Source organism: Molothrus aeneus, chromosome 3 (assembly GCF_037042795.1).
Source record: "Molothrus aeneus isolate 106 chromosome 3, BPBGC_Maene_1.0, whole genome shotgun sequence".
In the NCBI taxonomy this organism is placed as follows: domain Eukaryota; kingdom Metazoa; phylum Chordata; class Aves; order Passeriformes; family Icteridae; genus Molothrus; species Molothrus aeneus.
Window position 1 is genome coordinate 486,489 of NC_089648.1, and position 288,358 is coordinate 774,846.

At 43.1% G+C, this 288,358-nt stretch overlaps 6 protein-coding genes across 11 annotated transcripts; 4 read left to right on the plus strand and 2 right to left on the minus strand.

Moving 5' to 3' along the window:
- The first annotated feature begins 69,683 nt into the window (after window positions 1-69,683).
- On the plus strand, window positions 69,684-105,883 carry JAG1 (jagged canonical Notch ligand 1). The gene is made up of 27 exons (XM_066547772.1): window positions 69,684-69,896; window positions 70,099-70,548; window positions 71,234-71,539; window positions 82,165-82,216; window positions 87,651-87,905; window positions 88,865-88,925; window positions 92,732-92,862; window positions 93,146-93,265; window positions 93,651-93,764; window positions 94,315-94,428; window positions 95,188-95,301; window positions 95,699-95,745; window positions 96,246-96,419; window positions 96,910-97,060; window positions 97,578-97,742; window positions 98,243-98,356; window positions 98,977-99,090; window positions 99,196-99,309; window positions 99,434-99,550; window positions 100,061-100,088; window positions 100,189-100,274; window positions 101,078-101,191; window positions 101,416-101,525; window positions 101,605-101,841; window positions 102,177-102,308; window positions 102,757-102,907; window positions 103,220-105,883. The coding sequence occupies exons 1-27, from the start codon at window positions 69,684-69,686 to the stop codon at window positions 103,675-103,677; spliced, it is 4,242 nt and encodes a 1,413-aa protein (XP_066403869.1). The 3' UTR covers window positions 103,678-105,883.
- A 6,905-nt stretch (window positions 105,884-112,788) lies between these two features.
- Window positions 112,789-182,543, minus strand: SLX4IP (SLX4 interacting protein). Its single transcript, XM_066545996.1, has 9 exons — window positions 182,210-182,543; window positions 181,324-181,457; window positions 179,416-179,464; window positions 148,021-148,110; window positions 144,881-145,004; window positions 130,074-130,151; window positions 128,080-128,168; window positions 115,529-115,638; window positions 112,789-114,039 (listed from the first exon to the last, which is right to left on the minus strand). Exons 3-9 carry the CDS (start codon window positions 179,440-179,442, stop codon window positions 113,205-113,207), a joined length of 1,353 nt encoding a protein of 450 aa, XP_066402093.1. The 5' UTR covers window positions 179,443-179,464; window positions 181,324-181,457; window positions 182,210-182,543; the 3' UTR covers window positions 112,789-113,204.
- Window positions 182,544-182,845: 302 nt separating this feature from the next.
- On the plus strand, window positions 182,846-183,981 carry LOC136554190 (uncharacterized). Of its 5 annotated transcripts, none has more exons than XM_066546001.1 (2): window positions 182,846-183,019; window positions 183,773-183,981. In XM_066546001.1, exon 2 carries the CDS (start codon window positions 183,790-183,792, stop codon window positions 183,979-183,981), a length of 192 nt encoding a protein of 63 aa, XP_066402098.1. In that variant the 5' UTR covers window positions 182,846-183,019; window positions 183,773-183,789. The 5 variants fall into 5 exon arrangements, with proteins under 5 accessions (XP_066402098.1, XP_066402096.1, XP_066402095.1 ...); XM_066545999.1 differs by having other exon boundaries at window positions 182,859-182,908; XM_066545998.1 differs by having other exon boundaries at window positions 182,872-182,956.
- Window positions 183,982-185,622: 1,641 nt separating this feature from the next.
- LOC136554192 (uncharacterized) lies at window positions 185,623-186,011 on the plus strand. Its single transcript, XM_066546003.1, has one exon. It carries the CDS (start codon window positions 185,623-185,625, stop codon window positions 185,767-185,769), a length of 147 nt encoding a protein of 48 aa, XP_066402100.1. The 3' UTR covers window positions 185,770-186,011.
- MKKS (MKKS centrosomal shuttling protein) lies at window positions 186,009-192,253 on the plus strand. Its single transcript, XM_066545995.1, has 4 exons — window positions 186,009-186,999; window positions 187,481-187,656; window positions 188,308-188,418; window positions 188,879-192,253. The coding sequence occupies exons 1-4, from the start codon at window positions 186,009-186,011 to the stop codon at window positions 189,317-189,319; spliced, it is 1,719 nt and encodes a 572-aa protein (XP_066402092.1). The 3' UTR covers window positions 189,320-192,253.
- Window positions 192,254-218,355: 26,102 nt separating this feature from the next.
- Window positions 218,356-278,639, minus strand: SNAP25 (synaptosome associated protein 25). Of its 2 annotated transcripts, none has more exons than XM_066546005.1 (8): window positions 278,484-278,639; window positions 247,195-247,329; window positions 246,525-246,566; window positions 238,287-238,335; window positions 230,197-230,314; window positions 226,046-226,171; window positions 223,811-223,955; window positions 218,356-219,674 (listed from the first exon to the last, which is right to left on the minus strand). In XM_066546005.1, exons 2-8 carry the CDS (start codon window positions 247,264-247,266, stop codon window positions 219,606-219,608), a joined length of 621 nt encoding a protein of 206 aa, XP_066402102.1. In that variant the 5' UTR covers window positions 247,267-247,329; window positions 278,484-278,639; the 3' UTR covers window positions 218,356-219,605. The 2 variants fall into 2 exon arrangements, with proteins under 2 accessions (XP_066402102.1, XP_066402101.1); XM_066546004.1 differs by lacking the exon at window positions 230,197-230,314 and adding an exon at window positions 229,942-230,059 and having other exon boundaries at window positions 278,484-278,634.
- Window positions 278,640-288,358: the final 9,719 nt, after the last annotated feature.

Genomic DNA, 288,358 nt, shown 5'->3' on the forward strand with positions numbered 1-288,358 from the left:
CCAAGACTTCCAGTATGGCTTTTTTAAATGTTCTGTTCAGTCTTCCCCCTAAGTGTCATTTACCAGATCACCTTTCATCATGGGACTAAAACCCCAGGATTTCCTCTCAGGATCTGTATTTTGAAAATAGCTGCCTTTGAGCCATCAGGTAATTTTTAGTGCCCCCAAACCAGCCTTCAGCACATTCTTTGGGATCCTGTGAATTTATTTCTTTGACCCTCTGCCTGCAAAGGAAAAAAAAGCACCTCAAGAAAGCTCCTGAGATTTTTCTCTACAGCTCCCCTCTAGGACTGGCTATAGGCCAGACTTCTTAGGTGGGGCCTTATAACCTCAGGATGAACCAAGACAAATCTGTGGCACCAGCAAGAATCTGCGAATGCAATACTTGCTTCCATTTCAGAAAATGGCAAACAAAAATAAAAATGGTTTTCTTGTGGCTATGTGCAAATCCAAGATCTGAAGCTGTACCTAATAACTGCTGGGTCAGCTGCTGTGGCTGAACAGTCCTACGTGATAAGTTCCTTAGCACAATCATGGCTACAATGGAAATACACTGCTTTTCCTAAGAAATCATGACCTTTGGGTTGGATATCATGGACATCATACCTGTCAGCACAATCACTTGCATAAAAGAGATGAGTTTCCTCCTTTTGACAGGTCTCTGTTTTGTCTTCCACCATGATTTGGCTCTCATGAATATTGCCATTAGATGCTCCAAGCCATAAAAGTTTTTCAGCAAAAATGTTCAATTTCTGGAGAATCCCTTTCCCCAGTACACATTAATGATGAAATACAGACACTCCTCTAGTTCCTCTGTAAAGACTAGGAAAGGAAATTGAGCAGAGGAGAGCTGCTCTTAACACAGCAGAAATATTTCCCCACTCTTCTCTCCTCTGTCCAATTGGCACTGTTCTCATTTATGTCCAGTTCAAAAATGCCTCTATAGGAACTGATTGCAAAATCCTTTAGGTTGAGACATATCTGGTTAACTTTAGTAATAAAATTAACATACTTTGGGGACAGGCACATAGAGAAAATGTTTGGTCTGAAGGGCTGGCTACAGAGATGTGGGTGTATAATCAGTCCAGCTTTCCAGGAAAAAAAGCTACATTTCCCAAAAGCCAACACAACCAAACCAGATTTTCCCTTTGAACTGGTTCAGTACTCCTTTATGCTGATCTTTCACACAGTTTTGCAGGTCATATAAGGAGTGGAGAAAACACAACTCTTTGCTAGTTCCAACGGTGTTAGGTGGCTGCTCATGCTGGCACTGCTCTTGTGGCTGACAAGGAATATCACCACACCCTAGAAAATGCATTACACAGTACAATGATTATGCATGTTAAAGAAAGAATCATCGCTGCAGGAAAAAGTAAGTCTTAATTAGAGACAAGCAAATAAACTCATAATAGCGTCTCTCCCTTTAAACTTTCACATAGTGTTTGTTTCCAGTTTTAATGCACCTTTCTCATTAGCATGTGGAAATTTCTGAGTTTCTCTGACAAACACTTCTTTGCAGTACCTCACCTTACTTCAGCAGTAGCTGGCAATGGCCAGAATCACCTGGGACAGTGTTTGTTCCCAGAGGGAATTGTTTAAGAACAGTTCAGCTGGCCCACAGGATTTGACCCAATCTGCTTGGCATCTCATGATGTCTCTTAGATGGGGTCAGCATCAGATCTTCCTGAGGAACTGATAAGGCCTCAGTTGCTGCAACATGAAGCAGTTCAATTCCCACAGAGGGCTCATCCTGGTCTCTACAGTCAGATATTTCCTATTATGCCTAGGAAGTTCAGTATTCCTTCTCTAATGTTGTCCTGATGCATTCTAATTCTAGAGATCCCTTTTGTCCATACAGGTAAGCAATATGCATGTAAGTTGAAAACTCCATGTGTGGAATATTAAAATAAAATATATCTGCTGTTGGATTTTGGTTTAGATTTTTTAGTTTAAAAATTTTAATTTAAAAAATAAAATTTTCAGTTTTATTTCCATCTGATAAATATTTTCCCTGGCAAACACTGGGCACTAAATATTGCAGAACCCAAATACAAATGCATTGTGGATACAGCTCAACTCAAACTCAGTTTTGCACATGTAAACTAGTTTTCAATAAATTTCTTTCCCTTTTCTACTGATTGTCTAATAACACCATGTTTCTATTGCATTTATTGGGCTTTTTGACTGATACTTTTCACTGTTTGACATGTCATGGCAAATCTGACTACCATATTTTGACAGGGTGCCCCCACTGAGAATTTAGAGCTTGAACAATAGGATTTTATTCCAGCCACCATGTTGTTTAATCTAGAATTAACACGAATTTCTAGTTTTCACCAATTCAATGCTGTACACACCTTCCCAAAGACTTTAGCCAGATTAATGAACACGTGGTTTGGCCTGAAGTACTGTGATACTCTGATTGTTTTTTGACGTGCCTTTAGTTTTCTGTCAAGTGTTGCACAAGCCTCTTCTAATAAAAGGGCTCTGGCAGTCACAAAGATTGATAACTTAAGACGAAAAGACAATTACTGCGATACAAATGCCAGGTTTAAATTTTCTGTATCTTAATAAAACTTGAGTATTTAAAGCAGAAAATTACACTGCAGAAGATAAACTCTCCTTCAGATTCCACGACACAAATCACAGTTGTTCATTACCCACAGAAGCATAGCAGAGGGATCTTTCTTTTGTAAAAGATTTAAGAAATTTCTGACACTTCCAATCCTTTTAATTAAAACTGTTCTCATGACTCACTGAAGTCACTTTAAAATGTAGACGTATATCAAATAGGTTGTGGGTGTGCATTGATACTGTGATTTACTCTCAATTGCTGGCCAGACTTATCAGTTAAAACAATTTAAAACACATGGGAGTTTTGTTTTTCTCAGCCACAGACTAACAGGCAAAAAGCAAAATGGATTTAACCCCTCCAGTTTGAGAGCTGTGTAGGATTTAGCCACACAGCTCTCATTAAATCAACAGAGGTTCAGCTCCACGGGTGTGGTGTGGCACCCTTCCACCTAATTCCTGCAAAGCTGCAGGCTCCGTGTGTCTGTGGGGGCAGGATGGGGGACAAAAATCCCTGATCTAGTGGGGTCACTGCCTTTATGCTGACTTCAGTGGAGCATCTGACCAGAAGCCTCAGCCAGCTACAGCCCAGAAGCTGGACAGGCTGGTGGGCCAATATACGAACAGTGATTTCTGACTGAAAATACGGAGCGGGCAGAGTTTGTGCTACTTCAGAGTATTCCAGTGCTTGTGCCCATCCTCAACACAGGCCACCTGTGACATGTGACACCTGCGAGGGACCAATGTCACCCCCTTATAGCAGCAGCAGCAAAGATTCAGATGAACTTGAGGTCATTAGCAGACTGCCAGCAAAACAGAGAAATTGCTGAGACCATTTAGTTGGCCAGCTTGGCTGCAACAGCTGCTATATTTATGGTCTGTAACAGATCTGCTCCTTCTTTACATTTGAGTGCAACTCAAGGTGTTGGGTTGTTGCTCCTTAAAAGCCACAGATGGAATCCTGGGCCTAGGGAAGAACATGGGAATGCTGCCATGGAAGATTTCAACCCACATGTGGTGGTGAAGATTCCTAAAACAAACTTTCCTAGAGGGCAAAGAAATTTTGAACCATTTAAAAGGCTTGCAGCAATGTTTCAACTTGTCCCAAGCTCTATTGCCTTTTGCATGTTTTGTCAGTTTTGAAGAGCTTGGGAAAGACTTCCAGGAACTGATATGCAGGAACAGGCTCTGACTCCTGCATTTCAGCATCTCCAGCAGCTCTTGCTGAGTTATCGGAGCACAGTCCTGGGCTCTGCCTCAAATCCTCCCTGTGACCTGAGGTAAAGTTGCTTATTCTCTCTCTTCCTTGGTTTTCCAACCTTGAAGCCCAGCTGATAATGCTTCCTGTCTCCTGTCCCCAGAGACCCTCACTCAGCTCCCAGAGAGGGTCCCTGCTGCGAGGGGCTGTTTGTTCTGTGCCTGCAGCGCAGGGCTGGGATCTGCCGAGGGCTCAGGGGGTACTGGGCTCCGGGCCAGGACTGGAAAAGCTTGGCTTTGGCTCAAACAAAGGTTCTCTCTCCTCACAGGCCATCACATTCATTTATTTTGCCCTGTGGTGAAGTTAATGCTCCATCTGTGATGTCACAGTTGTTCCCATGACAACAGGTTTATGACTTCAACGCAAAGTCAAATGGAAGGAGAAGCTCAGGGACATGAAGGAAAGCTCTTATTCAAATCAGAAACATCTGACACAATAACAGAGAGGAGAAATGGCCAAGAAGGTACATTTCTTTTACTATTATGCATGTCTGTGGTTTCTTCTTAAGTTTTCAGCAACGTGTACTTCTTCCATCACAAGTTTTAATAGCTACTCTTCCACTTAGGTTTTTTCAGTTAAAGATGTCTTCTTTCTTCTCTTAAATAAAAAAGTAAATTTAATACCGTTTGTTTAACTAGTTAATGAATGTCTTTGCCTTTTTTCAATTAGGTTTAATTTAATAGGAGTAAATTTGGGCTTCAGTGTAGTCTTCCTTCTGATGCCAAATATGAATGATACTATTTCTGAACAAACAGGGGAACTGTTAAAACTGTGGCTTTCCATACTTAGCAAAATAGACTTTCAAAGAAGAAAATTAAAAAAAAACAAACCCACATCAAAGATTTTTGAAACGTGGATTAAAAAAATAAAAGAAAAGATGCAAGAAGGCAAAGCTATAATGGAATAGAAGTAAGTATTGGCCAGGGTAACATGCAGACTCAGAAGCTTTTCATTCCGTGTTTTTTTTTCTTCGTTTGCTGTTTGCCTTTTCCTTGAACACCAATCTGGTTAAACACATGGATTGAGGTGTCACCAAGGCACAGACCACAAAGTGCCACTGATACAGCTCAGTGTTTGTCCAGCATGGGAACTGTCTCAGGAGCTATTATTCCTGTAGCCTCAGGAAGAATTCCCTGGAGCATCTAAAGGTGGAGATGATGCCTGAAGAAAGCCTGTGAAGTTACTGTCCACCCTTGCTAGCAAATCTAAACACAAAGCAGTCAGCTTAAGGACCCTGAGAGCCACACTGAAAAGAGGATGGATAGCCATGATGAAGTTACACATTGCAGTTTGTTTCACTGAAATTACTGGATCATGTTTGCCAGCAATGAAACCTTTCAAGTTTCAGTTGAAAAGTGTTCAGGTAGCTCCTGTGCAACCCAAACTGACTGGATTTAGCATGTTATGTCTCCACTTGGTTCACAGATAGTTGATTGAATTAGTTAATTAAGGCTGGAGTTTTCAAAGAAGCCACAGGAATTAGGTAACCAAATTCAATGAGATTCGGGTACTTAACTCCCTCAGACTCCTTTGAAAAGGTCAGCTATAAATGTTCACCTCTTTAGTTGCAATTATTTGTACTTGCAGGATTATGAGTGCAGCTGTTTATAAATGCAGAACCAAGGTTGCAAAAGCAGACATGGCACGAGAACAGAGATCTGTCCAGGCAGAGCACAGTACATAAATGTATACAAGCAGTGGCCATACATTTAAACCATCCTTGAAGTGAAAATACCAGTAGAGCTAGCAATAACTCCCAAGCCAGCGAGAGCTTCTTAAGCTTACCTAATTAAAATCACCAAGATATACACACTCAAATATACATGTGCACAAACTTATAATATATATGCACACATACATATGCACATATAAAAGTATATGCCTGTCTATAAAGAGCCAGATGTGAACATGGGTGCAGACAGTTGTTTGTGTCTGTGTGCAACTTTTTCTTTGCAAAACAGTAAATTGTAATAGGGTTTGCTCCTGGGAAAAGGGGTGGCTCATCTGCTGTGGCCATGTCCACAATCTTATCCAAGTGTCTGAGGAAACGCCTTCCTTAACAGGTATAATCCAGGCACCATGGAGGAACTCTTCTTTAAGCAGCACAGGAGGAAGCAGAAGTATCAGATGGAATGGTAACCATCTGATTAGGAAGTAAAAATAACAACCTATAAATGGTATAACAAAACAACCCTTTAATCAGCAGGGGTGGTCCCCCTGTCGTTGTACCTGACTGCAAGGCCAAAGGACAGAACCAAGGGCTGTTTGACGAAGGCTCTGGGTGTTAATAACCAAAGCATGGCACAGCCAGCCCATACACCCTTGGTGCTGCCTCCCCCTAAAGCCATTGGGGGCGTTTTGAGGTGAGCAGATAGACCCTGACCTAGCTGAGGAGAATACACAGTGTGGGATTGCTTTCCCTGAGCACAGCCCAGGGCTTTCACCCCACAGCTGCAGCCTCCCCCCGAGGCTGCTGCCCTCACCATTGCTGCCAAAGGGAAAGTCCATAAACGAGACAGATGAGCTTCTTATCCAGCAAAGAACCCTCAGACAGGACTAACCCCAGGCCTACAAGTGATGCTGGGACTACTCACAGGCTCAAAGATACACATGGGCTTTGTCATGAAGGGAGTCCCAAAAAGGAGGATATATCCTGAGACCAAACAAGCAGGAATGAAGAGCATCCAGCCAGATCCTATTCATTGGTGGACATCAATTGTTTTTCTGCTAAAAGTTGCCAGGACTTTAATTCCCTGTGTTCACAGCAAGAGTGCTGGCCCATAAACAAATTCAAAACATACAGAAGATCAATTTTTTCATATAAGGAGGTCGGTGGCTTTCCATAAGAAGAGTGACTGAGGTCTCCAAACCCTGAAGGTGTAGTAGAGCAAATAAAAATGTGGTTAGCTGAGGAATGCAAACAGATATACAGCACATATAGAACTTTAACTTCACTCCAGCATCCATATGTGGCCATAAAATACGGCCTCTTAAATGTAAAATGTATAGATTTCCCTCTGCAACAAAGGCATAAAATATTCACTCCCAAACAAGTATTTGAGCATACGAACATGATCTTTCACTTCATCTAGGACTACCCACCCAGTAAACCAAGCTGTATTCTTTCTGGGTGGCTCAGAGAATAGCATATTACAGTGGAAACACCCATTTATTTCATTTACTGCCATTTATAATATTTTCCACTATTTGCAGATAATGAATTCATCCACTTTTTGCCAAGATTATGCAGCCTGTTTTATAGCCAAAATTATCCAGAATCCTTCTAAAAATGTGTTACCCTTCATTTTCCATGATTGCTTAGTGGTTCTCTTGGAGCAGGACCAAGATCAACCACATTAACAATGCACAGCAATAACTGAACTGTCATGCTCCCACTCTCCTGGCAGCAGCAGGAGTGCCATCGAGCTGGTCCCTAAAGTCCGCACGGCTCCATAGCACAACTGTTCAGGTTAATTAAAGCAGTTGGATGAGAAATGAAGAATTACTTTTAGAGTCCTTTCCTCTGCATATCCTTCACTGCTCTTCTCATAAAGGTAGATCCATTTCAGATTATCTGGTGTCCTCTTGGCGCCTCTTCAGCTCTCAGGGATGAATTGTGCCCGTAGAGCAGAGCACAGCAGAGACCTGCGGTGTGTAACAGCCCTGCACAGACCCAGCTGCCAGCCCTGGGAAGGTGGGCACACATCTGGAATATCACACACCACAGGAGCATTTTCCAATCCAACCGAGGACAGAGCAGGCGCTCCACGAGCGAGCCCACGCACAGGGTGCTGCACCAAGGCACCAGCCAGGCAAGCAGGACAAGGTGGAAAGGGACAGGTCCTTGGTGAAATGATGTGTAGTGGGTCGGTGCTGATTTCCTAGCACAGAGCTCCCCGCTCCCCTGGCGGGCTCGGCAGTGCTGGCATGCAGTGGAGGGTGGAGCTGCAGCCGCGCTCCCTCCCCGCTCCGCCAGGGAAGGGAGAACAGGCCGGCCACATCTGCTCTTCCCTTGTGCAGCCTCTGGCAGCCGGCACGGCCCATGCAGGGGAGAGAGAGAGAGTGAGAGAGAGGGCTCCTTGCCATCACCGGGCTCAACAGCTGGGCCCAGCATGTAAGATGAAGCACATGCAAATCTTTGCAGGAATTCCTCACTGCTCAGCCTCAGGGTTTGATCTTGGAGTCAAGGAAATCTAGCCCAGGACCTTGCAGGAAAGTGCCTGCCCAGAGGTTCCAGTGGTCAGTATTAGCAGTGATAACAGAAGGAATCACACTAAAATTAGAAAAGAAGGGAAAAAAGCTAAACAAAACAAACTTGTGTTCATTTTTCATAATTTCACACAAAAAAGAGAGTGTAGTAAATCTCCTAACAGCCAAACTGTCCTTGTTCCTTACCATTATCACTATTTTCTTTGGCACCGCTGGGAATCTCTTAGTGGGAGCTATTAGGAAGGAGAAACTCTGTCTCAGCAAGAGGCTCTGTAGCAGCCAAAATCTGTTCTGCACCCAAATCAGCTGCAAGACTGAAGCTGAGCAGCCAGTGCTGAGCCAGTTAACCAGCCACCATGTGTGACTTGGGAACCAGGCAGGCAGGGGACCCTCACAGCAGGTTGAATTACGGCCACTGGAACAAAAACAGGTTGTCATGGCATAAGTGAAGATTTCTCAGCACTGACAACTGACAGCACTGCAATAAATATTAATGCTCCAAACTCCTACTTGGATTCTCATAAATACTCCAGACTTTGCCAGGAACTCCTTTCCCTTTGGCCACTCCACTATTCAGTTTTACCACACGTAGATGGCTGGGGCCGTTATAATTTCTCCCTTCCTCCACAGGCAGCACTTTACCTCTTCATCCAGAGCAGGCTCTGCCACATGACCCAATCTGGCCAAGGCCTCTCCAGCCAACCCAAAACACACAGATTTTTTGGGCTCCCTCCCAGTAACATCTTGAGGCCCTAAAACTCATCTAGTTGATGTCAATGGAGCAGGATCTCAGCTGATTAGCTTTATCCAGACGGGTTTGTTTAATCTTCATCTCTCACTCTCTTTCTCTCACTTTATTTTTTTCTTTTTTTCTTTCCAGGCTCTTTGATTCCTACTCTGGTTCTTCTCAGGGTCTCCAAGTTTCAGGCACTTCTCTAAACACCCTCTAATGTTTTGATTTTTGATGGTTAAATTTAAACAAAACTTAAAAGCTTTTTCCAGCTATTTTACTCATTCTCAGAGTCATTTATCAATCCCACCGAGAGCCTAGATTCCCCCTATATAAATGGATCACCCTCTTTATGGGTAGCTAATGTGTAACCTCCTTTATTCCACAAAGATAAGAGTCTGGCCTCTTCCTTCTGTGTAAAGCAACTAGAGGCCGCTGAATCCTTCCTGCTCCAGACACGACCACTTGTAGGGCATGTCCTGCCAGCCCCAGCACTGAGGGTACAGCCAGCCCATGTCCTGCCAGCCCCAGCACTGTTACAGCCTGCCCATGTCCTGCCAGCCCAGCACTGTTACAGCCTGCCCATGTCCTGCCAGCCCCAGCACTGTTACAGCCTGCCCATGTCCTGCCAGCCCAGCACTGAGGGTACAGCCTGCCCATGTCCTGCCAGCCCAGCACTGAGGGTACAGCCTGCCCATGTCCTGCCAGCCCAGCACTGTTACAGCCTGCCCATGTCCTGCCAGCCCAGCACTGAGGATACAGCCTGCCCATGTCCTGCCAGCCCAGCACTGAGGGTACAGCCTGCCCATGTCCTGCCAGCCCAGCACTGAGGGTACAGCCTGCCCATGTCCTGCCAGCCCCAGCACTGTTACAGCCTGCCCATGTCCTGCCAGCCCCAGCACTGTTACAGCCTGCCCATGTCCTGCCAGCCCCAGCACTGAGGATACAGCCTGCCCATGTCCTGCCAGCCCAGCACTGTTACAGCCTGCCCATGTCCTGCCAGCCCAGCACTGAGGGTACAGCCTGCCCATGTCCTGCCAGCCCCAGCACTGAGGGTACAGCCTGCCCATGTCCTGCCAGCCCCAGCACTGAGGGTACAGCCTGCCCATGTCCTGCCAGCCCAGCACTGAGGGTACAGCCTGCCCATGTCCTGCCAGCCCCAGCACTGAGGGTACAGCCTGCCCATGTCCTGCCAGCCCCAGCACTGAGGGTACGGCCTGCCCATGTCCTGCCAGCCCAGCACTGTTACAGCCTGCCCATGTCCTGCCAGCCCAGCACTGAGGGTACGGCCTGCCCATGTCCTGCCAGCCCAGCACTGTTACAGCCTGCCCATGTCCTGCCAGCCCAGCACTGAGGGTACAGCCTGCCCATGTCCTGCCAGCCCAGCACTGAGGGTACAGCCTGCCCATGTCCTGCCAGCCCCAGCACTGTTACAGCCTGCCCATGTCCTGCCAGCCCAGCACTGTTACAGCCTGCCCATGTCCTGCCAGCTCCAGCACTGTTACAGCCTGCCCATGTCCTGCCAGCCCCAGCACTGAGGGTACGGCCTGCCCATGTCCTGCCAGCCCCAGCACTGAGGGTACAGCCTGCCCATGTCCTGCCAGCCCAGCACTGAGGGTACAGCCTGCCCATGTCCTGCCAGCCCAGCACTGAGGGTACGGCCTGCCCATGTCCTGCCAGCCCCAGCACTGAGGGTACAGCCAGCCCATGTCCTGCCAGCTCCAGCACTGTTACAGCCTGCCCATGTCCTGCCAGCCCCAGCACTGAGGGTACGGCCTGCCCAGCTCGGGGCTGTCAGGGCAGCTGGCGTGCCCTCGAGGATGCTGCCATGTACTCTGGCTGCAGAGGTGCCCATCTGATGTGTGCTGACCCTGCAGGCAGCACAGCTGCACTCAGGCGCTCCCATGTCCGAGGTGTGCTTCCTTTCCAAGCCCAGCCCCGGCTTGGTGCTCCTCCTGTCAGCCCAGCTCCCTGGCAGGGAATCTCCCTTGCACTTCTTGCACTTACGGGAATCGCAGAGGCACATGAGAAGGAAATGCGCGGCCTCTCAAATCCTCTAAACATTGTCCAGCTGCCACTAAAAAGGTACCCTGACTTGAAATTATTTTTTTTAAATTTTGTTTCTTAATAGGCAACTACTCCATGCTTTTGTACAGAGCCATAGGAATTTTATTCTTGGACCAGTAGATAACCACAGCACATCTCTCCCAAGTTTCCAACCTCACAACCATTTCTCTTAATTTTGAAACTTTAAAGGAAGAATGCTGCTTTGGCTTCACAATTTTGCACAACTTGTTAGAACCAGGGGAGAATGTTACAGTACCAAGCCACATGAAATGGAAACATTTGAACAGACCTTTGGGCTGGATCCCTTGCTTCCACCAAGCTGCATTCAACCCATGACTGAAGAGTGTCTGGCTTGGGTAAAAGACAGTTTTCAGCCTCAGGTCCTGGTGGCCAGCAGGAATGGTTTGACCTCCCAGTGCAATTAAGAACTGCCTCAAATCTACTCAGAATGGTGTCCTGACCCAGGGGAGCTCCTGGGGACTTCCTGAGAGCTGGAGATAGCTGAAGGCCTGCACGCTGTACTGTACTCAGGGACCTCACTGCCACGAGCAGCTCTTTCCTGACACCTTTGGCAAGAGGCTCCATGGGATGCACTGCCAGCTTAGCAATGCAAGGAGACCACAACAGTTCCAGGGAACCGTTTCCCCTAAGAGGAAATGAAAAGAGAGCTGAAGGCACTGGCAAGCCATACATTAGACATGTTGGTTAAAGCAGCTAGACTGCACTTTGGAACAGCTACTTTTTGCAGAGCTTTGTTCTCCTTCTGCACCCACTCTATCCCCATTATTCATTGCTCCAGCTGTAGACAGTGCTTTTAGTTTAATCCTCCAAATTGTACTTTTCTATCACAAACTTCCACACCACAACAGGGCTTAAAATACAAAAGAGGTATTTAAGTGATGTTCTTCTCCTGTAGACTAGCTGGCTCAGACTCTGCATTTCAGAAAGACACAGCCCAGCTATGAGTACAATAAAGGAAGTGTATGGGGAAAATCATGGTTAGCAGCAATCAAAACCAGATATTCAAGAGAGATGGACTTCCACATGACAGAGCCATACTGGCCCCTACACAGCTCAGATACTCGTAGAGTGGAGTTGCTTTTGTGGGCACAGCCCTTGGCCACCTGAGGTACCCCATCTCAGGCTGATCCTTCCTTGAGCTGGGCTGCTCTGCTTCCCAGAGCAGACATAGCCATTCCCTGGTCCCTCTTTCCTTCAGAGGAGTAGGCAGAAACAAACCAGCATTAGTTAGGCCAGGAGCCCATGCCATTGTGCTCATCCTCCAGCAACACTTCAAATAAAGTCCTCCAGGCCTGGACCTGGAAACCTTTCACAACAATGAAATTATTGCATTTCACAAATGCTATAAATACAGAGAGGAGCCAAGAGCTGGAGCAGAACAAACCAATGAAATGGAGACAAGGAGAAAGAGCTATGATGTCAGCTGAAATGGAGAAATGGCTTTTCAGGGCTCCTTTTTGTTAGACTCCTCACCTTCTCTGTCAGGATGTTCTTTCAATGCCTTTCATATTTCCTGTGAAAGACCATAAGTTCCAAAGCCCCAGCATATCTGCCATCCCATTGCTATCAGGAAAGAGCTGATGAGAAGGTGATTGTCAGGGATGATTACAAGGACTTTACAAACACAGGAAAGCATGTTCTGCATTAATTGCTGATCTATGTCAGCCAATTTGGCACCATGACAAATGCAACTGGTAGTATCTAACAAGCTGGGGGATCGGGAATAAATCTGTTTCAGTACAGTATGTCCAGGGAGAAGAATCAACCACTAATCCCAGGTGACCAGCTCCTTTATAAATATATTAGCAACATAATGGAGGGCTTTTTAATGGGATTATAACCACACAAGCAGACCCCAAGCAGCTGCTCTCCTACTCAAAAGGAACATGGCTGACAATAAGATTTAAGGAACTAAATGAGGGGAAAAGGAAAAACCTTTGGCACAGCACTCTTAAATGACCTTGCTGCTTAAAAGGAATTGGAACGTATTGCATACATGAAAAGAAAATCAAATATGCTTAAAGCAATCTCTTTGGGTGTGCTCATCACTTCTTTCTCCCACTGATCCTCTATCAAAAGCAGAGAAAATAGCCAAATCGAGGAGAGCTTATCTTTTCATATACACTAGGGACAGATTTTAAAGCCAAAGAGATTTTGCTCACACACTGAGTGACCAAGGGGTCATGGTCAAGGATGGCAGGGCCCACATATTGTGGGATACCCTTTGTGTTACACCCTTGCAGAGCTGAAATAACTCTTCATCCTGAGTACACTTTATCAGCTCAGTGCTGTGGCTATAAGAGTGTGCAAGACGGTCTCTGGGTGTGTTGTGTGAGTGTGTGTACATGGGTTGGACTCCATGATCTTCATGACTGGACTAGACAATCTTTAAAGGTACCTGCCCACTCATTCTAGCTATAAATATATATAAATGTGCATACTAAAAAGGACAGCCATGAGGCAGCCACTGGGAATGACCCTGTTGTGGCATGACCGAGAGAAGACACAAATGTCATTCAGAAATTCTTCCTGACATATTTTACAGGACTGTCAAAAGCCACAGCTCGAGATTCAATTGATGGTAACACCTGGATTATCTTTCTTACCATCACTTTAACAGAGAGGTATAAAGATGGCATTGAAACTTACTAAAGAAACCTTTGTTTCTTTTAAAGTTGATGAAATAATGAAAGACAACTGTGTCTGTATAAATGGCACATGTACCACAAAATATACTACTTGCCAGTTTGAGTCCTCACTTGTGTGCAGTTCAATGGCTCGAAGCTGAGGCTGGGATTTGGCTCTGTGGCTTTGAAAGGAGCACAGTATGGTACAGAACATTACTGTTATGGGATACAAGCATTTGCAGCATGTAGCTGCTCCAGCAAGGACCACTGAGGCAGCTTAACCTTAGCTGTCCACTTCTGAAGTCCAGATATAATTTGTGCAGCTCTGAAATTCTGTTACCAGAGGCCCCTGGTAGTCAGGGTGCCAGAATGACCTTCAAGAGCATTTGAGCATTCATTTACTACCGAAATGAATGCTCAAATGTACACCTTACATCCCTGTAAAATTCTTTTGTTAGAAGCAGCTAAAACACAGGCCAGTGACACCCCAAGGCTGACAGACCCACACTGCTTGTCTGCCATCCACTGGTACCAACAAAATACCCCTAGTGACTCCAGCAGCTTGGGATCAGACCCACACATTATTCTTGAACACCTCTTTAACTTCCAGGGCTTGACCGTGGGATGCCCTGGCAGCAGTCCAGGTGACCCCTCCTTCTGAAGGGCTGCACAGAGCACTGACCTCGATCTCCTGCTCCCAGCACTGCTGAGCCCATGGTGGTGGCACAGGAAGTGTTTAAGATAGGTATTTCTGTCCATGTGCATTGTCAGCAGGGTACCAGGGCACGTGAGGGTCCAGCTGCCCCAGTTTTCATAGCTCTGATGGCAAGTTAACGAGGTTCAGTGAATTCTCTCTGTGCTCTGTGGGTTCTTCATGTGACACCAAATGTTGGCAAGTACCTAACTGTGTCTTCCAAAACAATTTCCAGCTGTGCGAGTGCATCACTTCCAGCCAAGTAACCTGAGTGTCTTCCTGCCTTTTCTGTAGGACATTAATCACAGTTATGAAAACTCCTCATCTTGAGTCTAGCGGGTGACAATGCTTCTGTAGTGCCTATCCACGGTCCCCTGACACATTTACATTTTGCTAGTGATAAGCTCTGGGTGCCATGTGCTAAAAATACCATGACTGTGGAGAGAATTAAGTGTATCTCTAGTGCCTGATTCAGGAGAGCAGTTAATGCTGTGATTAAGTCCATGGCTAGTCAGGACAAGACAGCTTATGTTAAAGAGAGCTAAGTATGTCCGGTAGTACCATCCTATAACACCAACTTCCAGAACTGGGACTGTACCAAGACTGTGGAAGGATATCCTTAAGGAGCTAAACGACACCAAAACCCAGCTGTATGGTACTCAAAGGATAAGATGTGCTTTATCACAAGATGTAACTTCAAATTTAAATTTATATATTAAAAAAAAAATCCAAAGAGGCTACACTGCACACATTCCCTTCTGCTAAAGAAAGAATGAAAAAGTCTGCATGAGCTATTAGGCAAACTGAATAACACACTGCTGGCAGGACACTCAGAGAGGAGTTATAGGTGCCTATTAGAATCCCTACAAAACTGACTAACAAATGCTGGAATTAAAAACGCAGGCTTGCAGGGAGACAGGGGCTTTGAGCAGCACAGTATTTCAGATCATCTTACTGAAAGCTTCAAAATGTCATCGGCTTTCAGCCTGAAATGCGTCAGCAATCGTTTCATTTTTATCAAAACACAATTAGGCTGTGGTGAATGACAGCATAAATCTTAAATAGGAAAGATACAGGATGAAAGACCACCAGGGTGGAACATAACTGTAAACCTCTCCATAAAACTGCATTTGAGTTCTGATCATATACACAGGAACTCCTTTAAATGATCCAGCAAGAATCCTAACTCGCTGACTTCCAAAGAAAGTGTTACCAATTAAGCGGGACAAACTTTAACAGTCAATTTTAATTACGCTATGAGATTCACCAATCAATTCCCAGCTCGAGCTGAAGTTTTTACTAGCAGCGACTGGAACCAATTTGCGTGCTTTTATGTTGCGTCTAGACTTTAATAAATGGTCTAAGCACAGAGCAATTCTCTGCCAGTATTGAACAGTTCTCGTGTACACTGCGAAATGCACCAGGTTCTCTAAAATTCTGCAGTCTTCGTGCCTTGAAACGTGCCCCTGAGGAGCGGGTGCAGAGCTCACAGCACAGTACATGAACACCACCCCGGGCACTGCTGGCGACGCAGAGCAAGGTGGTGATGGCACACAGTGTCCTGCAGCTGGCTGCTCTTCTCTTCAGACTGAAAAAGATCTAAACAATATGGAGGCACCCAGGACAGCTACAAATATGCAACTGATGGCCCAGAAAGGTATACCCAGGCAATCCTTCTAACACCTACAAACCTTACCTTTCTGTCCTGCCACCCCTTCTCTGGACCTCTCAGGGTCCTGATTAAGCTGTGCTGAGGGAGCTGAGCATGCAGTCAGCCCAGCAGCTCTGATGCAGCAGAGTGAAGCACCTGGTTGAGAGATGCAACCTGGTGTAAGCATGGCAGGGCCTGCTGCAGCACACTCAGCAGTGCTCTGGCTGTAGGAGACTCACCACTGCGGCACCACTTTGATCACTGCTGTAGGTCATGGAATCACTCTGAAGCCAAAACAGTCTTGTTAAAAAATTAAGTTGAATTACCATTTAGGGAGCTCTGTTGCATTTTTTCCCCCTTCCCTCCCTTCCTCCTTTTTAAACATGCCCGTCAGGAGTGTGAAATTGTGTGCATTTATCCCTACCCCGCTGAGCAGAGCTTGTTAAATTAAGAAAGACTTATTTAATTAAATGGATTGATAAATATTCCTATACTTGTATTCAGAAGCCACTGTATACAATTTTAATTTTTAGAAACTGAGAGGTTGCTGTAGTTGAGCAGAGCCTCTTTGGTTGTTTCCTGCTGGATGATGTCAGACTAATAAACCTCCAGGGAGTCCTGCATGCCAGAGGTCTGACAAAGTTGGGCACCCTGTCTTCAGGAAGCAACACAAAGATTTACCTGCCACTGTATTTTCGGAAGAAGCAGCAAACAGCTCTGGAAGTGCTGCACCAGCTTGGCTGCCACCAGAGGTAACAGCCATGACACCCAGGAGGGGCTGTTTCCATGGGGCAGCAGCACAGAGCTCACTGGGCAGCAAGGGTCAGAGGGAGCCCCATCTCTGGTGGCCCATGCCATTTACCAGCTGGGCTAGGAGGTCCAGGCTCTGGGGCCACGTGCACTGACACAGCAGGCACCTGCAGGCAGGGCTGGGCGTGCTCTGGAGGCCACTGCTTTGGCCAGCACACCTCAAACATTGTCTCTGCAGCTATTCTAAATCTGTGACATGAAGCAAGACTCCTCTGAAGTACAGTAAGAATAGAGAAAACTCTGCTTCAGGGATGGGACAGCATGGGCAAAGAGGACTTAAGGAAGGAAGGGAAGGGAGAAACTAATAGATGAGGTTACACATCTAGGATCAGCCAGCAGGCTGGTACCGAGCTCAGAGCAGCACCTGCCAGCCTGGTTCCCTGCTCTGTTCACAGCAGTGCTTTATCCAAGGTGCGTGTTGCTCACGACTGCTGGCAGAATGAGCAAAGCAGACTCGTACTCAGGCAGCTGAAGCCTTCACTTGACAAAACACCCCTTGCTCTCAAGGATTAGTTTTGCTGAGTGGCAATAATAGCTTGTAAAAACCAAATAAACTCCAGTGCACCACGTGTTGTGGGGTGCTGGGATTGGATGGGGAGCTGTAAGCAGTCCTTTTGCAAAGAAAGCAATTGTTGTTCATCATAGTGGTCTGTGGTGGGCAATTTGGTCGCCTTTCAGGGAACTCACTCTAGCACAGGATCCTTGCCAAGATAAAGAGCTGGCCAAAGCATTGTGCTTTTCAAAGTGGAAGGATTTTCTTTCCTTCTGTCTCCTTCGGAAAACATACCAAACTCTGGGCAGTCACAGCAATCTCTGTTGCTGAGAATAAATTATTAGCAATTAAAAATCCTCTGCTTCTTGCACACTTCCATAACTCAGAATAATGTACAATGTGAAGATTCACAGTCTTCTGAGGAAGCACCACGGTCCCCAGCCTGACCTTCCGAATTCCATAGGCCCAAGCACTTCCCTGCGCGGTCGCTGCCCGCAGCCCAGCTCCTGGGGCTGAGCTGCAGCAGGGCATTCAGAAAGACATTCATGGTGATTTATGGCCACCAGTCCTGATGGGAGAGCACCACACAAAGCAGTTCCTGTCTTGAGCTGCGTGGAATGAATTGTAGAGCTGAACCGGTTCATGGGTTTGAAACGCCTGTAATCCAGAAAGAGTCTCTCTCTGATTCCTGGCGGAAACAGTGCGTAGGTGGCTTATAAAACTTCCTTTCCACACTGACCCCAAATCCAAGAAAATGGTCAGGATCCCTTGTGTTCCTTCAAAGGCTCAATTGTTACTCAGGCCAGCCAGTTAGCCATGGAAACAACTATATTCCGTTCTTCAATCTCTGACATAGCTAAAGATAAACATGGTGTAAGATTGTGATTCTCAAATCCCTCCTCTGCTGAAATTGTAATACCACTTTGCAGTGCATTGGTTACTCATGGTTCTCACGCCGCAGTTTTTAAATCCCAGGTGCTAATTTCGCTGGCAGATACGTACAGGGGTAACAGGTTTTCTTCACAGGAGTTACAAAACAAGTGGAGAATATCCTGGTCCCAGGGAAGCCACCAGGAGTTTTTCCAGCCTGTGTCCAGCAGGGCAGCCAATCCCCTGTGGGAACAGTACCCATTCCAGCACCAGCACAGGTACCAATTCCAGCACCAACCGAGGAGGGGAAAGGAATCCTTTTATTAGCATCAGGAAGTTTTCTGTTTCATGACTGTAAATCCCTGTCAGGTACAATCTCTGAGGGTTTTATTTAGGACAGGCTACCTAAGTCTGCAGCCCCACAGAGCCCCAGATGTGGCTGTTGCTGTGTACGGGCACATGCCTGTGCCTAGTGACACATCTGCTCACGCTGCTGTTTTACACAAGATATAAAGTATTAATAATTCAAATGCCAGCAGGTCATCAATGAAGTTGCAAGGCCCTTCAGATTCTGTCAATAGCCATTCCATTCCAGCACAGGGTGTACCTATGAAGCACACACATGTGCCCTGTGGAAGTGTTCTTTACAATGCAAAGCACTGGCTGCAGCTTCGTGTTTACCCTTTCAAGTGATGTAAACCTGAGAATAAATCCACCTGTCGCCCTATCTTCAATGAGGTCACCAAAAAACCTCCCTTCTATTTGCAAACAGCTTAGAGGCTACCAAAGAGCAGTCACCAATTAACTTATTCCAAACAAAGATTAAATCCTGATTAATCACCGAGAAGAGTGAAATCTAAGTAGAGTGCCAGGCACTGAAAAGTCAGATTATTCTGTAGTAATTTATTGCAAACTTCCATGCTGGGGCTAACTAGAATTGAACAAAAAGAAGATTTTAAAAATATCTGAAAAACAAAGTGAAAGGCTATAAAACTGGAGAAAGAAAATAATAAAGAACAAGATAGGGTACCAGGAAAGATAACAATAATGACTTAATCAAGCAAAGTATACATTTAGGTGATAACCTGGGGATGGGAAAAAAGGTCAGGTCTGAGTAAGTCTGTTGAATAGAGATGAACACTACTTTCCTGTAGGGTTTTTTAAAAACCAACAGTGTATCAAACTGTCAGCTGTCCAGTTGGAGATTTGAGAGCACACAGCTTTCTCCGGGCTAAGATCTTGTGGTTTCAGGGGATGAAAATGCCTCCAAGGAAGCAGACATTACAAGAAGAAACACCTTTTCCCCAAATTCTCATGGATCTTGCCCTTCTTAGTAGGCAAGAGCCTGGATGTTTTTGACCTGGGCCAGCCCTTACCAGAGCTGGGCGTGAAGTTTCCTTCTCTGCCTACCCAAACTTCAGAAATGCCTCCCTAAATAAACTATATGGCATATAAGCTAGCACAGACTTTAAGGAAAAACCAAAACAACTGTTGCCCCAGTCCAACAGCCTTGAGCAAGCATTCTACGTAAGTAACCTAACAGAATTATGCTTTTTCATCTTATTATTTGATCAGAATCAAAACTTTAAAGTTTAAAAAAAAGCAAACACAAACTAAAGAAAGAGGGAAAATCAGCCCAATACAAGTGATCTCTATGTTGATCACGGTGATCAAGAACCATGAGCTGAGCTCTGGGTATTTTTGGTAAAAGCAGTTCCATGAGCAGCCCTGGGATCTTTCTTTCTCCCTGTGCTGCACCACTGTAAATTGAATTGCCGGTGAGATACATAATACAGCATGGTGTTTGCAAAGCCACTGAGACTTGGCTTTACTCCACTCCTATCACATCAGTAAGAGTTTGACAAATTCAATAGCAGAAAAGGTAAAGAACAGAGTCCTGTAGTTTTTTTCAGTAGGATTCCCTAAACAAATCTGGCTAACACTGTAGGGACACGTATGGGATGTTGTTTGCTAGAGCAGCTACAGTGTCAATCTTTTTTATGATTTGTCCATAATCAGAAACACATCTGTCTTAGGCAGGGACTGTTATTTAAGGACTGGAGAATGATACTTTTTTTTCTTGAAGCATTTGCTCAAATGATTTTTTTTTTTTTACTTTTTCTTTCTATTTTTGGTAAGACAAGATCAAGAAGAGGAGAGAGAGAGGGAGGGAGAAAATGAGAGAAGAGGACGGAGGGGAAGAAAGAAAGGGAGGATGAAAGAGAAAGCAAGCAAGTGCTAAAAAGACAAAAAAAGGACGAAAGAGAAAGGAAAGAAGACAAGCAAAGCAAGCAGCTGGTGCTGAAAGTGAGCAAGTCTCTTTCCCTCTCCCTTTTTTCTGTCTTTTAATAAATCATTGTAGCAGCTTTGTGACAGGTCTCTGTTATCCATAATGCCCAAGCAAACAGCTTTTCTTTCAGCCTCTATTCAGTTGGCTGCCAGGGAAGCAGGAGTGCAGGCTGGAAACTTCAGTGGCTCAGCCTGCTCCCCTGTAATTCAATTAGAAAAGCAAGCATGAAGTCAATATTCATTGCGCTGGGCAGCACAATGAGATGGTAATGAGCAAGTTCACAAAGGAGACGGGCTTCATGATAAGTTCCTAAAGAGGAGCTGCAGCGGGTGACCCTCTGCACAACTGGCAAACACACACGGGCATATGGGTCTGTCCCCCCATCCCTCACCATCTGGATCCAGGGCAGACGGTGACTGAATCCAAGGGAATCTCGTGATACACCGTCCGAGGTCACCCCATTCAGCTGCTTTGCATCCCTGAAGGGACGTGTTTCTTAAACACCCAGGCCCCAGAGGAACACGTACAACCTGCTGGATCACAGGCAATGCAGTTTCAAGGAGCACAGAGCTGTAACTCCCAAGCCCAGCAGGGATGGTGGGCCTGTGGGGCACAGACCAAGGAAATAGTGAGAGAGAGGTTCCAGCACTGCATGTGTTATCATCTCATTGCAAAGTTCCCATACCTTCTCAGTGATTCCTCATGGGCAGCTCCTCACAGCACAGCCAAAACCTCCATCCCTCTCCCCAGCCAGCAAAGCCACTCTTTTGTAGCACTCTTCTTCATATTGGGCACAGCTGTGGCCTGTTAAGGGCAGGCCTGTTCCTGCTCTTTGGGGATTGGTACAGCTGCAACTCCTCAGCTGTGAGATTACCTTCTGCACTATCTGTATTTTCTTACATTCTATCCCCCCACATCCATGGAAGTGCAGAAGATGAAGAACTGCACCCTTGTGCTTTTGGAACAAGGTAGCACTGGGTCCTACAACCATGAGAACTTGGAGCGTTTGTGCTTTAAACTGATCAGGACTGGGTAAATACATACTGGACCTAATTCTGCAGCTCTCTCTGGAAGGGCTCTCCCACTGGAGAAGGTCTCCACAGGATTTCCTTTCTTCTTCCTTTAGCACTTTGCTGGTGACAATAAAATATGTAGTTATTTATTTCATAAACATCAGTGTATTTAGTTTTAAAAATAATGAATTATTGAAGTAGTAATTAAAAAACAGCATTGTGTGTACAAGCCCAGAGCTGCCTTGTTCTAATTTTACTTTGGGATTCAGCATTCCAGATATTACACTGAATTTGTTCCTTTTCAAATTACTTCTGTGGTAAAGCCCAGGGCCCCTCACAAAGAGATTTGGGTCTCATTCTTTTCAGTGCTCTACAGAAGGAACCAGTGGCCCCAACTCTAAGCAGGCAAACATGAGAAACGGAAAGTTTTTTCTTTTCTTCTCCTTTAACAAAAGGCAAATAGGGCACACAGAGCTTATATAAGTTCCCTGAGGTCACACGGGGTGTCACTGACAGAGTCACAAATTGAATTCAGATTCTCAGGCTCTCAGTCCCAGTTTGTGTCATATTGCTGTTCAGAGCACTCCAAACTTTTAATGCAATTTTCAGAAATATGTTGTAATTTCCCTATATTAATCTCTCATCCTAATGTCTATTAACATTCCACATATCTCCAACATCTGTAACAGCTGCTTAATATGCTGGTAAATAATTAATACAATTCAGGAACAGGATATTTTCTCAAAATCAGGAGGTGTTTTTCAACACTGAAGATGACAACACCCCATTTTTTACTTTGGAGCCCAACAAAAAGGAAGTAAATTTTGCCATTCTTCCTGATTCAAAGAGCCTCCAACTGCTAATAATAGCAGTGAATTGCTTCATCTGCAGTCGGAAGCTCTTGGTGCCCTATTGGGCCAGTTCTTCAGCTGCTACAAACCCACAGAGCTTCACTGGAGGCAGTTTGGCTTTGTCAAGTCACACGAGCTGAGGGCAGATGTGTTTGTGTTTCACTGCCCACTGAATCTTCCTCTGAGACTGATCCAATCTCTGCACCTCAAAGGGAGGATGGAGCACTCCCCACAAGTGGAGCTAGACCCAGGGATGGAACAGGTAGAACAGGTTGGCTGGATGCCTCTCACAGCCATTCTCCTTCTCCAGAAATCCCCATGGGGAAGGGCAGAGGTACATCCCAGAAGAGGAGAGCCTGTCCCAACAAGCCATGCCAATGTCCTGGCCTAGACACCCACCTCTCTGGAATGTCACACGGGACAGCAGCAAAGCACCTTGGAACAAGACTGCTTTCTTCTGACACTGACTGAGAGATGTGAACACAGGGAAGAGTTTCATCTCTAAAGCTGCACACACTCAGAGCTGCTGCTGCTGCTGTTCACAGTTTACAACTTTCTTGCCCCAACAGCAATTTGTCGGTATTTGAGACCCTTGGTGGACATGAGCCCCTTCTCCTGGCAGAAGAGATCTGATGCACCGAACAGATCAGAAGGGAACAGATGTACATTCAGTGTCTGCAGGGAATTATGTCAACAAAGGGCCAGATCCCAGGACTTTCCCTTTTGGTTAATGTGCAACTGTCTAATAGACTAGAGAAAAAGGGGTAGGATAGCCACATCTTCCCTAGGTATTTGTGTTCATTCTTATTATTATGTAGAAGGCCAGATAAGAAACGCTAGTCACTTCAGATATCTATACATAACATAATTATACTCTCCCTATGCTTTACCAAACATAAACACCAATTTTCACAAGCAAATGCAATTTTGGTTACCCTCCAAAGGCCCAATATGTAAGGTGTAGCCCTCATTCCTCTAAACAACTGGAAGTCAAATGTCCCTGTGTAACTCCTGCATGTAGCTGGTAGAAGTAAACTCAAAAACTTCCCCTTTCTTATTTTAGAGGCAGCACTCTCACTCTTATGTAACAAAGGCAAAATCTGTTGAGGTCAGGGATTCAAAGCCACCAGCTCTGTGCCCTGAACAGCCTTTGCCTGTCGGTGACAGCCCTGGGAAGCTCACAGGACCCTGCAGGAATCTGTCCCCTCAGCTATCACTCGTCCATGTCAGACCCCACAATCCTGTTTTATGCTCTGTGCTTTGACGGGAGGTGTTGTCTGCACAATATCCTCAGCTGAGAATTGGGTTTTGCTGGAGACATTAATGCATGTAATTGGCACATGCTTTTCTGGAGTATTTCTATCACCTTTCAAAGATAGAGACAGCCAAATCTCTCCTCCACTCATCAAGGAGATGCTTAAAACATCAAGTGGGGAATTCCAGGCCAGCTTAGAGATGGTACTTACTTTACATTTTCTCAGGCAGCAAGGTAATGTGGGACCCAGACTGTCATAGTGTTTATTTTGAGTTCCCTGGTGAGAAAAACATTTTGCACTTGTCCTGTGAGGTTGAAGCCTCCCTGCCCTCCTGGGGAACTCAGGCTATCTCTGCCACTCGTGCAGCTGCTGATACTTGACTTGGCCCATCCCCAGTGAACACAAAACTGAAGTCAGTTATCCCAGGCCAGGCTCTAACTTCCACAAGGGTAAGGTAAGATCACACTCTTTTCTCCCCCTAGGTCATGGTGCTCATTAGAGATGAGCTCAAAACTCATAAGCTCAGCTCCAAGAAAAGTACAGAGCTCTGCATCTCGAGTTCCTGACATACTGATTTCAGCCCTGAATGAGGTAATCTCAGACTGGAAGAAGTGAGAAAAATATATTCAAAAGGGGAAAGGTGACCCTGTAATTAAGTGATTAGCCCGAGCAGGGTTTAATTTCAAACACTGACAGACATAAAACTGCTTTGTATACGTGGGCAGGTGGAGCTGTGAGCTCCTTTTCTGTGCCATTTTAAGCATAAATGAGAGTTGATAACACTTTTCTCCCATTCTTTGCTTTGACTGTCTGTGTTTAGAGGCAGATGGTTTTTATTTGATCAGCAAGTAGCTTGCACAACAGCCCTCCCATCTTCTGAGAGATCTCTGTGCTGTGATACACCTTTTATTTGAGCACTGCAGAACACACCCAGATGAGAAGGAATGGAACACACCCCTAGGCTCTGTGCAACCTTCCAGCAGAAGGGGGTGAATTTGGAGGTGGAGGAGAAATTATCTAGGTGCAGGTTATAGTCAGTGACCAACAAAATTGCTTGCTGAAGTCAGTCCAGCGGAGAAATTACAGAAACACAGAATGGAGAGGGTATTATGTTATTAATAATAAAGGTACTGCAAGCAGTGAGCCCAGAGCTATGCAATTACAAGGAGACATGCAGTGTACACAATCAGGAATCCTTATCAGATTGTTTGGTCTATCTTTTCCATTTAAAAGTGATGTTTAAACTGTGTTTATAGACAAAAGGTCTGATCAATGAACCTGTCATTTGGTCATGAGTAACATGGAAAAAAGTAATCAGGTGATGAAAATATTGCTATTTCTCCATTTGAGGAACAAAATGCAGATACTTCAAAAAGACTTTGACAAACCCATGCATCAGCAAAGTCAATTGTTACAGCTTTGAAAATTTCTCAAAATCAAACATCTCTAAAGTTATTGGGAAAGGAGATTTTCTGAAGGTAAAATAACTTGGAAAAAAGCAAACCCAAAGATTTACTATTATTTAAGCTTTTTAGCTGCTCCCTAAGAAAATAAACTTGGAGTTAAACAAAAACTTTGCTGTTTTTCTACAAAATAAATAACAGTAACATTATACCTATTAAACAGGAATCAGCTGTATAAACAGTTTACCTGCCTCTGACAGCATCAACTGTAGAAAGAATTTCTGGGCAACTATATTCACAGGAGGAATAGCCCAAGTCATAGTAATCGTTGTATCTCAATGTACAATAAATGTGATGGAGTAAGTACAACGGAAAATTACTTTAAAAAGTCCATCTTGACTGAACTTAATCCCATTTTATACTTGAAAATGATGATAATCGCCATACTCTTCTCCTGCTTGTCACTTTAAACTTGCCCAGTAGTTGCCATCATAAGCCTATGATTCAAAATGTTACTGTCTTTAGCCAGCTAATCTCTGTTAATTCATTTCTGAAACATGGGTGTCTGATTTTCCCCATTCATCCCCTTCACCCACAAATAGACAGATGTTACGTGCAATCTGAAGAAATTTTGCAGCTTGGAAACAAATCTCTATTTCTGTCATGTATTGCCCCTGGATTCTTTGATTAATTTCCATAAACTAAATCTGAAAAGCTCATAGGCCTCACATCAACCAAGCAAGTGAAGAACACGTCCCCAAAAAATCAATCATATTCATTGTATCATTCTCTGCAAAGCTGAGCTCTAACAACTCCATGATCAAACAATTTGCAGTTGTGAACAGTAAGAAATGGGAGCCTTTGAAATATGTCAACGTGGCAGAATTGTATCTCCTCCCTACTCTCATCCTTCTCACCAGCTCAGCATATGTGAAGTTTTAGGTAGGGCATGTTCAAGTTGTTCCCACAATACAGAACTGAAGAAATGTATGCTGCTGCGGAACAGAGGCATGTGGAATAAATATTTTATGTGCTCAGGAGCTTAGAAATGGCTTGTAGGCTGCACATGTATTACAGACTCGTGCCAGCAGAGCCGGATCCATCAGATGCACAAGGGAAATGATCCTGGTGGACACAGATGGCTTTCAGGAGCTGCCTCTATGGCCTTATTTGTATCAGCAGCCTGTTGGTGTTCTGGTTCAGCTCCTGACAAAAGGATCTATGACCATCTCTGCTAACAGGGCTGCTGCTGCAGCAGGAGCACATCAGCTGTACAGCATACGGTCCTTGCAATTGAGAGAAATCACCCAGCACAAATCTGGCATGAGATCTAGGGACAAAGCCTGGATGTGCAGGGATTACTTCCATTACTCTCTACGGCAGTACTCTATGAAGAATGGAAAGGGCTTGACTTCTACCTTGCCCCAGATTTTCTGCTGTCATCCTCATCAAAGCAACCACAATGAAAAACCTTCTCCTTTCAGTCTTGGATACTGATAGGTTTCACACTACTTTGAGAACAGCTTTGTTTAGTAAACAAGTCCCTTGAAATAACAAGCTTGCTTCCTTTTATACAATTTCACCTTTATCACACCACTAGTCACTTGTCCTTTAGAGGATTTGCAGTAGCACCTGAATGCTGAATTCCTCCTGCTTCTTTGGACCAGATCCCCAGCTAACACAAACTAACTTAACACCCATGTGACAAAATATTCCCACACCTGAGCCAGCTGAAGATCCAGGATTTTTTTGCCAGTGTGGGTGTTGCTCTACAGTAACACTATTTCTGGTCCAAGTAATTCCCAACATTATGGTCATTTACCACACTACCAGGCACAAAAAGGAGAGAGTAACCACGAGGAGTAAATAGTCTTTTGTGATTCTCTAGACCATGTGCATGTAGCTAATATATGGTCAACAGAAAAAAAAACAAAAAAAACCCAAAAAACCCAACCAGGGATATGGCCATAAATAAATCATATAATTATCTCAACCCGCTGCTTTGGGGCAGACTTCAGTGCTCACTTCTCTCGGATGCTCTCCTGCCTCCTTCCTCACACCCCGAGCGCTGTCAGTTTGCTGTCAGCTTTACAGTATCAGGAGTGTGATCTCTCCGTGGGTACCCTGCTCAGTGTCATTTAAACTGCCCAATCTGCAAGGCCACCAAGGTCAAGGAACTATCAGGAGTAAGGTTTCTTAAGTGCAAAGTGTGAGACACCATCTGACACTGTTTATAGATAGACTTAGCCTCTTATTGACCACAAGATAGAAGTTAAAAGCATTGCTTTGGGAGTTCAAATGTGTTAACCTCTGAAGTGATGTTTGAATTAGGGTTATAAAGGGCCTAAAGTTTTGATCAGAGGCTTGGAGAATAAAAAGGATTTGGAAAAATGATAGAGCAGGATCAGAGTAGCTACACTGAGTGTGCCAACTACTATATTATTGTTGATTTAATTGAGTCCATCTATCAGGTCTGTGCATTATGTGATCCAGTTCCAAAGATGTTTCCCTGCCACAGCTGACAAAATACAGACTATACACTTCAAATGCAGTTGTCGGTCTCTAAAACAGGCAGTTAGAAAACATGCTGGCTGCTCCAGCAATCAATAATGGGAAGGGCAGTGTACGTTGGACTGACTCCCAAACAATTAAATACTTGCCAGTGTAAAGTAAAAAACGACGCGAGGCCAGGCCAAGAGCTTGTTCACTGTTTGGCAGCTCGCAGCATTACAAACACTGATGGTTTAATAATCGGGAAAATTAACAAAGCTGCAACAGCAAAGGCATTTTCTGAGAGGTTTTCTGATGAACACACTGAAGAGGTAACAAATACACCTTCCCTTGAATTGTGTCCAGATGACACCTGGAATTCCTGATGCACTTTTCCTGGAAGGTGACTCACAAAGGAGGAGGTTAGATATTTGTCACGGATTAGCACATCCAGACTATGAAGACACCTCACCACCTTCAGCAAAAGAAGAAATGCCTCTTACCCAGAGAGGAGGCACTTAACAGCTTAACTATTTTGGAACACTGGCCTTGAATTGAGAGTGAACAATCCAGCCCAGCCCTGAGAAGCAGGGAGGGAGAGTGTAATGTCAGAGTGCAGCAAGGGCCAGTTGCTCCCTCAGGGACTGAGCGTGGTGACACAGTCAGGGATGGGCCAGAGAGCTGAGCAGGGCAGATCCAGGCTCGGGCCTGAGCCCAGATCACCAGCCAAGCACACAGGGAGCTGAGGCCAGCCCAGGCCAGCAGACTGCAGGTAAGGCCTGGCACAGCAATGCCAGCGAGGGCATGGCTGTGACAAAAATGAGGAGCAGCATCCCACGGCATCATGGGGGCAACAAGTGACAGCCCCAGTTGGGCTGAGCTGCAGGACCCACAAGGATCATTGAGTCCAACTCTCAGCCCTGTGCAGGACACCCCAAGAGCCTCACCATGTGCCTGAGAGCATTTTTCAAATGCTTCTTGAACTCTCTCAGGCTGGTCCTGTGACCATTTCCCTGGGGAGACTGTTCCAATGCCCAACCACCCTCTGGGTGAAGAATCTTTCCCTGATATTCATCCTCAACCTCCCCTGGCACACCTTCAGGCCAACCCCAGAGGTCCTGTCACTGCTCACCACAGAGCAGAGATCAGTGTTTGCCCCTGTGAATCCTTCCACACTTGTGATCTGTCCTATAGGTACAGAAAAGAGGCAGAAAACGTACAAAAGCTGCAGAGAAGCCCTGGTAGAAAGCTCCATCCTGCTTCACTTGTTACCATGGAACATGCAGGCACTGGCTGTTTCCCTCAACATCCCTGCCCAGACAAAGGTGAGCATATCCCTGCTCTGTTCCAGGAGGGATAACCAAAGTGGATGGCTGAAGCCTCGGAGGTGTCATGGAATCATCAGTGGCCACGGTCCCCATGGCCACAAAGAGAGGCTCTGACTGGCCATGCAGAATAGTCCTGAGAGAAACAGGCCCCGTGGCTCATGGCCCTGACTCGTGCTAACAGCTGCAGCCTTGTTGTAAATCAGCTCAGTGTTTCACAGTGTGCAAAATACAGTTGATTTTGGTATTATTTCTCTGAAACATGACAGGAAATGCTCTGTACTCAGCTTTCCCTGATGCTTTCTACTGGGGTATACCCTGCCTGCAGGGATGTGACAGGATAGGAGATCCATGCTCACCTTTTCTATCGCCATCAATTATCTGGGATAATATTCTCTTTATGCTTTAAAGTTTCTCCACTGCACAGCTGAGGAAATGACAAAGTAGAGGTAGCTATTGCCCTTGCCTTAAAGGTCATTTAGAATGCTCCTGTTACACACAAGCATACACAAACCTCTGAGCTGGATTTATCTTCAAAGACATTTCTCTTTCCAAAGATGGTGCACGTCTGAGACAATGAACATTACCAGAAATCAAATACTCCAGTTCCTAAATTAACATGGAACAGCTTGGCTTCTCTACCTCTCCTCCTCTCCCATACCACTCTTTGGCACATTCTTTTTTTGTTTCCCTTTATCTCTTTGTGTCTTGCTTTTTTGACTGTGGAACTAACATGAGAGTAACTGGATATAGAAATACCTGTTAAACAGATTAGCTTTCATGCCTCTGGTAAAACATGGTACTGTGTGATTTCTAGGCATGTGCACAGAAAGAGAAAACAAAGCAAAGCATCATTCTCAACACACCAAACTCTCATTTCAGAGTGCCACAGAACACAGTTCCCTTTCTGTAACCCTGCAACAGAATGTGTGTCAAATCTCTGTAGACCAAACCCCAAATAGTTCAAGTTGAAGGCTGTGCAATCTTTCCATCTGCCACTCAGCCATCAGCCACAGAAGTGCCCCAGGCATGATGTGCAAACAGACTGTCGAAGCACAGTCATCTGGAGCACCAAAGTCTCTGACTGATCAAAGAGACAACCAGTGTCAGTCAAACCAGGGAGTCCTAGACCTGGAGAGGACACCTCAGGTATATCAAATAAAATCCCAGTCAACAGTGGAGAAAGAAGGCAGTGGCAGGGCAGTGAGTGCTTCAGAAGTGAAGAAGGTGGATTTTTAAGCTTAGTCCTACAGCTGTTCAGGTGAGGTGTGTGAGGAGCTTGGCCTGCCTAAAGAACTTTGACCGCCTCACTTGGACATAAAACCAGTGTTACCTTCCTTTTTCACCCTTAATTTTCACTCAGGGGCAGAGGAAATGCTGTGAGAAAATGGTTAGGACATAACATTTTGCAGCAGAAGGTACAAAATTGTGCTCAGTGCTTTATAAGGTAATGCACTGATTTGCAGTGCAGTCTAACTCAAACTGTCTGCTGGCAAACAGTCTCACTGAAACCCTGGGAAAACCAGACCAACACTCTGTGCCCTGTATAGAAAATCAAAATATACTTTCAGAGGCTAATTCTGACCCCAAAAGCTTTTTTGAGCTCTCTCATAATGCTAATATTTCTTTTTAGGTCAGGACCATTTTAAATGGGTGTACAACCTGATCTGCAATTTGCAGTTATTCGGAGGACTTTCAATATTCCACTGACATTAAAATGGACACTTTGTCTGAGTATTCCATCCTATCAGGAAACAGCAAATATTCAAAAGAGAAACCTCAGATCCTGATCATTACCCATTTGCAGAAGCTGTGTTAAATATCACACAGAAAAATTTTGTCTTGAAAATTTTAAAAAGTGCAGTCTTGACTTTGCATCTTTTAAGGGCAAGCTAAAATATTAGTTGGTTGACTTAAGGTAATATTTTCACCAGAAACCACAAGAAAAGAAACATCCTAATTGACTAAAAATCCAGCTGTGGACTTAAAATAGAAATTTAAAAAGTCACATTTTTCATGTTACTAAGTTCAGCACTGTCTGGTCTTTGAAGAAATGGATTGGCTCGGCAGAGTGAGCTGGAGCACTCAGCATTCACACGGGAACTCTCCTCTGCTGTCAAGTGGCCCAAAAGCAGGGCTGTGAGACTGTCCATGTCCTGGCTGCTCACTATTAAATGGATCTGCTCGGGCCACCTTTGTGCTTGAAGGAGTGATTTAGAGATGAAGCTTTTTAACCTCTTTGTGGATGCTTTGTGCTGTTTAAAAACATCTTTGCCTTTACTGGAGAGATTTTCAAAGCTGAGGAAAGAATCTGTGGGCTGGACCCATTCTGTTTGAGTAGTAATTACACTCTCTCTCCCTAAAGGCCCAGTGTCTTAATGAAATAAACAGCGTAGCTCCCATTGTGTGCTAGAGAGGCAGGATCCAGTTCCATCTGTTCAGGGATCTTCACAGGAATGCTCCTAACTGAACAAGACAGCAGCAGATAGAATCAAAGTGGAGCAAAGTGTTTGAAATGATTACTTCTAGCACAGTGATTAGTCTGCGTCACATTTTCCACTGTCATGGAAGCTCCAAAGCCCGTACCCACTGTTTGCCTCGGCATGCTGCACTCACACCCTGCCCACCCTGGCTGATTCCCACCTAACACCCACCTTGGGGCCACATGCCCTAAACCTGCAGTGCCCAGTGCTTTGGGGATGCTGGAGGGAGCCCTGCTAGCACTGACTTTCTGTCCTGCAGGCCTTTCCCCTACCCCTGAGCACTGAACTCTGCCCCGTTTCCCTGCTGCCCCGTGACTCACCGCAGAGCCACGCTGCCTGTGCAATGCAAGGCGCCAATCTCCAGCTCCCCAAACCCTCCTCACTGCAAAGCAGAACAGTAGCAGAGTTCTAAAACTCAGCTGAACTCTTCTGGCTTCTCTTAGAACCAATACTCGTTGGGAAAAAAAATGCTGATCTGGTGAAATAAGGCATTCCACAGAATTATTTTTACTTCTTGTTTCTTTAAGAAAGAAAAAACTAAGAAATGTTTCAACTTGAAACCTCTTTTGTTTCCCGACAGCTCATCTATCCAGCACATTGACAGCTCATCAGGTGGAGAGAGGCATCCAGAATCTGCACTCTATTACCCAGACAGAGCCAGGGGACCTCGGGCTTCCAGCTGATCACTGGAAAGCTCTGTAGTAAGACAGCATTTATCTCAATTTAGAAGCTTCAGGGACAAGGTTCTTCAGAGAGTGAAAAATCAATGCAGCCCAGCAGAAATTGGCAAGTGCCAGGGCATTTGCAAGGGCTGGAGACTTGGGCCTTGTTTTGTAATATTTGATTAAAAGGGACTTCCACATCCCAAACACGGCACTGCCAAAGTTGAACATCAACTGTGTGAGCGGCCATGAGGCAGGATGTGGAAAACTACTTTGTGTTAATGATTCTGTGCTCTGATCAATATTCTACAGCATCCCCATGAACAAGTTAGTGTTTCACAGGACGACACGGTGGAAGCAGCAGGTATGGAATCTCTGGGTCACTGCCACATTTCACACTGCTACAATCCCCTCCTGAAAATATCTGGAAGGCTGGCTGAAGAAAAATAATAAAATAATTGCACAAAATATGGGCTCAGGAATCACACTGGTCTACGAAATGGAGCATCTGATCACATGGGGTGTGGCTGTTTGGAAGATGAGAGAGGCAAAGAACTCCAATGAATCTCTTCAATCTCTTTATGGTTGTTTATATCATATTAGGACATGATCACAATATGTCTGACCCCCATTTGGTATTTTTAAAAGATGCAACAGTGTATAAATACTATAATTAAAGTCACTGCAGGGTGTTTGATAGTTGTAGGCTCTCTTAATAAATTGTAGGTTTATTATGTGACCTCAATCTGACTGTTTAACAATCATTTTTTATTCAGTTGCCAGGAAAATCAACTGGCAATAAATACTTGCCTAATTGTCTGCCTTTGCAATGGGAAGGTTCTAAGGATTTCTCTTATTTAAAGTTTTCTGCCTGCTTCCTTGGAATTCTGTGATGCTCTGCTGATAAGCCAGACAGCCTCCACCTTGAAGAGCCTGTCCCATCCACGATTACAAACTTATGCTGCTCTCTCCATTGGGGTTTCACCAAGGCAACTCCTCGTGGGCTGGAAGTGCCAAACCCGAGCCCACAGTGGCCACAGATCTGTTCAGACACCCCCTGCTTGCCCACCAATCACACCTGATTTTCCCCATTCATTTTCCAAACCCCACAAGCCTGTTCTGGGTGTCTGAACAGTTAGTCTGTATCTCCTTAGTTTAGGAGGTCTGGAAGAGAATTAAGAATAACAGAGACATAATTCACTAACATGAGTGTGGAAAATATCTTTGGCACTGTCAAAACCACCTGTTAAAAGGAATATACTTAACAAAACTTTATCTCTCCTGATGGCATGAAATACTAAGCATTTTATCCCAAAGGTTTTCTCTGGTTTCTTCTTTTTTTTTTCTGGATCAATTTACAATTCTACTATTTGAGCATGATTTCAAACTGTTTCTGTCTGTAAAGTACCACCTAATTTTTCTTCCCAAAGACGGGAAGTATTCCTCTGCAGAAACTTCTTCAGCTTATGTGTTGTTGGAAATTGAAAAGGGTTAAATATCTGGGTAGGAAGGATTGTCCAGCACAGGTCCAGGAAGTCAGCAGAGCCCAGTCTTTTTTTTTTTTTTTTAATTTTACAGGGGCAATACAGGAAGAGACTGATAATTAGAAGAAAAACAATGAACTTACTCTCACAGTGCAGGGATAGAGAAGCTTATGAAGGCAATCATGAATTAAAAGTTCAGAGCCCAAGTTCTTAATCCTGAAAGTAGAAGGCAGTTGGGGAGAAGGGACATCTGTTCCTAGAACAAAAGGCCAAGAGGGACAGGATGGGGCGAGTTCAGCTTGTTGCTGCAGCTCCCCCTGAGCTGCCACAGACAGAAGTTTGTTTCAGCCTGATATGATTTTTAGCTCTCTTTGGAAGATGCATTTGACACTGTGCTTGTTCTACTTACTGTAACTACTAAACCCTTTTTATTCTTCTGCAGGGAGAGCTCAGGCACCATATCTGTCTACTCCTATCTCTTTCCTTCCCTCTGACCCTCAGATCCAAGACATGAAGTTACATTTCTCTATTTCTTCCATCAGCTATTGTGGTATGAGAGTTCCACTAAGACATGGGCATGTTCCAAAAATAACATTCGAATAAGGACTTCTGTGTTTTTAAGACCTGACCCAAAATATTTATTTACCCAGAAGCTGAAATTCTCACGAGCACTGGGTGAAATTCTGAGGAGAGGAGATCTGCAGCAAGCCTGGATATAACTCTGAATCCCAGGACAACAAGTGCTATAATAGAGGCAATGAAAGATAAGCCATGAACAAAGAGTCAGCAGAAATCTGTATATTAATGCAATTTCATAACTTGCATCAGTTACCTTTATATGAGAAGTGAGAATTAAAGCATAGATACACTCAAAAAACAATAGAGATTCCTACAAATCCTGGAATGACTTGCTACTGGCAGGGAAGTAATGGATGGCTTATGGCAAATAGGAGACCCACAGTTTCCCAGGAGGCTTATTCCCCCCCACTGCAGGATACAAATAATTCCCATTGACTTTAGTGCCTTTCCTGCCGTGAAGGACTAGGAATTTATTGGCTTCAGTGGGAGTTACTAATAACTTGCATGAGGAAAATGAAGCTCTAAAGAAACAAATTAAGAATGACTGTCTACTTCTGAAATCTATCTTAAATATTTCTCTCTATGTCAGCTGGAAAAAACCAACAAACAGTCAGCTCAAACATCCTCATCTATAGAAACTAAAAAATTCCAGCAACACTGATAAACAACTGTGCATGGTCAGGGTAGAGCAGAAGCAGCAACAAAGGCCTGAGGAGCTGAAATGTTTCTCATGGAAGAAGTTCTCTGTGAAGCATTTGTCTCCTGGGGAGGTCTGGCCAGCCAAGATGCCTTCACTGTGCAGATGTGACAGGATTCCCTCACTAGCACCGTGTAGTGATCTCGCTGTGCCTGCATGCTTTGTTTCATTCACCACTGAAGAGCAATTACATTTAAAAATCAACACAAATAATAGGCCCTGCTTTTTGGCAGTTGTGTGCTTTGAATTCCCCTGCTGCCCATCAGTATCGCTTATCTCACTGAATATCTGGTGCAGAAGAAGAGAAGCAAGAAAAGCTGTTCTTTGAGAACTGCACTTGGAGAAAATTCATGGCTTTGGAGGAGACATGAGGGCTAATATTTAATCTGGAGAAGCAGCAGATGGACAATCACACAGCTGTTGGCCTACCTAGTCAGGCATATCACATTTCCACAGCAGGAAAGTGCTCTCAAGAAAGCAGTGAAATGTGCATGTTTGGCAGCCAAGTGAATGAGCACAGGAGTGCTGTGCATTTCTTCCCACCTCCTCGCAGCCATCCAGCCAGGACAACTCCCAGGGACAGGAACCAGTGCCAGAGGATCTGCTCCAGTGGAGGCACTGGTGTGAAGGAGACCCTGCTGCAGTCTCCACTGGTGTGGCAGCACTGAAGGAATCACTCCTGGAAAGGGGAATTAATAAATTACTCCCAGACGTCCCAGGAAGGCTCCCACTGCTGTCAGTGAAACGTTGGGTATGGGCTGGGGGTAAAACAGCACTGAATGGCAGGGCTTTTCAGCAAAAGGAACACGTGACTGTGAGCAATGTATTTGCTAGAACTAATTTGCTTTTGTTGTTGAAGAAAGTGTGGACAGCCTGCATGCCCAAGTAATACAGGTTCTGCTGGTAGAGGATGAAGTAAAGATGTAGTTCAGCAAAGGATTTAGAAAGAAGGGGGAAAAAGGAGGCTTCATTCTCTGTTTTCCTTTTTTTTTAACCACCTGCCATGCAGTCATTCCCTAAAGCTCAAACAGAGAGTATCCTTCCAGAGTATTTTCATGGGCCCTGGGGCCAGGCAGTTGCTAATCTGGATGAGACAAGAGCATCCACTAAGGAGGAAACAACAGCAGGAAGCATGGAAATCATCTCAGACCTTCCTTGGCTTTACTGACTTACCAGGGAGACCCCACCTACACATTTAATGGGGTGAGAGCCATAACCCGAGGCTATAGGGTACAGATTCCTGATCATTCCCTTACAGTAAGGAGGTACATTTCCAGCTAAACTCACAAACAATGCTGAATAGCTACAGAAGATTAACAGGACCTCCCACTTCATGGAAACAGTGACTGTTTACATAATATGTAATGACAGTAAATCATAACAAATCCTAGGAGAAAACTCCAGTGAGAGATAAAACAACATGACCTTCTGATTTTTCTTCTTTTCTCAGTCTTACAAGCCATGCCTTTATTTCCCCAACCTGTAAGGAGTTTTGCAAATGCTTAATTTTCTTTACATCATTAGGCCCACAGGTTTTAGCCTCATTAGGTTAAAAAAAAAAAAGAAAAGCGCATGCATAAGAGAATGTCCTTTTTCCCCTTTGCTTATTGGAGCTCCCTACCACCGTGGTATCAAAAATGTAATTGTTCCACTTGGCAAGGTTAAACAATTAGCATTCTAAATTCAGGGCTGCTATTGAGTGGCTCCACTATTGATCCCATTACTGTGCTGAGCCTGGCCAGCTGAGGAGCAGACCCTGCCTGAGGTGCCGAGGAGTTTGCAATTTGCAAAGGAACTAAACAAACTGCTGCAGGAGGGTGGGGGAAATCAGCAACAGGACAACTGGATTCTGAAACTCATCTGCTGGTTGAATTTTATTCCTGAAGAATGTCCTGCCTGAGAAGATCTCATGCTATCATTTGCTGTATTGTAATACAACACAGCTTTGGCAAGACAGACTTCATTACTTTTCCCCTGGGAACTCCTCCACTTTTTTTTTTTTTTTGGTGCATGTTCATGTGAGCAGATCCATAATTACACAACCAGAACTCAGACTTGCTTAAAATCAACCAGTCTAGTTTTTTATGCCCTGACAGGTCACTCTTGTGTAAAAAAAACCCCATATTTCTACAAAGGCAAGAAAAAACTAGAAAGAATATGTGTTTCTCTTCATATCTAATATTTACTTTAAACATCAGGAGGCTTAACATGTCAGGCCTAAAAGCCACTCTGGTAGGTGTGATACCAACACGTGGAAAACCAAACAGAATCTACTCCTGGAGCTTTCTATCACCGTGTGTCTGCATTACATTACAGCACAGGACTTTTAAGCAAAGGAATTCATAGATTAATAGAGTCACTGAGTGGCTTGGAAGGGACTTTAAAGATCATCTGGTTCCAGCCCTACTGCCATGGACAGGGACACCTCCCACTTTGCTCAGAGCTCCATCCAGCCTGGCCTTGGACACTTCCAGGGATGGGGCAGCCACAGCTGCTGTGGGCAACACCTGTGCCCGGGCCTCAGCACCCTTACAGAGAATTTCTTTCTAATATCTAATCCAAACCTACTCTGTGTCAGTTTGAAGCCACTGCCCCTTGTCCTGTCACCACAGGCTCTTGTACTTGCTACAGGCTGTTGATTGCCTGTAGCAGACGTGCAAGGCTCGGTACAAAAGCTCAGCCTGCCTGCCAGGGGCTGCAGGAATGCAAACCCTTCCTGTGCCAGAAGAGCTGGTGCCCATCCTGGGAGCACCACCTGCAGCCTTCTCCCAGCCCAGGGTGTCCAACAGGGGCAGGCTGGGAGTCCTCCTGCAGTGTCCCCACCTGGGCAGGGGTGGGGAGAGGCTTCTGGCTACTCTGTTCATGCACTCAGTGATTTAATCATCCAACAAAGAAATAAATTCAAAACAAGGACCCTCACATGTAAATTCCCCACATTTCAGGACTTGCGCAGCTCCCATTCATGAGGCAGCTAAAAGAGCTCTTGGAAAAGAACAGCCTCTAATGACCATGCGTCCTTGTGCTCTGGAGTGTGGGCTACAGCAACTAATAATAGATGAAGGTTTACATGTTTTTCTTGTGTTTCTGCTGGGGCTGCTGTGTCATTAATTCAGCTTGTGCCTGGCTACTTGTGTTAAACATTCCCTTTGTGGCTTTCTGTAAATCTTAAATTTTGCATGTGACCACACGTAAATGTAAATGTGTATTTTTATGGTCCTGTAATCTCAGTGCTTTTAAATCCCGGTTGCCTGAAGGCACACAGGGAGCTGAAGCAGAAAAGCTTGGTCAGTTTGTGATCATTTAGAGCTAGTTTATTTGCTCTTTCTGAGTGGATTCAGTTCCTGTAGAGGTTTTTGCCTTTAGTGTAATAGAGTAAAGATAAGATCTAGAAACCTAATTAACCCTGCAGGGCCTGTGAACAAGGCTCATTAGAAAACAGTCAAACACATTTATGCTTAAATGCCTTATTTACAGGAATCCATATCGGATTTCTGAACGGCAGATGTACATGCCATGTACTTGTACCTTTAGCCACTGTAAACCACTTCCTTCAGTGCAGCTGACAAATGTACCAAGCTCGAGCTCAAAGTCACCTGGATTGTACATGTAAATAGCCTGTACTGTGAAAGACAGCCCAGAATGAATGGAAACCCTGTCTGCAGGACTCTGTAAGAGAGAGTCCTTTCACCTGCACCCCAAAGCCAGTGTTCCCCAAAGCAGTGCCATTGCAGCCCACATCCTGATCAGCAAGCACCACTCTGGAGCAATCTCTCCAGGGACTTGCCCATCTGTCCAAGGCAGTGACAATGAGACACATGTGATCGCAGGCATCTCTGGGGAGTTCTGGAAAGACTTCATAAGGACTCAGAATGAGGTTATTACAAACCCCATCCTGAAGTTGCTTCACATCTCTGTAAATATCCTGGGTCAGACCGGATTGAAGCATGGATTCTGGTCCTCATGAATATACATGTACTTGTCATACAAGTTCCAGTTATCTGAGAACAAAAGCAGCCTCAGCATCTCTGAATTCTCTCTCTTTCCTAACCCTTCACTCCTTCTACCCCTGCCCCTCACCACAGACAGACCAGAAAAGCTCAGCCAATAGAGATCTCTGGAAACAGCTGATATGTTGGTGCATTAGTGGGTGAAGCTACGTGTTGTGCACATAGTGACTTAAAAGCCAGGAGAATTAGTTATTCCTGCTTCTCATGACATCTTGAAGGACAGCCTGGATTCAGAATTAGGTCTGCTCAGTACTTAACTTCGTTGTAAGTGACTGCCTGACCAGTGAGTAGGATAAATGATGCCACTGGGACTGAAATGTATCTTAAAATTAATCATTTGCTTAACGGTTGTCCTGGAAAAGGATGGGTTTAAATACAAATTTAAGGGCATTTTCTGCTTCAAGGCTTGTGGGATTGAAGATCCCATCAAAGAGAGATTCTAAGGAAGACAAACCTACACTGTGTCACCAATATTTTAAAATCACAGGCATTATAAATTTAATTTATTTTATACCCTATATCCTCTATCGAAGCACAGCTGGTAAACACAAGCAAACCTGTATGCTATAAATTTTTCAGGGAAGGGATTACTTTTGTTTGGCACTTACTGGCATTTAATACAACATGAACAAGTCTAGAACTGGGGTAACTGTGCTCTAATGATATTTGAATGAAAATAATTGTGGTTTTAAAAACACCTTAGCTTAAATTCTGCTTCATAGGCCTGAAATAATTATTTTATTGGCCTGTTTAAAAGCATGCCTTTTCAAAAAAGGCAAAACCTCTACCACTTCTATAAGTAGATTCATAATTTATATTGTGAATCTCTCTGACAAGAGGAAAATCCCAAATCAAGTTACTCTTCAACCTGAACTAATAAATCCTGCCTTGACATGAGTTCTTTTTTCAGCGCTTTATTTTCAAGGAGTCATGTGGGTTTTTAATAATCAGTCTCGTTGTTTCCTCTTCATCCTATTCAACAGGCAGTGATAACTGCAAAAGCATCTCAGGCAACTGACAGCAGCTCGGATGCAGCACTGAGAAATATCTCTGTGAAATCAGCTTTAATGAGATATCAAAATCTCACATCTGCAAGTCTTGGCGGCCGGACAGTGCTTTGGAAAGCAAAGCTGGTTTCCCTAGCCCAGATTAGTCAACACCAGTTTCCTTGGTCTAACATTTCATTAAATATTTTCCCACAAATGTCCGAGTGCATTTTGAAGGGCGTAGCTGACAACATAAATGTGCCCTAAGGTGAAAATCCCGAAACATTTCCCTGGGTGATCTTTGTGTCTGGACATTACCAGTGCAGATGTCTGTAATCAAGAGATCTCTATGGACCTGCTAATTATTCCCTGGGCTTTTCCACTGGCAGGAAAAATCCCATTTGTCGCAGCTTGTTTGCAGAACTGCTTCCATTTCCACTCTGGTGGCATTAATTAGCAAAAACCTGTGAAAATTGTTGGAGTTTATAGGTTCAAAAAAGCCCCACTAAGCATTGCTCCTAAATATTCCTATAAATTCAGCCATGGCAACAAGTCCTGAAGGTCCAGCTTTCTCAGTTGGAGAAATTTTTCATGCTTGTAGCAATAAGTGGGAAATAATGGGGGTCTCAGATTCCCATTAGGAGAGTTGCTTCTGTGACCTCTTCATGCAGATGGATGGTGAATTTCTCAGATAATAAATCAAAGTTTCCTGATGGTGCAGTGGCATCTCTTGCTGAGGCCCGTAGAGCTGCTGGCTGCCTTCTATTCAAAGGCAGCAGGCCTCTGCCCGGCAGGAAGCTTTCCCTACAAATCCTTCCCTCACCATCAGGAGATAGTAGGGCCTCTATAAACTGCCCAGGCATTTTGGGGAACAGCCAGCATCCTGCTGGGAAATGGACACTTTTCAACTTCATTGACATCTGTCACACATACAAAGAATAGAAAGCCATCAGGAAAAAAGCCACATTATGACTTTCCCATCAGCAGGGCCAGTTAAGGCTTTGTCCTTAAAAGGTATTTAAAAGGTTCATCAGAGCTACCTTGCTTAATTGTATATTTAGGAAGAGAATCTTACCTTTGGGTTTTAAGGACCATGGAATGTTCCTCTGCTTCTTTTTGCATTAGGCTAACTTTCCTGTAGAAATTATGAACCAAAAAAAAAAACAACCAACAAACCACCCAAAAAAAACCCACCAAAAAAACCTCCCCAACCAACTGTGAGGCTGGTTTTTCCATGCAGTTTTTATTAACTTTCTTCCGAATAAGTCCCTGCAAGGAAAATGACACCAATTTTTATTATCAGAAATATATTTATTAAGTGACAGTCTAATTCCCAGAATAGCAATGCATTCATTTTTTTTTGGAGTTACAGCTTTTTTTCCCAAATGACCCTAAAATAAGCATGGGAAAGCAGCATTGTAAATACAGTAATGAATTTCAAGTGAATATATTTTTTCCTCTCAATGTATTGCTTATATTAAACATTGTGGGGGGGATAGTGCTGTCAATTATTAACATAAGGATAAAACTTGAAGGTGATGCTCTCTTGCTAACTGAAATAATTTTAAAGTTTCTTGAACATAGGTGGCAAAACTTCAATAGAAATTTCTCCTGCTTTGTGATGGATATAGATAATTAATTTTTCCTTCTTTATGCAAGTATTTCCCTCACAAAGCAATAGAATCCAGTAGGTAAATGCACCTTTAAGGAAAGAGGAATTTTCAGCTGTAGCTTTGACATGTTACAGAAACATGGACATACTTTGAACATTTGGTTTCTTCAAAAGCTGATGATGCCTAATGTAAGTGTTTTTATATGGCATTATAATAACTAATGATAAAAATAATTTTTAATTGCTTTTGCACTTGTCCCAGAAGTCAATATAAACGATTCATTGTGGGTTTTCCCTGTTGACTTCAGTGGAGTCAGTGTCGTTTATGTGATGGTGACTGAAAACAGGATTTGGCCAACTGGCTTCAGTCCTTTTACTTGTTCTACCAAGTCGACCCAATTCTGCATTGGAGTGATTGAAGTTGGCAGGACTGGGCTTTATTTTTTGCAAAGATGTTCAGCTTGATGCAACAGAAGTATGGGAGACAATGTACTTACCCAGATGAAGACTGGGAGACAAACTCACTGGTCAGGCAGTCACACACATCTGCTCAGCAATGATGGCCAAGCCCTGGCACTGCACAGGCTCCAGGGGAAAGGGATGGAGCTGCTGGTGGCTGGATGAGAGGAGCAGTGACGGGCTGGGATCATCCCTCACTGCATGGTGACCGTGCTGTAATGGAGGCAATTAGAGATGAGATGAGTAAAGGACGAGGTGGGTTTAGAAACAGGTCCTGGAGAGGCCCAAGCTGAGCACTAAGCTCAAAGGCAGCTGGTTCCCCAAAGCAGTGTGAGAGCCAAAGCCACACAAATGAGTCACACCTGCTTAAAGCCATTGCAACAGAGCCATGAGGGGCAGCCTGTAATGGAAAGCAGTCAGGATCCCTCCTTTGGGTGACAGATTTTTAACAGCCTGTTTTCTACAGGCTGAGCCTGACTGAGCAAACCTAGCAGCAATGTCAAACTTAGCAGTCTTCAAAATTTGGGTGGAAAGCACTATCAGATTCTGTTGGGCAGAAAACGTACTTTTCGTGAAGACAACTTCTTTGTTAAAAATTAACCTGCTGCAAGTGTTTAAAAGTCTAGCTCATTCTGAACACCTTAAAACAGAAGTGACTACAACATTCCAGAAATGGGTCTCCATCGAGTCAGGAGTTCAACAGTTAAATACCTTTAAAGGTCCAAAGTTTAATGATGCGGACTCTAGAACGACTCTTTTAAACTGCCTAATTCCTCTAAAGCATGTAATTTTTTGTGGCAAATGGACTTTTCTGAAATGAAGCTGCAGATTTCCTTTTTCCCATTATGATTTCATGACCTGCTCAGAGGATGAGCTCAGTGCAGATTCCCGTTCTGGGTGTCTGTGACAGGCAGGAGGCTGACGGAGCCCAGTTTGCCACCGTCAGTCCCAGCTGTGCTCGGAGCTCGGCTGGGGAGCACAGCACAGCCCAGTGAAGTGTTTCACTGCACACTTCATGCTCTGAGATTCAAACCCTGAAAACAAAGCCAAAGAGACTCTTTGGATGCTTAAAAATACCCACGGCCGCAAGCATGGCAATGGAAGAGCCTGAAGTACTCCCTGGTTTCCTGGTGTAAAGACAAAGACATAAAATTACAGAATTAAGCCAAAGGCAGTCAGTGAACTTCCCAGTTTATCCTAGAGATATTCCATATAAAACATTTAAAATTTCAATGCTTTTTACAGACTCTACTATCAAAAAGGAAAATGGTCTGAAACAATATGAAAAATATCTTTCTATTTTTGAACAAGTTTAAATAGTGCAAAACTGAGATTTTTCAAAGCACTGTTTCACTTTCTGTTCAATTTCTGGGACCTGTCAAATAAACTATTGTCCTTCTCCTTTTCTCAGGCTGTATCTTTCTCTGAACAGCTGCACATATATAATTCTATGTAGAGGGAATTTTATCACTGAGATTTGAAGCAATTGGGATATTCTGGAATATAAATACTCTAGAAGTGTCCTTAACAATCTGCAAGTACTTATACATAGCAGAGAAGCACATTTAATACTGACAATCAGTGCACAGCTAAAGGCAAGCATCAGAAATTCTGAAACATGGGCACTTCTGGTTTTTACTCTTACATCATCAGGTTCTCTTTTGAGCAGTATAATACAGCTCCAGAAATAATCTGACACTGTTGTTCCCCTGTGACCTGTATATAAGAAACTGCCGTTCTTCTCTTGTCTATTGTCTTATTTCATGGAGGGTGTTCTGGGTTCCTGTTTCCTTTAGGAAAATGCTACAGAATGCTGGGCATGCCTGACTGTCATTCAGGCACATTTAAAAGCTAAGGGATGTCTCTCCTCTCTCTGGATCAAATAATTTCTCCCATGTAAATATATTTAACATTTTAATACTCCTGTTGCACAAGAAAAAATCTGGCAATCTTTTCTCCAGGATTTTCTGAGGAACATGTGAATAGTCCAGTGCTGTAAAGAGGAAAATTCCTTCATCCTCTGACACTGGTCCATGGCAGTTACTGCAGAAGATAAGCTAATGACCCAAGATTTGCAAGGGGACTGCCCCATGCTGTGACTTTCAGCTTTGCAAAGGCCACACGGAAGGTTTCATTTGTCTCATTAACTTTCCCACTGTACCAATCAGAAGTTTATTATAGAGTATTTTTCTCTTTTAACTTTTACAGTCCATATACCTCGGCAGGAGCCTGGGCACGCTGACCCAGGACGCCCCTTCCAGTCCTGGCTTCCTATGAGATGCAGGAAAACAAATCACAAAGGTCCAGAGCAGTATTTTTACAAACTCTAAATGAGATGAAGCACAACAACGGAACATATGATTGCACCAGCACCCTTCAAGGTAATATGACAGACACAAACCATATTGTGCTGTATATAAACTATACAAACATTTCCACTTGATTTCCTAAGGAAATGAGGCTTATGCAGTCATGCCTTCTGTCTGTTCATGTCTGCCCCTAATAACATTCAAACCCACTGCCACATGTCAATGCAAGTTGTCAGGGGAGAAGCAAAAGATTTGGAGATAATTATGTTCCCCCAGCTCTTGTCATTGCACAGAGGAAAGAGACTTAAATTAGTGCCCCCAGCTGAGGAGAATCTCCTTGAAGGAGTGGGATCAATGGTTCCTTGTCCAGTCAGTACAAACAGCTTATTTCCAGCCTTCCAATCTGCCCACACGGGGCTCCACAGCAGATGCAGCAGGAGCTGCCTTTTGCCCTTCTGCTCATGAGTGGTCCTGGATCTGGGGGTCTCCTGAAGGTCCCTGCAAGGTGCATGGGAGACCCAGGACATGGTTCCATAGCAAACTGAATTTGGATTACTCCTGGAACAGCCCTTACAATTTTCCCACAAAATGAACACGAGAGTTTTGGATTTTAGTTCCTTGGCTGGACAATTTCTGCTCTGTTCATTCTTCCAGTGGCCTCAGAGGGCAGGAATCCAGCACACAGGCATTCAAGAACACTTGGTCATACTAGTGGCTACATTTTTCATCTGAGGTGGAGAAATGTTTTACTGGGCTCAGGATCCCCTCAGAGCTTCTAGAGACTCTTCTAGAGAGGCCATGTCTCACTGTCCTAACCTTCCAGTAATTTATTAAATCATAGGAGTCCCTGCTGACATGCAAGGTTTGCTCTTTCTCACACTAAAGTAGAATCTACCTAATGTGATCTTTGCTTGAGGGTGTCCTTTGGAACCCCTCATCCTCCAGAGTTCCCTTCCCACACCCCACCACCTTTTCTTTTTATTCCCAGATCACAGACACTAATCCTGCCCAGCTCAGAGGCATTCTGAGACACCTGTTAAAGTCATGATAAGTGGAAGGTAGCATGAGAAGACACTCCTTGAAGCTGTGCTGCTGACATGCATCATATGGAAAAACTTCCTGACCGTGTCTGACTTCAGCATCCTGTGGAGCATTCTAAATCCTGTCACTGTACTTTGGGGGGAAAAAACCCCAAATCCTAAGTATTTTAAAACAATACATCTGGGTGCAAGAAAAATCACCCTGAAAAAAAGGACTAACTCTCTGAAAAACATTTGACATGGTTTCCAAGCCACTGAGCATTTCAAGTGGAGCAGGTAGTGCAGCAACCAGAGATCTGAGCAGAAGAAAAAGAAAACTTCAATCCAAATGTACCTTGAAGTACAATACTTATGGATCCAGCAAGGTCTGACCTTTTAAGTTAACAGCTATTAAGTATTTACACACAGGGAGGAAGAGGAGATTCATTGCTTGTGAGATAAACAGAATACTGATGCCAAGGCAGGGAGTCTTTTAAAAGTCAGATCAATTTAGTCAATAAATTAATGACTGCAATGCTTTACACACTTGGGATGGAAAGCTTCCTCCCCTGCCAAGTTATCTGACACTTTTTTTGAGGAATTATTATGTGCATAAAGCATTTCTAGAGACTGTGATTTTGAAAAAGATTTACACTTTTATTCTTTGCTGAAAGAGAGTTATTTCCTGGGGACGTAGTCCTATTTTTGAAGGATTCACCAGCAGACCTTATTTTTAGCAACTAGTTCACCATTCTGCCAACAGAGCATTATTCTTAAGAATTAATGAATGAATACTGTTGTTAAAATATTTTTTTTTCAAGAAGGATGCAGCAATACTGAAACTGCAGTCAGGGCAACTGAGCAAACAACACAACATCCTCCAAACCCACTATTCTAACTCAGCTGGGCGCTGCTGCTAAAGTCAGCCTGTTTATTTGCATGGCTATGAATTGTGAGAATTGAGCTTTTTTCTTTTTAATGAGTTATTGATTTTAGAAAATCACTCAAGACAGAAAATCCATACATTAACAGGCTGGCTTACTGGCCAAGACGTGTTATTTTATAGCACTTCTGAGAAAATTCAATGCATAAAGTCCTTTCAGCCACGGCAGACGGGACAGATCGATGTGGCTCTGAGACACAGATCACGGCTTTAGGGACTGATCCACACAGAAACACCTGGGAGACTCCTCCCTCGGAGGGATTAAGTCATTCTTCACGATGACAAAGGCCTGAGATCCACAACTTGAGGGTGAAGTTGGTCTCCTGTTTATTGTACACAGGGTTTTTATGGATTTCCAGCAGATTTTCTTGAATAAGGAATTCCAGGTCTCACAAACTGAGAGCTTGTGAGACTGTAAAGGAATATACTCTTAAACTCAAGAGAAGTGCTTTTGAAGGGAAAAAAGGAGAAAACAAACAAGATGCCAGAAAAGAAATCCCTTAAAACAACTGAAGCACACAAGCTGTATTCCCAGTTCAGGAAAGCATCCCTAAAGAGAACAGGAGTTTATGCACACAGTTACACATTGTCCATAAAAAGGACAAATTTCAGTATGTGTTAACGTGTGGTCAGAGTCTAGATAGTCAGCCTTCTACAAAATAAATGTGTCCAACTACATTTAGAGACTATTCTTCAATTTAGGAAATCCAATGGAAACAAAGCTCAAAAGAAAGATTTTTTTGTTGGTGTTCACTTTTTAAAAATACACTCCCCACTCAAAAAAAGAGTATTAATTAAGCATAAAATAAGCTTCTACTAGGTGCTAGAGGTACTCACTTCCTTGTGACTTGTTAACTGACAAATATTTCCAAGTTAAACATTGATTTTCCTTTGCTTTGTTTCACTCCTGTCTTGAGCAGTCCCTCGGGTTGTGGGATTACAGAAGGAGCACACACACCCTCACTTCATGTTTCATGGACTTGGGAGCCATTAGGCCTTTCCTCAGCAAAGCTGCAACAGCCCACTCAGAGAGCATCTCTGGAGAGTGCTTGGACAGACACTGCAGTGGTTAAAGCTGGCAGAGGTGAGATCTGGCCCGCTATCTGGCAGGAAATAGTTCTGCAGAGATAACTGAGTGCAATTCTATGGCATGCAGAATACATATGGTCATATTAGATAGTCTTAAGTTTCCTTCTCCTCTAAAATCCATTAACTCAGTGAAGTTTCCTTGGTAAGTGAAGGAGCAACTTTTGACAGGACCCAGATCCATTTGCATCTTCACTAAATTTCTGCTGTACATTTGAACTCAATACTGTCCCAACTTTAGACTAACTTTGCTGTGATTTACTTATTTCCATTTAGGAAAGCAACCACAGAAATGAATAAAATAAGTACTATGTCTTATGAAAAACATTTAAGAAGTAAAATGTCACTGCAGTAGACAAAGCCCAGAACAAAAATCTTCTGGATTTTGGGTCTGCTTTGCTACTTGCTCCCAGGAGCTGAGATACTCACTTCATTTTTCTGACTTTTTTTTTTTTTCTTAGCACTAGGAAAAAAGCTGTTTGCTTGCTTTTCTCTCAAGCATATTATAAAAACTGGTTATTTTGTACTTGTTTTATTTATTTAGTTTAATCAAATTTAACCAGGCCCTCATCCAGCAAAGTTCCTAAGCATATATTCCACAGATGACCACAACTTTTTGTAAGAACAGAACACCTTGAACCTGACCTTCACAACTATGATTTTTTTGTCTTGCTTTCTGTGCACTCCCTGGGGTTTCCCAGTACATGTAGGGTTTTTTGGTAAAATGGATTTCCTCTTCTACGTTTGCAGTGAAACCACCTCTAAGAGCAATCCTGCCCTTCAGCTTGGCTTCTCTGGGTAGAGAGAAAACTGCACCAGTGAATGCAGGGAGAGAAAAGCTTGTTGGGAGAGATGTAAGGGAGATGAGCAGGATTCTGTGATTCTTCTTCAATGAGAAGAGTAAGAGAGCAGCAGAATCATAGAACAATTTGGTTGGAGGACCTTAAAGATGACCCAGCTTGAACCCCCTTGCCATGGACAGGGAGACCTTCCATGAGAGCAGGCTGCTCAAAGCCCCATCCAGGCTGGCCTAGAACACATCCAGGGACGGGGCAGCCACAACAGTGACAAAGACAATATTCTGGGGGGAAGAAAGAAGGAGTTAAAAATCCCACCAGAGTCAAAGCCCTTCAGAGAGACACAGGAGTGATAAGAGAAGCTAAAGCAGCAATTCTCCTTCCCAGCTAACAGGATCATGTTCTCCTTCCAGGGAATGTCTGATTCTGAAGCCAAAGATGATTTATATAGTTTGGTTAACTGAGGCAGGGGAGGCAGACTATTAAATGTGCAGGAGTATTATACTGAACCAGGAGAGAGAAAAAAAGATGGAAATATTCTGTTATTGATTGGTAGCTGAAAACACAAGCTGGTATGAGGGTTAAGCTGATACTGTACTGTAGGGGGTGGAGGAAGAGACAAAGAAATACTATTAGAAGATTTAGGAATAACCCAACTAGGACTTGCCAAGAAAAGGAAGCCACTTTATCCAAAGGGAAACTTAGGGTGCAGGGACAGCTCTGACAGATATAAGAGACAACATACTGATAAAGAGAGACCTGCAACAAGAACATCAGAGTCTGCAAAAACAAGACATAGTTTGGGAACAAGAGAAGCCAAGACAACATCTGGTATTTGGGAAAAGATACCAGAACTGCAATGGCTCACATCATTTTGGCATCTGCAAGCTCTCGAAGGGAGGTACTGGAAAAAGTCCAGTACAAAGTCAATGGCCACTGCACGACAAGGCTGGAGAGGTCGCAGGACATGAGATAATGCAGCTGAGGACCCGCTGGTGGCTGAGGAAATTGCAGTTTCTGCGTGGCAGAAGACTGGAGGCACCTTTGCTTTTCACATGTTTCTCAGGGACGATATTCCTCTGCCAAAACTTGCAAGGTTGTATCTATCTCAAGTTCATGGTGGATGAGGTAAGGCTCTGCTCACTCTGATGTAATCTGAAATAAATGGGATGGACAAGGGATCAGATTAAAGAAGTGGGTCAGATCTGCTGCTGGCGCTGCTCCACTGACGTCAATGAACTAAGCTGATTTGCACCAGCTGAGTATCTGTCCTGGAGGTTTCCATGCATTTAGACAAAATAAATAAAAATACACATTAAAAGCTCCCCTTGGTAGATCCCAAGTCCAAACGCCTCATCCCCAAATAGTGTAAATAAATTACATGAAAGCAGTTACTGTAGACATCACTTGTTACAAGTCAGCAATGAGCAGAATAAAGGTCAGGCCACCTGAAATCTTTAATTGCTCCTTACACCACTGAGTGAGAGAGAAACTGATCATTCAGCACAAAATCACCTTAACTCTCACCCAAAACAAATATCTTAGCAGTAACTGTTCCTGGAATGAACAGGTGCTCTCCTTTGCCTCATAAAACATTAACTTCCATCCCCATCAGGCAACTCAGGCTACAAAATAAAGTTTAGCTTCAGTGCAGAACTGGGTCATACCTTTATTGCTGAAGAAAATCAGTGTTCGTGTTCTACAGACAGGAACGCAAACACTTTCTCCAAACAAATCTAAATGCACAGATAAACTTCCAGGTGTTCCTCAGACTTATGTTCACACTCCCATGTCCTTATCCTAACTCAAATATAATTTCCTTTGGAAAATGTCTTTATAATTGCTGTTCTTCTAAATAATGCTTTGGAAATGTTACAGGCAGACAACATGTGTGCATTGGCAATGCTTTGTAACTTCGTCCCCAAGGAGGAGATATTTAGCTGTTGGTAGTGTAAAACCACCCTGAGAAATGGAAAATCAGCTGTATTATAATGAAATTATAAATCATACAAGTTTTTGCATCCAGGAAAAATAGGCTGTATCCTCAGATTGTTGGACATCATCAGTGTTGTCCTGTGTAAATGACACTGCTTTGCTATTCACTCCAAGTGAGTGTTTGCTTTGGTGCATTTATCACACCAAAAACTAAACCATACCTCAGTTATTTTGGGAGAGTGACCTAGACAGGCGGGATCTCAGACAAGTTTAGAAATACTTGTGTTCATGAGTGACCCCAAGCTGTGTGTATTCCACACAGAAGCACTCTAATCTGTGTTTCCAGTTTACTTCAACCTCAGCAGCTCTGAGGTTCTGGTCACACTGTGCTGACTTAAAGCACAGATGTTTCTGCTGAGGCCTGAAAGAGAGCTGAAGAGTTTTGTCACATTTTAAAAGTCCATCAGAAATCCTACATTCAAGTAGCAGCCAAATTGACTTGCTGGACATACTAATTCAGTCTGGCATCTCCCAGGCTTCTACTGCTTGTGTTTCACACAACAAACTTAAGTGTGATTTTCATATGTAATCTCAAAAAAATATGTATTTGCTAAGTAGATAGATTTATTCATTGTTTTTTTTCTCATGGTAAACTAACTTTTCTCCACTTCTACCCTCCAGGCTCAGTTTTGAGGTCTTACTGACACTCCAGCTCCAGCTTTCTGCTGCCTTGGGGTTCAATCCATGCCTGCTTTGTGCTGCACAGAGCAGGAGTGAGGATGCAAACCTGGCTAGGCTGACTTGCTGGTCTAATCCTTCTTCCTCTACCTGCAGTTATCAAAGCCTTCTATGTCTTTGTGCACTAGAAAGCCCTCCTCTCCAAACATCCACCCTGGGAAGTTGTATGAAAATAAGCCTTGTGCTGAATCCATGCTGCCAGCATGCCTAAAATGCTACAGCTAAGCACAGAATTCAACCTATACCACAGTGGAGGAAAAGTTCAAACACAAAATGACATATCCCCTCCACAATCTGAATCCCAATAAGTAATTTCCTTTTCCCAGTGCAGCACAGATTCTCAACAGATAGGGAACAGCAGGCAGAAACTTTGCCCGTTTTTATTTTATTTTTTTATAACCCGTAAAATTTCTTAAAGCAATTGTACACATTGCAGGCTTCCCTTTGATCACTCTTTGCAACAATGACTGCAGGCCCTTGCCTAGGTATGATTCCTCAATCCCAACACATACAATGGAAGTGCCCTGGCTCACAGAAAGCCTTCTCATTAAAGCTCTAATCTGTTCCACTACATTCTTGCAAGACAGAATTATCCAGCTTTAAAGCATGCCTCAATAGTGAGCCGTAATAAGACTGATAGAAACAGCTTAAGTAATTGGATTGCTATATGGTATTGAATGTCTGACAACAAAAGATATCAATCTCTATTCTGCTACTGAATCTTTGTTCCAGCAATGAATTCATTTAGTAATGCACTTGGAGGCTTGCAGTCCCTGCAGGAGAAATAACAGACTGCGGACACAAAGGCAGGGCCATCTGATGCGCACAGAGAAAGCGACTGTGCCATTCCAAGAAGTTAATTACAGTGAACAAAAGCACAAGACTATGACTTGTTGACCATTACCATAATCACATTACTACAGTCTTCTTCTATTCCCAGCAGCAGAGGGTCTATTCTTCCCTTCCGTTTGGCACCGTGCATCATATTTGTGTTTTGTCACCTGAAATGTATTGTTGAACAGACCTCCCTCTAAAGGTAGCTGGAAATGTCATGCTGTTTCTTTTACGATTTATTCTTTGGAGGCTGATTTACAAGTGCTCTAAGTTGACTACTTTGGTGTTTTTTTTAAACTTTGAACAAAGACAAAGGCTCCCAAGATTTTCTGCAAATGAAAATTTCTAAGAATGTTTTTGCCTATGAAACCTTGTGCTTGTGACACGCGACACTTGTGTGATTTGTGCAAGAAACATAGCAGACACAGTAGAACAATTCATGTCATACTGTCTACAACCTCACCACTTCTGGAGTCAAACGTATCCCACGCTCACCTATAAAGTAAAAGAGGGTAGATTTAGACTGGATAAAAAGAAGACATTTTTTACAGTGAGGGTGGTAAAATACTGGCACATTTTGTCCTGAGGAGCTGTGCTTGCCCCTCCCTGGGAACATTCAAGGTGAGGCTGGAGGGGACTATGAGCAGCCTGATCTGGTTGAAGGTGTCCCTGCTCCTTGCAAGGGGGTTTGACTATGAGATGTTTAAGATTCCCCCCCAACCCAAACAATTCTATGATATTGAACAATTTAACAAACCCTGATTTACCCCACAGTAAGGTCCTGTCTGATAACATCTAACAAATACTTTGCTTCAGACAAAAGCAAGCTCTAAGGCTTGATGACTTGACAGAAATGGCACTGGGACCCAGTGCTTCCATATCTCTTACAGGCACTAACAAACCCAGCAGCTGGAGTACCTTGAATTGAGGGGGCTTGGTGGGACCTGTGCCTGAGAAAACCCTCAGCTTTCAATTCCATGTGCCAGGGGGCACATTTTTAACTGGTGTACGTCAGCCTACCACAAAACTAATATACCAATAAGACACACATTTCATACAACATACAACCAAAATAAAATGTAGCTAGAGCTCTTCTTCAAAGTAGCTTAAATGGCACAGCGAATTAATTTCCAACCACTTGAAACCATTTAAATGCTGCTGTGCCAAATGCTGTATGAATTTCTTTCTTAGCACTACAATCAGCTTCAAAAGAGCAGTAAGTGCTTCCCAGTTTGGAATACAGGGAGAAATGGGATTATTTGCAATGGAAAAGACCAGAGCAGTGTCCATTCCTCCTAGATTTTCTCCCAGAGACAAAATTTTCAAGTGAACTCCAAGTAAATGGAAAAAAAACCCCAACAGAAATATGGGAGAATATCAGGATCACCAACATTCTCTGGCATTCAGCTACTGGACAGGGAAAAAATGGTTAAGTAGCAGGAACCTGCCTGCAATCCATAATGGATTAATGCACAAATGGCCCAAATTCTCTATTATTTAACTTAAGTATCATAAATTAGCAGGACACCTTTTAACTAGCCAGCCAGGGAACGGAGAGTGCAGTCATAGGAGACACTAAATTGCCAAGAGCTAATTGAACCCTCAAGCCTCAAAAGAAGCTGTAGTGTACCCAAATCCTATCTCACCCATGGCTGGAACACCTTAGCTGGCCATTCCAGCCCACATCCTGCCTCTGCAGGGAACCACCTCTGCCCCAGCACAGCTCCCACATGAGGACAGGGAGGTTCAGTGAAGCAAGACTCTGCAGACCTCAGCTGCAGACCAGGGTAATTCCTGCTTTGCTAGAATGCGTCTCACCCAAACCAATCCTTTTCACACCCTCAAAAAAAAATCCCCTGTGGACCAGCCAAACCCTGAAAAACTTCAACCAAAGCAGTACATGGTATAGAGGAGCAGCTGCCCAGCAGAGCCCTGGGGAGCCCACGGGGTGACCACAGGGCGGTCTGATAAAAATCACCCACCACTGACTGGAATCGCTGTCTGCGGCACAGCCTGACACACCGCAGCACATTTCCTGTCACACACAGCCTGTATTCCAGCAACATCCCAGCAACACCAGAAAACCCCAAATACCCATCTTTCCTGGAGCACTGCTCCCCTCCAGAACGCCACTGGAGCACTGCTCCCCTCCAGAACGCCAGAGCACTGCACAGCCAGCCTTCGGAGGCGCTAACTGAGGCACCAAGCGGCAGTGCAGCTCACTGGTGAGGTAAGTAAATCCACAGAGGGCGGTGGGGTCTCTGCTCACCAGGCCTCTTCTCTTTCAGCTGTGAATCCAGGAATCCCCAAAAAAGCTTCGTTTGAGTTGTGACAGCTTCTAAATCCAAGCCTGGCTTTTTAATAGCAGCACTGCTGGTTTGGAAACACGAAGCAGTATAGACACTTCCCTGAGCAGAGCAATGATTAAAATCAGCAGTGCTGTAGGCTCTCTTGAAACTTGCTGAAGATTTATTCTTTAAACAAGAGAATGATTTATTTCAACAATTATCTTCAGGCAGATTAAATTATGTGCTTTCAGGGCTCTTATTCACCACAAAATTAGGAACTCTGGGTGCCAGCCATGGAAGCCCCGTGAGTCTCTGGGACTCGGCCCTGACGGAGACTCATCCCGAGCCAGGAGAAAGAGCTGTCTCTTTCCCATGGCCACAAAATGCCATCCCTGACCTTCTGCTTGGCTCCACCATTTGCACAAATCCTTTGGCTTCCCCCTACTTGACCTCCTGCAAGTTGCAATGGACATATAAGGCACATGGCTCCCCAGGACCACACCAGGCAAGCTCTGGGTCGCTGTCATGACGGAAGAGTTAGATTGAAAGCATTGACTGATTACAAGCCAGATGCCCCACAGCAATACAGCATTTCCTACGAGTATGTTTAAAAATGCTCTAAAAGACCAAAGGTTTTTAATAAAGCAGTAGCTTCCAATAAGTGGGAAGTCTCCACCAGGAATGTTGAGTGCATTTTTTTTTAAGAATAAAATCTAAGAAAGCTCTTCCTGCAAAGAAGCTTTTCCCTCTTACAACAGAGGACCCTGGCTTCAGCTGGCAGTCTGAGAGAAAACTTATCATCATGTAAAGCCATTTTTTGGCTTTGATGAACCAGGCTGAAAGTTGAGAGGGAGGGAAGGTGTTTAGGAATACTTGCTGATGAATAAGCTTTTCCACTCCAAGAGCCTCAAATCCAAACTCAAAACAAGGGGTCCTTGCATCAAAGTTTTGGAAGAATGATTTGCATCTTCCCCCCATCTCTGGAACCCAGATCTCTGCTTCATTCAGAAGAACCCTCAAATGTTGATTCTCCTTTCCATTCCCACTCCATTAGTCCTGTGTCCCTTGATTTCAGCTTTTGGTCCCTTTACGGTTTTGCAGCTTTGACTCAGTAAACAAAAGCCAGTTGTTCTGGGTGTACTGGCCTCGTTCCTGTTCTTTCACCACAGACCAAGATCCCCTGACATGAGCCATTCACACTGCTCAGTGCTCAGCGTCAGCAGCAAGACATGCTGAAATATGGAGAGTGAAAGCCTTCCTGAAACACGTACTCCAGAATTAAAGATACCCAAAAACGTACAGGAGACTTTAACATTGTAATGTGATCATCCTGTAGAAGACCACAGACCTGAACCAACAGATTTTCAGTACCACCATGCTGTGACTCATTGTGAATTTACCTCCAGCAGCACTATGAAAGATCGTGCTCAGGCTGAAAAGTCACGCTCGGTGCTGCAGCTCTTCTCATTTCAATACCTTTATTTTTCACTCAGACATAATTATTACGTAGTAGAAGCGTAAAACACCTACCTGGTTCAGCCAAGCCATCACTTTCTTTGCAACAGAATTCACTATACTTGTTCTTTAAAAGTCTAAAACCTAAAAAACAAGAGCCATAAGATGAGATAAGTGTTGTAAAGTCTTGTCTAGACAGTTGTTTATAATATGTGGGCATTTAGTATACATTTTATTACTCTCCTAGGACAGTAGTGTCCATATATAAGTTCCTTGTCTGAAATCCTGAATCCACAGGAAAGGGACAAGAGCAGGAACAAGATGAGTCCAGACACTGGCAAGGGATGTGCCCAGGAAACTTAAAGAAATGTCTGGGAAAAAAAAGGCTGAGAACACTGGAATTATGGTTATTAAAGAAAATTATGTGAGAGTAACACAACACATCAAATATACAGAGAGCTGTGTCCTCTTCAGCCTTCTCTCCTAACAGAAGACAAAGGTTCTGTCAATGGAGTAGAAAGATTCTATTTTTAAGTGATTTAAGAAAAGTCTCGATATGAATAAATAATCCGTGGAACTCTCTGCCAGAAAAACAACCAGGAAACCACAAATGCTGCACTTCACAACAAATTAGTGTTATTTATGACAAGGTACAACCACAGGGTTATCAAGTCCTGTGATTCTCATCCAAATGACTAACAAAAGCCTTGGCATCCTTTTTTAATTTAGGAAAACAATTAATTGCTTTCTAATTTCTTTTTTCCTTATACTGACCAATACCAACAAATCTTATCACACTGGATATCTTATCTGGTAGGGCAGTGTTTGTGTTTCCCTATTGCTTTCCTCCTCATGTCACTGATTTCTCTATAGAATGGTGATATTAACAGCATTTTCCTTGTTTAAAATCTGTTCCTTTCAAGCTAAGAGTTGTCAGAAATCTCTCAGAAGCAGGACTTGAATTGTGAAAATGCTGCTTCTACAAAATTTTTTTATGATTATAGCTTTTTGTTGCCAAAACACCAATGACTATTTTGAGTGAGAATATGACTCTTGTGCTAACATATGTAAGCATAAGAGACACTGTGAAGGAACCACACTGTAATAAAAGCAATAGCTATATTAACACTTATGTAAAAGCAGCTGTTCCTAATTCCTAAGGATCTTTATGGACTTCTGAGTCTCTGGAAGTTTGGGGAAAATTGTTTACTTACTTTATAAAAATCTTTAATTAAAGACTAATCAATATTAATTGTGATAATTAATAAAAATTATCAAATATTTAATAATGTGTTTTAGAAAGCTGGGTCCTGATGAAAAGTGTGCAAAATAAAGACCCCACAGGTCCATTTGGATCAGTTTTCAAGCCATGTTTATCAACAATGTTTGAGTCACCAGAGTGAAAGACCAGCCTTGAAAGCCTTGCACACAGCAAAAGAACCTCAGACAATTGATGTCTTCAGTTTCATGGTGAAGTATATGTTTCATTTCCTGCCTGGATTGTTTTTGTGTAAGGTCCAGGCTAAGTGCTTATTCCTAAGCAGGTTTTCTTACTCACTTTGATTTACTTTATCTCTCTATGCCACATTTCTGCCTCAACCGCTTAAATTCAGTTTTATGGACTAAGTATTATCTCCTGATTAATGTAGTTGATTTCTGATCCCAGTTATCAGTGCAAAACACAACCATCATAATTGTACTGGAAGCTGTTTGTTTGCTGTCCTTAAAAAAATTCTAAGGTGACTTCCCATATTTCTGAGGCCAGCTAAACACTGGGACATACAAAACCTCTTGGACTCAGTGGGAGATTTCCTAGGAACTTTGAAATACACTGTATAAAATTACTCAGAAACTGTCCAGTCTGCTTTAGAGCTGGTCTACCCCATTCCTTTCACCAAGTCTCTTCAACTTTCTCCCACCAATGAACTTCCTCCCAAAACTGGGCAAGGCCAGCATTTCCTCCTCCGGTGACCAAGATCACCCAGTTAGCCACTGGATGCAGAGTTCTGACCACATTTCAGATCTGCTGTCCATTTATCTACCAAGAATGAGGTGGGTCACACATGGGAATTTATTCCGTATTTGGAAGGCATCTCCTTGGGAATAAATCTGGCAAAGCTAACTTGGGCTTGGGCTTAATCCTCTTTCAACAAAACATCCCATATTTTTTGTTACCTGAAGTCACAAACATAAAGACCCCATTTGAGTAGAAAAACAGAAGTCACAGAATGGACATACTCTTTTTGGAATGCCAGCTCCATTTTGCCAGGTCAGGTCTGACAGCTTTGCATTTTGTCACTTGATGTGGATAGGTTTAAACAACCTAAAACCAACCCATGTACAAACTTCTGGGCAGCAACAAATCTTCCCAATCCCTTGCCATCAGCGGCTGCAGAGCACTCTCAGCAGCACAGGCACTCTTTCTCAGGGAAACATCATGCTTAGAATCACAGCACAGTGAACTGTCAAGTCTTATTTCCCTTCTTAATGAGTTAGCAAATGGGCTGGTGGTTTTTCACAAGCATCTGACTTGTGAATTGATAGTGTTTACCTTGGCTATTATTTTTAAGGAAGCCTACTCTGGCCACAGTACAAACATCCCTTTTGCTGCAGGCTGTCCCTTTGTCTGGCACTCCCGGGCTTGGAGCCTATTGACTGGTCCAGTGCTCACGCAGAGAGGAGCTTCCCTGGATACAGAGCTCAAACTTTCACTGGTCTCCATCCAGGCTAAAAGTGGCCACTTAAAAAAAAAAAAGTTCAAAGAACGGGCAAACAATTCAGGAGGCCTGGAGAAATAAAACATTGCTAGAGGAAATCTCTGGTGCAAACAAGCCTCAATAGGTACAGTGGGAAAACAATGTTTTCCACCCACCCCTGAGCTATCCCAGTGAGAGTCTTCAGAAGAGCAGCATTCCTCCAGCCCCCTGCCCTCTCCACAAGGAGCAGGCATCGTTTGTGCACCGCCCAGGGGAAGATGGGAGGGTGAAATGTGGCTCCAGTGATCTGCACAGGATGGGTGCAGTGGGGCCTGCCCTTCCTGATGAAAGGCTGCTCCGCAAAGCAGAGAGAAAAGGGGCTGTCTATCTGAAAAAAAAGGAAAATCAAATCTTTCCAACTACCAGGCAGTGTAAATCCAGCTTATGCCTTGTCCTTGAATCTATAGAGCCCTGGAAACCCATTCTACCCTAGCAATATGGACCAAGGTGCTTTCAAAATGTGGGTGGCTGCAGAGGAAAGAGAGGGGGATGAGAGGAAGAGACATTCTCTGTGTAAAGAAATGAGGCTGATGAAGAAATGCTGCCTTTCCACTTTCTCAGGCCTGGATGAAATAAATGACCTCCCGCACAAGGAAAGAGCTGCTCTCTACCAAAGGGGAGGTGGGTGCCACACTTGCAGCTTCTTCAGCTGAGAGGCACACGGAAGAGCTGCCAACACAGAAGGGAAATGGAGACGTCCGCAGGATCCACAGGAGGGAGCACAGCTATCCCCAAAACCCCAGCTCCTCTTGGCTGTTGGACAAAAAACCCTTCTCCCTTCTGCAAGGTCCTTCCTTCCTCTTGTGTGGAGAATTCTGTGAAACAAAACCTTGAGCAGTTCAGGAATTACACGCCCATCACTTCATGAAGATGCATCCAAGAAGGGACTGGACAAGTCATTCAGCTGAAGAGTGACTTCATTGCAACAATTGCCACTTCCCTATCACTTCTGTTTTTAAAACTGGTTATTGCAGCAACATAGTCACTTACACATAAGTGAAAAAAGGAGTTTAAAACTATTTAGCACGATTATTTTTTCTATTAAAAACAGCTCTGAGGTAGATTTGTACTCTCATACATAAAATCCTAAACAAATGCATTCCAATGTAAAGAGCTAATAGTAGGTACATTCAGAATTGTTCTGTTCTGCAAGTATGAAAGCTAAACTACCTAAGTATTGTAAGTTTATTGACCCAATTATGTGCTTTAAGAGAATTGTGCGTGAGCAGTGAAACAAACATGTTTTGCCACAGACTTTGGCAGAGGGAGGCTCAGGGAAAACTAAAGAAATAAGGAAAGTAAGAGATAAGATAGGGTGGTGAAAGGCAAAAGTTGGTATCAGTGAGATCTGCTGCTGAGTATGCCCCTTATTTGTTACTTTGCAAATACAATGGAGATGCAAAAACAGGCTGGAAAATTCCTCTGAGGAGAAAAATCTATACCCCTATATACCCCTCTCCAGTATCTTCCTTAGCAATCTTGCCTTTGGTTTCAGTGTAACATGAACAGACCTATCTACTTACAAAAGCTTCCCTCTTCCCACCAGCCTTGTTTGTTATTTTATGTGTTTCTGCATCATTTGCAGAGTTTGCTTTGATCTACATTCCTCCTGGATGTGCAGTTTCCTTTTCAGCTACCACAAGGAAAACTGTTTGGTTTGAGAATTTTGAAGCTTATTTTGAAGTTTCGCTGGCCCAAAATACACATTTTTAATCCAAATGAACACAACTCGGTGCTTTCAGCTCTTCAGCCCTGGCTGCCTTCATTTCAGGAAAAATCTCTTTGAATAAGTGACCACTTCATAGTCTAATAAAATGTCCAAACTGTAGTCCCAGCTGGCTGGGAAATGAGAGCATTCTGTTTGCTACACCTGGGTTTGAATATTGACACTCATACATAATTTGGTCCTCGAATTGCTTTCATTTTAGCATCATCCTGAAATGTTCAATGTTTTGTGTCACATCTGACACCCACTAACAAATACCATGCTGCTCTAAAACATTTTCAGAGCAGGTAATTAGGAATTCTCCCAACATTTTTTTATTACAGGCTCAATCTGTCTTCCACCAATGGCAGAATTCCTGCAGCCTCCAAGGGCTGACTGGACTTTGGTGCAATTGCAGAATGGCTGTAAATCCTTCTGTATGGAATATATGATATTGAATGTAAAGTTTGTGCCATTTTAATCCTTCCTCCTTCTCTAGCAAGCATCACAATGCTACTGCACTAGGAATAGTCCACAGACAAAACACAGCTCACAAATAACAGGTAAACAATCTTCAATGAGAAGAGAAGCCAGGACACATCCTTGGATTGACTCTTTGACTGGGAAACAGGATATATTCTTCAAGGACCTTGCAGGGATGGTCCCAGAGGACAATTAGAGATTAGATCTTCTCTTCTTTGGGGTTAGGCCACAGGAGTTAACTTGGGAAACAATTCACATAAACAAAGTGCTTGCAAGAGGAAGGGCACTGTCAGATTCTGCTTCTGTGTCTTTACTAGACACGGGCCCTCATGTCAAACTCCACATCAAGAACTTGATTCAAATGGTAACACAGCATTAATTGACATCACCAGTACTAGAAAGGAGCAAACCCCTGACATGCTGGAGATTAATTAACTATTTTGGGAAGATTCTTAATGAGATAGCCTAGAATTAGAGTATCCTGATCCACTGACTAAAAGTAAGCAAGTAAAATGTGCTTAGTATCAGTCAGGGGATACTGAGCTCCTTCCAGAAGAGCAAGTGCAGAACCTAGGAGATTCACGCTCTTCTCATCTGCAGCCTGGTCTATTATAGGCAGTCAAAGGCAGAGTTGCTCTCTGTGAATAATATTTAAGAAAAAATTGGGGAGGGAAATTTGTCTTCCACTGCCTGTGTGCACTTAAGCAGCGGGGGAAAGTGTTCCTACTTTGCAAGAAGAAAAAGATTCCTCATAGAAACACAGCCATGCCCATTTTACCAGAGTAAATATTAAGAAAACTGTTACCAGGGATAAGTAACTGAAATATCTGAGAATAACTTCTCTTTTTCATGCAGATATATAAATAAAAGGAGAAAAATGCATATACATGGAGCAATGTGTATGTCCACCATCATATGAATTATGAATATGAAATATACAAGTTATGAATATGAATTATTAATATGAATTATATGAATGATGAAGTCTAAATAGAAAATCTATAAAACTTATGAGGAAGCTTTTCTGGAAGAGGAGACACATATATGGGACTTGTAAACTGCTCTGTGTTCAATCTAAAATTAAGTAAATGGAAGCTGTTTCCTGCTAGGTGTACGTGGATGAGGCAATTGCTGATTCTAAGGTGGTTTTCTGTACACACTCTCTTGAAACACATTTCTCTGCATCTCTAAGATATAAGACTTTAATAATAAAGATACATTAAACAGTGATGATGCTCCACGTAGTTCTTTCTGCAAAGCCAAATTCCCCATCTAGGAAAGTCCGAAGATTAAAATATCACAGAAGAAAATGATTACTTGCACCCAAAAAGCAATGCCAATGGACAATCCAGGAAAACACATGGTTTCTTTTCTTTTTAAATTACAAGTGTCTAGAAGCACACCTAGATTGTGAATCTCAGATAAATAAGCAGAAGGCTGGAAAGGCCCTGTATCCCAGCTGGCAACGCACTACGAAAGCAGCACATCAGGGTTACCCCAAAGCCGAGCCCCCAGAGCAGAGCCTGCCTCAGCTGTGCTGCCTGCCATCTTCTGCATTGTCAGGACCACAGCCTGCATCATTAAGACTTGAAACCGATCCACTCCAGTGATTAGGCTGATCCAAGGACACGGACAGAAGAGCAGGATTTAATGGGCAGGCAGGCAGGAAAAGTCTTTTAACACTTTAGAAAACATTGACTTGGTGGAAGGAATTGGCTAGCTCAAGGGATTAGTAATGAGATACTGAGCCCCTTAGCTCTAGGTCACCACACTGAATCTGGTCCAGGTCAGTAGAAATCAAAAGCTGTTGCTGTTCAGTGGCCTTCAGGAATCAGCTGGTGGTCCCAGCCCAGCCACCTCTGGCAAAATATCTGTACCAACACTAATGATAACAGCTGGCAGCACTTACAGGAAAGGCTGAGGGCTGGCACAGTACAGAAAAGTCTGAGCAGAGGAAGATGTCCCTGCAAGCACACTAGCCTGTGACTCAAGAAAAATGAGAAAACAAGCTCCCTCATCTTCTACAGATTTCCAGTGTGACTTGGGGCATGAAATTAAGGATCATGTTCCAGAAAACTCTATTTCCTCACTGCAATAGTCTTCACAAGGTGTTTAATGCCTAAACATCTCTGAAGCTCAGACCCCCACCTTTAAAAGAAGCACTTTAAAGTGCTTCTGCAGGGAGATCCTGAGTAATGGGGAGATACAGCAGCTAAACAAGAGACCAAGACAGGGGAGCAAACCCTTTCCAAGTAAAATCAGCTGCCTTACCTCTAAAGCAAGGTATTTGCTGCATATGCACCCATTCACAAAGCTCTGTGCTTCAGGTGCTTTAAAAAAAGGAAAAAAACAAATTCCCCTTACAGCAAAGAGTACCCCCAGAAAACCCCAAATTTCCACTGCCGCTCAGCAGAGCCACATCAAAGAATCCAGCTGCTCCCAGCTTTTATCCCACCTAGGATGAAATTCTAATGTGTTGTGCAGGAGGTCAAACAGATTATCATAATAGCCCCTCTGGCCTTAAAAACTATGAAATTGGAGAGTGAATCACAAGACATCAGTCACCATTGAAGGCAGGATGGTAGGCGGCAGAGCTCAGTGATAGGGTGTGATGTGGCAGGGTGAATCCAATGTTCTTAGGCCCTGTGAAGCTGGGAAACTGACATTTTGCCTTCTTTGTTGCCCCTTTGGGACACGGCGAGATGCAGGTTATTACAATAACAAGCCCCGTCCGCTGCCAACGCAGCCTAAGAACTCTTACGGGAGAGAGCGCGTGAAGGATTGAGAAACACTAGTTATTTTCAAACTGGATTAAGTCTTTCAAAAGCTAATAGGTTTCCAATGAGCTGTGGTGTTGCTGCTGCAGCTGCTCTAATTTGAGAATAAAAGAATGCAGGCTTTGTGCCTAGGGACCTGTTATTGATCCGAGCAAGAAGGATGGGAAGGAAGGGGGTAGAGGAGGGTTATCCTCCTTTCAGCTGGGGCAGGGGCGTTCCTTTCAAAGTCACATTATCTGCTAGTAACAACAAAACCTAACCCCATGACATGCTGCTCTATACAGGATTGCACTTGTTGAGAACTGAAAGCATCAGAGGAAAAAAACCTCCACTGGCAACCTCGGGCAGCAAACTGCATTGAGGGCCCACGAGACTCAACAGATGGGTCTCGAGACTCCCTCATTAGGAAAGGTGCCCGTCCCTGTGCATCTGCTGCCCCGCTCCATGCCACGCACTCATTAGCACTGCAGGCTCACAGATTCCTTAGCACGTGCTTCCAATAAATATTGGACAGAAAGGAGGGGACGGAAGGAGCTGCAGCGAGATGAGGGGTCACCCACCAGGCTGGGAAATCCTTCCACACACACGCTGCCCTGCAGCCCCACAGGGGGGAGGACAATAAAAGGCAGCCAACCACAAATGGGCAGTTAAAGGGACAGGTGTGGAATTGCTTCTATTCAAGTTGGGGCAGATCCTCATTCGTTCCTCTCTGCCACAGTAAATAAAAATCATCATTATATATAGGAAAAATCCCCACAATTCGGGGCAACACACAGATTGTGGACCTACAAGAGTCTGTGGCCCCTTTCAGACAGAAAGCTGGAGCACACTTCAAAGAAGTTAATTGGTTTTAAGGGTCCAATTCTACAGCCAGGCTCTTTTTCTTTCACCAAGCTGTCCTGCTGCCATAGTGCCACAAATAAGGGATGTCCTTCACCCCACCTGGAGTGGTCCAGCCTCAGGGCTGAGATCAGGAGCAATTGAAGAGAAAAATCATCTCCCCTGTGCTTGAAGACCTTGTGAGACAAAACAGCATTCAGGGAGGCAGGAATGGAAAACCTTCCAGGTATTGTGGCAAGAGCAAAGACAAACCTTTACCCAGAGAGGCGGGGTGACTGGGAGCTGTACTTGCTCAGACTCCCAAGAATAAGTCCCTTTCTTTGCCACCTCTCCCTGACACCCCTAGACTGCTCTTATTCCAGTCCTTCTCATTTGCTCTATTTTCCACTATCCTGCTGGAAGCTGCAAGCATTTTGACCACAGCTAACTCCAGAGTGGGACTGGAAGAGTCTCAAGTGATGAACTGTGTTGATACAAATCTTGTCCAAAATGCAGAATTTTTAACACTAAAACTCCCAAACGAGTGCAGACTCTGATTGTTCCAAATGCTGCTGGCTCTAACACCCAGTCCAGTCAGATCTCTTGCTGCGCGATCAGTGACAGAAAAGTCCTCAATGCACATCTGCAGGTGGTAGCACTGTTGTGACATTCAGAATGGTCAGGAGGCTTTTTTCATTCTTGTGTAAAGGATGAACACAGAGAAAGACATTTTTCTCCCCTTTAGGGCCTTGTCTTTATCTGTACTACCAAGGACACCAGCCACCCGCCGTGGCCTGTGCTTTATCTAAAAACATTTAGCTGATGCAAAAAGGTTCCTTCCAGCAGGGAGTCAGCAGTGCCAAGGGACCAGGTAAAAACAGGCCACTGTGCACATCCCTGACTCCCTGAAGAAAGGGTTTCCCCTGCAGATCAGCAGCATCACTCCCATGCACTAAACTTTGTGGCCCAACCCCCTGGCCACTCCAGCAAGTTACTTAAACATATCCCTTACCTAAAGTTTTTTGTTTCTTGATTTAGGCACATCTCTATTTTGGGCTGAAACTGGATTTTAGAAATCTTAATGTCTTTAAAAGTTTCTTCAGGCCAAATGAAGCAACTCCCTTTATCCCCCCACCACAGGAATAAGAAAAGTCAAGGCCCAAAATATTAGATCAGCCAGAGAATGAGTGCAGGCAAAGGCAAGAAGTCATTTACTGTACACTCAAATTTAAATCTGCTAATCACAGCTCTCTTCTCTTTAGACATTTCCTTAGCTAAATGACACCCCTGTGTACTTCAGTCTTGCACCTGCAGGCTAATTTGTGATTGAGAACATATTGAACACATACTTTCACATGCAATTAACAATTAAAACAATCTGCATGAGAAGAGAAGTTCGGGCATTTTGATGCTGTCATGACAAGAAAATGAAACTTGGTCTGAGCACTTCCTCAACAAAATTGGCTCAAAGAAGCACCTTTGCAGAAAGCTGTGAGGAAAACACTACTTGAAACTTGGAGCTCTTTAAAAGCACCCCATTGTTCACTGGAGATGGGGCTCAGCCCAGCCTCTTTGACAAGAATAGCCGAGTTGCTGCTTATCAAATGAAAGTGTGATCTTGTCTGTGACAGACGTGCCAGCACTGCTCAGTGTCACAGTCTTTGCACCTACTGGGAGCTACTCCACCTTGATAAGCTGTACCCCTACCCAGATCTAAAACCATAGTCTCAGCTCTTCCCTGCTTTTAGAAAGTGGGGATTTGAGATCACATCATTGCTGCACAGGAATCCCACCCCTGGGGAGGATAAGTGAAGGACAAAGCAGTTGGGTCCACAGGTTAATGTGGAGGCATCTGATCCGTGAAGGGTTAACAGAGAAACAACCAGAGAGCAGGTTTTATGTGCATATAAATAAAGGAAACTGAAGGAAAAACAGCACTATTCCCTGGAATGGAGCAAGGTCTCAATTTTAAGCTGTGACAGAAAGCAATAATGTTATGGATTCACTTAATTACAGCTGGATAAAACATAAAGGCTCTACAACAGACATATTTTTTCATACTACAGCTTTAACTCTTTCAGGGACTTTACTGGTTACTACTGCAGTACTTTCTGAGTACCCCAGAATCTTTTTTTTTTTTTTTTAATTAACTTGTTCTCGGAGTATCCTCTGAAATAGATTTATTGCCTCACTTTCATTCTGGGGAATGAAACATTTCTAACATACAGAAAAACTAAGGTAGAAATTTCACAGTGACAAAATGCACATGCACAATTAACACAGCACAGCTTGTAAATTTTAGTTGTCTGAAGCAACACATTCCAGGGAAAGGGGAAAGTAAGGGCTCACGGCAGCAAACTGGATTCGGGGCTCTGGTTACTAGAGCATCTTCTTCTCCAAAATCGTTTGTCACATTTGGAAAGCTTGTCTGAAGACACAGCTTTAAGAAATTGCCTGACTGGGAAGAACTGAAGCTTTCATGGAAGTGGGAATGCACTCTTCAGTGCTGGGTAAACTGTGCTCTTTCTCTAACCTCTGCCACTTGCTCAACTTTCTAATCAGTGGTAGTTTTCTCCCCTGCTCCATTTGTGAAATAGTCTAACACCGGGTGTGGCTTCCCCACAAAACGCTTCCTAATTAGTTTCTAAGCATTAAATGATTATGGAAGCGCAATTCCCATTCCACTCAGGTGATGAAAAGCTTCACAGGAGTTCAGTCTCACTTTGTAATTAGAGAAATTAGCTTTCTAAGTTTAGATCACTCAACTGTGCAGATGGGTTCATCTGCTGGAATGTGTTGCTCCGAAATGCGTGTCAGCCGAGCAGCGCGGCGCGGTCCCTATCTCTGCTCCGCGACACTCGCCCGAGTGGGCAGGTCACCTCCACAACAGCCAGAGGAAAATGAAGTGTGGTGGGTGTATTATAGGAAAGGCCTTATCTAAAAGCTCACTCATCCGTGATTGACTGCGCTGATATGCCCTTCTCCTTGCAACAGGGAAGCTTAATTCCTAGATAAAGGATTAGCCGAGTGGATGAAATTTCACTCTTCCACTCAGCTTGTCCAGGCTTACATCTAACACTGCAGCAAATTTATTTTATTGGCTAATTTCAAGGAGCAAAACTACTTTTATAAAAATCTGGAGGAACAAAGGACTCCTTTAGCCTCTTCATTTGCTGTGAAAAGAGGTCATTGAGCTTTATGAATTCTTTTTGACCACAGATTCCACATGTCAACAGATTCTCTTCTGGTAGTCCTTTAACTAGTTTATTGAAGGCTGATGCAATGTCAGTCCCCTATGATTATGCAACTGTCTTCATCTGCATTACAGTAGTAAACAAAAGTTTAGTCACCGACTCAAAAATGAGATGCATCAGGTCCCTGAACGAAGAACTTTTCCAGGGGCGCCATTCCAAGCTTACCTTCGGGTATCACAAATCTAAGGAAATCCTGTGGGATTGTTCACAGCCATAGCTCAATGAGTCACTGAGCTTTAAAAGGAAATTACAACTTTCCTCACACAAAGAATTGACTTCACGACACCTGACCCTCGTAAGCCAGACACTCCCTCTAAAGGCTGTGATCCTGGTCCCACCGAAGTCCTGGGCAATCTCCCAGTGGCCTCAATGAACAGCTCTATATTAGGGAGCTGATTCAGGCCCAAAGCCTGAATTGAAGCACTGCCTCAACGCCGGGCTTTGGCACACTCCACATCTGTAACGGCTTCTAATGTGGATGTGATCTAATTATGTCGGAATAGGAAGATTAGCAGGAAGTAACTTTACGCAATGTAAAAAGCCCAGTGCCAGACGCTGAAAAGTTCTTCAGCAGCCACAGAGGAAGGCACGTCGGCTCCACACCTCCTGAGACGTGCAGGCAGAGCCTTGCAGCAGGGATTTTATGTGCACCGGTCCCAGGCTGCTCCAAGCAACTGCAGTTCAGGGCCCTGTGCACACGCAGCAGTTTGCACGTTGCTGTGCCCCTAGTGAAGGGAGCATCTTGAAAAGATGCTCGGGCTGCAGGCAGCTGTGCAGTGGCTGCAGGCTGTGCTGTGCAGTGGCTCAAGGGGGCCACTGGGTCTCTGGGCTCTTGACAGCCCGGAGGAAAAAAGCAAGAGGTGGGACTCCAAGGGGAAAATTCTAGACTAAATATATTTAGGGGGATTTTACTGCTGACTTCCATGAGGTCAACATTTCTTTCAGGGCTGCAAGGGAGAGGGTTTGCAATGTGCTTCTGCACATGATTCATGCTCTGCCTTGCTTTACCTATCACTAATACTCTCCATCTCAAGACACTGGGAGACTTAATTCATTAATGCTTGCAAAGCATTTTAAGTTGTTGGACAAGTAATTCTGTTTGAGGGCAGCTACACTGCTGACTCACAAGCACTGTGGGAAAGAGACCTCTGGATTTCCTAAGCACTGGAGTCAAACAGGTGGAGTAACCTTTTACAGAAAGGCCAACTCCAGACCTGCCCTAGAGGTATGGAGCATACCAGCAGCAGCAGGGTGTTTAAAGGCCCAGAGGAGCAGATGTGTGGCACTTGGGAATGAATAACATTTAACCAGGCTGTGGAAGCTAACCAACACCCACTGGGAAAAAAGAAGAGAGGCACTGGTATCACCAAACTGCCATGTTGCAGATTAAACACCATGATGGTTTACCAGCCTTTGAAAAGTTAATGAATCCGGTGAGCTACAACCAGCACTGGTGGAACCTGGGGCTGAGCGAGGCTGGAAGGAGAATTCAGCAACTGCGCACCTCACAGGCATGCCAAAATCACCAGAGTGTGATCTAAGCCGTGAACTCACCAATGGGAACAGGATCTGCAGGAGTCAGGTGGAAGTCTAAGCACAGTTCTAAGGTGAGGGGCACAAATACCACCAGCTTTCCAGCCTGGGGCACCCTATAACGGGACAGACCTCACCACAGCCAAGAACAGGCACTTTGCTTTTGCCATAGGAAATGAAAACAAAGGATATAAAATTAGGTCAGAAATCTTGTTTTCCTCTGTACCACAGACTGTGGTGTATAAAATAGACATTCACACATCTACTGTGTTAGATCAGGGTGGAATAGATCGGGACGTAAGAATAGCTGTTCTGGGTCAGACCGAACGTCATGTAGGCCAAGTTCCTGTCGCCAGCGCCTCAGGAAGAAAGGGACAGTGATGCAGTGAGTTCCCAGCACAGTCACCCAACTTCTAGACCCACAGCCCAGGGACTTCCCAAACCAGAGACAAAGTTAGGGGTGGGGTTTTTTTGGGTTTTCTTTTTTTGTTCAACACCCTTTGATGTGTGGCTCTTCCTCTGGGAACCAGTCTGAACTCTTTTTGCTGCTGTGCAAACTTTTGGGCTTCTCAGTAACCTGTGTCAGGGAGTCCCTTAAGTAAATCACCTGGCTGTGTGGCTCTGGACCTTGCTCCTCAAAGGATGTGTGGCAGAACAACCCCAGCACCCACCTGAAAACTGGGATGAGCCTCTGCAGCGCGGGCACAGGGTCCCTGATGGTCTCGGCACTCTGCCAGCACTGTGCTACCGGCACTAATCAGCTGAGGGATCTTTCCTCCCACTTGGAGCGCGGGAGGCCCTCGGCGCCGCGACCTCGTGTCGAGGCGGGCACGAGTCGCACGGTGGCGACTGCCACCTCCGCTTCCCTCAGGACAGCGGCCGGCCGGGGCTACCTGAGAGTCGCGGGCCGGCCGCGCCTACCGTCCCCTCAGGGCGCGCCGGCCCGCTCCGGCAGCGCCCCCGGCCCGCCCCGCCTCAGCTGCCGAGGCCGGGAAGAGAGGGTGGCCGCCGCCGGCCAATGCCCGGGGAAAGGTTTCACACCGCAAAAAGCGTCCCCCAAAATGCTTCGTGTTTTGTTCTTCCTTCCACCAGCGCCGAGGAGGCGAGAAGGAACGGGCTGCGGCTCCCGGGCGGGCAGGACCGGCGCGTCCCCTCAGCGAGCGGCGGGGCGGGAAAAGCCCTCAGCCGCGAGCGCCGCTGAGGGAGCGCCGGGGCCGCCGCAGCGCGGCTCCTCCTGCTCCAGGCTGCGCTAGAAGCACCTGCGGAGCGGCGCTTCCCGAGGGACGGACCCTCGGGGCGGCCGGGGCGCACCGCCTCCCTCAGGCGGGGGAGCCGCCGGGCCGCAGCTCCCTCCATGCCCGCCGCCTCCTCCTACCGGTACCTGCCTGCCCGTGCCATTCCCCTCCTCCGCGCCCTCCTCCTGCTGTCCCCCTCATGCATATGGATGGACGCATGCGCCTGCCGCCCTGGGCTAGATGAAGCGGAGCGGCGGCGGCGCTCCCAGACGGGCGGGCGGCTGCGGGGCGGTGCGTGTGCTGCATGTGCGTGTGTGTGTGTGTGTGTGAATGTGAGTGTGAGTGAGTGAGTGTGCGTGTGTCTCGGGGGGGCCAGGGGCTCCGCCGCAAGAAATAAAAGGACTGGGATAATAATCGCCATAATAAAACAAAAAGAAAAAAAAAAGGAGAGAGAGAGAAAAGAAAAGGGAAAGAAAAGAGGGGAGGCGAGAGAATAAGGCGGATAAAAGGAGGCTGGGCTGCTTTGCATTGAAGAGCGGGGCGCTATTGAAAGCGCTTGAAAAGCGGCGTTGTCCGGCGCGGGTGCGCCGCGGTATATTAGAGCGGGGCGGCGGCGGCGGCAGCAGCAGCAGCAGCGGCGCCTCCTCCTCCTCCAGCTCCTCCGCCTCCTTCTTCTCCTCCTCCTCCCTCCTGGCCCTCCCCGTCCCGTCCCGTCCCGACCCGGAGCGAGCGGCGGCGGCGGCGCTGCAGGCGGGCGGGCGGGCAGCGCGGCGGCGGCGGCATGCGTGCGCCCCGGCGGGCAGCCGCGGCGGCGTGCTCCATCCTCACCCTGCTCCTGGCGCTGCGGGCCCAGGTACGTACCGGGCACGGCTTCCGCGCTCCTCCGCGGGGCTTGGGGACGTGGGTCCGGGAGATCCCGCACGGCTCCTCCGGCCGGAGCGGAGCTGCTGCCCTGGCTTCTCTCTGGAGATGGCAAACGCGGGAGTGCGCCTTGCAGCGAGGCTTAATTCCTGGGAACGAGAAACGCGATTACTGCAAACCGCTTTGATTTTCCCCCCAAAATCACTTTTTCCCCCTTTTATTTTTCTTGTTTTAATTACTTTTTTTTTTTAATCAACTTAATAGCAGCGCTGCTGGTGTGATTAATGAGCGGGCTCTGCGTCTCAGCTGGGCAGCTCCAGCCGTGCCCGGCTCGGCTGCACCCCGGAGGAGGCACAGGGGTGGCTGGGTGCCTTTCCAGGCAGTGCATTAGGAGCTTCATCGTTCTGCTGGGTTTGCTCCTCGCGTATTGCACTCTTGGTTTAGTTTAGTTTTATTTCCTAACCGTTTGGAAGCCTTCCTCGCGCTGTGTTTTTCGGAGCTGGCACTTAAGGTTGTTTTTTGGCATTAATGGCGTTATTTAGTTGGGCTGATTTATGAGCCCTTCTCATGGATGTCTGATAGGGGAAAGCTTGGAGTGGTTAGCTTTGTTTTATTTTTAACATTATGCATGTGCCTCTTGAAAGCACACTTAAAATTACTTTTTCCTGTTTTCAGAATTGTTGTACATTGTGTTTGGGGAAAAAAGTTAGGTAACTGTCTGTCTCTTGTTTCTTTTCTTTTTTTTTTTTTTTGTTCGTTTGTTTTGTTTTTTTTTTTTTTTCCTTCGGTTCTTTCTTGGGATTAACAGGTGACTTTAGCGTCAGGACAGTTCGAGTTGGAGATCTTATCCATGCAAAATGTGAATGGTGAACTGCAAAATGGAAATTGCTGCGATGGCACCCGAAACCCAGGAGATAAAAAATGCACCAGAGACGAGTGTGACACCTATTTTAAAGTTTGCCTGAAGGAGTATCAATCGCGGGTCACTGCTGGCGGTCCTTGCAGCTTCGGATCCAAATCCACTCCTGTCATCGGAGGAAATACCTTCAATTTAAAGTACAACCGGAATAATGAAAAGAACCGGATCGTTATCCCCTTCAGCTTCGCCTGGCCGGTGAGTTGCTTGAGCTGCTCTAGCTCTGTTGGATGGTGCTTGAGATGTCCTTAGTGAGCTGAGCTCTAACTTTTGTGCCAGGGGAAGAGGGATCAGGATTTGGGAGGGAGCAGGCATCTTGGCAAGAGCGTCGGCAATCCGCAGCACAGAAATGAGTAAAATGTAGTGGTGTTTTTGTTTTTGTTCCCTGGGGCTCACAATGCACAGCCTGTTAAATTTGAAAGTCAGATGTGCAGTGAGGGGGATCTAAATGGGTCAGGGAAGCAAACCCAGTATCTCTGCACTTTACAGCATGAATAAGTCTCTTGAGACTTAGAAGGTCAGAAGTTCATTTTTTTTCTTTTTTTTCTCTTAACCAGTGAAGTCTTGGGCTTAAGCCAGAAGAGCAGTGGGTTAGGGGCTGTAGAGGGATCCCGTGTGAAAAGTGTGTGTCATAGCTGGCCTCCTTCCCCGGAGCGTGTTTGGGAAGGCTTCCTGCTTCTCCCAGGGGGAAGTCTCACTGCACTGCTCACTGTGGATGGGAGCTGCTGTTGCTGTTCTGGGTGCAGTAGTTGCCAGCTTCCCTGGGAAGCTGGCTGTGTTTGGAGGTGCTTGTGGACTCCAGAAGCTGAAGACTGAGAAAAGCCTGGCTTTAGCTTTTGGTGCACTTCACCCACTCCTCCCCACAGCACACCTTTTCCTGGCTACCTGCCCCTTGTGGTCCAGAGATTCTGGCTTCTCTTCAGTTGTGTGCAAAACTCGGTGGCTCGAGGAGGTGGAGCTTTTTGCCAGGCACTTTTCCAGCCTTGTCCACTCTAGTAAATACTGGTCAGCCCCTCAGAGCAGAGAGATGGAGGGATGGGTGACCCCTTCCTTCGTCGGTGATCCTGCTTTGTTGTTGGCTGGAAAAAACACTCAGACGTTGCTGCTGCTTGTTTCTTCTGGAGTGCTCTGGAGGGTTGAGGCTGATGGCCAGCTGTGCAGAGGAGCCCTCAGCTCCCCGCAGAGAAAGCGAGGAGCATCTTTCCAAAAGGACATCGTGCAGGCCAGCCCCAGAGAGGCAGGCTCAGGGAGGGCCCCAGGCTGTGTGGACATGGACAGTGCTGGCCTCGGGTGGCAGGAGGTGCGTGGCTTTTGTGCCTGGCAGTGCTGCGTGCCCTGGGGGGCTCCTGTCTGGCTCTCGAGCACTCCCAAATTTCTGCTCCTAAAACTTGTATTTTGAGATCACCTAGGAAACAAAACTGTTTCCCCCTGCCACACACACCCCTTCTCCAAAGGCGCTGAGCAGACAATTTCCTACCAACTGCCTTGGGGTATGTTGATGCTCAGCAATTTTGTAAATCCAGTCATCCTAACCTAGATGCCTAAGGTCATTTTTGGGAGGGGAGGAGGGCGCTGAATGTGCATGCAGGGGAGGGCAGAATCTCATTTCCTATCCTCTGCCACTATCGCTGCTGGCGAGGTGGAAGCATGCCTGGACCCTCCAAAGCTTGGCCCTTCATGGTCAGATAAGGACTGGTTGCTGGGAGGGCCTGGACTTTTTCTGGGGGGAGGAAAGCCCGCCCCAAAAGCATTCCTTCTGCAGCTGTGGTGTAGACACCCACTTTGTGGTCCTGCCGCCAAGTGCTGCAGGCAGCTGTGCGTTCTTCAAGTGTCCTGTGCTGCCTCCTACCTGCCTCCGCTCTCAGCCGGGACTTGGGGAATATCGACGGCTCAAGAGGCACAGGGCAGAAATTAAGTCGCCGTTTTAAAGGAGATAGTATTACAGAGTACAATAGCAGAGTTAACAAAAGTATTCTCTGTTGGAAGTACAAGTCTGTCCTTTATTTCTTTCCCTTTTCTTTCTCTTCTTTTTTTTTTTCCCTAACATGAAATGAGATAAAACTGTTATCAAATATGCCATCAAAGGGATAAAGGGCTTTGTAAAAATCTGAGGTATTTGAAGCTCTGCCAATGGCTGTAGTGCTTGTGTTGCAGATTTTGACTTTTGTCAGAGAAGTCAGGTACATCAAGGATTTTTTTTTAAACTAGCTCCCAGTAATCTGACTGTCTTGAATCTATAGGTATGCATATAAAAATGGTGTGAAAACTAAACACATTCCTTCTAGCAGCCTCTCTCTTCATAGGGTTGGGAAGGGAAATCTGTGTGTAGAGGGTGGGTTTGGGGGGTGGGGACCCTGGGAGAAGTCTCTTAAGCTTGCCTGCATCTTAGTAAAAGAAATGCTTCTATTGTCCTGCTGAATCTCATTCAGCACTGGAATCCTGGAGCAGCAGCAGCAGCAAAACTCCAGTGCAACCTTTGAAATGGGTGAAACTCAACAACTTGAGACGCTTGGTTCATAAGCCTGGAATTTTGGAATAAGCTCTTGCATTTTCCCAGGCAGAAATGCACTTTTTGAGATGCTGATGATTAGTCCCTGTGCAATTATCAAGCCTGCTTCCCAGCTTTAGCTTCCACAGGACACAGCTTTTATGCTAGCCATTGTGACTTCCAAATGGCATTTGAACAAAAGAATATCTAATGTGGCAAAGCTCTTATTTGTACTAAAATTGTGTACACAAATCATTTCAGGCATTTTCAAAGCTCTACGGATAAAGTAGTAAACTTAATTTAGTCAGCTCTAATCTGATGCTGAAATTTCAGAACTTAAAAAACTCTTTAGGTGGCTGAATACTGTTGACTTCAGTAAGAGCTTGAGATTAGCATTGCATTTACTCGTGTGGCTGATCACAAGAGGGTATCTTTGAATACATTCAGCTGAAAATTATAGTAGAGGTAATAAGAGGCAGACCAAAATGTTAATCATATTGCACTTGAAAATTTGTGCCCTTCTCTGGATTGTGTTCTACTCTGAGGGGCCTTTTCTTGGATGTTCCAGCTTCAGTCAGTAGTAACATTCAGAAGTCTTGTTGCCTTGACTACTTAAAAAAAATTAAAAAGAAAAAGCCTCTTCTCATGTCAAGCTGCCCCCTTATGCCATTTGTGAAAAATAGTTGCATTGCATTAGAGGCCTTTATTCATCATGCAGGAGAGGAAGGGCAGAGAATGGGGTGCTTTAAAAGTATTGTTAGAGGGAGCTTGCAGTTGTAATGTAGATTCGGAGTGTCAGAGTCTTATTAATAACTTATGGGGTTTGCTCTTGTCAGTTTTGATACGTTCCCCTGTGAGTAATGGGTGTGCAGACGGTGGGCCATAAATTAATTTAAGTGATGGGAGGTTTGAGTAAGTTGCTAGGAAACAGGGCAGCAGCCCAGCATAAAGGAACTGGAGTGGATCAGAAAGCTGCCCCTGCAGTAGCTGGTAATTCTTCAGTGCATTGAAACAATAGTGATGATGATTAAAAAAAGTAAAATGCACCAGGGCTTGCCTTACATTCATTTTGAGACTTCACTGACTTTCTTGACAGGCAAGCTTGGCTTTATGAAGCCGTATAAAAAAGTACGGAACAAAAGCATTTCCATGTTCCACTTGTCCAAGTGCTCTGTCTGAACAAGTCTGGTTCCAAGGCAGACACATGCTCTTCTCTCACATGAATCAAACCTCTGGCCTTTCTTAAAGAGCCCCAAGTGTGATGGGTGCTGCACCTTGAGGGAGCTGAGCATCAATTAACTAAGCAAAACTTAACACTACACTTTGCTTTTATGTAAAGAAAGATCTTTTGGGGGTTTGGCGAGACTGAGTAAGAAGGTCAAACTTGGCAATTCCTTTGGTATGCATAGCTCCAATTTCAAACAGCTTGTTTATCCCAAAATTATGCTCCTTGTAATTATTTAATATTGGGGCCAATTGCACCAACACACCAGGAAACTACTGAGGTGGGAAAAAACCCTCCAGCATCTCAGTGAGTTTAGCATAAAATACAATTTAAAAGAGTTTTGAACATCTTATTTCAACTTTAAAATAAAAATAGTCAACCTTAAAAAAATAGCCCTTTTTCATGAAAAATCTTAGTGGTCCTGATTCCTGAAGATGTAAAATGTTTTCTGGGTAGGTGTTGTTTTCTGTGGCTACAGAGACATAGTAAAAGAGCTTTAATGTTTTTTAAGCTTTGTGAAATTATTCCCTCTCTTGACACAAGGTGTCCAAAATACTAATCTGCAGCTGATATTTAAAATAACAGCATTTTGAATCTCAGAAAAAATATCAGTACACTCATTTGCTTTTTTTTTTCTTTTAAGCCCAGTATGTCACAGTCATAAGACTAAAATTTGGCTTTTGATTTTGTTTCTTCTCTCCCTCCAGTTAACTTCTTGAAAACTTATAGAAGCAAATGCTAGATTATTGTTCAAGCTTTTCTTGAACAATAAGTCATCTTGGAGCATGGGCAGATCAGAAGAAATTTTTATAATAGCAAGATGCATATTAATCAAATCCATACTCTGTCATTTATTGTTGATTAATAATATAAATCTTAGCACTCAAAGTGTAATGTTTTGCCTAGGATTACTATTCTAAACAGAGCTGGGAGTATTAAGTGACATCTGAAGCATAATTAGCATCACAGGGCTGTTTTTTTCCCAGGACTGGAGAGAAGTGATGCAGCCATTCAGAGGTTTTGGACTTCTTACATGTTTAAAGAGTTTTTTTTTATGTTCCAGCCAGTTCAGAGCTTCACCTTCATGGTAAAACCATTTGACTATATTAACATAATATGTCTAAAAATAAATCCTCATCTTGCCTGCTCCTAGAATTTTTGTTCTTGTTATAATAAAGGCCTGCTCCAGTTTAACTTCAGTGGCAGCTGGATTGGGCTTGACACTGAAGCTTATTCCTAAACTTTCTCAGGCTATCCACATCCAGCACTGTCAGCTTGTTTATGCAGCTGGAAGTCAGCATGGCTGAAAATGAATTGCATAAAATCGATGCTTTATACTTAAAGTCGCAGTTCCCTCAAGGAAACACCGCTTACCAGCGGGCTGGAGGCTGGAGTAGGAGTCAGCTGGCTCTAAAGCTGGGGAGCTTGGCTCTGAGCTGTTTATTCCAGCTTCACTCCTAATGCCGTTGTGATCCCCTGCAAACAAAAGCCTTAAGCTACAGTTCTTAAAAGTACTTCTCTGTAGATAAGGAGAGGTATCTCTGTAGATAACACAAATGACAGGATTGGTTTTGAAAACTGAAACTAAGCTTGCCTTTGAATTTCTCTAGATGGACAGAAGTTTAATATGTTAATTGACTCAGTTCTAATAATTTAACTCGTAACCCCTGTGTCTTAACACAAGGAAAGATGTCAAAACTAGAAGCTGTTGCATTTGTTTCTTGTTAGTCTGTGGAGCTCATGGTTCTGTGGTCACTATTCTGCAGTGTAAATTACACTCATTATTCTTCTAGTGTTCAGAAGAAACTGCAAAAAGTGGATAGAAGTGGTTAAAGTGGTTTGTAAATAGTCAAACATCCAGAGTCCTTTACCAGCTCAACCCAGTTCTTAGGCACTTAGGTAAATAAGTAGAAAGGCTTCTTGTTTAGGCTTGCTCCATGTGAACCTGACTGTTTTGCTTGGCTGGCTACTAGGTATTCTGTCTATTAACCTTGCCACCCTTTTGTAACTGGTGCATTTAATTATCAGTGGGATGCTTTAAACAGGTAGGGGGACTGATAAGGGCAGGTAATCTGCTTGTTGGGGAAGGTTGAAAGCAACCATTGACATTTTGGCCTATCTGCTGCTCTTTGACAAGTGGGGCTCCGTGAGAAAATAACTCCGTAACTAGATAAGTGCTGATTAAAATGCTGCTGTTGTATGAAGCACCCTGCTAGCTGAGATCACTTGAAATCATTAGGTAAAAAAGAGAGGGGGAAAAGGGAGAGAAAAGAAGCTACTATACTTTTTTTTACCTATTTTTTTTAAAGACAGGGTGGAGGGAAGACCCCAAGTCTCCCCCCTGAGCCCAGTACATTGTCCCGTTAATGCATGCTAGTTTTATGATTGGAATACATTGTAGTCCGGCCACCCAGACAGAGGCATTGACTGCTAATATTAACCAAGAACAATAGTGTGGCCATACTGACTGCAGTGAGGATTACAGAACATAATGGGGCCTATCCAAAAATAATGCTAATACAGGACAAGCAACAGGAAGCAGCAGTAGACTCAGCATTGCTCGGCTCCCAGACAAACCATGGACTTACTTCACACAATGGCAACTTCAGCACATTATGTATTCACAGGATACTCATTATTCCAGCAGGCTTTGCCAGATCAGAGATCAGCCTGGTTTACTGGATGCTTAAGCGTATGCATAGTTTGGATAGCGGTACTTTTGTGTCCTCCATCCTTTGGCAGGAGGGTGGCCGTGCTGGTGCACGAAGGTCTTGACTTGGGCTGCTGCCTTCCCTTGCCAAGGCAGGACGGGGGCAGGTCTCTCCTGGGGCTGCTGACATGGTTCAGTTGGTTTCCATGTCTCCTTTCGGTGGCACTGCAGGGTTTACTGGCACTTAGAGCAGCAAAGGAGCTGCTCAGGATGGAGCCTAAAGGAGCAGCGTGCTGTGTTTTGGTGTGGGCATATTCTGATGAGGCTCTTGGCTGGGCTGCCTGCTGGGGTTCAGCCGAGCTCTTGGCCATAGGCTTTGAGACGTGAGAGAGATTTCCACGGCTTGGGCTGTGTTTGTATTCACCAGCTTGAGGGAGTAACAGCTTTGTAGGGTGTTGCCGTGTCCTTACGTAGGCTGTCCCAAAGAGGAGCTTCCTGATGATGTTCCATTTCACAAAAGGTTAAGAGGGTTAGGTGGCTTTCCTCCTTTTCTGGAGTACACTCGCATATCCTCTGGGTGAGGAGCCAGTTGCCTTTAACTCCTTTGAAGGATGTTCAGTTGTCAGGGTTGACCGACGGTGGCACAGTGTGGTGATGCATCTGCGCGGTGTCATCGTGGAGTGACAGTCCTGGTGCTGGTCAGAGGAAGCGGGTTTGTGGCTAGCTTCAACCCTGCTCAGAGATGCCCTCCTCCCTGGCCCCTGGGCACAGTGAAAGGTGCCTCAGTTTCCCTCGTGCAGGTGTCACAGCTGGACGGCTGTGGCCTGCTGTGCCGGTGTCCTTGGGTGCAGGCAGGGTGTGTGTGAGCGCCCTTCTCAGGCTGCTGCTCACAGCTGTGCACAGCGTCAGGAGAGGGCGGCTGGGCTTAACCTGCTCTCCTTGTTTGGCAGAGGAGGAGCAGGGCTCTGAATGCAAAACTTCCCACTGCATTTGTCTAGTCATGGTTTCACATGCTCAGCAAAGCTCTTGCACGCTCTAACCACAGGGCTAGGAGGGAAAGGAGTTAGACGAGTTGTGAGCCCTTTGAAAACAGAGGCAGCGCTGCAGTGAGGAGCCGGCTGTTTTAATCTTGCTCTGGCCCACTGACTCGCAGAGTGCCTTCAGAAGCCAGAGCACAAAAGCACCTCCTTTGGGTGGATGTCTGGGTGAAGGGAGGGAAGAGGGTAATCAAGCAGAGAGCTTTAAACACCTGTTTACCTGCAGCTGCCAGGATTAGTTTTAATAACCAGAAAGGAGGTTGCACTGCCCTTTGAGATCCTTAAAAGGGACAATTTCTGATGGGTTTCTGGTCTGCACAGTCTCTCGAGCTGTATCATCAGGGGATCAAGACACAGTGTCAGTGTCTTGTCATTGAGGAAAACAGCTCTTGCACACTGATGCTTGCTTTGTTTCTTGGAGAACTTGACTATTTCCATCCTCTCCTAGCTCCACTCACAGAAATTCTGCTTAAATTTGGCCATGCTGCCTTTCAAAGCCCTCGTGACTATCTGCAAAGTTTAAGGATTTGCTGTTCCTTTCAAGCTGCCTTTCCTCTCAAGCCAGAATCCCTGCCTTCTGGTCAAGCTCAGGTTTACAGTGGCTAATTGGGTGTGACTCTGGAGAGTTCACTGCTGCCTTGTTGCCTAGGACATCACTTTGATGGAATAAGGTGCATGATGTGGAATTCTTGTGTCTGGATATATATATTTATTCAAAGATGGGCAGAGGTCATCTATGGGCATGGGAAAACTTAAACCTCCACACTGTAAGCAGTCATTCCTGAGATATCTGAATCCTTGATCTATAGAGTGGGGATGATATGCACTTCTAAAAAATCTCAACAGTGCAGCTTTGCACAGAGCTGCTTTTCTGGGAGGGCTGAGGGAATTAGCTAGGGGTATGTGATAGTTGGATTGTTGAAGGGGGTTTGCTACTGGTGTGAGGCTCTGGGTGTCTGTGTGGCTTTTGTTTAAAAGTGTCCCATTCTGAACACAGAGTGTTGGGTTTTTTTGGTCTTTTCCCCATGCTGAGAGGGACAGAGCCAAGGGATCAAATGCCATTCTTTGTATCACCCCTTTTCAGGACAGGCACTCTTCATTTAATGCATTCAGACAAAATGAGAGGGGGCAGTTAGAAACAAGGGAATTGCCAGGGTAGGTCTGTTCCCCCTGCATTTTGTTTCCATCCAGGTCAGCTGAAGCATCTCCTCTGTTTTAACCAAACTCCTGTGTGGTAGTGGAAAGTGGTCACACAAGTATCTAGCAACAGTAGCACTCACAGCTAGGATTCAGCCTTTCCTTTCCTTAAGGGCTAGGTGTGTTGGTAAACAGTCCTGAGAACCAGCAGGGAACTGTTGCTATGAGTTTAGACAAAATATCTTCCAAAACAATTATGCAAGGCCGAAAGGAAAACATCCTTAACTTTATTGGAAGTAGTGCTAGTTGTCATAATTCATTCTCTAATATCATAATATTTTTTGTCAAGCTTGCAGTAACATGTTGAGCTTGTGCTGCTTAATGTTGGTAATTAAACCACTGAGGAAGCACCCAAGATAGTGCAATCTGCATCTGTAATATGGCTCGGGAGTTCTATTCTGGTTTTGTTTGTTTGTTTTGGTTCTTTCTTTTTTTTTTCACCACTGACTAGTGCAAGGACTTCTTAAATCTGTTTTAAGCGGTGTTAGATGATCGAGTTGCATTTCATTTTGGTTTATTTGATTTTCAGAGTTTCTTTCAGGTTGTCAGACTCGGTCTAGAATAGAAACAAGTAACATATAACTTTTCATGAAATACTAACCAAAAATGGTTCAGGCCAATGGAGCCTCTGTGTAGAAGTTTGGGTGCATGTCTTGGCTTGCCTAGCTTTGCTTACTTTTGGAAGCATTTTCCCACAGTTATCAGGAATGGAATGGAATCCTGGTTTGAATATGAAACATATTTAGGCTATACAGCAAGCCGGTGTCCATCACAAACTGGTTTTTCATTCAGAGCCTCATGCTGTGTCCAGTCGTGAGAAAGCAGTCTGCTCCAACTCTTGTTCTCTTTTTTCTTTTTTTTTCCTCCTTTTTTGTTTCCCTTCCTCTTCAGAAGTCTGAGTTCTACCTTACCCCCGTGCACCTTGTAGCAGCTCACTCTCAGAACTGCATTTTGGTCTCTGTTACAGAGAGGCACTGCAGACCACAAATGAGCAGCCTGTGACTGAACATGGACACAGTTAAGGAGAAATAAACCTTGCAATGCACAGTTTCTGTGGCAAAGCATCAAAACTCCTCACGGAATTTTTATTTGTAGTGTTATTGTTCTGCTCTCCGGAATGATGTTACATTTATTGCCTTATCTGTAGCTATTATTTTTTTTTACTTTTCAAGTCATATTTTTTGCTTATTTTTCCTCAGCTCTCCCCCCCCCCCCTTCCTTCTGGAGAGGAGGTGTTTTGTTTTGGTTTTTAATCATTGTGTAAGTTTGGCTGGCTAAATGGCAACTTTGAAAGATACAGCCTGGATAATAATATCTCGGGGTAGAGCTGGAGGAGGAGGAGGAGATGTTTTAATGGGTCTTGTTCTCAAGTTAGGATTGAAGATAAAGGTGGCTTAGATGTAATAGCTGGCATCTTTCCAGCCCATGGAGTCACTTCAGTCAGTTTATGCTTATGATTATTATTGCTGGAGAGCTCATTGGCAGCTTGGAGCATCTGTAGAAGGGACACGGGTGGAGAGCGGACTTGCCTTCCCCTGCTCCTCTTCCGAGGAGGCTTTCTTAGCCTTTGTTTTACAGCGCTTCTCTCTCACCCCACCCCCTTCCATATCCATCAGTCCTTCTTCCCCCGTTACCTGATACTTGTGGGAGCTGCGATGGCCCTCGTGCAGACAAAGCTTTCAAAGGGGGTGCTGAAAAGCAAAGTCCCTGGAGATTGCGCTGTCAAGGCAGGGCACAGTAATCTTAGCAACACTCCTTGCTTTCAGGATGGCTGGGGGAAGGGACATCCAGACTATTTTTCTGTAACTAAAATTCTTTTGAAGCAGTTTTTGAGAGTGGGGGTTTGGCTTGGGGTTTTTTGATGCTGCTGTGCTATCCTGGTGCTTTCTGTCTTCCATGTGCAGTTGTCCCACATGCTTTATTTCGGCTGGAGTGCAGTGTCAAAGGCTGCACTTCCTGGTTAAGCACATAAGATGCTTTAATGATGACAAAGATGAGCTATCCAAGGTGAAAGGTCTTCTAAGTCAGACTGGATAAGGTAGCTTACGGGGTTTCAAGAAGATCATGTTTGTCTAAAGCATAATCTTTTACCTATTTCTGTGTTCAAGTATCTGCTTTGGGGTAGAGACCAGAGTTTTTCTTTTTAATTAAAATTGTTGGCAGGTTGGTTTTTTTTCCCCTTAGTCATGTGTGGCTTTGAAGCTAACTCTTATTTCTCTTTTGCAGAGATCCTACACGTTGCTTGTCGAGGCGTGGGATTACAATGATAACTCCACAAGTAAGTGTTCCTTCCTCTGGCTTATTTAGTTCTGACACCTCTGTGTCCCAGGCACTGAAAGGCCTCTGGGAGCCTCCCCAGCTTGCTGTGAGTTAGAGCACAAGGAGAGGGAAAAGCTCTGCCCCAAAGAGCTTGGAGCAGTTCGTCCAGGCTCTGCAGCAGCCTGTCTCGCTCACATTGCCTGCAGAGGGTGAGTAGCTTGCTCACCTAGGCACCAACAGTGTGATGCCTAAAAATAGATGCTGTTAATTCCTTCTTTCTCCTCTGGGAGAGTAAAAGCCAAAGGATTTCTTCAGGTTTCTTAATTTGGTTTTTTTGGTCCTGTTTTGTTCTTTTTACTTAGGACCAATATTCAGAAGGCTAAGTCTTGTTCACCTGAGACCTCTCTATAAACTCTATAAGCACTTCTCAAAACTGAATGTACTGCTTTGAAAAAGAAAACAACTTAAAATCTGTGTAAGACTTGATATCCATATCCATCTAATGACTGTAGATGAGAAAGAAGAGTTACTACAAGCTCTTCCTTGGGAGTTGGATGTCTGGGGGTTTGTATGCAGGGGCTGAAAAAATATTTACCAGACACCACCTGGTAGGGCTGGCTGAAAATCAAGGGTGGGGATCTTTCTCCTGGAATGTCTCTGGTTGGTTTCAGAACCATTCTGCTCAGCTTTTCCCGTGGCTAGAGGAAGCTGCACAGGGTCTCTGGGTGCATGAGCTGTTCTGCTTTTTGCCTGCTGTTACTGAGGGAGGTGGGCAAAATCAGCTCTATTTCAACCTAGGGCTTTAACACAGTGTGTGTGTGGTAAAAGCCACAGGGGAGAGTGTGAATCTCAACTCATAAAGCTTTTGTTGACACAACAGGCCTTTCCTTCAGCAAGCAGGCAGCAGCACTGTGCTCCATGTTACAGAAATCCTACAGCAGCTTCTTGCAGTCTGCCTTGGAGTGCCAAGGGGGCAGCCATGCAGGAATGAAATGGGCTTCATGCCTTGTGAGAGGAAGGCCTTGGAGAAGCGTGCACAGTGCTGTGCTTTTATGTTTTAATTGGTGAGGAGAGCATAGCTTGGAAACTACTCTGTGCAGATCTGCTCCTTATATTTTTTTAAATGTACACGGGGTGTCCTGTTAATTCTTCATTCCAGAAAAGCAGTTGCTGCTTGAGACAAATCTCGTGGCCTATCAGGGGTAGCCACAACCAGCCTCATTCAGCCCTGCTGCAGTACCTGTGATTTCAGACTCTACCCCAGCACAGCCATGGAGCAGTGGCTGGGGAATTTCTTGGACATATAGTGTTATATGGAGAAGAAAGTCGATGATGCAGCAGCAGTGAAATATTAAAAATGGAAGATGCCTGAATTCAAAATGAAAGTCTTGTTTATAGTAGGATCTGGGAGTTGTTTCAGACTGGGTCTCGGCCACTTTTACTATTATTAGAGCTCATCTTTTTTCATGAAACAACTTCATTTCCAGAGCTACACAATGAACCCTTTCTTTGCTTTCATGTTCTGGAAGTACAATTGTCTTCAGACAAAATTGCCTCATTTCTCAGCAGTGCATTTGACCAAGTGCAGACATGCTCTTGCATACGTTCCTGATCTGCATTCCTGCTCCAGCTTTGCTGTCACTTACCCATCTGTAGGTCACTCCAGTCACTGCACTGCACAAAACTTCTCCTTTGTGCTGCACGGCTTGACTTAGTCAGCTTTCCCAGAGCTGCAGAGTAAGGCTTGTAGGACTAGTGAAGAAAACGATTAGAACAAAACAATTCTCATCATATAATGAGAAGAGTGGGGTTTTTTGATGTCCAGGATTTTCTTTTGCCCTAATTGCCACTGAATCGTAAAGACCCCGTGAGAGCTCTCAACAATGAAAGTGGGTTTAGTAGGCCTTGTGTGACTTTTCGATAGCGCTGAAAGCATCCTCTGATCAATGCGGTTGTTAGAAGATCCTCGAGTGGATGCTTCCTTCCCCCCTTACATTCCACTCCTCCTACGTTCCTTTACCACATACTCTCTCTTGTCTCACTTCCAAGAGTGGCTTGCAGTTAAATTCTGGCCCTGTTGAAGTTGATGAGAATCGTGCTTTGTTGGAGCCAAGATTCAACTCAAATGGTTTTCTTACTCTGGTTCTTGTCTGGTTGCCATCTTGCTACTGTTGCTTCATACATAAAGCTAATGGGCTGACATTGCATCTCAAACTATGTCAAAGAGCTATTGTAAATTACTGGTATCAGTTGCATGTGAATTCCAGGCGGGCATAAGAGACTTCACAATGTAAACCAAGCCGTGGCTGGAAGTTGTCTGAAACAAAGACTTTCAAAAATAACTGTGCTGTCCTTGGCCACCCAAACTGCTCAGAGAAGTCTGGGCTCTTTCTGTTGTTTTTGCTTCCTGATGCTGCATAGTTATAATTTCCAGACATTGGAGCACTGAAAGGCAAAGGTGGGCAGTCAAAATAGGTCATTTCCTTGTGTCTAAAACCTTTGATACAGTTGCCCACTGAATAAAAAGAGGGATTTATAGCTTTGAAGTGTAGCCACAAGAAGTGAATAAAACCAACAGAGTCTCTGATAGTGAAGTGTGGAGCGGAAGCCCGAGATGTACAGAAAGCCTCTCTCTTCCACTTCATCAATTTCTAATGGGTTAATGCTTCCTCTAACCTTTCTATCAAAGCATGGGGTTCTGAGTCAGATGAAGGCAGTGGAGTTCAGAAGATCCCTTTGTCTCAAGCCTGGCTGACTGCTGCTTTTTATTTACTTAACCATTCTGCAGTGTTGGGATCGCTTCCTATAAAACTGAAAGGGTGGCTGGTGCGGGCTAAGAATGGCAGGGTTGTTGCAATGCCTCCCCTGGAGTCTGGGTCAGCACCCTTGTGTAAGTGCACTCTGACAGGTGGGAATAGGCAAGGGTGGAGGAGCTCTTGTACAAGAAGGAACATGCAGCGCTTCATTGTGAAAACTGTGGGTGATGGCTAATGGAAAGGGAGCTTAAACCTGTGAGGCTGTGTTTGAATTCAGCTGCATGGGGGTAGCTTTAAAATGTGTATCCAATGGGAGACATTTTATCCCTGATCCAGAGGGAACCTGCAGCTGGGTTTCATCTGAGCACCTGCAGAAGAAAATGAAGTCCTGTGGGCTTAAAAGGGTGTTTCCACTTGAGTTCAGGCTGTGGTTAGGGTCTCCAAAGAGCTGATGGCTGGAGTGAGAGGTCATAGACGTACAGCAAGGACGAGCTTCCTGATGAGCTGGCAGATAGGAGAAGAATGGAAGAGCAGAGGCAGAAGGAAAGATCGCTTTTTCAAGGCAACTAACTCCCTTTCTGGTGCCAAGGACTGAAATAGTTGTCAGTGGTATGTTCCCAAGGGGGAACAGGAAAAGACTGGAAAAGCAAGAATGAGTGTGGGGGTGGAGGTGGGGGGGGCTGGTTTGCAAAACTAAATTGAGTGTCGTTCTCCTTTTCTTCTGCCACTTACAGGAGAGGATAAAGTTGTTCTACTCACAAGGAGCAGGATGTCTTTATGCACACTCGGTGTTTGGGGAAGTGCCTTTGCTTTCCAGCTGTGCTGTGGATGGAGTGTAATCTTGGCAAGTGCAGCAGAGCCATCTCCAGCACGCATGAGTGGAACTGTACTTGCCAGACTAGCCCCATTCAAGACCAGCAGATATGCATCTGCTTAAGTACCTCTTAGAATTAGTCAATAATCTTGCTGATGAGATCTAAGAGCCTTACACCTGCACAGCACAGAGCATGATGTTGCTCTGGATGTACCAGTATGGAAAGGTCCTTAGGCATCCACATTACCTGTGAATAGGATTTAAATTAATAAAGGCCTGCCTGCGTTTGAAAGTCTGACACATAGTTGTGGAGTTGGGGGCTTAGCGCCAATGAATAATAAAAACTGATTTAAATGGCAAAATATTATAGAACCAGAAATACCAGAAGGTGAACAAGAAGTTGTTGCCCTTAATTTCACACTGTAAACACATAAGGAATGCTGTAGTCTCAAGTCACAAATACCCCCAAAAATGGGCAGATGCTCACAACATCTGATTCTTGACACTCTTTTTAGCTGTGCAGCAAGAGCTTTGACTTCATTCCAAACTGCAGACAAGCAGGCAGGACCTAGTGGTGGATCCATAATGGTATCTGAGGCTTGAGAAGCCTGTCAGCAAGTTCTTTTTTTTTTGAAAGCTGCAAATCAAAGGTCCTTAGCAAGACATTTAAAAGTATCTTAGATTAAAAACTGCCCATGTGTCATCTTATGGCTTTAGTAGAGACTTCATTAGTCTTCAGCTCTGCCTTATGTAAAATCCCAGAAGGATCTTTTGTAGTTGTTGGAACAACAAGCAGCACATCAGTACATTTGAATTCTTAACACTCAGAGGTGCCAGTACTTCACACGCTGCTAACACATCACTGGCAAACTGCCTTCCTACCTCAAATTCTCCTGTCGCTGGATTATGCTCCCATGTACTCACTGTTGGTTTTGAGCTCAGTCTGTGAGGATATTTTGGCTGTTTTACGATAAACTTTCACTCAGCAGTCAAGTGCTGGGTAGCAGCAGGTCGTAAGGCAGTGTCAGATCGTTTAAGTCACAAGACCTGGACTACAAAGTGAAATACCACAGATATATACAATGTTCCAAGCAAATGTGAAATATTGTTATTTCAAGCCATAATTCAGACAGTTGTATGGCTCTGAAAGCCAGAAGACTTTTGCCAGAACTAAATGTCAAGTGCAAATCTAAACTTTAAAATGCTCTGTAGAGAGGAAGGGGATCCATAGCACATATATGCAGTAGTTTGAGTCTTCTGCTTTGAGCTCTGGTCATCTTGACTTTGTACTCTCAGGTGCTGTCTGAAGACAGGACTTTCATGGTATTTCTCAGTCAAAATCTGGTGAGATTGCCCATGTCATCTGAATGCTGAAATCGGTAGTTTTCAATTTAGTGTTTGCACATAAGGAAAAGGCTGCAAACCTTTTGCAGTGCCTGTGTTCAGCCTGTAGACATGGCTTTATTAGGCTATTGTAGTATGTTGTTTTTGTAAATGCTCCAGTTGAAAACAAAACTAGTGCCATTAATGGAGGAGCAGGGGAAAACACATTTTGTACCAGTCTGTTGGAGCTGAATTTTCTTTAGTTGTGAACTGCATGAATTCTTAGTGGATGCCCTTACGCTGCAGAAGGGGTAAGCGATTGGCAGTAACTGAACAGTGCCTTTTGATTTGGAGCTTGGTTCAGTTTGATAATGCTGCATGGGTGTTTCTGTTAATGGCTTGTAGCTCCAGGGCAGCCTTATCTGACTGTCTGAAACAGAGTTAATAAAACCAACTGGCTGCCTCGGAGCGTGTCGCCTGCGAAGCTGGAGAGCTGTGATGTGGGGGTCAATGGGGACAGCTGCAGGGAGGTCTAACCCTGCCATCTCCTGTGCCTGCAGACCCCGACCGCATCATCGAGAAGGCGTCGCACTCGGGCATGATCAACCCCAGCCGGCAGTGGCAGACGCTCAAGCACAACGCGGGCGCCGCGCACTTCGAGTACCAGATCCGCGTCACCTGCGCCGAGCACTACTACGGCTTCGGCTGCAACAAGTTCTGCCGGCCCAGGGACGACTTCTTCACCCACCACACCTGCGACCAGAACGGCAACAAGACCTGCCTGGAAGGCTGGATGGGACCAGAGTGCAACAAAGGTTTGTGACAAATGCTCATCCTGCAGACCAGGGGCACTGGGAGGGATTTGAGGGCGGCCTGTCCAGTGACCAACTCTTTACAGGGAGAGCTGGGGGCAGGAGAAGAGTACTTTCTGCCTTGCCTTAATGTCTCAGAGAAGTCTTGGAGAGAGAGCTGGGCACTTAGCAGAAGTGTTCTTTCTCTGATTATCCGCATCTTTGCCCTTGGGAAGAAAACCCAGCCCACTGACTTCAATGGGAGTTCTGCTGCTGACTTCAAAAAGGATTTCCCCTTTGGTGCAGAACTTCAAGACAAGCAGGAAGGAGAGACTTGTTTTAGAGCTGACCTGGCAAGTGTAAAGCTTTGGTGTTTGAAAAGTCCCAGGCTTGTTTGTTCCACCTGAGATCATGTTCAACATGTTTACTAGGGAATGGCTGCTACCTAGGTAATTGGGGAAGGAGAAAGCAGGAACAGACTATCAGCTTCTCTTAATGATTGAGTTTACCTGCAATTTGAATTGCTGCTCATCTTGCTATCCCATCTGTTCTGAGATACAGCCAGAACTAAATCCACAGTAGTTAAAAGCTCCTTTGAATTAGGTGTAAAGCCAGGGAGAGTGGTCCAGATCACCTGCAAAAGGGAGAGAAGGAAAACCTGTAGACTCCAAGTGACCTGAGCTCTGCAAGGCACGATGGTTTCTCCCACATGCAAACAGCTCTTTGAACAGTACTAGGAGTGATCCCTCTGCAAAGTCAGAGGAACAGATTTCCTATAGAAAGGAAAAGCTGATAGATTTCCTATCCCAGCCAGGGAGACACCTACCTTGGTTTTCCTTCCGGTAGACTTGATTGGAGATACTGGTTAAAAGCTTGGATTCAGCAGGATTACAGTGCTGTTAGAGATTAAAACATTCCCACGAGTGTGGAGGTGCCGGAAGCGGGCAGTGTGCTGATACTCTTCTTTTTTGTTGTTTTAACAGCTATTTGTCGTCAGGGATGTAGCCCCAAGCATGGTTCTTGCACAATTCCAGGAGAGTGCAGGTAAATGCTTCCTATCCCTCCTTGCTTTCCCCCCACCCCTCCCCAGCTAATTAAACAAGTGATGCTAAACACAATAGGACTGGGGAGGGGAGGGCGTTTTGGAAGTTGTGGTTTTGAGCAAGACACATTATTCATGCTGACTTGCCCAGAATAAGGGGGGGGAGCAGGCTTTTAATGCACTGATAATTTTAAGAAGCTTTTGGTTTGTGAAGTGGTGGCACTGAGGGAGAGGGGGCTATGGGATAAATCGCGTGAATGTGCCTAATGAGCACTAACTAATTATTTCTGCATAAATAGTGCAAATGTTTGGTGGCTATGTTTTTTCCAACAGCCTGATTAATAGGTTTTTTTCAATTCCAAGCTTGAAGTACAGTGTGGCTTTTCTCTCTTCATCTCCCTTTCAGTGTTTCCCCCTCCTTCCCTCCCACCCCCTGGTTTCTTCCATCAGTAGGCAAAAGTCAAGCATTCTTTAGAATGGGATTAGTTAAATCTCTGGGTTCCTTTCCCATTGTGAGCCTGGCTCCGAGTGCTGAGAGGTTAATGGCTGGGATGAAATCTTGTCAGTGGGCTCTGATGAATGCCGAATTTTGTTGCCGTGCTTTGAAGTCCCTTCTGTCCTGGCAAGGAGACAATGGAAAGCAGATTTTATCCATAACCCAACAATTAAATATCTGGAATGCCTTAAAATATGCAGCACATATTTACAGCACAGGAAAGTCTTGTCCCTTACCCTTAGAGGGGTAGTGGATATTAAATGTGGGTATTCTTTATCAGGCAGGTTCCAAGTTGCTGCATGTTACCCTTTATCATTTCTGTTTACAACTGAGAGCTTCTGAAGTTACAAAAATATTCATATTGATCCTGTGTAGGAAGAGTTAAAAGTGAAGTTTGGGTATTCCTGAATAAGACTCAGAAGTTTGAAGGAATAGAAAGTAATTTTTCTGCCTAACAAGCATATTGGTGGATCCTGTGTTGCTGGAAACCTTTGCATGAAGTGGACTAGAGTTCCTACAGGAACTGGATCTGGAGCGTCTGACAGATTATTCTATAAGAATTCAGCCTAAACAGCTGTAGTGGCTCTTTCATTTCATCTACTTCTGTAATTCATGCTTCAAAAACAAAACAAAACAAAAAAATGAACCAAGGAACCATCTGAAAGTGAGGTGGGAAGTAACCTCTCATCCTCACAGAGCTGTGGCAAAGTGAAAGTCCAGCCAGGGGAGGAACTGTTGTCACTTGTCCTGTGATTTTAATGTTCAGCAGCACTGATATGAGCTGGTTAACCCCCAGAGCACCAAATCTAAATCTTTTTTTAATTAAAAAAAAGCCTAACAAGTAGTAGGAAGTGTGGGGGGACCAGATGGTGAGAGGAGCATATCAGTCAGGGCTACCAGTGATTTGTGCTGCTGTCATCAGAATAAACATGCCTTGTAGGGGTTGCTGTCTCCTAGTCAGAACAACAGGCTTTGTTTCCAGATTTTTTTTCTTCCCTTTCTCTTTCTAAGTCTGTTGCCTCCCACTCACTGCCCAGACATGCACTAGTGCTCTTATTTACTTAAGGTGCAACTTTCCCACACTTGATTTGCATAGTCTTGAAACAATGCTGTCCTTCTGGTGCTTTCAGATAACTTCTGCTTGCCAAGTTAGACCACTATCTTTAAAGTGAACACAGAAACAAGATTTTATTTTCTTTTAAGTTTTGATGAGTCATATAGCCTGTATGCTACAAATGCAACAGGGTTTAAAAATAACATCCGAGCAGAAACTGCTCTGTGTTCTGGTACAACAGACAACTTGCAAACGTTCTTAAAATATCCTTTTCCCTTTTGCTGCCAGTCACTTTCTTCAATGCAGGCCGGCCAACTAAACCATTTTTTACTCATGAATCACTATACAAGGAAAGTTAGCTTTAAATTTCTCATGAGAAACTGCTGCATACATATTATTAAACATGAGTTAGTACTGTGAATCTTTCTCTGGAATTGATATGCCACTTTTTTTCTTTCCCCTAAATGCCCATAGCCTTATCCAATTTTGTTTGTTATGTTTTGAAGCTGATGTTTGAAGTAGTACCTTTGGCTCTAAAGCTCGTGATTTTTTTTTTTCCTGTGTGGTGTGGGGTTTTTAAATTATTTTGCTTTCTTCACACTTGTTCTAAAGAAAACAAAACCCACCACCACTTTGATTTGATGGGAGTAAAATCAGTCCTCAATTTGGATACTTGCTTTTGCAGGTGAGGTCCCTCAGTTTGGCTTGTGTGCAAGCTCTCAGGCAAGATGCTTTGTATGCAACACAAATTAAAAGGGTCTGGTCCTAAATTTTGATCTTTGTGCATTCTCAGTATATGCCCTGTACAGAAGGGTGTTCCAAGAGGTACTTGAGGGAGATTGTTTTGCCTTATCTGGGTTTTTTTCATGTTCTTTGCACTGACTGGCTTTTTTTAACACACACACACTAACAAGAATTTCCCATTGACTTTGAAAAGGCTGCTATTGTGATAGCTATTAAAGAAGAAAAGTTAATTAGGATGCAGTTTGTCACCTGAGATTTTTAGAAGGGAAGTTGGACTTACCACTGGCTGTGTGTGATTATCCATTGGATAGATCCTTCTGGCTTTTTCCCATGAGAAGAAATTGCCAGGAGAAGAATGGTGGGGGGTTTTACAAATAGAAAGCTTAGCTGACTTCTGTAAGGCTGAGGTTTGTTTTCATAATTTAGTGACAGCTTAGTGCATAATTGCTGCTGATCAATTACTCTCAGGACCTGTTAATGAAATACAGTACCTCAAAAAGCCCTTGCTTTTCATTTTCAACTTGTTTTGCTTGTTCCTATCTATAGATTCACTTTAATCTGAAGGATCCTTGGTCTGTCTTGCTAGTGAGAACTAAATGAAATCCAAAATAAGCTTTCCCTTAAGGGGGCTTTACTTTAAAAGAACGTCTTCCTTTTAAGTAGAGAATTCAGGTAGCTCATCGATGGCGACAGTAAAGAATTCAAATAGTAGTAAATTCTCCAGAAATTAAATTCAAAAATAGTAGTAAATTCTCCAGTAAATTCTCAGTGTTTCTCAGAACTGGACATGATTTAGTTGTTCCCTGCAAAGAGGTTATTAGCACAAATCAAACTCAGAAGCACACTGACAGCTGATCTCTGAGCACGTGTTTTCCCTGCCGTGCTGTCCTCATGCCTGACTGTGGCCCAGTCCACATACTGGCCCTGTGTGTGTCTCTCCATTCAGAATAAGGGTGCCTTCTGGTAGAGCAGGGAACTCCTCGTGTTTTGCTACTGCCTTGCCAAGGGCTCAGATTGCTGGTTATGGTTTTGTTTGTCTTCCTGCAAACCCAGCGTGGCTGAAACGCCTGGAACCTTGTATTCATGAGGATCTCTGGATAACTATTGTTTCCACTGACTTTTTCTTCCCCCCTCAATTTATAAAGCACCCTGTCAAAATCCAGAGATTGATTTGTAGTGCACACCCACCCTCTCTGCCACATCTATATAGGCTCCAAAAGAGTGTTATTGTGCTGAATGGCCTCATGCTGGTTTTCTCAGAACAGTTATTCTTTTGTCAGGAGGCCGGCTACAGAGACCTTGGCAAAACTACCAAAATGTTTGTTTACAAGAAACCATCAAACAATCCTTGAATAGCTTCTCCCCTCCCCTCATCCTGCCCTTCTCCCCCACTTCCCAGCCTTTCTTCAAGCTTTGGAGTTGCACACTCATATCTACATACAGCAGTTATGATGGGTTTGGGTTTGTTTCCCTGTTCTGATTTTTTTTCCCTTTTTTTTGCTCTTTTACTGAAGGTGTCAGTATGGATGGCAAGGCCAGTACTGTGATAAGTGCATTCCACACCCGGGATGTGTCCATGGCACTTGCATTGAACCATGGCAGTGCCTCTGTGAAACCAACTGGGGTGGTCAGCTCTGTGACAAAGGTATGCTAATGCCAGAGGGCCGTGTCACACTGGGATGTCAGCGCTGGCAGACTGTGCACACGGGGCTCAGTGAGCTGCTGAAACGTGCTGGCAGCGTGCTGGCCCTCAGCTCCTGCCCTTGTCCCACTGCTGTTCAGGTGTGCATCTGTCCTTAGCCTGTCCCCGTCCTGTCCCGCTCCTCTGTGGGCATGCGTTCTGTAACGGCTCTGGGAGAGCAGAACAAAGCACGTGGGGATGTTCCTGTAACCTTCCAGCCTGGCTTTAACATCCTCCCCTCCTGCAGATCTGAACTACTGTGGAACCCACCCGCCCTGCCTGAATGGCGGTACCTGCAGCAACACTGGCCCTGACAAATACCAATGTTCCTGCCCTGAGGGCTACTCAGGACAGAACTGTGAAATTGGTAAGTGTTGGATGGAGCTGCTGAGATTAAGTGCCACCTCACAGTTAATTCTTGCCAGCTTTTGGTGCCTGGTTTTGGATGCACTGTATGAGATGGAGGAAAACTCAATTTGTAGCGTACCCAGCCAGGGCTGGGTACAAAGATGCAGCCTTTCCTGTTCTAATGCTTTGTCATGACTGTGTGGTGTCTCTGGACATCAGCCTTCTGCTCACTGGGGAGGTCACTGTGTGGCCGTGGCCCCAGCAGGTGCCAGTCGGCGTGCTGGTGAGCTTAGCTGGAGCGAGACTTTCTGCCAGCCAGGAAATTCCTGGCTCTTGCAGGAGCAGGGCTGGCTTGTGGTGGCATTGCTGTAGCCTCTGCCTGATGTCCTTCTGTCCCTCTGCAGCGGAGCACGCCTGCCTCTCCGACCCTTGTCACAACGGGGGAAGCTGCCTCGAGACATCCACGGGATTTGAATGTGTGTGTGCTCCTGGCTGGGCTGGACCAACCTGCACTGACAGTGAGTCCTTTTCAGTGTTCTTTCAAAATGTGCCAGTTTGCTGGTTTTGATCAGTCTTTCTAATCCCTCATAACCTTACAGGGCAGACTACTTAACCTTTCCCAGCCTGAGCATTGCTTCCAGCAACCATTTACACCCCTGTGCACTCTCTTCCCCTTTGCTTGTACCAGGGGTTTTGTCAAGTACAGGGGAAGGAATAGCCCAAAGGCTCCTGAAAGAAGTGGAATGCTGAATTCTTGTAGCATTCTGGCAGGTTGTTAAAAATGCTGCTCTGAGGGTCTTGCTGGATCCAAATAGGACTTCCATTTGCAAAAGGCCACAGGGGTAAACTTTTCCCCCAGTGCTTTGAACCTCCTTTTCACATTACTCCTCTCTTTAAGTGAGGCTTTTGCTGAAATCAAAGATAACCTGTAAATTTCAAGTAGAAGTCATGTTGTTCTTCTGTTCCTCAGGGAAAACCTGAGTAGCAGCAACCATTTGTCAGACTTGTCAGTTATTGCCATTGCCAGTCTGGTAGTGGAGCTAAGCCTCTCCTTATTCTGCATTACAGATATTGATGATTGTTCTCCGAATCCCTGTGGTCATGGAGGAACTTGCCAAGATCTAGTTGATGGATTTAAGTGTATCTGCCCACCTCAGTGGACTGGCAAAACATGCCAGCTAGGTAAGAACTGCTTTCTCTTCATCCAGTGGTGTTCCAGAGCTGGAAAAGATAAATACAAAAGGGATCATAGTCCTGCATTACTCATGGTCATGTTTCTGAAGCCTGTGGAAGTATTTTGGCACATTGAAGACATTCAGTGTCTGTTCGCAGGACTGAGGTCTAGGTCAGTGTCCAAGAGCAGTGTGGCTTCCATCACCTTACTTCTGCATGCTGGCACTTGAAGGAAATAGTTAACAGAGACATCCTTCAAACCAGAACTGCCCTGAAGTGGGGAGGCTGCATGTTGTGCCTCCCAGTCCCGCCCCCACATGTGCTTCTCCCCCTTAGCCCTGTGAGAAAGTTGCTGTATCTCCTCAACCATATCAACTCCTCCAGACCCAGGAGCTCCCAGCTGGGTTCCAAAATGGGAATGATCTCACGGAGAGTGAGCTGGCTGCATTCTTTACACAACACACTCATCCCAGTGACCAGGCTGCAGCATTCCTCCTTCAGAATGCTCAGCTGAGATGCGTGTGTGGGGGCAAGTTGCTCTTAATGAGTGGCTGGGTAATTGTGAAATAATTAGCGTAGCCTGTATGTCCTAATTGCAGAGAAACTGAAAGAGCCTTCAGAGGCTGATGATGATTGACTTTTGTTCCTTCAAGTCACGCTAATCCCGGCTGTATGCTGCAAGTTCCTCTTAGCTCCGGAGGAACTGCTGGTTATTGCTGGGGTGTGGGCTTCTCCCTTCCCCCCTGAATGTTCCCCTTGGTCTTCCAGATGCCAATGAATGTGAGGGCAAGCCCTGTGTTAATGCCAACTCCTGCAGGAACCTGATTGGCAGCTACTACTGTGACTGCATTACTGGCTGGTCTGGCCACAACTGTGATATAAGTAAGTGTCCATATCCTTGGGTTTATTAACAGACAGCTCTTTGGGCATATGTGCCCCTGAGTTCTGAGCTCAGTTTAAACACTGGGCAGAGCCCCAGCAGTTGATGTTTTCAGAAAGGGAGTAGTTGGTGCCGAATGAAAATACACAATTTTATCAAAGTCATTAGCCTGTACCATAGCTATATTCTGATAAAGGGACTAAAACAATGATGTGAAGTTTTACTGCCTCTCCTAGAAGAATCGCGAAAGGTTTCCCACCCATTATAATAACCTTATCTCAAGGAAGGCATGCAGGAAACTTGACAAAAAGTTTATCTAGCTGCAGTTTTAGAGAGACCTGAACTCTCTATCTAGTGTAAATATATTTTTGCCTTCTAACCGTGCTAATTTTATTGCAGATATTAACGACTGTCGTGGACAATGTCAGAATGGAGGATCCTGTCGGGTAAGCTGTTCTTGTTTTACCTTGGTTTACCCAAGGCTTGCAACGGTATCTAAAACATTTGAGCCTAAGCACAAAAAGTTTGGAAAATAGCAAATAGCTGGTACAAATGTTCATGTCCCCTTGGGGGAGGGCCTATGTCATGCTATAACATGTTGAGATATGTCTGTAGAACAGTAAGGGCAAAAAACTTCATAACTTCAGTAAATGACTCATTTTCACTGCCAGTGTCACCAGTGAACAAGCTGGTGGTTGTGCAAACTGCCTATTGGAAATGTAGGCACTTCCCTTCAACCTGTGGATTAATGTATCCTGCCTGGAAATTCAGAATATAAACTGGGACTGGGTGGTCTGTGTGTGTGTGCGTTTGGTTTTTTCCCCTCTAAATATTTTGGACATTGAGATGATTTTTTTTTTAACTTTAAAAAAAATATTTTTCTTAATAAGAATATATCAAGAGAGGAACAACATTAACTCTGAAACTTTTTTTTGTTCTTTCCCAGGACTTGGTTAATGGTTATCGGTGTATCTGTTCACCTGGCTATGCAGGAGATCACTGTGAGAAAGACATCAATGAATGTGCAAGTAACCCTTGCATGAATGGGGGTCACTGCCAGGATGAAATCAATGGATTCCAATGTCTGTGTCCCGCTGGTTTCTCAGGAAACCTCTGTCAGGTAAGAAGGCCGGGTGAAAGGCAGGCCCTCAGCCAGTGCCGTTTGTTCCAACGCTCCGGATCTGAGCATGGAATGCCTTGCATCCAGTGAAGCATAGTATAAAGTTGTACTTGATATCGCTGTCAGTCTGCCAAGAAACTGCTTGATTAATATATATTGGGGCGGGGGAAGAAACCAACAAACCCCTGACAGGCTGTGGAGGATTCTCTTTGTTAAGCAGACTGCAGCGTTTGCACGTCAGGCTTTGTGGAGCTCTCACTATTAACTTTGGCAGTTTAATATCGAGAGTTGTCTGCTGGAATAGTGGCGAGCGGGACTGAACTCTGTGTGCTATGAATGATTCTTTGAGGCAGCAGATAAAAAGGTCAGATTCCACAATGTCAGCCTGTCGTGGTGAGGGAAAGCCATGATAAACCTCTTTCACTCAGCTTTCCCTCACTCCCTTTCCCCCCCTTCCCATTTCCCTTCCCTCTCTGTGCACTACTTACAGCTGGACATAGATTATTGCGAGCCAAATCCGTGCCAGAACGGCGCCCAGTGCTTCAATCTTGCCATGGACTATTTCTGTAACTGCCCCGAGGATTACGAAGGGAAGAACTGCTCCCACCTGAAGGATCACTGCCGCACCACTCCGTGTGAAGGTTCGTGTTGCTTTGGGGGTGAAGGGCCGTGGCTGCCAATGGTTCCTGCCCTGCCCTCGCTGGGGCCCTAACGCAGCTCCAGCAGGGGAGTCCCTGGAGTAGCTCTGCTATAAAGAGGCTGAATTTTGCCCTCTGCCTTAGGCCTCTCTCTGTGTGAAAAGATGAGTGATAATTCTAAGTATCAGCTATTAAAGACAGCATTATGTCCATGTGGACAGAAAGCACAGGTAGCAAATAGCCTGATGCATTTATTCCAGGCTGTGGATGTGTTCCAGCAATCATCAGATAAGATGCTGTGATTATTTTATGCACAGCTGGCAGATGTTATTTTAAAGCAGCAAACATATTTGTAGTCATATGTTTATGGTTTCACTCAATGATCTTAAAGGTCTTTTCCAACCTAAATGACTCAATGGCACAAGTGTCTTCTAAGCATCCGTGGCTGGAAGTGAAAATGTTGCTCTTGAGGAATCGGGTTGCATGGGTAATTCTCATGCTGGTCTCTGCTTTCCTGCAGTAATTGACAGCTGCACTGTGGCAGTGGCTTCCAACAGCACACCCGAAGGGGTTCGCTACATCTCTTCCAACGTTTGTGGTCCTCACGGGAAGTGCAAGAGCCAGGCAGGTGGAAAATTCACCTGTGAATGCAACAAAGGATTCACCGGCACCTACTGTCATGAGAGTAAGAGCAAAAAAGAGAATCTGTTTTACTGTCCCCACTCTTACTGGGAAAAGATTCCATCCTTCCCTCCCAGCCCCCTTTTCTTCATTGTAACTCAGTGAACCTTGGAACTGCTGTAAGTTTTCATGTCCCTCTTGGGCGAGGCAGAGTGGAATTTGCTAGGCCTTGGGGAAGGTTCACAGCCATGACCCCTCTGGCCTCAAATTGTATGTTGTTGAAAACCTTATGCATACAAGGTCTGAGGGAGTTAGTAGTGGGGTTTAACGTAGATCTTAAGGACTCCTGAATTTTTTGTTTTTAATAGTAACAGGTTCATCACCTTGTGCAGTTTTTTACTCATTTGTCATCTTGCTTATAACCCTTCCTTTCCAAAGGGTATTACTAGAAATGGAAGTAGTACCAGTCTGCAGTAAGACAATGACTCCTAGTAACTGTACTTCTAGTTTGACCTTTTTTTCCCCCCTTTTTTTAATCCTCTTCTTTCTTCCCAATTGTTGCAGATATCAATGACTGTGAAAGCAACCCCTGTAAAAATGGTGGCACTTGCATTGATGGCATCAACTCCTACAAATGCATTTGTAGCGATGGATGGGAAGGAACATATTGTGAAACGAGTAAGTTATCCATGCTTCAGCACACAGCAGGATCTCTTGGGAAAACATTGGGAAGGAATGGCTGGTACTGTCAAGATGACAGTGACCTATGTCAATAAACTCTGCTTCAAAGGCCACAGAGGACTAGATCCTCCCACCAAGTCCCAGTCTTTTGCATTGGAACTAAGTCCAAGTTACAAAGCTGGACTGGGATTAGGGCCTGGCTCTCTCACTGTTGAGTTTCCTGTTCTATCCTTTGGATAACTTCCAGGAAGAAACCCTTGGCATTAGTAGATGCCACTTTATGGCCTGTCTGCGTATCATACTTGCATTTTGTCAATCTCAGGAACAGGAGAGGAGTTGAGTGCTCTGCTCCTTTCCCCTGACTAACAGGGTAGTTTATGTAATAGGCTTTTTCACTGAAACAAGATTACAAACAAAATGAAAACAAACTGGAGGACTGGGGTGAAACACTCTTCATCTATGTGACAGTGCTTAAAACTTTAAAATACTGACTTAGGCATTTAATCCACAATTGAAACACAGGCCAAAATTAGGGGTAGGTTATGCTCCTTTCAAGCATTGTGTTTGTCAGTTCTGTAAACACGACTGAGCCTGTTTTCTCTCCTTAACATATCCAGATATTAATGACTGCAGTAAAAACCCTTGCCACAATGGAGGAACTTGCCGAGACTTGGTCAACGACTTCTTCTGTGAATGTAAAAATGGGTGGAAAGGAAAAACTTGCCACTCCCGTAAGTTCAGCATTTCCAAATCATACCAGACGTGTTCTGATAGGCTGCTTGAACTCATTGCCCTAAGGGAGCACCAGCATTAAGGACAGTTTGGGTTTTCCACAGGTGACAGCCAGTGCGATGAGGCGACGTGCAACAATGGGGGGACGTGCTACGACGAGGGGGACACTTTCAAGTGCATGTGTCCTGCAGGATGGGAAGGAGCCACTTGTAACATAGGTAAATAGCCTGCACAATCGCCAGGAAGCAGATGCAGCGCTGCAGCTCTGACCTCAGCTGTTCCTCTTGGCTCAGGCTTGAGGGCTTTCTAACAACTGAGCGGCAAATGTTGTTTGTGTTACAGCGAGGAACAGCAGCTGCCTGCCAAACCCCTGTCACAACGGTGGTACCTGTGTGGTCAGCGGGGACTCCTTCACTTGTGTCTGCAAGGAGGGCTGGGAAGGACCCACGTGCACCCAGAGTAAGTCAGCTCTGCTTGAACTCTTCCAGAGTGTTGCATGATGAGAACATGAGCTCATCCTGTCGCCCTTGGAGTCAAGATTGAATCCAGAAGGGAAAGCTTGTTTGATGTAGGCTTTAGCATCACCTGAATCTTTGTTTTTAATGACTTTATGTGATACAGCCTTGACCTGGGCATGAGAAAGTTGCAAATGAGCTAAGTGGAGACAGATGTTGTCTTGTTTTCTCCTGCATTCTTTTTCTACGAGCAGCTCTGTCTGCTTCCATTTTTTTCCCCCCCGTTAGATTCTTTACAAGGATCTCTTCCTGCATACATGTGTTCCACAATGTAGTTAACAAATTTTGTGCTACAAGCCTGGAATCAATTTAGTAGAGAATTTCAGCATGTTTTTGTAAAAGTTGAGCTAAGTATAACTTGGGCATTAGGGGAAGTTTGATCATTCTTTACTGCCAGTAGAGCCATATTAGCCAAAGCCTACAATGTTTAATGCTGTCTGTCTTTGCTTTGCAGACACAAATGACTGCAGTCCTCATCCTTGGTAAGTTTGTTATGTTTATCCTTTGCTCTTTTTGTTGCTTTAGAATTCTGGGTTCCTTTTATCTGTGGCAGTTTTTAATGTCTGTGCTAATTGTCCACAGTTACAACAGTGGCACTTGCGTGGATGGAGAGAACTGGTACCGCTGTGAGTGTGCTCCAGGCTTCGCCGGGCCCGACTGCAGGATCAGTGAGTGTTCCCATGGCTCTCTGCCTCACTTCTTGTCTCTCTTGAATCTTGTCGCAAGACAATCATCTTAATTGAGTTAAGTAGTAGATCACATGAGTGATAGGTGTCTTGTGTCATCTCTATCCATACCTGGAGCTGTAGCAGATTTGGAGAAGGCAAAATGACACTGAAAATGAAAGAAATTTAAAGTCTTTCAGCTGGAGCTGAAACCTCTTGGTTCAGCCGAGTGGGCAAAATGCCCTTTGGGACAGCTTTCCCTTGTGTTTGTGTGGCCCAGACTTCTGCTTGAGATGAAAGTGTGCCAGCCAAAAACCTTGTCAATTAATAATCCACCTCCAAGCCCTGAGGTGATGTATGTGCTTCCCTGTAATTTAATAATAATTACAGGTAGGAGGACACTTTTTTTAATAACAGCCATGGAATAGAAGTCTCACAGCAGCAATAGAGCCAGGAAGGGTTTAACATTGCCATCAGCTGAAGAATCTAGTGGGGGACAAAACTGGAGCACATCAGAGGAGAGGAGAGGAAGTGTGTCTTTGTAGGAAGGAATGTGTCCTTGCCCTGGAAAGCTCGAGTAGCCACAGGGGTCAGGTTTTGATCTTTGTTAGTGCCACACAGCAGAAATGTCAAAGGACTTTTCTGAGGTTATACTGGTGCTGCAAGCAGGAATCCATGTCCCAGTAGACACTAGAAAATGAACATAAAGCTCCAGTAGGCGATTCTATCCCATGTTTGCTTTTTTCCTGACAAAACAAAAGCATACTATGGAGTTACTGTTCGGTTTCCTCTCCTTCTCATCACAGACATCAACGAATGCCAGTCCTCGCCCTGTGCCTTTGGAGCCACGTGTGTGGATGAAATTAACGGGTACCGTTGCATTTGCCCCCCGGGTCGCAGTGGTCCAGCATGCCAAGAAGGTATTCCAGATGCCAGAGCTGAGCCTAGCACTTGTAGCAAGAGCTGTATAATTGCACATTGGTGGGTTTGTGGTTGTATGGGGTTGGTTTTGGGGCACACTATCTGTTGTTTTTTAAAGCAAGTATCCTTATTGAAGAAGCAACTCAGTGGGAAGTTGAGATAAACTTTGAAAAGGCATTTGTTTCCTATTTTTAGCTTATAATTCTGTTCAATCTCTCCTCAGTTACAGGAAGGCCTTGCATTACCAGTGCTCGAGTCATTCCAGATGGGACTAAGTGGGATGACGACTGCAATACCTGTCAGTGTCTGAATGGAAAAGTCACCTGTTCTAAGGTACAGCTGTGCTGTGGTTTGGCTTACAGCACCCTCTGTGCCCTGGCCAGTGGATTCTCACAGTGTTCATCCTCCCTAGGTTTGGTGCGGCCCTCGGCCCTGTGTGCTGCACGGCAAGGGCCCTGGCGAGTGCCCTGCTGGCCATGCCTGTGTCCCTGTGCGGGATGATCACTGCTTCACCCGCCCGTGTGCCGCCATGGGGGAGTGCTGGCCCTCCAACCAGCAGCCTGTGAGGACCAAGTGCAACTCAGACTCCTACTACCAGGACAACTGTGCCAACATCACCTTCACCTTTAACAAAGAAATGATGGCCCCGGTGAGTAACAGCAGCTCGCTGGGCTGTGGCACACACAGACCCATTTCCAGAGCATGGAGTGATGTTTTCCATAGGGAAAACTGCAGCAAAAGCTGACTCTGCCTCATTAGCAAAGAAAACAAAAAGCAGAGAAGGATTAATATAGCCTTGCAGCCTAAATGCTTTTGTGACTAGAGAAGAAAAAAAAAGCTAGGTTGGAGGGAATTCCACCTCCTTTTCCCCTGAGAACTCTTACTTGAGGGCAAAAAAAACCCAAAACCCAAACAAATCTTGTATCTGTGTGCTTGTGTGCATATGTATTTAGAAAAAGCCAACATCCTTTTTGTATCCTCCAGGGCCTTACCACAGAGCATGTTTGCAGTGAATTGAGGAATCTGAATATTCTGAAGAATGTTTCTGTTGAATATTCCATCTATATTACCTGTGAGCCTTCCCACTTGGCAAATAATGAGATCCATGTTGCTATTGTAAGTATTCCTGAAATATTTTTAAATGTCTTAGTAGTTAATTGCTTGGATATGTGTGTAACACGTGGATTTCATAAAAATATTAATTCCTGGCTTTGTCAGCACTTCTTGTGGTTTAGTTTCCATCCTGATACCCTTTAAGAACAGGAAAGGAATTCTGGTTACATGTGTGTACCTGAAAGCTGCCATCTGCAGGCACTTGTTATAGGAGGAGTAAAACATTTCTCTGTTACACTCTTGCTTTAGGGGGGTTTTTGGTCTTTTTAAGGATGAGGACTAGAATTCAGAGTCGTTAGTTTCTGCCCACAGCAGGCCATTTTGCTTTGATTCTGTTTGTTATAGATGAACAGGAGCAAGAGCCTTCACTGCCTGTTAAGGTTTATAAATAGCAGGTTCCCCTGTGCATCTGATGTGGTGCTTGGTGTTAACTGTGTGCCTCCTCCTGCAGTCTGCAGAGGACATTGGGGAGGATGAAAACCCCATCAAAGACATCACAGATAAGATCATCGACCTCGTCAGTAAGCGCGACGGGAACAACACGCTGATCGCTGCTGTCGCCGAGGTCAGGGTGCAGCGGCGGCCGGCCAAGAGCAAAACAGGTGAGCTGCTCCTTGGCCCCAGCTCCTGCAGGGCCCCTGCCAAGGGCAGAGCCTGTCCTCCCCTTGGACACTCCCAGAAACTCCCTGTTCATCAGGAACAATGGGGAGGCTTTGCACACAAGGTCTTTTCATTGCTAAAAACCCTAAAAAACTTGCCAGAAGTTTGCTAAGCCTGGAAGAAGGGCTTCCATGCTCCTCATGGAGAAAGGCGGGAAGTAACAAGGCGTAGGAACTGAGATTTGTTTTCTGTGAGACATCCCAAAGTGTCCCCCGTGGTCTGCAGCAGGACTAACTGTCTCCTGTCTCTTGCAGATTTCCTGGTGCCCTTGCTGAGCTCGGTGCTGACAGTAGCCTGGATCTGTTGCCTGGTCACCGTGTTTTACTGGTGCATCCGAAAGCGCCGGAAGCAGAGCAGCCACACCCACACGGCCTCTGACGACAACACCACCAACAACGTCAGGGAGCAGCTGAACCAGATCAAAAACCCCATTGAGAAACACGGAACAAATACTGTCCCCATTAAAGACTACGAAAACAAAAACTCTAAAATCGCCAAAATAAGGACACACAACTCTGAGGTGGAGGAGGATGACATGGACAAGCACCAGCAGAAGGCCCGATTTGCCAAGCAGCCAGCCTACACTTTGGTAGACAGAGATGAAAAGCCCCCCAACAGCACCCCTACAAAACACCCAAACTGGACAAATAAACAGGACAACAGAGACTTGGAAAGTGCACAAAGCCTAAATCGGATGGAGTACATCGTATAGCAGACGGTGGGGTGCTGCCATGCAGGGCCTTTGAGTATCAATATAAAGGCACTCAAGAGCTTGTAGTTCTTAAACTGTTGTGTAATATTTGAGTCTAAGGCTATTATTTACTTAGAATCCCTGTGTTAATTTAAGTTTGGACAAGCTGGCTTACACTGGCAATGATAGTTGCTGTGGTTGGCTGGAATACCAAGTGCTGCATTTCACATCTATGCAAAACTAGTCAAAAGTGCCCTCCTGTAAATTCAGCTGCAGCTGATCCATCACAGAAACGTTCCATAAGGTATTACATAGCCTTATTACTCTTCCTTAGTGTTCTTTTTTTTTCTGCCAGAAGTTCCGATTTATACAGTTTCTTTAGAATAATACATTTTATTTATATTTATTGAATTTGAGTTTTTTGTATATTGGTTTTATGGTGACGTACAACTAGTTCTGTATTTGAAAGTGCCTTTGCAGCTCGGAACCACAGCAACTATCAAAAATAAGTTTATTATTTATTTTTTTATTGTATTTTTGTTGGGGGCGGGTGGGGGGAACTTGTCAGCAGTTGCTGGTAAATGAAGAATTTAAAGAGGAAAATGTGTCAAAAATAGAAGTTTGTATAGATATGTAAATAATTCTTTTTTTATTAATCACTGTGTATATTTGATTTATTAACTTAATAATCAAGAGCCTTAAAATATCATTCCTTTTTATTTATATGTATGTGTTTAGAGTTGAAGGTTTTTGATAGCATTGTAAGCTCGTGGCTTCTCTATTTTGAATTTATTTTCTTGTTACATGTTGCCTATATGCCAAAACTAAGGTGTTCTAAAATAGTTTATTTTTAATAGGATGGGCTTTCATGCCTTGATGCTGGTTTTTGTACAATGTCAAACGTTTGAAACACCTTCCATAGTATCACTTTAAGACTATTTGTAAGTACTGACTGAGGCAGTTTAGAGAGAATTAGACTAGAAATTTTTTTTTGCTGCTTTAGACTTGAAAACTGAGTGACAGGCAGATAAATCTGCTAAGAAGCAGTTTAAGGGAACAAAACGGAGCTATTACTTTATGTAGATGAAATGTGAGTGGTTGCATGTAATTAAAAATATCAAATTAGCGTGTGAAGTTGGAAACACAGCAATCTTATTTTGTAAATTCTAATTATTTTTTTCTCACCATGAATATGTAATACTGAACCACTTGTAGATTTGACTTTTTTTGTAATCTACTGCATTTAGGGAGTATTCTAATAAGCTAGTTGTTGAATACTTGAACAGTAGAATGTCCAGTACGATCACTGTGTAGGTTTGCCATAGATTACACTGCCCGCCTTAACAAGTGAGGAAATCAAAGTGCTATTACGATGTTTAAGATCAAAAGGCATATAAACATAGTCATCTCAGTGGTTAACCATTGAGATCATGAAGATACCTTGTATTGTGATATTAGTGTTATATGAAAATGCATCTTTGATGTGTTGTTCCTGGCAATAAATCTTGAAAAGTAATATTTATTAAATTTTTTGTATGAAAACATAAAAGAGCGTGGAGATTATTGAGCTTGGAGGCGCTCCCGGCCAGTCAGTTGTGCAAAAGCAGGGGCAGGTGCTGCTGGAGGTTTCCAGGCCCTGCCCCTGCCTTTGGTGGAGTCAGTTTTTTGTTAGATGATGACACGTTCCCCTCTGGCTCCCGGTGGCACCGAGGAGGTCTGAAAGCAGCATGTCCCTTGTTCTCACTGCCTCTTGGCCAATGTCCCTCGGTGCTCTGAGAGGGTGCTGTGGCTGCACCTGTGCAACGAGTTTACCCTGCATGGGCCAATGAGCTGCCCCCAGATAGGAACCAAATCTAAGTAGCTAGGCAAGCTCCAAAGTGCTGACCTGGATGGGAAGGGATCCATAGATGATGCTGATTTCTAATGGGCAAAAAGTGCTTTGTAAAGCATAAAATAAACTCTGAAAGTATTCAACATGATGGCTTTGAATGCTGAACTAATGCTGCCCCTCCCACCTATGGGCAGGGGCTGGCTGGCTCAGGGTCTGCTCTGATTTTACCATGTTCTGATGAAGCTGCAAAACTGTTCTGCTAAGGGCCTACTGCAAAGCTGAAGGAACAATTAACTGTGTAACAAGTTCATTGAAAAATAGTTAAACCAACCTGCTGCAAGGCTAGGCCTTTGCATCTGTATTTGTTTGTAATAATAAACAGGTATTTTATATACAGATTGCTGCGGTATGAATACACTGAACGCTAACAAAACCTGAGAGTGAGAAATACTTTCTTCTGTACTTTTTTTACAGCTGTCAAAAAAAATTTGATAAAATCTAATTAGTGTTACTTTTTATTTTAAACTCACTTTAGAAGATTTCCATCGTGGCTACTCTACTTTGGCTGGGCGCTGCTTTTACTCTTCACACTCACACTACACGGCGCAGGTACTGGAGCCTGTTTAGTTTACTCCCTCCTGAAGGAGAAGTCAACACCATTAGCTTCAGCTGACCACTTCAATAATTCCTCATCAAACAAATCCCACGAGTATTTATTTCCCTTTGTTCCCTGACTTCTAAATCTGCAATAAAGCAAACACGTCATGTCCAAAAAAGCTACTTAAAGATAATGGAATCTTCCACCTGCCTCCAAAGGGCAAAGCTGGGCTATTCCCTGACTGCTTTCCCGTACTTTTAATGCTGAATTAACCATCTTCCTGCTGTCTACTGTTCACATGGGTCTCAAATTCAAGGATACAGAAACTTGAGTCCCTCATCCAAAGGGCTCAAACGTAGCTGAATTTATAGGGATTTCTAAGAGTCTGCCTTCTATTACCCAAAAAATAATTAAAATAGGGCATTTGCTATTTATGAGAACAATAGTTGTCAGGCTTCTTGAAAACCTACTGAGGCCATTTCTAGTTACAGACTTAATCATTTAACAATGTGTACATGTAGTGACAAAGCTGTTTAGGTCTCTGAAGACTCAGTGAAAGCAAAACTTGGGTTCCTCAAGCTTCAAAACATGTCAAAGCCCTGAGCTCAGGGTTCATTTATTTACTTCCAGCCTTTCCTGTGCTCCATGCAGAGGTTTTGCTACTGCAGAGCTCCTCCACACACACCCTGCTTCTCCCCATGGATTTTCCTCACTTCATCACTATCCCATGGTGTTAGAAAATCAGAATCATGCAAGTTGTACAGGGGGCAGTCAGAAAATTCTACACAATTGCCATAATGGTATATTTAATTAATCCTCCTATCTCAGTGGTAACTCCAGAACTTACACTGGTGACTGCAATACAAGAACAATCCCCCAAAGCCCAGATCCACCACCAGGCTGGGGGCTGGTCCATGATGTGGTTTCCGTTGCCATGAAAATAAATAGAAACGTGAACTTTAGGGCTTCCCTCTTAGAATACCAAGGCACATTTATTTTTGTGGAAATCATGCTTTGCCAGTTCACACTTCTACTACTCAGGGAAGATACATTCTGTTTAGTCAGGAGAAGTTTCCACTGCTAGTGTAAGTTCTTTGGATCCTTCACCTAAGCATTTTAAAACGTGTGCTTCCTGAGCTGCCATTTAAGCAGACAAGAAATGAAATTGAAATGAAAGAGAAATGAAATGAAATGGCTCCCCTTAGCACTCTGAGCTTTGCTCTACCTACAGCTAATTGAACCTGCTGAATCTGGGTTTGGTTCAGCCTGGCTGAACACGGCCACATCAAAGCCCTGCACCTCCGCATGGAAAGGGCCCATCTTACGTACAGGTACCTGGGAAAGGTGCTGATGGTGCAGGTTACATCAGCCTTCACACAACACATTCAATGTCACTAGGAATGCCAGCCTCGGGAAGGGCTCCCCCTGCAGTGCTGGCAGGAGCCGAGGGCAGCTGGGAGTGCTGGGACCTGGAGCCCCTCAGGCCAGGAGAATGTGACCCAGGCTGGGGCCCAAAGGTGGGACTGCATCTCCAGCTGTGCCCTGGTGAAACCATTCTGCCTTGCACAGACACACCTCCTGTTCTCACACCAGCTGACACCCGCACAGCAAGAGGTAATGGTATTAATCAGCTCCCTGCCAAGCTGAGATGCACAGGGTTATGCTCCCTGCTGCTCCTTGAAGACTGCCTGCTTCTGCTCCTTATCTGCCAGCCCTCGGGCTGGATCCAGCCCTGCCTCCCAGCTATACAGGTCCAGGGTGCTGCCCTGCCATCTGCAGAGTCACAAGGCAGAGCCTTCATGGTTTTTAAGAGCGCCTGCCAAGATGAGAAGTTCTGACAAGGGAAGTACCAAATTCAGCCTTTTCCTCCCCAGAAGATGGAAGTGATTGTGTAACCTCCCCGTCCCCTTCTAACGGAAGCAAGAATATTTGAGTATATTTAAGAATTTTTTGGCTTCCTCTTTTTTAAGCATTGACAGCAATGGCCATGGTGGTTACTGTTTGCCAGTGCCCACGGAGCTTGCTTGCCAAGATCAGTGATTTCTCCCAGTAGAGGGAAAACCCAGTGAAAAAATCTGTGCGAACTGAACTCCAGTTTCTGGGGTGGACGAGGAGGAGGAGGAGAGGGGTGCAGGCTCTGGATGGCTCAGCAGTGCTTCCCTGGCACTGGGGCAGCAGCAGAGCCACGCGGGATCAGACGGCGTCAGGCTGGAGTCCCAGCCCAGATCTGCCAGAGAGCGCCTTCTGTGATGTGCAAATTGTTTCAACCAGTTTCCCTACAGGGTGGAGAAATAAATCTCTATTCCTTTCATTCTAGCACTATGAGATCATATTAATATTAAAAAGGGGCATGCCCAGCTCTAGAATTAGAGCTCCAGATAGTTTTCTTTAAAGATCTGATGCATACATAAAAAAGATAATTACTATGCAGCAAGTAAGGCAGTTATGGAGCTAGAGTACCGATTCCTACTGCTGTACTAAAAGATTTAACTTGGACAGAATGGGAGCAAATCACTGAAATTGTCCTTTACAAAAGGTGCACTGTCAGCTCTCACAGGAACAGATTCCCAGTTCTGGAATAATTTAAGTGGATAGTAAGGAAGGTAGGACAGTTGTGGCTAATTTCCTGAACAAATTCCAGGTTACGGCTGAAATGCCTTGTGACACTCCATCACTTCCACAACTACTAGGATTTCCCAGCATAAGGCAACACCAAAAAACCAAAAAGTCCCTACCTAAAAATGTCACCTTACTGCCACTGTGTAAAGGATGAGGTCATGCACTACCAGGCTTGACTTTAACTATCTGGGGGAAACAGGTGGACGAAAGGACTCATGCGAGTTGATGAAAGAATTTGCTGCTCCTTAACCAGTTGGCTTTCCCTTGGAAGCAGCTCTTCCCTCCGTGCTGCCCCAGCTGTCAGAATAAGTACTGCCAGCTCCCTCCAGGTTCAGTGGAGCGCTTTGATATCCTCTGATGAAAGGCTCTGTGCGCGGCCGTTCCCTCAGCCCACATCTTCTCCTGCAGCCGGGTTACTGCCAGTGAGTTTATGTTTATTAAAGGAGAAAAAGCACAAAGCAAAGAAGTGAGGAGTGCCTTTTATTAAAGCTAATTTCTGAGGCCAACCCACACTTCCCACTGCTGGCAAAAAGGCTCAGAGTTATTGCCTCTGTTTTGCTGCAGCCTGTTTGAATAGAGAACCTTTCCCTGGGTACTGATAAAGCCACAGAGATACCCACTCCTAGCATGCAATCTGGGAGAGTCTGTACTTCACGTCTTTCTTATTCCAAGTGCAAACAGAAAAATATTTCCCTCCTTTTTTTTTCTTTAGGAAGAAACCATTTTCTAGTCAATAGCCAATGAGATGATGATGTAAATGCCAATTACAACTCATCCAATGCAATCCACATGCTGAGCAGTGAGAGGGAAGGAAGTTCACACTGACCAAAGAAATGCCTTCAGAAGCTACTTAACAGCTCAATTGGTCAAAGCCTTCTGTAGGAAGGAAGGTCTGGGTGCTCACCTGGCAGGTAACACCAGAACCAGCACAAAGCTTAGTACCCACAAGATCTCGGGATACTTAAAACCTTCCTACCCACCAGCACTGGGCAAGGGAGATTTCCCATGAGCTGCTTCCTCTTTATAAATGATTATGTAAAAGGCTGGTCTAGCTTTTGGTATGTGTTTAACCACAGAAGTCCACTAAACAAATATTTTAACTGCTTTGATATAAAGAATAATGGAAACAATCATCTGCACACATTAGAGAGTGTTACACTAGGAAACAACTGTTTCATTATCAGCAAAAGCATAGACCAAATGAACCAGATGATTCATTAAAAATAATAACCCACCAAAGCTGGCTGGTTTAGGATAAAAAATGAACCAAAGGTATTGTTTCTGTGCTTCAGTGGCAGCTTCAGAAGAGAACAGATATTAAGTATTCCTTACTTTTACAGAAAGGTATGCTAGTGCTGCTCAGAAGCAATTAGGTAAAAAGAAAGCCAAGACTTGCAAACTGCTAATTTTACTCCAGCTCAGTTTCCAGTTCCCTTTTTTCCCCTCTAAACCTGATTTAGGAAATCAAATTTGTGGTTCTAGAGCATGTCAGACCACACCTTTGCCAGTCCTCTGGGTGCAGGTGGATGGGTGATAAAGAAAAAAGCAAAGTCTGAGAAGGTGACCCTGGGCTTGAAGCAGAGAGAAGAGAGAGACATGGACACAGCCTGGGTGTCCCAGAAGCCCAAAGCACCACCAGGTTTACAAAAGACCAGCTGGTGTAAAAGTCCTGCTGCACAGACAAAAGAAAGCGCAGGCCTGAGCAGCAACACCTTCTAAAATCCAGAAATGACTGTGAATTCAAAGCCTTTTCCCTAAATAGCTGCATTTCTGAGAGGATCCAATAAACAACTTTTGATAGTAACGAAGCTCAAAAATACACAGCTCCACAGAGTCTAGAACTTATCAAGACAGAAAGGACAAAAGGAATAATGCCACTGTGGACTTGTGAGAAAGCCCAGCTTTGTTCTGACACTCTCAGCCTCTAACACCCTCCATCACCTTTCATCTCTCACTGCTGCATGACCACTGCTTCGAAAGGGAGATGTTCCCCGGCAGCAGAGAAGAGATAAAACCAGCATTTTAAGTAACATAACAAAATATCCTAAAGGAAAAATCAAGTGTTCTTGCCTACACAGACAACGGTTTAACCTACCTAAGCCCCCTCTAAATGCATGACCTTCATTTGAAAGGGTACAGGCAGGTATGTTCTTCAGTCAAGATTAAAACTAAATGTAATTATAAGGTTAATACATATACATATATATATATACACACACATATATATATATATATATATATATATATATATATACACACATAATAACAGTGGTGATGAAAGCTGGTGTGACAAAAACTAGATGTGGTTGTCCTCTGGTTTCTGATACTTGAATTATCTATGCTAAGACTTTAATATAAACTATCAAATTATTCTAACTACTCTCATTTTTCTGATAAATGCTTAATTAAATATCCCTGTACCTCTTTCAAGTCCATCAAAAAAGGTGCTTTTTACTCCCTTCCTGGCCCAGTATCTCCAGTGCATAAAAAAGCCAACAGCAAACATACCTCAGGCTCTTCTTCCTCCAAACCAGGTTCTTTGCAGCCTTGGTTTTGCTGGTACTGGGAAAGAGCTTTTAGCAGAGCCTGGAGCTGGGTAAGGATTTGCAACCTGACTGCAAAGCACTGAGAAACATCACCCAAAGAGCTGAAAGAAAAAAGAGAACATGTCCTCCAGACACATGCAGAATCTTCTTCATTTGCAGCAAGAGCAGAAACCACTTCCAGCAGGAGGAAGCCGTACAATCAGCGGAGTCCTGCTGTCAGCTGCAAAGCAGCTAACTCTCATCAGGACCTGGGTTACACCACCAACTCTAATGCTCCTGGATGTGAATCACCTCCTTAACCTCAATGAGGAGATCCACAGTCGTACGTAAATGTCACTGAGATTCTTCTCAATTACTTCACACAAAATCACAGAGCACAGAATATGCTGAGCTGGAAGGGACTCACAAGGACCATCAAAGTCCAGCTCCTGGCTCTGCACAGGACACCCCAACAATCCCACCTGTGCAGGGGAGCATTGTTCAAAAGCCTCCTGAGCTCTGCCAGGCTTGGTGCAGTGACCACTTCTCTGGGGAGCCTGCTCAGTGCCCAGCCAGGTTCTGGGTGGAAAACCTCTTCCTGATACCCAAGCTAAACCTGCCCTGACACAACTTCAGGCCATTCCCTCAGGTGCTGTCACTGTCCCCACACAGAAGAGATCAGTGCCTGCCCCTGCTGTTGCCCTCACCAGGAAGCTGCAGCTGCAGTGAGCTGTCCCCTCAAGTCTCCTCTTCTCCAGGCTGAACAGAGCCAGTGCTGCTCCTCACAGGGCTTCCCCTCAAGGCCTTCACCATCCTCATGCACTCCTCTCAAGTCCTCAAACACCTTTGTATCTTTGTTACATTCCAGTGCCCACAGCTGTCCCCGGCCCGAGAGGCCAGGGCAGAGTGGGACAGTGCCCTCCTGGGCCTGCTGCATGCCAAGGACATGGCTGGCCCTCCGGCTGCCTCAGGGGCTGGGTCACACTGAGCTTGAGAATGATGAAAGAAAATGGCTTATACATTTATTCTACACATTTTAAAAGATAAGCATGAAATAAAAAAGGTACATTTCCTTAGCTCATTAGCATTTAAATTTAAGAAGCAGTGTGAACAAGCACTGTGAAATTAAAATTTATCTTAAAATAAGATTTGACTCTGGTAATACTTCCACATGAAAACCAGTGTGTTGCCCCTGCACACAAGCAAGGCCTCATTTTGAAACATGTATCCATAAAGATGTGCATACATGTTTATATATGAACTTCACCCAAGAACAATATTTGCACATCCAGGTGTAAATATATAAATCTAAATATATAAAAGAAACCTTCATTCTTCCCCAAGACTGAATGCGTGATGACTTGTATCCACAACAAGGGCTAGAATTAAATGTTCATATCAAAACTACACAAGCAGAAACTATAGTTATGTTGAAACTTCTCTAAAAAAGTGGGCCTCAAATCATCAGCTATTAATCCGGGTTAAAGACTTATTTGAAATAAACTTAATTTGCTTTATTGCTGTAAAGATCATGAGAGTAAACCACAAACTTTCTAATATAGAGAAAGGGTTAATTTTTTACTAAAATAAACTACATGCTCAGAAACAAGCAAGATAGCAAATAACTGCAGCTGCAAACAGTCACACAAGGAGTTTTAACTTTTGCTGTTAGCAGCTGATATGACTTTTTAATAGCACTAAATATGTATAAATCTAAAATTTTGCTAAGTAATTATTATTTTATAAGAGATTTTTCTTTCTATAAATATGATGCTGGCTTGTGCAATAATCATGACTAATTCCTAAAGACTTAAAAGGATTACCTGTATTACAGTGCCAAATGACTAAGATCCTTAGTTAACTAAATTTTCTTAATGTGTTCTCTAATTTTGATTTTGTATTTTTATTGTTTTCCATAATTTGAATTGCTTCCTGCTCTTTCCTTAGGCACAACCTTGGCTGACCACCCATGCTATCAAGGCAGTATTTCAGATTTTGACTTCTTAAGCCTTCGCAGTTTTAACTTCCTGAGACCATTTTCCACGTCTTTTTTTCTTTTTTGGGAAAGCTTCTCTGAAGACACGGGGTGCAGCTCTAGACATGATGTTGGCACTGCAGGCAGCTCTTCAGGGGCTGTGCTTGGCTCATTTTGGCTTGTCTGCACTTCAATGCTGCTCACAAAGAGAGACCGGGAGGGGTTTTTTCTCAAAGTCAATGACTTCTTGTCAACCATAGTCTCTGTCACATCTTGCTTTGAAAACAACCTGGAATTAAGAGGTGCCGTCTCCTCCAGGAATGGACCCAAACAGTTTTCCTCACGCTCACTCATTTCTGTATTGATGGAAGTTAAAGGAGTCCCTTCAGAGGACACTTTTGTGAAATGCTCCAACTCTTCCTGTGAACCACAGGTCTGGAGCTGAGCCTGTGCTCTGGTCACTCTCTGGCTTTGTTTAGGAGCCGGCGGCGCTGACTCAGAGCCGCAAGGAGGGCTCTCACTGAGCAGCCTTGCCTCTGGCTGCTCCAGAGAGCGAGGTTTGTGCTGGCTGTGAACCTCCTCTGGCTGTCCCTGATGAACATCCTTTCTCTGCTCTAGCACAGGAAGGCCCAGGCTGCTCTCAGCTGTGTTTGTGCAGTCCTTCAGCAGGCCTGGGCTCCTGCGCTTCACAGCACACTGAGCACTGAGAGAAGGCTCACAGTCACTGTCTCTGTTCTCTGTCTGCAAGTCTGCCCAGCCAAGATACACCTTCTTGGAGTCCTTGCTGATTTGAGGTTTGCTTGCACTACTTCTCCTCGGTTTTGTCCTCTTCACACTGCAATAAAAAGGAATTTTGTTTTTTAAATTAAAAAAAGAACCTTTACTGACTCCATTTACTGTTTTTCCAACTCTGAAACACCACTTGGGCCACCCTCTTTCTGAACATGGAAAAAAATCCCTGTGTATCATCTTGACAAGCAGCAATGTTTGTCTAGTGTGGATAATATCAAGCGTTATCCATCTGATTTTCCACTGCGCTAGGGGAGAGCCCTATTTATTAATGACTAAGCCATTAAGGAGTGAGTTCACACTCTTTTCCAAGAGGCAGGACTGAATTCATTACAGATGTTTAAGGTCAACAGAGCAGAAGTATATTGAATTCCTTTCTGAACTGGCTAGATAAAATAGCATTTCCTAAGTGCCTAAATGATTGCAAACCATTCCCATATATCCACATGCATAATGCATATCTACAGGACAGAGGGGGCAGGCAGGAGAGGCAGTGAGTGCGCCTCTGTGTGAGAGCTCCTAATCTCTATTTTAGAATGTTCCTCTGGAATTTTTCCCAGGACATTTCAAAGCATTGCTTTAAAGTTAACCACTACTCATCTAGTATCAAGCCCATTCATCTGGCAAGAACTTGGGTAATGCAAGTAGATGATATTCTGAAAGGAATTACACAGGAAAATGGGATCACAAGGGACCTGATGGAGTGTCAGTACATAAACACTCCTCAGCAGTGCGTTACCTATGGATCTGGATTTCACACAGCCCATAAGATGAACTTCATGCCCAAGTCCTGAAGTGCATTTGGAGTCTAAACACACAGGTGCTAGAGATGGCCCCAAGCTGAGACCACGTTCTGCTGCACAGCAGCTCCCAGGACAGAGCATCTAACTCCTCTCAAAGAGGGCTCACCCAAAACAGGTAGAGCTGGCATACCTCCAAAGCTAATCTCATTGCTAAAGACAACACAGATGAGACAACAGTGGTAAAAAGAAAAGTTGCCAGAGTTCACAGCAAATCCCTGATTTCACAGGTGATTTGGGGCTGCTGGCATCTCCCACAACCTGGGATGGAGTCCTCGTACCACATGGAGCAGTGACAAGTTCAGCTGATCAGCTCATCCTCCCCATCCATCCAACCAGGGATACTCTTTAATTGTGACTACTGATCCAGAATCTCAAAATGAACAACAAAAAAATATTTGTGAAGTGTTTTTCACCCGATTCAAGCATCACATATTTATTTTGGCTCAGAGCTTCACTCAAGGAAAAACAGCCTGTTTTGACTCTGCCTAGTGCTACGTGTTACATCTATGTGGGTTGTAATAGCTTTCTCCATGCTGTAAAAAACATCAATCATTTTATGTGCTTATCCACACTACAGTAGTAATCTTGCAGTAATTTAAAACAATCTTTTGTAAAGTAGTTTATATTATTTAAAATTTTATATTGTTTAAAATTTTATTTCATAAGCTAGATTCTACCAAATCAAATTTTACCAATTATAAATTCAAAAGCTTATAAAGAATAGTGGCATACATTTTTCTCAGGATATCTTGCTTTATTTGTTCACTCAGACTAATCTTAAGCTTCTTGTTCTCAGCAGATTCAGTAAAATATTCAGACGTCCCATTGGAAAGTTCTTCTTTCTGCTCCAAAAGAAAATACAGGTTTAAAGCATGACACATCAAACTGTGATTATTCAACAGAAAGCTCCATTTCTAATATTAAGATTTACAGCTGTTCTTTATTATTTTGATCTGAGCAGTCTAAAAGAAAATTATTTTTAATCTTTTAATATTTGGGAGCCTAGTCAGTTCCCTCCCCTTGACTCCCAAGCAACATATTTCGTATGCTAAAATACACCGCAAACAAACAACGCTGCAATGTAAAGGACGTAGCTTTCCAAACCATCTGAGGAAACTGTTGGCAAATATTTGACATCTTTGTGGCTCAAACTGTGACAAATGCCAGGAATCTCTCTTGCAGACAGGAGCACGCTTGTCAGTTTTTTTCTGAAGAGACTGACTGGCGCAGTGGTCTATACACTTATTCTCAGAGGAATTCCCATCATTTTCCATACTTACAAAAAACCATACACAGTGTTATTTGCTCATTGAACAAGGCAAGGGTTAAAACTTTTAATTCTAACATTTAAACGCTCACAGCTTGTAGTGGTTGGCTACTACAGGACACCAGGGGAATTCTTTCTGGTCTCAGCTAACAGCAGCACCATCCTTTTACATAACACGAGGTTGGGGCGAGCGGGAGGGAAGGAAAATGCTCTTTTTCTTCAAGCTGTGAGCACTTCCCTTCTCAATGAAACAATCTCAACCAGAGAAGGGCCATTTGCTGATTTCACCATTAACTACTGCACACTCAAAAAAAATATTATCTCTGAGGCCACGGAGGAGAGGAAAAAGAAGTGGTGAAGTCAAGGGGAGAAGAGACTTTGTGCATCTCCTTGTCTTTGAGAGCACTTTTCTCCCTCAGCCCCCACGATGCAGCCTCTGACAGGACTCCCCAAATGCAGGGGAGCTCCAGCCCATTCCTTGGTGAGGCACTGGAGCCAGGTGGTGTGCAAGAGCTGAGGGACACAGAGGCACAAGGCCACAGCCTGTGCATGACCCCTGCCTGGAACACCCCTTGGGAACCTGTCACTTAGGGGAGATCAAGCCCTGCCCATTTTTATTTCTGTTTTAGAGGAGAGGGCAAGGGGACCTCCATGCTCTTTCCAGAAGAAATAGCCAGTGAAAACAGCTTCCTATTTTGCAAGATGATGGAAGGTAGTCAGGCAAAGAAGTAAAGCCATTTTGGCACTTAAAAAAGCTACAGCTGTTCTAAGCCTTCCTCTCAGAGACAAGTTACAAAAATGTGCACATTGAGCCATGTATGAAGTTCTGTCCACTCGTGGTGCAACGAGTCTGTTTACAGCAGGCAGAAAACAGCATACATACAATGTGATCCCAGCCTCAGAAATCAAGCTTAACTAGTTTAATCTGAGGGATTAATTGCTGCTTCTATTCTTGCTGGAGGTAGATTCCCCTAATTTGACTAAATATATTTTCATACTTTGTAAGCTATTAAAGAAAGAAATACTACTAAGATACTTGAGCCCTATACTAATTTTAAGAAAAGGCAGAGACTGCAAAGTCTGTAGAAACTATTTTGATTTCCAGTAACAGCCACACAACTTGGAGGCTGAAGGGTCTTGCACAATCACCCTGCATCAAAGCAGCTGGAGAGCACTCATACTTGGCCAGAGAGCTGGATCCCATCTGAGTTCCTGCTGGGTGGAAAAGGGTAAGGTTAATTCTGTTAAATCTTCTTCAGCCCGCAGTGCACTGACCAGGCCAGGATCAGCAGCCCACTCAGGCAACTCTTGTCACTGCGGCAAGCAAGGCATGGAAAGGAGCCCTTGGTACAAAATCCAGGGGAGGACTGGGGATAGCTCCTGTCCCCATGTACTCCCTACTGCAGGTAAGGAATAAGCCCCAGCTCTGACCTGCCTCTGACTCCAGACCCCGCAGGACTGGGATGGTCCTGCCAGGCTGAGAGGAGCAGACCCTGCAGAGAGGCCAGGATGGCAGAATCACAGCACTTGTGAGTTGAGTCAGGCTGGAGCTAATGGCCCCAAGTTGCAGGGCTAACACATTCCCTTCACTGGCTGTCATCGACCTTTTGTTTTGCTTTCAAATAACTTATCACACAAAGCAGTGACAGAAAGGGTTAAGGCATCAAAAAAAGTAAAAACCAAAATGATTTATATGTGAAACACTTCTGAACATGCCCTCTAAGTACAGTAGATTTTCCCCTCGGAACCACACCCTGTAAGTGCTGTATTTTGAGAGCTGAACAATTAACATAAGGCATATGAGTCAGGCTCTGAAAGACTCTGTGGGAACCAGAGAGCCTTTTGCTATTAGTAGTGATGTAAACTCCCTAAGGCTGGAATAAGTCCACAATAGAAGGCAGAGGGAGTCATAAATAACAACAGTGGGCACTCCATATACTACTAAGACACACAGCCATTATTGGTGATACTTCCTTTATTTTCTTTATTAGACTTAATAATTTTAGTTAATTAAAAAAAAAATAAAACACACACCATCTGTTTTGGGAACACTATTTATTTCCTATGGGAACTTCAGGACTTGCTAAAGAAAGAAAAAAAGCTAATCTGCTCTCATCCTGTCTAGTAATCCCTGATCCCTTTTAGGCAATGAAATAATTAAAGAAAAATATTCCAGGCATAAAAGGGAGGACAGCAGAAGCAGACATCATATAAACAATGACACCATGACAGAGAAAAACGTCAAAGCACCGCCAGACTAGCGACTCGACTCTGAGAGAGCTGCAGGGAGTGGGATCACTGCTAACAAATTAAAACCACATTTCTTGGCAAATTGTTAAAGACAGACATATTTACATTTGTATAGAGACTGGGTGGGCACAAAAGATTAAAATGCTTCTCTAGCCCTTGAACTGCCAAGTTCTATTAGAAATATGTGCTCTTAAAATCCCAGGGTAAGCTCAGTCCTCTTTGTCACTAAAACTGCAGAGAAGGGCCTGCAGAAGTGAAGCTTGCAAAGTCTTACCAGCCTACCTGCTCATGACACTGGCCTCCCCAAACCTGAATTCAAGGTCCTTAACACTTATCCAAAGAAATGTTTGGGGGAAGAAAAATCTCTATCAAAACCTACAGAGAAACATCAGGCACGCTGCTAGGCACAGAACATACTTCCTGTAAGGTTTATCAAATTGAAGATTCCCTTTTTTTTCAGCGATCTTACACCACTTACTACACACTCAAGCTGGAAAAGAAACCCTCAGAACTGCAGAAATGGCATTCACTGCTGTCTCCATCTCTCTCCAGGACAGCTGAATTCAGCAGTACAGCACTAAATATCTGTTAAAGAACTACCCATGGATGGGCACTTGTGAGGGACCCTTACCCTGAAGAGGAACTCATTACCCTGAAGCAGAGTGAAAGCTCTGGCCTTTCCAGCATGACCATATACTCATACAAATACTCTTTTCTTTTTTTGCTTCCAGTCTAATACTGGATTGAAAGAAAATCTTCAAAGTGAACACTGCTGCCCCCCCTTTCCTGCCTCTCTGGTGTCATGCTTGCTTGCTGTCTCTCACTCTTCTCAGTGCCACAAGCTTATAAAGTAAGACTAAGAGATAATTAAATTTCATGTCTGGTTCCCAACCCCATAATACAAAGCACAGTTTTAAAAATGCATTTATCAAAGTGGCTCATCAAAAATACTTAATAGAATACATCAGTGGGTTCAAGAAATCAATTTTTATATCATGGTGGCAAATGGGAGGGGACTATAAAGATAATAAAAGAGGCAAAGCTATGAACTAACGTATTATCCCAGGTCCATACAGTAAAACTAAAATTAGTGAAATGAGTAAGACAGAAACCCTTACTGAGGGGAGCTTTAGGTAAGGTTGCGATTGGATGATTTCTCTCAGTGTCATTCTAAGCTGTATCATGAGCTCAACCATCAAAGATAACCTTTAAGTTTCAGAGGTGTCCTGACAGATGATGGGCAGATCAGAGAGGTCAGACAGGACTCCTTCCAATCTGATAAGCAAAAAGGGCTCCTTAAAGCAAATGAGGAGGCTTCTGAGGGAAGGATGAATCAGACATTACCATCTAACTGATAAAAAAGTGACAGAGACAGGACTTTGGGTCTCGTCTCCTGCCCTCTCCCAACCCACATGAAGGAAAAGCTTCCCACAGTTTCAAGATGCAAATTTTTTTGCATTTCCAATGTAGTGATGCATCAGTCCTGGCAGTTCTACATATGAACTCCAACCACATCATAAAACACTTGTAGAAGTTTTCCAAGTACAGAAATGGATATTAATCTCAACCCAAAATACAGTTCCTTGATCAGATTTGTGGAATATTGCTCTACATTTTAAAGTTGACTGTCCTGCTGTAAAAGTCAGTGAATTCCAGTAAAAGCCATTAAGGTTACACTGGAATACTGGTATTGCCTTTGAAATAAGTATTTCTAAGGAATGCTGGTGGTTTTCAAAAAACTCCAATTTCAATCTTGAAAAGAATGTAACAAACAGAGAAAACTGCATCTGTCCAGGAGGAGCAGAACTGTTCAACCTTCCCATGACCTAGCAGAGAAGGCAAAAATCAAACTCCTGGATGAGCACAGTCTTCATCATCTACCACCAAAATTCCCTTGAAGGTGACACCACAGATTTTCAGTCCTGCTGCTCAGGAGACCCTCTGGTCTGCACTATTTAGTCCAAGCATTGGCCCAGTCTGTTATAAGCCCCTGTGATACGCATTCCACTCAAAACACAAGGTGTGAACCCAAGTTTCTCACTCAATACATAAGTCCTGGCAATTACAAACATTCCAAAGGTCCCCCAGGCATCACCAGATTAGCTTAAAGCATTTGACTTCTATGAGGAAAATGCCTTCTTCCTTTTGAAGTATTTGGTTCAGATTTTAACTGTATTTCACATATAGGACGAGTCCCAGACTGTTCTGAGTGTTGGAAATTCAGAGCTCTCTAGATTTGCATTTGAACACCCACTAAAGAAGAGAAAATAGAAGAATTCCTGCTGTAAATGGCAGAGAACAAATGAAATGTGATTCTTCCTAAAACTTAGGAGCTGCAGGGGGGCCTTTTTATAAATCAGACCTATGTGTAACACAGGAAGCAAATACCCCATCACACTTTCTAAAGGCACAGAAGTGCTCCCAAAATAACTGATTTATTTACATACTGAGCAGCACATGACACTGGCTGTGTGCATTTGCTTGAAGGCAAGAACTGCTAAAATTAATGTTAAGTAATTGAGCTATTAATCATTCTGATTTTATACACTGATGCTACAAGACTCAGATTCTATCTTCAGAGAAAGTGTCCACTGATAAGAAATGGAGGAGTAGACAACAGCTTTTCAACCAAATTAAGTTCTCTCAATGACACTACAGAAAAATCTAAAGCATAGTGACAGTGGATTTTTACCTTTTTAAAGGAAACCATTGTTTTGTAATCATGCATCTTCAGACAGCCATTTCCATCAATTTTTAGGTTCCTGACTCCAGTAATTATGAAAGAGGATGTGCATGTGAGACACACATTTCATGCTTGAAAGAGCTTTTCATAAAATAAGGGAATAGCAATTTGCTGTGGCGCTTGACCCCTTTCTCCAGCTTACAAATCAAGAGAGAATATCTGAGGCAGGCCCTCCTGTAATCCTGTACTACAGCTTTCCACAGGCTGGCATGAGGATCCTCTGTGTGCCTACCAAACCTCACTGGCAGCCAGTGCAGATGTCCCTCAGCATCACCAAAGCAAACTGCATTTGCCCTGGCATAGCATGGGTTATATGACATAGGAGAATACTCCTTGGAGCACATGATGTGTACAGTGTGATTCAGATGCCCAACACTTGGATATTTACAGGAAAAAAATCTGGAAAAAAAATACATCAATTTTATGCTCTTTTGTTGTTTTTGTGCAATTACAATATGCAGTAACACCCGGAGGAGATGTTGTAAAGAATAACTAATGCTCTTGATCCCACTGGTTACACAAACCCAAAATATGTAAAACAAGAATAGCACAGCTCAGGAAATAATTACTGTTCAACAGTTTAATGTTTTAGCTTGGTTTCCGAAACCAACACCAGTACTACCACCCTGAAAACCCCCAAGACTTCTGAGCCCACACTGGGGATCTGTCCCTCCAAATAATTTCAAATAATTACAAATTGTTCAAAAATCCTGCCGTGAACTTTACCATCATATATTTCACTTCCCTGTTCAGTCAAGTATAACTTCCTATTAGTTCTAAGAGATTTCTGCTGAAGACTGAGGAACAGATTGCTCCTTAAAACAATTTTTTAAAATCCTGTCAAATATTTTTTGCCCAACAGGAGTATCAAGAATTATTATCAAAACCTTAAGTAAGTTAATCCTTTTCAAATCCCAGAGCCACCAAAATCTCACAGATTTACCACAGACAAATAAAATCTTTAGCTCCCTGCAGTTTAACACAAGCCCTGCCAGCCTCCCCCCACCTCTGCCGGGGTGCCCGTCCTCTCCAAGCCTGCAGAGAGGAAAGAGCAGAGAATCAGGTCAAATCCACATGAAGTACCAGCATAAGCTGTGACAGAAACAGTGAGAGGGGAGAGGAAAATGAGGGAGGTGAAAGGATGATGACAGATGATAGTATCTTAAATAACCACAAAACTTTGACAAATGGGATCTTGTGAACGCTGCTAAGTAGTGAGATTTAAATCAACTGGAGGACTCGTAAAAAGCAACTACCAAAATGAGTAAAAGATTACTCAATTTGTCCCTACTTTTTGAGGATTGCTTCATATGGAAATAATTTTACAACCTTAATCATTTATACTGCTGCTACAGGACCATCTATATTTCTGCTCTGCTTCACCTGATTTTGCATAATGAGGTACTCATTTATTGAGAATGCATTCCACTTACTTTTTGGATTTAAGGCAAAAAATATTACTTTTTATTTCATTCCATACATACTCTAATATTCTGTCTGCTTTTCATATAAATAATGCCACAGGAAAAAGTTTTCCAATCAATTCCTTGCAGCAATATCTTGGCCTTTTTCCAGCCATCACACAGTTAATGCACTCAGCAATTTGCATGAGCACAGCAATTGCTCTTTTCAGTAAAAATACTGCGCATTTATCAAGAGATGATTTTCATTTACAGCCCTAGTGCCTCTCTACCCAGCTCTGGGAGGTTTCTCTGAAATTCTCCAAAGCCTTCTCTGATCCTGACTAATTGAAATAATTGTGTCAGTTTTCATTTCATCATTTGTCCACTTCTCTGGATAGTTAATGCAGCAGACAGCTGTGAGACGTTTGCCATGCAGAAAATAAATCAGTTTGGAAGCTAAGAGAAGAAACTGCGACAAGTTCAGACAAATCTCACGGAGGCAATTCCCGGCATCACCGCTCTCAGGTCTCCTCCCTGCCCTCCTGCAGGAGCTCCTGCCCCGCTCAGAGCTGGCAGAAGGGAGCACACACACAGAGCCCAGCTGCTCCCACCCAGGGCAGCTCGGTGTGCACCGATCCCAGGACTGCGATGCCCAGGAAGGTGAGATGCAGGAGCACAGCCCTTCTGGCAGCGCTGCTGCAGGAGCGGCATCTGCAAGGAGAAGAGGCAGACAGCTGGCACAAAAGGGAATATTGGAAAGCTGCTGCAGCCTTCTTTTCATGCCTGAGTCAAAGACTTCAGGATCGTTCCTCTGAGATGCACTTTCTCAGGGACAGCAGCCTAATGACTGAAGCTAATTGAAAGCTACACCAACAATGAAAGGGAAGTCTCACCCTTACCTAACACGTGGTCCTGCCAAGGATCAACCCCGAAGGGATCTGGCTGAAAGTGAATCATGCAAACAACAAAAATGCAAACCAAAACCACCCCTTGTTTGCAGAGGGGTCACTGGATGACCCCAGCACTGACGAACACTGATGACAAGAATGCCCAGGGAAGCAAATGCAGGAGGAACACAGAACAGGAAGGATGAGTAAAAAAAAAAAAAAGTGACAGAAGCTTGGGGTGTCAAAAGTGAGAACTCATCCAAGCAATTCTTTGCCTGTTCTACTAATATGGTATTCGGCTAAAGTTCATTAGTCTGCAGTTTCCCCTCTCTACCTTTTTGAAAGAAGTAGTGAACCCTGCTCATATTTACCAACTACAGCTTAATGATTTTCTCCTGTTTAATACAGTAACTGAAAAAAATTCAGCACATTATCTAAAATTCCAGAAAACTAGATTTTATAAAATTCAAAAAAAGGACAGTGACATAAAAAAGCCAGCAACAAGACAAATATTACAAGAAATGTAACATTAACATGTTGTGGATGTTACTTTCAAACCCAGGTAACTCTAGCTGCTACCTAAAGGCTGCTTCAGCTCCATTCATCCAAATCCTGGCTGCATGCTCCTGCAACATTTTTTTGCATCACAATTGGCAAGTGTGTGGGTACAGGATGAGTTGGTTCAGTGAACTGACATGATGGAAAACTAATCCTCCAACAAAAAACAGAGAAACTTCACAAATAAACCATTTTCTGCTAGGTCAAGTCAATGAACAAATTCATTCTCAGCTGAAGAATCACTTGGTCCATTGTACCCAGAAAGGAAAGGAATATGTGGCTGGATGTAGAGGGGATATGGAGTGACCTTTTCAGCAGCAGCCCACCAGCACAGCAGCTTCACTGTAATATTTTATACACATATATATATATACACACACACCAAGATTTGTACTTACAGTGTGAATTGTGCAATTCTACTTCACAGCATTTCCTTCTTCCCCTACCCAATCTGATGTCACTTAACAATAAGTGTTTAAAGCATTTAAGATAACTAAATTCCACATAAAGTCCTGTACTGATCTTTACAAATTGCTGCTATCTGAAGTTTTCATTCTACATTCCAATAGACACACTATTCCAGCATACACTCCAGTGGGACAGAGCTATTAATTACAGCTAAGTTTCATGTTTGCATGAAAGAACCAGAAGCCTCTTCCCAGTACAATCAAAAGCCAAGCAAACCCTGTCACTAAGGCTCTTAGGAGTTTTAAGAATGAGAATTCTCTAATGCTCCTGAAAAGTATTACAATGACCTAATCTATAAGTCAGATATGTATGAAGAAGATGAAATAGGCTTTTTCCCTGCTAGGGATTTAAAAAAGCACTGGGCACACCTTTAGCACTTTTTTCTCCGTCTGTACCTGTGAAGGGGTTTTTTTGGTTGGTTTGGTTTTTAAAGTGCAATATTCTGCTGGAATAGAATCGTTATTTTTGTCTAATATTCTCCGTAACTTAACGGAAAGGCTCAGTGGAAAACCTGAGACCTTTTTCATAAAGACAGGATCTTCTACTCCTCACTTTCTTTTCTGATTTTACTGAAACAGTAATTTCAAATTTCCACTTTAATACCATCTTTAGCTTAACCTCCTTCATGCTTTCCCTAGAAGTGCTTCCTCTCATAGATTCTGGTATAAAGCTGATGTGGTTATCAATGAATACTCCATTGTTTGCACATTTTCAAATGCCCATAAGCCTTCCACCCATTTCCATTTCCACTGTTTCCCCAGATAACCCATTTCAAATTTTCCATTATAGCTCCCTACATAATAATAATCAAGAAAATGTCGTCACTGACAAAGATGACTAATCTCTCCAGAGCTCTTATACATTTCCTTGGGTTTCCTCTTTTGCCATGTTCCCAAAACTGTCTTCTTTTTCAAGATAAAACTATTCAAGATAACAAACCTAGTTTGGTAAAACAGGAAACAATGGTTTTATGTTTAAACTTAGCATTAATCACTCAGCCTATTCTTCCATCTTTTCCTTAAGACTTCCAATTTGCTTATGTAACTTCAATAACTTGCTATATTGTTTCTTTACTAGAGATTTCCCTTCTTCCAAAACGCTATTACTGCCTGCAGCCTGAGTTTTAAACATAACCTCAGACACACTCGTTTATAAATACATCCTAGAAAATTACATATTGATAGATTTTCTTCTGTTTTATTTCATCCCTGCTCCTTAGAGGTGCTCTCAAATATTTTATTAGTTTATGCTTAAAGCTAATTTGACAGACTGTCTAATCCACCCTAACCTTAGTCTTAGATGAGGCACCACAGAAGGATTAAAATTGGTTCTCCCAGCAAGTGATGCTGAGGTTTGTGCCTGTGAATATCTCAAAAGCAATCTAATTATGATCTTTCCTAAGTTGTAGGACAAAGATTTCATTTCATAGCTGGCTACATCCCATGAAATTCGTTGTTTAAGCACAGCCTATTTTGGAGGTACACAGAACAGCCTAAAAGTCAGAGAAGAGGCAAAGAAAGAAGGGCTGAAGACAGGTGGAGGACCAGAACTGTGGTCAGTGAAGGAAACCTGCACCAGGATGACATAAAACTGGTTCCCAGTAATGGGAAAGGGGAACACTGAGCCTGATTTGTCTTGACAGAGCTCAGGAATGAAAGCTTGACCCAGACCATAAACCAGCATAAAAACAGTTAAAAAAAAATAATACATAATCACTACGTCTTGACTAGGTCAATCACAGTCACAGCAACACAGGAAAGTGACAAAGTCTTCATTAATGTATAGCTTACTGCATTTGTAAAACACAAACAGGCCCTCAAATTCAAGGGTGTCAGCTGATTAAAGGTTTAAAAGGACTTGCATCCAACACTGTGGCATTATTCAAACCCAAACAACGTGGAGAAGAAAACAAAACACAGCCTCATTTTCAGCCCATGACAGACTCTGCAGAGTGTATCAACAGAAAGGTCTTCTGGGTGGTCTTTTGTAGGGCAGAGTTTAGAATTCCAGCCTACTCATGGCTCAACTGCATGGAGAAAAGCAGACACACACAAAGTGCAGATTCTCTGCCTTTCTTTTGCAGTGCCAAAAGCTTGAAAAACTCTCAGTGGCAATCAAACACTCCCCCAGTCTGGCAAAGTACTCAGCTGGAGTATATGACAAATCTGGTCCTAATGTGCATTAGGAACCCTGGAACAACAAAACACTCTGGAGTGGACCCTTTAAGTGAGAGTGGTAAGAATTAAACAGATGCTCCAAAACATTTGCTGAGGGTCTGCTCCCATGTTGCCAAGTTCTTCAAACCAGGCAAGATGCTTAGGGCTAACTGTCTTTTACTCCCTCCTAGCAGCACACTGCACTGCCCATCCCAGCCAGGGCTGTGCACACACACTGCATCTCTAAGCAAGGCAAACTCCCAAGAGTTTATTGTTGATTAGGCTATCAGCTCACTAAGAGATGTTTGTTTTCTTTTTAAATATAAAAGTGTATAAACTTGCCTTTTAAACAACAAGCAGTTTCCACAGATCAAGATCCAATTTTGAAATAGTAAAGCTAAAGTCCGTAACATTGAATTTTTAAATTTGCCTTCTCCTTCCCACACAAAATCACAAGAAAAACTAAAGAAAACTTCTCAACTTTTATTTTACGGAAAGATGAAAAATACCAAATGAGGAAATTGGATCTTTCATAAGAGTTCCTTAAGCAACAAGAAACCCCATAATTATTTCTCAGTCAAAATGCAGAGATAGAATTTTCTACTTCAAGCATTAAGTAGTTTTCAAGACAATACTGAAAAAGTAATAATTTTCCAAAGTACTTCTAGAGCAGGGAGATCTTTTTTTCTGAGAGTGCCAAAAGCATTTGCTTGATTCTTGGACACTTAAGGGTATGTACAAAGCTAGGAATTGAAACAAGAAAATCTGCATTTAGCATTACAAATATGAACACCCTGGCTGGTATTGGAAAAAAAAAGGAGTTGAGTGAGTAAAAGAAAACACGTTTTTTCAAGGGTCAAGTACACTTTAATACATGTAAGATCAGCTCCTAAAATCCACCCAGCAGACCTCGGGGTGCAATTGTGACCCTCAGTGTGAGGCACAGAGTGGCACCTGGGCCCGTGTGAGCACTCCTGAGACAATCAGCACTTAACTGCAGGATAAAATCCAGAAGCCTTTGGCCCTGATGAAGCCTTCAGGATGAACTATTTAAGGAGAATTGCTTATGGTGTTTAACCACACACCAGTGCCTTTTCCTCCATAACTGTTTGGGGATTTTTTCCCCAGCAGGGCCAGCACTGATCTGCTTGAGTTGCTGTGCAGAACAAGTGCAAAGAAAACATACAAGAAACCCGTGGACATTATAAACAGCTACATCAGAATTTTGGAAAGTAAAATGTTACAAGGACAAAATATAAAGGGAAAAAAGATCCTTAAATCAAGGTGCTAAGATCATATCCAGCTTTCTAAACATGTGGTCTCCAAGACTTATAAGGCTCATAAAATGCTAAGCTTTCGAATTTCCATTTTTGTCTGCATTTAGGCTTGTTTCAGGATGCCCTTTTGAATACTTTGGCCCAGCTGCTCATGTGACTTTCTGGTGCTAAGATGACAGTAACAAATACTTGTGTAACTACATCTACGTATATAAATATTTGCTTCATTTCTATTAAAAACCCCCCAAAATTTATAGAACAGTTTTGTACCTACCAATCCACCACTGTCACATGTCCAAGCACTTGGATCAAAGTCAAGTTTACTGACACAAACGATAAATTTCTCTGGAAACACACGGAGCTCTACACAAAAAGAATTGAAAAGAGGATTACAAAAGTCATAACCACTTTCAAAACCACTCACAACAACAACAACCAACATGTTCTTTTAGTACACAGAATTACTTGTTTTTTTAATTGCACACTAACTCATTTAACGCACCTCTCTAGTTCTCACCTACTCTCTTCTACGTGCCACCCCTCCTTTCGTTTTGTTTTTATAAAGCATTCAAAAAAATCAGTAAGTAGAATAAATGGAGTTCCCAAGAGGACAGTCACGGCTGCACATTAGTCCACCTGCACCCCTAGACAGACAGACCCAACAGACAAACCACCTAACAAGGATTTCTTCTGTGCTGTTCTGTGATGAGTCTTTTCATCACAAAAGCTCTACATTAGGTTTGCAGCCCACAACAGCATTCAGCCAGGGCTTGGCACCAAACCTCAGCGTAAGGCCAGGGCACAGAGTTTCACACTCGGCCTACAGAGATTTTTGAAGTCATTAAACAAGGTGGTTAACTACTACTGAATTACACATTTTACTCACAATCACATGGGTTGTTATGAACACAACAAAGTTTCTGTTTACAAAGGATTAAAAATGGAAGGTTCTCAGATTAGACCAGATGAGACAAAGCTTTATTCATACCTGGCAATGCTATGGGAAGAGCACAGCTGGATATTTTCTTGTTTACATATGCAATTATTTCCAGATCAGTATCCTCATATTTTCAGCTTGTTTGTTTTTTTGGGGTTTTTTTTTTTTTTTTTGTTTTTTCTTTTTTTTTTTTTGGTTGCTGCTGGGTTTTGTTTTTATAAAAAGAGAATTAAAATATTTTGAAGTTTGTTGTATTTCAGAATGAAGCCATAACACTCTGTTTTTGGGGCACAAGAAAGAGACAAGGCCTGCAGAAATAAACTTATGAGATTGATCTCACAAATGTGAAGAATTGTAGAATTGAAGAGTAGGCCAAGTTGCTTCCAGTAATATGCTTTTATTGTTACATTTTATAACAATCTCATCTGCTGGTTAGCAAAATGCAGGTATCTTTAGGTATTCATTGATGCTTTAGAACAGTTCAGATTTAATAGACAGCAAACGATGTTGAGATTCCAATGCAGAAGCTCTGAAATTCTAATCTAACAAGACAAGTTTGATGAAATATTTAAAGTCAACACTGATCTCTTCAGCCAATATAGACTTAGAATATAACCAGCTGGCATTTGAAGACAGATTTAAAGACTTATGAATACCATGAATCCCTACAAAACCAATAAATTATTTTCAAATATGCATTCATGATTCAGCATTGTTAAGGACTTTGTTTTTTTGTTTAATGCCAAGAGGACAGAGCAGAGGGCAGTGATGATTACAGCTCCTTTGCGCTGGCGTTGGCAGGAGAGGGCTGATCTCCCTTCCTCCCAGAGCATCCTGGCTTGAGAGAGCCTGAAGAGCAGCCCTGGTGCCATGACATCACCTACGTCAGGGCTGTCCGGGTGTGTGGGGAACCAAAGCCTCTCCTGCATACACTTGTACTGCCTGCTGATGTCACAGCACACTCCAGCAATAATGGAGTGATTCATGCTGCAACCTCTGCCTGATTCACCCTGCGGAGACTCGGGAAAATGCTGAGTCCCGTCATACTTACACAACTTGGTGAGCCTTAGCTGATTACCCCGGGGCAAGGCATGCACAAATTTAAAATTAAGTTAAAAAAAAAAATCCATCTTATCTCAAGAAACACTTCTCTTTTTATTTTTTTTATGTTTTCAGGAAATCATCTTTTTAAAACGCAAACCAAAAAACCCCACCAAAACCGCCAAGCTCTGAAAACAATTTTGATTTAAGTAGATGAAAATCTGACAGTGTCTTAGTTATGCTCTCTTTCTTTCTCCTGTAAGTAAGTCTGTAAGAAACTGATTTCTTACCACGATAACGTTTCCCTAGAGCACAACGGAGATTAACCCATCTCTTCATAAAGTAGGCAGTAATGTGCAAACTGTTGGCTGCAACATAATACAAAGGGATAATATTAAGTGTAAGGTATCTTGGGCATTCTGGTCTCAAAGTGCTGTGCATCTGCTAAGACTGGATTGAGAGAAAGCAGCAGCAGCTCAATGATACAAAGGAAAAAGTAACTGTAATGGAATATTTTTCAAAAGAAACTGCTGAACTCCATACTGAAGTCTCAAGAAATTAGTGCCTGAAACAGAGCAAAAATCTAGACAAATTAACAACCACCAAGATCTGGAACCCAACAAAAGAAATTAAATTAATTAATTGATCAGAGGAGTCATTTGATTAATAGTGCAGTGTCATGCTTTCAGCCACGATCTACAGGAGCACTGCAGATATCCATTCACTTAACGACCTTCTAGGGCAAGGGGACAGACCTGGTAGGGAAAACAAAAAAGGTAACTACAAAGAAACGCAAGCATCAAAGGGCTCAAGTCTACAGTTCCATTGAATGCGGTGAGAAATGGCCACATTTGAACTCTTCAGTATGTACAGCAGCCCGAGCTGGCCTGGCTGACTCAGCCGGTACCTGTAACCTCCAGAGGCTTTTTCACTTTCTACTCCCAAGAATGACAGAAATCCTTGTGCATCAGCAGTGTAGGAAATGGACAGAACAGATTCTATTATGGCTGAGAAAGTATTAGGACACAGCTTGTACTTTAGCTCTACTTAAATTCCCAAATGACCCTGGTAAATCAGTTAGCACTTCATTCATGAAGGTATTTAGCAACCTGACTCCCACTGAAAGTGCAAAACCTGACATCTGTGACTCATCCTCCCCAGTCTCCCTGTGCACCTCACTGAAATCAAACTGTGAAAGAGGCTTGGTCATATTTCCCCTAACTTGGATGGGGTCTGCAAGACTTAACTTATTGAAGCTTTGAAGACAGTCAGGCACCCTAGGTGCAATTAGCACAGATAAGTTAGAATATGAAGTGTTACTGCTGCTTTTATAATATCACCATTTAAAAAGAAGGAAAGCTTGCTTGTTCCAGTCTCAATCCCTACAGAGCAAGTGCCAAGGCATGTCTTATTTCTAAGTATAAATGCACATCCTCCTGAAGGGTCCCCCTCTCTCCTACAAGATCTTCTGGAGCTCACCATCGAGTTCCCTTGAGCCTCAGCTCTCATTAACAGCTACAGTTATCAATCACAATCAATCCCTTTGAAATTTATCAGCCATCTTTTTTCCTTCCCCTCAGGAAGACACCCAAAATTTGACTTCCTTTTAGAGATCAAGTCAAGATGTAACAAGTTGAACCATCCCTTAAAAATGATGAGCACCAGAGAAAAATTTGGATGCAATCCACCACCTTTATTAACTGTTTACTTAAAAGAACAATTAAGGAAAATTACTCCAGTTTGGCATCCACAATTCTTTATCACTGCTAGTAGGCTTAGTCAAATCAAAGAATTTGCCCTGTATATAAATAAGTTATTAGTGTGATAACAACATATGCCACTGTGACCTTGGAAAGCTGAGAAAGTAGCATTCCTAAAAGTACAGCTTGGAAAACAAATCTTCAGACAGTAAATATTTAAAGTTTTTCTTTCCACCTCCATTTGTTCGCGATATTCCACATGTTTTGGGTTTTTTGTGAAAGGCATCTAAAGTGAAAAAAGTGTGAATCTTTGTTTTTCACAGGAAAAGCAGGATGCTTCTTTCTTGAAATTCTTTTATAGATCAGTGACATCCTGGTATTCTCTGAGAGGCTAAGTGTTTAATCACATGTGATTTGACTGAACAAAGTTTCAAATTCTCCTTAGAGGCCCTTGATTCAGCCAGCTACTGCTCTGTGGAAGGGAACACCTACCTCAGATCTGACAAAATAAATAATTATGTGAGAGATCAAGACACCTCTACAAACTATTTTTGCAGCATCAGCTCAAGTCTGAAAGTTTTATAAAGCCTTCAGGGAATTGCACCTGAGCTGCTAAGCTCAGCCCAGAGGGACTAACACTAAAAAATCATTTTAGTTTCCATGATTATTTAATACTTTGCTGAAAAGGCCTGAACAGATATTTGCTGTTACTTGTTGCTAAGCCTGAGAAAATATTAAGATGCACTACATTTAAGATAGCAGCACTTTGAAAGTATCACACAGCTACACTCATTAAATGTTCTGAAACCCTCTTGCACGTGACATATGATCTACTCTGTAGTCAGCTGGAGTTTGAAAAACTCCCCCAGTTCTAAAGCTGTCAGAGTTACTGCAGAACTATAAAAATGGTGATATCCTTTTTCAGCTTCCCTCTGGGGAAATATGTTATCCAATTAACTATTCTGCTTCATGAAGAAAGAAACTTAAAATTAAGACCCACAAGAAAACCTTCTTCTCCAAGAAGTCCATAGGCTCACAGCTTTTTAAGCTTTCTACACAGTTACCCAGCATGAGTTTAAATGTGTTTGTGATCTCATGGAAGAACAGACCAACTGATACATACCAAATGCTCTATCACTAACTTCTTTTGAGCACAACACAGAAGTCTGAACCTCAAGCTACAGACAATTTTTCTTCCAGTAATGTAGAAAGTTCACACATCCTGGGCTCAGCAAACCTAGTTGATCCCATCTTCAATTTCCTCTTCACCATGCAACACAGACAAAGCTCCCTTTGTCAATTACCAGCACACAGGCAGAAATAGAATTGTATTTAGTGACTTGAAGTTTTGTTTTTGTTTCAAAACTGGGCACTCTAAATCATCAGATCCAGGGTCCAAAAACAAAACGGAAAAACCAAACCAAACAAACAAACCAACCCCAAGGAAATAAACAGACCCTGAAACACAAAAGGAGACGGCATAGAAGCGGTTCTAGAAAAGCCACAGTTCAGTTTCAGCTGAAATAGGCAGTAGCGAGCACTGCCTTTCCAGGGAACAGTAATTTGCCCTGCTTGTTGTACTTCAGAGTCCCAGGGCAGCAGCCGTGCCCTAAGAGTGCCCAGCAGCACTTGCTTTGCAAGGAGAGCCAGGCAGGCTGCCCTGCGCTTCCAGAGGGCTGCAGGAGCGGCTGTGCTGCCGCGCGCAGCAGTGGGGAGCCCTCCCAGGCTCTGACGGACCTTTCCCTGGGAGGGAGCCTGGGAAAATGCCTCTGAGCTGCTGAGTTATCTGCAGCAGCCTGGCAGCTGTTCACTCCCCAGCACCACCTGGCACCTGCCTGGCTCCCTGCTCCACTCCAGGCTTGTCCAAAGCCTAAGGCCAACTGCCCCCAAAACAATTCCCCGCTGACAGGCACCCATTTCTCATCACACGGTATTTTTATATCATACCTATTTTCTCTCCCAGCCTAGTCACTTCGCATTTCTCAAAGGTTGTTGTGGATTAGGACTGACTCTGCTTTTGGAAAGTAACAACAAAGTAAATCATTGCAACACACATATTAAAAATATAAAAGGATAAATTTCTAATGTTACAATGTGAAAGCAAATACATGGGTGCATTAGACTTTCTGAAACACTAAACTGCACATTAAAAAAAAAAAATCTACACTCAGTTCATGCTTGATTAATTTTTCCACACAGATTAGGCTATACCAGTAATAATGTTTACAGTATATAGAGCTTTTCATCTTCAAAGTGCTCTACAGACATATTATTATACTGCCTTTTAGCACTCCTATTTCTCCACTTAAAATTATTCACCAAAGAATCAAAAGTCCTGATTGTTTGTAAACAAATCAAAAAAAGGAACATTTCATTCTAAACCTACTGTTAATTGTGAAGCTTTCCTTCCCAAAAATGTCCAACTCCACACCATGTGCTGCAGAGTAGGCTGCCATTTCTAATTTAGAAGAGATTCAAATGAAATACTGGCATTTAAGTTTAAAGCCAAGTCTAAAACAGGGACAGCAGATGCATGACATCACATACAAAAAGCTGCTGAGATTTCCAAAGCCTTTTCTGGAATCCACTTGATATTCTTTAAACAAGTAGCATCTTCAAGTTCAAAGTTTTATACAGCAAAGAATAGGTTTCAAAACAACGGAAACATGTCAGGATGACATCTGTTCTTTCCATACAGTCTGCCTTCAGCTCAAAGAAGGTGAAGAATCCTCCCTGCCATCAGAACCTGGATAGCCCAGACACAGCCCACTGTCTAAACCATTCAGAGTATGAGCCACAAACTGCAAAACTGGCCCCAGCCATTTTGAGAAATCCTATAGCAGGGCTGTAGGGCTCTCCTCTAGCAGGAGAGGTGTGGAATTCACTGCAAAATCAGAACTATCCTGGCCAAACTGGATCCAGGACAAGGCATTTCTCAGGCTGGCTGTCAGTGCAGTTCTGGAGGAAAGAATAAGGAAAAGCACATCTGAGACCATCTGGCTGCAAGATGAGTAATGCCTCTGATGGAGGTCCTGGGAACACACCAGCTCTGAAGGAAAAAGACCATCTTCCCCTCACTAATACTTAAGGATGGAGAGGAAGGCTGATCCAATCCTGGAAAATCCATACCCATCCATAACGTATGAGCAGTAACAGCCAGCAGCACCTGCCAAGGCATTCAAGCAGAGAGATGTAGAGCAATAGATTTGATGGTCAGTGTACCTTTGCCACAGACAACTGTTTTCTAACAGGACACAGGATTTCACTTCACCCTTTTGTTGATCTCAGACTCAATAACCACATTATTAATTGCACATGATGGGCACAAACTGAAAGCTATTTAGGAATGCTTGCTGTTTTGAACATCTAAACTGTATTCCAGAGAAAGCCACGTGCCTGGACTTCTTTAACCACTGGAATGAGCACAACAACCAAGAGAAAGGCTGAGAAAGGCATCTGTTGCTACCAGCCAAAAGGCAGGGGGAGCTGGAACACAAAGCCTGTGGTAAACACTGTCTGACAAGTCTGCAGCCCAGGAGGAGCCCAAGTCTCTTCCAAGTGCCTGGACTGGGATGGGGTTCAGTTCCACAGGCTGGTGCCACCTCTGCACATCAGGAGGAGTCTGTCCCACAGACTGGGCAGACACAGCTCTACCCAAATGGCCCAACCCCTCCCATCACTGAACTCCTCACAGTGATAAAAGAAGGCAGATTCTGGCTCAAATGAGACACAGACACTGCGATGGGCCCAAGTTTGACTCACAGCACGCTAGGGAATGCATAATACAGCACAAAGTATGTCCTTTCAGCCTGGCTCTGTGGTTTTTCCTTGAAGAAATCCATGAGCTGCAGGAAACTTTTTGATGCCATGAACTACTTGAAATGGAGGATTTTGTATTTTAAGGGTGAGGAATCTCTACATAACAAAGTCTCTTCAAGCACAAAAACTCAACCAAAATGTGGAAATGAGCCTCTTGGAATTTATCAGACACGACTGGTTCCCCTTAGTGTTCATGAGAACAGCAAAATCACTGGTGCCAATATTAGGATGCTGAAGGATTTTCAAATAAAGTAAACCAAACCTTTCACAGGTCTCCAGGCACCATTTTTTTCCCCTGGCAAGAGGAAATAACTTCTGCAAAACTTTTACCCCCAAGAGGAAAGGGTTTTAACCCTAAAGCTCCCACAGCTGCTGAGACTTTCATCTTCCACCAATAACAAGGTCTCTAGGCAAGGGTCACTAGAAATGTCAGGAATATATTGTATCACAGGGCTACAACACCTCTGGGCTTGGCGAAAAAGCCCAACACCGCCACCGGAGACATGATGGGAGAGAATGAGAAGGAAAGACCAACCTGGGGCAGGGATATTCAGCAGGTCTTTAAAACAGTAGCTTCAACATGAAAACATTGTTTCTTCAAAGGTCTTGATATATAGCTAATTTTTTATTTTTTATTTTTAGGATTCCTGTTAGGATATCCCAGTGGAGCTAAGAGGTAGATGTTGATGGTCATAACTCCTTTCATACCCTAACATCTAGAGGACACCTCAAAAGAACATAACTTCTATGAGTCTAAGAGACATGTGTGGACTTGAACCTGCAGTTTCATGCTGTTGCCCGAATAAAGCAAGCTGTGCCAGAGGTTCACAGGTTTTTGTCTTTTCACACAACAGACTCTTGTTAGATTTGCAACAACTCAGAACAGAAGGAAATTCTGGGGCATAGCAAATAGGTGGAAAGTACCACAATAGAGCCTTCTGTATTTTGTCTTTTTAAATGCTGGCAAACAGACCCTAACTAAGTCAGCTGCTGAAAGGCTCTATTTCCAAAAAAAATCTGGATGTCCTTTGGCTCTCACAAGCTCTGATGCAAAGAGGTTACCACTGAAAGAGACCAAGAACAGCCATGATTGGGAGCATCTGCCCACTGCCATCAGCTCAGCTCTGGTTCTGGTGCAAGAGAGAGCTGGAGACTGATTGCAAATGGTTTGTATTAAACCACTCATTTTAGCTCACTCAAGAACATGGTGTTATAGGGGACCACCTGAATGGCACAGCTCAGCAGCCTCCATTTCTGACATCACCTTAACAGATGACAAGTGCAAAGAACAGAAGTACACAGAACATCCTCTTCCTCAAAACTAAATAGCAAATTTAAAGTCTTTTATGCAAAAGACAAACTCCACAATCCTCTCTTTTGCAATGGCAAGAAAACTGCAGACAAAAGACAGGCATTGCCCATATCCTATGACCCATATATGTGCACATATAAAACCCCCACAAAACAAAGTACCTTAATTAAAGGAATAAGAGAAAGATACTCCATAAACAAATACAGAAGTGTCATCTACTATTCTCTCTAAAGTAACTTTTGGCATTTAAACATGGGTTTGTACAGTGAATATGGAATGTTTCTCCCTGAATATGTGTAACTTGCTGTGCATTGGATCATCTCTGATCTGTTGATGGATACACCAAGTTCTAAGCCCACAACCCAGTCAAGATTACATTGAACTTTCTTCCATCATGTTTTCAAGGAGAAGTCTTTATTATTTGCTACACTACTAAATTTTTATTTAATTATCTCCTTTTTTTACTAAATTAGGCATGGGGCCTGCAAAGCTTTGTGGGGTTAGTTTTGTTTGTGGTCTGCCACTGTGCCTTTGTAATCCACAGAAACACTTTGTGTTTAGTAACCACAACATACCTGGTACTCAGTGGTGAATCAAACATCCAGAATTGCTCTCACTAAACTACTAACACAGAGAAAAGAGCCATAATTTTTCTCAGGAATTGGCCCTCCAACTCTAGCTGGACAGATTCCCATAAAGACTTATAAAAATTTTCCAAATATGAATAAACCCACAAAAATGTTTGCAATTTTAAAAGCTGTAATTTCTACCTTGGTCATATGATAATGAAACTTAAGAACAAAGGAGAGTATTATTGTGTAATATGGTAGGATGGAAAGTTTAAAAGAAATTCCTACTCATATTTAACAGTGAAATTATACCCCCAATTACTTCCAGTTAGAATGAAAATAAAAGGACTTCAATGCTCAATACATACCTGCAACCATTTTTTTTTCTTAAAATATCATGATGATTTTTCTTTTGCTGGTGATTGCTTGCAGACTTTCAATGAGACTCTTAGGTAAGGTAAGGGTTAAAGATGTGTAAAAGATATTTTCTCACAGTTTAGAGAGAGCAAAACAACACATTTAGGAAGCCAGACAGCTAAAAGGTCAAAGCGTTACACTTCCAGGTCAAACTTCTGGTTGCAATTAAGTAAATTCCTCTGAACGTTTCTAGGGAATTCACATTTCTTTCAGGTTTTATTTCAAATCCCTATTCTTTCTTCCTAAAATTTTAACCAAAACAATATTGCTCTCTTTAGAAACATTTAATAAAGAGCACTTTTTTTAAAAAAGGAACCCAATAGTTAATTTCAAGGTAAGAATCTATCGTTTTTTTGTCACCTCATTTAATGTACAGTTGAACTAAAGGCAAAAGAGGCTATTAAACCTAGTTAATTTTTAGAATCACAACATTTCAATCCAAACAGTGAGCACTCAAAAAACCCCAAACCTACGTAGTGCTAGAGCTTAGTGCTCAAGCAGGTCCCTGAGCTGGACCCTGAGAGTCCATCCTGGGCATTCCTGACTCCAAGGGACGGGAGCAGCTGTGAAGCCTACAGAGAGCACGCACAAAGAGCACCTCCAAGAGGGAACCATGTGGCAAAGAGGAGTAAGGCAGCCAAGTAACAAATTGTGCTTAGGGACAGATTTTCAAATTGGCTTCATGTGCCCTCCAAAAATGCTGAATTCCCACTTGGAACAAGCATGCCAAGGGCTCTTTCCAAGGCTATGTTCCCTGGCCTAGATGAGAGTCACTTTGATATTCTCAGGTGAGTATCAAATCAGAAATTAAAGGTGGGGTTCATCTTGCCTAACTTGAAACACCTGCATCAAACTAGTACCCTAAACTTCATTTTTAACTGATAGAGATAAATTACCTATTAACTTCCAGCCAACTCTGAGAAACTGAGACACACCACTCCACTTTGTAAAGACACATGATTAATGGATGCTGATTTTTTGCCTAACTATAGAAAGAAAACTCCAAAGATAAACTTTAAATTTGCATAAATATCTGTGTCATTGCATAAACTGTAGTACTAGCAGCAAAATCCCTCTGCAGAAATATTTGGAGATAAAGGAAGACCTTTATACCTCATATAGATATGTAAGAGAGTAGCTGTTTGTGCATGCAAACACATTTGTTTTTGCACACACACATAGCTAGGACTTATTTTCATACTATTTTTTCTCCTCATAAAATGAACAAAATCATATGGGAAGAAGAGACAAACAAATGGAAATGAGATGAAAGCAAGAGAAAGTGATACAATGCATTAAGGCAGAGAGTATTTTAAGGCTAGAGATCAAGATTGTTTTCAAAACCAACACCAAATTCTTCCTTTTCACAAGAATACACCGAATTAAACAACTGTCCTGTTGCTTTTTTCAATCCAATACTACCTATATAAACCACTTTATCAAGGACATTTTTAAAATAACTGCGACATTTCATGAGGAGCTGCCACCAGGGAAGAAGCAAAACATGGAGAACACATTCAACCTGGCTGGTGCTGCAGCTGCAAATATCCCATGTAAAACAGGGACAGGCACTGCTGAGGCCTCTGCCAGTATCAGTGTCACCACAGAAGATCCTTCCAAAGGCAGATGCTTGAGTCCAGGCAGTGCAGGAGCTCCTCCCAGCCTCTGACTGGATGAGGGCTCAGCTGCAGAGGGGCACAATGGTAAGGAAGGCCACGCAGGGCAAGACCAAAGGTGCCTACAGCCAAACACCTTCAAGGGGACCCTAAAATGCAAGGGCCAGGTGCACATGGTTACCTCCCTGACTGACACTCTGCCAGGCTCTAAGCTCAGGCCTTTAGTGCACACAGGAGATTCTGTCCTCTCCCTGGAATACCCTCCCATGTTGCTGTGGATGCAGCACAAGCCTTTATCATATCTGTTATCCTTTGGCAAAGAGCTCCCCAGCTCCCCTAACTACCACAGCATTTCCATTCATTTGATACGCCCTTGCTCTCAAACTGGAAGAGAACAAGACAAGAAATGATTTCATACATCTTGGTTGTATTCCCCATAATTGATATTATTTTCCAGGCTGAAGAGTCCAGGCACATGTAACCGTTCCCTGTATTGCATTTCCTCATCTTAGATCATCTCGGTTGCCCTTCTTGGCATTTTCCCCAATTTTACTGTATTACAATCTAAGGTAAGATAGGAAAAAAAATCACAAAAAAAGAAAACACCCAAAGAGCGTGTAAGTATGGGCATTTCTTTTGTTCTTGTTAAATGCCCATTACCCTGCGAAAAAGAACAAAATGACAAAAGCAAGTATATATATTCAGACATATATATATATTCAGATATATAACCTTGACCTTCTAGAAGAAGAATGCTTTGGTGAAAAACAGATACCCTTATTCCCCATTATCTGGCTGTAAAAAATAAGGGGTGGGGGCGAGGGAAGTAATGTAAAGCAAAACCAGGAAATATTAGGTACAAGATACTAATCAAAACATGTTCATAAGTTACTGCATAAGTTACTGCATACTTCAGGGAGCTCTGTTGTCACAGACAGATGAATGTAAGTTTAAAGTTCACACAGATCTGCAGGACTTGGCCACAAATCACAAATGAGTCCATTGCAGAGAAGCTGCAATGTAATTCTTCTGAGAGACAGATATTACAATGTGCAACTCCAAATCTCAAAGGTCATAGGGAAGACTCCTCCCCACACCTCTATGGCAGCACCCATTGAAATGCTGTAAAGCTGCTGTTCAAGCAAGGCCAGTGAAAAGATTTTAGTTCAGACCCAACCAAACAGTTTCACAGCAGAGGAGTGCGAGTTAACAGCTGGGAGGGGGGGAATAAATCAGCTTTGCTGTTACAGGATTACAATGTGGAACATACCCTACAAGCATTTCCCACAATTCATGTCCTACAGCAATAGTGAACACTCCTAAAGCAAACTGGGGCAGTCTGAAAAGGGTGTTTCCCTTAAAAACATCATAATGTTCAAATTAAAATGCAAGGCCAAAAGAGTTTGGAATATTTGCCATCATGATTTATTGTATATTTTTTGTGTGCTTGCAGGAGCCAAAAAAATTGTTTCATAAGCAAGAGAAATGTATTTTCTTATGAAATGGCATCTTATGGGTTTTTCTTTATACTAAATAAGACATGAACTTTGACTCCAGATCTTTGTAAGGCTGAACAACTCATAACAGCTATTGTACCTCTTCCAGTTTCTCATTTTAGTAAGCTTGTCACATGTTAATGTCTGAGAATTTCAAGTCTGAGATGTCTACCTGTTAATAAAATACAGTCACATTTATGAAAAGCAACTGGGTGAAAAGATGGACTCGGGAAACATGATCACAGCAAGCCCCATTTCATGAGAGAAGAAAGTTAAAAATATATAAAAAAGTACACAGAGTCCCAGGGAAAGCAGATAAAATCAAGCTGGGAGCTCACTGTGCCATGTGACAGCATGCTCTCTAATTATTTTCACTGTAGAAGAGACTGTACAATAAAAAGATCTGAAATCAGAGCAAAAATGTCCCACCCTCAAGCCAAGAAAAACAGCAAGGATGCTAGGGAGGAATGAGAGTAGGTCTGAAAATTACTTGTAGGAAAAACATAGTTAACTTTTTCCTCCCTCAAGAGGGGGAAGAAGGTCAGTTTACAATATACCTTCTTCCTTCCATTTGTAATATTGACATTTCTATCAGCCACATTTTTTTTTCACTTCTCCTTATTGTTTCCTCTGCGCCCATGTAAACCTCACCTTCTTCCTTATTGTTTTCAGTTCTCCCTTTGCCATTTCTCCTGTATTTAATTCCTCTGCTCAGACCTCTGTAGTCTCCCCTTAATTCTCACTGCTCTTGATCAAAACCAGACACTTTCTGTGGAACGTGAACCTTCAAATAATTCAATCACAAGTCATACCTGGCTGATGCCCTTCTTGCGTGATTCTGGCCATGCAGATTGGATGCAGGCAAAATTCAGCCTTTGAAAATCCACCCTATTTTAAATTTCTCTTTAAAAAAATAAAATAAACCTAAGTCAAACACATTGGGACATTAATTAAACATAAGAATCAGAGAATTTATACCTAAGCCCATGTCCAAATACTAAATTAAAGCTTACTTTGGCGAATTGTTTGTACTGGCCATTCGGGAAGGGTGTGGAAATTGTTCAGACAGAAGGAAGAATAGGAAGAACTTGCTTGTCTTGGCTACTTTCTCTCATTTTTCCATTCTTTCCTTCTTTCTTTCTTGTCCTGTGTGTAACACCCACAGATTTCCTAATGAGCTGGTATGCGACCCACCACACACTGCAGTGTGGGTGTAACTCAAATGAAAAAGAAATGTAAATTAACAAGTAACTTGCATGGATATTTACATTAAGTGTTACAAAAAATGAAAGGTAGTGTCAAGTAATACTAATATTAAAGATAATATAATGTTACTACTAAAAAGAAGCTGTGATAGGTGAAAATTTTCTCTTCAAAATTGTTATAGAAGTGAGGAAGTAGAGGACTTAACAAGTCTTAAGGTAGCTTGGCTTCTAGTTCTGAAATGAAACCTAATACATCATGCCTCGACATTAAAGGTAGTCTAAAATCTTATTAGTACAGGTGTAATAATTCTCTTTTCAAGAAACGTTGAATACATCCTGCAGTGTGTACAGCCCACTAGTTAAAGTTGACTTGAAAAGATGCAGCTACAGCCAGGGGTGGAATGCTGACGTGGGACACTGGAAAGAGTAAGCAAGCCATTAATAATCACATGCAGGATCCCTCTATAGATACACACCTCCTTACAAAGCAGGGGGCTCACAGCAGTGCAACTCCACACACACCTGAATAACTTGGAGCAGAAGAAACCACACAGAGCTTGAAGAACTCAGAAACTCCTCCTGAGCTCCAAAGGCAACAGGAGCTGCAGCTGAAGCCTTTTCCCAGCAAGCAGCACCTCCATGGAGCACACGGGGCTCCTGCACTCCTCTGTGTGGTACAGAACCCAGGCAGCCTGCAGGGGCTGCCGTGTGGCACCGACAGCACAGAGCCATCTGTGTGCTGCCATGTGGCACCTCACCTGTGTGACAGCACAGAGCCCTCCCCTGCAGGCCACAAACAGAGATCCCTGCTGGGGTCCCAGGAGCAGGCACAGCACCACAGGCAGCTGCTGCAGCCCCCTGGCTCAGCTCAAAGGGTCAGTCCTTAGAGACAGGGCCCCTTGCCCCACTGAACACCCACCTATTCTGTTATTTCCTTCCCAGGTAAGAACAGACTCCAAGGGAACTTGAAGAAACTTGATTCTTGGGCTTGAACAAAGCACTCCTTTCTTACAAATTACAGCCTTGAGCAAAGCAGGCTGAGAGAAAAAGAAAGAGTTGGCTTTGGAAGTGAAGCTGAACATGAGTGTTCGTTATCACAGCCTGTTTTCTTCCTTTAGTTCTTTATTGTTAATTAATGACGGTGAGATTAACTGCAGAAAACTGATGGAACAGTCATTCTGCCTCATCCAAAGTAAATATCCTTTAATCTAACACTGTCACTGATATTACTGATGACCTCCTCAAATGCATATCCCTAAGTTTTTAATTTTCAGGAAACAAGGGGAAGAGTCAAGCAGAAGATCAGCTCCCAACCCTGGGACAGCACACCAGTATTTTTACTGAAAAGTTCATGATGTGAAAGAAAATAGAAGACCCTAAATTCTAACAAACACACTGAAGCTAGTGTTGTATCTACCCACATATATAAAAAAAAAAACTTATGTCTGGCAGTTTAACCTTATAAAATCATAATTTTTTCAAAACCTACTTTTTACTAAGGCAGGAAACTTTAAAAAATAAATAATAAAAACCATCCCTTCATAAAAGAAAACACAAAAACCCCAACAGATCTTAGAAATTCTGATCCCACCACCTATAACGTTCACTCACAACCAGAAAAGTACAGGGGTCTCAAAGTTCATGTGCTTGACAAACAACAGTAATATTTTAAAGGGATAAAATGTAGTTAACAACTTGCAAGGAAGAAAAGGGTTTGGAAATCCCTTAGTGGCCTGAAGCTCCTCCTACTTATGAGGTATTGTGTTCTTGAGGTGTGGGAAAAAAACCCTGTCATGCCAGAGGAACCTGGCTCCCATATATGCCTAAAATGTTGCAATATGAAGCCAACCCTACAGTATATAACCTGAGTTTTATCATTATTATTGACAATAGCACATAAAGCTACAACCACCAACCAGCATTCTATAGGAATAGACTTTTTTTCAACAATGGTAAGCATCTTAAGAGGCAAAGAACTTGTTCCCAATTGGAACTGTTCATCTAATACACGTTGAATTGTAAAATCTATGAGCATAGTGATGATCTATGTATGTAATCACATGCATTGCAGAAGCCATTCTCCAGCAGAGATCTCTCCTGGACTTAAGGAAATGTGACAAAGCATGGCCAGCACAGAGCTTTACTACTGCAGCCCTGCTTTTCTGAGACAAGTTTATAACCTGCTCCAGGCTAGTAACTAACACCAGTAATTTTTTGCCTAAGAACTATTTAAAGATAAATTGCTGGTATGATCCAAGACCAACAGATGAGCCTATCAACTGTAAACCCCACACTATGCTAACAATGAAATGGTGTTAAACAAGAACTGGCAGCCATGTAGCTCCAAAGCTGATCCAGCAGTAAGGCCCAAGCTGCACTGATCATGATTGTCAGTTTAAAATGAGGGTGTACTGAAATGGCACCTTCTGGCCTCATCATCCTCACACACATAAAAAGTGAGTTCCAAATGGGTGAAGGCTCTTAATCTCTACACTCCCAAGGTCATGGGTGCTGCTGTCAGGCCTGCAGTAGCACTGGTAAAACAACAAAGTCACCTATCGCATCACACCAACTTTTTAAGACTGAACAGATTGCCAAAAGTAAAAGGAGAAGTAAAGATATTATTTCTGTATTTAAAAATTCTACACTAAATGGGTGAGTGGAAAAGAGATTTAACTAACCAGGAAGACATCAACCAATTTTGCAGGACCAAGGGTTATATAAGTAATTTTTTTAGTTCTAATGATAGGCTCTTGGACTAATAGTACCAGCATTATGTTCATTTTTAAGCAACACAGAAAATTAAAATCCACTTAATTTTTTCACTAACATAGCTGAAGTAATTCCAGACCAAAACATTGACTATTTCAGGCCTTGCTGATGGCATATTTCTCACAGAAAATACAAAGAACAGTATTTTCCACGGCACTTTATGGCATACTAAGTGAAATAATTTCTTTTACCAGTAAGAAACAAAGGCCCAGATGATCCCTGTTCCATGGGCTTCCACTGACCACGCTGCTTAGGTGCCTCCAAGTAGTGTTTGACTCTCGAAGCAACAACTTCTTCCAGCAGCTTGCAGACCTCCTGAAAGAGAAACCACTGGCCTGGTTTGATCTAAATTTACAGAAATGCCCAGAGGCACACAGCAGAAACCAATACAAAATTACCCCCTCTCCCACTAAAAGGAAAAACATTGAGGAGAAGCACATGAATTAGGAAATGGATGGGAACAAGGAGAGGAATCCAACAATTTTTCTAAAGAACAAAAGAGGAAGTAGATTATGAAATTCTTACTTGGCAGATGAAATACATTATATTACAATGCTAACTTTTTAAAACCAGAAATTAGTTTCATATGCATGCAAAGTAGGAAAAAATACATGTTAAAAATGTATCACAACATTAGGTATTTAAGCAAAATTTTAGTAAAAATCCTCTCAGGAATTGTCACCACACTATTTCTGTTTAAGAATCCTTATAAACAATGACAGATATTTTGCTCCAATTCTGACCAATTTTTTTTTTTTTTTTGGGGAGGGAGTGGATAAGACCAAGTAAATTAGGTCACAGCAACTTAATTGCTCTAATTAATTTAGATTTTTCTGCTCCTAAACATAACTGTTCATATCTTTCATACGTTCTTCAACAAAGCACAATAAAACCACATACAACTCAGGAAGAGCAAAACCTTCTGCCAGAATTAGCCAGAAAAAAAACCCACCACTTGAGGTAAAAATCTTGAATACCAGAATAAGTTTTAGGCTTAATACACACACACACATATATCTGAGACTTTTCCCTCAGTATTCTCATTTTCCATTGTTCATAACTATGTGCTCACAGCAATGATACTTTGTGGCACACAAAAATATAATTTTACCTCTAAAATGTGTTAGGGTAATAGAAAAAATTATACAAGTAGTATCTAAACTATCTTGCCTTGAAATTTCCTTTTGATTAATGTAGAAAGTACTCAGAACAACAAATTTTTAATCAAAATCTAAATGAAAGCAGGGCATATACATTAGTCAATCACAACCAGTATTTTCCCTTTACAGTAAGAAATCCATTTTCCTTTCTGCTTGTAGAGCACAATTATAAATTTCTGTATTTGCTTGTCCCTCTGTTTAACTCATTAAAGTGCTCCCATTACACATTCCTTCATGGAGTTACAACGAGAAGGTTGCAGAAGCAGCAGAAACATGGTGTGTCTTTGGTTCCTTCCACAGCAATAAACATTACCTTGCACTTCCTTCATTTACATGGAACATATTTCACTTGTTAGCCTTATGGAAATGTTATTTAAATGGCTCCCCACAAAGAACCATGCAGACTTCAGAGAGCAAGGATAAAACTTTGACTTTGCCATTCCATGGGAAAAGGGGTATGAAAGAAAGGGCAGGGAAACTGGCAGGGCAGCAATAAGGGAAAACTGCAGCATCCCACAGCAATCCCAGGAGCCCTCCCCACCCAGCTGGGCACAGCAGTGTGCCACGGTGCTGATTCCAGCCCCCAGCTGTATTCCCTCACTGCAGGGCTGTGCTTCGGGCATGGGGTGGTTCCACCCTGCCCTCCACAGCACGTGCTCCGAGCAGCAGCAGCCAAAGGGCCGCTGGGACAGCATCACCAGGGTCCTTGAGCTCAAGCCGATGCTTCCAGCCAGGGTAAGCAGGGATCAGCAGGAATTGTTTGTTACAGAGACATCCACATTTCCCACAGACAGCCAGAGAGGGCTGCACCGCCACGAGCATTTTTCAGAGTTTGGAAACAACAAAAATGCAGAAAACTGCTTGGGATGAACATGTAAAAGCTCTCATAAAAAATACATTGGAATAATCTTTCTTTAGGACCTTTTCTCCCCTCACTTACACAGAGATTCTGCATAGGACTTTCAGGAAGTGAACTGCAAAGCTATTTGACTCACACTTCTCAGTTGCTGAAAATATGCAACCTTTGTACTTCTCTTGAAACATGCAGTCATAGAAATGCACCGAATGCTGTCCTGTCATGCCTCTTTATTAAATCAATCATGAGCTAATTTCCTGAAATTCATCTCTTTTGTTTTGGCAGTCTTACAAAATACATTTTGAAAACGTTTAAAACTCAGATAACCAGGAGAGCAAAACTTGTTATAAAACAGAAAAGGTAATGAGCATTCATTTAGCCATAAAAAAGAAATCCAAGAAATTTTTCCTATTTTCTTATTCCTCTGCTTAATAAAGCACAAATCAGACGAACCACATGCTGCTAAATACTGTGCTTTTGCTCCCTCAGGATCCGAACGCATTGTTTCTTTCAATTCCATTGAAATGTACGACTCTGGGATGTCTGGGGCCTGTGCAGTGACAAGTTAATGATGGCATTATTGGGGAAGCTATCTGCTGAAAACGCCGTAAGGGAGACCTGCGGGAAAGTCCGCAGGCATCCCAAACACGTCCTGCCTTCCCTTTCAGCAGGAGCTTCTCACGTTCCACACAGGAGAGCTCCCGCCAGCAACGCAGCACAAGCTCCTCTGTGATTCCCTGCAGCCTCATCAAAGGCACAGGCAGGCTTCTGCTGCTCGCTGACTTCCCCCTACTTCATCACGATATACACATGACACTTCAAAATAATGGAGGTTTCTTTTCGTAAGAGGCAACGGTTCTACTACGGTTTATCTTGAATATTTATGTTTTCTTGCCCTCTCTAAATGCATCATCATTTACACTTCTCAGAATGAGGAAACAATTATTAGGAAGGTATTTCACCAACAAAATGATAGCTGCCACAATCTGGCAGGATTGTATCACTCAGGATAATTTACAAGCATTCATGAGAAACGTATTTTTAAATTAAAAGTTAAGTCACAAGAATACACACAGCACACATGCATGCATGAATGTGCACATACAGAGTTTAAAAATTAAAAAGCAAATTTCAAGTGGTCATTGGTGACCCAAAGAGCACATACAGCTGACCTAGGGGTCCCATGGCAACCGCTGATGGTTAGGTATAACTAACAATATTCTCCTAACACTGAAAAAATCCTGAACAGTTCAAGGCAATCCAACTTTTTCCCTGCAGCCATATACTTTTGAAGTAGAATTGATATTTGTTGTACCTCTTTCTCATGATCTGAAAACCAGCTGGTGTCTTTACTGGAGCCTTGAGGCAAAATATGAACATCCACCAAGACAGCAAAGTTCCCACACTGGAAAAAAAAAAAAAGAGAAAAAAAGAAAAAACATGTTGAACTGTAGCTGCTAGGAAGCACATGTCGAGCAGACAGGGAGATAAACAATCAGGTAAGCACATGTATCTCATTCAGAGTTACAGCAGGCAGAACATTAAATCATGGAAGTTTATCAAGTATGGAATTACAAATTTATCATTGTTTTTGGACTTAACAAGGAACAAGAGCACCAGACCTATCCTGGATAGCTCACTGAAATGTTCATATGACAAGAACAAGTATGTGGAATTTTCTTCTGCTACCTAAATGCCTCTTTTAAATCTGACTTCAAGCAAATTTTAATGTGTGAAAAATTAGCTATTCCTTCACCAAACTCACATAATTCTATTTCTGAAAATCTGGCACCACATTAGTTACCTGGTTGGTGCTTTAAATTTATGAAGTACTTAAAAATTCAGCATCTTAGAAGTCTTTTCCTTTCTCCAAGCTACCTAATGTAAAGAGCAGCAGGTGTGAAGGACTTGCCAGTGGATATCCAGTACTTGCCACATCTGTCACCTGTATTTGAATGGTTCAATAAAAAGGCTCACCTATTACAGTTACTAGGATGATACAGCTACATGCCAAGACACCTCAGCTATTTCTGAAATTCCTTGATAGGTGCACCTATATCTCAGGCTTATGCTGTAGCACAAGTACAGTTGCTGAGAGTACCCTTGCCTATACCATTAGCACTAAGAGCAAAAAGATTTAGCATTAATTTTACTAATCATAACAGCATATTTGTTAAATATAAAATCTCTTGGTTAATAAACACTCAGATCTGTAAATCAACTGCAAACAGAAGTTTCTAAATAATGATTAAAATATAATTAAAATGTAATTCATGGCCAATATTGTATTGTGGCTACAATACAAAAGTTTGGCAAACGAGACAGGCATTGTGAAATAACTTTGAGAAACTTCTAAGTTACTTATAGGTATCAGTCACTGAAAGAGCAGAATGCTTTGATCTATTGTATCAAAAGGCTTCTCTTTCCTCCAGAGAACCAAGAATTGCCAGATGGCTGCCACAGCAGACTTTTCCAAGCTTTAAGTGGATGACAAAATATCTCACAAAAATCTCTTGTGAATCATTAGTCAGCTCCAGCAAACTTTAAATTGACTACTGAACTTCAAAATTAGCAGACGCTGCAGATTATAAAGTGAAAGCCAGTAAATTATTCATGGTTCAGCACTAATAACAACAAACAAGTAGTTGATACCTCAAGAAAATTCCAATTTTCAAATGCTCCATGTTAACTGGTATCATTTTCTATTAACTACAAAACTTTATACATAGATACAGATACAAAGTATAGACCTGTTTTTCAAGGAGACAATGTTTGTAATTATTTTCTTCTGAGTGGCACTGTTTGTCTCAGTTGCCAATCTTGAAACTATTGGAAAAAAAAAGAAAGTAACGAACCACATTCAAAACTATACAATGGAACAGTTAAAATTATCTTGAAAATTTTACAAACACACCAAACAGTTGTAGTGCTTCAAAGAAAAAAAACAGATATAAATAGCACATGAATCCTTGCAACAGTGAAGGTTTCCCAATGGAAGCTTTCTATCCCTCTGAGCTTTGGAGCACTCGTCTTTGTAGACAGCACACCTGGAAATATTTCACTAGCCACAAGCCAAGAGCTTAGCCCCACAATCGGAACAGCTTTGGGCCAGGACACAGGGAAGCACAACTGGCACAGCAAAGAGGAGAAGGGGGAGTCAGAGAGCACGAGCGCAGCCCCTCCCGAGCCTGTCCAGCTCCTGTTTTTGTTAAGGGCTGGACTGATCTGAGTGACAGCTCCCATGCAGACTCCCCTGCATTCTGAGCTACACCTGCATTTCTGCTTCCTGTGCCTTCACAGGGTACAGCTCTGAGCACCACGTTTACACTGAGCAGCTCAATACCACCTGGGCTGCTCCAGCAGCAAAGGACAAGTACACAATAAATGCCAATACAAACAATGGCAGGGAACAGAGGCAAGTGGAGGAAAAAGGTACTCAGTTTATATTAGAAGATCTGATGCTCTTATAGAAGTTTCTGGTTTTGTTTTTATTCTGATGACATGCAATTCCATGAAAATACTTGCTTTATTTTAGTGGAAATTAAGTGTTTCCAGTCAGTGTGGCTGCAAGATGCAACTTGTGGCTCCTAAGTACCACAACTGAGAGGCAAACAAAAAGATCAGCAACTTTTAATTTCACGCTTTCAACATCCATCTCAAAATTTGCACTGAAATTGTTTTTTGAGGTGTTATTGTAAAAACTGAAATTTGAATGCCTGATTTGATGGGAAACACATTTGTCAAGAATCAATAGGAAAACGTTTCACTCAAAAATTAAAGACATAAGCAGATGCTCCAAGTTGATATCCCCCATAATTCTAGGTTTCAAAAACTCTTCATTTTTACAAGCTGTTTTTAATGTTCACATTCTTACTGTAACAGTCGAATGACATTCATTGTGTTACTAAACAAAGGGCTTTAAATGATCCCAGAATGTTGTTAGTGTATTGTTGTACAGCAATGGCATTTAATTCAGAACATCTTTTCAGAAATCAAATTGTTTATACAAATACATCAAACACTTCATAGACTCTACAAATTGAAAATATAACCAGACATGTAACGTAAACAGAACAAAATCCAACACAAAGTGGTCATTCAAGCAAAGTCATCTGCCCATAACCATCTGAAACTTTGAAAGCAGCACATGCTAGATGGTGAACTATTGTTGCAAAACCCAGAATGAGTAAATAAACCCAAATCAATACTTTTTATTGCTATACCCATTTCTACAATCAGTGGACTTCTAGATGGATGCTCCTGTTTCTATAAAGTGCATCCCATGAGCAGCATCAAAGCCGTCCTTATGACCAGAGAGTCCTTGGGATGCTGGGGATGAGCACGGTGGGCTTGTCCTCAGTACAGCACTCCAAACTGCGGCACACACGAGTGCAGAGCCAGCCTCCCAGGACACATTTCAGGGCTCCCCACTGCTGTCATTATGGATGTGGACCAGAGGGTCAGAACTCACTGAAGCTCAGCTGGAACAGAAACATCTGAGAGTTCGGCTGGGCTGCAACCCTCACGCACTCAAAACTCCAAAACTGCTCTGTGATGAACATACAGGAACTGTTTATTTCTACTGCTCCCTCTTCCCTGAGCACTGTGCTACTCTGTTGTTACAGAGAGAATTTTACTCCAGTCTTAGATGATATCTATAGTTGAAAAAAAAGAAGAGAAAGATAGACTTGATCCCAACGACCACTCAAAAAATGTCCCTGGAAGCCCTTTCTGGCATTGTGACAAAATTGATAGGACATATCATCACTCTCCAGAATGCAAAAGCAGAGCCAAGAGATTTTGTGGGAAAAAATAAAATAAACCACACATAAGCTTATGTGAAATATCTTAAAATAAAGACGAAAATTTGAATATTTTCCATCCTAAGTTCTTTCTGAAAATCACTAAGTGTTCTGCACTGAGTCAAGAGAGTTCTAATATCTACAGCATAGAGTCTAATTATGACCAATTAATCATTGGTCTATACTGTGCCAACTGTATAATAAAAAAAATGACATTTTCCAGGCTTATTAGACGTTTACTCTCCTCCTTTATCTTTCTGATCCCAAAGAAATTATGTGTTTTCCTATTGTTTATAATATTAGCACCAAGGATTTGCAATATTTTGACTTTTTCCTCTTACACAGCAATAGCAAGAGGCAGCATAGCGAGCATCCAGCACAAAAGACATATTTGCCATTATACAACACTAATTTAACTTTCATTTACAAGCATGTCTAGGAGCACAATGATTTGAGGTTATACACAGTCTCTCAAACCATAGGGACACTGTTCCAACACTTAAATGCCTCAACCTGTATAAACACAGGAGTTAGGATAGGGATTTATGCCACCACCACTGCTGATGGCTATGAGACGATAGAGGAATTTTGGTGACAGCTAACACTGTATATTTCTCATTCTTTAAAGTAGATAAAGTTACAATTTGATATGTGTATGATTTTTCCACATTTTTTTCTCGAGAATCTCAAGGGGTTTTTTGTTGTGGTATTTTTTGGGAGGGTGGTGTGGTGTCATCCTTCTAGGGAAAAAAAAAAGGCAAATCAGAGGGAGAAGAAGGGGGAAAAAATAATACTTTTTTTTTTTTTCACCAGGCAGGAAAGTTGCATGAAAATAGTGTTTCCCTGGTTAATGCTCAAAGCAAGATATTTCTCTTAACTCTGTTTCAGGGGGAGGGGGATTTAGGCACTAACAGGTCACCAGTGAATAGTTCTGCTGTCACCAGATTAATCAGGAACTCACCTAACAAGAGCAATTGACAAGTACAGAAAAACTTCTCAACAGCTGATGCAACAGCAGAGCAGAACAGATGAGAGAAGCAGCCAAAAGCAGCATCCCTCTAGGAAATCATGTAACAAGTCCACTCTTCAAAATGCTCAAGTAATATGATGCAAATGTCAGAGAGGAAAAGGGGCATATTCCACTTTTGACCTTTTTTCTGGATAAGAGCTGCTTGGTTCTGGAAATTGTACAAAGCTTGTACTTGGTCATCAATTTATATCCGGAAGTTGTAGAACAGTTTCAACAAATAAATCCTTCTTATTAAAGAAGGATTATAGCCATCAGCTAACATCACCTAGATCTTTTCAATTCCCTGCTTTCAAAGATCTATGGGGTCACTGCAACAGTAAAAAGGGAGCAGCAGATCAAGAGCAATGCTATAATGGTTCTAAATAGAAGATCTATCCTCAAAGATAGCTGCACTAAATTATACAGATTCAGCAGGAATTGGACAATCTAAAATGCAGTCAGACTTTCCAAAAGCAGGGAGGAAATTCCCCTTTTACAACCTGCATACAAATTATATCTAAGTAATCTTTCACAAGCGGTTGGCTTGCTTTTTTTAGAAGAACAGTTTATGTATGAGGAATTCCTGAAAGGAGGAGTGTTTAATTTTCTGGTGTTTTAGGGGAAGAGAAGAAGCAGTTATCTGAAAATTCAATCAATAAGCTATAGGCACATTAAGATCCCATTGAGAGATTCCCATGTCAAGCAAAGAGGTGTAAGCAGAGAACAAGCCTTTAGAACAATCCTCTGATAAATGTGGCCTGACAACTCATGAGACTAGGATGCAACATCAAGGCAGCATTTTAGACTCTTAACAGATGCAGATGGGCAGGATATTAAACTTAAGAACTGATGGGAAAAAGAAAACAAGAAATACTTGTGAGTGATTCAACCCTTAGGAAAACATAAAAAACACTAAGGAATTTCAGATCTGATGGAGCTGTGTATGATACTGGAGACTTTCAAACTGAGGACTAACACACTGTTGTTAAGGCACGTAACAGCGAGCAATTCACCCAAATCAACAGATTCAACTAAATTAACGAAGACAACTCCTTCAGAAAACCCAATACCTGCCGAGGGAAAGGAGCTGCATGTTTCTAGCAAGGTAAGAATGCTGCAGTGCAAACAGAGCCTTCAGTTCATCACCCACAGCCAGGCTAAGCAGTAATTACTTAATCTAAACATCTGAGCTGGTCCCGGAGAACTGCTCTATCAGGTACAATGTTGAAAAAGAGGCCTAAATTGCATGAGAGAATTAAGCTTAATTTATGTTGTCAATCTGTTCTGGTCTGATCCCAATTCCGTAGGAGGTTTTGTAGCCCACATATTGAAAAGAGTCATATAGTTGGAGCTCAAACAATTGCAAAAAGCAAGTTTTTCCTTGGGGCTAAGTCTCCAAGTAACAGTGCAATCTCACCATCATTTTGAAAGGATATACCATGTCCCTGCCTGTGTCAGGACTGATCCAGAAAAACAGAAATAGCAGCACACTATTTGCTCAAGATAATAAAAAGATAATTTGAGATTCCAACAAGCTGCTTTCATCCTCTTGTTGTAAAGTATTATTCTAAAAACGATGGTATTTTTTGAATCATTGTGAGCAAGCGATGATGAAATACCCATGTCTGCAACAACCCGCTTTCATCCCACTGCAGGCTGGGGAAGGTGAGTGGCCATATTAACTGAGGAGGTGAAAATATTCACAGTCTACCCAAATACAATTCTTAATTGTAAATTTTTAAAGACACTTCCTAGGGCTTGGCCACACCAACACAGTGCCACAGGATACCATGTTATTGTGTATCCCTTGATGACTGGTAAGTGGGTGCAGACAAATACTATTACCTTACTGAGCTCTTACCCTGAGCTATCAATAATGATAAAAATTTGCTCTTATGGATTTGGTAATTCATGAGAAGAATTGCTCTGTCATTGCTGTACTAAACTGGAGTTGGGGACATTCTTTCAGGTTCTACCAAGTCAGTGCTGGGATTTTGTTTCTTCCCCAGGTGGAAAGAACAAGGAACTTGTACAAAACACTCTGCACGGCTGAATTATTCGGTTTGCAATTATCAGGTCCTACAGCAATAGGTATCAAAACAACTGCAATGACTACTCAAGCTTCCAGAACTCCTAAAGATTGCCAACTGCAACATGATAATATCTATTTTTTAAAGAAATTAGAGCCAGTAATAAAAAGGTTTGACATTCAACTTGTTAAATGATTTTCACAGGTTTTCCCATACATGCTTTACAGGCTATATTTTAATATTAATCTGCCAGAGTTTAAAGCATCAAAAAAAAGATCACCAAGTATGTATTGGCAAGCTTCTGATGGATTTGTTCAGCATGAAAAGAGCCACCATACAAGAGGGCTGAGGAAATTAGCAATGTACCACCTGATTTTATGACTTTCTGCATATACCAGAAAATGAAGTGCAATAAAAATTAGGTGGAGACACCACCCTCAGTATCTTCTCATGTAAACCCTGTCAGAGGAAATAAAACCAGATGTCAGATAGCACGAAAACACAATTTACAAGCTTCCTGTAAGGTGAAGCAGAGGCAAACCGCAGTGTTTGCTTCACAAGGTAACGTGCCCATTGCTGGGATGAAGGAGCAGCAGTTCTCCAGCACATGATGCGCCCACAAATATATTTCTGAGTTATTTGTCCAACAGCTGCAGGGATGGGCTGACTTCCCTCTCACAAAAACAGAACGGGGAAGTGAGGGCAGGTCCCAGGCAGGAAACTGTTCCACATGTCCAACTTTGCAATTGTTTCAGATTCCTTTTCATTCTAAGAGACGAGGCCTCACCTGCTCTGAATTCCCTTCCTTCCCTGCCTCTCATGACAGCCTTACCTACCGCAGCACACAGCTACTGAACGGGGAAGCAGGAGGCAACACAAAACCAAACCCAACATCTGCAGCCCATGTTTCAATCTAAAATATCTGCAGATGCTAAATCTTCATGCCAAAATAGTTTAACAGATTCAAGATAAATTAATTGCACATGATCAGATTTTAAGACAAATACATAAAGCAGAAGTGTTTTTATTTGCTAAAAAAGTGCAGCAAGCCAAACTTCTTAGTATTGTTAAATTTACTGAAATGGTTGAAATGTTACATTTTCCAAGTACGTAAAAGAAGTACTTTTAACTCTGTATTTTAACTAATTTGTCTAAACCCAGCCAGGAAAGTTTCAGAACAGCGAGAAAGCTTTTTCAGAAACAGCATAAGAAAAAAGTGACTCATGCTGAAAAAGGCATATTACACAAGTGACACCCTTTGGACAAAATCCTTCTATTAAGTGGGAGCATATTAAGTCAACACAGGGCAGAAGAGGAAAGTTCAACAAAATATTTGATGCTTTATCCACAGAGGTACAAGGGAAGAAATAGATGAGTCTTCCAAAAGAACAAGTGATGTGCTAAATCTTACTGCTGAAAAAGCAGAATCAGATGATGGAGAATCCATCATATTTCAAAATGGAAACAGATCACCAAAAACCTCAAGGAATTACCAGCTGGCAAGCAAAGGGATATAATTTTTTTTAACGTCCAAGAAAAAAAATTCATTTCATCTGGCATTGAACAGAGTATATAATAAATAGATTTTATGCTTAAATAAAAAGAAAAAAGAATAGGAGAAACAAGCAATTTATAAAAATATGTAAAATATGAACACAGTTGAGCCCTGAGGAGTTGGTGAAAGGCAAGAATAGATTGTGGAAGGTACCTGTTGGAGTGTTTGTCACCAGAAAGGCCCCTGGGACTAAAACATGACCTGCTAAGGAAGCTCCTTCCCCATCTGTCTGTCCTTGCTCCTGACTGCCTCTGTCTTCCATCTCCCACAGGGCAGCACCAACCAGAGCTGAGCAGGTGGAAGTGTCCCCTACCTCAAACAGTTTTGATTCACATCTGTTGTAAAAGGCATCCCAGCATCTACCCAGTCTGAGAGCAGGAAACAGAGAGTGACTATTCAGCTATGTCTCCTGACAAACTCAACTGCTGATCCCTGGGAGGAGAGCAGGGCAATGAGAAGCAGCTGCTGCATGACAAGACCTTCACTTAAATCAAATGCAGCTGAAAAATGCACCTGACTCTGCTCCAAGCACGGGCCTTCAGGAGCCCCAGGAACCATCCTGACCTCCGAGGGAGGCAGGTGAGTACAGCACTACATTGCACAGGTTAATCAGTATTTATTTACATGCCCCCAGCAGCCACAACAAAGACTTCTAAGTCATAAACGTGAATCCTTCTGCAAATATTCCTCTTCCCACAAACTCAGTTTCTGAGGTTGGGAAGTTCTGACCAGTTTTCTTCTAACAATTTATTAAAATCAGTTAACTTACTCCAGTCTCTTCCAATAGCAGAAAAAAAGATCCAAAGTCTGATTGTTTCTAACATGAAAACAAACATTTAAAGAAACAAATTCAGTACTTTACATAAGCAGAGTGCAATCTCTAACTGGCTTTGCTGGTTTCTATAATTCTTTTTCACACTAAGTGCACTGATAGGTATTATATTCACATGTGGTTAATCACATCATGAAAGCCCAAGGAAAAACACTTGTGAAAAACACAATATACACACATCATGGGTAACACATTGCTCATTTTCACCTATTATGAAGAGTAATACAAACAACATGCTCCCAAAATTTCAGAGAAGCCCCATTTTACAGAGGGAGAGGGGTGGAATGGCAAGAAGGACTGATTTATTCTCAAAAAACCATTTCTCTGTTTCACTGGGATCAAAAAAGCTGTTGTCTTGAAGAAAAAATGATGCAATTTTAGTACAGTCAAAAGGGACAACCAGTACCTAGGATTTCAACTGCTATTTGGGAATGCCTTTTTTAAAAGTTTTACATTTCAAGGTCTTTGTATTATTTTTTTCTCAAGTTTCCTGTGGATTCTGTTACTAATTGGAAATATTTCCCACAATTATGTTTAGAAAAATGCCAGTGATAATTAGCACCAACCTTCATACATGTGGAAAACATTAAAATCACTGAAAATGATAAATAGCATTGATTTTATGCAAGAAAATGTAGACATTAAATATATCAAATATTATATTGGGTCCATACTGACTCGTATGCTCTAACAGCAACAAGAAGCCTACAGGAAGAGGTAAAAACATAAGCAAATAATGATACTTTCCTCAGCAGATATATTAGACTTTTGTCAACATGAGACCCTGGGTTTTACATCTCATAGGCTGCAACTGTATATGGAAGTCATCAGTGATTGTTTTCGCCCAGAATTTGTGAATTGGTTCATAAAACTGCTTGAATATTAGATCCTGAGGCAAATCCAATCACAGTGCACTAGGAATCACATGTTCTAGTTCATCATCATGTCACCAAGGACTTGGAGACTTGCATTCTAACCTTCCATACCTCAGCTCCCTGCTCAGGGCTGGTACAAATCAGCATCTGCCCAGAGCTCCCTGTTCAGCTCCAGTACAAATCAGCATCTGCCCAGAGCTCCCTGCTCGGCTCCAGTACAAATCAGCACCTGCCCAGAGCTCCCTGCTCGGCTCCAGTACAAATCAGCATCTGCCCAGAGCTCCCTGCTCAGGGCTGGTACAAATCAGCATCTGCCCAGAGCTCCCTGTTCAGCTCCAGTACAAATCAGCATCTGCCCAGAGCTCCCTGCTCAGCTCCAGTACAAATCAGCATCTGCCCAGAGCTCCCTGTTCAGCTCCAGTACAAATCAGCATCTGCCCAGAGCTCCCTGCTCAGCTCCAGTACAAATCAGCATCTGCCCAGAGCTCCCTGTTCAGCTCCAGTACAAATCAGCATCTGCCCAGAGCTCCCTGCTCAGCTCCAGTACAAATCAGCATCTGCCCAGAGCTCCCTGCTCGGCTCCAGTACAAATCAGCATCTGCCCAGAGCTCCCTGCTCGGCTCCAGTACAAATCAGCATCTGCCCAGAGCTCCCTGCTCAGGGCTGGTACAAATCAGCATCTGCCCAGAGCTCCCTGCTCAGCTCCAGTACAAATCAGCATCTGCCCAGAGCTCCCTGCTCAGCTCCAGTACAAATCCAGCATCTGCCCAGAGCTCCCTGTTCAGCTCCAGTACAAATCAGCATCTGCCCAGAGCTCCCTGCTCAGCTCCAGTACAAATCAGCATCTGCCCAGAGCTCCCTGCTCAGCTCCAGTACAAATCAGCATCTGCCCAGAACTCCCTGTTCAGCTCCAGTACAAATCAGCATCTGCCCAGAGCTCCCTGCTCAGCTCCAGTACTGCCTCCACCCTTCAGCCAGGGAATCTGTGCATGGACCTTCTCCTTCAGCTCACCTAACTGCCTTTGGTGAAGGCCCTTGTCCATCCCTTCTGGAGGATCTGAAAGGGTTATGGCAGCCATATTTCCTGTCCTTACACTCACTCCCTCCTGTAAAGATGCCAGAGGGCTGTGATGCATATGGCTTCTGTAACAATGGGTGTTTTGACTTTTTCCCAACAGGCTCCACTGACTCCCATATCATTCATTCTGCCCCCTGGAGTTTGTGCTAATTTGCCCAACACAGATGTCAGACACTGAACTGACAAATTTCTATTCCTATCACTCAAAGCACTCTCACATACATGGAGCAAGGATAGTTATAACATGAGCAACATCTGCCAAAGTTTATTCCTCACACATATTCTAAAAGGTGGCTTTCTGTGTACTTATTCCTGTGCAGAGTACAAATTAACTAAGACTAAATAAATTCATAAACTATATTAATACCTGTTGTTTCTTTTGCAGCTGAGAACGTGATACTGGAAAATTAGTTTCCAAAGTTAATGCAGATGTTTCAAAAAGGTCAGCTTTTTAACATATTAGTAAATAGCAAAACTCTAGAGATGCATCTTAGCATCCTGTCCTGTTGTGTGCAAATACAGAGAATCATGCTTAAGCTAACGCCTGGTCCTTCAGGAGGCTAATTCGGCTTCACTTGTCTTCCAGATTCCCCCTATAATGAACTAAACTGCTGTAAAAAATCCCACTTTCTGTAAAACAGTCCCTTAAAATTCTCATTTTTATCATTTTCTATCAAAAATTACATATATTTGTACATTCACCAGGTTCTTTTTCTCCCTGCTCCATCTGTAACCCTATTGCACAAAACTCTCATAGGTTGCCTAATTGTTCCATGAAAATTTTCCTGAATTTAAATTCGACTTTTTCTACACCTGCCAAGGTCAAAATTCCTCCTTAATGCATCTTCTGAACAGGCAAGGGCTACAGTAAAACTGACAGCACAAAGCAGCTCAATAAATTCAGCTACGCCATCTATTATCGGGTATCTAAGATGTCACCTGGCTGAATTAAATCTTGCTTAATTGCACTGTTTATGTCTACCCAGCAAGATGTTAAAATGGAAAATTAAAACTGAATCACTTAACGTGTTTGCAGCACACCTAATTTCCCATAACCTGTATCCACCTGCTTAGCTCTCCAAGGGTAAAAGAAATAGAGTTTAAAGGCAACAAACTTCCCTGCTCTCTGTACTGAAACTCAATGCCCATAATCAATAAAAATGAGAGAACCAGCACTGTCAAGTGCTTCATCTCTCCTGAGTAAGCAAATCATTGTCATCAGTTCCAATACTGCTCCTCTGAAAAATGAAATGTTGAGACTGATGCAGCATTTGCATTAATAAAACCAGTGCAACAATCAGCTGCTAGAGATGTAAAAACTAGGCCCAGGTTACACTCCATGCCAACACAAACAACTGTTCCTTAGCTTCTTAGCTTGCTAGTCCTTTCAATTTATTGCCATAGCATGGAGACGGAATTCCTATCTGCAATCAACAACAACAAAAGAAAAATTGGTGCATCAGCCCAAGAGATGACTTTTTTCCCTGCTTGCTCAAGTTCTGGTCTATATCACTCTCAGTTCCCAAGCCTCTTTCCACTTCTCCTTATCTCAGTCTTCATTTTCCCACTGTCAAAGCCTGTTTTTCCAGGAAGGAAAGTTATGGTAAAGATGAGGAATATTGTTCAGCACCTCTTTGCCCTTTGGCACTGCTATCAAACACTGGGATTTTATCTGCCACATTAGCAGAGATCTTACAAAAAACACATTCCTTTTTGTATAATGTACATGGTGGTCACTCAAACAATAACCAGTAACAGATGTCTGAAGTGAGGAGAATGGACTATTTAAATAGAACTTTATAAATTCTGATGATCCCTTCCCAGATTTGAGACCTTGACACTTAATTTATAACTATCAGTATGGCCCTATCCTTCCCTTTGTGTGTTTATTTCTAGTTCCAACCCGGTAAGGATCCTTTGCCCATCATGCCTTAAGTTTCTCTGTGACCTTGCAGATAATCTTACCCTCAACTTGCCTTCATTTAACAGTGCAGAGATAAAAATGAAAAAAAACCCAAAACCTCTGCAAAGAATCCAGCACCCAAACAAGGAATTCTGTCAGGGCTATGAACTCACATGCTTACATAAAATTACTGGCTTCATTCAGCACCCTGCAATGACCATCTGGGAAAGGTTTTCTTTCAAAGGAAACTCAGAAGTATGAAAGAAAAGTAACCTGCCAGAGTCCACTGAAATTTTGATGGTACGAGATTTGTATTTGGGTCTGCTTTCCCGGGTTTTTCAAACAGTGCTCTCACTCAATATGCATAGGAAATTAAGTAGTAACTGCTTCAAATATCCTTACAGATCAATATTACAAGAAAGAATGTTAGAATTGGAATTTTAGAAAAAAATTCTCCATAAATCTATAGCTGTAAACCTTATCTGCCATCAGCACTTTCACTCATATAGAAACAGCAGAACTAAAGATCCATTTGGCATAGTACAGAAGCAGATTTTAAGACCACGGTCTTTATAATGCTGCATTATGTTTAATTACCTTGTTTTCAGAATTCCTTTTAAGTTAATAAAGATTTCTGTATGTACTTCTGGACATAGATGCTTAAGAAAAACTAATTTTTTAAAATGTCATTAATGATCCATGTCACTAAAACAAAGGATATCACCAATAGTACAAGCAATGGAAAAAATCAGATTTTTAAAAGACATGGTCAGATGCTGCCATTGTAACAGCTCTGCATAGATGCAGAACAAGTTTACAGACACACACAGAGACTGTCAATTGTTGTACTTGTGGACAAAACTTATCCTTCAGTATCTTTAGGCTTGTAGGTCCAGTAGAATTTTACATTCCTGATTAAATTTTTCAAACAGTGAAATAAAATTAACAATAATCCCAGAAAATGAGGAACTCTCAACATTTAAAGACTTTGCAATCAGCTTCAACAGCAAAACTCCACATGCATTTTGCTGATTTCAGACAGGAATTTCACGATGATTTGTAGGAAATAGAGACTTCTCCTCTCTTCTAAAGGCAGTGCAGCAGTAGGATTTGGCCTGTGCAGGCAGCAGATGAACAAACCTGTGAAGCATTTCTCCAACTGACAGATAATATTACAGGGCAAAAAGTTTCTTTCCTTCCTGTACAACGCTGACCTGTACCTCTCTACTGGAAATGCACTGTGTTCCAGAGACCAGGCTGCCTCTTTGTACACAGCAGTAACACTGCTGATGGAACCTAAGCAATGCCTACCAGCAGTCAGGAATTCCACATTAAAATACGTGACAGCAGATGCTACAAATATTATTTGATTTCACTGGTTACAAAACCAACCCTGTCATACAATTGTAAGTGTGAAAACCACAGGGCGAATCCAAAGGATGAAGCCTCACATGCTACAAAAATCACCTACCAAAGACAGGACTGTGCCAACTAAGGAACTTTAACAATATCTGCAGAGCTAGAACAGATATAGCTGAGATTTCATATCCTGCAAGTCTGCATCCTTTTTAAGAGCCACACAGAAAAGTGTACTCTGGATAAATTGGGTTTAAAAACCTACTTTTTTCCCCATGAATTTCAACAGGAGAAAAAAAAAACAAACCAAAAAACCACACCTACTTCACAGGTTGAAAGGGAATTACCCTTTGGAAAGCAACAGCTCATTTTTTAATTTCAAAAATTGATAGTATGCTAGCTGCACAACTGTCTTTGGTAAAAGGAATGAAAGAACAGAGATGACAGCGCATGACAGATTACAGCTCCTGCATGTCAGGAACCACAGAGACAGGAACAAGTCATCACACCATCCATTTAATCTGATTCACATTAATAAGAGCAAGACAAAAAGAAGAGAAAAGAAAAAGACTTAGCTTTAACATGTCCAAGAACACTATTAAGCTTCATTACAGTCACCTATGGCCATATATTTATCTTTGTATTATTTTTTGCTTGAATTTAAAAAGCCCAAGTTCCACTCAGGGCTTTTTAAAAAGATGGAAAGACAAGCATTTGTATATAGCAAAGGCAGCAAAACCACATGTTATTCAACAATGCATAAGACCTACTGTGTTGCCAAGGGACACAGATAAATGAAGAGGAAATATTTCCTTATTTGCCTGATATGGAGAATGAACTTGTGATCTGCTGTAATGTAATTAACATCAAAGAGAACAATAGAGATCAGGGTGTGTAAACATTTAAATTCATTATTATTAATGATTACAACATGGTAGGAGTGCTAGATGCTCCAAATTTTGCTAGCTTTAAAGTTTTTCAATATGCCCCTCAACCTCCCTTCATTAGGTTTTCAGAGAAATACTGAAGAGTAATAACAACCCCCTACAAAACTTCAATTTTATCAACCAAGTATTTCTCCAAAAATTCAGGTAAATGTACAAGCATATAAAAGGTGTCATGAGAAATTCACCCTTTTTGTATGAAATACTTTATATAAATGTATGAAAATGGGCAGAGTGAAGCAGTGCTATTAGAGAACACAATGACAATATCCTACAGAATGACTTGCAAAAAGGCCCAGGACACCACCCATGCTCCTTGATGACTGTAAGTACATTTATGAAGTTAGACGGTCTCTGAATACAACCTTGGGAAGCGCAGGTGGAAGACTGATTAAGGAAAATCTGCCATCTGCTGACACATTGACTCCCACCGGGAAATGGGCAGGACTGGAAGCCCCAGAGACACGTCCCCTGACTGGATCAATACAATTAACGTGCAGTAAACCATCAGCCTTTCTTTGGATTCCTACTGGGCCAGGATAAAACATTCTGCCACCCTGTGATGCCTCAGGGGCCCTACGTTCTCCTTCTGGGGTGCAAAGGGGAACGTGAAACATAAACCAGACAGCTGTGCCCATTATCCCTCAGAATTTACACCTTCTGACATCTGCATAGTCCTGCTCTCCTCCCTGCTCCACGTGGCTGAAAACAGCTTTTCAACCAATCCATCTTGCCACCTGAAGTTTTTCACCAGTTTGAGTATCCTTTACTGCTCCTAATCCTCATCTCATTATCAAGCCACTATGAATTCCTGTTTTACTCCTGCTGCTCCATACCTTGTCTTGTTCCCAACCTTCTCTGCACCTTTTAGTCCAGTTCTCAGCTTGACCCTGCCTGCACATCCCTGCTCTAGCACTGACATCCACCCTCCATTTTTCCCCTCACTCCTGATGCACTGCTCTCCTATCACCAGTCTGTGTTCCTCACACAAACTACTGAATATTCCTGTAGCCCACCCCATGCCACCTACCCCCAGGCTCTGCTCCATAAATAACAAAGACCTTCAGCAGGTTTTTTGCATTTTGTTGTCTTATTTTAATTTTGTTTCAATAAATCATCCCACCCTTTCTCCCAAACTGGACAGGCTCAATCTCCCCCCTTCTCATCACCAGTGCAGCAGGGGCCACCAAGATCACAGGAGATTCCATGTCAGTAGAGAGTTTTCCTAAATGAAAAGTGAATCTAAAAACTGATTTTCCCAGAGGTGTATAATTTGGTGGGGAGATATCCAAACCAAGGGCAAAGGGCTCATCACAAAATTCCATTCAGAATTTCTGCTGCTTCTTAAAGCCTGGGATTTATTACCATGCAAAAGACTTGGATACATAGCTGGTAGATATGTCCAAAATAACACCTTTGCAGGGGAAAAAAAAAGTCAAAAATTCAACTATTTTACTAAACAATTTTTTAGCAGGAAATTAATCATTTAAGCTAAATGCTTAAAATCTTGAAAAACAAAACTAGTATCAAGAATTTAATTTTAACTAACTGATAGAGATATTTTTGCTGCCTCACTTTGTAGGATATATTTATCATTTCTCCATCAAAGGAAATGAAACTGGACCAGACAGCACAACAGGAATGATGAAACACATAGATTCTCTTTGTTCATATGCTGTTTAGGAAAACAGTATCTTAGGGCTTACTGGGCAAAACATTAACTCAAATTTTAACAAAACATCTGGTTTGAGCAGTGCCTAGAAATGGCAATAGAATTTAAGCATTTAAGAGAGTGTTTAAGTCTTAAAAATAAAAAGACAGTGATCTACGAACTGAAAGCTTTCCTAATCTGCTGCAGTAATATTGACACATTTATTAAATACTTTATAATAGTGACTAAAAATGCAGGTTTGCCTTTTAAGAGCTTCATATAAAAGCTTATTCTGTCAGGTGACTATCCCTAAAACTGAACTCCCCCAACAATTTCCCTTATCCATATTACAGTACCTGCATTTTGAGATTTATTAAAGTCAGTATTATGGACTGATGTGCCATTATTTATGTCTCTTAAGTACAATACTCATAGAAAAACAAACACTTCAGAATTGTAAAAGGTAATAGAAAAAGCTCAGGTGAAATATCTTAACCAAGTGCCCCTGAGATCACAGAATTAATTAATGGCAATCTTCTGAGGAGCAGTGGTAAGTTTAACTGATTTCACAGCCTACTTCTAACTAAACAAAAAATTCTTACCAAAGTTCTTCACATTTGTCTGATAAGTTTGGGAGTTCGTTCTTTTTGTTACTTGCAAAGCCACAAAAATACATTGAAACTAAATTCATAAACATGTTAATAAATTATCTCTGAGAACAGAGATAAAGGCACTATATAAACCCAAATATTTGTTACTTGAAACAGATATGTTGTCCATTAAAATGCTTTTATGCCATCTTACTCCTAATTAACTCCATACATACACATCCATATGAAGAACTTGTCTATCAGAACTTGTAATGCTCAGTTCTTTGTGATGGAAATGATATGGCACTTAGATAATACTGCACATGACCACTGCACTTGCAGTTCCTGATGGTAAGAATGCTGAAAACATGCATTAATTACACAAAAATAAGCAAAACAAAAATTCCCAGCTATGTTGAAGCCATGCCAGGTTCTCACAATAACTGAGGCTGAAAGAGATGTACATTCCTGTTCCTATAGCTAAATTCCTGTCAAGAGTAGCTACAGAAGGTTAATTAACGTATTGTACCTGTGCCTACCAATATCAAAAAGGTATAAGTACAATATTTATGAAAATTATTGCTCCAATGGCCCTTTGAAGGTCTCAAAGCCAGCTGGGGAGAAAAAACGTCCTTTGTTTTACTAAAACCACAGTGATGATGCAAAATAACTCTTTGATCTATTATATATTTGAAAGCACTAAGCTACATGCAGACAGTAATTGCTGACAAATCCCAGTAGTAAACAAACCAGTCTCACATTTTACATATTATCAAGAGGCTACAGAATTAATGGTTACAGCCAAAGAAATGTTGACACAGTTGCAGATTAAGCCTTAACATGCTGATCATGTTAAAAATACTGCACAAGAAATATTTTTCCACTTTGTAAAAAGCCAGACTGTTTACATGCGTAAGTGGCTGGAGATCTTGTTGTCTGTGTGTGGTCTCAACATTTCAGTATCATAACCATGAACATAAAGAGAAACAGCATGAAATAACCTATTATACTTACAATCAATGCCAGACTATGCAAATATTAGAAGCACTGAGATCTGAGTTTCTGAAAACGAGCATTACAACATACATGTACCTACATACAAAGCTTTTACTTCCTTTTCTACAATATAATAAAAAAAACGGAAACAAAGCTTTTCTAAAAGTAAACAGAGGACTCATATTTCACAAAAATCAAGTTTTCGTCCCTTTACATTGCTTAGAAAGGAAAATAAAATTAAGAAATTAAAAATAACAAACATCATCTTCACTAAAAGCAGAGACATTCTGAAACTATGGTAATTTCACTTGTTTTATCACGTGAAATGTATTAAATTACTCTAATTTGTACACAAGTATACATATATCACAGCTCTAGTTCCTAATTGTCTTAAATGTCTAATCTGCTGAATCTTAGCTGATTTTTGCTACAAATTGCTGTTACTAATTTACTTAGGAATCATTGGAAAAATCTACAACAATTTTTTTTTTCTTTTTCATAAAAAGCAAAGCCTTTCAGAGGAAAGAGAGCACTGTGAAATCACTAAGAAGATGCTCCCTGTACTACAGGGACACCAATTAGTAGCTTTACTATTCACACACAGCTGAGGACTGCTAATAGGTAAAGGGCATCAAACTGCCCCACCTTCCCACTCCCTAGGTCTAGCAATCAAACATGCAACTTTAAAGGGCAAGTACGCAGAATAAACAAAATATATTTACTTCAATCACTCAATGCAAGAACTCTCAGTATTTTTCACACTAATTGACACTTCCTGCTGCAGCCAGCAACAGAAAGCAGAGGCCCTCTTCCTTCCAGCATCTATCTGTGAACCTCACTACCCATGGCTGAAGTTCCTAAGATTTCAGTAAAAAAAAAAAAGACTGAAAGTACAAGGTTGTACTGAGAATGCACTTGTCCAAAGGTTTGAGACAGATTTCTGGTCCTATTGCTCATTTGCATACGGGGGAAGGTGAAGGGGGAAGGAGAAATTAAGTTTTCCCATGTTCATACCCTATTGATAATTTAATACATGAACAGAAAGCAAAGTTCTTCAAAACAGTTTCTTCTCCAAAATTACAGGATTAATGTTAGAGGAGAAAAAAATCAGGAGCATACTTGATGAGCAGAATCAACACCGTGGGATCATTCTAATTCCATTTGGGACACACATCCCTCATGAGTTTCTGTTCCATAAGCTTTTAAGAAAAATAAACATGTCACCGAAAGTCTTTCAAAGTACACTTCCCAAATTAGAGAAGTGATTGAGGAGCCAATGGAAAAGCACTATGTCTGAGGGGTAATTCCCTGCAAACACAAACTGTAAATGACCCTTGGAAGGGGTCCTTCCGAGCTTCCTGGAGGAAGCAGCGTGGCTCTGACACCAGGCAGAAGGGCAGGGCACTATCCCCATGCCCACTCCTTGGAGGGGGCTCCTTGGCACAAGTGTCCTGGGGGGAGAGCCAAGCAGCACTGCAGGATTTCCAGGGCTCTCCTGGCCTGTCAGCCTGCCTCCTGGAGCCTGCCTGCTGGAACCCGGATTTTTGGGTAAATAAAGCATTATGCTGCACATTTCTTCACTGTGGAATTATTTGTAAACATCCAGCTTTTGCTCCAGTCCAGAAATATTAATAGATTGGTTGAAGACAGCTGCAAACAACAAAGGAAGGCCTAAGAATTTATTTTGTTCAATGCCAGACTGCAAAAGCTTCTGTGGAAGTCACAGAGGGAAACTCCAGAACACACAAGCATTCTGTGGCAGATTGCCTTTTTCTTCAGGTACTGGAGTGCTCATTACAATCCCATCACCTGTTCATGTGCAATCTGTTCCTCAGAAACTTAATGGCAATTTTTTGCATTTTTATGCTTATGTTCTGCATTTATCTGCAATTTAAAAAGTCATACAGACTCCCCTGCAATTCACCATCAGTCATACAGGTGACAGCTGATGCCACAGTTACTCCCAGCCCATAGGACAGACCTTCCACAGCCTGTTCCACGACCCTGCCACTTTTCCCTTTACACCTTCCTCTACGTGTGCCTGATTTTTGAGCCCCTTTACAGTGCTGCTGTAAACATGACAATAACAACAACGGAGATCTTCGCTGTTGAGAATGAGCCCTCACAAAAAGGAATTTTCACAGTGTTTTCACTTTGTGGAAAAACCTGGAATCCTCACCCATAACACACAGGAACCTCCATCACACAGCCCACAAGAAAACTACAAAGCCTTGCTGGTTTTCACCACACTAGTAAAGTAATAGGTAACACAGCATTTAAACTGAATTCTGTTTTAACAGATTTGGACTAATGTCTAACTATTTTAACATTTAAACAAGTAGCATATGGACACTTAGAGGAGATCCAAAGCATTACTGAGAACACAAGGGAACTGATCTAAACATCTTGAGGGTCACTGAACTGACTTGCAGATGGTCAAATGAGAGAAGTGAGCAAGCCACTTGTTGATCAGGGCCTAAGCACCAAATCCGTGTGGCAGTCCAAAGAGAAAGAAGGGGTATTTCAAAACCAAGTCCAAGGATGGTGGCAGCCAGCAGCAGCAGAGATGATTTGGATTTGGGCACTACTACAGAGTAGATGCTCTTGGTGAACGAGCTTACCTTCTTAGGTACCATTACCCTGCCTTTTCTGAAACTACCACTTGGATCAAGTTAAAGTCACTAGTACCTCTGTGGATAAAATATTTGAAGTACTCTCTCCTTCTAAACTAGTTTTCTATTTGGAGCCCACAGTGAACATCGTGTATTCTATTAGGTTTTAGGAGTCTGTGATCATCACTGGTACTCCTACCACTTTGTAACAGCTCAAATACCCTAGCCTACTTACAAATCTGGAAGTTATCCTTTGCGAGCTTCATTTTCTCTGCTTGGAGTGTGAATGTTGCCTCATAATGGTAGATAAAAACCAGTTACCTCCCCTTGTCACAGCACAGCTACCAACAAGAGAGCTTTAAGTGACTTTCTAGGCGTACAGCTTGAAATACTGTGATTCTTTGATGCTTGCTTAAGATAAAGAAAGGCAGGTTCTAATGATAGCTGAGTATCATTTCACTTCTAAACTTACAATATTTTTTATTGTATTCTTCATCACTGGGTTTTTCCTTCCCAAAATCTATATCATAGTTCAAATAGGAATTTACAAAATCAGATTAAATCCCAACAGTTCCTACATGCTTAATAATGTAGGCCTCTCTAAAACAGCAACAACAAATGAACCATCTCTAATAACCCTACAGAAAATGGCTTCAAATTAGCAAAGAGTTTTCTGAACTATGTAGAATATGCTGAGCATCTGTAATTAAATCTCTTTCCAGTTCATAATCAAAAACTACCCCTAGTTGTATCCTCCAAATATTCTACAAATCAAAATTCCTGCCAATTATCAGGGTGAAGGGATATAGACAATGCCACATTTTCCTTAACATTTTTTTGTCCTTTGAGGTCATCTCTACACATCACCCCTTTTCCACCAAACAATAAAAGCAAAATTAAATATTCAGTTTAATTTAATGAACTACACATAAATTGACATAGAAACATTTAAAACCAGTGACAAATTCTATCAATTTCCTGAAGACATCTATAAACCAATGTTGCTCTTTTACTCCACACATGGTAGCAAAAGATTTAATCACTGCTGTCTGCTATTCAGCTATTTTATGTTATGCTTCAAACTCTCTGTAGTCATTGTTTGAGAGTATGTTGTTGTTTGATTGCTTTTTTAAATTATGGGATTAATTTTCAACTTTTGATGTGTCAGGCTTAATCCTATCATCCAAGTTGTTTGTAAATTCCCTGAACCATGGATTGTGACTGTGTCAGTTTAACACCCAGGCAAATGAGAACCAGAGACTTGCAGACAATGCTACAGAGGAAATGAATATCTCTTTGTAGGTTTGTTTTCCACTGCTGAAGATTACCTTATTATGGCAGGGCAGCACACTCTGGTCCAGCTCAATGACTCTCCTTCCTATTTTTATGCAATAGGAATGTCAAAATAAAGAAGGGAAAGTTATATTCTGCATGACCCTACTAACTGTCACATCCTAGGATCCTGGCATTGAACAGATCCTCTTTAATGGCCCAAGAGTTAGCTCTTTCCCAACTCTTAAGTTCAGCAAATATTTTCTGTTCAGATCTATAGGTTGCTCTTCTCTCAGACTTTATCTGTATGATACAAAGCAGGATAAACCACAGCCCTGTATATTTGGTCCATGATGAGTGCTATTAAATCACTGGGCTATTCAATGAACAAAGACAGACTCATCACAGTTTACAACAGGAGAGTATTGGCTCAAGCTTGAAAGGCTGTATTTAACTATACCTTATATAAACTATTTTTTTACCAGCTGAGTGGTGTCAGATACGCCAGGCATTGCACTAATCCTGGAAACTGAGCAGGGATGTGCAAAGAGGACCTTGCACACAGAACAGAACTTTGTTTGGCTTACTTACCACATAACTTTTTAGAGTAAAATGAGGATAAAATTATTGAAGTAACTTTACAAACCTCAGTCATCAACGATATGAAAATGCTGAGAAAAGGTTCTGTGGCTATGACACATTTTCTTGGGTGGAAACCACTGTGTCATTCTTCCTTATCTCTGTTCCCACTCTCCCTCAAGACTAACAACTGACTATTCTGCAACCAGCTTTGATGCAACATTTTTACTGTGATTCTCCACTTGAATGCTATCTCATATTACACAGCAAGTTACACAGAAAAAGAAAAAAAATCTCAGTTTTGCCAAATTCAGGATTTCCTGCAAGAGGATCTGTCTGTAAAACACACCTATAGCAAAACCAGCAAAGAACCCTCAGTGAAGCTCAAAGACAAAAAAGTACAAACCCAAAAAAAATGGCACTTGCCCTTAAGGCTTCATAAATGGACCCTACTTCCCTAGCAAAGTGTACACAGCCAAGAGGAAAACACAGCAGTGAAGATTTTGGTTCAAAATGTCAGCACACAATATAGATCACAAACTATTTTTTCCCCGTTTCCCAATGAAAAGCTTTCAGTTAGTTGCAAACACTGCTGTGTACCAAGAAGGCAGAGCTGCCTCTTGTGTAGGCTTCAATCAAAGCACTGCACTCCCTGAAGCAGTGAAATAAAGAACAGGGGGCTTCACACGGCAAGGGCCAGACACCAGGGCCTGGCAAGAGCCACCTTCACTCACCCATCTCTCTCTGAGTAAATGAACACACACAGCTGACCTGACTCCTGTGCCTTATTGAAAGGTGTTTATGCTTTCTCTCCTTTGGCCAAGCAACATCACACAAAGGCAGGAGATGGATTCTGTAAAAAACAACACCATACAACAACAGAAGGGCCCAGATGCAGGCACACTGCACAGAAGTTGTGTTCTGCAGTGAGAGTTCTCCTCTGTCAATCATGAGACCTCTTCACTCCATTTTGGGGCTTGAATTTCTAAGGGGTTTTTAACATTATTACTTAATTTCTTTATTAGATCTGCAACTGCCTTTCCATTACAACACTGCTTGTGGTAATGAAAATGGTGAAGAGGTATTCAGGGGAAAAACAAACACCACCATGCAAACAAGCCATGACTTTCCCATATGTAATTTGCTGACAAAGTTTGTATGACTGATTTTAAAACAGCTAAGAATTCTATCTTCTACCTTTTTTAAAAAAATCTGAAGCTAATTTTCAATTCTGATGAGACCATTCTTTTTCAAGCTAGGCAAGTTTTTAACACAAAATAAACTCATGATGTTCATCATCGAAGATAAAATGAATCAGCTGGAAAATAAATGGGAAAAAAGCCCAAGCAGAAGTGAAGATGTAATAAAGAAAAAAAAAGTAGGAGTTTGCATGTTAAATTTTAAAGCATGAACTACTTAGCCAACATCTATTTATATTAGTCATTACTGTAGCAAGTTTCAATCATACATGTTAGGAGTAATTTAATGTGGTGACTTTCTTAAGCATTGCGTGTCAGAAATATTTCCAGTCAAAAAAGAGGGAAACTAGCTAAAGACAAAAATCACCAGTCAAACTCCTGATCATTTAAGAGTCAGTGACCCATCCCACACTACCCTACATTCAAATCCTTGGCGAGAACCTTTTTCTGCCTTATAACATAAAATCATCCACATGCAACAAGGTTTTTTCATATTTCTATTTTAATTCACCCATCCTTTCACAGTCCCTGGGGAATCACAAGTCAGCAATGCAGAGGATTTAACTGTCCTTGTTTCATACTGGAATTAAAATCCATTTATATTTTGTTATTTGGCTGTATTCCTTTTCCATATTTTTCCAACCTAACTTCTTTACACACTGACATTACAGACAAACACAACACATTAAAAACACAGATAAACTGGACTGAGAAAGACCATTTATGGAATGAATTAGCATGTCCTCAGTTAAGCTACGGCATGCTACCAATACACTTCCACAGGCTCTGATCCAAAACACATTGACTCCAGTGAGGTTTGGGTCAGATCCACTGCAAAAAGAACTTAATTCAGTAGTGGTAAATTAAATCCAAAATGTATAATTTGATTAGAAATCACTTCAAGTAACACTGTGAAGAATGTTGGTGACTGCTTCACAGCTCATACAGATTTTAGTTCTTAAACTATTATTAAAAGAAGTCTGGAATTCCAACTTTTTCCAACCACACTGTCACACTTAATTGGGCAGCTGTCAACTGTTAGAAAATAACTGCAGCATCATCTCTTTTAGAAGAACTAGTGTGGGAAGTGAAACACTTCATGGGAGCTAAACTTTCTGGAGTCATGGTAATGAATCTGTTTTCATCAGGTGACCATGAGTCACCGTTTTATCAGCAGTTTAAAGGGTTTTCACAAGAGCTGAGCGTCATAGGTGCCCGTGCACAGCCATGACTGCAGCACAACAATGAAACAGGGGCCATGTGCTATGGTACCATTATTCAAGGAAAAGTCTGGCTACTGACTCAAGAAAAATACTGCAAAGTCATGGCTGAGTAAGCTCTGCAGGGAGCACAAAATGTCCCCAAACTGGAACACAAAATGTCCAGAAACAAAGCTTTTATTTGAGAATTGAAACTAAGAAATAATTTTGCTATTAAAAATAGATGCCTTTTAAGGAAGTTGTGAACTACACAGATTAACCATCAGGAAAGAATGAAAATGTGTTGTCAGTCACTCTTTTCCCATTTACTCCACAGTCCTGTCAGAATCACTCTTACACCAAATATTCAGATAGCTCCCACATACTAGAATCCATCTACATTGTCCAAAGGAAGGACAGGCTACATGATAAATTACCAAAAAACATTATTATAAATTTTCATTATCATACCATCAAGAACAAAATCTGCATTTGTCCATCACGAAACTGTTTGTACCAGGTAGTGCATGAAACATGGCTCTCTCTACCTCCCAGCCTACTAACCTCCATCTGAACCCAGCAGAAAGAATTGAAGAATGTCACCTACAGGGTAAGCTGAAGCCTCTCCCAGGACCTAAAGACACTCGGTGACCCCATGCAGCATCGCTGCTAAGCCCTCATTTGCTGGACTCAGGGAGATTCAAGTCTCCTTCTAAGTTTCCCATCCTTTCTTCCTTCAGGGCTGGACTCTGGGGTCAAGCAGGCAGCACCACCAGGATCTCCACAAAGCCAACAGTGGAGGTGTAAAATCTGGCAGTGCTGGTCAGAAATAAAGCACATGGCAAGCATCATGGAACTTACATCTTTGAATTAATTAGATTAAAAAAAAACCCCCACATTACTTAGTATGGTGGGTATTTAGAATCCCATATCACTGCCCCAGCAGTATAGTGCTCACAGTTAGCAAAAAACCCGATTTTCATGCACAAATGGTACTTTAAAAACTAATCAGATTTGAATTACCAAAAGAAGTAATGCAAGTTGAATGATCCTTTTATTCCTTATTTGAAGTGATCCCCATGAAAGCAGTGTTTCCACTATTGTTGTTTATCCCTCTGGCTTCCTATTCCTTTCTCCTTCTGCTAACACTTTAATCTCTCAACTCTTCATCCACTCATCATTTCCCTAGGCTTGAAAATTAATCCTCTGAGGTCAGTGAGGAAACTTCCATTGACTCCAGGAGATTTAGAATTATATTGTACACTTAATTTTCGTCCCACTTCTACCTCCCAACTTCCTCTTTTGTTTCTTCTGGAACTTATTTACTCATCCCTTTAGCTGTTCCATATCTGGTCCCATGAAATTGGGAATTTACTGGAGCATTAAGAAAGAGAACTAAATAGATGTCCCTCCAGCCATTATTATTGTTTGCACTTCCTATTTTAAGTCACATTCCCTCCTGCCCCTTTTTCATCATCTTCTTTAAGACTTCTAAGCCCTTTTAGACAAGTGTCCTATTTTATCTGTTTATTCAGAAACAAATATGACAGTGAGTGAAGTGTGATGCTACTTGACAATACCAATTTCAACCACCTGTATTTCCAGCTGTTCTCAGCAATACCACTTCAGGAAAGTTCCATCTCTAGAAAACCACTATTTAATGGTTAATATAACCATTTCTTAATTTTTAAAGACCCAAACAGCAAATATAAGAACACACAATACATGTAAAACTCAACAACCCTTAATCTGTTTGGAGAACACCAGCACCTCGGTTTTAGATTTAGAATACTTAAAAAATTCTATTAAATCACAGAAACCTAATCTTAGCATGTTTCTATTGAAACATTTGAGTACTCCAACCACAGGAATTTCACATAAAAATATCTTCACTTTGCAGTGAAGGGGAAAAGAAATGAACATCAGATACTGTATTTATTGGTTAATTTAACTAAGTACTCTCTAAAAAAAGACTGATTCTCAAACCAAAAGTCAGAATGCTAACATGCTCACAACTATGTACACAAAAAAGCAGCTGTAGAATCAGTCTCATAACTCTGAGCAGTCACATTATATAAAAATTTACTTTAAATATAAACAGCATTCCTTATCCTTGCTCTCCACTTGAGAGCACTACACTCATGTATCTGTGGACTTAATATAGAAGTAAACACATCTGTTATCCCTAATCACTCACTAGATGGGATAAGAGATGAATAAAAAATCAGGTAAGAAAACCTACTAATCTCCATAGTTGTTTTCTCTCCAAACAACTCCCAAGAAGAAGAAAACACATCAATTTCTCACAAAAATATTCTGGCTTAATGGTATATTTACAGGAATATAGATCAGCTAACTCAATGGACACTTTCACAGAAATGTGCACTTTAGTCTGCCAAGCCCTCTGAGATGTCACCAAGAATCATCCAGATGGGCAGAACTGGTGGAGAAATCTTTGCCAACATACTGTCACTGTATTACATTTCAGCTGGTAGCTAAAAAAAGAAAACATTGCAAGTATCATAATTGAGACTCATCTTGTTATTCCACACCCAAGCCAACCCACAGGTGTGTGAGCAGACCCCAGAATGGCCCAGCCAGGCTGTCAGTCCATACTGGGACACTGTCTGACAGGAACATGGCTTTCCACTTCCTTCTACCTGCTCTTCCAGCCTATAATGTGTTCTCTTGCTACACACATTTTCTTTCATGGAGCACTCCTAAGTTCAAAAGACAGATGTTAAGATGCCTTTGGTTTTAAGTCAGTATCTTAATGATTACATTAAGATACATCAATGTAAAAAAACCAAAGTATACAAACTGATCATATTATGATCCCACTGTCATCTTCCTGTCCAATCATACCCAGTATTCCCATCTTTGCTCCCAATATAAAACAGAAAGCTGTGCTTACTGTTTCAAATGAACTTGCCACTTAAGGCAAGCAAAAAATTAGTAGGAAGGATCAAAAAAGTTATATAAATGTCCAGCATGCAATAATTTAAATTGGTAACAAGGAGCAACAATGCTGAAAAATCAATTGCCGAGTGAGCTGGATGACCAGAGGGAACACTAAACCTACAATTATCTTAATCTAAGGCCTACAAATCGGAGACAGAACAGTGTTCCAAGTAGGAAACAAAGCAAAAAAAAAAAAAAAAAGCTTTCCTTCCAGCTGAGCTATTGAAATGTAGTAACAAGTTACTCTTCTGTCTTTGGCAAATGAACAAATTGCAGAAAACAGTAAATGAAATTTTTCTATTGAAGCCATAAAAATTACTATATTTAGTTCTGCAGCTTGGCATGAATAAAGTCAATTGACACAATTCTGGAAGAGGAATTCTTTCTAGTTTGTCCAAAGTTTTAAACAAGGCCCTAGTGATATTTTTGAAATCCATATAGAGTTCAAGATTTTGCTTTAAGCCTCACCAATTAAAGTTAAGATTTATTTCTCAGAACAGCAGTAAAATATTTTAGCAACACACAGAGAAAGATTAATTAAATTCATATGGTGGGGGTATTTTACCATGCAATGCTTATGAAATATCAATATAAAATAGAAAATTGATGATCAAATTAACTTGCATAAAATATTATCTATTGCAAATCACAAGACTGTATCATCCAGCTGCTTGGTAGGTGAAGAATGTGTGTTTAGGACCTAAAGTAGTTTCTGTATTAAGGTTTAAAGCTATTTTACTGCATCAATTAGTTTTCGATCTCTCTCAATGGCCCGTAAAGCCAAGCTCAGGCTCGCCTCTCAAATGCAGACCAATTGCTCCCTCCTCTGGAAGTCACCGACCATTACACCGGGGCGCCAAGACGAGCAGATAAAACGCGCAGCACTAACAAGCGAAGTTAAACAAATTACAGGAGGTTTCCACTCAATTACTTGATAGTCGGCTAAGATTTGACAGGCTGATAACCTGCATTTTTCATTCTCTTACCAGAAAGATTCACATATACAGGTTTACAAAATCTAAAAGCTTAAAAGTAAAGAATGTAGAAAACAAAATGAGGCACCTGAAACATGGAATCACGGAGTGGTTTGGGTTCAAAGGGATCTTAGAAACCATCCCTCCTCCAGTTCTAACGTCCTGCCAGGGGCAGGGATACCTTTCACTAGACGAGGTCAGACTGGATGGGCTCTGAGTGGCCCTGGACACTTCAAGGGATGGGGTATCCACAACTTCTCTTGGCTACCTGTTCCAGTGTATCATCACCCTCATAAGGAAGAATTTCTTCCTAATATCTAATCTAAACCTACTCTCCTTCAGTTTAAAGGCATTGCCCTTTTCCCTGTCACTACATGCTCTAGGAAACAGCCCCTTTACACGTTTCCTGTAGGCTCCTTTCAGGTACTGGAAGGCCACAATTAGGTCACCCTGAAGCCCTCTCCAGCTGAACAACCCCAATTCTCTCAGCCTTTCCTCACAGGGGAGAGGCTCCATCTTCATGTCCCTCCTGTGGACTTGCTCCAACACAGCCGTCCTGAACATTTGCAGACTCAGTAAAATACTCCCATCAGCTTTAAACACAAGGAATCTAAAATAAAGACTAGAGTATTCTCTGTACTCTGCCTGCAGTGACAAGCAGGAAATAGTTTTTAATGAAGAATCTATTGCATGGACATCTTCTGTGCAAAACTTACCTGAAAGCTGCAAAGTCTTAAAAAATATTCACATGAAATACAAATCCAGTGTATTTAAAGAAGCAAAACTTGACATACAAAATCTGTGACCTAACAAGTAAAATGTTAATCTGTGCACAAAGTGAATATTAATCAGGTCAAGGTAAAGTTAATTTTCAGCATTTGGTACATGCAAAAACTTAAAAACTTACTCTCGTTTCTCAGATACTGTAAGAAAGAAGAAGTTGTATTCCATTATCATTTTCAAAAGCTTTATCTGTGGTACTCTTACCTACAGACATGCTCAATGAGAACCTAGCCCTTGCTCAGGCAGTCAGGGATGCTAAACTCAGCAACCACAAGGTCCATGCTGAATACCAGTTACACATCCTTGCTGAATAATGAAGCTGTAATGATGCAGGTCAGACACCAAGAGTCTGCAGGCTTTATATTGAGTAAAGACATGCCAACTCACATCACTTTTTTTTATTGGGCACTTACATGAATATTGATGATATCAAGAGCTCTCAGCTGAGAAAAGCAATGCCTTCAGCCTTGGCTCCTGCTGTTATCCACATCAGTGGTGCACAGAGTCAGAGTATCAGCTAAAATGTGCTGAAAATCAAATATATTTCTCCTCTAAGTCCCTCTATCAACTCAGCAGCAGTGAATAACATGATACTATTAACCTTCCGGAAGTTTACAGTCCTGTTAAACAGTAAAAATATAAAGCAAACATGCCACTAAATGACAGCGGTTTTCCTTGGAAAAGAACACGCGGCACACAAAAAATTAAGTCCTTGGTCTTCTCATTAAACAGGTTGGTTACCCACAAAACCAAGCTTTGACAGCTTCCACAGCCTGATCACTCAGGAAGGATTTTGCAGTTGCCCTCCAAAAAATTCCAAGCATACCCACAGAAGAAAAATCTGTTGTGTTATGAAAACTCCTGGAAAAACACTTCCAAGAGAATAATATCTTGTGCTAATCACAATTAGGTTTATTTATTGATTAGCTAGTATAGTCACAGTAGTAGAATTATGAAGTGTTATGTTTATTACAGAATGTTTTGAAAAGTTTTGCTCTTCAGCTCATAACTAAAAGTCTGGGACTGTTTGCAAAATGAACTTCAATAGCATTTTATTGCATATGAAACAATCAATCCCTGAAAATGGAAGAAGAGGCAGAAAAGAGACAAATAAATTAATACTTTAAGAACATTGCTACAACTTAAACCAGGAACCCTCAGAACTGGGAAGTACATAAATAGCATTACAAGATTACAGTAAGAAAAGAATCCACCCAAAATTTTACTTCAGGTAGCAAAACAGTGTTTTATTGAGAATTCATGCAGTTTCTAATTCTTGCTGCACAACTAATCACTTTTAGTTACAGCCTTTTAATCCTCAGCTGACCCCAGACACACTCTGCCATGATACAGCAGCAATTCCAAGCTTGCTTCCAGAGGGAGAGAAAAGCTCATATAAGCTATGCTACCATGACCAGAAACCTGAAGGATGCACTTTTAGTATCAACAGACACATTCTAGGCAGTATTACAGATTTATTATTTTTTTTAAAGCTTGACATTCTGCTTACCTTAATGACAAATTTGTTGGATGCCATGATAGGTCAGTGTAAGCTGGTCCTATAAAAAAACCAATTAAAAGTGATCTCTATAGCAATTGAGAATGAATTTCACATCTGTGGCCCTTTCCTTCACGACTACGGTTCTTCAAACCCTACACTCTGTTTTTAAGAAAACAAGGAAAATTCTTATTTAAAGGACAATTACTTAGCTACCTGTGTTGGTTTCTTTAATTCAACCTCATAACTTTGGAGGCACTTTGCATCCAACACAGAAAACACAAACTTAGAACTCTTTCAAGTAAGAAGCTATAGCTTTTGGCTCACCTGGTATCCATCCATCCATACATGTTACGTATATTTAAAATTTTATATTACACACATAAAGCAGCATAACCCAACTCCTATGGTGGTTGTACAAAAGTAAAGTGAACTTTGGACTTCCTCCTCCCTTGCTTATCCCAAACAGGACCTAAATCACTTAATTTGGGATCCTAAGTGATACCATTAAAAACTAAGGAATGTGTACACATTTCTCATTGCATACTTCAATTTATTAAGTACTGTGAGAGAGCTGTCAAATTTCAGGACCTAAGTCAGGTTGGGGATATGTGTTTCTGTCAGGCACTACACTTCTATGTTTCAAAATGCAGTTGTTATCACTGTTTGACTTCAAAAAAGTGCAAACCAAGATAAACACCCACTTTAAAACTAAACGGTGAAGCACAGATGATTTTAATCGTAAGATCCCCAACAGTCCTGCACACAGAAGCTGGAATATCATCATGCCTTGTGCCATGCTGCTATCATTCTCCCTTGCACCAAACAGCCCTGGGACCGTCTCCATGCTTTCAGACTAAATCCTGACAACTTTACTGATGGCAATTTTGAGAAACACAATGGAAAGAACAGAGCTCTGGGCCACTTGAAACATCCCAGTTCAGTTCAGTCATGTAGTAAATTCAGCTGAAGTTACCCTGGCATCACTCATTTCTTTCTGGTAGCAATTTACTTTCCAGAATAATACTGTTGCAAATGTCTGCTACTACTCATGTGAGAACTGCTGGCAGGCAGCAATTCCCTCCAAATACAATTTACAAAATAATAGAAGAAAAACATAAAAAGGAAAAGGATGCACAAGAAAAGTTAGCTTTGGTTCAGTTTGCTCTTCCTGGGAGTAAGCTGACTTTGGGAGTTTGCCAACTACCCCATTCTTTGCACTGACCACACAGATAAGACAAAGGAAATAGAGCAGACAGACAAAATGTAAGCAAATCCACAGAACACAAAAAGGAAAATATTTTATGTGTGAGCCATCAGGGAAATCACTGAAGTGACACAGGTGAAAAAATACTCAATACTAAGGCATCAGAAGATGAGGAAAACTACTCATCAATTGTTCAGGAAAAGAACAACAACTAGCCCCAAAATACTTTGCCATTTCCTGTGTTTTAAAAAAACACCAAGCACCAAAAACACAGATCTGTTACAACTGCTACTGTTAGATGGCAAGATTCTGTCTCAGGGAATGCTTTTTGTGTTGCAAACCTCTAAAGTAAGCGCCACAAGGACATATGAAGATAAGCAAATATGGCAGAAAAACTCCTCACAAGACTATATACACACACACACACACATATATATATATGTGTATACAAAAAACAAGTCCTGATGTGGGATGTGTAGTACTCCAAGGCCTAAAATGTTGATACAACCTGTGCATGAAGATATGATTTAGAATCAAACACATAGGTTGCCTGTAGCTAGAGTGAGACACACTTTAAAAATAATGTGGCAGAATATCCTTCTTTCCTAAATTTGAGTCAAATGGAGCCGTGGGTACTCAGGAGAAGCCAGAAAACACAGTGACCCAGAGAGCAAGCTCAGGTGTCCTCTGCCAGCTGATGAACAGCATCTTACCTTAGCAAAGCAGCTTCCTGTGGTGAGAAATGCAGAGCTCAGAGGGAGGAGGAACTGAAAACTCCTGGCACACACTTGGAGATACAGCAGCAAGCTTCACCCACTGCCCATCCCCGGGTGGGGAGAGGGGGCACCTGGAACGGCAGAAACAAACAAATGCTCACTAAGGAACTCCGTAGGGTAAGGTCATATTAACTATTTTTGTAGTATGAAATGAACTATCACAACATAAAAAAACTTTTCCGTCCGGCACTGGTCAGTTTCCAGGACTGGATCCTAAGCTTGGGGTGAGCAGTGCAATGCTCAGCTACTCACACATCCAGTAAAGCATCCCCAGTGCTGAAAAGACACACTGCAATCTTCCCATTTGCCATTCAGGATTTCTATGCCCACTGCTGCCAATTACTCCACTTAGCCCTTGAAAAATACTCTTCCAGCCAGTCAGCGCCTTTTCTCCTCATTGTTATTCACACTCCTTCATTCATGAACTGCCCATTCACCTTTAACGCTCAATAAGGCAATTTCCAAAACATGACCCAGTCACCACAGAACTGCCTAGAACTATAGGGAGGAGAGGTTCTGAGGAGCACCAGAGGGCCACTAACAGGTACTATTATATTTTTTAACTTTTGTGGAACAGCTGAATGCAATTAACAACGAAAAATTACTATAGAATTAAAAAATTATATTCCTTTCTGCATGAAGATCAGGCATTAAATACTTGTCTTTTGGCTACAGTCAAAAACTCTGCAACTATAAACGAAATTGAAAACAAACCCATTCATTAACAAATGAATATAAAACGAGATATCCTTGACACGAGTAGAGAGAAGAGTGAACACAGGAGAAGTATAACTGTATTCACAGGAGTGTTTCTTGTACTTACAGGAGTGAATACAGGAAAAGTGAATACAGGAAAGCAGAAGAGCTAAGGAAAAGCGGAGGTCAGGGAACAAAGTTATTTGAACTTGTTTTGGCCGAGGCACTTCTGCCCGCCCACAGGAAGCCTCAGACGGCTGGGCGAAGGTGTAAGGCGGAGTGTCTACAGTAGCAGGTATGCAAAGAAGAAAAATCAGAGATATATACACGTATTTTTCTGCCTGGCCAGGCTGGGCGGGGTGAGGAACGGGACAGAGCGGCTGAGGCGGCGCCGGAGGCTGAGGCAGGCTTGGTGGGAGCCGGCCAGCACCGCCGCTAGAGTTCCGGCTGTCCAAGCCTCCCCTCAGATGTTTGACCGAGAAGAGCGGAGCCAGAACCCAAGGCACAGCCACCAGAGCCAGGCGGCATTAAGTAGCCGTGGCCGTACCCCTCCCCACGCCGTGCCCGCCTCCCACCGCTTCTCTGCCCTACCCAAAATGGCCGCGCCCGTCGCCACCACCCGCCCCGCGCTGCCCGCACGCAAAATGGCCGCCAGCGCCTGAGGCGGGCCGCGCCGCTAGTGACGCTGCGCGCGGCTAATGGCGGGCGCGAGGGGCGGTGCGGCACGTCCGGGGCCGTGCTTCCCGCAGCGCTTCTTCTTCCTGCCGGGGCGCGTTTGAACGTGTGAGGGCCGGGCGAGTGCTCTCCTCCCTGAGAAGGTTCCTCGGTAGCACCTTCCTTGCTTGCTCGCTCCCGGGGTGGGGAGAAGCCTTAGGTGCGCCGTGCCCGCAGTCTGTGCCCTCAGCCGCCGCTGCCTCTCAGCCGCCCGCGCCTCAAGGTGGCTGGGTCCGGGGAAGGAGGAGGAGGAGGAGGAGTGGGCTGTGAGGGCTCCGTAGCGCGATGGAGGGGTGGTTGGTGGGGCGGGTTACACCTGCCAGGGGCACGGAGCTGGGCCGGCTGTGGGAGCATTTCCGCTCCGAGTTACAGCTTTGTAGCCGCTCAAAGCAGTGAGGTATTTTGGTATAAAACACGAGTGTCCGTGAGAAATCCCATGAAAAGTAGTTTTTTTCCAGTTTCTCATTACATAAGGATTAATTTGCTCTCTTTGTAATGGTGCTACTTCTGAATACTATAAGGTGGTCAGGCAAAGCTGCACAAAGGTAAAGTGGTGTCAGAAGCTTCACACCTTGCTTTGCCTGCAATTTCAAAGTTCTGCGTTGCCGTAGGAGCCCAGCTACTCATTGAATTTTATTAACTCTAGGGGGAAGGTGTATTTTGAACCTGCTTTTGGGCTTCAGATGCTTACCACCTGGGCAGTAGTGCTTGTAATTAGATAAAGCTTTGTTGTGTTTAAGATTTAGCATGCCAAAACTCGAAGCAAATGCAGCAATTAACATTTCAAAATGTCTCAATTGAGGTTATTTTTTTTTTTGGTTCATAAAGTAAGGCTTTTTGTTTAGTGTTTTAGTCATCTGCTGCACTGCAATTAAAGGTATTAACATTCCGCTTCATCTGTTCAGTGTTGTTATTGTAGAGTAAGAAAAAAAGGATTTCTAGAATATGTTTAAAATAATAAATTATCTTTACCTAGGTAGATGCCAGTTTGCAATGGGTCTTAAAACCTTCTGGAAGGACAACAAAGTTCTGATTGTTATGGGAGCTAGCCTGGGGCTAGTGCACTGGGGCTGGTATTACTTGAAGTCCAGTCCTATTTTCCAAGTGAAGACAGAGGATTTTTCTCCAGACCGTGAAATTCTGGCATTCATGATGCAAACCGCTCGCAAAAGTAAAGAAAAATAGCATTAGTACTTTGATTTTTGGGTAAGTTGCCTAATTAGTTGTATCTGTGTCTTTGAGGGAGAAGATGAATTAATTGAGAATTTTCAAACATACAGCCTTGGTGTTCTAACTTTAGTCTTTTGGAGTTTTATCCTCCTTTGCATCTGAATTAATTTTTTGTACGTACATGGACCCAAAAAGTGCATCATAAGTCTCAAAAACTACTGCTAAATCCCACATAATGAGATCAATTAAGTGAGGGTATTATATGTCTTAAAGACATTTTAAAACAAGCTCCAGTAACTTCAGGACAGCAGTCAAACTCATGAGACTGGATCTATAACCGTGTCCTTTTAGGCTTAAAATTGCCCAGAAATAATTGTGACTGTACATATTAACATATTCTGTGTCAGTAGGGATGGTGATTACAGCAGAGAATGAAGCAAAATGAAGTACAAGTGTAAATACTGTAGAGTTCACATAGAAACGTAAATAAGCATTGACTTAAGTTTTACTGTTGTAAGAACTGAAAAACTTTCTTTGTGGGCCTCTTGAAGTAAGAAACCTTTGTTTGAGCCAGATTTCTTGAAGTTGTTTGAACATCAAAAGCTGTTTCTGTTGCCTGGCAGGCAATGCTGACTGGTTGAGTTCTTTTGTTCTTGTGTAAAATCAGGTGGAAATTGTTGTAGTTTTGGTACTTCAGTGAAGTTGATGGTAGCCTGCTACTTACAGACCTGCTGGTAAGAGTACAGACCAGTGGTCAGAATTGAAGTTACTGATAAACAGGTATAATTGATGCACTCTCTGTGTTTGTAGTAAAATCATATTAGTAGATTTTCTCAGTTAAAAAGCATTATAGAATGCATAGGCCAGTGGAGGTTCAACAGGCCCAGTGCTGTGTCCTGCACTGGGGTCGCAGCCCCATGCTGAGTTATAGGGAAGAGTGGCTGGAGAGATTCCTCGGAATGCTGTGACAGCAGCTGAACGTGAGCCAGCGTGCGCTGACAGTGACTGTTCCCTGTGCTCGGCACTGCTGGGGGACACTGAGCTACTGAATGAGTCCTGAGAAGGGCAGTGCTCCTGTGAGCAGTGCTGAGGGAGCTCGGGGTCTTCAGCCTGGGGAAAAGAAGGCTCAAGGCAGCCTTATTATTGTTTCCTACAACACCTGGGAGGATGCTGCAGGCAGCTGGGGGTCAGTCTCTTCTCCCAAGTGACTAGTGCTAGGACAAGAGAAAATGGCTGCAGGTTGCACCAGGGGAGGTTTAGATTGGATATTAGGAAAACTGTCTTCACAGGAAGGGTTGTCAAGCACTGGCACAGGCTGCCCAAGGAGGTGGCCGTGTCACCATTCCTGGAGGTGTTTAATGGGTGCACAGATGGCATTTGGGGATGTGGTTCAGTGGTGGCTTGGCACTGCTGGGGTAACAGCAGGACTCAACTTCAAAGGTTTTTTCCAACCTAAATGATTTTTTGATGCAGTATTTGTCCTTCTGTGACTTTTTCCGGTGAAAACTAAGATAGGTCAAGCTATACAATATTTTTAGAAGATTTTTTGTTAGAACTCGGACTTAGTATTCCAACAATTATTCTAATATCTTTCTGGTTTTTATTGTAGGTATAACTAAGCTTGAAGGTTTTCATCTGTGTCTGTTGCCAGAAAAGATGAAGAAAACTTCCTGGAGTAGGAAGAACTTTCTGCTTGTAGCAGGACTGTCACTTATAGGTGTTCATATAGGAAGCATGCTTGTGAACTTTGTTGCGAAAAAGTCTGCTCAATCTCATTCAGAAGCCAGAAGAGATCGTCCATAATGAAATAGCTTCCTGCTGTCACTATTTTTCCATTTTGCAACATGATTTAAGCCTCGTTTTAAGAGAGCTGTGATGAGTAGTTTCAGGAATGTTAAATATACTGTTTTGCACTGAAAATAATAATCCTTGCCTGCAAAGAATTAAGATGTACTACTCCTAAAATTTAAAAGTGCAATGAGTTATAGATCCAAGTAAAAATGAAATGTGTTTCTGGCTAGAATTAAAATCTTATCTTCAGAATGTCTCGCCTTGAAGCTAAAAAGCCTCCGTTATTTATTAGTGAGCCGCTAACTAGAGATGCAGTGAGTCAGTCGCTGTCTCTGCTGAGCGGGATATTAAAATCTTCCTACGGTCCTGCTGGTCGACTCAAGCAGCTCCACAATGGTGTGGGGGGCTGTGTTTGTACCACTTCCCAGTCCTCAGCCCTCCTGGGGCACCTTTCCCTCAGCCAGCCCGTGCTGCGTGTCCTGACAGCCTCTGTACGGAACCACGTGTCACGGTTCAGTGACTGTGGCTTGTTCACTGCCATCCTTTGCTGTGGCTTCATCGAAAATTTCAGGAGCCTGAATGTTGCACCTTTTACTGTCATTAAAATAAGCAAGCATCTTCTGAGTCTGTGCATGGACCACCTGAAATCTGAGGCCTGTGGTTGCCGGGTGTCTGTGGATTTTAGCAGTGTTGAGACCCTTGTTTGTTTGGTTCGGAGCATTTTAACAAGCAAACCTGCTTGCATGCTTAATAAAACTGAAGTTGATCATCTCACCTCACTGGTTTTAAAGGCTTTTATATTTACTGTTCCACGTCACGTTGAGACTAATGCTGTTTTAGGGAAGTGTGTGGTAATACCTGTGAAAGGTGGAAGAGTTGTGGATTCTACAGTCCTTCCTGGACTGCTGATAGAAGCGCCAGAAATCCAGTTGGGAAAACCACTTGCTGTCAAAAGGACCGGTTCAAACATGATCAACATTGCCCTTTTCAGTGTGTCCATGTCAGGGGACGGCTCTAACCCTGAGGAAGGAACTATAGCAGTCCATCACGGAGTTTCTCTGGAAGTGTTGGAGCTGAATCAGTTGCTGAATGTGGGGAAGCAGCTGGTTAAGGATGAGGTGGGCCTTGTGGTGTGCCAGAAGGTGATGCATCCCTCCTTGAAGCAGTTCCTGAAGGAGCAGGGTGTCGTGGCTGTGGACAGGGCTGGGCTGTCCCTGATGGAGCCCCTGGGCCGTGTGACAGGTAACAGGCCAGTTCTCTGCCTGAGCCATCGTCCTGCAGCCGTCACTGTGAGGAGAGCTGGCCTGGTGTCATGGCACAGGAAGGTCTCTAATTTCCCTCTACCTTAGCCACCGAGCAAGAGTTGCTCTTTTCTAGCCCAAAAACCATTTTTCGAGGTGACTAGGTCTTCTGTGTGGGTCCTGATGGTGGCATACCACAGGTGGTACTGCTTGTGGCATGAGGGATTTCCAGTTCCAGTTTGTTTTCAAACTTTGATTCAAGGCAAATGAAACAGTTACTTTCTTTAATCTCAAATTGCCACCACGTCTCGCACTCTAAATGTGTTGCTTTCTGTGATTTCCGTTGTGAATTGAAATGACAGGTATTGAACAATGTATATAACTTAAAAAGCCAAGAGGAATAAAGGTGAATGCTTTATGAAATGCATCAGCTAGCTGTTCTGATGCTGCCACATACTGTTTTCTCCTTTTTTAATTGACAGGTTCACAGCCTATAGCTTCCATACATTCGTTGCCTCCTGGCTGTTACGGCAGCTTGAAAGATTTGTGTGTTGAGAGTTTTGCTTCAAAGCATTTTCTACATCTAATTCCTGAGGACACAGTTATCTGCAGCCTGATACTCTGTAACAGGAGTGAAACAGCATGGGATGAGTTGAAGGTAGGTAAATTTTCTCAAAATATTTTCTTGGAAAGTCATGTTTTTAATGGAAAAGTACTGAGAAATATGAAATACATTGAGTTTAGAAACATAGTTTTTTCAGTACAAAAATTAAGTTTATTTGTTTCCAGAATTTCAAAATCCTTGAAGGGCTCATGTTCATTTAATGGCTCTGTTTTAATACAGGAAATTGTTTAGGGACAGGTACATCTTTCACCTGTTCTTGAGGCCACTGCTGGGTAAATAGTCTCATTTTCATTACTTGATCTATGAGAACATTAAAATCAAAACTACCTAGCAAAAAGCCAGCAGCAACACATACAATGATAGTCAAGCATTGTTTTGCATTGAACAGTTGGTCTGGAAGTGTCATTGATACTGATTGACTTTTTATATATAGACCTGTTTTGAAAAAAGAAGGATAAAATGCAGCTTTTTATTTCTGCCTTTCCATAGTGTGGACAAATAAAGGGAATTTCTCATTAAGTGAACAAGGTCTTGGAAATCTCTCAGCAGCTTTATCCACATGTAATTCAACTTTATGGAATCTCTACCAGAAATTACTGAAAATTTTATTTTCAGTGTTTTTTTCAATGGGGACAAATCCTATTAATTGTGGTGTGTCTAACAAGAATTTCCTGTGATTTTCAGCGTGTCTGTGAAACTGCAGAACACGTGTTGCAGTTAACAGTGAAGGAACCTTTGGCATTATTAGGAGGGGGCTGTACAGAAACTCACCTGGCTTCATACATAAGACACAAGGTACGTAAGGTGTAAGGGTTTCAAAGATGCCTAGTGTACTAAAGAAACAAGAATTTATGTAGAATCACTGCGACAGTAAAACACTTGTCTCTTTCTAGATTTATGTGGCATTTTTGCTAACTACCAATATAAAATAAGGAGTCTATTTGAAGCACTCAGTTTTATTTATATCTTTTAAACTTAACACTATGTTTGTACTTGTTGATCTTAATTTAGTATCTGTTGTAGTAACTGCATGTTTTTAAGTGTTGAAAATATGTAGAGTTTTTATATTGAAAGATGATCATGCAGAACTCCACTTTGACTTTCCTATTGTGGGATAATAATGAAACATTTTTTAGTTAGAACTGAACCATCTGTTTTGGGGGGGAAAAAAAAGCAGCAGTATGATACATGCTTAAAATTATTTCTGTGAAACAGTGTTCCAACTTTGCTTTCCTGGTTCTGGTTTCTTTTTTAGAGTTCTAGCCTGCCTGCCAGCACTTTCAGAGACCTGGGTTGTTCTCAGACACAGTACCAATTGGTTGCTGAGGGGTTTTGCCGTTCCCTGGAGTCTGTAGCTCGCTCTCTGAGTCACGATGGAGAAGAAGTCCTGACAGATGTGGTGTATGGGCACTGCTGGTTTGTTCCCCCAGGTTCTCCCTGTGTCTCCAGGTGGTCAGGTTTAGTTTCAAAATGTGGCTGTGGGGTGAGTGGTAGCACAGAAGACCTCAGCTGGAGCTGTTTGCAAGGCCAGTCTGGCTCTCCTGTTTTGCAGGGCTGCCCTCAAGAGCCCTCAGTAAAGGTTGCTGACCTCCGGGTCCTGGATTGCTTTGCTGCCAAGTGCAGTGGCCTGCAAGTAGCTCTGGAGACAGCCAACCTGATTTTGGATCTCTCATACATAATTGAAGATCAAAATTAGCTCTGATCTAATGTGATTTGTGTTGTTTAGCAAGACAACACTGAATTGAAGGCAGGCTAATGTATAATGTGTTAAAATATTTGAATGGGTTAGAGGGTGGACAGCAGACAGAAATTTTAAATTCAACAGCTGGTCATTGAATACTCTTCTCATTGTTAATCTGCTGTGCTCTCAAGCATTTTCAAATGTTCAACCTGTTCCCTCTGCATTAAGGAAAGTTTTGGATGTTGGTTAGCTCTGTGGCATCTTCAAAGGAATGGGAAAAATGGATTCACTTGCTGAGAAACTATGTTATGTATTAGGATTTATACAGTCTCAGCAAAAGCTTTACACATCTAAAGAGACTTGAATCACTGGTATTTTTAATTTTGTAGGTAAAAAAAAACTTAGCAGATACCTTGAGCCACTTGTTTTGAATTTTGTCCTGAAGTTTTTGTCACCATATACCATATATACATGCAGTTTCTATTTCTAAATGGTGAAAGATTTAAATTCATATATGTAATTTATTTAGCAAGTTATAAAAACTCAACCTGTAGCTCTTAAGGTAGCAGGTAGGTAATAGAAGATTTGAAAAGAAATGACAGACTGGGTGGAAAAAACTTTTGTACGTGGACCTTGATTATCTTCTGTGGAATACAGGGCAGTCTATAATGAAGTTTCTATCATTCAAGCAAAGCTGCAAGAATGTCCCACTTACCATTCAATTAACTCTTTGACTGTGCATGGCTTCTTTTAATGAAGTAAGGCTTTAAGCTGCTCAGACTTGTTTTGATCTTTAAATAAGACTGTAGACTGAATGATCAAAACTTTTTCTCATTCTCAGCTTGCATGCAAGATCAAAAAGGGTGCTACATTTTCTTAAGCTCATTTTCTTTGCCACTTTTCTTCTCCCTCTTTGTCTTCAGCCACAAGGGACAAATCATGCATGGTGCATTTCCAGAAAACATCCGAGTCAGTTGTCGTATAGTCTGCTTATTTTTTTCCTGCTCGCTTTAGATTTTAATATATTTATTTACTGCATATAAGCAGTAGAATTGTTATATATAACTCAGTTTTGAAATATGTAATTAAAACCTGATCTTTCCAGGCCTTTTGTACAAAGTTCTTTTAATTTTGAGAACATAAGTAATCATTTTCTCCCTGGGAAAAAAAAAAGAGTTATTTAAAGTTCTTTATCTTTTTATGACCTGAAATGATTGCTTCAGTGCTGTAAGGCTTACTTTGGGGACTTGTGCAAGAATGTTACAAGGGTTGAGAATGGAGGCTGCTGAAGGCTGGTTTGAAAGCTAATAAGGCTGCTTTCATATCTTGATCCTCCCATATGCTGTGAACTATATGAAAACAACAGGAATAATGAAGTGAAATGATGGTGCACATTTTAAGGCACAGAAGAATCTTGGTAGTACTTCATCTAATTATGACTCTCCGACCCAGAGTGCTGAATTATACTATTTGACTTCCTATAATAGCAGCTTGTTATGCAGTGTGGAAAATGTTGAGTTTAGTGACTACAGCTGTGAAGTGAAAATTAAGACAATATTCAAGCAGAAGCAGTTGTGAATGTTCTTTTGTCTTGGTATCTGAAGGTCGAATCACAGGTCTTGAATCAGAGCTGACAATGGTTTTTATTCTCCCCCAAAAAGAAAGTCACAGAGTAAAAAGCTGAAAAAATTAAATTTTATTTTTGCTAAGTAGCTAAAAATCATTTATACCTGAACTAAAGATTTTTTCATATATAGGTAACTTTAATAACAATGAATTTTTGCCTCCTGCTATAACTAAAAAGGATAAATAAGCAGCTTGCTCTGCTGTTTATGGACAGTATAGGTTCAGTTCTCAGTTGTACTACAGTAGGCTTGAACCTTTAGTGTTTAGTGTGGTCTCATCTTTGAGGGGTAACATAGGAGGAGTACTTTGGATAGTTTTTAAAATCCAAGTGAAAAGAATTTTGACTCAATCTAACAGCAACATAAAGTAACTTTTGAACTTGATGTTTTCTAATAAAATTTGGGTGCAAAAATGGTTGGGTTTCCCTGTGTGTTTCAAAGTTGACAGAATGAAATATGCCGTAATGCCTCTGAGAAGCCACTCTGGTTTTATTCCTGTTCCCCTTGGCATTTGGTTGGAATTCAAGATCAGCGATGTCAGACATATCAGCAATCCTTACTGTATCATGTCTTCAGAGTCTGTGCTCTGCTGTTCAGAGTGAATGTTTGTGTGATGCTAATCCTTGAAGACAGGCTAGAAACAGGTTTGTGACTTTGGGAAGCTTCACCTTACTATATTGGTGGCATAACACTGGTTTGTTGGTTTAAATTTTTTTTTTAATTTTTTTATTCAAGTGTTTGGGGTTTTTTAGGCTGAGCAGCCGCTACAGTGTTAGATCTGTCCCAGTAAGGAGGGTATTGATTGCTGTCAAAGCTTGTAAGGAAAATAGTGCTTGGAATATCACAGGCACAGCAGAGCTTGTACAAAACAATTCACACCTTACCCAAAACCTGTACTCTTGAGTTTTACTTGTGCCCTTATTTTGCTGTGCTGGTTAGCAAAATGTGGTATATATCACATTTTCAGCAGTGCCATGAGATCTGAGTCATGTAAGTATTACACTCTTCAATCTCAGAAAAATCAATATCTTTGAGTCATGTCATAGGAAGAACTTTAACTGGATCTGCATTTACTGCTGTTCTGAAGATGCAGAAACAGTCTGACTTTATTGCAAAGGGACTGCCTCCAGCATGCTTACAATCTGCCAGTCAGACTTTTTGAGAAGCCATATTACAATGGGTACTTCTAGAATATTAGTAGCTTTTATCCGTTATTGTAAATACAAGTCATTTCTATGTTTGTCAGCAGGGACAAGTTGCACAGTACTAATAAATAACTTTTTGACCAGTAACACTGTGATATTAAATTCTCAGTTAAGAAATACCTTTGCTTTTTGTCTGTATGCATTGCCTGGTTTAAATTAGTCTTGCACATCATAAGCTCAAAAGCATATACAAATTAATTCTCTATGCTGGAAGCAGAAGTGTAGTTACAGTGTTTGTAAGTAGAGCCACCATGTCATTATTTCAGGCACCAGTAAAATTAAGTGCAGAACAGGTTCCAGGATTGGGCTGCTTGACCTAATCATTAAACACATTTTATTTTCACACCTTACTGCAAACATCTTTATAAACTTGAGCTTTTAAATCTGCTTGCACATGAAAAGCTTTTATTCGAGCTTTTATCAAGTGCCTGGAAGGCCCCAGCTGTTTGTGTCTGCCTTCTGGAAACTGATTACTAGTGTCCTTGTTATTTTTTGTCTGGAGAACATCAGCTCTCTTCAGGTACACATTAAGTACACATTAAATACTAGCTGCTTTTTTTTTTGTTTTGTTTTGTTTTTTTCTTTTTCCTAATAATATTACATGATGTCTGCTAAGCGTTTGTGTGGCAGCACTGCAATGTCAACAGCTATACCTGATTGGTAACCCTCTTTTTATAAACCATTATATTTAGTCTCTTTAAGGCTTTATGACATTGGTGGACTGATATGTTATCCCTGATAAAAAACCTGTGAGGTTTGGGGAAAACAGAGTTCCCTAATCTGCGACAATGACTCTGAAGGACCCTGAGTCACCGTTTGCGTGTGGGCTGTGCAGGCCCTGCTGATTGATGGATGGTGCTCTCGGGCAATGGCTAAATGGTTTTTCCAGGGAATTGTAGAACTGTGGTACCTTCAGTTCTTGGAAGACTTTGTGACTTATTTAAGAGCCAGAAGCAAAACTATTTCACCCTCATTTATTACTGTGTAATTAATATTCCTCCTGGCACGCACCTGCCACGTACCTGCCCAGCCACTTGCTGACGCCTCAGCTCAACAGAGGGAGAAAATGGGATGAAAAACCTCCTGGGTCCAGATAAGGCTCTCCTGCTGTGTTTCCCACTCTTCTGCCCTAAATTCCTCGCTGCCAAGTGGCATTTTGCCCATTTTTTAGATGTGTTTAAGGGGAGCCACTGCAGGTGCAGGGCAGCTGCTGGAGCCAGGTGCTCCCCACAGGGCTCCTGAGGTGCCTCACGGGCGCCATTTTGAGAGCCCTCACGACGGCTGCTGGAGGGTGCAGAAAAATCGCTGCGTTTAATGAAACCTGGAAATCACTAGGGCTCTCAACAAAGCCCAGTCCTGGGAAAGGTGCAGGGAAAATGGGGTTTTTCCTTGTGCAGTGAGTGCTTCAGGAGGGACAGGCACCCTGGAGATCTGACCTCAGAAAAGGTACAGACAAAGAAAATCCTGGGTCCCCTTTGCCAAGGGTGGTTTGAAGCCGATGGTTCCTGATGGCGGTTATGCAGGGCAGCTGTGACAGACTGCCCTGCTCCCCTCAGAGATCAATCCCACCTGTGGAGAAGCAAGGGTGGATGGTGTGCTGGAGGACTGGGGAGCTTTGGGGATTTGGGCACTTTCTGGCAAGGCGAGATCGCTTCCCAGGGGCTTTGAAAAGGGGAAAGGCCCAGCAGCACTTCATGAGGGAGCTCCCACCGTACAACCACCTACCCACAGCCATGAAGGCTCCTCAGCAGGGCCTGAGGGCAGGAGCATGGGAGAGAGACAGGATTGACCCACGGCCCCTCCATCATCACATGAACTGCAGTCCACAGGGTGACTCCAAAAAGTGAGTTTTAATTTACTTACTTTTACATTTTCTCTGCACCAGCACTGTGCCTGCTAAGCAAGTAGTTGTGTGACATGGCTGCCTGTTGATGCCAGCTCTTTTCCTCTTTTTCTGCTTTCCATTGCTTCATTTTTAAGCAATGAAATATTTTTTCACTAACTAATGAAGGTAGGAAAATTCTTCACTTGGTTTTGCATACCTTACCCCTGGTATGCTGTGTTTCTTCTTTGGGATTGCCAGCAGAAGTGAGGAAAAGAAAATTAAATTTTCAGTTTTTACTTGTGTTCTTTTTGGATATTTAAAATCATGATCCTGGGAAGCATGTCCTGAAGCTGCCTGTCCTTGCACCACTGAAGTGTCATGTAGTTGTGATCAGCATTGCACTGACCTTCCATTGTTTGTGTTTGACCCAGATATCTTTGCTGAATCAGGTTTTGAACTGTCCTGTCAGGGTGCTTTACTTGTAATTGTGAATTTGTCTATAAATTATTCTGTTTTGTTCCATAAATTGTTTGGTCTGGCCAGTCAGATGTATTAATGTTCTGCAGCTGGGAACATTTCTAATTGAAAGTTTTTTTCAGCTGAAACAAGGTTATTTGGGTAATAGCTCTGACAGCTGAAGATGCCCTTGCTGTTTCTTACCTTTGAAACTAACTAGGTAGAAGAATATAATACAAAATGCTAAGAAAGTGGAATACCTGAACCCTTTATTGAATAATCCAGTCTCCTCTTTTTTTTTTCTTTCCAAATAAAGAACTCATCCCCAAAGCAAAGCAGCAGAGAAATTAGTTTAGATTTCTAATAACAAAAACTGCTGTGCAAAACCCTCCTTTGGGTACTGAAATATGGCATAAAATAAAATTTATAAAAGCAGTATGCACTTGATGTCTTTGTGAATGTAAAACCTCTTCAAGGAGTTCTTTGTATGAGTGTGTCCCAGAAGAGCAGAATTCTGAGGGGACTGTGAGTGCACATGTCCTGGTTTTAGGTGTATAAGAAGATGTGTTGTGTCTATTTAATCAAAATAGCTGCTAAATGAAAAATCTTTCTAAAACTGCATGCACAACAGCAGATGTCACTCCAGTTTTTAGTTGGGCTCCCAGAGAAGGATTTGCCTCACTGCAAGAATAACTCATGCATGGCATTATTGCTTAGGTTTAATATCATGTGTTGAGGAATAGATGGAACACATTGCAGAATTTCTGAGATTAACTGATGATTCCTGGGGTAGATACCAGAGAAACGCTGTGTTTCTGGGCTCTCTCCATTGGGAGCTGAGTGTGTTGACGTGGGGTGAAGCCAGTTTGGGAAGAGCTGTGGGCAGTGAGCAGCAATGCACACCTTATGCACGGTGTGTGTTTAAGGCAGTGGGGTTCTCTGTTAACTGAGAGGAATGTGCAGTTGCATGGCTGAACTGATCAAAGAGTTTTAAGATTGTATTGTAATTAAGTATATTTTAAGCAAATGACAGCAAACAGTCTGAAGGAGCACTTTGTTTCAGTGTTCATACTTTGGTCATAATAATTGCTAAATTTATACAAAATTCATGTAGGAGCCCAGAATGAAAGTTTCAAGTTTCTGGAAGTAGTGCTGATTGAAGCAGGCACATCTTGTATGACTTTATATGTACTATGTGTTACCAAAGTGTACTATGTAAGTTTTTATGTGTACTATAATATTTTATGTGTACTTTGTAAGTGTACTGTGTAAGTTTTTATGTGTACTACGTGTTAGCAAAAATCTCATGGCAAGGTGGCATGTCTCCTGAACGCAAAAAGAAACATAAACATCCACAATCTTAAAAATGTGGTTTTGCTTGGGTTTGCACACTGGAAGGGGATCGAAAACCTCCACTGCTACTGGCCCTAAAGACACTAGAGTAGAAAGCAAGATTATTTCTGTGTCATAGTGTACTTCTAGTTGCTTAAAACTATGACTTGTGGGCATAAAGTCATCCAGAGCTACATCTGTCTGAATCTAGTGCCTGTAGAGAAAGGAAGTTAGTTGTTTTTACATCAGAGGAAGAAAAGAAAAAAAAGTTTTATGATATCAAAATGCATTTTAGGGGAAAAAGGAATGGTTATACTTCTGCAAAAATGCAGAGGTGAGTTTCCATTTTGCTGACAGACATTTTGCTTGAAACTTTGGGTAGTAAAAAGTGCTGCAGATAGTTATCTTTGTAACAGGTTAATATGAAATGTCTCTTGAATGTGCATACCACATACAATACAAGGATGACTTGCAGTATTGGGAAATAGGGATTTATTTGCTATGATGCTTTGGTCATACCTAGCATTGCTGCAGGGTGCCAGGCAGGTGATATTAAAGGACTCAAAATACTTATCTATATTTACAGCTTCAGATAAAGAATATTTGCCAGCCTAAGTGTGACCGTGTGTAGTGACTGGCAAAGCCAGCAGTAGTTGTAAGGCACAAAATCAATTCCATAGCTGTAACAAATACAGTTTAAAAACAGCCATGAAACACAGAGGAGAGTGGATTTGGAGCCACAGGCCAAGAGATTATTTCTCTATAGGGTGGAAAGAAAACACTCAATTGTATCATAATCGTGTAGTAAGGCTGCCTGAATAGAGAATTAGATTGATGTTTTCAGGTAGAAAAAACATAGAGCTGTTTGGCAAGGACACCATGGTCATAACTGTGTGTGTAGTAGGAAGAATACCTGGACAAAAAAATCAGTTTATTGAATATACAAGCTTGAACTTTACCCCATAAAGTTGGGCCAACTCTGTCCCACATGCTTGTCACTTGTGATCATTAATGTTTAATCAAGAATTTATCCAAATTCCTAGCCAGGCATGCTCTCACTAGCTGTCACAGGAACAAAAGACTGTCCCTGCCTGGTGCTCTGGCTATCAAGGAAGTTCCAGCTGAACAGGATGTTTGTCTCTGTTAGGGACAAGTCACTTAGCTGAGAACTTGTGCCATAATGAAACAGCCAGGAGCAGAAATGCTGTGCTTCAGCCTGTTCCTGGCAGAATGCTCAGGGACACGTTGGTAATGAGCAGAGTTGATGAAATTCCCTCCGCAGCAGGTTCTGGTGCGATGAGTTTGAAGGTCTGCGTGGTTCTGGGGGTTGTTGGAGTGAGGCAGGCCGTGCTCTGCCTGCCCAGCTCGAAGGGAGAGCCTGGAGATGCTGCATGGGAAGTGCCTGCCTTGCAGAGGGCCCCAGCCAGATGGTGAGAGTGGGATCTGCTGCCTTCCCAGAGACTGCACGAGCACTCCCTGCTTTCTCTTGGCCCTGAACAGTGTGCCAGGAGGTTGTTGTCATAGTGCTGAGTACTCAGCTTAGCTTGGAGGAGCTGGAATGGATGAAATTCTGTCTTTTTCAAAGAATAGTGTGCTTGTTTTTATTGTGATTGTTTGTGTTAAGCATTTTTTTGCCTCCTTTTCTTGAAATGGTAGGAGTACAGTGACTTGTAAGGTAAGAAAACATGAGAATCTGATTTTTATTCCAATCTTTAAAAAATGGAATATTCAAAATTTGGGCCAGATCCTAGAAATGTCTGTTTCTCTTTTGGTTCTGGGATATGAAAAGGTGTCATTTTCTCATCACCATGTTGAAAATTTGGTCTGTTTCTTGACACTGTTTGAATCCAGGAAGAACTAAGTAAGATACAGACCAAAAGGACCATTTTCTCTGCCCTCAAAAGGTACGAGCGATGATGAGACACAAGGTGAGCACACTCTCAGCTGAGATACAATTATCTTCATTCTCTACAGTGGCCTTTTAAGTGCTGAGGGAAGAACAGCAAGAACTCTCCTGGACAGCTCTTTTAGCTTCTAGCAATCAGCAATTTAGGGACTTCTGGGTCAGGCTGCATCTGGATTGTCAGTTTTAATCGGCACTCATTGGGTGATTTCTCAGTAATGCGTAAATGTGGGTGTCTTTAGCTTTGTCTTTATTTGGAGGAACTAAACGCTGGCTCAGAAGAAAAGAAGAGGACAAAACAGTGCTGAACTGAGATTTCAGCTCATGAAGGAGCATGTCTAGGGCTGAGCATTTTTGTGTGAGTTTTAAGAGCAGTGCCTAAAAGCCATGGTGAATTACTGGCATGGCAAGATGAGATCCAAAAGTGTATATATGGACTGTCTGTGAGCCCCTGGGTCACACTTCAGTGGCAGAGTTTCAGTCTCTGTTTTTGTATGAACAATATGAGATCATGGAGGTCACGTTTATCTGTGTTGGGGACAGGGCAGAGGGCTGAGCTGGAGAGCCAGAGAGATTTATTGCATGAAAGCAGGGAAAGCAAGATGTGCCTGTCCTGTTCTTGAGTTCTCTAGGTGCCTGTGTTTTGCCCACCCAGGCTCAATGCCATCTCTTCAGAGCCCCCAGCATCAGATGGTAAGTCATAATACCAATTATTTAAGAATAAAAAAGAGGTTTACAGTTGAAGTTACCAGGGCACTTACTTCGTAGTGGATGTGCTCCAGACTGAGGTTATTCTGCAACAGAAAATATTTAAAGTGATTTATGTTCCTGATGTGTAGATGGTCCCATTGCTCTGAATGAACCAATGCAGTGAGTTACAAGCATGCAGTGTTACATGTTACAAGCAGGCAAAACACAGATTAAAAAATACAACTGCCAAGCACAGTGTAGGCTGGACAAATGACTTGTGGTGGAGTAGTGAGCTCTGTGCCAGGAGCAGCCTGAGTCATTCTTAATGGAAGTGCCAGTGGTGAGAGACCACAAGCTGAACCTGAGCCTTTTGAGAGGAAGAAATACATGTTTATTTCTGGGTTTTATTAAAAAAAAAGGAAACAAAAAAAATTCTTCAGTCAGAACTGCCTGCATATAAAAGAAGAGGGGCCCAGTGAGGCTCACTTAGATAATCCCTACACCAGAGCAAGGGTAGGGAGATGTGGCTTCCCATTGGGTTAGAAAAGGAAGCCTAATTTAGGATGCTGTAGGTCACACCTTAGGTAGGAAGAGGTGGTATTTGATCTTTTGTCTCTTGAGTCCTAAACTCACATCGTGCGTACAGAGGGCCTGAATTCTTCTACTTTACATCCACATCCTTATGAATTAAAGAGTGTGTGTTTGATCTGGGCGTTTGGGATTTGGCAGCTTTATATCATAGCTCTCCCATACCTGTGTGTGAAGTTAATGCTCAAGTCCATGCTGCATTAAAAGTTGAAACCTTTGAGATGCCCTTGATATCAAGGATGAGAGATTCCATTCTTCTAGACTTAGCTTCTTTTGCAAATTGTTAGACTAGGGAAACCATTAGAGAGAAAATCTGTGTTTTTTGCTGAATTTATGCCTGAAGAAACTATGCAAATCAAAGAAAAGATTTGCTGCTCTGCTTTTCTTCCCTCTGCTATTTGTATCCTTTAACACTTCTGTCAGCTGCAGATGGGCAATAAGTGAAGGACAGAGAAAGTGGCAGGTGTTCAATCCTTCCAAAGCCTATCTGGTTTTAGAAGAATAATTAAAAAAAAAAAAAAATTGAAGAATTTGGTTGCTATGATAAAGCTAAGTCATCAATTACTCTGCCTTGCTGCAATGCTGTCATGGGACTGCAGGCAGACTGCTGTGGCAAGGCAAGCACCTCAGTCTCAATCCTTCAGTTTAATTTGTACAAAGTGCTTGTAAAATTTGGAATGTTGGTAGAGTTGGGTTGCAAATGTGCATTTTACATTTCTCGTGGTACTGCACATACCTGTTTCCAGAGCAGCTTGGGCCTTAGCAGTGTTTCTCCCTTAATCCCAATGCACCAGTGAAACACTTCAGTGTTGCTTATGTTGGTAATATTAAATGTACGGAACATGGCTGTTGAACTTGGGTTCTCTAAATATTTTAGTTCTGGCTGGTGGGTGGGAATAGTGAGACCAAAGAGGTCAGCACCCCCAGTGCTCTGCCTGTCCCTGTGCTTTCATTGCTGAGCTCCAACAGTTTAACTCAAAACCCTTTAATGCACTAAAACAATACTGAGATATGAACTGGGGGTTTCAGTAGCTCATTTGTAGATGTTTCAGTGCATTGTGTAGTGGGTGTGGGTCAGCTGTTCAACAGATGTCTTTGAGCCATTTTCCATGCCAGCAGTCAGCCTCTCCTCAGCCTTCCTAGTTATCTTCTTTGGAATAAACAATTCTGTTCTTAGTGAGCTTTTTTGCTTTGCTGGTTTGTTTTGGCCAAGGACTGTTTTTGGAAAAGAAGAGCCAGAGCAGTATAAAGTTGGTTTTAAGCAAACCATAATGACGCTGTTATATTTTGCACTAATATTCAGCTGTTGGCTGTCTGTGTGGCACACAGTGCTCCAAGGAAGATCTAGCCTGGATAAACAAAGGGAGGTAAAGCTGGAGAGCTTGTCTTACTGAAAGCTGTTTATTTGGAGCTCTATTTATAACTGTTTTCTTTAATAAATACCTCTGTTTAGGAGGTACTGTTATGCCATATGTTTCAACAAATCTCATCTCAAGCAAGTCCTGATGGAAAACATTTCATGAAATGTCTAGTCTGTTGGGTTTTTTGCCTGAAAAGGTAAAAGTAATATATGAAGTCATGCACAGTGTATCCAGATGTTTTTCTGAGATGTACCCAAAAAGCATGGATTTCTGATGATTTTAAAAGCAGAGAAGATAGAAATGCACTCCACTGGTCTGTCCAGTATGAATGCAAATAGCTCTTTCCATAATGACAGGGCGGGATGAGTTCCATCTTTTTTTCCTAAGGTCAGGTGAATCTACTGCTTTTGGATGGCAGGTGCTATTTCTTTCACTCAAAGTTTTGTATCAAGGACAGGTTGGATGGGACTCTGAGCATCCTGGTTTAGTGGAAGATGCCTCTACCCATGGCAGGGGAGATGGAATCAGATGGTCTCTGAGGTCCCTTCCAACCCAAACCATTCTGTGAGTGTTCAATGCTTCTATCATATGCAGGACAATAACCCAGCCTTGGAGCAGTGCCATATAACATGCAGCATCCGACTACTCCTGGCTCAAGCAAGTCAGAAAATAGAATCAGGTTGGAGGGGCCTTAAAGCTCATCTGCTTCTGAGCCCCCTGCTGTGGGATGCCACCCACTCGATCAGGTTGCTCAAGAACTCCTTCCCACTTGGTCTGGAATGTTTTCAGGGATGGGGTACATCCACAACTTTTTCTAGGCAACCTGTTCCAGTGTCTCACCACCCTCACAGTAAAGAATTTCTTCCTAACATCTAAATCTAAACCTATTCTCTGTCACTTGGAAGCTATTCCTCCTTGTCCTATCACTCCATGTCCTTGTCAAAGTCTCTCTCCAGCTCTCTTGTAGTTGCCCTATAAGTACTGAAATGCCACTGTAAGGTCTGCTTGGAGCCTTCTCCAGTCTGGACAGCAACCCTCCTCATGTAACCCATCGTTTGTTCTCTGTGTTAAATTGTGTGTTTCCATAATTCCTCGCTTCAATAGGTGCTTGTTACCGTGTTTCAACACTTCTATATTTGCATGCTGATCACAAAGGCAGCAGCTGGTCGTGAACTCTAAGTCATCTCATAATGAGTCATTTTGACCTCCTGTATTTCACAGGTAAAGTGACTGTGACTTTACAGCCAAAGGGGCACAATCTCCAGAAGGCTCCAGCCATTATCTTTGTAAAAGAAACAGCAGCATTCAGCTATCTGCACTCCTCACAGACTGGTTCAAAGCAAAAACCACTAGTCATCTCTGACAGTCATCCCGTGGTAGGCTTGTGGTTTTCTAACTGCTTCACACCCACTCACAGCTCCCTGGTGCTGTGACTCAGCTGCAGAAATGCTTCTGTGCCTGGCCTAGAGCTACACGTGTCACTGTGCTGTTGTCAATCCACATCTAGGCAGCGCTCTTGCTTCTGGCAGATTTTGGTTCCTTGCTGTGCCCTCTGAGCAGGGCAAGCAGGGAAGCTCTGCACAGGCTCCTGCTCGTCCTGAGCCTTCTGTGAAAGGGAAGGTGCTGGCTCTTTTGTCCTTGCTGAGCTTCCTGTGTGCTCCAGCCTCTCTGCTGCCTGACAGGCTGTCCCTACTGGTTTTTCTCAGTTCCCTTGTGCCTAACAGAGCCAGAAACACATCGTTTCCTCTGGTAAAAAATAAGCACTGTGATTCTCCAGTTTCTTGCATGTTTTCTCTGTGTGCACTTCTCCTCTGCCAGTGGCGCTGGGGTGTCTTATCACTGTAGCTGATCCTGTGCTTGAGTGTCTTTGGTGTTTTCTGTATCAGTGTATTGTGTCAGCAGAATTTCACTGGAAAAAGAAGAAAAGTGTCTTTATATTTTTCCTGGATAGTTTGTTCCATCAGCTTTGTTAATTGAATGTGGGAATCTTGAAGGCAGAATTGACAAAAGTCAACTATTCAATACGCTCTCAGAATTCAATGCTATAGTCAATAAACTGCTTGGTAAAAGAAAAAATTCTGGGGAAAAAATATATTTTGTTGCTGAAGTGTTCTTGTAATAAAAGCATGGGAGTTTTGCACAAAGAAGAAAATAAAGTAAAACAAAATAGCAAAGTCCTTTTTGTTGCTGCTGTTTTATTTGCACAGAGCAAATGAATGTTTAACATGAAAGAAAATATAGATAAGATTAAAGTAATCATTGACTAAACCACTTCACTGCAGGAACTTGATTGGATCCATGTGAGACTACTGCATTGTGGTATCTGCCTCTTCAGCCTGTGTGCCTGGTTAAAATACAGTGGAACACTACTCCATCACCCAAGGATATGAAGAAAGTAGGATTACTGCAGGGGTTTTGAGGAAAAGATCTGGTGCTCCGTAATTTGAGTGTTTAGACAGTTTGAGTGGGCTCATTAAATTAAAGGTTGCCTAATAAGAAAGAGCATTAAGTGGCTGCCTAAAATTACTATATAGCAGTTACAAGAATTTTTAAGGAATATATTCTATAGGTGTATTTGAAGGTAATGGAAAGTTTTGGTATAATTCTGTTTAAAATTCAGGTAAGAAACTTGTGGAGAACAGAACTGTATGGAGCTAGAAGGAATATCAGATATTGCAGGACACAGAATTGCTTTTACCTTTCACAGGACTCCGTAATGTGCTTGGTTTCAATGAGCTGATCAAGAGAGTTGCAGGCTTAGCCAGCCAAAACGAGGATGGGTTTGTTTGCTGGATACCAAAAATACCAAAGTAACTTCTGCTATTGACTTTTGTTGCGTTATTCTATCTTAAAGTATTAAATATTTTAATACAGATATGTTATAAACGCAGGGGGAATTCTCTGTTCAGACTGCTGTGCACAAAGACACAAAATTCCTTGGCTTGCATCCTCAGAAATACAAAAACATATGGGCAATCATAGAACAAATTACCAGGATTTCTGGCCCAGTGATTTGCTGAAGAAATGAGTGTTGAGCGTTCTTCAGTCTTTTATTTCTTCAAGTGGTTGCCAATGTTGCCTCTGCTTCCTATCCAGATTAATCCAACCTTTTGAAGTAAAATTTTCAAAAATGCTCCTTGTCAGTGATCTTCTGAATTTAGACATATTTTAAAATGCTGCCATTTCTTCTCTGAAATAGCTAAGGGGTTTATTGTCTGTATTTGGGACTTTGATAGTTCCCTTTTTGAACCCAAATCAGTGCCTTCCTTTTTTTCTCTCCTTACATTGCTCTGACCTTGTGAAAGACATCCAGAAGTACAGAAAGCCTGACAACATTCTTAGAGCTCTCTGAAGATCTGATTCTCTTCATCCCGGTAGTAGCTTGACTATTATTAGCTGTACTGATCTTTGTCCCTTGATGTTTTTGGGGAGCTGCTTCAAGTGGTGTTCGGTCTATCTGGATTCTCAGATGCCTGTTGTACATTGTTGTTCCTAGGAAGGTCTCTGAACCATTGTAGTGGCAAACACAGCAGAAAGGTCCTGGAGAAATCGGATTAAAAGGGCAGTAGTGTGCAGGCAGCTTTTGTTTAATGCACAGCAACATCTGAGGCAGTAAAGGACCCTCTGGCTGTGATTGTGGAGCATGAACCACCAGAAGGCTGCGCAACATTGGACTGCTCTGAGAGATAGGACAAAAGATGAACACTGAGTCTCTGAGATCTGGGTCAGGAAACTGGAAAATCTGGGACTTTGGCTGAGATACTTCTCTATTCTTTAAGAAAATTCCATTTTGGAATCAAACCATAATAGAAAATCATAGCTGCAGTACTCTGGTAAAAAAAAAAAAAAAAAAAGAAAGCCTGATTGCTTAAATGATAGAAACTAATAGTAAAGATCGAACTCAACCTCAAACAAGTGACAAGTGAATTAATTTTGATTCTTTCTTCTCAGTTAGGAGAGGTCCCTCCTTTTCAGCTGGACTGCTTTACTTTACCTGTGTTTCATCTTGTCCTGTCAGTCTTCACAACATCAGCCAAATGTGTTCTGGGAAGTTGTCCACTGCAGTGACCTTCCTAATTGTTTGTTTTATTTTGCTTTCATATATGTGTTTGTAAAAAAAAGTACATAAATGTTGTTTGTGGGTTTTTTTGGGGTTTTTTTTGCATGGAGCTCTAGTAAAGAGAAGCAGTGATCAGGAAATGTTAATCTTTGGTTGAGTACAAATCATGTCTACAGCAGAGAATCAAATTTGTTAATCTGCTCAAAATGTGATGTTTTTGACATATTTGGATCATAAGTAAGGTCTTCCTCTACTTGTGTGCTTGTGCAGCTAATAGAATTATAGAAAGGATATTGTATGTGCAACAGACTAAATGTAGGCATTGCACAGCAAGAAACCTGTCCCAAATTCCTGTTTTTCAGATAATCTCTAACCCTAGTTGCTAAAATACACATATATTCATGCCTATTTCCTGATCTTGAGTGTCCTCTGGGTTATTAGAGTGTACATAAAGAGCCACAAGCTGTTGCATCTTTTGATGGCAATTTTATTGTATATCTTTTTTGTGTATTCCCTATAAACCATGCTGCAAGTTTCCATTCTTTTTGCCTAGAAAGCCTGGAGTACTCATCTACTGCAGTGTTAATTAAGCAGGTGTAATGATTTAACTTGGCAGATACACAGAATTTAATATTTCTGTTTTGAAGCATTAGAAATAGGCATGTCTATACTCCTGCAAAAAATTCCATGAGCTTGGCTTCTTCCTGCAGTTACAAACACACGGAGTCCCAGTTTTCAGTTTAAAAAGAAAAAAAAACCAAACAAGTGTACTGATTGCAATGCAGAGAAGCTTGAAAATATGAGTCTGACAGTTTGCAAGCAGGCAAACAACTGTAACTATAAAAACAGTGGTTTGGTCTACCTTGTTATGAAGTGGGTGCACTGGAGTGGCATTAAAGGTCTGGCATGACTATGATTGGTTCTAAAGCTGTTAGACTCGTGTGTGCTGGGGGACTCAAGTGGGGAAATCACAATGAGTTTTGTCCTAATGAGGCATAAGAAGCACATCTTCTTTCCCCCCTGACGTGTGAAGTGAGACCCAGCACTGCTATGTCTATTTGTGCTCCAGCTGCTCTCTTTCAATTATTTTTTACTTTTTTCCACTTCACACTTTCCAACCTCGCCATGTCCATCGCAGCTTGAGGAATTGCACAAACTGCTTTCTTCTCCCCGTGGGCAGTGAGTCCAGTTCTTCCTGGAAGTGTGAGCCATAGGAAGCCTGAGGAACAGGCTGTTCTCCTCCACTGTGGTGTTACATAAATAAAAACTGGGCTCCTGAGACCTCTGCCATGTCTGCAGTGAGGGGACAGCTGACTGACACGCAGCCAGACAGGAGCTGGATCGTGTAGGGGGGTGGCTGAGGACCCTGCTGCTCTGGAGGGGATGGCACGTGCCATTGTTACCCTGAAGCTGTCACACAAGGTCTCTGGTTTGGTTAGGGCCTCAGCAATAACTGACACGTAGTCTTTCACATTTTCTTCTGGACATGAGGAGATTAAAAACAGAACGAGGAAGAAAAAGAGCCAGATCTCAGTAGCTATCAACTGTTAATCCTTGCTGCTTTTCCACATCATCTCTGTGGGAGAAAGCAAAACACAGGTACTCAAATCTGCATTGGGTTTTATGCCTCCTTTTTCTTTTGAGGGAGCAGTTGCTAGCTGTTGAAGGCAAAAATGGGTCATGTAGCTGCTGCATCTTAAAAATAAAATCTTTGGCGTACTTCCCTGCCTGCAACACAGTGCACTGAATTTCAATGAAAATCACCCAAATATACAGAGCTCATAGGCAGCTCTGAATTCTGCAATAGAAAATGCTGCAGCGCACATTTCCAGGCAACTTCCGTACCATTTGATTTGCTTGTTCATAAATCTTTTCTCAATCAAAGTACTATTATTTTTTGCAGACAAATATCTAGTTTCTGAACTAAGCAGCATTCATAATACTATTTCCTCTTCCATGCTCATACAGGGGATGCTGGTTTCTTTGAAAATATAAAATACATTTTTCTGGAAGCTGTCTATTTGAAAGGCAAAAACCAAATCCAAAACCTATGGTTTAGAAGGAGCAGAAAATCTTTATTGTCACAATTTATTGATGCAGGCAGCTATGAAGTCTTTGTATTGCTCAGACTGCTGAACATTTTCCTTTGGATTTTTTTCTATTTTTTTTTTTGCAGTGCTAGTGTCGAAATTGTCAAAGATGTGTGGTAGCAAAATAATATTATTGGATTATTGCTGTTAACCAGGAGGCTGTTAAGCAGCTGCTGTGTTGATGCTGGCATTCTTTTCCATGCTAGTTGGAAGCATTAGTTTATTACTGCCACATTGCACTTCTAACAGCATGGTGCAAAGTAGTGGGTATAAACTCACTGCAAAGCTTGTGTGATCATGTCTAAACCATCAGCTGGACTGGGATGAAATCTCCAGAGCTTCTATTGGATATCTCTATTAACACGAACTGCAGCAGAACAAAGAAAACATTTGTTTAAATTCTATATTCTTCTGAACAGCCTCAGGTTTTTTGGCTGTTTTCCCTTCACAAACTGATCTTATCCAGAAGATGTGCAGTAGCAGTAAATTGTATAATCCCAAAGAATAGAATGTGTGCACATGGCTGGCAGTGGAGTCTCTGTACCTCTTCAAGTGACTGAATATAAGTGCTGAAAGGGTAGGTAGAAGTTTGACTCTGGTGTGATCAGTAAGTGAATTTCCTAGTGGAGGGTGCATATCCTTGCACAGGGAGGAATCTCTCCAGAAAGGAAAACTGTTTCAGTACGTTCCCCTAAGGCCCTGCCACTTGTGTCTGGCAAACACACAGCAAGTTCTACTTCCCGTGGCACTGGATAGTGCAGGAGCCTCACAGAGGAGGGGGATGGAGGTGGGTGTGTGTCTTCTTTCCTCTGACAGTCCATTAACATATGATCAGTTCTGTGCCCTAAGCCTAAACCTAGGCAGGGGCAGGCCTAAAGTGTAAAGCTTTACAAGAACTGCCGGCTGTGCTTTGGCAGGATCATTTATGAGATTGCTCAGGAATGAAGGTCTTGGTAGTGGTCAGCAACTGGGGAGGTCCCTGTGACCAGTCCATCTACCAAAACTGGCAGTAGAAGGAAAAACCTTCTCTGAATGCTCAAATCACATGGTTTTACCTGTCTGCACAGAGTATCCATCTGTGTTTGCCATTTTACCAAGTCACTGCAGACAAATTATTATATTGTGTATTTTTACATCAATTAGCACTTGCTCGTGAGAAATTTGCCTGTGGAAAGAAATGTCTGGTATCACTGGGCTGTGGGGCATCTTTTCCAAAATTAGCATTTTCGTGTATATTATCTAAAGGGGATGTTGACCACATTTCAATCTAAATTAATCTCATTTATATTTGTTTTGAAAATGTTAAATGTCCTATCTTTCCTTCTTCCCAGTGGTTAATTTTCTCATATTTATCCTTGGTGGGTTGTGACTGTCTCTGTGCTAGTTGTTTAATTGGCAGCTGGGTTCATTTAAGTTGATAGAAAACTGAACTCTGAGGGGAAGCATGTTATCAAAATGCAGAGGCTAATCCTATTAGGTGAAAGCAGTTTTGTTTAAATGGAAAATGATTAGACTATATCTTCAGTATCGCTTCAGGAGTGGCTGGAGCTGATTGCTGTTCCTGGAGGCTCCTATAGTGTTTCCTGAGTTGTGTGACTGTGAATGGAGAGGCAGAGGAAAAATGGGTTCCCCTAATTGTAAGTGGGGAGCCCAGTCTTGCTTCCCATGCTGTAATCACTGTGTTGTGTTGTTTTTAAATACCACTGCAGAAGCAGTAGGACACAGCGCACATTGGGAAATAGATGAAATCCCCAGTTTTTTATGCTTCCCGAAGTGAATCCACTCTGTTTTATTCCTGGCTGTGCCTGCAGCTGAAGTCATGTGGCCGTACATCTGCTTTACACTAACAGGCCCATTTTACATAATTCATTATGTGCAGCCACAATGCTCGCTGCTAATCCGGGCTAATCCAGCACTTTCCTGAAGAGCTGCATTAACAAGTGTTTCTTCAGCCTTTCCAGCTCAGCCCTGGACAGCTCTGGGTCTGCTGGACACAGCCTGGAGCTCGCAGGAGGTCGGGCTGGGGAGTGCAGAGCCACCAGAGCCCATCCCTCCCTGGTGTCTGCTGGGAGCCGTGGGCACGCTCCTGGTCCCTCTGTCAGGGCAGGCTGCAGCAGCTCTGGGAGATGAGGGGCCTGGGAGAGCCAGCACTGACAGCCAAGAGCTGATGTGCCAAGACAGGCAGAGCCCCTGGTCTGCATCGGTGCCTTCTAGGACAAATCCTGATGAGCATGTGTCTGGGGGAGTGCAGGCTGAGGTGCCTGCTGCATCCTTGTGTCCCTGCACAGCCAAATCCAAGGCCTAACCGCAGCTCCTGCTTCTTTCCTGATTGCAGTAACTCCTGCAAATTGGAAATGCATAGTTTAGGGGCAGGGGGTGAGAGGTGGGGGATTTTTGTTTGCTTTTTGAGGTTTCTTCATACCTGTGCTGTCAGGAGATGCCTCCTGGCATCCAGACCACGGGTGCTCTCCTGAGAGGCAGTGCACACCTGAACACCTGCTCCTGAAGCTGAGAGCTCAGCTGTACTCCCACAGTAACTATTGAATTTCCAGCTGCAGCTTCAGAGACTCTTCTTTCACTGTTACAGACAGGTCTTAGCACCTCTTCCTTGAAAATTACAGACTTGAATGTGTTTTCTCTCCTAATTTACCCAAGTCCTTATTCCTGACTGAATTTTTCTTTTCTTGCTGTCCCTACTTTCCTGATATAGACTATGTCGTGGCCCTGCCTGACAAAAAAAAAAGGAAAAAAATGGAAAAAAAAAAGTTCTAATTTTTCTGTTTCAGCAAGTACAGGTTTTCAGATGTTTTAGGTCTGACTTTTGTCTTGAGACTGCTCTGATGGAGATGGTGGTGCTGTGAGGGCAGTAAGGCACTGGAACATTTTGCCTGGTGAGGCTGTGGATGCCCTGTCCCTGGAAGTATTGAAGGCTGCATGGGGCTCCTAGCACCTTGGAAGGTGTCCTGCCCATGGCAGGGAAGTTGGAATGAGATGATTTTAAGGCCTCTTCCAACCCAAACCAATCTGTGATCGTATGTCTCCAGAGTCAAGAGAGCACAGCCTGGCTTAAAGCCATGGATGCCATGCCATGGATAAGGATGTGCAGAAGCGATCCCTGCCCTACACCATCTGCTGTCAGGAGCAGCTCCAGGTCCATTTAGGGCATTTTGGAATAGGATTTGGCCCAGAGCCATACAGATCTCCAGAAGGTGTTCCTTGTCCAGGCACCAGAGTTCCTTGGAGCAAAACTAGATGGAATATGCCTCAGTAATTTCTCAGTGTTGCTGTTAGTTACCCTTACATCCATCTGGTTGTGATGTGCTGCACCATGTGGGGCTCAACATCAGGAGCACATTGGCAGCCAGAGAGCCTGGGCTGCATTCAAACACTTTCTGCCATTTAAAATACACTGATTTTACTGAGGACGCTTGAGACGGGGAGGAATATTTTTCCCTCTTCTGAAGTATTTGTTCAAAGAGCAGCACCAACAAACAACCCAAGCCACAAGCTGTGGAATCATGACTTCATCTCCTCGGCTCTCTCCACGCTGTGCTGGGCAGAGGAGCAGCAGAGGCATTTGCAGATGCACAAATACACTTTTGGGACTTCTCCCTGTGGGAAACCATCACTTCACAGAGGAATGATTTAAACAGCTGTAGTTTGTCTTGACAGCATATTTTCTTTACTCTGAGCTGCAAAACAACCTCTTTGCTAAAGTTACTCTCAGCTGTGCGAATCAGATTCTGCAGTATATGCCTTTGCAGGTGTTGCCTGTTTCTTGAAAGAGATGGAGATTATTAAAAAAATGGAGAGATGCTGTGAAGAAAAAAATATTTTTTCCTGCCCAAAATTCCAAGATTTGAATTTAAAAAAATTAATTCACCTAGAAACTGAGATAGAATTTACAGGGGCAAATACTCCACAATAGTATTTGATCCAGTAACGCTGCTTTTTTGTTGCATGGAAGCTGCTGTGCAGGCCTTTTTGACACATATACTGGATTTGGGGATTTGTTGATCTGCTGGTTTTGGAAGGAGTTTGTTTGGTTGATATTGGTGAGTTTCTGCTCGGTTGGTTGCTTGCTTTTATTCCCCATTCCTTCACCACCACTGCATTCCCACACTGTTTGCCCCTTTTCTTCCTGAGGATGAGTTGGTTTTTTTATCCCACAGTACTTCCTATTACTTATGACTGCACCAACACAGCATTAAATCCCCTGTCAACACTGAAATTCAACTCAGACAAAATAACGAGAACCAGGGGTGGTACTTTCAAGTTTTGAAATTACTTGACTTTGTTTCAAGCTTGTCTAAATGAACTGTTGGGTTTGGGTTTTGTTTGTTTTAATAGAACAATGAAAATTCTTCACGGGGAAATACTTCCTTCAAGAAGAAAAATAGCTTGAAGGAATTAATTCCTTTAATGTAAAAATAGATTAAATATGGCTGGTCATTCAAGTAAGTAGAAAGAGACTTTATAGAAAGTACCACCCATGGCAGTGGGATATAAATATCTATGAGGATATCAAGGATATTCTGTAAGAGATGGGCCAAACTCAAAGACTATACCAAACACAAGAGATTTGGAGTTCTTGTGTTGTCACTTCAGTATTCAATTCAGGCTGAAGTTCTGCCAGAAACATCTCAGTGAACAGATGGACAGGGCTTGGGTTAGCGAGCTGTCCCTTCCTCACCTGGCCTTCTGCCTTTCATTTTTTGCCTTGCCTCAATCATTACCATTCTCAAGTTTGTGTAACTCACTGGCAGCAAGTCACTGTCCTTGCGTATCCCTCAACCTCTTGTACATTTCCATCATATTTAATTCTTGTAACCTGCGTGATGCGCTGCCTTTGTGTGCTTGGGAATCACAACTTCATGAAAAGCTGATTCCATCACAGTGTTATACAACACTCTAAGTAGATTCCTAATCCTAGAGAGTTTTCCCAGGATAGTGACAGTTCTTCAGAATTTTTGTTTGAAAAGATGCCAGTGTGGACCTTTACTTTCTTTGCTTTTCAGATTAATTTTGCTGTTACCTGGACACTGCATTGACTGAAGTCATGTGTCCTAGTTACTAGATTGAGTAATCCAATTTCTGCTTCAAAACTGGAATTTCAGATTTAATATTGAAACTGTCTAGTTTGCTGTGCTGGCTCAGTTTTGAATACTTGCCCAGCACAGTCCCTGTGAGAAGACTCAGGAAGCAGAGAACAAATATTCTGTTTAGCCCTCTGTCACAATTTCATATAAGCCATAAAATCTCTATTATCGTCACCGTTATCTTACACTTTGTGTACATTAAAAAGATTTTCTGTATTTCAAAGTACTTATGGAAATAATTTTGCAGTTGTGTTCAGGTGGTTCCTACCCCTCATGGTATTCTCAGCTTCAGGAGTTTCTCTTAGGCAAGATGTACAGAACTGAGCATTTCCAGGAAGTGCTTTACAGGGATCAGCAAGAGACAGAGTGCACTTCAAATATTTTACAGTGGCTGAAATCCCACTCATCATTTCTCAGGTTTTCTTTACTGTTTTATCAGACTGGAACTCCAGACGACTAACAACAAGCTTGCTTGTTTTGGACAGTTAAATAAGGGATGAAAATCAAAGGTGGTACACAGCAATGATATAGTGTTATATATGACACTTCTTTAGTAATGAGCTCAATTCTCAGCAGCCATTCTCACTTCTAAAGCTCTGCAGAAACACTCTGCGTGTGTGTGTTTGACCATAAATAGCAGGTGGATTTTGTTTGGCGTAGGATGGCTTGTATCACTGCAAAGTCTCGAGGCAGCCATGAAAAAAGAGCTGTGTTCACTCAGGCTTCTGCCCTGTCAACACGTTTGCCAGCCAGACTCAACTAAGATGAACCTTTATGGTTAAGAGATGGATGACAGAAGATATTCCTGTGCACTCCAGTTTGTCCCTCTGACGCAGGCACATTGACTCATGAGCAGACTCACCCACACACAGTTCTTTGGCCCAGCTGCACCTTTGCCCCTTCCTGCTCGGGCTGAAGCTCCTGGGGCCGCGAGGGGCTGTACGTGCCCGTAGCAGGGGGCACAGCTGGGACACAGGCACTGCCGTGCAGAGCATTTGATTGGCAGGGAGAACATCTGGCTGGCACCTTGTGCGTAACAAGCCAGGCCCTTCCCTGCAATAAACTGCTGCTGACTGAAGTTGAATTAAGGCTTTTTAGTTCTCTGTTTCTCTTTAGACAGGAATATTTTAAAGGAAGTTAGAAGCAAATATTTTGAATCGGTTACTGAGATACTTTGCTAGAGTTTTCTCCCTCCCCCAGTTTGCTTTTCTTGGTTTATGTTTTACTATTGAGCATAATCAGAAGTAATTACAGAGTTATGTCATAGTACAGTAATCTGCAATCTATAGATTTCCAACTCAGTATCAAGCGAGACCCTGATCTTACTCAAGTCTTTGCTCACTGAAGTAACTGTCCATGACCTTCTAGTGGGCAGTGTCCCTGTCCATGGCAGGGGACTAGAATTAGATGATATTTAAGGCCCCTTCCAACCCAAAGCATTCTATGATTCTGTGTTTACTGGTCTCTGCTATGCAGTCCCTGCTGTTTGCTCCCTGTGCCTTTAAACGAGGTCACTGCAGAACAGAAGGATGTCACAGGGCTGAGCCTTGTGTTCCCTCTGCATCCTCACAGCCACAGCAGCCACTCTGCTTTGCGCTGTGGGTTTTACTGTGTCCATTTTCAACTTGGATTGCTCCTCCTCTGCACCCTCCTCCAGCCCCAGCCCCTTCCTCTTCTCCAGCTGTCTGACTTACCAATTCTTCTGGTGGGTGTTTAGGGCTTTAAAACTTAATTATGCATCAGTTGGAGGGCAAATAGACTTTCTTTTTAACCTCAGGGCTGAGAAAGTCAATGAATATGGGTTGACTTCTGAGGGTAAGGCTGTAGGGATTGCCTGAAAAAAGGAGCAGTTCATTAAATTTTATGTTCCTGATTAATTTCTCTTCATATTCTAATTTAGTCCAAGAAACAGGAATGTGAGGTGGGCACTGAAAATATGGCTTAAGATAAAGGCTTAGGGCTAAATGTCAGAATTATAGCTTCTGTTTCTTCAAAATTAACTTATCAGCATGTATTTTCATGGAGTTGATAAAGTGACTCTAAAGCAACCCAGGCTTTTGGGGTCCTCTCATCAGCTGGATTTACTATTTCTGATGTGGTAAAGTCTGGAAATCCAGTACAAGGAAGTTAGAACAGGTAATGTTTCCTTACAAGCATTTTGCTCAAATTTGTGTCCCATTGATTTTGACGCCCAAAGATCCCCTTAGCACAGTGGGATCTGTGCATGGTCATGCTTTGGAAGCCTCATCAACCCCTCATGAAAGTGAAATGAACTGGTTTGTTCCTTTTTAATGAAATTTTGATCAGATTTTGGATAGAAGACCTACTGTGTTGTAAGTAGAACTTACAGTTCCTGTATTGAAGGTAGCATTTAGCAAATTAATTTAGGACTTCCTATAGCAAAGTTTACTAAATAATTTCTGATATAGTGGGGTTTTTTTTTAATATCAACTTGAGGTGTTCTCGATTTAGCTTAAATAAACCCAGAACTGGATAGTTATCTGAGGTGGGAGTGAGGGAAATCTACTTCCTCTACCTGCTTTAAAAAACCCCAGATTTTAAATGCTTCAGTAAAAAAAAAAAAAAGGCAAAACCCAAAACCAACCAACCAAAAAAAAAACCCTAAAGAAAACAAACAAACAAATCAACCAAACCTGTAGTCTTTGTAGCTTTAATGAATGAAATTTGTTGGAAGAAGGGAAAGTGAACTGTATTGCCTCTGTTAGGAAAGATTCTCCAGCTGTCTCAAGGAGAAGCACTCAGTACTTGTGCTGGGGACCAGAGATGTGAAATTTAGCAGCTGAAGGGGCTCTCATTTCTTGCCCTTCTGTGAAGTATCTTCCCAGTGCTTGCCTGTCTGTCCTCAGATATCCAAACATCTTTGTTTACATCAGCCTGTGGAAACTTTTTAGACATTTTTGGATAGACTAGCTAAAAAATTCCCCTGGCAGTGCTCATTTTCTGGCTTCTGGGACTGTCAGGGCTGAGCCAAGGCTGCCTCGCAGGTGTCCTCCAGTGTGACACTGGCATGGTGTTCAGCTGCGGAGTGAAAAGCCAGAGGCTGTTTGTTTCTTTGGAGCTTCTCCTGCTGAGATCACGGAGGAGAGAGCCTGAAAGCCCAGGGGAAAAACCATGAAGGCGGAGGGATGAGAGGCGAGTGGGATGAGGGACAACAGTGGAGGCAGGGGGATTCAGCACCAGAAGAACAGGAAGGGAACAAGCAGCTGGGTGGGAGCTGGGGGAGCAGGAGGGGCTGGGCAGAGCCAAGAGAAGCCAGGGGAGAAGAACAGAGGTGTGGGGAGCACTGGAGCAGGAGCGGTGGGGAGGGAGCTGTGCTCTGGAAGCGTGGAGCAAAGGCAGTGCAAGGCCGGCAGCCAGCCATGGGCCACTGGCCACAGCACTGCTTTGGCAAGGCAGGGAGGGAGCCCTGATCCCACAGCCACCACTCCTCCCAGTCAGCAAGGAGCTGGGAAGCACACCAGGAGAATCAGCCCCCTCCATCTGCTACCCACTGCTTGACCAAATTGGTTACCCATTATAAGCAGAATTAGCATGGGCAGCAGTGAACTTGGAATAGATCCCAACTGTGTGGGAAACAGCATGGTCCCACATAATGGTTTATTTTGATTTCCCTCACCACCATCTTGTGGGGTTTGGTTTGGGTTTTTTGGGGTTTTTTTGATGTTTTCTTTTTTTGAAGGGGGAGAGGGTATTTTGTATTTATGAAATAACATGCAAAACTGTTTGGTATTTTAGAACACAAACATAATCTCTCTTAATACTGTTACAGAGGGATCCAACACTGGCAAAATAAATTATATGGGACCTGCCCCCCGACCCCATCCAACCAGCCCAACGCCCTAACTTCTCAGCAGGGTTTCTCTCCTCTGTCTGCATTTCTTGTAGCTGTTTGCAGGTTTAAAAATACTCTTGGTTCCACTAACTTCCAAACAAAATGGCTCAACAGACAGCAGTCACATCCTACACACCTACGCCCACAGGCGCACACAGCAGCCGTGCAGATCCTTAAGCTGTCTCTAACACACATAATTTTCCTTATTACCAAGTACTCATCTCTTCCCTTTCCAATGCCTTTAAAATAAAAAAGTTATATGTGCACATGTACACAGGAGAAGGAAGAAGGAGGGGGAAGAAAGTCTGTGGATTAGTTCATCTGTGTTTAGATCCCTTAAATAAAAGTCTTTGGTGATCTCTGCACATTCAGGTCCAGATCCAAAGCCTGTGGAGGTTAGCAGCTAGCGTGGCACACAGAATATTTTGGAGAATAATTATCATCTCTATTTCTAGGTTAAAAGTATATCTATAATAAGTGTGTCACATGGCACAGACATCTCTCTCAGGGAGCGCTTTACATTTGCTGTGCTAACTCTGGCATATTTAGTTTTCTTCAGAAATGAAGGATGTATTTTGTCCATGTAGGCTAATATAATTTACATTTCCTGAAAACAAATTAAAATCAAGCAATATTGATTTTTTTTAGTCATAGTTTTTTTAATATATACTACATCACCAAATTTTCAAGAATAATAGTTATTTTTCACTTTACCTTTGCATCAAATCCGTTCATTTTTCATAACATGTGCTCTGTCAACCACAAGATGCTGAGTATTATCCGTAGTTTCTTTTCTTGCATTGGTGTCGCTTCATAAAGCTGTAACACTCTTGAGTTCAAAAGCTCTGCATTTGTGCTATGGCTCGGAATCATTAACATCCTAAAAGTTTTAAGGTTTCTTAGAGGCGATTCACTTTGATTCTTACTTACCTTTTTAAATTTTCTTTCTTAGTTTCTCCCTGCTGAAATCAGGTCAGATATTTGATGAAGGTATTTTTTTTCTTTTTTCATGAGTTATTACACTACTTATGAATTTTGTTCTGTTGAGGAATAACATTCAAATATCCTTCCTTGGTGTTGTTTTTATATAGCCATTTCTCACCTAGGCTAGGAAAGGAGGAGAATGCATGAAAGAAGTTTTTAAGTATGGATTTTTAGAGCTCAACAGACATTGTCTTTTTGTTCAACTTATCCAGCTGAGTGGTTTATTCAGCTATGCCACTTGAGACTATTAAGAGCCCTTTTCCCTACGACCACCTCAAACCAACACCAGCATGAGGGTCTTGCCATTCTAGAAAGCATTGGTGAAATGGCATTAAAAGTCTAGGAATAAGAGATAGTTTATCAAGCTTTGTGCCTTTCAATATGGCCATTTTATCTGGGGAGAGTTGTAAGTCCAGCCCCTTGCCATGTCCCTTTCCTCAAGCGGGTAACTCTGCCCTGTGCTTGTTCAGCCTCAGCAAGAGGCTGCAGTGTATCAGGGACCCAGGGGCCAACCAGAGGGACAAAGGGGACAAAAAGGGAAATGCCACATTCCAGGCAATGGAATTAAAACATCTGGGGTTTCCCTCCTGTTGAGTCAGCCTCTGCACCAGGGGTTTGGGTTGCACAAAACTCAGCAAACAAAAGCAGATTGTTGTAGTGATAAGCTACATGAGATCGAGCCTTTCCTTGCATTCTTTCAAGAATAATTAATCCTACAAGAGTCAATTTCCAAAAATATCAGAGAAATTCAATAAACATATTTACTGAAGTAATTTTCAGCCAGCTCATAGAAGACCCTGCATGCAGTGGAGGAGGTTACAAAGACAGCTGCAATGAAACATTTCAAAGTTTCGGTTCTTTAAGCTTCCCATTTGGCAAAAAGTTCCAGTAGTTTGGGTTTTGATCTTTGTTCCACGTGAAAACAGATGTCAAAACATGTTCCTTCACAGCAACAATTATATTTTTGATCAGCTTTAATGGCTTTTGGAAGTATGAGTCTCTTCCAATAGGGTACATTCTTGTCAAATACAAAAAATAATACCTCCATTTACATCTTCATTACTTTTTTATCTATTTCTCACCCTTTGCAAATATCCTTGTATTTGCATGTTCCCATTGTGAGGCATTTTCCAATATGATTATTGCCCTCCCCCAGTAGGCTTTGACATTGCAGAATGGTTGTGCTGTCACAAATACTGGAATGCTCCAACAGATAGGATTAGAAATGGTCAGCAGATTAAAAGTGTTTGCTTGAAGTTTATTCTTTGGTTTGAAGTAGTGGGGGAAAATATTTGCATAAATGAATTTTTAATAGATACCAAAAATAAAAAGCTGCTAAAGAAAATGTAGCTTGTCTGCATTATCATGCAATTTTAATTATGCAAGCATTTATGTTCTTTGTGTATTTTGACTTATGGCCATGTGAGATACATGAGTGAACTGTCACTCATGCAGAATTAATTCTAATTTGTCCATATAGGGGAAAAAACCCTGGGAAAATATGATAACGCTTTTCATTGGCAGCAAACCCTAGTTGTTGTTAGTCGTTTGAGAAAATTATTGTTAGCAGACTATCCAAATTCTGTAGGTCAAAGCCTTCCTTGAAAAGAGGTGTATTAGCACATGACTAAATCCACTACAGCAATGTATTTTATCTACTAAGGAACTGTATCCTTCTGTACCATAACATTTATGTCACTTTTTCTTTCCCTTGAACATGAGAAAAATACTTTGATTCAGTGTTTGGCAATCCAAGCCAGGTTATTTAAAATAACAGTCACTTGGAATGTACCAAGTGTAATTTTTAGTGCAGTTGCTTTTCTACGGTTTTGCAAACCAAAATCTTTAGTTTCCCACGAAACACAATACAAAAGCAGTTTGTAAAGAGTCTTTAGACTTTGCACTTCCTCTCCCAGGCTATTTGCAAATAAGAAGTTGTCACTGACACGTAGGGCAACAAATGGATAAAGCAAGCATGGATTCTGAGATCTATAATTTTTAATAATCTTTAAACTAGCTACAAAATGTCAATCACTTCACAAACTGACAGGAGACATAAGGAATTTTCATATTACATGCTGTAAATGATATTTATCTCACAGTTTATCTAGAGTTCATTCATTTAGGTTTTTTAATTATTTTTAATTGTCAGCTACTAAACATCTCAGCGATTTGGTGTGCATAGCTCTAGGTAAGCAACAGAGAACTGTACTGATAACAAACCACATGGGGATAGCGACTAGTAAGAGAGAGCCTTATAAAAATTACATTTCTTTGCACCATTTCATATGGTAGTTGTTTCCTCCAAAAGATAGTCTTCAAAAGCAGCAGACAAACCCAATATATTACACTTATTTCTTTTTGTCTTTGACATATTTTCAGCCAAGCTTTTATTTTGCTGGCAATGGCTAAATGGTGAGTGCCAAATCCCTCTTTTTTTCATAATTAAAAAAAATGATCATGATTAATAACTATATATATATCAACAAGAAAAAAGTGGCACAACTGCAAACTTGCTGGTATAACATAGTCCCAAAAGAGTCCGAATACTGAGCATGCTTTTGTTGTCATTGTTGGTGTGCTACTGCCATGGGAAAATTCTTGTTTAAGTAGGAGTCTAAAAGTCTATTTATTCCTCATGCATAACTGCATAAATCACATCACTTTTTAGTGCAATGCTTGTTATAGTAATATCATTTCACATTGTCTAATCATGAAATCATAACAACAGATAATGGCAATGAAGAACTGAAGACAGCAGGTTTAAGTGCTTAAACATCATGATACCCAAAGACAGGAGCATGGCAGTAGCTCTGTGGAATGTCACAGTTTTACAAGAACAATACTGTATATTTAAAGGTTAACAGCACGTTTAGCATTCCAACAGTGTTGTCATTCAGCAAACATCATTAAAAAAAGAGAAAAATGAGAAGGAAAAAAAAGGAAAGGAATCCAAAACAGAAACAAGGAAAGGAAAGGAAGAACCCCAAAAAACATCATAGTGAGCTATAGCCATCAAATCAGCACTATGTACAACCTTTGGAAAGAAAGATATCTAGAAAAAAATAATTACAAGTATCATTTTTGGAAAGCTGACAAACTACACAGGACAACATTTACAATGGGGCTGATATGTGCATGTGTGCAAACCTAGTAGATAAATACCATGATAAAAGCATGAAGGTGCTGCCCTGCTGGACAACATTAAAAGGAAATGCACTTCTCTGCATTTAACCGCTGCCCAGCATCTTTGTTGCACGCTGGTTGGCTTCATCAATCCTGGTTTTGTTGGAATCAGCCTGGGGAAACACAGAGGAAAGAGAGGGATGAGTACAGGGAGGAAAGAGAGTATGAGAGAAGAAAAGAGTACAGGGAAGAATGACAGTGCTTTGTGGGCAGTTCCATAATTTTGGCTGGGTCACGGAAAAATGAAACTTGAAAATACTGGAGAGCTGCTCTTGATAGTGGTATGAGGGACCCAAAAGGAGATTACAGATTTTCTAGTTTTACTTCATGTAGCCTTCAAGCAGAGCTTTCTGTCTGTGGTGAGCTGCACTGAACTCCTGTAAATGCTGTGCCAGATCCATAGCTGGTGCTGTTGACAGCACTGGTGGTACTGATGGTAATGGATGACAGCGTGAGGACTGGGGGTGTGCATCTGCATTTTCCTGGGGAAAAGCTTCAGAGCCCTCTGAGATTCAGTGGACTCAGACTGTGGTCTAACTTAGATCATCAGATACTAGCCAAAATTAAAATTTTGGTCGCTGTAGCGACTCCTGGAGCAGAGAAGCTGGATTCGCTGATGTAGGGAATGCTGGTAAAGATAAATTTCTTTGAAAAGATCAGCCTGCATATCTTTGCTCTGCATGTGAAAGGAAGGGAATAGGTGAGAGGATGCCAGTACTCCAAAGTTCACCAATGTAGTTGCAAGAGAGAGTAGCCTCTTTCATGGGGCAGCAGCATAAACAGGAGTTAAGAAAAGGCAGGGATTCTACTGTGATTTGAAGCAATCAAACTGCAATTTAGTCCAGCATAGACTGAGCCATTAACTGCACTGTTTTCCCTGGGGTAACACGTGCCATGATTATAAAATGCCATTAATAAAATGGCACCACCTGGGAGGTTGGGCAGTTCTCTCGGAGTGGGAAGACACTTGGGCCATGACTTTCTGTAGCTCTGCAGAAGTTCATTTTGGAGACTAAAGACACTGTTTTAGCTGAGAAGAACTGGCAAAACTCCACTCAAGCCCACGTTGCCATGCCGACTTATTCTAGCAGAGGGACTAGATAGAAAATGGTTTCAATTTTTAAAACCAGACCTGTGGGAAAGGTGAGAATTGTGTTGCTGCTTTAAAAGCATGGGCTCCAATAGCAAACTCTTTCTGTGGTTTGATGGCTGCATTTTGTTAGCTTTGATGATTGTTCCCATATCTCTGGGGTGTATCCAAATTGTACAGATTTATTTTAAATCTCCATTTTACAAAGACAGAATGGTGAAGCAACTTTCCCACATGTATTTAAGAATCCTTTAAGAATGTTTATGCTGATGTGCAATAAATCTTTCTGAAATGTCTTGGGCTTTTCTCAGTAATTGTTTTGGAAAATGCTATGTGTATTCTTAGTGCTGTAGCTCCTCAACAAGCATAAATCAGCAAAACTACTTATTACAAGCCACACTCCTTTATTTTAGCCATGAGTTTGACCTTGTCTACCACAGTACAATTTTGTGTGCTTTTGCCAAAAGGCCACCTAAAAAGTTAGTGGGTTTGGAAGCAGTTACCTTTGTCACGAAATGAGTGACTATTCATCGAACAGTGATGAAACATCGTGTTCCTGTGTCTGGTGGATGATGTTGCATTGGAGGCAGTGGGATTCTTTGTGCTGACCTTCCCACTTAGGTCAAGACAGAGTGATTTGAGACCCCTCTACTTTCCTCCCAGCCTCCTATTTATGGTAGATTTTAGGCGCAGGCCCTTTTGGTGATGGTGCTATTTGACCTACTCATCACACTGTCATTTTGGGTTTTGTCCCTTTCTCTCAGATCTGAGGAAAGGATAAAGAAAGCCTTTTATTCATTGCTGTCCTGATTACTTTGGATAGATCAGATTACATGGCTGCATTATGAGATGGCTCTGGTTTGGGTGCATGCATCCAGTATAACATAAATCCTTTAGGAGCATTTATAATGCATCCCAGGGTACTTTGGCTTAGCTTTGTGATGCACCCCAACTTCTGCAAAGTGTGCCAGCCAAGGGCCTTTCTAATGATCATAACTGACCCAAAGCACAGTGCTCCAGCTGGTCAGGAAAACAACCCTGGCATTGCTGTGAGAGGGACAAGGGTCTGTTGCCTTATTTCATTGCAGACTGGGTGTGTATGCAACTGAGGTTTTGCTGTTATCCAGCTAACCATTATTTCTGTCTTTATTAGAGGGTTTTGCTAATATATTGTGTTCCTTTTTCTAGTACCTCATTACTGTATGTCCTTAATCTGAGAAATTTGGCTTATTTTTCACTAAGACTGAAGACTATCTTATATTTGCGCTGCTCTCATGACGACTCCTCTGTGTACGATGCAAATCCATCTTTCACAAATGTGTTGCTGTTCCTTAGCCAAGGGCCCTGGGTGATTTTATAAATGCATTAGCTGCCAATGTTATTTTGCCATTGCTGTACAAAATGCCAAAGTCTGTGAGAAGATCACAAGGCTGTGGAAGGCTGGTCCTTCAGCTCACTGCTCTCAGCATGCACTGTTAGAGGTTTGGCCCATGTGCTTTATGTGCACAGAGGGCCTGGTCAATGTTTTCAAAATCCAGATGTTTGCAAGCCTGAGCTGGTAGGAGAACAGTAACTTGTTGGGCTTGCTGTATTTTGGGATAGGATCCTGCAGGCATGGGTAGGATGCCACTGATTTCCATCCACAGGGCATGTCTCCTGCCACTGTGACATGAGCAGGGGAGGGGGAACACAATAGTGCACGTCCTCATTGCTTTGAGAAAATAATGTATGTCATAGGCTTCCTAGTTAAACTCCCTATCCCTTCTCAAAGTATAGACTGATGTGCTGCTTTCTAGTTCTTTGCATATGAATAGCAGCAGTAAATCCTTCCCCCAATGCTCCTCCTATTCCCGGAAATGTGAAATGGTGCATAATGGCATCCCAGTGATACTGTGCATTTTCCAGTACAGTCAAATATATGCAGCTTTATAAAGCAAGACTTTTGACCAACGCCAAGCCACGAGGAGGCTGCCTCTCTGTCAGGGATGATCTTCCCAGCCTTCAGACAATGTATAGTTGACCCAGTTCTCTCTGGAATCTGCCTTCAATAAGGAAACTCTTGGAGTGAATCCCTCAGTGCAGTATTTTCCTTCATTTTTATTACTAGGCTCTGATTTGGTCAACTGACACAAAAAACAGGCATGAGCATCCTGCTTGTTTGAGGAGGCATGCATGTGTAAGAAGGCTCAAGAGCACCAGCTCTACCACTTGAGGTCAGAATTAACTCTAAGCACCACATGTAAGTCCTTGGGTTAGCTCCTCAGGTTGTGTAAATCTCAACGGAAGCGGAGCATTGTGTTGGTTTTACACCAGATGAAGATCTAGCCTCTTATGTCACTTCAGTCTGCCTGTGCCTGGAGCTCTGCCAGTACCAGTGCAGATGGCCTGCAGATCTTGGGATGTCAGGATGGCAGTGAGCTCCCAGCCAGGCTTGGAGGGGGCTGCTCTCTGCTTCAGAAATCTGCAGTGCAGGTCTGGCACTGGAACAGTGCTCTCTGCCTTTTTACATGGTGATTCTGCAGAGCTAATGCTGAGCTTTTGTATTCCACTGTGGCTGCGTGGGGCCCAATTATGTATAAATATATATATATATACACACACACACACACCCACACACACACACACACACCCCCAAGAGAGCAGGTAGATCTCTGTCCTAATGTTGTTATAAGCAGCACAACAAAACTGGCTGCACTGTTACCATATGGCAAAGATTTGGGATTTTAATAAATCCCCATCCTTCTTTGAGGACTGGTCCTCCAAGCAGGTGATCTAATCCTGAGCTGCTCATGGGGTTTCCGAGGAAGGAAAAGCCCAGGAGGATTTGAAACTTTCCAGGAAGTGCCAGGGTAGTCAGATCCAAACCCCACAGTTCAGCATAGCTTAGGGCACTTGTCCTTTTTCAGAGCTATTGAAAAGGAGCCTTGATGTCTACTAAGGGGTCCCCTTGCAGCTGTGTGGCAAACTCAACAGCAAGGGTTCAACCCAGCCTGCACAGGAGGTACAGATACACAACAGCAAGCTCTGCTTTGGCCCAAGGATTCTGAGGGAGAAGAGAGGAGCTGTTTCTGTCCCTTGTCCTTTCCAGGGCCGTTTCTCCCCTCAGAGAAGGGAAAACAGAGCCCCTTTTGGGGTCCTCACGGAAAAGGCAGCTCTTACCTTCTCCATGATCCTGTCAATCTGGCGGTTCTGTGTGTCGATCTCGTTGCCCATGTCCAAGGCCATGTGACGTAAGTTGCCAATGATGCCGCTGACCTGCTCCAGGTTCTCATCCATTTCATTTTCCCGGGCATCATTTGTTACCCTAGGAACAAAAACCCAATTCTTTAAAGCAGAGACAGGAGATTCTCCCTGAAACTGGGATTCGCCCAAAACCTCCACTGCATCCTCCATCGCTCGTCACCTGAGGAACAGGCTGCTGTGCTTGGCTTTGAACAAAAGGGATTAATGAGTGAATAACCTGAAAAACCTTACATGCTTAGTTTTTGGATGTTGGGCTCAATTGTCTGGTTATCAGTGCTCTGTTGGTACTGCTCGTGTCTGCTGTTGGTAGAGGTGTTGCTATCTGAGCTTATCTGTACCACATGCTGCAGCCCTCTGCAGTGATGATCCTTCCCAAAGAATGAAAGGGTTCCCCATTCACATTGTGTGTGGTTAGCATTCATGGGAGGTGCTGGAAGGTGCTGGAATTACAGTGATAGCAGCTCCCCTTCTTGGGCTGCAGAGGCTAATGAACGCTGTCCAGTCCTTGTATGCTTGGGGTCACAGAGATATTGGGGAAGAGGTGCTTCAGCTGTGAAAATCCTGACCTAGCATCCTATTTAATTAACTGTATTTCTGGTGAAAGACAGAAGCAGCTTCTCTCAGAGTTACTGGCTTTAGTAAAGGTCACTTATCCCTCATTCTTAGCACCATCTTGTGCAGTTGCTTTTTGGAAGGAAAAGCTTGTGCCTGAGCCAAGGCCCAGTTCAGCTCTCCAGTGACTGAAGAGGCAGGTGGTGACTGATGCTGGGAAAAGCAAGGTCCATGGGTGCTGCTCAGAAAATTCCTACTTTGAGCCTCTTACACAATTTGTGTTCATGTAGGTGCCCAAAGGGTGCTCCAGGCTATTTGCAGAAAAATCATTGTGCAGTGTAACTTCCTTCACTGCTATTCTATTATCATGCCCCAGCATTCATTTTGGTGGGGCTGCCATCCAGACATTTTGAAAAAAAGTGAATGGCAGACCCATCAAACTTAAATGGCAACTCCATCCCACGCTCCAGATTGCATGACAGCATTGTTTCTATCACACTGATTTCCCTTTATCACAGCAGCCAAAGAAATAAGTGGATAATAGTTTTTGGAAAGATAATTACTTATTAAACTAGTGTCCTTAATCTTCAGAGATCAAAGCTTTGCCTACTGGTATGCTGATAGCATTGTCTGCTAAATACATGCCCCATAAGCTCTGTAATCAGTAGGTACTTTGTGCTGGATCCCTGTGTGTCGTGGGAAGTTTGCAGTGGGGCTGCCTTTAATATAGCTGTGTGCATCAAACTGGCTTTGATTTGAGAGCTGAGGGATTCCCACTCTGTTCCTCCATAGCTGTGGCTTCCCAGCAGCTGAGGAAGGGGACATCATTCCCCATGCACTGAGGTTTTGAGGACACTCACGAGCAGGGGAGGGGTGCACCTCTAGTTTAAAGTGTTCTTCAGGTTCTGGGCTTGGCTCGGTGCTTTGGCAGGAAGCCTGAGGCTTTTTTGTTGTTGAAAAGAAAGGGAGGGCTGCTGGATGCTTTGGTGCATCTTCTGGCAAGGATGGATTATGGGCACTACATGCCTTGAGACATAATGGCAATAAGCTAGTGTTTATCTGACACTTCATTTCTGAGGCGTTTGACTAGCGTTATTAGTGAGACCTGTGATAAGGCCCCCAGGGCAAGTGTTCACACAGGGAGCTGGAGTGCTGAGGACAATGCTGGCTGGCCATGGCTGTCTGCACCCTCACAGTGCTGCTGTGAAATAAATAAACAGACTTTATTTCTAGTTTATTATTGCCCACATCTGGGCAGTCTCAGAAAGAAAGGTTTGGGCTTGCGTTTTCAAGCATCTTCTGGTTCTCGGGACCAAGACCCTTCCTTCCAGGATTTCCAGCAGGGTCACCATCCTTTGCACTAGAGCTCAGGTGACCCTCAGGCCCAGAAGTCCCTGGATGCAGTAACCTTTAGGATGTGCCTTAGTCACCATCAACCTGAATCCGAGCACCGCTTGGTGGAAAACCCTGGCTCCATCACATTACCCAGCACCTCTGAAGGAGTTAATGAGCACCACAGAGCTCATGACCATATGGAAGCAATCTAAATATATCAGTGACAAGGAAAGCAGAGAGAAAACAGTGGATAAAAAGGCTCACCTGCGGATAAAGCCACCACTGATGGCCATCTGCTCCCGTTCATCTACGACACGTGCAGGCTGGCTGGCTACAACACCATCCTGATTATTGCCCCAGGCCTTTTTGTAAGCATCGCTTGATTTAAGCCTATGCGAGAAAGATGATGAGTAACAAAGCTCCAAGTGCACAAGGACAAACGCAAAACTCTTTACCTCTCCAAGCTAAAAGCTGAATCAAGCAAATGACTTTTCAGATAGAGGGTCATTGTTTGTATACCGATATATCATAACCCTGAATAAAAGGAGGGGGTGGGTCTTTTGCTTATTTTTTACTTTACTGCCACAACAGTGATGGTCAGAGGTTTAGTTTCCAATAGGGTGAATTGCAGTTGTCAGGTCTACAACATTGCACACAGGTTTTTGGATGTTGACTTAGTTTCCAGAATGAAGGAAAATTTAAAAAAAAAGAAAAAAAAGAAAAAAAAAAGGAAAAAGAAGAGAAGAAATACAGATAAGTAGAAAACATTGTTTCATTTCAGTGACACATATGTTTTGACATCAAACACAGAGGACGTACTGGCAGACAGACATAAAAACAGAACTGCCAAGTATAGTGTGTACATCACATCACAGCAACACACCCTCTTAGAGAAAAACAGATTTGGCTACAATTTAACCTTTTACCATGCAGAATATTTGGCTTCTGATGATATTTTTTCAATATGTATGTGGCATAATAGGCATTAAAAGCCACTGACCTTTTCCAAGGTGATTTGGGGATGATTTTATCATAGGGTTCATTAGATTTTTCAAATAATATATCGGTACTTGAAAATAGTAATCATACATCGACAGTTGATGTACAAACCTTTGTCCACAGAGACAAAAAGTAAAATAGGCAGAAGTGAAATGAATGCAGGAGAAAATAAAAGATACAAGCAATCTAGCATCAGAAAGGGAAATTTTTCTACGTTTTTCTTCATGCACCAGCTACAGGCATGAATAAGAAGTAAAGCATTCTCACTAAGCACAGTTGCCCCACTAGTTCATCATACCCTCAATGCATCAGCAGTAACAGCCTTCACAATAAGCAAGACACAGGCAAAAAAGGATCATCACTTCCTTCAGGAGTTTTAAACCACAGGACTTCAAAAATAGCCTGGCAACTTGTTATATTTGTATTTTGTGGCAGTTACATTAACCTGCAGAGAGCCATTTTTGACTGAGCTGCCGTGGATAGAAAATTAAAATCCAGGCACCCCTAGAGTGGAAAATTGACATGTGCAGCCTATTTAGGGCTGCTGTCATTGGGGTCACCAGACAAGACTGAGCATTTTAACAGGGGAATGTAAGGATTTGGGGTCCACAGGTATATGTTTGTGATTTTATTCTGGAAATGGGTCTGTTTCCAACAAAACCACTGGGAGCTGCAAATCTCTGTGATTTCCCTGTTCCTTGATCAGCTCCAATCAGTCCTATAGACAGCCCTGTGGCTTGGATTTTGGGGGAGGAACTGAACGTGCTTCTGGGAGATTTGGGAAAGGACATGACAAACTCATCTCTGGTGTCATGTTCTCTCCATGCCCCCTGAAGCAGCTCAGTTTTAAATGAGCCTGAAGATGTGTTGTATGATCCAATATAGAATTAAAACATAGATTAAAAGAGGATCTTTCATACTCATCTGTTCTGTTGCTTATTTCCCATTAGAGTTTGTCAAGACTTAAAAATATGATGGTTGGCTTGTTTAATTTTAGTTCTCCAAAACTATACATCAGCTTTGGCATTTCTAAAATGTCTGAAAGTAATTCTCTTGCTGCAGATACATTTACAGGGTTTTGCCTTTTATTTGGACCTGTGCAACTTTGTCAGTGAGACAAAGTTTCTGTGTTTCTGTGTTTGAGGTAAATGATTTTATACACCCAGAATCTGATCTCTTGTTTTCTTGTGGACTTCCAATTAAAGTCAACAGGTGGAGCTTGGATCTTTCACGGTCAATAGGAGTTGTCCTTTCGAATGCAACCTGGTAAAAGTTCCATGCTGTGGGCATTTTCGATCTCCTAAGAATGTAGGATCAAGCTTTACATATTTTTAAGGCTCAGAGAACTGTACTTTCACTGTATATCAGGGTAGAGTTACATGTGAAGTGGATAATCTTTTTATAAATATATGCCATTAATCTCCCACCAGCCAGAAGAGCTTTAGGGGATCATGGTGATTCTGATGCCCAGAACTGTATGGATTTCTCTCTCTCCCACACTCCACTCCTCAGAACATCATCTTATCTATACCAGGGGGGTCCTGGCTTAGTGACTCAGGGAACAGTCTCTAAAACCATTCTTCATCCATCCTCTGAGCATTGGTTAGCAGTGCTGCTCTCTGAAATATGGCTCCAGACTGATAGGGTCAGAATGCCTTGGAGAAGGGAAGAGGCCCCTTCACAAATTCATGCCCCCTCCATCCCCTGTAGAGTCATTCTGTTGTTGCAGCATGACGCTGCAGCCGTAGAAAAGTGCCAAATGTTTTAGTGCCACGTGCCAGGTGCTAATCCCATCGCTGTCACATGTCTGGCTGTCAGTTCTGAGCTTTTACAGCTCGTACAGTGTGGGAGCTGTGAGGTTTCCGCTGCATTTATACCTGCAGCTCTTGTGCACCAGCTCCCCTGGTGCAGGACAGCAAGGGCTACGGCCTGTCAGAGCTCATAGTGCTTGCAAAAGGGGTGTATGCAGCCCTTCCCATTCCTCCTGCCCCCTCTCCCATCACACATCAAGGCTATAATTATTCTGGGCAAGATGTTTACCCCAAAAAAGTACTCAGGGCTTGGTACACAGAAGTAAAATACCTGAGGCAGTATCTTAATTCTTTCCCAAGGGAATTAACTTCAAAATAAATGTGACTGATAAGGCAAAACCCTAGCCCTGCTCTTCTGATTTTTGGCAAAATACCCCATGAACTCTATGGCAACTCTCTTTCCTTTTGGTCTTGATAACTGGAGAAGGATCAGGCTTTGGCTGTGAACAAAGTTCACATAGAAAGGGAATTTAATACCACTGCTACACTTCTCTCTGCTTTGTCTCCTGCACGATCTCTGGCCAACCATTTAGGAATGTTTTCGCTGCAACCTAGGTTCATGCCTACTCACTGCGTGCTGGATTTGCCATTCCTCAAGGACTTTGGGTTGGTCCCCGGTTTCCTACACCCACATAACCGCACATCACATTTTCATTTGGCATTTAAAACAAGCTTGGCATTACTTGGAGGACGGTTTCGTTCAAGTGTGATGGCATGCAAGCAAATTCAATGCATTTCAACATTTCTGCTTAGTGTACGTGCTACCCAAACGAAAGAAATTTGGCATGTTGAGGTTTTGTCAAATTTTTTGCCTGTGGCAGGATGAAAACCATTTCAAGTTGGGTTCCAATTATGAAACGTCACATCTCTTTCAAGATCTCATCAAGGACTATTTCTGCTGAACAATGAAAAAAACTGTGATTTTCATCCACAATTTGGATCAATGTTTAACAAGACCTCTTCTGCTTTTTTTCAGCTCTTTTGTTTATGAAACTTCTTTGTGAAAATACGTTTCAAAATTTAGAGTGTCCAGGAATAAGGTAGCCCCAAGTGTTTTTGTCCGCTGGAAAATGGACTCAGTACCACTCAGTACACTTTGTGTAAAATGTTGAAACTTTTACCATTAAAAGGTGTCAACAGTGAAGCTTTCACTGCAGTATGCCTGATTTTAATGCATCTACAGTAATTCCCAGTCAGTTGTCTATGCTATGAAATGAATGCATTTGAACCAGAATCGTTCTTTCTGCATGCCACATGCTCATCCTGTCCATGTGCCTAGCAAGGATGAGCTTCACAAGGCCTTTGGGATCAGCCTTAAGTGCTCAAAGAGATGAGGCAGGCAGCACCTACTTGTTACATGGACAGACACAAAGACCACAGAATTTTCCTAGGTCCGTCAAATTCTTTTCTGCTTCTTTCATGTCCTTATTGATTTGGTCCATTCCCTCTTCGATGCGTTCCAGTTGTTCTGATTAAACACAAGTATTTTATCCCCACAGAATGAAGCAGATGGAAAAGGACAAAGAAAAAAAAGACAAAAACTTCAGACATTCACTGTGACAAAAAACTGGACACCACATAGCAGAGCCGGTACCCAGTACCTACTTGTTACAAGGACATATGAAAAGGCCACAGCATTTCCCTAAATCTTTTAAATTTTTCTCGGCCTCCTTCATGTCTTGGTTGATATGGTTCATGCCTTCTTCAACACGATCGAGTTGTTCTGGTCAGGACAAAGGGATGACAGTGTGGAATGAATTGTATTTTTGTTTGTTTGATTTTGTCTTCAACAGAACATGAAAAATGACCATGTAGAACTGAGTTAATAATGACATTACAATGCATTAATCTGAGCTGATGCATTGCTGAAAGGATGTATGCTGCATTGGATGCTGAAGATTTTTTTTATTAGTATGGGAAGAGTAAAACAAAGGAGTAATTTATTTGAAATATATTAATATAAACAAGATGTAATGATGTAGAAAGGAAGGGTTATAAAGTTCAAGGTCCAGAAACATAATACAATACATCAACTTACTAAGACACAGTGACATCCAGGAGAAAGATAGTGTTATTCTTTTGCATTTATGTATGTTAATATTAGAGAAAAGAAGTCCTTCCATGGAAAACACTTCTGTTACTTACGCTTACAAATGCCTCAGAACTGGGTGGGTTTGGGCAGCACAACTGCTGTGGCTAGTGAGTGAGAGAGCTGGTAGTTAATGGTAGTGGTAATGGAGCGAGCTGTTAGGGCTTGTGTTGAGGTACCCTCTCTTCCAGAGGCCGAGCAAACAGACCTGTCACTTTCACTGGTGCTGGATATTGATCTCTAGCCTGAGTGTGGCCTCAGGGCTGGTTTTCTGCCCCGTGTGGGTGCTGCAAATCAGGAGTAACCTCAGTGAGCAGGAACAACTGAAACCACTCCGGGATGCTCTCTGCGAGAGGGTCACCAGCTGTGGTGCTGCTTGTCTCTGGCCCCAGGGGAGCTTATGGAAACGGGCATCGGGTGAACGGTCCTGTCTTCAGTGGGGTCACTTCCGCTTTGCTCCAGGACAAGCTAAGGAGCACCAGGCCCAGAAGCCAGGCACATATGGACCCTATCTCTCTGCGGGCATTAAACAAAATTTGGCATATTTCCACCTAACCTGAGGGGTTTTCTTAGTGACTTGGTTTTCTAAGTGACTTGGGGGTTCAGAATAACTTAATGTGTTAATTTATTTTCACTTTTAAAGCTGGGGAAAATGTCCTAGAAGAACAGAATGCCATGACATAAAAGTGTAGGAACAGGATTCTCCACTGAGGTAAACAGATATGGATCCAATTGGATCAAGTGTCTTGTGTGGAGTCTGCAGTAGGGAGAGCATTTTATATGGGATTTACATTTTACACCATTTGTTCCCAAAGGATAGACTCAGATGCTACCCAGGATCAAAAGGGTACTTGGAGTGGCATTTCAATCCATTAAAAATTGTAACTGTACCTAACAAGGAAAAGTAAAGCAGTCCCAGTAAAATTCAAACACATCCCTAGTCCCCATATGGAATAGAAAAACACTGAATTAGACTGTAGAGGAAGGAACTAAGAGTGCTGGTTATAGGAGGAATTTAATGTCATCCCTGATGTTAACTGAGTCCTATCCAGAAAAAAAAAAAAGAAAGAAGAAGAAAATTTTTGAAGAAAAATCATATGCATATTGATGTCAGTAAAAAGCTCCTCTTAACTTCTTTGAGAACATGAAGATGCCTAATTTCTTACTTGGGTTTTTAATAACAATTGAGGTTTAGCTTTTCAAAGCTTTCTGGGGGGTTGAGAGGCCCAGTTCCCATTAAAATTAATTTTATTTAATTAATTTTAATAGGAAACAGGAACCTCACCCCTCAAGGGCCTAGAAAATCCTGGGCTAAATTATTCAAGCTGGAATAGTTCAAGTATTGAACTTGTGTTCTTTGTTTAATTCTTACATGACCCTGGGCTTTGAGGAGGAGAGGTGCCATGTCAGTATGGTGAGATTCATCTGCCTTTCTGCTGTCTGTTCTCATTCTCCTCAGCTGGATGGGCCTCTCTCCTGGTACCACAGGAGTTATTGTTCCCAAATCCAAGGATATATTTAGAGGATCAGTTACCTGGCACTGCCCTCTAAAGGGGCACACACTGTGTAAGCAAAGGACTGGGAAAGCGAGAAGGAAACCTGAGAGAGGGACTGTACATGTTCAGCCAGGTAAACTGCTGAGCAGAGAGCCAGAAAAGCAAGGTTGGATTGTCTTAATGCACGTTGTAATGTAGGCTTCAGCAGAAGCTTTGCCTGGTGTCCGCAGGCCCAGATAGTCACTCTCATCAGAAATGTGAGTCTGGGGCAGAAGGGGACAGCCCTCCCTGTGCTCCTGCTCCTCGCTCTGGGGAGCAGCTGCGGCACCGTGAGCTGCCTTTGGTGCTGCTTCACGCAGCGTGATGGGATTTGCTGCACTTGTGTCTCAGGCTCCCAGCTCCTGCTTCTGAGCGCTGCAGAGCCCCCTGGCAGTTCAAGAACGGCTGGACCCACACGTGCTTTTTGACTCTGGGGGATATGGCAGGTGTTTGATCTTTCTTCCACTGATTTTCTTGCTAGTGCTTCTCTAACCTGGTCTGTCCAGTAGCAAAAGCCCAATTCACCCTGCATGGGTCAGTCCTAGATCTGGTACCACTGGTAGCTCTCAGTGGAAGCAGTTCTCCTTGCCCAGATGCACATTCTCTAAAGCCATGTGTGTAATAGGTCCTTTTGAACTGTCTTTACCTGTTTTCTGTTCTGCCTGAATAAATGAGTGCTTATTGAAGAGTGTATTTGACACAACTCAAAGTCTTCCATTTTACTACAGCCATCTCTAGAAGCCTGACTTTATTATCCTACTTCAGGATTTGTGTTTGATGCCTGGACTATTGCTGAATAGGAAAGGGAGCCACAACTCATTTATCTTCCATTAAAGGAAACCTCATCAGTGTAAAAAAAACCCCCATGTCATATTTGCAGCCCAGAAGTCTAGACAGCTGGCTGCTGGTCCTAAAACCACTTGCTAGTTGTTAACGTCGTGGGCTGGATTGTTAACTGGTTTGAATCAGCATAGTTATGCAGGCTTTGTGGAGCAATGCCAATTTATACCTGTCAAAGATCTGGTCCCACAAGCAAGGAAATAGATTCATGAATCTAACCACAATTATTGAGGCATAAATATTATAGTGGAATTAACTTAATGGGGTCACGCTGGATTTGTTTTGGTATAACTGCTATTAAAATGTGGCCCAGAATGAATCACTGCCGGTAGGAAATCAGATGGCAATCGAGAGGTTAATTTAATGTCTGTTTCCACAGATCTTCCCTATTCCAACGTTCTGTGCTGTACTAAAGGCTTTAGGGAAGACAGTTTGTTGGCATATCCTGCCATGAACCTACGCAAATTCACACCTACAAGAGATAATGTCTTTTGTCTTCCATTTAGAGAGGCCCTTCAAGGTCAGAGTTTGAACATCTTTTGACAGTTTAGTGCAATATTATTTGAATAAGCTGCACCTATATGTTTATGTATGGTATATGATATATACCTAAGAGAATTGATGCTGTCTGGAGGCAGAATACACATCAGAGGTATGTTTCATTGTGATTTCCTTCATTTTTTTCCCCTTCTGGAAAACGCTGCAACTCTTTTTGTATTTTGATGTCTGAGAACATCACTTTCATTTCAAGGTAGGGACCATAAATCTTCTTCCAGATCTCACAGCAAACAAATGGTCTGTCTTAAGGCACAAACGAATAGATTTTTACCTGTATCATTATACTTGTGAATTACTCCTGTAAGGTAACTGAGGGAACATAAGCTAGTCCTGTTAGTTTTATCACAGCATTGTGACCATTTGCCAGTGGGTCTTTGCCAGGATCTCCTGTACCATCCTGGCAATTCCCCATCCTGTGACTGATCTAGGGAAGTGGCTGGGGCAGGGAAGCTGTAGCAAGGGCATCTCTCAGCTGCTCCTGTGGTGTCTTCAGCAAAAAAAGCTGCAAAAGCATCTTACCAAGGGCATTGGTAGCAAGACCAGCACAGAGCAAGTGTGGTGTTGCTTCACCTTTGCATCCTCGTCTGTAATTTGTAACAAATATTCCTTCACTGATGTCCAGGATCTGGGGCCTGTGCTTGAATGTCAGCTAATGCCTGTGGAGGCTGGAACTTGCTCCTTTGCCTGGAGTATTGTGCAGCAAGCAATTTCCTCCAAGGGCAATTTTAATTAGGAAAAAAAGGAAGAAAACACAAAGGACATCTTAAGAACACATAGCAATCATAATTGCATACAAGAGGGTTTAATTTGAGACCCAGCTGATGAACTATTTCCAATGCTAGGCTGTCATCCCGTTTTCCATGAAGGAGAACCGTACTGGAGCATGGACTGTGGGACAGCCTTTTCAGAGATCTGAGCTCTGACCTAGCTGTGCTCTGAGAGGCACTGCTGGGCACAGGCACCCGTGGAACAAAGCTGGAGGGGAGAGCTGCGAGCCCACGTGGAGCTCTGCTAAAAATAACAGGAGACAAAGGCACAGCCTGCTTTGTGGGGGTTCATCTGTCCTTTGTTCTGTGCTACAATTTCAGCATAATTAATGCCATCTTCCCTGGGAAAACTGCAGCAGTTGTTAGTCCCCTTTTATTTTGCTAATTAGCCATAACATACAAAACTGCCAAACCCACAACTCCTGCAAAAGCAGTGGAGGTCAGCTTGCATGTGTGCCAGTGCTTTTGTTTGTGGGATTGCCCACTTATTTCCAAGTTTTATGTCCTTTATAAGCTTGATCTGGAGTAAGATCTGCTAGGTAGATTAATCTGCTCGCCATGTTCCCCAGCATTGCTGTTTGTGCATTCATGGTGCAAGGAGAAAATTCCAATTGCACTGACATTTTCTATGTCTCTTATCAAAGTTGTAGCCATTCCTCCGTCTTGTCTTGGATGAAAAATTACTGTGCTGCTGCTGTTGTTATTGGAAAAGTTTTTCCCCTGCACCTCATTTGGAATACAAGAGCAAAATTCTTCTGTAATAAACTGCATGAGGACATCATCACACAAACAATGTCCTTGAAGGTCCAAATCTTTAACCCTGCTATGACGTCCAGTGATGGGAGTTTCCTAAGGATGAGCAGAGTTACCAGCCTGGAACCTTTTCTGTGTTAGCACTTCAGGTTTACCTTCATATCTTCACTTTGTACTATTAGTTTCATTTCTACTGTTTGCTTTTAGCCCAAATACATCCAGATATTAACATTTTTCTAAGTTAGCATGTTAAAGAGGCAGAGGAATTCCCATTGCTCAATAATCCTTTGCAGCATTTATTTTTCCATGTAAAATACAAGTATTTTAGTTTAAAGGGTTATATACATATTTATATCATTAATTAAGGGAGCTTGACTCAAGGCCAGATTAAAAAAATGTAAGCATTATGGATGCACATGTGGTCTGGGAATGACTTTCTTAGTGATGGGAAAAAACCCAGCAAGGAAAATCTAAACTCCTGGCTCCTTCCTGTGGGCTCCCCGGGGGAAGAGCTGTGTTCAACTGGTTTGGGTGACAGTACCTGACCCAAAAAATGGTAACACTCTTGATTGTAGAGGGGCTCCCTACTCAGGTTCCCATTCTTCAGAGGGCACTGGAGGAGTCTCGAGCTTTTATGGGAGTGCATTCTCTGTGAGACAGGGAGCTCTCGTGAAGCTCCAGATCTCTGTGGGTTATGACAGACTCTGTAACCTGCTGTGCAGCCAGCTGTGCTAAACCTTTGGGCAAGAGCAGCTGTCCAGGCTGGTTTTGGTGTACAAATACCTGGCATTGGGAAATTACCTTGGCTTACTGCCTTTAGGATCCCAGAGACTTCTGCTCACTGATACCAGAAAATCAGTTCTGCTTTGCACTATTTGGGTTGAATTGGCTCAGAAAGGTTTTTCCATGTAAGGTCTGTTTAACTTCAAAACAAGCAATTTTGTAAGGAAACCTAGAAATAGAGCTTCCAGCAAGTGCAGAGATTAGATCTTCTTCTGCCTGCCGCCCACTGCAAAGATCAATGTCATGTTTTCTGTATATTTAACACCTAATAATCTTAAGTGACTTGTGCAGTCAGCTGCAAAGAGATCACATGGCAGTGTTAGCAAATGATTTCCCTAATCTGATAATCTGCTGAGACCTGCGTGAGCTGCACACATTGCACTAATTACAGAGGGTTCAAAGTCATCATTAGTGTATTTTGCCCAGTAGTGTAAGTCCTTTATCACTAAAATGAAATAAAAAAAATTAGCAATTATTACACCTACATATGGTTAAACGGAGAAAACTTAATTAAACATTTAGCATAGTACAAGGTGACAATATTTTCAGGGTTGGTAACATTATTTGGCTGTTTTCCTTGAGAAACCCACACTGTATAGTCATAAGCTAAATTTACTGAACCACTTAAGGCATGACCATAACCAATTTAAAGAGGCTCCAAGACCTTCTGAGTCTTTGCTGGAGGTATTGACTAACTGCATCTGTGACTGTACAACAAGCATTGCAGGCTTCACTCTCAATAAGGGTTTAATACTGAGCTCCCTGGACTCCAGAGAGTTGAGTGTGTCCAGTCTCAGCTCCTTGGCTCACTCACATTGTCCTTCCTGTCATGGCTACAGACTGAATCACTCAGAAAACTTCCGAATACAGGGGTTAACAATAGTAGAATTCCAAAATAATAATTTAAAAACCCAGAAAATTCAGGATTAAACCAAAAAAAAACCAACTCCCTAGCAGTCTGTGGAAATAGAGCAGTTAAGGAACAGAAACATATGTAGTAGCCACTAAAGTTTCTGGTATTCTGCCTGTGAATTACATTGCAAGACACACCTGGGTATTAACATACTTTCTTTGACAATATTTGTGATTTATTACAACCATATAATCCACTGCTGAAACAAAACACATTATTTAGACAGTTGCCATATCTGTTTCAACATAAGTAATTTCTGGTTTTCTGTATTTGGTGATAGTTTTTCTACTGCCATTATTTTTTGAAGACAACAAAATGTTCTCTGTGGTATTTTTCTTGTCAAGACAAATCGATCTGACAAAATTTGGTTAAATTTTCTTTCCCTAAATGGGGCATATGGAAGGAAAGCAATGAGACATACATAAAAAAGCAAATAGAAGAAAAGACTTTCCATTTAGGTCCTGTTATTACTTTTACTTTTCATTCATTATAGTGTCAGAGAGGCAGGGACATTAAAACTGGAAAGGTCCTGTTGTGTTCTGCAGTCCATTTGCTAAGGATTCTGTACCCTGGCTTATTATCATTGTCCAGGTTTGATGAGTAACGCAGCATTGCCTCTGCAGAAAACATTTCCTAATAATAATTTTGTGTCCTGCCACATAGTAAATAATAACAAGGGCCTTTGGGGGGCTGGTCTGACAGAGAGTAGCAGAAATTTCTGCTCTGTTGATTTATTGGAGACACCATTTTCCTGGGGCTGTGGGTCTATGGAAAATGAAGACTTATTAGTTTTATTGAGAGGGAGAGAAGGCTAACTTTTCTTTGTAATATTATGAAGGGAAAAAATGTAATTTCCTGGAATGTATTGAATATATCAGGCTCTGTCTTTGTCATTGCCATCCGCAGACAGGTAGTGTAAGTCTGAAACCTCCTATATGGACAATTGTAATGAGCTGATTGTGGAATACCTTTTAATGTTTAAATTCTGTCATTCCCACTGCCTCACTACTGTACAAAAAGCAACTGAATCTTACACAAACTAAACCCGTTTACCTCCTCTTGGGATGCAATTGTTGCATGTCTTTCACTTGTGATTTAAGTAGGAAAATTACTTAGCACCTGCATAAATAATGCTGGATTTTACACTTATAGAGGCAAATCTTCTCGTCATGTAGCTGGATCTTGACCCAAAGCTTGCTGAAATCAAATGGTGATTTGGTTGAGTTCAGCCTGCAGCTCTCTTTGACATTAATGGGAAGCAGATCAAAAGAAGTACAGACTTTTAGGCAGCTGTTGTACATTTTTCTCTGCTGGAGAACAGAGCTAAAGGCAAAGAGGTTTGGGGGTTCTCATGCACAACCACACGCATTTTCTGTCCCTCATTTCCAGGGTTGCACGCAGTCAGTACAGCACTTTGAGAAGGGTTATACTTCCTTACTGAAGCAATCTGAACTTACCTCCTTGCTCATCCAACATAACCAAAGTCCTGATACCAGCATCTTTACTCTACATCCCAATAGTGGTAGCAAGGTAAGGAGAGAGAGGGGGAGAAGAGAGAGAGAGAGAGAAAGAGAGATCAGTGAGGGAACACTCAGCCCTTGGTATGGGACATAGGAAGACACAAGAAAAACAGTGAAAGGAATGGCGAGGGGCTGATGGCACAGTCCAAAGGCCTTATGTGCCTGGACACTGTGTGAGGAGCTAGGTACTCCATTGTACCATCAGTCCTTCTGGATTCACTGGCATACTGAACTTCTGCAGAAAGCACAAAGCCATGGACCTTGAGATTAAAACAACCACTTTACACAAGAGTAATCTCTAAAAAGAGAAGGCTCATCTCCAAGTCCAGTGAAGTAGGAGAGGGGAGGATGGGGGTGTTGATATTGTAGGTGGATGTGAATCTCACAGGAGAAATTCCCAGGGAAAACAGGTATGACACAAACATGTTTGGGAAGGTGGCACAGTGGTTTGTGCACAGCTCTTGCTGCTGACAGAAGTCAGAAAGCTTACCTACTTAGGAAATCCAGTTTAAAGCAGGCTAATATTTAATAGGATTAAGCCATATTTTTTGGCTCAGTGATCTAATAGATATGGGTTTGAGCCAAGTTTTAATTCAGTCTACAGACACCTTTAGCATTAATGGACTTTGAATTGAGCTTCAAGGTAGGATTTTCAAAACACCTACAACTGAATCTGCCTCTGCTCCCAGAGCTTAGTGGGAATCTTACCACTGCCTTTGCTGGGTACAGGGTTGGAGCAAAGCTGAGCCATTCACAGGTCCCACCTGCCTAAGCCAGGGGTAGGGCACCTCTCACAAGTACAATTTTTATTATGTGTTATCATCACTCTGGGATGTGATCAGGTGTCTCTGCTTCCTGGGTGCTGTGGTACTCAGCTATATCACACATCAAATTATCTCCTTTTTAATTACAAAGGGGAAACCAGCTCTGTTGTGCTTGGAGCAGTGATAACATCTGTGAATAATTAATGGCTTGAATGATCTCCTGACTGTTGCATGTCAATAACAGATGAAGTAAGTCCTCTGTGGCCTGACAGCTTGACAGCAGAGCTACCTGGACATGTGCAGCAGTAATTTACTTGTTGCTGTGAACAGAAAGTGATCCATGCTCCTGTGAAACAGATAAAGGGGGTGGTGGTGTCAATTTTGCAGAGGGCAGGGAGATGCCCACAGTTGCACAGCTACATCAGGAACAGAAAACTAAACTCCTGACTGACCCTCTTGCTTTTCACCACTCCTGGAGGCAAATCAAGGACCTCATGTTATCCTACCTGCCAGCTGCCCTTCTCACTGCTCATCAGTTTTTGTGGGTGCAGTGAAGTGTCTGTGGCCATGAGCTGCCCTGCCCACGCTCACAGGGTACTCCCAGGCTCCCACAGCCCACGCTGGCCCAGCCACAAGCCCAGCCCTGCCACGCTCAGGGCTGTTTGCTGGTGCTTCTGTGCTGTGCCTCCAGAGGATCCTGCTCGGCTCAAGAGGGACACGAGGTACCTCTTGTTGTGCTCTTCTCTGCCTCTCCCTGCACCCCCATTCATGTCTGCAATGTCTACATCACTGCAGAAACTGGGAAAAGCATCAGATGTGTGCAGGCTGGTTGCCTGTCTCTTTGTCAAATGTCCCTGTGTGAGTTGTCAGATGGACAGAAAAGGCCTCCTGCTTTCCCCCAGGTCTGCTGCACCCTGCTGCCCTCGGGTCAGCCATCTACCAGGAACCCACTGCTGCTCTCTCTCCCTTCAAGTTCACTGCATTTACTTGAATCCCAGCCAGCTTTCCTTTTTGCAGCCTTTAGAAACTTGGGGTGCGAGGCTCATCTTAGGTTTGCCAGTTTAGAATAAAGAAACCACCTTTAATTAGCTAATGTTTTCTGTGGGGCACTAAGCACCCTGTGTCTGCTAAGCACAGCCTGTACAATAGTTTTTTATTGGATCTTTTTATAATCTTGGTAACCAGGGAATTTTTCCCCCCCTAGATTTGTATGTATTTTAACAAACATGGAAACTCGTGCAAACACAAGAAGGCTGCTTGGGTCCTGAGTTACCTTGTGTTTCAGTAAATAGAGTGCAGTCTGACATGGGACCCTTCCAGATATTGAGCTCCAAAACTTTTTGCTGAATCAAACATAGTTGGGCTGAGAAATATCTACTGCTCTGAAACCCTCTGTCCTTATTTTCCTGCTGTGTTTAACATCTAAGCAAACCACCTTTATAGAGCTAAGATGTCCAGTGACCTGAACAAGACATGTGCTGGGAGATGAGCTCAGGAACTAGGCCCTATGGTTTATATTTCATATCAAATCCTTACACAGAGCAAAAGAGGTGAAATTTTCTGTTCTTTACCTGACCATCAATGCCATTTAATTTTATCAGGCAACAATGTATCTCTTACAAACAGCCTGCCACAGCATTAACACAAATGTGAAAATATTAAAGGGTGTGCAATGAATAAACTTGTCTGCGTCTGTGGTCTAATCCAAAGCATATTGAAGCTAATAAAGAGGTGGTGACTGAAAAGGATGAGATGTGATTCAGACATCAAGTGACAATCTCCTTCTGTTCCAAATTTCTATTAAGCGTTAATTTACAGCTTTCCTCCAAAAAGAATTAAATGTGTAAAATCAGTCAAAAAATAAATCATGTTTGTGCATTTAAAATAGGTCCAGACTTTTCTAAAAGCTCAGTATTTCCATTATGTCTGGTATCTTAGATAACACAAACCCAAACCTCTCTGTAAGACAGAACTATTCCAAAAATGTGTTCATCATCCAGATGTCTGAGCAGGAGAGAAGCACTCTGTGTCTGATCCCCAGTGACAACAGACTGAGGCATCTCTGGAAAGTACAAGACCTCAGTTAAAGAAATAGAGGGGGAGAAATGTGTCCAACAAGAGTGTTTGGGGGGCACACCCAGGCATGTTGGCATTTCCTGCACTGGCAGTGTCACAGAAACACCCCTGGGTCTCAGTGGAGCAGGTGCACCTGAGCTGGCTGTGGGGACAGTGTGGAACAGGAGGTGATGAAAGCTCTGCTGTCAAGTGCCAGTCCAGAAGGACAGGATTCACAGCCCTGCCTCTGAGTCCTTGGTTACAGACTCACATCACCATGGGCCCAGTGGCTGTGCTTGGCTCTGGCTGCTCCTGAGGGCTCAGGAAGGATTCCCACACACATCCAGTGCTCCCCAATATCAGTGATGGCCTGTGTGGGAAGCCATGAATTCATAGAACTAGCAGGGTCCATCATGTTACAAAATTGTGTGTTCAATTCCCACCTTGGTCAGGATTAGAGCATTTCTTCCCTCCTGTGCAGTGGAGGAATCTCTTCAGACCCTCCAGTCCACGTAGAGGCAATCCTGTATTATTTTAGCAAAACAAGGATTCTCAAAAAAGTGAAATGCTTAGGGTAGATCAGGCCAGAGAGATGAAAAATGCATATTTCACAGGACCCTAGAAAGTTCATAGAGCACATGCCATTTTCATCCAGCTCTTTAATCTGTAGCACCTATCTCTTTTGAGAATAACTTCTGAGTCTCCTTGTCTTCTCATTGCACTTGAGAGGAGAATTTGGACTGCTGGATTTTGCCATGGCACAGCCAACCTCTCACATTCTTGTCCTTTATAAGAAAATGGCACAGCAAGAATTGCTAATGTTGAGGAATTAAACTTGCAGCCCTGGAGTTCCTCTGTTTATCCATAATGCAGGTATTCTGCAGATGGTAAAATATATAATATATAAAATAATTTTGCACATGAGATGACCCTTCAGGGCAGGAGGCCAACACTTCCAACTTAAAAATATATCACATTAGGTGAAACAGACCCCATACATTTCAGGAAAGTTTATGTCCTTCAATCTTTCAGCCCAGCTCTAGTGCTTGAATAAAAGCAAATGAACAAGCAGTACTGGTTTGGATTCTGCATCATTTATATGAAGCACATATGCCCAGGTTCTCCATTTGGCCACTGGCAAAGCTATTAATCAAAGAACCAGAATATATGATTTTAAACCTTTGGGCTTAATACAACTCATAGATACTTTAGTCTGGCAGTGCTTCAGTGAAGCTTGGTTAACAGCATTACTGGGAACCCTTTTGGAGGCTTTAATAGACATTATCCTTAGTCTTCTCTAATAGCTTTTAAAAATTTTTTGGTTGCTTTTGCTTTGGGTTTTTTGTTTGTTTGTTTGTTTGTTTGTTTGTTTGTTTGTTTGTTTGTTTGTTTGGGATATTTTGTGAGCGTTTCACTCAAAGCATGTCAGCAACAAAATGTTCACTAAAATTTGCCTAGCACTTTGGAGGGGAATTGCATTGCTGTATCATTTCTTGTTATTGCTGTTACAGAACTTAATTTCCCAAGATGGAAATAAAAGTGGGAAGACAATTGGAATGACTTCTCAAAGGGCTCATCAGTCCCTCCAGAAACACAGTGTGTTGGGTCCTATCCTACCAAAGGCAGCTACTCAAACTTTGGTTTAGCCTGAGTGAAGATTTTCCTAATGCCGTAAGGGGATGATGTATCAGAGAATCCAAACTCTGGAAATCACTTTCCCTTCATTTCAGGAGGTATCCTGAAAGACACATATACACTCTTAGTTATGTGAAGAACACATAAACTTCCACTTCGATGAAGAATTTTGCTTTAATCCAGAATTAGAGAGTTTGTTTTGAATAAATTAATACAGACAATTATGTACCAGGACAGGCTGACATTGCTAGCAGTTCCCACAGACACTAAAGAGAACTGTCAACACCCTAAAGACAAAAATGTGGTCAAAGAAACATTTTTTAGTCATCCGTAGCAATGAATTTGCTCAGCTCCTGCTCCAGGTTCCCTGTCACGCTGTTAACGCTCCGATGTCTCCCTGATTAAAGAAGTACACACTGCTGCTCTGCCTGGTAAAGCACATCCCAGCCCACGTGAATCTGCTCTCCCTCTGGCCAACACACACCAAGGGGGCCAATCCTGCACTGGAGGAAGAGAGGCCAGAATTAGGGATCACATTCCCTCGTGCCAGATATGTGCAATTACACTGGTTAAAACACTTTTCTGAGGAGAACACTTCCAATAGTTCAGTACTTCCAATAGGTCTAATGATATCAAAGGTGAATTTCAAATCAGCTTTGACAAGGTTTGGGCCAAACTCTGAATTAATAAAGCACTTTTTCTTCTGTTTTTTTCAGACTAAGAAGCATTTGGCTGTGATAATAAATGTCAAGGTACACTCACAGCTGGTAAATTGGCATTCTGTGTGTTCAGTATCCTGTGTAGGGCAGCACCAGTTATCAAACATTTATAGCTCAGCATTTCACCTTTGATACTTCACTCACACCTCACATGACAGAAGATACTCCTGTCTGGATTTAAATGTACAAGACAGCCCTTTTGTCTGTACATTCCTAAGTGCTTTCTTCTGAGCTTTTACCACTACTGATCTTGTTATTTTTTCCTTGCTGCTTCATGGCTACAAAACATCCTTTTTTCCCTATACTACCGCAACTGATTTTCCTTAAAGGCCATGATGGTGGCACTGGGAGATGGGAGCAAAATCCCAGCTTTTCTCCCTGTGTGTGATATTCTGCATTGCATAATGTTGCCTCATAGAAAAAAAGCTTGAACGTAAAAAGAAGGTCAGCTACAAACTGTATTTAGTCTCACTTGTTCTGCCTCACTTCATTTTTATTTTATGTTTTGGCCCAAACATTGCAGAGCATCATCATAAAATACAGGTATTTATAGCACTGAGTGGCTCAAAAGAGCACTGGTCAGTGCAGCTTAACTGCACTGCCTGGACACAATGGGCACCATGGAGCAAACTGGGTTTTGGAATCTGCCATTCCAGTACGGAGCTGCCTTGGGGCAAAGCTGTGGCTGCTTTTGTAACACTTCTTGCCTCCCTTCTTGTGCCAGGCCTGGAAAAATCAGCTTCTTGCAAAGCTGGCTAATAAAACCAAGAAACAATGACATCCTTGGTTTTCCTTGCCCATGTTCCTGGGGAACAGCATCAGGGCTTAGTCTCTAAACTCGGAATAGTCTTCTGGGGCAAGCAGGGCTATGACCTGCAATTAGGTCTTCCATGGCTCTGGGGCTTCCTTGAATAGACAGCACTCTCCTGTCTCTAGGATGGAGTCCAGTCAGCCTGTTTAATCCATACAAATGTACACAGTAATAATGCTTAAACATGGAGGCATCCTTTTCCTAAGAAAGGAAGAACAGATCTGCTGTATCAGGAGAACAGAGTAAAAAGAATTCTTTCTAGTATTTTCTGTCTCTGTCTACTAGACAGGTTCTGCTAAGTGAGGAAGTCTAATTGGATTTTGGGGGATTATTGAATCAGAGCAGTGCAAGTTCAATTTCAAATACTCTCACCATTTGTCTTTTCGGTATAAAATCTCTCACTCCCTAAATGCTGCATTTTTTTTTAAAGTACCTAGGAAAAGGGATTGGAATAATCAACCAGCTGTTTAGGCCACAGAAGAATTTTAAAGGTCTCCTGTAGTCACTTTAGTGAAAATAATATTCAGCTCATTTTAGAAGAACTCCCTTGACTACTCAGCGCTAGTTTTAGCAGCTTCTCTATTTGGACAGGAAGATATTGTGGCATCTGAATAAACGCCAGGTCCAGAGACGCCGAGCTCTTCCAAAGAGTGCTATAAATTCATTGGTAAATTCAGCAGTCCCAGTTCTCCTCCCACTTTGCCATTTGCTGTGATTTAGTACTGAAATTCCAGTGGCATTCACAATATGCTGGTTCAATATGTTAGGAAGACTCAGGCAGCGCACAGGCCGCACAGATACGGCTCAGGAGAGGCAGGGCTGATATTTACTGATGGCTTGGCCCCGAGCAAATCACTTCCCTTTCCTGCCTCTCCTTCCCACTCATCATCTGCCTTGTCTATTTAGATCCCAGGCATTTTGGGGCAGCAGGCTCTCCTGCCTTGTGCTGTGGGGGTACTCATATGAGCCTCTCTTCCTTGTTGTTGAGTAGATTTCAGCAGGAGCTGCATCCAGCACAGAGCTGACGTCAGTGGTGGTTAGGAATGGCATGTCCAGGGAACTGAGCAGCAAAGAGGGACAGATTGCTCGTGAGACAAGAGAGTGTTTGGGCTGCAAGGGGCCCTGATCTAAAGTGTTTGTGGAGGAGAAGCGATGCTGACTATGCTCAGTGACCCATCTGTCTGTCTGTACGTGGAAATTTAATTTTGTCTCCGCTGGACTCCATTGATCTTCACAGTGGTGATTGATTTCAGGGCCATAAAGCCTACGGCTGGGGTTGTTCTTGTTCCTGAACCAGACCTGATGTAATTTTCTTCCCGTTGTCTCTGCTGGAGACTCCTCTGGTTGTCAGGAGTACTGGGACTGTCAGTGCTGATGACCCTGATTAAAAATGTCACCAGCTCCAGCACCAGGGCTTGCATGGTGTCTGAAAATAATATGTCCTGTCAGGCAGCAGCAAAGTTTTCCATCACCTGATAGCTGAACACTCTAAACTAAACTGAGTTGAGATTTCCCAACTTTTAAACCCCTTTATTGTGGAGAGGGTGAAATATGGCCTGAGTGAATTGGTTTTTTCCCTCCAGGCAGGTATTAGCTCTGAGGACCAAGCCAGGATCCCCTTCCTTAGCACCATGGGAAATCAGAGAACTCCAAAATGGTCAATCTAGAACATCTCATGAGTGAGCCTTGAAATCCTGATAAATATTTCAGAGATACACAAAGAAATAGCATTTAAATGCTGTGCTGACCAATGTTCTATAAATAACTGCAAGTGTTTATGGAGAGGGAAGTATTTAAAGCAGACTGGGAAAATGGATCAAGGGCCCTTCTCACCTCCCCTCTTGCAGTGTTATGCCAAGGACGTGAGAGTGGTCCGGGCACAAGGCTCCCAGAGCTCTGCAGCAAACTCAGCCACTTGTCCCTGACTCTAGGTCACCTTCAGAGGCTGTTTCCTTCATTTATCTCCAGAATCCTGTCTCAGTGCATCCTCAGGTATGACCAAACCGGTGCCTTGGAAACCAGGGAGCAATGTCTTGCACAGCCCTGGTGAGGGGTAGGGATGAGCAGGGACAGTGGCACGTAAAGCCATGGCCAGGCCCTAGCAGTGTGAATTTAAACAAAGCCACTTCCAGTGTCAGGCTCTCCATCACTTCTGCTCACAATGGAAATGAAATGAAATGCAAGTCCTTACCTCTTCAACAAGCTGCAGCATTCGACGGGTGCTCTCAAGGGACTGAAAAAAAATAGGAAAAACCACTGAGATTCGGCAAGTTACACTTTCCAACACTAATGTGCAGGCTCATGCTGACAGGATGTTTTTCCTGCACTCTTTCCCTCCCCTCCAGATCAGGCCATCAGCAGGGCACTGGTGATCTCTCCATCTCCAGCTCTGAGGATGGCTAATGCAGCACACCTCAAGGCAGCTGCAGTCTCCCCTTGTCTCCCCTTGCTCACACGCTGTGGCGGTGCTGCTCGGAACCACAGGTGTTCCACTTTAAAAATAAAGCCTGTGGTTTTCAGCTATGACTCTTCAGAAACCTAATTGGTGACTTCTAACATTTAATAGGTTTGACAAATCGAAGGAATCCTCAGAAAATATTAAATTGCTGCCTTTTGCTCTGAGGACAACAAATTGATGCACAATATAATACCTAAACCAAACTCATGATCAATAAATTCCCTAATCTGGACTGAGCACAACATTAAATTTTACCCCAGCTCATTTCATTTCCAATTCTGCTTTCAGTGTAAAGCTGATGGAAAAGAGCTCTAGAAATCCTTTGTGGGATTAGCTCCTATTTCTGGCTGTGTGTTTCACACCAAGCCCAGCCCCAAGTTCCCAGTTTAGCTACTGGTCTCACTTCATCAGCGAGCTGGTCGGCACGCCGCTGCATCTCTTCCAACTCATTGCGCATATCCGCGTCTTCCGCCATTTTAGCTGTGGGGGTGTTTGGGGACGCTGCGGATCAGGATTTGCACTCAGCTGCTTTGTGAGCCTGGAAGACAGTGAAAGGAAGAGAAGCAGTGCAGTTAGGAGCCGTGCTTAAACATCAGTCCCACAAAAGCACTTTTATTACATCCCTGTCCTCGCCCAAAGTCTCATTTGGGATAGTAATTCCTATGTAGAGAGCAAATCCTTCCTTTTTTCTTAGCCTTTCAAATGCAATTCATACAGAAGCTGGACACTCAGGAGGTGCTATTTGCTGCCAGAAACAATCTTTAAACCCATTCATTCTTCTCTAGAATTGAAAGGCTTAATGTGAAGAAGGTCAAGGTCAAGCCTCTGCCCCTCACGTCCTATGTTTCAGCTGCATTGCTTGGAGGGCTGGATGCTCAGCTAACACATTTGTAATTAAATTAATGACTATGAAACTTTGCGTATTCTCATTGGCTAATGACTTATCCACCATGCTATAGCTCAGACTATCAAATAATATTTACAGCTAGACTGGGAGACATCTACATGGGAGAACCCTTCATTTTGGGGGAAGTGACAGTAGGACCTAACAGGTATTTTCAACTTCTCCACAAAGTGGGTCAGATTCTGATCTTTGTTATCCCTCTTGATACAGAAGGACACCCCTGAGCTGGTCCTAACCAGAGGTCAGGATGCAGCCCATTAATCCTCAATTTGGTAGGGTTTCTTTTTTGTTACAAATTCAAGCTAGCTCTGATTAGCGAGCATGACTTGATTAAGAAAGGCGGGCCCTCCTACCATCTGTCAGGTCTTTATAACAACAACACCGGCTTATTTCTTTGCTTGATTCAAGCATGGCACATTGCAAATTACTGCTCACTGAATGTTAGATTTGTTCATTACAGGAAAACCTAATTGCAGGTGCAGAGGAGGTGGGGAAGTTGTGGGAGACTGCAAGTAAACAGCCATAAAGCAGATGCCATCATGCTCAATTACAGAAAGAGGACAAAAGCAGCCCCTTTCAGCAAAGCTGCTCTAAAGAAGGCAGGATCCCGGGGGCTGTTTTCTGTCCTGTCTTTGCGATAAGTGCAGCCTTTATGAAACAAGATAAGTCAGGGCAGAGCTTGGCTCTAAAATTTTAGTAATAACATCTCTGTTAAAATAGAAGTTGCTACATATTGGAGATTAAACCATCCCTCTCTTTGATGGTGCTCTCCATAAGGACATCAGGAGTATGAGCAGGTATAGCTGGGTGGCAGGGATATTTCCTGGATCACACCCTGTTTGCTTAGAAAGGTGTAAGGAAAGCAGACAGCTCCTTGCATTTCCTCTGCAGCTTCAGCAACAGATCTGCTGTTTTTCTTATCTGAGAGGGAATATGTGACCTTCATGCCTTCACATTAGCTGTGCCCTCACTCGTGGTTGCTTTTCCTCTTTGAAGCTACAGCAGGAAGAAATGTATCTTGAGGAGTCAGCCCTGCAGCTATTGGCACGATATTCTACTTTCATCACTGCGCACATCGCCACATCCTTGTCAGAGGGAGGCTGGCATTTTGTGATGGGTCACACCATGTGTAGGAGCCTAAATGTCTGCTGGAGAAGGAGGCCACCTGGTCCTGCCAGCTGCATGGTCACAGCAGTGTGAAGGACCAAGCTTCGGCAGCTCATCTGCAAGCCCAGCTGTGCAAAGGCAGAGCTTAATTTCATGGCTAATACTCAGGCTGGTATAGGACACTCCAAGGATGCTCACAAAGAGCAGGAAATGAGCTTTACAAAAACATGGTGCACTTGGATATTTAGGAGGAAAAGATAAACCGGGAACTGGTCTCTTCTGGAAGGGCATGTGAAGGTGTGGGGATACTCTCAAGGCCACCCCAACCTTCCCACCCCGCTGCTGTGCTGGTGGTGCTCTTCACAGCACTCAGCTCCAGAAAAACACTGCTCCTGGCCAGCAAATGGAGCATGCTCAGCTGGGATAAAAAGAAGTTATTTTGGTAAAGAACCATGCTCCAAACTCCTGTCCTACTTGGCTGGGTCTAGCACTGGTCACTGCTTCACAAATTGTGGTTTTTTCCCAGATTGAGGCATAACCCAGAGCTGAAATATTTCTGGCATAGCCTCTGTACCAGAACACCAAGACTAAGTCTGTGGACCTAGTTTTTGAGCATCTGGTTAAAATATTCTCCTCTGCCTGGACCCCTCGCTACACTTGTGCTGGCAGAGGAGTAGCACCGAGCTTGAGCCTAAATCAGGACAATTTGTTTAGGGCTTTGGGACTGATCTAACTGTAAATACATATAGATGTTGATGGGCAGGAAAATGGTTCTGCTCTGTGTCTGTTGGTATCATCTCACTAGCTGTAAAGTGGGAGGTGATGCATCAGTGAGAGGGTGGGATGCTAGCAGGGAATTTGGTTCATTTTCTAAGCATATCCAGTGTGAGCTGAATAATTACAGACCTGTAAGTGAGTGGAGGTGACATGAGGGCTTCTACTGACAACAGCAATTTATTTATTGACTATTGGTCAGTCTTTGCAGATAAAAAAAATCACAGCAAATTCCATTCTCAGGTAGATTCCAGCCTGATTTTGATGTTTTCTTTACCTTTTTTTTTTTTTTTTTTTTTGATCATGAGCCAGTGGTGGTAATGGGTAGTGCAAAGAAAAAAAGGGAACAAACGTGGAGAGACTTTTACAGAAGCACAGAATGGTTTGGGTTGGAAAGGGCCTTAAGGATCATTTCATTCCAGCCCCCTGCCATGGACAGGGAGACCTTTCACTAAACCAGGTTGCTCAGAGTTCCATCCAACCAGGCCTCGAACACTTCCAGGGATGGGGCATCCTCAGCTTCTCTGGACAACCTGTTCCAGTGACTCAGCATCCTCAGAGTCAAGAATTTCTTCCTAACATTTCATCTAAACCTACTACCTGTCAGTTTGAAGCCATTGTCCCTTGTCCTGTCACTCCATGCTCTTGTGGGGTTGTTTTAGGTACCCTTCTTGGTTTGTTAGAGCCATCAGTTGGCATCTTAGTGACAGCCGTGTCTTATTTTGCATCAAGCTAAAAAAAGTGTCAGAGCTTGTAAGCAGAGAGATGTTGTGCAGCAAGTGATCGAACTCGACAGGTTTATTGAGATTGTTTGGTATTTGTGAAGCGCTTAGCATGGATTGAGAAATAGCAAAAAGCATTCTTCCAGACAAGGCATTTTACACCAAGTTTTAGTCATAAACAGAAGTGCCCCGCAGCTGTGCTGATTCAACTTTATTTAATAGAAAACTGTGCCTAAGAATCAATAAAGGTTACTGATTTGCACACAGTGTGATAAACTACATATATTTTGTAGATGGCAGGGAATGAGTTTAAATTTTTTTTCAGATTTTGCAATTTATAATGTGGAATAGGACAGATTAGAGATAGGATTTTCCTTGAAAACTCCTGTTTAGGCTGAAATGCCATTCCAGTGTCATGAATTTCCAACAACAGACCCTGTTATCAATAAAAATCCTGGTGAGAGAAGAATTATGTTTTAAAAGGAATTATTGCTCTGAAGTACAAATTAACAGTTCTCCCTCTATAGTGTTTCTTAGGAACACCTATAAAAACCTTTTATTTAAAACTCCTAATGTTTTAAAACATTGAAAATTAACAATTTCAGGAATGGTCAAGGAAAGTTAAACCATGATGAATTTGCTCTTACTGATACTAGACAGACTTTCAAAAGCATAAGGTCTGGCTCAGGCCCACTGAAACCTGCACTTGTTTAAGCAGAACCAAAACAGGCCTAAGATAATATCAAGGACTTAGGGTAATAAATTCCTTGCAGAATTTGTATTTTTGTTACTAGTTGATATTTTGCATTCTGTTCTCATTGAAGTTAATTTGAACCAAGTATCAAAATCCTACAATTACCTGGGGAATCTCTAATATAACTGGAAAAAACTCTCCAAATGTAGTCTGTACTTTTAACTTAAACTACATTCTATTTTATCTACGGTCCCTGCAGAGATGACAAATCAGAAAACCAAAGTAGGAATGTAATATGTTAAGCACTTTCAATCTAAAAATTTGATTAAAAAAAAAGGTTGCTACAGAAGTTACAGACCCTACATTCACTCAATTTGTGTTTGTACTTTTGGTAATTGCTTATACAAATTCAGCCTCAAAATTTAATGTGGACCTTGGCTTTTCCATTTTGGAAAAGGAAATCCTCTGGGTTCACAGACAAACATCCCCAGTGCCCTTTGAAAAGGAGAAAAAAGCCCAAACACTGCTACAAAATACGGTGTACAGCATGTTCCAGGCTGTGCTCTGTGTCTGCTACACAATGCAAGCAACTGCAGGCACTTGGGTCATTCACATCCAGCTCCCTGCCAACAGTCCCGTCCCTTATGCCAGTGCTCATACAGAAGCACCACAGAAATGTTAGAAAGAAATACAGACTGGCTAATGGAAAGGCACTGCCTATTATACTTTGAATTCTGCAGCTGCTGTTTCAGTGGTGCCAAGATGCAGTAAAGAATCCCTTAGCAAGAACATTATATAATCTGTATGGAGTAATACTGAAGGCTCAGAGAGACCTACGTCTGTCCCCAGAGGAAGAGAGATACAGCGACTGACCTTTGAAAGCAAATATTTGCTTCACAGTGATATAAACACTTCAATGCAATAAATACAGGAAAATGAAAATGCTGTAATTTACTGGGGTGAAGGCAACACGGCAATAAAATGTTCTTTTTTTAAGCACTCTCTCTGTTATTAAAGGACACATCTACTCTTCCCATAGATATTTGTAGCCAGAAGATGACTGCATTGGCGTGTTTTACTAAAAACGTCAGCGTTGGTCAATCCCACTCCTTCTGCCTCTTTCTTGTAGTTTTGAAAGCATTACCACGGTGGTGTGGTGTTTATAGAACCACAGAAAACCCGAGGAGAGACTTTGAATCAAGTGTCTCAGGATGGATGTTGGGCCATTTAAAGGTGGAATTTGGGTTGCTGCTACTGTCTGGCTGTTGGTAGAAGAAGAAGAAACACTGTCAAAGGAGGAGATGAAGGGGGTCATCCTTGCTCTCTGGTGTTTTCCTTCATTTGGCTTCCCAAGTGCCTTCCAAAGGGTGTTCAGCCTCTATGGGGTCAGGCACAAAACAGCTCTGGGGATACGTGGGATCCTCCTGTCACAGGACACATCCTTTATCCTGCTGGACCTCCTCAACAGCTACCACTGCCCAGGGAGCTCTCTACAGCTCCCCTGGCCAGCGCATTGGCCACGTCTTCCACCACCTTCACAAGCCTTCCCTACACGGGCTTCTGGCAGCTGGGCTATAGGAAATGCTCTGGCATTAACCCCAAAGCCCAGGAACGGCCTGGTAACACCAGCAGGGAATGAAAGGACATGAAAAGTGTGAACCTGCTGCAAAGGCATGCTTAGAACCATTCCCTGTGTGTGTTACTGACACCAGCAGGCTCCCCCTGAAGCTGTGCTGAGGATGGAGGGTTGGAAGGCAGATCCCCACAGAAAGCCAGGAGAGTCACGTGTGTGCTGCCCACAGTCGGTGTGACAGGCAACAGCTGGTGAGAAATTGAGGGGAGCTGGGAATGGAGTTTTTATAGGTTGTGGGCTCTCAGCAACGGCCCTCACAAGCTCCAGCTTCTCTGACTTCTGTCATCTCCATCTTCTTTGACACAGAGCTTACCACAATTAATACTGTCTGTATCTAAACATGGCCTGCTTTTGCTCTTACTGTATTTTAACTGATCTGAAAGCACTTGGAGAGGAAATGAGATAATTTTGTAATGAAAAATCCTATTTAAACATTTTACACCGTGGCATAAAATGTAACAATGAAAAATTAGTTGGAATTTTAATTTAGATTTAATTTCTAAATAGATTTGAAAGAAAGTCTTGAAGGAAGTCTGTTGTTCAATTCTCCAGCACCTATTGCATGGATCCAATTTATTCGCAAGATTTTCAGCAAAGTTCTTATTTCCAAAGAAACACCTTCTTAACATTTGTGGTAGAGATTAAACCAAAAAGCTGGAGCAGTGTTTCTGTAGGGTCTGTCAGCCTTTACCTAAGGCACAGACACCTCATCTTTCTCCTGCTGCAGTCCCACAGCATTTTGCTTCAAGCCTTTGGGCCCACTTCCACAGCCCAGGCTGACAGAGTATAGGGATAATAACCAATTTCACTCCAAATTCTTGCTTGATATTCAGCAAAGAGTAATGCCTACCAATGAGGGCTTGTCAGACAGTGACTTAGGACAAGACAGGCACTGAGATGTTGCAAATATGAATTCAGGAGAGGCAATTAAAAAAAACAGGTAATTTCTAGTTTGTTCCTGTCTTCCTGCATCACCTTCGGCAGCTCATTTTACTCCCAGGGCTTGCTTGCCCTGCCTGAAGGCAGATCCCTGGAGCTGTGTGAGGTGCTGCAGGTGTTGGGTTTCCTGCTGCTGGCTCCATCCATCAGCACTGTGCAGGTGTCCTGGATACCCTCTGATGGGACTGCTTCTCCACATCTAACAACTGAATCTGTCTCCCATCTCCACAACGCAGATAAAATCCTTCTCTTCCTTCCTATCTTGCCCTTGTTTTGTCCTACTTAAATTGCAGGTGTCCCAGGGCATGGACCAGCCCCTTGCCTGGGCTCCAGGACACCTGGGACTTTGGGATAAATGCTGTTGATTGGGCTGCCATTGTGGCACCCCTGCCAGCCCCCCAGTCCAAGGCAGGTGGGTGCTGTCCTGTCAGCTGGCAGACAACACGGCTGCTCCCCAGGCTCCTCCAACACCCACTGCTGCTCCACCAGCTCCCAACCACAAAAACACAAGCGCCGTGCAAGAGACAGCCATTTTGTAACAAGTCACCTCAGAGTAATAGAGACTTGACTTTCTATCCATTTTACTTCACTGCTAAAAGAAAACAAACCTCTCGATGTGTTATCTCTTTGCAGTCATTTTTACACCTATATACCCACACATTTTTCCTTTTTTTTTTTTTTTTTCTTTGCTTTCCCACAGAAACAGCAAAACATTCAAGGCAAAAATGTTTGTTCTGTTCATCTGGCAGAGCAAGCAGGCAGAGAGGTGCAGGGTGAAGAAAGAAACCTTCTTAGGGGGAGTGGGCACCACATCTACTGGCTGCACAGAGCAGAGACCTGAACAGAACAGGCTGCTGTGAATCAAATTCCCTGTTATTGCAGCTCCCTGTCTCATGTAGCGTCATTTATAATTTAACAAGCTATGTCCTATGAATCACTAAGCTTATTGTGTTCCCACTAGTTCTGAGTCCACATCCTCACTTCTCCAGTACCTGGAAAACATTTTACTTCTAGCACAAATTGATTCCCAGCTAGGAAACAGCAGCTTGTTCCTGTGCTAGTGTTGTCCTGTGGCTTAAATATTTCCTCTTCTTCCCTGCTCTCTCCTTCTCTCTCTCTGAGGTACAGAAACAGGACTTGTAACGTTTCCCAGAATTTCTTATGATGTGAAAGATGAGATCTGTTAGTCCTTTCCTGGTAGGCAGACTGTTTGTCATCCTACCAGCTCTTGGTTTTGCCAGTTCCATTTGAATTAGTCTTCTCTGGGAAAGGGTGGCTGGCATTTCACAGGGTGTTTTTAATGAGGGTATGGGCTTTGCTGAAAGGGCTTACTTCTTCCCTGTCTTTCCAGGAGATACCTGCTCCAAAATATCCTACAACCTCACTTGCCATTGGCATAGCTGTATCTTGATGGCTCAGAACAAGAAATCCAGGTATTAGTGGAGAGGATTAAAGAAAACATCTTGACTTGTGAAAAGCTGTTTGCATTCTGAGGCCAGAATCTTGGAGAAAAAACTAAAGGCAGCTGCCTAGCTGGAGGATGAGATTTCTTACTGTGTCATGATTTCCAGGAGCATTCAAACCCTAAATCCATTCAGGTGTTCAGAATATTTACTGGCCATCACTGCAGCAACAATGAACAGTCAGCCTCTCTTCCATTTGATTCCAACCTGGCTTTCTTTATACTGCTCCTAAGCCACTAAATCTGATTAATGGCCAATTTTAGAAGCTAGTGGTGAAAGTCACGCCCCGTTTCAAGTTGGAGGAAGTGTCACCACTGCCATTAGTGGGGTCAAAGTTGCAGGTGGAGCTATGAGCCAGTGACAGTGGTTCTGGGAGAGGCCAGCAGTGTGGGGAGGGGCAGCTGTGAGTGTGGAAACACCAAACAGAAGTGCTTGCCATCTTAAATACTTTTCTGCTATATTTTCCTGGGGCTCTAACTTGCTCCCTTCTGTTTCTCTGAGATGGAGTAGAAATATAAAATGGAAGTATTGCAAAACATTTAATGAGGGATTCAAGGCACAGCAAGGAATAAGAAAGCTGCATGGCTAATTTTCCTGGGGCTTTCCCACCAGGCTCCATGAGGCCTGCTCCATTTGCTGTTTGTAGAAAGAAACTGCTCCCTCTGCAGTCTTCTCAAGAGTGCCAGAGCTCCTGGTCCAGCCTCCACTCCATATATACATCCAAACCTCTTCCAGATCTCCTGGTTCAGGTTAACCATCACCCCTCAGCATTCCAGACCATAATGAGCCGTGGGTGAAGAGCCTCCTTCTGTGCCTCACAAACCAAGAGGAGCAGCCCCAGTGGCAACAGAGAAAGGGAGCTGAGCTTCTGCAAGAGAGCATTAAATAGTAGTTGTTCACAAGACCTTGCTCCACATTGCCTCAACCTTTCCTACGTCTTCTCTGCCTCTGCAAAGTCAGCGCAAAACGTCAGAAGAGTTCCACGCTCTTGTATTACACACAGATCAAATCAATGGCAGCAAATGCAAACCAGCAGAGCTTATCCTCAAATTTCTCATCATGATCCAAGAAGGCAGCCTGACAACTGAGGAAAGACATTTTTAGGCTACATGCATGATGAAAAGGAAACCCACAAATTGAAGAAGGATTTTTTTAGGCTAAATGGATGATAGAAAGGAAACTCGCAAACTGGAGAAAGAATTTTTTTAGGCTAAATGGATGATGAAAAGGAAACCCACAAACTGCAAAAAGGTATTTTTAGGCTAAATGGATGATAGAAAGGAAACCCACAAGTATTACAGTAGGAAAAGGGAGCACATTTGCGTTGGCCTGTCACAAAGCAGAGCTAATTTCTGCCACAGTCTTTGTAAGTCTGCAAGTCAGGAGAAAATTTTGTGGTAACTTTGCTTTGAAAGTGATTTTAAAAGTTAAATTGAACATAATAATGAATAACTTCACAGCTAAAACAGATATGAAGTTCTTCATTTGTATGTTAACAATTGGTGCTATCCCATCTTCGCTAGTCCTGATACTGGCAGGACTGGATGAAACAATCTGTGAGTTTAAGTAGCACATTTACAGGCTTAGTGTGGAATGGCTGCTGATTGTGACAGAAGGCAAAAATGTGGAAAAGATTGGCAGTGACACAGTTAACCTCGTCAGCATCAATGTTGCCAAAGCTTTGATTTCAAAGTGATAGACAGGAATAAGGTGTTCCCCTGATGGTTTGTTTGTTACGGGCTGTCAGCACACTCAGCTGGCATTTCACTTCTTTCTGCATGGTTTGCAGTTTGCAAGATTTCTCTGCAGCCCAGGACTCACACCTACCCCTGCCCCTGAGCTGTGTAACGCCAGTAAGAACCTTCAACAGAAATGAAAAAAATTCAATTAATGCAGCTCTTGCTAAATATAAACATGTTAATAGGCGAGTAAAATACACTGCGATCGTGAGGGCATCGGGAATGTAAATAGACAACATTTCCCCTCTTGACATGTATTTGTGGTAAACAAAGCTATTCATTATGTTTATAATACTCATCCTTCCATTTCTGCCTGGTGGTAAAAGCATTTCAAGCAGTGGGCTGATATATTTTTAGCAGAAATCTTCTTTAACTAAGTCGTCAGAGTCAAATCAGCAGCTGACAAAATATAAGCATTATGAAACTGGGCTGATGATGTTATTTGTAGAATTGGATTTTTAACAGAAGGATGATTTTTTTCAGCTATGAGGGGCAGCAAAAAGAGATATTTAAGAAATTATCTCATTGTCTTGAGATTCTTGGTTATCACTGATTATTCATGTTCTGTCTACCCAGCCATCTGCTTGTTCTATCATACAGCATCTGAAGCAGGTAGCAAGAAGGCAGGGAACTTCCCAGCTTGGGCTGTTTTCCTTGTGCATGCAGCCATCTGTGGTGAGGGCACTGCCACGTCAAGATGCAGCACCATCAGAAAATAGCAAAGGCACAAGAGGTTGCAGGCCTGAGTCAAAGCCCATCACCTTGAGGAGCTGCTCTCCAAATGAGTCTCCTTCACCTCCCCACTATGGCCAGTGGGTTTTCTCTGGGGCAAAGGAGCTTTAAAAATGAACAAGCAAAACAAAAAGAAAAAGGCTGACCTTTCTGAGGGTGCCCTGAATATCCCCCAAGGATATCTCATGCTTTGCCATGGTCTTGGCTCAGGGCTCACTTTCTGCCACTTCCTACCCCCAGCTCCTCTCTCCTCTACTTTGTGTTGTGGTCTCTGCAAGGGACTTAAAATATGGATGCAGGATTTAAAGCTGAAGGAGTTCATGAACTTTGAAAAGCTTACTTCCTTTCAAGAAAAAAAGAAATAGCTACAGCCATGTTATACAAAGAAAGGTCCCTTTTTAGTTTGTAACTCCCCTCCTTCTCTGTTTGTACACAGGTGACACACAGATAGACGTGTGAGTACATAAAATGCAGCAGGCACAATTTAAGGACACAGCAGAGTATCTTTTTTTAAAGGCAGTTTATGTAACAAAAAGGGCTGGGAACCCAATTTTAAACCACTAAACCTTTTACAAGTTTAAATTTTATTATTTCAAGGCTCTTTTACAGAGTCACGATAACAAAAAATCCTGCTGCTATTAAACAGCTCATCTCCCTGAAGGGAAGCTGGATCCTTGACCAGTTCAGACCCATTCCCAAAATTCTGCAGTGCTGCGAATGCTGTTCAGAGAAGGGAGAAGATCTGGCTGCTTCCTTCACTGGGCACAACTAGAAGATTAAATGGGAAAGTCCTTGGGTCATATCCACCATTCTCTACTGGTGGATACTTGTATCAAAACCTATAAATTGGGAACAACCCGGTAAGGTGGATACAGTGGATGCTTACAATGCACTTAGAGTTGTACAAGTCAGATATTGAAAGCATTGACATTTCTGGAATAAGTAACAAGCTGTATTAGCCGCAGGAATGCATAATAGCAGCCCACAAGTATGCAAAACTTATTCACCTGTTTCCAAAGGCCACTGCTGCTTTCTGATTCACACCTACAACTAATTCCTGGCTGCTAGTCATTTTCCAGGAATCAGCAATACAAATTCGAAGGAGGCTGATTAGAAACCTCTCTTTTTTCAGAAGTCGATTTCAGCTTTCACAGGATGATGAGAAAAACCCCAGCGCACTCCTCATGGAAGATTACCCAGACTTGCAGGCGAGGATTTAGCTGTACTAATACAAGAGCACAACTTCTACTCTTTTTTTTTCTTTCTCCTTTCTTTTTTTATTGACCAATCAATTCAACAACAGGCTTGATAGTGCCTCAAGGGCATCGCTTTCAACCACGTGATCAGCAGATTAACAGAGAGGCTGCAAAATCCTTTCCGCTCAAACTGTTTTAACAGAGGATCAAAATCTTTCTCTCTGCGTGGGGATTTTTATTTAGCTAGTTCTTTTTATTGAGTTTGCACATGTTTGTGAAGGAATTAAGGCCTGCAAGGGCATGCAAGATGGTCTGGTTTGGCTGCTAACCTTTTCCTTTCAATTTTTGTTTGGGAGTAGATAGTTTTCTGGTTCCTTAAGGGAATGTTGTCCCTTCCCTGGTCCTATACTTGCACCATTAACCGTCATCAACCCACAGATGCTGGCACTGAAAGAATGGAATTGAAAACATTTTTAATGTTTTCATTAAAACATTAAAATGCCTCCCTTTTCCCTGCTGGAGTTCTTGTTCTCACTAAGGGGGATGGATATGTTGAAACAGGCTGAGATACAATCTGCAGGGGAAAGGTTTGGGAAATTCAGGAGCTGGGTAAGTCCTGTGGGGTCACATGAGATTTATAGAGCTCTGCTGAACAGTACAACAAGAGATTAAATTTGATCATGTAAATAAAATAAACAACAATTAACTGTTTCTTGGCCGCAGCAGTCTGGCTCCTGGGAAGCAGCTGTTTGCACCATAGAGGTACATGGGGGCTCCTGCTGAAATCCCTAATATTCAGTGCCCAGATTCCTGAGCTACGAAGGTACAACTACTGCTGGTGGCAAGAGGGTGCATTCAGTGCTGTAGACGGGAGGAAAACAGAATACAAAATACCCTGAAACAGAGCAGAAGTCCAGGCTGCCTTATATCCCTCTAAGACATAATGCACACCTGGAGCTGCAGAGATGGAGGATCAAATGTGAAGGTCCACACATAACATGGCTGAGAGTTTTTTTGGCTCTAGCACAAAACCAGCCCCCTCACTCAGCTGCTGGATGATGAACCACAGCAATGAGCTGGGACAAGAGCAATTCACATACTAACAACAGAAACAGCAAGAATAAACTCAGCAAAAAAAAAAATAATAGCTGACATTTGACAGCAACCACAGTCTGGTCACAAACAAGTCACAGAATTCAGCACATAGAGGATTTTCCCAGAACTGTGCCTGGATATTGCCACACTTCTGCTGTCAATATCCTACAGCTCCAGATTTCAAGCAGAGTGTGTGCACACAGCTGAGGGCAGAAGGATTTTGCCTCACTGCCTGGCAATGAAAGCTCCAATTCTATTTGGATTTAAATCCCTAAACCTTTTCCTGCCTTTGCTGGGACCTACATGAGGTGACTTTGGGTCTTTAAGACCAGAGGCTTTATAAAAAGCCGTGCCAAAATGAAGGAATAAATTATTCCTTGCAGTGGATGAATAGTGACAGCCAATCTAATTCTTCTAAACGTTTAAACAGTGCTTGGTTTGCATCAGAAAAACAGGATTTGCCTTCCAACCTCCCCACCTTCATAAGACTCTCATTTATTTAGGTGCATCTGCATTCATTCACGTGAGCATCAATCCAGAGTTTCTGGGTGCCGCTGCTTTTCCAGCCCTCTGTAGGAGAGCCCAGCTTGGCCCGAGGCCCTTCAGCAGTGCTGCCCCCAGAGCATCGAGGGACAGCTCACCCGGGCTGGGAGAGAGGCACCATGCACGCACGGCTCGCAGAGCTGTGACAAGGACAGGAGTGTGGCAAGGACACAGGGCACAGCCCGAGGTGCAGATGTCCCATTGGGAGTTAGGGCTGGGATGCTGCGGAGCTTGTGAGTTCAGGCACCAGAAAATGCTCTAGCCCACAAGGTGTTTCTACATTCCTAAGTGGCCAAGCAGCCAGCGTTCAAGGGGAGGTGTCTCACGTGCATGCTGCACCCAAGGGCTTTGCTGCAGCTGTTCAGTAAACGTGTCTCTCCTCTGAGACCCACCAGTAGAGAGCTGTCTTTTCAGGTTTGGGTAGAAGAGCTCTGGTCTTTCAGTATCAGCCAAATTCCCTTGATTTTTTCAGCTGGTTTTAGTTTTGGAAAGCTTTCCCATCACTTCTACCCCTCCTGCAAATGTATGAGGGTTTTTAGAAATGGAAACATTTTGAAGACAAGAACAATACTTGCTAATGAAGTCATTTGTAAGTAAAATAAGTTCCAATCAAGAATATTGGCGTGCTATACTATATATTTATAAATACTACTCCTGTAAGTAAAGACAGCAGGATAGGGCATGCACTTCATTTGAATGTAATCCAATTTAAATCTAAAGCAATCATTGTTTACTTGTGTATTTTATGTAATTTAAATTCCTGAAAAACCCATGGTTCTTCATTCTTGACCTAACAATAATGTGGGAACAATTCTGTGTCTAAAACAGAAATGGTTTTCTGTAAGCAACATTGCCCATTTCAGATATTTCAGACTGAACTGCTTTCACCATGCTGAAAATATTTTTCAATAAGTGAATAAAGACAGGGAGATGATGCCTTCCTTCCTGAAGCCCCAGTGGCACATACAGCAGAAAATCTGTGTGGTGTAAGAGATCTTGGAGTGCAGCTGCTGTCTTCACACTTCACCCAAGGGTAGATTGGAGGCCACAGATTTAAATGAAGTTACTCTTGTAAGCTTTGAAAATTCATCTAAGGAGCAGATCTCAAGGACATACAGCCTGGACCCATCTGGTAGACTAAAACCCCTTGTTCAAGCAAAAATCCCCCACCCATTGTTGAGGGAAAGGGGGAATATTTATGTCACTTCCATCAGCTAATGGCTAAAGAAAGCTCTGTGACTGTACTTGAGCTCCTGTAAGCTCGGGGCCCAGTGGCTGACGGCCCAACTGCTGTCCAACAGCTTCCCAGGCTTAGCCCAGATGCAGAGTGCGTGGGGCAAAGTCAGGCAGCCCATCTGCGGCCACAGCCCCGGGGCTCGCTGCCTCCTGCTGAAACACCAGTGCTGGGCGGAAAGGGCTGCGCTTCCAGCTGACCTTCAGCTAGGGAGAACAGGGCCAAGAGATTTATTTAAGGAGCCCGTGGGGGAACAAGGTCTATTTTTAAAGAAAAATAATCCATTTTGTGGGTTTATTACACTTTGGGCCTGGATGGCTGCCAGAGAGAAAGGAGCGCTCCCCTCCTCAGAGGGATGCTGTGAGCCCTGATGTTTTCTGCCCATCCTCACTGGGTTCCTGTGCTCCAGCAGCAGTGGGATGCCTTTCCCCCAATCCCCCATAAATCCTCCTTTCCCGGGGTGTTGCCTCCTTGCAGCGCCCCGGCTCCTGCAGAGCAGAGGGCACTGCAGTGTCTGCGGCGAGCCCTGCTGGAGCTCCCTGCCAGGCTGCCGCGGGATTTGCGGCTGCTGCAGCGTGTGCAGCAGGGGGCAGCTTCAGGACGAGGGAGAAATGCAGTTTTTGGCGAGGCTCCGTGCTCTGCTCTGCGTTTGTGCAAACCCAGGTGAAGGGATGCACCACGACAAGCTGACAGATTATCTATTTCCGTCCCTTTGCCCTGCGTTCCCCATTCCAACCCATGAGGCTGCCTTGAGTCCAGGTTAAGTAATCCAGGATAGCAGAGTCACAAAAAAGACTAATTAATTCCTCGGGTTTCATTAGACATTAAGGGTAATCACTGTCTGAAACTTCAGACAGGCCCTGGATGAACATGAACCATCATCAGTGCCCAGCAGACAGCTGCCAGCAGTCTGGGAAGCAAATTTAGCTCCCATCTGAATTTCAGGAACCCCAAAATACAGATCCTGATTTAAAACTTTGTCCTGGCATATGGAAATAACTGTAGCTGTAGCTGAAACTGGAAAATTAATGGGAAATTTATTTTAGATTAATTCTATATTTAAGGAAGAAAACCACCAGCTTGTGAGCGAGGGCTCTGAATGCCTCTTTTTCTCCACCGCTGAAAAGCAGTGAAGTGCCTTGGGCTGGGTGAGCTAAACTAGTGCTGAGTTCATTGAGGGAAGGATTTAAAATCTGTCTTTTCTGAGGACTTGCCTTAAGAGCCTGGAACAGGTCACTCTCTTTAATGAACTATAAAAATCCTTCTTCCTGTCAGGCAAAGGTGAGGAAGAAAACTCCTGCGCAGATTTTCTCAGGGGCATTAATCTCTCTTCTACTGAAGCAATGGAATCTTCCTTATGAACCCAGGGCAAGCAAAGTTTAACTTATAAGGCTAATTTCAAAGTAGCTCATATTGACTAACTTGTCTGATTGCAGATATTTATTTGTAATGAAAAATCAATATTTATTCATATTTAAGAATTGTTCTTTAAAAGCAGAGCTTTCCCCTGCTGGTCAATATCAAGTAGAAGAAATTTCTCTGCTGCTGAAACATGGCACTTCCTCTTCTACATGCCAAAATGAGTCTTCTCTGTCCAGGCACCTGTTTCCATAATAACCTGTGCCATCTTCTTCTGAGGAATGTGAGTTGGAAAACAATAGACCAACCCATGAATCCTGTTAGAAGTTGATGAATGCCAGGGGTGATCATCCACTGGGAAATTTCTCCCAGTAGTTTTATGTGTCTGAGCCACGTTAGTGAAACTTTTCATGACACGGGGACCCTAGTTCTTTGGCAAGCCTTGCTGCTTCAACCTCCTCTGACTTGAAAAATGAACAAGAATTTTAAAATCTACCCCAAAGCTTAATGAGGCTATTTTATTTCCAGGACATTTCAATAGGCCTTAAGCTGAGCACTAATACAAGCTCACAAATAATACAGGCTGCACAAATGCAACATTTTATGGCACAGATATGGAAAATGGAATAGAACCCACATATCTTCACCTTGTTGTGTCTCAGTGCAACAATAAAATCCATCTGCAAGCTCATTCCTAGAATTAATAAACACGTTGAACTGCAGCGCTGGGAGCGTTAGGTCAGGAGCAAATTAATGTCATGGAGGCAGTGAAGCCTGACTAGGTAAGGCAAGTGCCATGTTTGGGCTGCTGAGAAGGCTCCTTCCTTCCTTCCTTCCTTCCTTCCACTGCTGATTAATTCCTGCCCGTGGTTAGCAGAGCAGCAATGTGCCTGTCAGGACAGTCTGGCTCCTGAAATTGTCAACAGAGCCCTTAGGGGCCCCTGCCCCAAAAAACTCAAAAACCCAAACCCAGTGTGTGGTGCTTATCCCCATTTAAGCAGAGAAATGATGAGTTGTTAGGTGCTCTCCCTTCCCCTGCCTTCCCAGCACTGGGATTTGCCTGCTCCTCTGGACATGGGGGCCATAACCGCTGAGGAGCATGGGGAGTCCCACACTGAAGATCTGTGGGCAGGGCACCACAGGTTCAGCAACTGCTCACAGAGAGCCAGGAATGAGAGTGGACACCTGCCCTCTGCCCCTCAGAGGTCATCCACCCCCAGGGTCAGGGCAGCCCCTAAACGTGACCAAATCAAGTTAGACAGAAGGCAGTCACAGAATGTGAGCCTTCCATGTGTCCCCAAAGCCACCTCCCAGAGGTGCCTTGGCCATCTTCCCAGGATCACAGGTAGCCTCAGGCCCTTGGTGGCCCCATCCAAGGCCACTAAGGAGCGGCAGCTCCTATCAGTTTGTTTTCCTTTAAGATACTCCAGGGCCCACCAACAGAAGAGGCATGGAGTGTGGGCAAAGCCAGGGAAAGGAGAATTGTGTTCAGCTTTTCCAGCTGTTCTGGAGGATGATTTTGTAGAGCTTGAGACTTGAGAAGGTGCCAGAGGGGACCACAAGGGATCCATCACAAGTGTATGCTGTGGTAAAAATACAGAATTCAGTAGGACATCAGTTTTAAAATATTATTTCTCCAGCCATTTGTTGATTTGAAAGAGATCCTTCTTTCTGACCCATGGCACAGCACCTGCTATTCCAAACAATATAAGTTTCAAGGCCATGCATTTTGTTCAATGCTATTTCCAGAAGAGACAGGAACCTGCATCACAGGCTGCCAGCCACAGCTTCCATATTATCCCAGACATCTGATGCAACATCTCCAGAAATGGCTGGGCCATGAGAAGCCCAAACTGGTCTCCATCTGCTTCATCTCATCCAAAAATGAGACATAAACATTTCCCATTTCCATTACAGTTCTGTCACCAAAGTTATGAGGCTGGGAAGGCTTTTTTAGCATCTTCAAAGCACAAACAAAAAAACTTTGTCCCCTTCTCTCCCCAGTTCCAATTGTATGTCAGTATTTCTTGGCTCTGAAGTCTATAATCAGTGTAAGTGTGTTAGGGGGTTTGGGACTAAACAATAGAACAAATGTCATTCATCAGCAGAGACTCTTTGGCAGGAGCTGAACGAGGCTCATGCCAGACAGAGAGACTGACACAAGTAAGCAAAGAAACAGTAAAAAGTTTCCCATTTCATTGGAAATGTGCAATATGCTGATTTTATAAACTAATCAAATAGCTATCAAAATGCTTACTAAGAAGATTAAAACTCTTCATTTCTTACGTAAATGGAAGCTTTGCAGAAAATGAAAAAAAAAAAAGAAGTACGTATTTATTTCTAAAAATTACTGTCATCTTTTTCAAAGCTTGGACAGAAATGATTCCTTTTCTTTCCTCCAGCAAATCAAAGTTCTGTTTTCAGTGCCTGGGGATCTGACTACCTTGTCACACATTCTGCACACACACTTATCCAGCCAGCCACTAAATCACAGGCAATAGGTTATGTTACTTCTGGAGGGAAGGACTGTTCTCTCAGGAGTTGGAATAGGTACAAAATGCAAAACATTTCTAATCTAAAATACTAAATTTCCCCCTATATTTTGCATTTGGAGCTTTCATATTTTACCATATAATTGAAATGTCCTCATGTGAGAAATACTAATTAGTTTAAGCAGTAATGGAGGTATTTATCCAGAGTGAGGTGCTTGAATTCTGAAACAAATTCATTTCAACAGCATTGATTAAACAGTATTTCCATATTCTTTGCTGGCCTGATTTATTAAACAAACAATTAATTTCTCAGTGACCCATATTTCACAACTAGACCAGGACATCATTCAACAGGACACTACAACACAGTAGATTAATAAGCTTTACTGGTAGTTTAGTGAAAAACCTAATTAATCACAAACAATAGTATTTGTTTTTACCAGAACAAATATTTACATTTTTACATATGCAAAACTGACAATATTGGCTTTCACAGTGACAACAAATATTTGCAGCTCTTTTTGTCAATGTATCTTTTTTTATTGAGTACTAAAGAGCCTCATCCTTTAGCAACCAACTGGCTTCCTTAGTTCATTATTAACCTTCATAAGGTTAATTCTTCACATGGCTTTACAATGTGCTTCCCATGAAAATGGCACTTGTCCTTTGCTTTTTTACGGGTTCTAGGCAGAAAACTTCAAGAAAAGTCAGAGATGTTTGTAGTAATGGCCAACTAAGCTGTCATCTGACCTAGAAATGGAACTTCTTGAATCACAAGCACAAGTGAGCGCTTTAATTTCCTATGACATCTGCAGTTACGTCTGGACATTTCTCTTTAGTCCATCTGGATCTGGCAGTCCTGCAGTGTGCATCATTTGCCCAAAAAATGCCAGATTGCTGCTGACCCTCACAAGTCCACATGCATTCGTCTTCCAAGAGAGACAGGTCTTGGCAGTTCTGTTAAAAATTTTTAAATAATCACATGTCTCTATCTCAACTCAAAATAATCCACTCCTGTCCTGAGATGGACACTTTTTTTGATCCCCTGCACCTTGTTTGCTGTGTCCCATCTCCCACAGAGTGACCATGAGTTTGAGAAAATGAGGCTGTCATCCAGAACAAAACCTTTTTATACCTCACTGGTTCAAAGCCAGTTTCATGTCTTTTCCCCATACTCCAACATATGGTAGCACAGAAAGGGATTTTCTGCAATTCAGGTTGAATGTTCTTGTTCCAGCATTCCCAGGAAGTTGCTTAGAGTTTTCCATGTATAATACTGTATTAGCCTTCCTGCAATAACTATTTGTTCCTCTGTGTTACTCGTGGCAGGCCTGAACAGCCTGTCATCTTCCTTTAGGACGACTTTCAACAACACTAGAGCATCTAGGAGGAACATTTTAATCCAGACAAGCTAAATCACTGTCCTAGATATTTTTCTTTGCTTGGTGTGATTCTCTGAGGGCTGCATCTCTTGTGACTGTTGCTGTGACAGTTGCTATTTCTGCAGAGGTGAATGTGATAGCTCAGCTGGGGAAATGGGATCAGCATACATCCAGCTGCAATTCTGCATTTTAATAGCCTCAAAACAAAGTTATTTCACACGTCTCTCTTAAGATTTCTGTCAAAAATCTTGTGGATAAAGTTACAGGAAAAATGCTTGCCAAAATAGCATTTTTTGAAACACTTAATTAGGAACATTCAGAGAGAGCAAATTCTGGATTTGAAGCACAAGCTTTTCACCGTTCCCACACCTTCCCACATCTGCAGCCCTTGCACACTCAGTAAGGGAGCAGGAAGCCCTTGGGACAACACGGAAAGAATGCAGTACAGGTCGAGCCTCGAGTGTGTGCAGTGAGCTGTCTGAAAATCCAGAGGATTTTTTTTCTGAAAAAAGACTCATCAAATCATTTCAGATGAAGAGGAAGCCAAGGAAATCAAAATTCGTGGTGAGCATTCCCAGAGCACAGAAAATGATGGGGATTTCACTATATAATTAGTTTGCTGCAAATTGCTCTCTGATTTCTTCAGGTGCGTCATCCCTTGAGCGTACCTCAGCCACGTGATTGCTGAGGTGCTGATGAGCCCCTTTCCTCAGCCCTGCCTCTGTGCTGGACTGAAAGAACAGATCCAGCAGAGGCGAGTCAGTTCTGCTCTGCAGTGCTGGACAGAGAACCTGACCACGTTCTGCTGGAGACAGGTGGTGACTCATAACAAAATAGCTCTTATGCTCAACTGATTCAGGGTTTGATGGAATACAACACATCCCTGCCTTGAACAAATCGTGGTGTGTTTGTGTGTGTGTAACTTTCTGCAGTGTCTCAGGCAGAATTCAGTCACTGCTAGCTCTGAGATTCAGGGAGGGCTGCTGCTCTTGGTTTCAGTGCAGTGTAAAGGAGCACAGCTGGAGCCCTGTTTCCTTGGGGGTGTAAAGAAGGGTGTTCAAGGCTTGCTGAGCCTCTGCTGTGCACTGTGTGCTCCAGTTGCACACTGCACTTCCATGGAAAGGAGGAGCAGCTCCACAGCTTGTCCTCTGCATAATGCAGCTGGGTGTTATTGAAGTGTGTGAACTCCAGACGTTTGCTTTCTGAACAGGCTCCTTTGTTACTGTGTCCAGAGAGTTAAAAAGGGCCTAATTATGGCCAAACAGATCTTCCTCTTCCACTGAAATGTTTTGAGAAGTGCCTATGTTAAAGAGCCACTCTCTTAGTGTAAGAACTGCCATTCTTTCAGTAACAACACCCTTAAACCTGGAGTATTCCTGACAAAACTCCCTGTTGCTCTGGCAGTTAGTGCTGTCCCAGCTCAACAGCCTGTGATGGGTCAGCCCTGATTATGCCAAGTGCTCACCAAAGCCACAACTCAACAGGACAGGGATACAACAAAAGCCTTGCGGGTCAAGATAAGGACAGGGAGGTGATGCAGCAATTTCTCTCATAGCAAAACAAGCCCAAAATCCAGCGAGTCCATCTTGGAGCCAGCTGGCACTGGCTCCACTGAACCCAGGGGAAGTTTCTGGCACTTTCTCACAGAATTTGCCCCTCGTATCCCCCCCAAAACCTTGCCACACAATCTCAGTGCACAGCCGCATTTCTGTGATTGCTCTGTGAGCTCCCTGTCTGTGTGCCAGCTCAGGAGACCAGGCCCCACCCTACTCCATGGCAGCTTGTCCTGCTGGACAGCTTGTCCCGAGCAAAGCAGTACAATCCTCACCAGGAGACAGGATCTCCAGAATGGCTGTGACTTTGCTCCCTTCTCCCCCTCACTCTGGCCCATAAAACCACTCATCTGAGCACCTGCTTACAAGCATAGGCAGGACATTCACAAATCCCAGCTGGCAGTGGGATCTCCTCCCTTCTGATGATCCCCTCCTTATAGTCTACCACTTCCATTCCCTCACATGTCTTCAGCTGGGAGGCAGCAACTTAAACCCCTATCTGGTGCTATTAATTTGCACTGATAACTTCATGTCACTTCTGAAACAGGCTTCTATTTCTAACACACTTGAAAAGAGGGCCTTTTTTAGAATTTCTAGCAAAAGGAAAAGTGTCTGGGCTCTGCCTTGTGATATCACAACCACTGCTTTGCTTTTCTTTTCAATATAAGTGCTGCAGAGCAAGTGCACATCTCCAGCACCGCAGTGAGTGGGTAGCAGTTGTTATCCTTCTGCTCTGCTGTTTGTCTCTGAGACACCAACTGCAGGGGACACTGCTCACAAATCCTGCCATCCTGCTGTCTGTATGTGCCTATAAAACTGAGATTAGGATGCACCTCGGCACCTGCTCTGCATTGTGAAATGCAAAGATGGAACACAAGATTGGGGCTGCTAAGGGGAGTGAGACTGTTTTATGACCTAACACTTCAGGACACCTTTAAAATGACTCTATCAAAAACTTGAGGATTGACATTTACTTTTTAAGTCTAGGTAATTGTTAATGGTGTGCTCATAGGGAAAGAACAGCAAGAAAGAGAATTAAACAAAAAGCCCATCTTGTACTTTCTCCTTTCTCTTCCTTTCTCTTATTTGAGTCTGCTGGCCTTTCTCTTTTTTTTTCTTTTTTTTTTTTTTTTTTTTTTTTTTTTTTTGGTATTTGTGTTTGTGCTTTATTGGGGTATTTTTTATTGGGGTATTTTTCATTTTTTCATTCCCCTAGTTATTCATTCTGTTTTTTGTCCTCTTGTCCTATTCTTCATCCATAGTGGATCATTTTTTGGTTAAGAAAAAGCAACTCTTCTAAGTCCAGGAACTGGCCTACTGTGTTTGACAACACTGGAGAGCCTGGTTAAATTTTGAAAGGTCTCTGACTTTCCTGTTGCAGGAAGGTGCTTGTTTTGAGAAATAGATTCTGACTGCAGGCATGAATGGAAGAACTCTGTCTGGAGAACAGCTGAGCGTACACCAATTTCTTGGAAATGTCACCGCAAAAGCAGAATACACAAGGAAGGTAAAGAAATGGAAATCTTTAAACGGTGTTGGAGTCTCACATTCTGTGCTTGAACATCTAATTTCCAGCATCATGGAGTCTGTCCTGGCCTTTGGATCAGGGTTTTATCTCTTCACCTGCCAGGCTGGGGATTCTTTTAAAACTTTTGTGAGTAAAGTTCTAGGTGCAAGTAAAGGCTTTCTGCAGGCAAGGAAAGGACAGAAATACAGGATCATTACTGGGAAAGAATGGAGCTCTTAAGAATTTGAACTCTAAAGAGGAAAGCAAGTTCCTTTATGTTACTCCATAAAGGAATAGGGGTAACCATTGGAAAATCACAGTATAGCAGCAGCAGAGCTGTTCATCAATCTAAATAGCAGTTTAATGACTTTGCAGATAAGTGCTTGCATCCACAATAAAGAATTTATTGGCTTTCACTGTTCAATTAAAAACCATATATTGTCACATTCTTCACTGTGGGCAATTTCTGAAAGCAAAGCTGGAATATTGTACTGCTGGAGAAGCAGTTAAGACAGAGAAGCCCTGCAGCCTGTGGGATATTCTGTTTTATAAGGGGTTCCATTCACTGATGAGTAACTTCTTCTGGCCTCTTACTCAGTGACCCAGTCAAAGGAGAGGGAAGCACTGGGGTCCTTGTAGCTGAGAGAGAGTGAGCTCTTCATCTCCACCTGCACTGTGTTCCTGTCTTCCTGCTCTTTCCCTGTAAGCCCTCTGTGATCTGGGTAGCCCATTGCCTGTAAAGCCTTGTGCATCCATTCCAAGCCCCTGTCCTGAATGGGGCTGAAAAGGGTCTTTCTCTGCATCTCCTTCTCTTGAGAGGGTGGTTTCCCTCAGGCCATTTGGGGAACATGATGAGAGCAGAGAGCTGAGGCTGCAGAAGTTGAGGTAGAACTGGGAGGAGACCCCAAACTCCAAGAAAAATAAAAAGGCAGCACAGCTATTGAGGCCTCCAGAGGATGAGACCTGCTGCTCAGCTCTTCTGTCACATGCTACCCTCTATCAGCCTGCTTAATACTGTAACCTTAAGTGCCCTGGGCATTAATCTGGAAATTGGGGACCTTTTGTGTGACGTTGGCAGCTCTCTTGCATTCTTATTTGTCAGCCTGTTAGAGGTACACGCCTGTTCTTGTTTACCAGGCTTAGAAAATGATCCTCAGAGCCTGCAAGTTGCTTCAGGAGCAGCCTATTTTATACTATTTAAAACAGTTAATTAAGAAAAAGGGAACAAGACAACACAATGTTTTAAAAATGCCTTGCTAATATTGAAAATCTAAAGCCTGCAGATGGCCCTGCTGTTGCATTACAAAGGCAGTCTAGAGCATTTTCAATTATACTTAGTGCATTCCTGGCGCCTCAAGGGGTTTTTCCACTGTCTCTTGACGTGCTCATCTCTAAAATGAACTAAACCGACAGCAAAGAACCATCCAGGCCTTTTTTCCCCTCCTCTCTTTTCTTCTGTAAAATGAGGAAACGTCTTAGGAACATCAGACCTGAGGAGACTCGCTCCTTATCAAGTCCAGTCGCTTGTGACCACCACCAGCCGCACCACACAATCCCTTCCTGCACTCATCCAGCGCCATCTCAAACCCCTCTGCTGCTCTTGGCCTTTCTGCCTCTTGCCTCGGCCTTGGTACAATAAAAGACCTACATTTTCAGGAATTGCAAATTCCGTATCCCAAGAACAGGATTTTAATGGCAGAAAAGCGGCAGGAAATCCTTCAGTAAGCTCTGCAACCAGTACCTGTCTCCATACAGCTGAGCAAATAAAACAAGTGCTTCCCTGGGGAGAACTGCTTGTTGGAAGCTGCAGTGAATTCCAGTTTAATTGGGTTTGCATACCTTGGTTTGTTTCTTGAGGGCTTTTCACATCCTTGAGTGTCACTTAGGTGAACGCTCTCTGGAAAAGCAAATGTTTGGCTGAAATACTCAATTATTCACAGAACATAGCTGGGCTGTATGTTCAGCTGTCGTGTTGCTGGTTTGGAATCGGTGCTGCTGAGGGGGGGGCTCAGTCTCGCTCTCCCGTGCAGCTCAGTGCAGCTCTGGAGGAACACAGGGCTCTGGCAGAGTCCTGGTCTTGTGTAATGCACGAGCAAATGCATCAATGTTTCATCCACCTTCTGCTCTGAGAGCGCCTTCTTCTCCTGCTATTGTGAATGCAATAGCAATAATCTGGATTTATATGGCATCTTCCAGCCAAGCCCTTTACTAACCAGAAGGGAACAATCATGGGTAACACCCTGTCAAATTCTAGGTAAATGACAACCACCTTTGTTGGGAGAATGTTGCATTTTGAGTTTAGGTCACCACCCTCAGGCAGTGGAAACTGCTATACCCTAATATTAATAAAAATATCTTTTCAATGATAAGGGATACTTGTCCTGTATCTGAAGCTAAGGGATGTAAACTGGAAGTTGTTTTAATCTCAGCTTTTTCTTTTATGGATGGAGGCAATTTAGGCACTTGGCAAAGGTTACATTTATTTAATGTGTGATACCTGCACCTGAATCCAGATATCCCACGTGCAGTCCTGGTGTTTAAATCCCCAACCCCCCCTAGCTGAAATTCAGATGTTACTGAACATCTCCAGTCCAATTAATCACCTCCTGCTGCTTTCTGCAGGAGCGAGCCATCCCTGTGAGCTGTGTGTACCCAACAAACAGGGAACAGGAATTTCTCCCTCACCATGGCACTGGCTGCCAGGGGCACAGGCAGCCCTGAGCCCACACAGGTGTGTGCCCAGGGAGTGCCCAGGCTGTGCCCAGGCTGCAGGCAGCAGTGCTGGGCTGCACCAAGCAGCAGCTCCCTGATGCCTGCAGAAATGCCAGCTTGGCTGAATCCCTGCGAGGTGAATGCTGAGGAGCCGAAGGATGTGAATGGGACCAGGCTGCACAAGAAATACTAGCGCAGGGAGGAGAAAGAAAACTCCAATTTCCATCTAAAGCATAGTGAAGCTAATTTTAGTACCTTTTCTTTTAAAAAATGCTTAAATATGCATGGGAGACTTCTGTTCCTGTTTAAAAAAGGAATCAGTGAATGGTAACACTATTTTGACAGATGAGCTCTTTTGAAGAAGTGTACTTTTGTTTCGTGAAGTTTTTTAGAGTAGCTGGAGGAAATATATTTACCTCTGTAAGACAGATCAAGGAACTGGCATCTGCACAGTTCCACTGGGAGCTATAATTTCCAGGAGTGGGAAAAGGAACCAAAGGAGCGGTTGGCACATCTTCCAAATAACTGCTTTATACAAAAGGAAAAATACAATTACTACTTCTATGACTGTGTTGCAATTCAGGAACAGAATTCCTCTCCTTTGGGTGGAGGGTAAGTATAACAAATAAATGCAGCATGATGAACACTGAGCTGGGAAATGATCAGAGCTTTAGTTTTCAATCTAAACTTCTAGTCTCTTTGACAGACAAGTGACAGTGAAAGTATTTGGAGATTTACTGGGATTTTTAGCAAGGGAATGCTACTGAGAAAATATGGGAGATGGAAAAGATCAATGCAGAATTACAAACGTGCCCTACCAAGGACTCTGCAGTGCCTTGTATGTGCAACTCCCTGATAATTTGTAGGTTTTGAGGAAGAAATAGCAAATCTTGCATTTATTTCACAAATCACCTACATGAGACATCCTTTTGTAATGTCTAGGATACAAATTTTAGTCGTGAGCACTGCCATAGTCCATGATAACTCTCATTTTGCTCATGGATTCTACCAGTAAATGCTGGCACAAAAACTTGGTCATATCAAAAGCACAAGGAAAACTATAATTATAGTGAAAACATATAAGAACAGTTCCTCTTGTTCAGTTTTAGACACTTGTACAGGGAGACTTGGCCTTGCCTCTGTCCTTTCATATTGCAACTCTATGAATACAACGTCTCAGCCATTAAGAATATTGCCTTTTAAAAACTTGAGGGAAGAAGCCTAATTTTCCTGTTCACTTAGTGGAATGCAGGAAAAATTCACCCTACTCCCCAGCTTGAAAGAACAATTAATGGCTACAGCTAGGAATTTCTGACTTTTTCTACACACAACTGTGCCTTCAGGAAAAACTCAGCTGTGTCCTGGGTTTTACACCACATTCAAGTTCTGCTGGCGTTATGTACCAGCAGAGTGCAGCAGAACCCAGCCTGAAACAGAGGCGTAACAGGCAGGATTCCTCCTCTGCTCTGCTGTTCATCTCTGCTCCCTGGCAGCCCTTCTGAGGCAGCCTGGCCATCAGGGTCTGCGGCAGTGAGACCAGGTTGGGAAAAAACAGGAATGGGCTTTGGGAGGGCAGCATCTGAAATGAGCTCTTTCTTTAGAAGAGCTGCTCCTTCAGCAAATAGACCCATTTCTGTTTTAAAACACAAACAAGGAGTCCCAGCTTGAAAGATTATTGGCCTGTAGCGTAGCACAGCCCTCGCTTATGCCGCTTCACACCAATTGACAATGGAGCCAAACAATAAGTTACGTCCCATTCAAAAAGTGAAACAGAGCACTGTTAGCTCTAAAGAAAAAATAAAAAATCTCCTAAATAGCCTGACAGAGCACAGATGGGTCAGCACTAACATTCAGCTCTAAAAGGCCAGGAGCAGCCATGATTAATGACTTAGTGTTTCCCTCTTCTCCTCCTTGTGCCTGTAGTAAAATTCAGCTTTCTCCAGTAAGAGATAGTCTCTTATTATTAAAAAAAAAAAAAAGAAAATAAGAAAAAAAAGGAAAAGGTTACAATTCCATTCTCTTTAGAATCACTAGTGCTAGTATATTTCAGAGGGAATATGTACACAGAATTTGTTTCCCTTTGAAAAACCTAAACTGCTAAATATTCTTTTACAAGTCCCACAAAATGATGTAGGGAAGTATTTTCTTTGATTCCAACTGACTTTGGATTAGACCTGCTGGAATAATCAAAATCAGAAAGTGACAGTCATCACCCTTCACATCAGAGTCCTAATGCCTCTGATATATTTCTTTCATCCTGGTGATCTTTAGCAGGAATTAAAAGAGGATTGTAGGTGAGCATGAGGTGATGAGCAAATAGCAAGTGAACAAGATGAAAGATGCAAGAGCAAAGCTAAATTTCCTCCTAAAATAGCAAGGCAAGTGGTTCAAACATTTCCTCAAGGCCACTCAGATCCACTTTTGGGTCTTGCAATGTCAGCCTTGGGGACATCACAAAGAAAGAAAGAACAATTTTGAACCTGTGCAGTTGACTTGCCTTTGTGCTTGGTGGAAAGTCCTAGAAAATGTAGTGGGATGTGGGACAGCATATTGAAAATCATGATCAGATAAGAGGCAGATTTTGCTGGTGGGAGTTTGTGTGTGTCCAAGCATTTGTGGAGGGAGTAACAAAGGGGTGACAGACAAGAACTAGGAAAATAACTTGTGTGTTTTGGAGAAAGTGCTCTTTGCAATACAATGCAGCAAGCTGAATCTGCAAGGTCTGTAGGCAAGAAAGCCAGAGTGTATTGTAACTAATGAAAAACAGACCGTTGGAGGTTCAGAAATAAAAAGCTAAAAAAAATAAACTATTCCATGACAACTTACAGCCTTGACAAGCTATATCCAGCATTCCCAGTAGATAGATGAGCCCTATGCCTGCTCCAAGGCCCAGCTTCCTAGAGGTAATCACGATTTGCCTGAGAAGTGCATCCTGCAGCAGCTCTCCAGTAACACATTATTCTTGTCTGCCTTAGACTCTAAAGCTCTGAAATGCTTGAACAAGTCTGTTGTTGCAGATTGCCTGGCACTGGTCCAGCCCAAAGGTAGCTGCATTGGTAGCAGGGCGTGAAACTCCACAGACAGAAAAATGCACTCTGCCCAGTGAATGCTGCAAAGTCAGCCTGCATCTGTTGTGGTTTTACCCAGCCTAGAACCCTGGAAATCTCTGAAATGAGTTTGTGTGTGCATATAAATATGTACAGATGAAAGTACCCTCCTTATGTTATAAAACGTTATGACAGAGATTTGGGGGAAAAAAATGCAAGAGAAAGAGTAACTGTGTGACAACAAGCCAAGGTAAAGGGAAAACAGTTTCTGTTCCTCATTCCTGAGAGAAGGAATCATTAGCAAACTGAGCCCTACACCATGCCATATACTTTCTATTTTTCCCTGAGGGTTGCTACAAACGCAGCAGCTGTAGCCCTGTGACGCACAGACGTACAAATCGCTGAAGTTGTTCCCACTGACAGGAAAAGTGTTTTGTTTCGTTACCTCGCGCAGTTAAAGCGGTGCAAGCACCAGGCAGAGACCGTGCTTTATTTGCCTCAGCACTTTCATCTTGCCATTTGTTGCCATACCTAAAGCATAGGGAGAAAAATGAAAAGCTTTCCCTTGACCTGAAAAGCATCTCCCACCTCCAGTGCAATAAATCTGGGAAGTGGAGCTGCATCTCATTAGATGTATTTTGAGGGTTCATGCTGGCTGGATTCTGCCGTTCTTTCTTTCACTGCCCCCATGAGTTCAATGGACACACAGCCTGGTCCCGAGAGCTCTTGGAAATGCCACTCTCATTTTCTAGTTAGCTGTGGAAAGAAAGTTAAGCTGCATTTACTTGGGGGCTGCTGTCTAGCTGCATTTGGTACTGTAACGTGCTGAGTTTCTGCAACTCCTCTTTACTTTAGAGGCAGCCTCAAGCTTTTGCTTTTGTCAATCAGGCCTGCCTGCATCTTTGGTTTGGTCACCTCTGTTATCCTTTTGGCACCCATCCTAGGAACCAAACTCTTCAGCAGTCACCTCCTGGCTGACCCGTTCTGTGCGATGCAGCAGCAATGGAAAACCACTGCTGCTTCTTCCTAGACTGGCTTCTTTGTGGGATGTGCAGGTGGCTGGGGCTCAGGAGAGAGTCCCTTCCGCAGCCATTCCCACCGCAGCACTCATCCCCAGATGGCTCCATCCCTCCCCTTGCCGCCCGCAGGGGTGGCTGCCCCACACCATCCTCGTGCTGATCAGTGGGGGGGAGCTGATCCATGCCCAGAGCTAGGTCGAGGAGGGGGTGTGGGATGGGCATGTCCTTGCAGATGCTGCGGCCGGGGCTGGAAGCAAAGGGGTCTGGGTTCAGGGGCTGCTCTGCCATCCCCGGGCAGCGCCGCAGGCCAACCCCCCATTTCCCACCCACCCCCCGTTCTTCAGCTGGGGACGAAACCAGCAGCAATTATTCAGGCCAAGCACGTAAATCTGGCAGATCCCGCGGCTCCGGTTTGACGCAGCTACGCAGCGCAGTGTCTGGACACGCAGCCCAATCCCCCTTTCACCCCTTGTTTATTCACCCCGCAGGAAAAAACCCAGGGAAGTTACCAACTTGGGACCGCACCGAGGCGTTCGGGCGGCTGGGGTGCCGGGGAGCGGAAAGGACGGGTGGAGGCAACGCCGGCGGCGCCGGGGGAGCCGGGGCCAGCAGCCGTGACGGGGCAGCCCGCGTTACATAAGGCGGCGGCTCCGCACCGCTCCGCAGCGCGGGGACGGCAGGGGGGGCGGCGCGGGCCCGTGTCCCCGTGTCACGGCGCAGCGGCGCCCGCGGGCACGGAGCGCGGCCGCGGGAACCCCGGGGGGCTGCCGGGGCTCCCTGCGGGCAGGGCCTGGCCCGGGGGGACCCCGCGGGCTGGGCGTTATGTAACCCCCGCCTTCCCTGCACAAACACCGCTCCACGGAGAGGGGCCGAAGTGCCGAGCGCCGATTAATTGCAGGAACTGATGTTATTTGCTTTTTGCTGTTGTTGTTGTTTGTTTGCTTTTTGTTTTTTAAATTTTATTTCTCCCTCTTGTCACTCTGAGCTACAGAGCCACAACTGCGCTTGCCCGCAGTCCTGTCCTGGAATGAGGGAGCACCGCCGCTCGCCAGTCGGGAATCGCTTCCCAGTCCCGTGTCCGGGGGGGCAGCCCCGGGGCGGGGGGCGCGGAGCCGCAGGGCTCTGCAGCACGGCCGCCTCCGCTGCCGCGGTGCTGAACATGCACAGACACAGACACACAGACACAGGCACAGACACACAGACACAGGCACAGACAGCTCGCACTCCCCGGTCCCGGCGCGGGCCCTGCGCTGTCCGCGGTGCTGAGCACACACACGGACGCACAGACAGACACAGACACACGTCCCCTCCCCGTCTCGCTCGGGCCCGGCGCTGTCCGCGGTGCTGAGCACATACACGGAGACACGGACAGACACACGGACACAGGCGGGCGCACGTCCCCTCGCGGTGCCGCTCGGGCCCCGCGCTGTCCGCGGTGCTGATGCTCCGCCGCAGCCCGGCGCGCTGCGGGCGCTGCAGTGCCCGGGGCGGCACAGCCCGGGCCGGCCCAGCAGCGCGCAGCGCCCGCACACGCTTCTCCCCGCTCGGAGCTGGGAATGGCGCTGGTTCCCCTTCTCTTCCGACATTGTCTTCTCCGCCAGCCTCCTGCCGCCCGCACGGCCGAGAGGCAAAGCCCGGCTGCGTCCCTGGCTCCAGCCGGCCATGAGGCTGGCGGCGAAATCACCCCCTTCTCCCTACCTTTCTCTGCGCCCGCAGCAGCCCAGAGGCTGGAGACAAAAAGCCAAACGGGTCTCACTTTAAATATATCCTATTTCTCCATTTCATTACCGTCAACACGGCCCCCTCCCCGCGTTGAGCCGGTGCCCGCGGTGTGTTCCACCTTTACCTGGGCTGGCGGAGCGCGGCGCGGCGGGGTCGGTGAGTCGGTGCCGCAGCTGGATGGGAGGCAAGGACAGGAGGCTGCTGACCTCCGCGGGTCTCCTTCTTCAATGGATCGGGAGCCGTGCCCTCATCAAAGATGGCCGTCCGCTCCTACGTCAGCAGCTTTTAATAGCCCTCCCCGGCGGGGGGAGCGGGAGGGGGCAGAGCGGGCCGGGCGGGTTTGAGTCATCGCCGCCGCACCGCTCCCGCAGCCGGCCCCGCCGCCTCCCGCAGCCGCCCCGCCGCCGCCTCCCCGGGGCCGGGGTCGGGGCAGGGGGCTGGGGGCGGCTGCGGGCCAACCGCCCGGGCAGGGGGGCAGGGGCCCTCCCGCAGCAGCGATTTCCTCTGCCAAAGGGGTGGTCCGAAGAGGGTATCCCTCTGAAGTCCCCGGTACTCCATATATGGCCAATCTACGTGGGCTTCTATTTTTATGTGTGAATTCTTCCTTCTCTCCCCTCTTTTTATTTCTCAGAACATCCTGCCAGGGGTCTGGGTGTGTTAATCTGTTTATTCTCCCCCTCCTCCCTCCCCTCTCCCACGTCGGAGCAGCCAAACACGAGGAAATCCATGGTTAAGGACATGTGTTGTAACTGATCATTTGAGGGACACGTTCAAAAATGAGAGAGAGAAATCAAAAACAAAGCCTGGACAAGTACATGAACATACACACAGCACAGTGAGCACATCCCACTGCTGCTGAGGAAGGAAACGGTAACTCAGTTCGAGGAAAGTGCCTGGCTTATTTATCATTAATTAATTAAAATATTCATTCTGAGCATACCTAATTTGGAGCAAATGGAGCTGTCTCCAGCGTGATTTCTAATGGGGAGGAAATCCTTTCATTTCATACAAAACTGTGTATGTTTGTAAAAATTATCTCTTAATGGGGATCTTAATGAACATTGGGGATTGCAGTTGAAGCGCGATGCTCTCTTTCGTAACCTCAGCCATCCTTTCCCTTTCACCCCACAAGCCTTGGCTTTCATTTATGGAGCCATCCAGACCAGGAGATGATGCCTCCCTGTTCCCTGTCTGAGCTTCTCCCACGAGCAGTGAGCGAGCCCTGGCTGGGTTAACTCTGACACTTGTGCGTGCAGGCTTTTCTGAACAGTCTGCGCATAGCAGAGTCAAAACATCAGTTCCACATCAGGATGATTCCATCCTCATCCTCTCTTCTTGCCCCCACTCTTGCCAAGGCGAGGAAGACCTGAAGAGAGGGAAGGCTTTGCAGCTGTATTTTGGAGCGCGTTCATCCTGTGTTATGGTTGTATGGGCGTGGGGGAGGGACGGGGAGGGGAGGGGAGGGAGGCGCGGGGGAGAAGGAGAGAGAATTGCGGGTGATTCCTCCTCCCCTGCTCTGTAGTTCCCCACAGAAAAACGTGACTGTAGATCGTGCTTTGTGAGTCTCACCCTCTTCCTACGAAAATATGTCCTTCAGTCTCTTTTGAAAGGAAGCAGTCAAAAGTTTGCTAAATATACGAGAAGGAATTCTCAGTCGAGAGGGGCTTCCTGCTGCATTAGAGTATCTAATGAGCTGTGCGCACGGAAACCGCAGGGAAGGAGAGAACCTGTCATGTTCCCGGGCTGTAAACACAGCCTGAGATTAACACTGTGCAGACACCCCCTCCAGGTGAGGGATCTGGAGCAGCAGCCTGATTGGGAAATGCATTTAGCGTCAGGAACGGCAGTTTGGGAAAACAAAGCTTTGCAGGCCGGCTCCCGCAGGGGTTAACCGTGCCCAGCACCCGGGTGAGGTGTGCACTGCGGATGGCAAGAGGAATCCCAGAGCGAGCCCTGCTCTGGAATCCAGGCTGCCCAACTTCCTGGCACACACGGAAAGTTAAAAAGGAATTCTCAGCCAGACAGCTCGGCTGATAGGTGCTCCAGAAACAAGTATGATTTTCGAGACAGCAATACTAGTACTTATTAATAATTCATATTAACGGTAGATAAGGGAAGGAAAAGAGAGATTATAAACTGTTGTTTTGGCTAAGCCACCAGCACTGCAAAATGCTGGCTGGGTTTGGATTCAGCCCAATAATGCCTCGGAGAAGAATTTCAGTCCATTGGATACCAGCAGGGATGAATTTGGCTCTGTGCATCAAAAGTCAGGGATGAAAATGCAGTGAAGGCAAAATAAAATGCAGCATAACTTGGGGAAAGAGGTGTAAGGAATGGTAAAAGGAAGAGAAAGCAGAGGGAGTGGGAGGAGGATAAGAGGTAGTTTTCCAGTGAGAAAGCTGGGTTCAATTTAAGATTCATTTTCCAGCTTTGCTGCAGCAGAAATCACTGAGTTTAATAAAAAAACAAGGGGCAGAATCATGAAATAGATCACAAACATTGTCCAATAAGCTTAGAAGGAACAGCCACCTTTCGTTCTGGAAACGAGGGAGGAAGGGATGGACCCTGTGCTGTTCAGGAATGTGGCTGCCTCTATCCTGGGAGATGCAGAGGGGGGCAGGCTTTTGCACCGCAGCGCCGGGATTTCTGTCGCAATAAGTGCCACTGAGCAATTCTAACTGATGCTTTAGCATCTTCTAAGGATAATTTGAAAAAAAAAAAAAACAAAACAAAAAAAAACAAAAAGAAAAAGCACATGGGGAGTTTATTGACTCTATCTGGTACTATTTGAACAGTCATTTCACACTGTGTACAGGGGATATGTGAGAAGAGAAGCCTATAAATGAAGTAGGAGGAGAGAGAAAACCGGAATTTTGTCTAAGAATGATTCAGCTCCTTCTTAATTATTCAGGCAAATATTCGGCAGGCTTAACAAGCAGTACCTGTGGGCACAGCCCATGAATAATGAGGCAAGAGCATGCTCTCCTGCATGACAGCAGCAGGATGTGTGCTCCCATGTTACTGGCCAGGAGCTGGAGAAGGGCAGGACAGGCAGAGCCTGCAGCAGGTTAAGGGGGCAAAGAACAGCCCCTGCTTTGTCCATGATTTGAGAGCTGTGGGCAGTGGGAGCTTCCTGGCTGCTCACAGCATCACCTCCAGCCTCCAGCTCACACCCCTGTGTTCTGCAAAGCTGGGCTGTGAGGCAGCCAAGTGAGGGGAACACCAAAATGCTGACAATGCCACCAGATCCTGGATGTTATTTCCTGGGCTGTCTTAGAGGCAGTTGTAACACAGACACTGCCTTGATTCTCTCCACTTTCCTCAGGCATTTCCTTTTTTTCCTTTTACTCCTTTTTCAGCAGAGAGGGAAATATTTATCCAAATGCTGCTCATCCTGGCCTCAAGTATGTGGCTGGGAAAGAAACTGAACTAAGCATAGAGCAAACAAGAGAGAGAAAATGTACCTGCTTTGGCACTGAACATTTCCAGCCTCTCCAATTTCTGCCTGCTCCCAGGCTGAGGTGCTGAGGCATACCCAAGTGTGATACCTGCAATGAGAACAGTCTGAGGATGGAGCCCTTTATGCAGAACTCCTAATTGCCTTCTGTCATTCACTGCTCTTTATGTAACTCTGAATTTTGACCATCAACAGCACTTGCATCTCTGTGCCCCAGGCTGCTTCTGATTAAATTTGAGGGAATGGCTGGGCCTAATTTTCCCCTGCATGCTCAGGATCTCTAGATACACAGTTAGGCTGTGGGCTTTTTTGAGGAGCTGTCTGTGATCGGGTGCTCCAGTTTAGGCCAAGCCAAGATTTCTCTGAGGCTTATGTTCAAAAATAGAGAGATTTAAAATACAATTGTAACATAAACCCTTGGAGATGAGTCCCATCTCCAAGGGTTTATGATTTCCTGATCGCGCTTTTAGATGTGCAGAGCCAGATCCCCAAAGGTTCCTGATTCCTGACTAGTTGCTTAAAGAGCAACCAGGGCTTAAATATTTGGTGAGCCTGGGTTCCACTGCTGCCCCCCAGCTCCACCTGCCTTGGCTGGGCCCTTCTCTCAGCTGTGCTATAAATGTGTCATTTCCTGCAATGCCAGACTTCAGCATCTATTATCCTCTGTGCAAAGGAGAAGTAGTCACAACACAGCCACATCTCTGAGGGTTGTCATCTCCTCTGGAGGTAGGACTGGTCTGAGGCCTCCAGAAAACTTGCCAATGGGAATTTTAGGCCCAGCTCAGCTTTCATGAGAGGAAAGCTCTGCCCAAGCAAGTCACAAAGGTATTGGACACAGAGGAAGGAGGACTACAGCCATTTAATCTATGTTATACAGAGGAAAGAAGACCTAGAAACATCTTTCTGTATGTTCCTATGACACAGACAGCAGATAAGGATTAAACTCCAATTTTTAATTTAAAACAATCCTGATTTAGTAAAATAAACTATAATTGGATTTTAATTCTCCTTCTGTGCATGTGCCCTGAGTTTGGGAACCATTTTAAAAACCTGCCTGAAAGCCAAATTAAGAAAGGACAGAGGTCCCACAAAGCAGGGCACAGGCTTAACTGAGAGATGTGAGGTGCTGTGTGGTGCTGCAGTCCCGTTTCTTTGGCCAACTTTTCTGTGAGCACAAAAACACAGTAGCAAGACATCAGTATATTAGCACACAATGTCATTTACTTGCACTTCCCCATATGATTTTAGCCATATACTCTGACAACTAATCTTTAGGTGAGTGCAAATTAAAGCCCTGGTTTAATCCACACTTTTAACAAGGTTATGCTTTTGGGGGCTATTGCTTGTTTACAGGAAACACAGCTATTTAAAACTGGGACTTTTGGAACTGAGAAGTGCAATTCTCTTTGTGTGCAGGCTTTGAAACCAGTGGACCTGTGATGAGTTCAACAAGCTGAATTGTGATTTTTAATAATCCACCCAGAGATGAGGGTATGACTAGTCCTTCCTTTATGGTTATAATTGCCAACTGCACAATGCATGTGCTTGTTACACTGTTTATTGAATCATTTTTGAATGCTGTGAAGTGGTGCACGAGTACTAACTTCATTCCACTTGTGCCTGATTACACTGAGTGAGGTAAATGGGATTTAAGAAGGGAAATAGAAACCTCACTAATCTTGAAGCAAAATACAAAAATGTACAGCAAACCAGAAGGCCCCATTTCCCCCCAGATACTGCTTTCTGTCCATAGGACAGACAGCCCTGAGGGGGGCTACAGAGGTGTTGGTTCAGGGCCACCAGCTGTCCCAGCTGATGGTGAAAGCCACAGCACTGAGGCTGTCCTGAAGATGTGGCCCTCAGTGAGGGCTAGAGCTGCCTGTCACACCGTGCTAGCAGGGTGCTGCCTCTGGCTGTGGCACACATCCTGCCACCTCTGGGCTGCTTGACAAGGAGAAACGCTGCCCACTCCGCTCCCCTGGCCTCCTGCTGTGTCTCCCAGCCTCACCTGAGGCAGCCTCAGCTAGTGCAAAGCACCTGAGTCCTTTTTACCTTAATCGTTTGCACCTGGCCCTGATTTGCTCCGTCCCAGCCAGGAGGTTGCTGAGGCTCCACCTCTCCCTTGCACCGGTAAAAAGGCTGGGCAGAGGCAGCTGCTCTTTTGGTAGGAAACTTCTTGGGCACAAACTTTAACCCCGAAGAATGAGTTTGTAGCTCCAACAGGAGATGTAAGCACCAAGTTTTTCCCCCTCCCTTGCTGTTTCCTCTCCTTAGAGTGTGTGGGAAGGTGTTGACTCTTAGTAGGTCTAGTTCCTGCTCTTCCTTTAAACTGGGTCATCACAATTTACCCTCCTACCTGCTGTGAGGATATGGGGTGTTTTTCCTTCTCTACCCTTTGATATTATCCTTCTGCAACTCTCCCTCTCCTCCCCTTCTTTCCCTTCCCCCTGTTTCCTCCTCACTCTAAACAGGAGGAAAGTGGGTCACTTCATAATTGCTCTTCTCTATTTCAGAGAAACCCAGAGGCACAAAATGGAACAAACAGGTGAGTGTCACTAATTCAGGGGAGCTTTAAAGATATTTTCCTTTCAGATTCTCCTGGGCTTGCTTCACCTGCTCCTTTCCCTTTGCTTCCAAACTCCTGAGGTAACAACTAGTGCTGCTTTCTGGTTATGTAGCTAAAATTCAAGTTGAGACTAGGTGACTTGGGATGCTGGAAGTAAGCATTTTGGGCTTTTTGCTCTCCCTTTTATATGTTTCTTTACTTCAATGGAATGAAAAAAAATCATGAAGGGGATGAATTGTACTTAAATATGCCAAGGAGGGAGTGATTCAGTGTTGATGCAATGCCTTGCAATAACCTTGGGCATCCATAGGAGCGATTCAGAAAAAAAGGCTTCCTCACTCACTTAGTCTTTATCTGTGAGCTGCTTGCCACATAACAGGATTTCAGATCATCCTCAGTCAGACAAAGCAAGAGAGGTGCAGTCCAATAAGCATACACTTTTTTTTTTTTTAATGTAGGTGCAATCCTGGGGATTCCTTTGCCCCCAAGGCCTGGTTTTGTCAGGGCTATTATCTGCTGCTTTCAGTGAAACACTTCATGTGAAGTGCGGTCCTTCTCTGAGGAGAGAGCTGCAGTCTGCTCCCAGACTCCAGGGTTAGGAGGCTCAGCAGCTGAGGCCTTTTATGGACAGGCACAACATTTTGTCTTTGGTTTGCTTTGAGCTGCAGGGTTCACAGGTCCTAGGGCTGCACTGCTCACCCTCAGCTTTTACACGGCATAGTTAATTAACATGGAGCATGTCAGACTAGTAGGCTTGATGCTCCTTACAGAGCCCATGAGTGTTACTGTCCATCACAAGATTGTATTCATGTATCTCTGAAATGGGAGTAAAAACTGCCCTGCTAACTTCCCAAGCCTTATTTCAATTTCCCTTCCTAGTGTTCTGCAGTTCATCTATATATATATTTTTTAGTTGATGAACTTGCTGAAAATTACAAGTGAGGGAAACAAATCTGTCAAGAACTCCCAAGCTTCTGAATACTGAGCATTGTTTTTCTTCCTTAACTTACAAATGTTCAAAATATTTTGAGAAACCAGTGCTGGTCTGAAGAAAAGTCTACTTCTCTCAGCCTAATTCTTGCCCTTGGTGTTTTTAAGCTGTTTTAAGGAGGCTTCTTTGACCTGCCTCTTTCTAAAATATGTGCAATTGTGGGCTTCCTTGAGTAATTAGTGAGCCTTGTTCTCACATGAGGTATGTGCATAATACAAGCTGAATCTGAGATGTCAGTTTACTGCTGAATCCCCACTTTTCATGCAAGTACCAAACACTGGAGTGTGACAGCCCCTGACCACCTGCAGGGCTGTGAAGCCTGCTCCTGGTGTGGCAGGGGCTGCTGTGGGTCAGGCCTGGCTGTGCTGCCATGCTGAGGAGCTGCTTGCATGTTACCTTACCCAGGTGTGCTCTTGCAGTGTAAGAAAATGAGAGGGAAGGACTGGAGAATGTGGAAACCTGATCCAAAATTTCCTGTGGGTTTTAACACAAGTCTGCAGACAGCTTTGGGCTGAGGGATGATATGGATTCCTGTTGGATCACTTATAAATAGTTCCCTAGAGATTCTCCCTTGTGCAGCAGAAATCCTCATTATTTGAAGACTGTCTGAGCAACCCACCCACCAGTCAGACTGCAGCTCTTACTCTTGCCAAAAAAAGAGCCCCTTTATGAAGAGGAGTCCCTCAGAGGCAGCCCAGAGCACAGCTGAGCACCCCCAGGTGAGGGTGAAACCTCCCCTGGGATCTCTGTGAAGGCCCTTACAGCCCTCAGTAGGCTCAGCTGCCTCTGCAGATCCTATCACTGCCCACAGCACTGGGCCCCAGAGCAGGCCTGTGGCATTTCTGTCTCTGACTCTTCAAAAATGCTTTAGAAAGATGTCCAGAGACTTGGTCTTACCCATAATCTGCCAGCACCTTTGCAAGGTGAAAGGATGGAGTTAAAGGATGATTAGAGAAATAATAATCTATTTTAATTGTTTATTATCTTGTTATTTTAGTATGGCTGCTACAGCTGAAACAATGTCATGTTCCTCATGACCAGGATGATCCAGATAACAGGGAGATGAAAATAGTCCTTTGCCTCTGGCATTGTTTTTGCTGTTATGGTTTCAAGGGATGCTGGGGATAGCTCTGCTGGGAGCTGGGCTGTTGGCTTGGCTGAGCAGAGGAGATGGGGGCTCCTGGTGTCCTTCTGTGCAGGCAGTGTGAGCCTTGCTGGAAGCACAGGCACAAGGGAAATGGAGCTGACGTTCCCTCTGTGGTAGCTTCTGTCCCACCCAGCCTGGATCCATGGTTTGCTATTTGACTCCCCAGGGAAGTGATCAGTGCACCAAGGCTGCCAGAGTTCAAGGAGCCTTTGGACAGCGCCCCCAGGCACAGGGTGGCATTCTTGGCACGTCCTGTGGGGAGCCAGGAGCTGGGTTTGATCTTTGGGGGTCCCTCCTAGCCCAGAACACCCCGTGGTTCTGTGATTTGGTTTGAATGTCCCTGTGCTCCTGTGAGTCACCTGGCACGTGGCCTGATTGCTCACTGGGTGATGCTCTCTGTGTCAGCACTGGAGCCTCTCTGCAGAAGGAGCCCTTTGGCTGATCTGACTCTCTGCACAAAAAGCCCAGAATTGATCATGCTAAGGCAGAAATAGCTTTGTGCTGGAGCCAAGGTCCTTTCAAGGTAGGAGTCCTTCCTCTGGGTGGCTTTAGCAGCACTGAGCTTGTTGATAACCTCAGTACTTGAATTCATTGGGAGTCCAGCCCCAAATACATGGTACTCAAGGAAATTAAAAATAATCCCTTCGGAGCACATATTTGCTTTCTAGCTTTCAGCTACTTGAAAGCTGTGCTTCCAGCACTTACACCTCCAGCCACAGCTGGTAGAAAATGGACCAAAGACTGTTGCAGTACAGAGCTTGGCAGAGAAGGAGCTGCCCTGCTGGTGTCGGGGGAGTTGGATCATATGCTGCCTCCTAAGCTTTGGAGGCTCCTCCCAGGAATTTTCCATTTTTTCCCTGCTCCCCACACATGTGCCTCTGACAGGAGCCAGAATGTGGCCCTGCATGGATAGGGCAGCATTGCTGTGCCCTCTTGTGTTGCTGCAGGGGCTATCCAGAACTTCCAGCTGTTACTGCTATATTACATAGATGATTATTCATAACACAGCCTTATTCACACTGAAAGCGGGAGAAACTTCTGGGTGTGATAAAGGTACTGGAACTTTTCTCTTTCAATCGATCTGCTTGGTGACATTGATTGGTTTTGCTGGGGGGAGGGCCAGGGCTCTGCACAATTTGTGGGTTTTACCTTCCCCCATAAACAGATGATAATGCAGCACAGGCTGAAGGGGGAGCAGCCTGCATGAATTAATAGCTGGCATGACATTTCCTTGTGGAAATGTAGTTTACCTGCGTGAAGAGTCAGCCCTGGCTCTGTTTTCTTCCTCCATGTAGAGCTTGGGATGCTGCCATCCTATGCACCAGTCCCACTGCTTATTTGGCAATAAGCAAGTGAGGCCTTGCCTTGATACTGGGTATGAATCCACAGCAGGGAGGAATTCTCCCACACACTGCCAGGGAACAGATTTATTGCCACATATCCACACACGGTGCCGAATGCACCTAAGTCTCTTTTAATGTTCTGTTTTAATTGCTTGTCTCAGCCAGCTGAGGATAAATCAGTCTTAAATTCACAGTGAGTATTTGGGGGTAGGGATTGAATGAGATTTTATTGGTATTATTGCAAAAGGTCTTTTCTATCTTTTCTGGGTAAATGAATTCTGTCCTTTTGGTTGTATTAAAGATCTCTCAGAAGCAATCTGCCAGCATCCCTCTCTGCACACTGAGCAATCACTGTGCAGGCTGCTGCATCCCCAGGCAGCACAATACTGTGTGCTGGCTGGAGCCCTCAGCTCCACCTGCCTGCACTGGAAATCAGACTGCAGGGAAGGACTTGTGCTACAAGCCTCTTGTTTGCTCTTTGCTTTTGGGTTTTTT

Bases quoted from the DNA above. Each gene is read 5' to 3' on its own strand.
- JAG1 (XM_066547772.1), top strand. From the start codon at position 69,684: ATGCCCGCCGCCTCCTCCTACCGGTACCTGCCTGCCCGTGCCATTCCC. The intron at 70,549-71,233 runs GTGCGCCTTGCA...TGGGATTAACAG, and splicing joins TGGAGATGGCAAACGCGGGA to GTGACTTTAGCGTCAGGACA. The intron at 93,266-93,650 runs GTAAGTGTTGGA...GTCCCTCTGCAG, and splicing joins AGGACAGAACTGTGAAATTG to CGGAGCACGCCTGCCTCTCC.
- SLX4IP (XM_066545996.1), bottom strand. From the start codon at position 179,442: ATGGCATCCAACAAATTTGTCATTAAG. The intron at 130,152-144,880 runs GTAAAAGAAATT...ATTATGTTGCAG, and splicing joins TGGGCCTTTGTTTCTTACTG to CCAACAGTTTGCACATTACT. The intron at 128,169-130,073 runs GTAAGAAATCAG...CTTTTTGTGTAG, and splicing joins TCTAGGGAAACGTTATCGTG to AGCTCCGTGTGTTTCCAGAG.
- LOC136554190 (XM_066546001.1), top strand. From the start codon at position 183,790: ATGGGTCTTAAAACCTTCTGGAAGGACAACAAAGTTCTGATTGTTATG.
- LOC136554192 (XM_066546003.1), top strand. From the start codon at position 185,623: ATGAAGAAAACTTCCTGGAGTAGGAAGAACTTTCTGCTTGTAGCAGGA.
- MKKS (XM_066545995.1), top strand. From the start codon at position 186,009: ATGTCTCGCCTTGAAGCTAAAAAGCCTCCGTTATTTATTAGTGAGCCG. The intron at 187,657-188,307 runs GTAGGTAAATTT...TGTGATTTTCAG, and splicing joins CAGCATGGGATGAGTTGAAG to CGTGTCTGTGAAACTGCAGA. The intron at 188,419-188,878 runs GTACGTAAGGTG...TTTCTTTTTTAG, and splicing joins CTTCATACATAAGACACAAG to AGTTCTAGCCTGCCTGCCAG.
- SNAP25 (XM_066546005.1), bottom strand. From the start codon at position 247,266: ATGGCGGAAGACGCGGATATGCGCAATGAGTTGGAAGAGATGCAGCGG. The intron at 246,567-247,194 runs GTGAGACCAGTA...ATTTTTTTTCAG, and splicing joins CCGACCAGCTCGCTGATGAA to TCCCTTGAGAGCACCCGTCG. The intron at 226,172-230,196 runs GTAGGTACTGGG...TTTCTCGCATAG, and splicing joins TTCATATGTCCTTGTAACAA to GCTTAAATCAAGCGATGCTT.